This window comes from Drosophila mauritiana, chromosome 2R, assembly GCF_004382145.1.
Source record: "Drosophila mauritiana strain mau12 chromosome 2R, ASM438214v1, whole genome shotgun sequence".
Classification (NCBI taxonomy): Eukaryota; Metazoa; Arthropoda; class Insecta; order Diptera; family Drosophilidae; genus Drosophila; species Drosophila mauritiana.
This window is the reverse complement of record NC_046668.1, coordinates 13,236,059-13,490,075: the sequence shown is the minus strand read 5'-3', so window position 1 is coordinate 13,490,075 and position 254,017 is coordinate 13,236,059. Positions and strand designations below refer to the sequence as shown.

General features: G+C 42.6%; 33 protein-coding genes, 2 long non-coding RNA genes and 1 other non-coding gene across 58 annotated transcripts; 20 read left to right on the top strand and 16 right to left on the bottom strand.

Annotated features, from left to right (window-relative positions):
* Window positions 1-28,794: 28,794 nt before the first annotated feature.
* LOC117138212 lies at window positions 28,795-29,522 on the top strand. Of its 2 annotated transcripts, none has more exons than XM_033300149.1 (4): window positions 28,795-28,845; window positions 28,904-29,077; window positions 29,116-29,286; window positions 29,349-29,522. In XM_033300149.1, the coding sequence occupies exons 1-4, from the start codon at window positions 28,795-28,797 to the stop codon at window positions 29,520-29,522; spliced, it is 570 nt and encodes a 189-aa protein (XP_033156040.1). The 2 variants fall into 2 exon arrangements, with proteins under 2 accessions (XP_033156040.1, XP_033156039.1); XM_033300148.1 differs by having other exon boundaries at window positions 29,343-29,522.
* A 13,975-nt stretch (window positions 29,523-43,497) lies between these two features.
* Window positions 43,498-66,202, bottom strand: LOC117136151 (nephrin). 2 transcript variants are annotated; one of them, XM_033296870.1, is made up of 12 exons: window positions 65,778-66,202; window positions 48,425-48,952; window positions 48,148-48,318; window positions 47,775-48,065; window positions 47,290-47,589; window positions 46,873-47,163; window positions 46,511-46,813; window positions 46,154-46,438; window positions 45,796-46,077; window positions 44,897-45,699; window positions 44,426-44,830; window positions 43,498-44,194 (listed from the first exon to the last, which is right to left on the bottom strand). In XM_033296870.1, the coding sequence occupies exons 1-12, from the start codon at window positions 65,815-65,817 to the stop codon at window positions 44,186-44,188; spliced, it is 3,708 nt and encodes a 1,235-aa protein (XP_033152761.1). In that variant the 5' UTR covers window positions 65,818-66,202; the 3' UTR covers window positions 43,498-44,185. The 2 variants fall into 2 exon arrangements, with proteins under 2 accessions (XP_033152761.1, XP_033152762.1); XM_033296871.1 differs by having other exon boundaries at window positions 44,426-44,809.
* Window positions 59,978-60,560, top strand: LOC117136153. The gene is given in 3 exon segments (XM_033296872.1): window positions 59,978-60,153; window positions 60,222-60,245; window positions 60,248-60,560. Coding segments are annotated over 3 exon segments (354 nt in total). The 5' UTR covers window positions 59,978-60,090; the 3' UTR covers window positions 60,515-60,560.
* On the top strand, window positions 64,079-64,563 carry LOC117136154. Its single transcript, XM_033296873.1, has 2 exons — window positions 64,079-64,175; window positions 64,233-64,563. The coding sequence occupies exons 1-2, from the start codon at window positions 64,110-64,112 to the stop codon at window positions 64,500-64,502; spliced, it is 336 nt and encodes a 111-aa protein (XP_033152764.1). The 5' UTR covers window positions 64,079-64,109; the 3' UTR covers window positions 64,503-64,563.
* Window positions 66,203-73,720: 7,518 nt separating the features above from the next.
* LOC117137241 lies at window positions 73,721-74,467 on the top strand. Its single transcript, XM_033298602.1, has 2 exons — window positions 73,721-73,825; window positions 73,887-74,467. Exons 1-2 carry the CDS (start codon window positions 73,760-73,762, stop codon window positions 74,166-74,168), a joined length of 348 nt encoding a protein of 115 aa, XP_033154493.1. The 5' UTR covers window positions 73,721-73,759; the 3' UTR covers window positions 74,169-74,467.
* An 8,297-nt stretch (window positions 74,468-82,764) lies between these two features.
* LOC117137711 lies at window positions 82,765-83,400 on the bottom strand. 2 transcript variants are annotated; one of them, XR_004459165.1, is made up of 2 exons: window positions 83,310-83,378; window positions 82,765-83,197 (listed from the first exon to the last, which is right to left on the bottom strand). XR_004459165.1 is itself a non-coding variant. In XM_033299283.1 (2 exons), exons 1-2 carry the CDS (start codon window positions 83,348-83,350, stop codon window positions 82,929-82,931), a joined length of 327 nt encoding a protein of 108 aa, XP_033155174.1. In that variant the 5' UTR covers window positions 83,351-83,400; the 3' UTR covers window positions 82,765-82,928. The 2 variants fall into 2 exon arrangements, 1 of the variants encoding a protein (XP_033155174.1); XM_033299283.1 differs by having other exon boundaries at window positions 82,765-83,214; window positions 83,310-83,400.
* A 767-nt stretch (window positions 83,401-84,167) lies between these two features.
* On the top strand, window positions 84,168-85,429 carry LOC117137778. 2 transcript variants are annotated; one of them, XM_033299403.1, is made up of 3 exons: window positions 84,168-84,488; window positions 84,572-85,051; window positions 85,105-85,198. In XM_033299403.1, the coding sequence occupies exons 1-3, from the start codon at window positions 84,249-84,251 to the stop codon at window positions 85,111-85,113; spliced, it is 729 nt and encodes a 242-aa protein (XP_033155294.1). In that variant the 5' UTR covers window positions 84,168-84,248; the 3' UTR covers window positions 85,114-85,198. The 2 variants fall into 2 exon arrangements, with proteins under 2 accessions (XP_033155294.1, XP_033155293.1); XM_033299402.1 differs by having other exon boundaries at window positions 84,572-85,429.
* Window positions 85,430-85,784: 355 nt separating this feature from the next.
* On the top strand, window positions 85,785-90,382 carry LOC117135887 (SAM50-like protein CG7639). Its single transcript, XM_033296434.1, has 5 exons — window positions 85,785-85,966; window positions 88,554-89,097; window positions 89,159-89,270; window positions 89,331-89,889; window positions 89,958-90,382. Exons 2-5 carry the CDS (start codon window positions 88,589-88,591, stop codon window positions 90,107-90,109), a joined length of 1,332 nt encoding a protein of 443 aa, XP_033152325.1. The 5' UTR covers window positions 85,785-85,966; window positions 88,554-88,588; the 3' UTR covers window positions 90,110-90,382.
* LOC117135886 (SH3 domain-binding protein 5 homolog) lies at window positions 86,510-96,811 on the bottom strand. Its single transcript, XM_033296433.1, has 4 exons — window positions 96,251-96,811; window positions 88,405-88,467; window positions 88,160-88,337; window positions 86,510-88,099 (listed from the first exon to the last, which is right to left on the bottom strand). The coding sequence occupies exons 1-4, from the start codon at window positions 96,290-96,292 to the stop codon at window positions 86,949-86,951; spliced, it is 1,434 nt and encodes a 477-aa protein (XP_033152324.1). The 5' UTR covers window positions 96,293-96,811; the 3' UTR covers window positions 86,510-86,948.
* Window positions 93,686-93,767, top strand: Trnal-aag. Its single transcript has one exon. It is a non-coding gene; the product is annotated as a tRNA-Leu (tRNA).
* A 701-nt stretch (window positions 96,812-97,512) lies between the features above and the next one.
* On the bottom strand, window positions 97,513-114,799 carry LOC117135952. 2 transcript variants are annotated; one of them, XM_033296546.1, is made up of 6 exons: window positions 114,197-114,799; window positions 105,421-106,438; window positions 100,625-100,858; window positions 100,128-100,364; window positions 99,343-99,819; window positions 97,513-99,261 (listed from the first exon to the last, which is right to left on the bottom strand). In XM_033296546.1, exons 2-6 carry the CDS (start codon window positions 106,387-106,389, stop codon window positions 98,413-98,415), a joined length of 2,766 nt encoding a protein of 921 aa, XP_033152437.1. In that variant the 5' UTR covers window positions 106,390-106,438; window positions 114,197-114,799; the 3' UTR covers window positions 97,513-98,412. The 2 variants fall into 2 exon arrangements, with proteins under 2 accessions (XP_033152437.1, XP_033152436.1); XM_033296545.1 differs by lacking the exon at window positions 114,197-114,799 and adding an exon at window positions 112,120-112,213.
* A 361-nt stretch (window positions 114,800-115,160) lies between these two features.
* Window positions 115,161-133,658, top strand: LOC117138287 (atypical protein kinase C). 5 transcript variants are annotated; one of them, XM_033300263.1, is made up of 10 exons: window positions 115,161-115,418; window positions 116,233-116,506; window positions 116,567-116,687; window positions 128,709-128,759; window positions 129,143-129,228; window positions 129,292-130,248; window positions 130,308-130,502; window positions 131,317-131,432; window positions 131,533-131,659; window positions 131,719-133,658. In XM_033300263.1, the coding sequence occupies exons 2-9, from the start codon at window positions 116,300-116,302 to the stop codon at window positions 131,618-131,620; spliced, it is 1,821 nt and encodes a 606-aa protein (XP_033156154.1). In that variant the 5' UTR covers window positions 115,161-115,418; window positions 116,233-116,299; the 3' UTR covers window positions 131,621-131,659; window positions 131,719-133,658. The 5 variants fall into 5 exon arrangements, with proteins under 5 accessions (XP_033156154.1, XP_033156153.1, XP_033156152.1 ...); XM_033300262.1 differs by lacking the exons at window positions 115,161-115,418; window positions 116,233-116,506; window positions 116,567-116,687 and adding exons at window positions 124,457-125,005; window positions 125,539-126,478; XM_033300261.1 differs by lacking the exons at window positions 115,161-115,418; window positions 116,233-116,506; window positions 116,567-116,687 and adding exons at window positions 124,457-125,005; window positions 125,518-126,478.
* A 58-nt stretch (window positions 133,659-133,716) lies between these two features.
* LOC117138289 (fas apoptotic inhibitory molecule 1) lies at window positions 133,717-135,553 on the bottom strand. 2 transcript variants are annotated; one of them, XM_033300267.1, is made up of 4 exons: window positions 135,062-135,553; window positions 134,896-134,961; window positions 134,061-134,348; window positions 133,717-133,980 (listed from the first exon to the last, which is right to left on the bottom strand). In XM_033300267.1, the coding sequence occupies exons 1-4, from the start codon at window positions 135,197-135,199 to the stop codon at window positions 133,786-133,788; spliced, it is 687 nt and encodes a 228-aa protein (XP_033156158.1). In that variant the 5' UTR covers window positions 135,200-135,553; the 3' UTR covers window positions 133,717-133,785. The 2 variants fall into 2 exon arrangements, with proteins under 2 accessions (XP_033156158.1, XP_033156159.1); XM_033300268.1 differs by having other exon boundaries at window positions 135,084-135,116.
* Window positions 135,554-137,869: 2,316 nt separating this feature from the next.
* Window positions 137,870-142,504, bottom strand: LOC117138288 (protein lap1). The gene is made up of 6 exons (XM_033300266.1): window positions 142,160-142,504; window positions 141,880-142,086; window positions 141,688-141,823; window positions 141,342-141,631; window positions 139,338-141,131; window positions 137,870-139,276 (listed from the first exon to the last, which is right to left on the bottom strand). Exons 2-6 carry the CDS (start codon window positions 142,030-142,032, stop codon window positions 139,100-139,102), a joined length of 2,550 nt encoding a protein of 849 aa, XP_033156157.1. The 5' UTR covers window positions 142,033-142,086; window positions 142,160-142,504; the 3' UTR covers window positions 137,870-139,099.
* An 833-nt stretch (window positions 142,505-143,337) lies between these two features.
* On the top strand, window positions 143,338-148,149 carry LOC117137462 (alkyldihydroxyacetonephosphate synthase). Of its 2 annotated transcripts, XM_033298909.1 has the most exons (7): window positions 143,338-143,383; window positions 144,836-144,930; window positions 145,156-145,304; window positions 145,695-145,781; window positions 145,840-147,028; window positions 147,424-147,528; window positions 147,591-148,149. In XM_033298909.1, the coding sequence occupies exons 3-7, from the start codon at window positions 145,180-145,182 to the stop codon at window positions 147,990-147,992; spliced, it is 1,908 nt and encodes a 635-aa protein (XP_033154800.1). In that variant the 5' UTR covers window positions 143,338-143,383; window positions 144,836-144,930; window positions 145,156-145,179; the 3' UTR covers window positions 147,993-148,149. The 2 variants fall into 2 exon arrangements, with proteins under 2 accessions (XP_033154800.1, XP_033154799.1); XM_033298908.1 differs by having other exon boundaries at window positions 144,836-145,304.
* LOC117137463 lies at window positions 144,246-144,659 on the bottom strand. Its single transcript, XR_004459158.1, has 2 exons — window positions 144,566-144,659; window positions 144,246-144,494 (listed from the first exon to the last, which is right to left on the bottom strand). It is a non-coding gene; the product is annotated as an uncharacterized LOC117137463 (long non-coding RNA).
* Window positions 147,082-148,288, bottom strand: LOC117137464. Its single transcript, XR_004459159.1, has 2 exons — window positions 148,177-148,288; window positions 147,082-148,110 (listed from the first exon to the last, which is right to left on the bottom strand). It is a non-coding gene; the product is annotated as an uncharacterized LOC117137464 (long non-coding RNA).
* Window positions 148,289-149,808: 1,520 nt separating this feature from the next.
* Window positions 149,809-182,756, top strand: LOC117135598 (KN motif and ankyrin repeat domain-containing protein 1). 4 transcript variants are annotated; one of them, XM_033295942.1, is made up of 11 exons: window positions 149,809-150,271; window positions 169,606-169,649; window positions 173,060-173,328; window positions 173,698-174,190; window positions 178,320-178,759; window positions 178,822-180,200; window positions 180,658-181,086; window positions 181,201-181,447; window positions 181,508-181,720; window positions 181,828-182,028; window positions 182,095-182,756. In XM_033295942.1, the coding sequence occupies exons 3-11, from the start codon at window positions 173,101-173,103 to the stop codon at window positions 182,260-182,262; spliced, it is 3,798 nt and encodes a 1,265-aa protein (XP_033151833.1). In that variant the 5' UTR covers window positions 149,809-150,271; window positions 169,606-169,649; window positions 173,060-173,100; the 3' UTR covers window positions 182,263-182,756. The 4 variants fall into 4 exon arrangements, with proteins under 4 accessions (XP_033151833.1, XP_033151832.1, XP_033151834.1 ...); XM_033295941.1 differs by lacking the exon at window positions 149,809-150,271 and adding an exon at window positions 167,293-167,665; XM_033295943.1 differs by lacking the exons at window positions 149,809-150,271; window positions 169,606-169,649; window positions 173,060-173,328; window positions 173,698-174,190 and adding an exon at window positions 177,157-177,286 and having other exon boundaries at window positions 182,095-182,746.
* Window positions 182,757-182,856: 100 nt separating this feature from the next.
* Window positions 182,857-185,006, bottom strand: LOC117135599 (probable cytochrome P450 317a1). Its single transcript, XM_033295945.1, has one exon. The coding sequence runs from the start codon at window positions 184,746-184,748 to the stop codon at window positions 183,183-183,185; it is 1,566 nt and encodes a 521-aa protein (XP_033151836.1). The 5' UTR covers window positions 184,749-185,006; the 3' UTR covers window positions 182,857-183,182.
* Window positions 185,007-186,721: 1,715 nt separating this feature from the next.
* On the top strand, window positions 186,722-188,511 carry LOC117137897 (cytochrome P450 6a8). The gene is made up of 2 exons (XM_033299636.1): window positions 186,722-187,837; window positions 187,898-188,511. Exons 1-2 carry the CDS (start codon window positions 186,736-186,738, stop codon window positions 188,314-188,316), a joined length of 1,521 nt encoding a protein of 506 aa, XP_033155527.1. The 5' UTR covers window positions 186,722-186,735; the 3' UTR covers window positions 188,317-188,511.
* Window positions 188,512-188,789: 278 nt separating this feature from the next.
* LOC117137895 (probable cytochrome P450 6a21) lies at window positions 188,790-190,459 on the top strand. Its single transcript, XM_033299633.1, has 2 exons — window positions 188,790-189,952; window positions 190,005-190,459. The coding sequence occupies exons 1-2, from the start codon at window positions 188,857-188,859 to the stop codon at window positions 190,421-190,423; spliced, it is 1,515 nt and encodes a 504-aa protein (XP_033155524.1). The 5' UTR covers window positions 188,790-188,856; the 3' UTR covers window positions 190,424-190,459.
* Window positions 190,460-191,642: 1,183 nt separating this feature from the next.
* Window positions 191,643-193,544, bottom strand: LOC117137674 (probable cytochrome P450 6a20). Its single transcript, XM_033299233.1, has 2 exons — window positions 192,452-193,544; window positions 191,643-192,325 (listed from the first exon to the last, which is right to left on the bottom strand). The coding sequence occupies exons 1-2, from the start codon at window positions 193,536-193,538 to the stop codon at window positions 191,907-191,909; spliced, it is 1,506 nt and encodes a 501-aa protein (XP_033155124.1). The 5' UTR covers window positions 193,539-193,544; the 3' UTR covers window positions 191,643-191,906.
* Window positions 193,545-194,500: 956 nt separating this feature from the next.
* On the top strand, window positions 194,501-196,573 carry LOC117136850 (cytochrome P450 6a9). Its single transcript, XM_033297948.1, has 2 exons — window positions 194,501-195,687; window positions 195,741-196,573. Exons 1-2 carry the CDS (start codon window positions 194,592-194,594, stop codon window positions 196,157-196,159), a joined length of 1,515 nt encoding a protein of 504 aa, XP_033153839.1. The 5' UTR covers window positions 194,501-194,591; the 3' UTR covers window positions 196,160-196,573.
* Window positions 196,469-200,122, bottom strand: LOC117138513. Its single transcript, XM_033300647.1, has 4 exons — window positions 199,024-200,122; window positions 198,542-198,960; window positions 197,071-198,196; window positions 196,469-197,000 (listed from the first exon to the last, which is right to left on the bottom strand). The coding sequence occupies exons 1-4, from the start codon at window positions 200,108-200,110 to the stop codon at window positions 196,576-196,578; spliced, it is 3,057 nt and encodes a 1,018-aa protein (XP_033156538.1). The 5' UTR covers window positions 200,111-200,122; the 3' UTR covers window positions 196,469-196,575.
* A 289-nt stretch (window positions 200,123-200,411) lies between these two features.
* On the bottom strand, window positions 200,412-202,212 carry LOC117136849 (probable cytochrome P450 6a17). The gene is made up of 2 exons (XM_033297947.1): window positions 200,953-202,212; window positions 200,412-200,900 (listed from the first exon to the last, which is right to left on the bottom strand). The coding sequence occupies exons 1-2, from the start codon at window positions 202,100-202,102 to the stop codon at window positions 200,479-200,481; spliced, it is 1,572 nt and encodes a 523-aa protein (XP_033153838.1). The 5' UTR covers window positions 202,103-202,212; the 3' UTR covers window positions 200,412-200,478.
* Window positions 202,213-202,384: 172 nt separating this feature from the next.
* On the bottom strand, window positions 202,385-204,314 carry LOC117136851 (cytochrome P450 6a22). Its single transcript, XM_033297950.1, has 2 exons — window positions 203,078-204,314; window positions 202,385-203,022 (listed from the first exon to the last, which is right to left on the bottom strand). Exons 1-2 carry the CDS (start codon window positions 204,141-204,143, stop codon window positions 202,589-202,591), a joined length of 1,500 nt encoding a protein of 499 aa, XP_033153841.1. The 5' UTR covers window positions 204,144-204,314; the 3' UTR covers window positions 202,385-202,588.
* A 599-nt stretch (window positions 204,315-204,913) lies between these two features.
* LOC117136848 lies at window positions 204,914-214,847 on the top strand. Of its 6 annotated transcripts, none has more exons than XM_033297946.1 (12): window positions 204,914-205,062; window positions 205,614-205,877; window positions 206,889-207,014; window positions 207,078-207,284; window positions 207,358-207,678; window positions 207,740-208,421; window positions 210,161-210,392; window positions 210,453-210,558; window positions 210,623-210,725; window positions 210,820-213,144; window positions 213,204-213,671; window positions 213,744-214,847. In XM_033297946.1, the coding sequence occupies exons 2-12, from the start codon at window positions 205,695-205,697 to the stop codon at window positions 214,481-214,483; spliced, it is 5,493 nt and encodes a 1,830-aa protein (XP_033153837.1). In that variant the 5' UTR covers window positions 204,914-205,062; window positions 205,614-205,694; the 3' UTR covers window positions 214,484-214,847. The 6 variants fall into 6 exon arrangements, with proteins under 6 accessions (XP_033153837.1, XP_033153836.1, XP_033153835.1 ...); XM_033297945.1 differs by having other exon boundaries at window positions 210,128-210,392; XM_033297944.1 differs by having other exon boundaries at window positions 210,113-210,392.
* A 278-nt stretch (window positions 214,848-215,125) lies between these two features.
* Window positions 215,126-216,991, top strand: LOC117137530 (U3 small nucleolar RNA-interacting protein 2). Its single transcript, XM_033299016.1, has 5 exons — window positions 215,126-215,285; window positions 215,336-216,162; window positions 216,224-216,421; window positions 216,478-216,614; window positions 216,671-216,991. The coding sequence occupies exons 1-5, from the start codon at window positions 215,232-215,234 to the stop codon at window positions 216,907-216,909; spliced, it is 1,455 nt and encodes a 484-aa protein (XP_033154907.1). The 5' UTR covers window positions 215,126-215,231; the 3' UTR covers window positions 216,910-216,991.
* Window positions 216,992-217,310: 319 nt separating this feature from the next.
* LOC117137155 (transmembrane protein 177) lies at window positions 217,311-218,453 on the top strand. Its single transcript, XM_033298465.1, has 3 exons — window positions 217,311-217,483; window positions 217,543-217,999; window positions 218,062-218,453. Exons 1-3 carry the CDS (start codon window positions 217,311-217,313, stop codon window positions 218,392-218,394), a joined length of 963 nt encoding a protein of 320 aa, XP_033154356.1. The 3' UTR covers window positions 218,395-218,453.
* LOC117137154 (Hermansky-Pudlak syndrome 1 protein homolog) lies at window positions 218,400-220,474 on the bottom strand. The gene has a single exon (XM_033298464.1). The coding sequence runs from the start codon at window positions 220,395-220,397 to the stop codon at window positions 218,607-218,609; it is 1,791 nt and encodes a 596-aa protein (XP_033154355.1). The 5' UTR covers window positions 220,398-220,474; the 3' UTR covers window positions 218,400-218,606.
* A 402-nt stretch (window positions 220,475-220,876) lies between these two features.
* On the top strand, window positions 220,877-222,064 carry LOC117137272 (probable cytosolic iron-sulfur protein assembly protein Ciao1). The gene has a single exon (XM_033298639.1). It carries the CDS (start codon window positions 220,958-220,960, stop codon window positions 221,963-221,965), a length of 1,008 nt encoding a protein of 335 aa, XP_033154530.1. The 5' UTR covers window positions 220,877-220,957; the 3' UTR covers window positions 221,966-222,064.
* Window positions 221,963-223,197, bottom strand: LOC117137273 (DNA excision repair protein ERCC-1). Of its 2 annotated transcripts, XM_033298640.1 has the most exons (3): window positions 223,146-223,197; window positions 222,362-222,974; window positions 221,963-222,303 (listed from the first exon to the last, which is right to left on the bottom strand). In XM_033298640.1, the coding sequence occupies exons 1-3, from the start codon at window positions 223,181-223,183 to the stop codon at window positions 222,115-222,117; spliced, it is 840 nt and encodes a 279-aa protein (XP_033154531.1). In that variant the 5' UTR covers window positions 223,184-223,197; the 3' UTR covers window positions 221,963-222,114. The 2 variants fall into 2 exon arrangements, with proteins under 2 accessions (XP_033154531.1, XP_033154532.1); XM_033298641.1 differs by lacking the exon at window positions 223,146-223,197 and having other exon boundaries at window positions 222,362-222,993.
* An 81-nt stretch (window positions 223,198-223,278) lies between these two features.
* Window positions 223,279-227,314, top strand: LOC117136606 (structural maintenance of chromosomes protein 2). Its single transcript, XM_033297591.1, has 7 exons — window positions 223,279-223,534; window positions 223,594-223,905; window positions 223,968-224,697; window positions 224,754-225,181; window positions 225,239-225,508; window positions 225,576-225,769; window positions 225,823-227,314. The coding sequence occupies exons 1-7, from the start codon at window positions 223,367-223,369 to the stop codon at window positions 227,255-227,257; spliced, it is 3,537 nt and encodes a 1,178-aa protein (XP_033153482.1). The 5' UTR covers window positions 223,279-223,366; the 3' UTR covers window positions 227,258-227,314.
* A 332-nt stretch (window positions 227,315-227,646) lies between these two features.
* Window positions 227,647-229,964, top strand: LOC117136759 (putative uncharacterized protein DDB_G0288537). The gene is made up of 3 exons (XM_033297795.1): window positions 227,647-227,814; window positions 228,047-228,202; window positions 228,254-229,964. The coding sequence occupies exons 1-3, from the start codon at window positions 227,812-227,814 to the stop codon at window positions 229,598-229,600; spliced, it is 1,506 nt and encodes a 501-aa protein (XP_033153686.1). The 5' UTR covers window positions 227,647-227,811; the 3' UTR covers window positions 229,601-229,964.
* A 638-nt stretch (window positions 229,965-230,602) lies between these two features.
* LOC117136758 (sialin) lies at window positions 230,603-232,908 on the top strand. The gene is made up of 7 exons (XM_033297794.1): window positions 230,603-230,612; window positions 230,744-230,958; window positions 231,075-231,320; window positions 231,375-231,827; window positions 231,893-232,025; window positions 232,097-232,338; window positions 232,398-232,908. Exons 1-7 carry the CDS (start codon window positions 230,603-230,605, stop codon window positions 232,665-232,667), a joined length of 1,569 nt encoding a protein of 522 aa, XP_033153685.1. The 3' UTR covers window positions 232,668-232,908.
* Window positions 232,909-241,996: 9,088 nt separating this feature from the next.
* On the bottom strand, window positions 241,997-243,107 carry LOC117136339. 3 transcript variants are annotated; one of them, XM_033297201.1, is made up of 3 exons: window positions 242,995-243,107; window positions 242,466-242,772; window positions 242,278-242,409 (listed from the first exon to the last, which is right to left on the bottom strand). In XM_033297201.1, exons 1-3 carry the CDS (start codon window positions 243,016-243,018, stop codon window positions 242,372-242,374), a joined length of 369 nt encoding a protein of 122 aa, XP_033153092.1. In that variant the 5' UTR covers window positions 243,019-243,107; the 3' UTR covers window positions 242,278-242,371. The 3 variants fall into 3 exon arrangements, with proteins under 3 accessions (XP_033153091.1, XP_033153092.1, XP_033153093.1); XM_033297202.1 differs by having other exon boundaries at window positions 242,469-242,772; XM_033297200.1 differs by having other exon boundaries at window positions 241,997-242,772.
* Window positions 243,108-254,017: the final 10,910 nt, after the last annotated feature.

The following is a 254,017-nucleotide window of genomic DNA, read 5'->3' as shown; positions in this document are numbered from 1 at the left end:
GACATCGGTGGTCCTGCGACTCATCAAGGCTCAAGGCCCATGGCTCAGGCTGAACTGCCTGGCTGTCTGGCACGTAGAGCGCAACAAAAAGCCGGAGTCCAAAATTGACAGCAACAGGAGCCGTGCTGCCGGCGAGTTTTGAAGTGGCCAACCGTCTGGCAGAATTTGCATCCCACGAAGCGCAGGACCTCCATCCTCGCCAGGAATCCACTCCTCTCGTTGGCCCAGCCACCCCGGCAGTGCAAACATTTTGGCTGTGTACGTGCCATGTCGCTAAAAATCATGGCCCGCATTTCTTTCTCGCCGCTCACCGCTCACACTTCGTCCTTCGTCCTTTTCCCTTTAATATATTTTTTTTTTGTGTAAAATAAACATCGACTACAGCAACAAACAGGCCCTCGCTTATTTATTTGTTTATTGCAGCAGGGTAGGCGAGTTTGAAGCCCAGAATTCGAACCGAACTGCTGATGATTTTTGCCTTGCTGTGCGTTTTATGCGTTTGCTGATTTATATCAACAGCTATTTAATGTCAATTTAAAAACGTTGAGTGGGCGGCAAGTGGGCGGTAGGTGGGCGTACGCAAATCCGTTGCCTACATTTGCGGGCTGGCTGCATTGTGCCACACTTGGCAAATGCGATTGAAATGTGGCAACACATCGGTTTGCTTTCAGTGAATCGCCATTCAGCGCTTTCGGTTTGCCAGATCAATCAGCGATTGAAGTGATTCGAATAGTATGTGGTTCGATTTTTCACTAGCACATTTACTTCACTGCCGTGCTCTTGTTGCAAATCAGCTACCGATAAAAACAATAATTTAATTGCAAGTCAAGTGGGCAAGTAAAATGTTTTATATGAAAAAATGTTTAAATATAAACAGGAAATTAAATCATAGAATAAAGTGGAATGGCACTCATATGTATGTAAGTACGCAACTGTGTCCACTGTTTTTCCAGCCCTGATTAACTGTTTATTATGACAAAAAATTTAATTTGAAACATTTTTTTGTGGCTTGGGTGCGAGTGTGTTTCTGTCTGTCTGAATCAACGGGTGCGTGCCCCGCGTGTGGGCAACTGGCCAAGCGAACTGCTTCGTGGTCATACAACGCACAAACCTACCATCCTGGGCCAATCCCGATTTCCATTACCATCTCCGAAATGAGTGGTGGCTGGCTGGCTTTGTCAGGCATTGTCTAGACTTGATTCGAGTGCTGGCGTTGATTTATAATTATTGTTCGAGCGTCGAGTGTGCTGGCAGGACCATCTGCCACACCTACCAGACGACGTGCCACCTCCCATTTCCAGTTTCCCATTGACATTACCAACCCATTCGTCCTTGCCATTCATCGCACGCTGACTAATAACCAAATTTCATTTCCTCAATTTTTGATTTCCTGCACTCTGCGGTTATGGCAAGTAGCAGCAGGGCGAGGATGAGAACGAGGAGGAGGACGAGCACCAGGACCAGAACCAGGACCACGAGCAAGCAGCAGCATATTTTATTATTTTAACACGCGCCAGCATCAGCACATAGAATGCTAAATTTTTGGCACGCACAGATAGCAACCCATCGCCCATCGAAATGCGCCCCAAACTCATCGCCAAAGGAGCAAAGGGTTAACAGCTGCAGCCACGCCCCATTCGGTCACAGGAGGCAGTTAGTCCTGCCATTTGTATGAGTTTGTCAAGCCGAAAATATTCTTTTTTGGTATTTTTTTTTATTTGTATTATATGTGTGTGTATGTTTGGCCCGGCCATTGTTTGTTGCCAGAAATCATATTCATAAATAAAATTTGCATTTGGCATTCGGGATGCGCGCATGTGTTGCCAAGCGGCAGGGCCAGAGGACTACGACTACGACTGGGACTAGGACAAGGACCAGGACCAGGACCTGCCACTGGCTAAGAAAACTCGGAATTGAATCGAGAACGAGCAAGGACAACTGCTGCGTTGATTCCCAGTTTTGTGGGTCTGTCTGTTTGTGTGTGTGTGTGCTAACTGCCCAACATTATGGGACAATGGAATGTCCTTTTTAGTTACGTGCCAGGCTAATATATATAAATATGGTTTGCCCCGCTCTGACCTGACCTTTCATAATGCTGTCAATTTGTTCGCCTGCCTGCACACAATGCTTACGTAATACCACTTGCATATACATATCTGTCGCTATCGGATGACCAATAAAAAAGGAATTCAAACACTCTACATAATGCATATAGCCTTATCAGTTGTTTACAAAATCCCTAGATTGAAGACTCACATTTGACCAATCAAATGTTTATGTATTCATTTATTTTCAAATTTCCATTTCAAATTCCCTCCACCCTTTTTATGTAGGACATCAAATACAACGACCTTTTTTAGCATTCCCAATAATAATAGCAGAATTATGAATATTTCATATACATTATTATGGTTGTCCCTGTGCATGTCTTGTCGTTGAATTGGTTAAAAATAATAATGACATAAATTTAAGAAATACTTCTGACGGCTGCTGCCAATTTTAGTAACGAGCAATGGGTTTAAGAGCATCAGCATCCACCACGAGCAACTTTGACAGCTCCAACCGAATCGAAATCAGTTATTTCAGAGGTGAGCAACCATAAGACCATTGCCGCAGCTGTCAGTGCCTGTCATAGGCACCCACAAAGTCCTCCACAGCCCCCAATGCAGCTGAGCTATTCATGTGCAACAGAGTTGATATGAAAACTAAAACATTCAACAGCAAACTAAACAAAAACTATGCAGGCGAAACTGTCGTAGAAAGATTTGAGCCAAGTATGTAAGTCCTTTCGAGCCGAACACACAAAATTTGCCGCGACAAACAGAACAGTGGAATGTGTGCCAAAGCTATTAGCATACTGTCAAATATAACAATGTATATAAAATATAACAAATAAAACCAGATTTTTTGTGATTATGCTAAAATTTAATTTCAGTATTTTAATAATAAAATAAATGCATGCATTACAAAAGTATTATCAAAGATTATTAAAGATAATAGTTGGTAATAAATCGCATAAATGACAATTTAGCTAAGCCATATAAAAGCGCACAACTATGGTTTTAACATTTTGGCGCCCAATGTGGGGCATACTAATTACAAATAAATAATGGTTGCTTATTTTTTTTAACTAAATGTTACAGAGCTTATCGACACCGAAAGATGCAGCTTTCTGTTTGCGATCACTACTTTAGACCCACTGTACATAATGCTATTTAGGCGAAGCCCAACCAGCGGAAGCGGAAGTGCGCGGCAGGCAACTCGAAGAACATATCAAAAGTTGTAGCGCGACTTTAATTAAACTTTGCTACGAACTGAGAGCTCAACTGGAGCGGGTTGGAGACCAGGACTTTTGGCAGTTCTGGCATACGCATACACATACCACATCCACGACCATACACACATACATTGCCAGGAGCAGCAGGCGAAGCACAATGGCACTGTCTAGGATGAGAGAAGCACAATGGCTCAGCAAAGTAGGGGAAGCGGGAAAACGGCGAAACGGAGGCGGCAGCAGGATCTGAACAGGACCCAGAAGTTGGCGAAGGAACGGGACTTGCACACCAGGTGCCACACAATGTCATCGTCGGCATTGTTGTTGTTCTTGGCGTAGTTGTCTGATTTGAAACAAACTGTTGATGGCTTGTGGCAGGCTGAGGTCGCAGGACGAAGACTGGCTCTGTATTAGGGCGACACCCGAGACAGTTAAGGATTAAATAGTAAAATACCACAAATTGCTGAAAATGCCGCAAAGTTTGCTAAAATGTAGTGCCTCCACTGTTGCTTCCCCTGTTTTTCATGCCGGGCATGCTAAACGTTTCCACTCCTTTGCCGTTTGGATGTTGATGCCAGATGAAGTTTTGCCAGGGGTGGTTCATGCAACAATGTCGCAAGTGCATAAAAAGAATACAGAAGCATAGAATTAGTTGCAATGTGTGCTGCAACTTTTTCGCCCATATTGTTTTTTTCCTCTTGCTAATGCATGGGGTAACAGCTGTCAAAGAATAGAGTCCTCGCATTTAAGGGCATGCCATATCAGACGCAGAAACGCTTTTATGGTTACATTTTTTTATTCCGAAACAACCTACATTTATTAAATATGAGCAATGAATTTTTATATAGACCATGTGTATGCAATTTAGCGCTGGTAATTTAAAAATTTAAAATGATATTATGTACTTTTCCGGGAACTTATCTTCTTTCTTGTGTCGAATTTCTTGGAAGCATTCACTCGGCTAAGGAGCTATAAGCCTCAAAATATGGCGAAACCGGCAAGAACTTAAATGAAAATTGTTGCCAAAGAAATTCCGGTTCTCGGTATCTGTTGCCGCTTAGTCTAAGCCACATTGGCATCTGTTCGGGGCGGACGAGTTTGACGAGCTGCATCGGCGTTCGGCGTCTTGGTCTTGGTTTTGGTCTCGCTCCCAAGAAGCCAGGCAGCACCTCATTGCGTGCTAAATGGTTTCACGCCGCAAAATTGCACCCAGGCATAGACAGACTCACGTCTCCACACTAACACATATACCCACATATACACACACTCCCACTTACATAGAGAGGCAGGAAGACAAACTGCTGCCTTAGTTTAGTTTTTAGAGGATAAAGGACTAAGGACGAAGTAGGGTGGTGCGGACGGGTTTTCTTAGCGCCTGGCTGCTTTTTTGTATTTTCTATATAAGCAGACATCATCCAAAGAGCCTTACGGAGCTGCTAAAGAAATAGGAAGTCTTTAAAGGAGAGGTTTTGCATGCACACGTTACGATATATTTTAATTTCCCCTCAATATCTGACAACGATTTACAGTTAATTATTATGGCACAATATATTGCTTCCCAAACAGGAAGCCAATTAGGAAGTGTCTTAGTCTAATTAACTTCTCGTAGTCATGCAGTTAGCTTTCGTATTTGTAGTCTTCGGCTGACATATTTTTATCTACACTTTAAAAATGGAACTGGTTCAACTTGAATTCCCCGTAATTGATAGCTCCCCCTTGTGGGAGCAGAAGCAGTATCCATTGAATATTCACGAGACGTTACGCACGGCAGGTGACCCAAATAGAGTGCACCATTCTGGGGCCACCATCCACCAGGTCCTTTTTCTCCTCGGATTCCCAGATCCTGCGAACCTTTATCCATGTTACCCCGTATCCCCGGATCAAACCATCACATTTGCATGCAACATTTAACCGAAGCGTTGAGTACGAAAAGCTTTTGGCCAAAGGCAACGGCATAGCCAGCTCCAACGCAACGCCAACGGGAACGTCAATTAATTATGCCATTCTTTTGGCAAGATTTGTGTATCTGCGAGTACATCTATGGCGACGCATTTCGGATGTCAGTGGAGCATGTGAAACTAGCCCCAAAAACTCATTAAGATCTTACGCTCGGCTCGGTTGCGTCCTCAAGTAGGCAACATATACTACACAAACTGAAACCGAAACTGCAACTGAAACATTTCCACTGCTCAGCAAACTCCGCAACTCCGTTCCTTTGCCCATGCAAAGTGCAGCAGCTCAGCAGCTCAAAAAGAAACTTCATTTTAATTGTTTTCGAGCTGAGCCACTTGACTTGTTCGTTGTAACCCTCCTTTTAATAAATAAAATTTGCGAGAGCTCAGCTCAGTGTGACGCTGTACACTGTGCAACAAAGTCAACGGCAGAGTTTAATGGAGTGCATTTTGGGTCTGGCTCTGGATGGGTGGAGCTCTTTCTTTCTGCCGTTGGGCTTGGGGGGTTGAGCTCGGAGGGTTTGCTGCGAAATGGCGGCACAGGCACAGGATCAAGTTGCCAGCGAGCGAAAGCGAGCCAGGGACAAAGGGTTCGGGGGCCCGGCGAATACAAACCGGGTAACAAAAACAATAGCAAAGATTGAGAAAATATCATAATTGGCAGGGCGAATCCAGGCTGCTCTATAGGAATCAAAGTGAAGTTAGTAACTCTGTTGTGAAAGAAGTCAAAAATCACTTCATTAAGTTTCCTTTTTCTAAATTGCACTGCATTTAGTTATGAAATATGGCTCAGAAAGCCTAAAAAAATATTTCTTAGATATGATATAAAATGTTAACTTTTGAATTTAGATACATTCACAATATGATCTACACAAACAGTTAAGCAGTGTGGAGTCGACAGAGCGTTGCGCCTTAAAATCTTCCCCAGGATGAGATGAGGGCTGAGCCCAAACCCCAATTGATTAATAGTGTCCTACTCCAGAATTCATGATTCCTGAAGTGGCAGGGTATCCGCAACATTGTTGTCGTATTGCCGACTTGGCCCGGCATCGTTATTTTACGCTTAGCGTGGCGCGAGCGCATAAATTTTTGAAATTAAAAGCGGCAAAGAAAACATGAACGCAGGGAGGCATGGTCTGTCCTTGTTGTTGTCGCGCTTTGTTGCGCCACCAGGGGCGGCGAAGGGGAGTGAAGCGGACAGGGGGGGAGGGGTGGTGGCCAGGGAGCAGGAGTCAGGCAAACACTCCGAGTCTCGCTTCCGGCTGCCATGGCGTATACTTGATGCGACTGTTGCTCCTGTTTTGGGCTCGCCTCGCGTTCGTTGCACTCAATTCTGAAGCGTTAAGTTGCGCATAAATTTAAATGCATACGCTGGAGAGTGGGTGAAAGAGAGGGGGAGGGGTGTGGTGTTGTTGGGCAGGGGGCAGCCCCCTCTGCATAACAATGTGAGCTTAGGTCCTGTGATTGGCCCTGTGATTGTTGCTGCCTCTCGCATTCCTCTACCAGCAAATTAATGTTTTTTGTTTTGCACAACTCCACAGCCATTTTGATTTAGTTAAGAAATTCCAAGTAGACCATAAACAACTTTTAGCAAGGCCCATAAACATGGTAGGGAGCCAACTTAGAGAATTCATTTGAAATTTAAATTGATGTTTTCAAACACAATACTCTTGCTTACTTTCCAAGCACAGACCATCAAGCTCAAGGTCTCCGTTGGTCTGGCCAGATCTTGGAAAAACAATGTATCTCATTGTGGCAGCTGGCTAATCATCTTTGGTTGTTGCGCCCCAATAAACCTAAATCAGATGCCAATAAAGCACAGCACTATGCTTAGATGGCATTCGAAATGGCAGCGGACAGCACTTAATGCTAGTTTATTTCGCCACTTAAAATGAAATTTAAATTCATTTGATATACCTCATTAAGTGTGTGTCGTCCAGAAGCGAGTTTATGAATATATTTATATATATGTGTGTACTATACATTTAACAAACGTGCGGCATGACCCACAGCTTTATCTGCTTCTAATATGCATTTAAAACTATTGTGTCGTCGAAACTTTTCGGTACCCTAAATATGAGAATATGTTAGAGAGTTGCAGGCGACAAACATTTTTGTGCAGTTATGCAAAAATGTTTGTAGTTAATTGCGCATAATTTATATGCTGCACACCGCATAATTTATTACTGCAGCTTATTAGCTTTGGCCGAGCACGGACGAGTCACTTAAATGTGAAATAAAATAAATGACAATAAATATTATTTGCCAGAGTTGTTGCTCAGCATTTGTGGAATGTGGCCGTAGACAAAAATCTGCTGACGCCTGCACTTTTCTTGTTGTCTGCTCAAAATTTAATGGATTTATGGGCAACGACACAGGGACTAAATCCACCCATACCAGCTCACCACCCAACTCCGTATGCTCCTATGGCAACTTGATTAAAATCCAAATCAGCAGACAACAAAATCCAGAGCTGGCTTTTGTCCTTTTTGGTAAAGTGCGCTCCAGCTTTTGGGCCATTTGTTGGCCCACATAGTTGTTCTGGTGTCAACGAGAGGCTTTCGAAGTGATTGAGAAGTGCATGGTTCTAGCACATTGAGTCTTAAATTTAACATCTTTAAATATATGCCTTAGTAAATCATGGCCCTCAGAACTATCTAGCTATTAAATTTCGAATATAACTCTTATATAGGGATAGATAATAATTACATGTTAAATGAATGGTTTGATTATGGAAATGGTATCACTAATTATTGTATTCGATGGAAAGTTTAAATTCTGAAAAGTATAGATTTTTGTATAAAAGCATCAAATTTTTGGTGTAAACTGTATTTGCTTGTACGCCAAAGTCCCCAATTGGCCCATTCCAACTCTCGTTGCGGTAATGAGCCTGAAAGTGAACCAACCTCGTCCTGCACTTATTTTTGCGATGCCACACTGCTGTTGTTGCTGCTGATTCTGGTGTAGTTCCGCTGGCCCAGTCGTTGAGTTGTGGTTTATGCCCACGGAGATATGGCACAACCATATGGAGCATAAATATGTGGGGAGCGTGTGTCTCTGGTCCTGATTCCGAGTTCCACTATGCTGCTGCTGGGGTTACTGCTCATGATCCTGCTCCTGCTACTGCTACTGCTCCTGTTCCTCTTGTTGCTGCAAAACTCAGATGCCATGGGGTCAGTTGCTTCCGGTGCTGTTTTGTGGCCAGCACTGTATATGTGGGAGCGAGTGTAGCAATAAAACACATGAATGAGTCGGAATGTTGGGATATTGGGTCTATGCCACTGACACTGCCATCGACTGCAGCCACCGACAGCTACCAATATTAGCAATGGGCAGCAATGACAACAATAGACCAAATGCTCGCAGTGCATGGGCAATGGCCACCACATATGTACACTGCGAAAAAATCGACACAAATTAATGATCGTGCTATAAATTAACAGGAAAAAGTAAAACATCCTAATATCTTCAATATTGCAAGATACAAATTAACAAATTTCAATGAATTTTCATAGGCGCCCAGCTACACAAACTATTTTTGAATTAATTTTTTCGAGTGCACAATGACGTCCACATATTCTAGTGAATATGGTGTCACAATCGAATCCTTTGCGCTGCACATTGGCTGGTGTTCTGAAAAAGAAATCAGTTCCAAGTATAATGAGCACTGCCACTTCCATCCACCCCGCCCGCCATGTCACCCTCGATATCTGACCACCAGTTGGCCAGTTTGCCGTCCAACTGAACTGCAGTGGTGCAGTTGTTGGTAATGAGCAGATGCTCTGACAGTTTGCTGCGGGGCATAAACTTTTGGCAGCCACTATGCGTGATTTATGGCTGGGCACACAGCATTGAGCTTTATAGATGGACTTTTTTGCCCAGTTAACAAACAGTTTGAACTGCAGATTGGGCCAACGCATAAGTCAAACGCAATATCGGCGTTCTGATTTATAATAATGGTTGGAAGCCAGGGCAATAAAATAATTAGCTGGGCTCCAATCAAAACGTAAATTTCCTTTATCTGACGCCTATAAAGAGCTTGCGGTTTAAGTTTTGCAGAATGGGCAAACTTTAATTGAAATGCTAAAGTAAAGTGGCTGCTTCTTTTTTTTTATTTAATCTGTTGCCTGGCAACTTCACCCCTTCACAGCGGCGTATCTAGGCTTATTAATAGACAGACCGCATTTTCCGTCCTTGAACTTACCCGGTTGCCATGAATCCGGGAATCCTTCGAAAACCAGACATTTCGTTGCGGAAAGTTCGCACAATGGCCACGGAGACGCACTGTAGCGCATAATTAGCTCGATGAATAAAAACCAAAGAAAAACCAAAAAGAAAAAAAAAAACAGCAAAACGGGGAAAACAAATGATGGAGCAAAGGAAAGGAAAGCTCAAAACCTAAAGCAAAACAAAAATTCAACTTTTGCTTAAAATGGGGGAGGTATTGAATTTTTCCCGCACATTTTCTTGTTTTCCGGAATAAAAGATTTGCCTTAGAAATTAATTTCCCTAGCAAACTAAACAAAGTTGGACGCACAAAATTAATGCCGAAGCAAATTTTCATCAGCCAGGGACAAATTGATTTGCATAATGCGAAGTTGCTTAAAATCCTAGCTGGCGCATAAAATTACTTTGTTCCCTCGCTTTTCAGGGTGTCGAAACTCGTTGTCTTCGCTGTAATTTTCAGGCAGGTCACACAACATTTTTAATGATGCGATTTTTTCCGCTGTAATTGAATTAGAAACTGACGCAAGGATCGTTCTTCTTTTGTGGAGGCAAATGACAGTTGAAATGGGGACTTGACTCGTACACCCATGATGTCTATTTTGCATTTTATCTGCTCACGCTTATGCTGACACTCACACACACAGCCGAATACGCACACTTGCTCATTTCAACGACGCAAGAACATGGCTGTGGCACAAAATGGCGTCGTCTGTAATAAATTACGTATACGCAACGCTGCAGGAGAGCCAGGAAAACGCGAATGCCAAGCCCAAAACCCACTAGCAAATGCCAGGGCGCGCAAATGCATCAACCAATTGGGAATGGAAATGGCAGTGGAAATGGTCATGTGAATGACAATGGTCATGTCAATTGGTTTGGGCCTTCTGGTCGAAATCCGTCGAGGTGGTATACCCGCCAAATTTCGCCCGGCGTCAGGCCTTTCATTGTTATTCTAATTCCTTTGCCGACTGCACATCTCGCCTCGTGGCATGGATAGCATTTAATTGCAAAGGGCCTGGTAACTAGGTCGTTTTACCACCGAAAAATTTCCACTAAACGAAGCACATTGAGTGCGGAAATGGACCTGATTGATGGTTAGTCGAATGAAAGGCACACATTAGTAGGAACTTGTTTACGACATTTCAGATCGTTTGTCTTGGGCCTGCTTAAATATTTAGTGGTAGTGTTTGCTTTTGAGTCTACAAAATAAAAACAAATAATATATGCCAAATGTTTATATTATATATAAATCAGTCAGAAAATCGTCTTATCTTAAAGTATCAGCCATCAGACTCTAGTGCAAGTTAGTAGTAGTATCTTTGACTTGTTTATATCCCATACGGTTCAAGGGATTCCGCCAACAAGATAATTCACTTTTGTTTCCCCCACCGGGAGCTCGTAAAAAACATCCTGCAGGTCCCGGAGCGACAGCCAGGCTCAATTAGCAGCCGTTTGGCTTCCTGAAACGAGGGTTGATTCCGTTGAAAGCTTCCATCTGTAGATCATAAAAACTTTTTCTATATTTATACAATTAACACCGTGGCAAAGTAGGGGGAAAAAGGCAGGAAATGTTTATCTTAAAGTCTGAATCGCTCCACGGCCTGTGATTAGAAAATTACCAACATACACATTAAAGGCAATTTTTAGCTTTTCCTTTTTCGCCGCTTTCCACAATCTTTTCTTGGGTACGCCTTGTTTTTTTCGGGTTCTAAACGGAAGTACTTTTCCCTTCACCATCCTCCTCGAATTGTTCTGTATGCAGTTGTTTTTTGTTTTCGGGAAGGCTTTTCCTGCGAGTTTAATTCTGATAGATGATGCTGATTGCAGAGACTGATGCGACGAGGAACCAATAATCAACCGAGGACCATTTTCACAAGCCCTTCCCGGAGGTTAATGGTGCGTCGGTCGTGGAAGTTTTTGGGCGCATTTCTTGCCAAAAATAAAACGCGTCCTTTTAGCCCCACGTCGAACATCTCTGCACAAACACGAACTTAAGGGCTGCTGCAAAGAATTGAAGGAAAATGGTAGTAGAAGCTTTTTCTTGACGGCATCAGCGGGTAGGGGGCATGTGGGGCTAAGGGACAAGCCACAAGCCGCAGAGTCCTGGCCCTGAGCGGTGGTCCTTGCCATGTTTTGTCTCGTTTCACTTATTTGTGCTCTTCTTGTTGATATCTTACGCTTTTCGCAAAGGGTACTTTCGCTATGAAACAATACAAGACGATCAAATAAATTAATAATAATTAGTACTAAAGGAGACTGTTAATCTTCTAAATGATCTTTAAATGTTTGTACTACTTTGCATTACTATTACTTTTCGAAACCACTAAATATAAACACAATTATAAACAGCATGAACAACATAGAGCATTCGTTATTCATCTTTGGTCCACAGAGATCTCTATTTTTTGTGCGTTTTACCACCCTCTGTCATTTCGTTTTCTTTTGGGCCTGTTATTCATAGCTTATAAAACAATTCCCCTGGCTATTGCGCTCTAATGTTGGCCAAGCTTTTGGCCCATCCTTCTGACTCCTCACACACATAGAGGGCAGCAAAAAAAGCAGAGAATTGGGCTGAATGAAAGCAGTGGTCGTATGACTACTTAAGGTAAATAGATGACACTACCCGGGCCTCCCACATGACCATCCCCCATTCGAATTCCATCCACCCAGTCAGCCAGCCAGCCATCGGCTCAGGGGCTCACCTTACCGATGCTGATGATGATGTTGCTTATGTTGTAAACATTTTAAGCAAATTGTTTAGGTAAATAGATAAGACGTGACCTTTCCGACACGGGGTCGCTCACAAATGCATTGTCAGTGTGTCGGCGGCGTTGGGTGAGGTTGACAACAGCCCCATTTTTAAGGTGGGTTGGCTTACGTCTGGCTAATGTATTACTTAGCGTTATTATGCTTTCTACTTTTTCCCGAACATATCCTCCAAGTATTATTGTCAATTATAAAAAAGAAGACGGCACAATGCGCATACAGGGACTTGACTACTATTGTTGTGGTCCCGAGCCCAGCGGCCCTTTGTGTCGCCGACAATGGCGTATTCTTTGTCGTCTTTAAGTTGCAAAATATGCAAATAAATAACAATAAAGTAGGTAAAATTGTCTGGCCAACAACCCGAGCGGGGATTCAATGGGGTTTGCTCCTGTCGTACAACTAGACCCGAGAGGTTTGAGTCCTCCGACCCCAGAAATCCTTAATGACGGAGGAGGCTCAGCTGGGTCTTATATGACCCCAGGGTCGAATGCCAAAAGGCGTGAGACGAAAGGGGCTCGCTCGGTATAAGCCCGATTTCGATATGGCCACTTAGCCATTCGAGTTGGCAGCGTTGGTTGGTTTGGTTTATGACGCCTGCAAATCTAGTGGCCAAATCGCATTTCGAACACATTTCGAAATCGAATCGTAATACATTTCAAATTCTGTTTTATCTTGGGCTTGGTGGCGAACTTTTAAAGCCCTCGTCGTCCTTGAAAACCACTTAGCCATTTCGCTATATACGTAAGACTTTGGGGCTAAGCTCGATATCGTCGGGCCAGCAAATTGTTTTCTTCCTTTTTTTCGCCTCTTTTTGCTATTTATGCCTCTTTGATGCCCCCTCCATGGGAGCAAAGTATATTTTTTTTTTGCATTTTTTGGCTCAACTTTCTGATTATTTCCATTCAATTTGCCCGTTTTGCATTTTTGGGCTTTCAACAAGTTGTAGCCTTGACAATATTTCCGAGCAAAAGGAAGGGAAATATGAACACAAAACAAACAATTACCGCGGCAACAGGGCAACTGGCAAATCCATGGACTCCCCCGCCCTCAAGTGAGGATAAAATTGAACTTCCCTTCCATTTTTTTTTCTCCTTTTTTTTGCGCTTATTTTTTCCGATTTTTGCAGCTGCCAAAACAGTCAAGTGTTTCGGCCTTTGTTGGTGGTGTTATTGCTGTTTACCCTCCCTCGGCTAATCGAATTCGATTGCTTCACACTGATAAGAGCAGCTGATTCCCGATCCCCGATCCCCGTGTCCTGATCCCTGATCCCAGCGGCACTTGAAGTCCCTGAAAACCCCGGTTGGGATTTCATTGCGTTTCATGTTATTGTATTGGCAAAAGCATTGGCATCCGTGGCATATGCTTTAAATATACATAAAACTCCCCGTTTTGACGCTTACCTGGAATGTTAGGCAGGATGGGAATATTATAGACTTGGTTAAAAGGATAAAACGACAAATATGGTCTGTAAATAATAATATAGCACCACAAAGTTTATAGGAGTTTTTAACAATCTCCTTTTATATAGCTTATTATTAATCAGAAAAATTGCGAACCTATAAAAGTATTTCAAGGGACATTTCGAAACCATAACAAACAAGTTTATAGAGCTAGTTTTTACTGGCATTCGTCGCTGATTATTTCCAAGGTCTCCATTAATTGGTATCTTGTAGTCGAATCGCTCTAGTAACTGACCCAAACACTCGAGTCCTTTGTTAGATTCCGCGTTTTGTTTGCCCTGCTGATTTCATCGCCGATTTTTATGTGCTCCGCGTTTATTATTCTTAACGCTTTTCGCGCCTCCTGTTAACCCCTTCATTTGATATCCTTTCGCTTACCTAGTCCTTCCGTTTATTGGGCTTTTATTCGCGTGTCGAACGGAAATGGCTGATTTTTGTTTCGAAAGTGTTTTGCATTTTTGTGACTCTTGCTCGCTTGTTGCTTTTTTGTTAGATTTTTGCCTTTTGGTTATATTTTTTGTGCGATATGCAAATGCGCTGGTTGTCATTTGTGCTGGGGATTTGTTTTAAGCGCCCCTCGCGCGTGCTTTATGTGTTACTCATATGTATTCATATGTATTTGTGTTTTAGTTTAGTTTTGCCATCCTGACATGGGATATACAATTCGCTCAGCCCGCATTTCGGTTTACTTCTGTACAAATTGTTTTGGGTTGGCTTTTGCCGCTGATTTATGCAATAGAAATGCAAAAAACACGAGTCCTTGTGGTATTTGATGTAATAACTTGTAAAATCAACTAAATCTATTGACATTGTTGTAGCCAGTTTTACATATGTCAGATGTGGCGTATTAAATTACAAAATTAGCACACATTGGTGTAAGCAAATAAAAAGTTTTAGCTGGATTTAAATTTAAGAGTTACGAGCTGAGTAGCACAGTTGACTGTTTAATAAATAGCTATAAAATACTTTAAAATTAAACGATTTTTTAAGTTAAAAGTGTAAATGCAAAACTGTAGTTTTCTTAACTCCACTGCTATGTTACCAATATTCTGTTTTATTAAATATCCCATCAAAATTTATGGTCTCTGCAGTCAATTGCCCATCAGTCACGTAACCAAAACGGAATCAAATCCGAGCTATCAAAATTTCTTGGGGTTCATTGGACTATATGGCATAGTTGAAACCTCAGTGAAGGCTTAATGCAGCCAGCCAAAGGGAAGCTGATGGCAAAGCCCCACTGAAGCGAGCATCATAAATAAAAGAAATGAAATCATTTCGAGCAATTTGTCTACAATTTTGTGTCACACTTTCTGCGCCATTTCTCACATGCCATAAAAATGCTGCACACACACTAACCGACGCACACAGACAACCAGACACACCACAAGATGGTAGGGGGTCAGGATTGGGAGGTGGGATCCCAGGGATCCCTTGGCTCACAGTATTCCAAGTTGGCCACCCGGCAAGGTGTCACGCTGATAAATGGCTCTGCCTTACTTACGCCAACTTCTTCACTTTCCCCCACCAACCCATTTGGCCATCAGGTGCCGCTGGAAAAACCCCAACACCAACCCCAACCCCAGATAAAAACCACCCATTCCCATGGCCATTTTGCGTTTATTTTCCTCGAAAAACTTTTCAGTTTTCGCCCTTTTGCCGTGTGCCAATTTCAAGAAAGATTTCCTTTAAGTATAATAAAATGCAGTGCCGCTGTCATAAATCTATTCCGCTCGATTGTCACCACGACGGCGACGCGCCACAAAATTGAAATGCATTGACATTGAAAAATTCATAATAAAAGAGAAAATTCGCTTTGGGGGCTAAAATTTGGCACAAAGCGTTTCAAACTTTTTGGCATTTTGCGCAGTGTTAATATGGAAATTAAATATTTTGAATAGCGCGAGCGAAAAAATGAAAAAGACAGGGAAACCTCGAAACAATTTCAAAACATTTTAGTTGACAGCGACCCCAGGATACACTCACACAGACACACACACCCAGGAACATGCACAAATACATTCACAAGAGCTGGTCATGTTTGCGCAGCGAAGTATGCTACACACACATACACTCAATTTCCACGGAAAACAAGCAAATTTGAAAACGTTCCAAGGATGTATTTCGCCTTAGATAATTTTATTCAAACGTACACTTTTTTCATAGGCCAAATATCTTCAAGATATTTTGTAGATATCTTAAAGATATGTACTTATATTAGTACTGTAAAACTACAAATAATCTTTTATAGGATATAGAAAGACATAATTTTGCTTTCAACAAAACTATCTGTAGTATTTTTTATAATTTCTTAACCCAAATTCGCATCGCAGAACTTCCTCGTTTCGAGGAAAACTTTTGGGTGCATACAGTTTTGTTGCCGGCTAACAAAAGCGTTTTTGCGAGTTGGCTTAAAAATTCTAATAACACAAATATTTGCAGATGAAAGAGGTACTAAAAGGCATTTGGCCGCATGCTCCACTTGTCAACTGTCGAAAGGACAAAAGGAGTGAGGGGGGCGGTACAGCAGCCAGACCCAATGACCCATGAACCAACCCCAACCGGGGGCTGCTTTAGCCCAATCCCAAGCTGGAGTCCCTCAGTTCGTCCATCACTCAGTTCGTTGGTATTCTATCCTGCAACGTTGGCACACTTTTTGACATCGTCAGAAGCTCCAAAAGCAACAACAAGCCGCAGATAAAGGGCCAAGTAATAGTAACATACCAAAACAAAACGGGAAAGAACCAAACCTGTTCCCCCAAAAAAACGAAAAAGGATCTAGAATACACTTCTTTTTTTTCGTAATTTTCGTTGCATGTTTGCTGCGTTTTGCAGTTTTGCTGAACATTTTTCATCTGCCGGGCAAAACTTTTTGACATGTTGCAGTGCAAATTGAATAAGTCCGCACAGACATTGCCAAATAATGGCTAACACAGACACACAATTTGTTTGTTTCTTTATCGCAACGTAGCCTGGCCCCAGGTTGAAATAATCAAATTTTCTGCCTGCAAATCCAAACACCCACCCACCCATCCACACCTTATCGCCTGGGTGAGGCAGTAAATGATGGCTTTTGATCCGGCCGAGTTGCACTTTTGCCTTTTGTCGTTTCCCCTGCTAACTTATATCGGGGTGCAAGTTAATTTCAAAGGTTATAGTGTGCTGTTTTGTCAATCATATATATCTGACCAATGGTAAACAGCTTTACGACCAATTCGTAAAAAGGCCATTGAGCTGAAAGCACTTGGACTTGGCAAGTGCCCCCGAATGGGCTACTTTAAACCGCTTAAGGGATTTCGGTTGCCATGGCAACTAATGCGAATGCTACAAGCCAGCAAGTGTTTCTCGAAGATTGTGTGTGGGAAAATATGAGCCATGGGGTATGACAATCATATTCGAAGGTGTTTTCCCCTTTCATCAATTTGTGTTTTTTCCCAAAATTTCCATTTCAGCCAGCTCGGCATTCAATCTTTGGCCAAGTTAGAAGACACCCGCAAATTCAATTCATCGCCACACAAAGTGCATGCGTAGAATGCCATGCCCAACGTCCAGCAATAAAAAGAGGTAAGTGCTTTTACCCCGCACACACACACACAACCTCCCATTTTGGCCCAAACTGGGCCCCCCGGCTGTTATCCAATTTCTGTTTTGGCCATTGCTAGGTTGCCTCACTTTGTCTTGGCGTTTTCGACACGATTTTTCTTCATTTTCCGAAATCAATCAAATGCAGGCATCCGTTTGGGTGCTGCTTCCCCTGCCAATACACATCCAGGAGGCCTGTCAGCGGCGACACCCGATCCTTGGAGCTCCTGTACGCCTGCCATCGCGCCATCCCGCCTCCTTGTTGGACATTCATCAAGCCATTTCATCTATTGACTGATTGATAATATTTTTGATAAATGATTGGCGGCCATGTCCCACTTTACCCCCGGGCTTCTCCTTCAGCTTCCGACTGGCCAACTGGCCAGCTGGCTGGTTATTTACGGCGTGCAAAGCGGCAGAAACCAAGGATTTATAGGTGAGAGCGAGCAGACGCCGCCTGCAATATGCAAATTGATGGATCTTCGGCCGGGTCGTGTCCATATGCCCTCGAGGGAAGGGCAAACAAGAGAGAGAGCGATGGCTCGACCAGCAGATACCCCCTTCTGGATCTTATAGTCTATTAGATCTCCGGAGGCTCATACGGATCGGCGGAGAAATGAAAGCAGAAATTGTCGGATATTTAGATGAACAAAGACTCGATCTTCATAGGATCCTGATCATGAATATATGTATGCACGGTACACACTTTATACCAATTCGAATATACCCTTTCTCCCCCGCGAGTTTTGGGTATGAAAAGCTTGGGCTTAAGCGTGTTCCCTGATTGAACTGAAGCTGTAGCTGGAGTCTTCTGTATTTTGGAGCTCACCTGCATAACAACACATCACATGCTCCGTTCAACATCATTTTTCATAAAGAGCTTGGCTAATAAAAATTAATTGATACATCAGCAGCAACACCATAGTCCGCAGCCCGATTAGAATCAGTTCCAGGAGGGCGCACACACAAAGGTGCTAATGCCGCTGCTGCCGGTGTTATTATTGCTGTTTTGCTGCCCGAACGGCACGCGCCAATGTTTACACGGCTGATGGCACAGGCACATCCACATCCACTGGCGACACCGAACCCGCTCGACCATATGCGACCTGGCCAAGAGCAGGAATCAAAACAATCAGCCAAAGGCAGCTAAAGGCAGCCAGACTGAGGAGCCGTCGCCATACGATACGCCCACACTCGGACACGATGCCACAATAAGCCACACAGGTGAGCCATGTGAACCAGGCGAGCCAGCTGAGTTAGTTGCGCTGGATGGGGCACGGTGGGTGGGTGGTGGCACGCGGAAGGCACTGCAGCTTGGGCCTCCTCTGGACCGGCGCCCAAAGGTAACTAAATTCTTTCGTGCAGAACTCGGCGGTGTCTCTGCTAACAGGCATGTACATAAACGCAAAGTCGAAGAAGGCACTTGGGTTAAGTCAGGCACATCGATTCTAAAGTCGAGTTGAACTGAAAGATACTTTAAAAAAATATAAAACAAGTAACATTCCATAATAAAAAGTAAACCATAGTTAGGTTGAAGTATTTGTCTCTATAATATAAGCAATACTTTCACTAGCTTTTGATTGCATCGGCCTCATTTTGGGGTACCATTTCTCTTTAAGGGTATTCCACATTCGGTCATGCCCTAACTGCCACTAAGTGTTGCAGGGGCAGGCTTTTGCCTTTGTGGTCCTCCCAACTTGGCCGAGTTAAGCGCCGCGTGACTTATTTGATTGTTAAACAACATAATCTGTTGCTGCCTGCCGGTGATGGCCATCTTTTTATCTTTAGCCCCATCCGACTGGCCAATTGATTTTTGGGTCCCGGTGTGGCCAAGAAGTGAGCAAACAGTGGATGGCCACCGTTGTGCCTGGGCAGGTGTAAGTGTAAGTGGCGCCTCGCCCGAAAAGTTGACTCCCTCGAAAGTCGGTAGCAATTCAAACAATTTGCAATAAGGCGCCGCCGCCGCCTTTCACGGCGAAAAAAAAGTCGAAAATGGATCGAGTGGGAGACAAAGTCAGTTTGCTCGACTGCTCGCACCCATTTGCTTGATGGTAATGAAAATGCAGCGTTGCGGAAAATCGCACCGAAGACACCGGGTAACCAAGGCGCAAGTGGAAAGTGGAAATTGAAAAGTAACGGACTGCTGGGTTTCTAGGGGCCAACCAGCGCAGACACTGCCCGAATATTGCGAAAGGTATAAAAATTGTTCCCTCTCAAAATTCATGCATGAATTCAGAATGGCCCATGGCCAGGAGTGGGGGGGTTTCGGGTGGAAAATGGATTTTTTGTCGAAGGGCTCACCAGAAGTGGTTTTCATTTTCCGCCCTGTGTTTTTTCCATCTCTCTTTTGGTCAAGCCAGCGAGCACTTTTCCGGCAGTCAATATTGCGGGGCGGACAATGCCAGTTTAGGTGTTATTGTGTCAATGTCTCGATGGCCTTCCCCCTTTTTTATGCGACCCCCTATCACACCCATCACCCATCGCCAGCCCCTCGAAAGTGGTTTTTGCTGTTGCTGCTGCAAACAGAATTGGTAGTTCATACATTTCACAGCAATTTCCATTTGGCCATATTGTCAGTCTGGTAAATTTTTTCAAGACCTCTTCCTTATCGCCCGCCCTCTCGTTTTTTTTTTCTGTTGCCGTTTTGCCCCCATCACAACCAGTGTCCAGCAAATCAAAGCTAATTTCGAGTAATCAGGCACATTTGTCCCATGTCGTCCGTTGTCAACATTTCGTAGCGTTTCCGGCAATGTACACAAAAAATTGGCTAATAAAATGCAAGAAATCTGCAACTTGTAGTGTATAGGACCCGAGGCGTGTTGGGTCTTGGCCATGGATTAAGCCAAATGTGCATGTGTGCAATCAGCCAACCTTGCATGCAGCATGTGCCAACGACAGGAGGAGCTGTTTACTTGATTTTATGGCCAGGATGGCAATCTGGAATATGGCATCATAATTATTCGGATAGTAAGGCCGCCAATGCAATGTGAATAGGAAATCAGAAATTACTGTTTTGTTGATCAAAACCTATCTTTATTCTGGATTAAGTGTTAGAAAAATAGAGATAAATATATAAGTTTAACACGTCGTTTTGGTACTTGAAAGTTATGCTTTATGGTTATGGTTGTTATAAAAAGTTTAAGTTACATTAATATGTATTAAAAATAAAAATAGAATTATTAAATAATTATTTCTTAATATATCAACCAGTTTACTAATGGCATCAAAGAAAACGTACTACCCCCTGTTAAAACGACATTAATCAATAATGTATTTATATTGAAATAAAATGTTTATTACCTTTGCTGCAAATAAATAAGGAGTGCGCTCAAAAGCAGCAATAAACTTTAAAATCCACTGGGGCAAGAAATCGTATGTGCGCCTCGCTTGCCACATTAAAAGCCACAATGTTGATCAGATGCTGTTGTTGGTCAACTAGTTCTCCCTTTTCTTAAAGCAGCCACTAGCAACTTCCTTTAGGCAAATTAAGGCACAACCTTCATCGCCCCTTTTTGGCCAACTCCCGGCAATTGCCCACAATCAACGGACCAGCTTGAGCTAAAAATAAATCTCGGGGAAATAGGTTCGATTGAGAAGCCAAAGTTGCTTTGCCCTCTCAAGCAATATTTGCACGACAATTTAGTTTAAATAACAAGTAAATATATGCAATGTATCTTATTTATTTCAAAGCTTAGTCATTTTAGTGGATATAGTTCTAATTAGTTAAAAATGGCCTTTATATTCCTATTAAGTTCGTTTTTATATATAAAAGAAAGAAAAAGAAATATGGACTTTCTAACTCAATGTACCTCGTATATAAAAACTGTAATACGTTATTAGAAATATTTAAATATTTAAAGTTCTAAATGGCCTGTATATTAAGAACACCTTAAGCAAGGGCATATGATGGAGAACTTTTGCCGAGAAGGAGTAAACTAGTTCTATATGAAGTTAATCAATGCTGGAAGCAAGGAGTGGGAAGGGGGGAGTGTGGTTCTGGCCGACCGGATGCTGGTAATAATATTTAGATTTTTAGCCCTTGATGCAAAACTTTATGCTTGTTTAGATAACATTATCGCCTCGACTCCGCCGACTGTTGCAAACTAGTTATGCTGCGAAAGGGCTAAGATCTGGTGGCCTGCTGCACATAAACTTGGCTAATTTACGATTGCATTGTGCGCATTGGACTCGCTCATACAATTAGAGAAATTAATTTGTGTGCTGTGCCACAACGGCAACAACAATGGGCAGCGCGGTACGGAAGGCGAGTGGGTAACGAGCATAAAGTTTTTAATTTTCATGATGCAGATAATGCCCATTAAAATATGCCGGAAAAAGGGGCAAACGTAATAAGGAGGTGGCCCAACACCTGCCGCCGATCCTGTTCGCAGGACGAGACGGAGAGGTCCCTTTGGCAGCTATGCCTTCTCAGCCGCAAACTAAGTGCATTAAAAATGGCAAAAGGAAAATAATGCACAGCGCCGTTTGCTGGCAAAAAAAAAAAAAAACAAAAAATGAACCAACAACAACAAAAAGCAGCACGCGCGCAAAAAGGAGGAATGATTTTTTTATTATGCAACAAACAGAAAAGTCCTCCTTTGGGGCCAGTTGTCCAGACGTCCAACAAGCAACCAACCAACCAACGAACCAACCAACTACCAACGATGCTTGACGACGACCTTTTGAACCGGGGAACTGCGAGCTGGGAGCTTGGAGCTTGGAGCTCAGGACTCTGGAGTCAACGAACGCAGCAGAAATAAGTGGAAAAAACTTACCACGCCGCTGGCTGTGGCCATTATGCATTATTATTATCCTGCTCCTGCAACTGCTACTGCTACTGCTGCCTCTGCCTGATTCTGATTCGGATTCGGATTGGGATTGGGATGCGGATTGTGATTGTGATTCAGATTCAGATGCAGCTGCATTTTCCTCTATATATGCATGCACATTTTATGCCCGTCGTCGTTCGTGCTGAAAATGAGTGCTCGAAATCAATTTCATGCGATTGAAGCACTTAATTTTTACCAATTCATTAATTGATTTCGTTGGCCGTTCGTTGCTCCCGTGACGCCGGGTGTTTGTATATTTTGTTGCTGATTCCGGGGCGCCTCCGCCGTTGGTCCTTCGCCACCCAGCCAACACCCACTTTGCCACTGGTTCGCCCCTTTGAGTCCTTTTCATTGAGCACTGGCCGGGTAAATTATTGCAAAAAGGGAAGCATGAAATGCAAATAACAGGCTTTGACTTTCGCTGGGGACTTTTGCATGCTCTTTTCCGCATCCTTGTTGTTCATTTGCACAAAAAAGTGCAAGGAGTTCAGTAGACTGTGCAATAATCTCTTGTAAGTTAGCTATTTTGAAGTAAGAATATCATAAAATAGTATACTTATTCATAGCTGAACACCCGAACTACCATTAATGGTGTCGGTCCTGCTAAAGGAAACACAAATTAACAAGGTGTCCTTACCGAGAGCGTCCATTAAAAATAATTTTCATATCATCGCTGTTGACGCGTTTAAATGAGCGGCCAACGGCAGGAAAGAGCCAACTTTCCGGTTCAGTGAACAGCGCTTGACCAATTTATGGGCTTTAAGAAAGTTTGTAAAATGATTAAAATTTCAAACATACATAAATGCGCAGCGAGTGCCGGCGAAATTATAGCAATAGTTGGATATTTATTGAAGTGCGGACATTAAATTATAAAAACGAACATGCAGCTTTATTTAATTAATCCCGCAATCGGTTGCCGGGCCAAAAGAAAAGTGGGCGGTGGATGTGGGCGTTTGAATTATTTTTATAGCAGGATTTCCACTATTCGATTGCTTGCCAAGCCGCAAACAACATTTGCGCAAATATTTATTTACATATTTGAAAATAACGAACAAAAAAAAACAGAAATAAATACGAGTATGTACACCGAATGAGGTAAAAAGAATTTGCAGCTCTTGCGTTATTTAATTTCGTTAATTATTCAATCGTTTTTAACGTGACTGACTTTCGAGGCTTTAAACTGGGAATTGCCATTGAAATCGAAGCACAAATAATTAATCATTAATGTCCAAATTGATTACATTAATGTGTATTTAAATGTCTGCTTGTTTACCGAAAATTATGTGCTTATGATATATCTACGTTTATATGCCTATTTGTTGATTTCCTCCTTGCAAATGTAATCCCGCATAATTGGCAATAGAGCGCACAATTAATTATTAAAACTTGAACTTTGCATTCGATTATTTATTGATTTGAATGATATTATTTGAATGAAATTTGCGCATTGCGCATTTAAAACCCCGAAAATAATAATTTAATAAAATCGGATTCAACAAATTACTGGAATAAGTAACAAACCAGTATAACAATCTGACATGCATTTCATCTATGACAGCCAGCCGGATATATTTAATGTATCAGCATTAATTAATTAATCACAATCATAATTAACATTGGAGAGGCTCCTGTTGAATTAGCCTAATTGATGTTGTTAAATTTGTAAATTAAATTAAAACCAATATTAATTAAACCCATCGTAAATTATTTCCAAGCTGTTTAAAGCGAACTCAATTTTAATGCGAATTATTATCATCATTGTTATCATTTTTCTTTTTGTCTGCTCACACCATTTCATGCGTATATTTAAGTTTTAATTAAATTATTTCATATTGATTTAATGTATTTGGATTAATGCGATTTTTTCCAACTGCCTGCCATTTCAGTGCGGGCTTCTCTAAAAAAAGCCATTGCTTAAATGACAGTATTCGTATCAATTAAATCGTTTTTGTCTCACTACCTTCGCCACTAAAAAATGAAAGCAGAGGAGGTCCAACATCATGGTGTCTGCAATCGCTGGCTGATTTTTTAATAAAACGCTGAAGTATAATTTATGAATTTTAATGAGTTGCCAAATGATGCCGAAGCGTTGATTTTCCATAATTATTAACGCAAGCGCCGCGGCATCAACATCACCTGCCCCACGGCGGACGGCTCCTGGCTGTAGTCTGTGGTCCTTGTCTGGACCTGGTCATCAACTGGTCAGCGTATGCAAAAATACCCGATGAAAATGTCTGGATGAAGTTTTACACTCACAGGCGTGGTTCCACTTACTTCTGGCAGCATTTACATTTTATTACACATTACTTTCATTTAAGTACCAGCAACGAACATGGTTCTCCTCTTTAAAAAAGTGTAAAGTTAAAGTGTAAGAGAAAGGAAATTAATTATTTTAATAAGCATAAAAACCTAATAGCAAAGTCAATGAACGAAATGTTAATATCTGTTTTTAAACTATTTAAAGAGTATGTCTAGGTTGTGCTAGATAAAATATAACCATTCTTAAACTGCAAAAGCTTTTCATAAAATATTCATAGGTGGGGGGTTTGTTTATTACCCATTTATCCAGCGACTTAAATTGTTACCTCTTATGCCTTTATCGATGTTTGCGATTTTGTGTAAACGTATTATCAAGATATCCGTAATTAAGTGCATGCTAGGTGCAACTCTTAAAGTTCTTTAAAATATTAGCAGCAGCTGGAGAAGGAATTCAATTGCATTTGCCACCATTCGTTGGCTGAGGGGAAACATCATTAATATAAATTAACACATAATTCACGCACACGGTCAATAATGCGTGCGCACAAAGCCATTGCTAATATGCGAATGCTGGCGGTAATACCTAATTAAAGCCAATATCAGTAATAATAATAGCAAAATGGTGTGGTCGAGCAGCACAAAGGCTTGCCTTCACCGAATAGGTTGCATAATGAAATTAACTAAAATATGCCATGGCGTTTGCTTAATTAAAACGGATTCAAACCCAAGGGACGCGAATGTTTAACACTGTCGGCTTAGGCGTGTGAATGACAGCACACGATATACACTATACATGAACATATATGTATATATCGAACTGTATGGTTTATTCGATTTTAGTGCAATGCGGCTTAGCCGGCTTACAGGTCGCATGATTAATTGTAATGAGCTGCATTACATTTTGCCCTCTACATGTGCCCATCTAGTATGTATTATATTAAATCTGGTCAATACCAGTGTCGAAAACATTCTGGCTAACAGTTGATGTTTCGCACGAAATTCGAGCTAATGGGAAATCAGGACAAAAATAACCCAAAATCGGAACACACACACTTTTTAGCTGGTCAGGCACAATAAATAAAGGGAGTCACGAGGCCAAAGGCTTCTAAATATCCAATTAAAAGTTGTTGAAGAATCTGAGAAATATAATTTATAAACCATAGTGAAAACGCATATTTGGTAAATCAGGATAATAACAATTTCCTCCATATGTGGAATAGAACACGCATTAACTACTGTTACCATCGGGATCACAATCATATTTACACAGTCAAACATTTCGGGATTTGCTGGGCCAACAGTAATTAGAATGCCCATCGAAGGAAAGGTGACTGATTCCCTGGGCAGCGGGGGTTCCGTGGGACCAAGACATTACGGCTTAAGGCTGCTGGTCACTGGTAATGATAATGCCTCACAAAGTCAACACAGGTGGGACACTAAATCTGCAGGGAGGACGGGGGTTCTGGAATGAGTCTATAATGGAGGATGAGGGGCACGTGAATTAGGACCCTAGGCCGGCAAGTGCGGAGCAAATGAACTCGTAATACACCGACACGTTTATGCACTTAGGATGGGATAGTTGGGGCAAACGGGGATGAGGGGCTATTGGCCAGTTGGGTGGATGGGTGGTTGGGTGGTCGCTGCACTTGTGGCACATTTAGTTGGGCCCTAACGGCTGTCTCCGACTAACAGTAAACAGCAATCACTGCTAATGAGTTTTATTGTAAATTAAAATTGCAATCAGTGTCAGGCTTTGGCAGTTCAGCTGAAGTGTGCGGTGCTGTGTGTGGCCGGGTTGTAGTGATGTACTGATGCAGTGACGCAGTGACGTTTTCGGGGTCGATGTGCATCCATGATAAATGCAATAAATGACACGTTGGGCGCCTGTGACTCAAATCCTGGCATAATAAATTTGCCAAATTGCAAAACATTAAAATAAGGAAAATGTGCAATGACAAGCCAGAATACAGAATACAGTATACGGGGGCACATGACACAGAAGTGATGTTGCCACACAGCCAGTGGAAGTGGAAGTGGTTGTGGGTGGCAAAACCGATCCATAAGCCATGGATAAACCACATGCTGCCACATAGTTGGTAGCAAATCGAGTTTACGAGGAAACTGTTGCTCAGATGTGGCAAAATTTTCTTCTTTTTACGATACTTTTCTCTTAATCTGACTGGATAGTAATAGATACGATTTGAGGTGTTTTTTAAAAGTAGGTCTATTGGTCTAATATTAGCTTGCAGAAATCAGCAATTTGCAATCAGCATATGTGCTGAAAACTGGGTAGTAAATGTTATTAGTTGATGGCTTTTCCATCTGTAACCAAAAATATTAACGATCGCTTGCTTTGAGGCACATAAAAATGCGTTTAAGACAGGTATTTCTGCTATTAATCCGTAACATAAAATATTTATAGTTCCCATTGAAGCGATTTGATTATTTAAAGCAATATTCTCCGGTTTTTATTTGAATATGCGGCCACTTGCAAATGGTTTCATTTTTACTGTACATTTTGAAAAAAAGTTTGTGTGTTTCTGTGTCAATTAACCTTAAGTAACGCAGTATTGAGATTATTTATGTGTTTAATCTTGAACTAGTCGAAATGGCTGAATATTTTATGGCGAAGCTGTTGAATTATTAATTCCATAATATTAAATTAGTAATGAACATAAATATTTGAATTATGTTGAGAATATTATGAGGAATCTTGCAGATATTTGGAGTGGTATCTATGCATGATTTTGGATTCAATCGCCAGCATGGGCAACACTGTTTCAATAAGCTCACACACACCACAAAGAACGTGGCAACACAATTACAATCGCCCCCGCACACAGATGGACACATGTGATGTCATTAAAAAGGCATTCATCATGCAGGCGGGTGGCGGAGGGGGCGGAGAAATGCGAAATGAAGTCATGTTGGATGGCTGACTTATCGATAGACCAAGTTAATAATTAAAATCGCAAAATGCGTTAAAAGTCTATCAGTTTAATTGGCGTTCGTGGCTACAACTATCAGACGGCGAGCAGCTGGCGTTACCCATATAATATAACCACCGCCGGCGATGTCAATGACACCCTGATGAACTGCAGTCGGTATCATCAGTATCTGGATCCTGTTCCTGCTCCTGCTCCATCTCCTGTTGCTTCTCCAAGCCAATTCCGATTCAGTTCGCAATGCTGATGCTGCATTGATATGCAATTAACAGCATCAAGGGAGCGGAGGGCAGGGCAATTGACGCATTGGGATTTATTCTATGGGCGCATGCATTTTTTATGATTAAACTATAGTTCGTTGGCTTCTTTTTCCGCTCCCGGCGCTGATACCGATGCCGATGGAGGTCCTGTCTGCCAGGATATGCCACTGATCCACAGAGCCGGGCCACTGTGCAATAATTGAACAATTGCCAGCTGTCAGTGGGGAAATGGTCGTACTGGGGGAAAAAAAATAAAAAGAGAGAGCAAACGGCCAACGTCGAATGCCAACCGAAAACTTCACAACTGCAGCTGCTTTAACGGATTAAAGTATTACCCGGACATTGGCTATTGAATGGCATTTAATGGGGATTATGCGGACCGAAAAGGAGCAGCGTGGATAGCACTTTAGTTAAGCCCGTGGAATGTGGGTAATATTGGTTTTTATCATTTATTCATTGATTTTGAATGGCGCTGATTAAATTAGCCGAGATGAAACATACACAAGCTTATGTGGGTTTCAAAAAACAATTTGTTGCCGAGATGATGTGGAGGACGATTTTTGATAACTACAGTGTTGAGAACCATAGGAAAGTCGAAATAATCGGAAATTCTGCATATCCACATTTTTCCGATGACAAATTGTGTGACCAAAACTTGGACATACAATTACAACATGCTCTAGAAAAAATATCTCTGAGGGTTCAACCAATAATCAATCAATATTACTGTAGTTCAACAAAAAACAAGGCAGCACGCTATAGTCGATATCATCGACTATCAGATATCCATTACTCAACTAGTGCTAGCGAGAAATTTCAACCTTTGTTGGCATGGCAACAGAAATTTACAATAAAATATATAAACAAATAACATCTAAGAAATAGTTAAAGTGCTTATTTATTTTTCAACGAATCTTGTATACCCTCTCACTCTACGAGATATGGGGAAAAATATATTTTTTTACATTATTTGATATTTTTCATGTAAATGGGACAAGCGAGTAAGAAACTGGCTGAGTTTAAAAATATGATATTACTTTATCAGCACGTGTGTTACTGATAAATGTATACATTTTCATTTCGAATATTATTGGTTTACTATGAAAAAGTAATTGGTTTTTAAAGTGTTTGTTTCACTTGCTACCATTAACCTCTGGTCTTTCATTAAAATCATATTATATAACGATAATGAATGTTTACAAAACCAAATTCATTAAAATACGATGAGCAGTCAGTTATCAAAATGCCATACACGTGGCTGGTGCTTCTGAGTATCTGCTTCATTGGGCACATGGTGAGATTTCAAGCCCAGAATTTAGAATAAAACCGCATATCCATTAATATCCCACCAGACGGACTCCCAGTTGGTATACAAATTTAACAAGGTCGAGTGCCAAGTCAATCAGGCGCGTGTAAAAAATGTTTCCTGCAATGTGAAGCCGATCAATTGGAATACGGCGTTGGTTAACATGGATTGTTATCTAATTTCCCCAATAATAAACCCGACAGGAAGACTATTCCGAAACGTATCACAAAACCCGATATAAAACCTTAAACTTTTCAGGTTCGAGTGCAAGTGTTTATGAAGGACTACAGTAACCAGTACAAGCCATTCTTGATTGACGCGTCTTTTAAGTTATGCGAGGTGGTCGAAATGAAGAATTTTCTGCCCTATGGCGTCATGGTTTGGGAACTTTTCCACCGTTTCACAAATGCTAAAAGCTGCCATATATCGGTATTAATGGAATTTTAAGATTATTACTTTTATGTTTATTTTTTCACCAACTGCAGGGTCAGTTAAGTGCAAAGAACGGGTATCTGAACACCAGTTACGTCCCACAATTTCCCCACGGACAATACCAAATCAGCGTAATGTTCAGTGATTCCAATTCTACCAATAGGGAATTTGTGGGCATCGTAAAGTTCTTCGTTCAAGCGATGGACCAAATAAAAAGTAAAAAGCGCCCTTAAGCTTAGTTTAGGCAGCTATTTACTATTTTCCAACTCCTATCTATTTAAATATAATGTTCTTCGAAGTACAAATTTTGTCATGAAGTAAACATATTTTTCAAATTGTTTTGAGCAAGAAACTTGACTTGTGCCAAGTTTCTCGCACAGGAAGTACATTTAAGTTAATTAGCTTTGCTTAAATTGTACATAGGAACTAATGAGCATATGAGCTGATATCCACTTAAGCTCACACAAAAACCTAATCCCAATCGAGAAAGCCATAGACCACAGAGACTAGCAAGGCGTATCCCCCGAATCTTCGATACTCAAAAGCCATATATGCTAAATGAACAACTTGTCTTAATCGGCTATTCATATGGAAATGCACGGATTATTATTCAATTAGTTACGTTTTCGAAGAAAACCCGAACTAGAATGTTGTCTCGCAAATACATGAAGTAGCGATGAAACCCAAATGAATCCATGGGATACCTACACACGGCAAAATAAATGGGCGGGTAAGCAGAGTTGCTTCGCTTCAGTGAATTTTATTAATGAACTGTGGCCAACTGTGGCTCTGGAAAGTAACTCGAGAGCCATGGGGCTATGGTTCAAACATTGGCCACGGGAAACGGGCTGGCTGGCGATACACCTGCGACGCGTCGTTCCATGTTCATTATTTGCCCAGGCAGCGACTTTGGATACGAGTACCAGTATCCAACACCAGTATCTATGTACGATCCCCGCACCGTATCCGCCCGCTTTGCCGTTGTTTCCAGGCTGCCCTCGTATCTGGTGTGTTGTATCTTGTATCTGTGGCAAAGCATATTGCGAAAGCCACAACAACAGCAGCCGCAACTTCTACGTAGTAAACGCAAATGGCCATGGGGAAGCAAACTATAGCTGCTGCTGTTGCCACTCTCATTCATTCATAAAAATCCCAAGCGCCAAATCCAGTTTGAGCCATGTACACAAACCAGATTTCACACACATTCGCTCCCCAAATCAAGTTCACAAGATATTGCACAGTGGATCGAATTGGGACAACAGCAGCTTCATGCAGACGGGCGGCTTTAAAAAACTTAGCTTTTAACAATGTAAAAATGCTATGTTTTATTTGGAAAATTAAAGAAATAAAGAAAATAGCTGCAAGAATTCTTTGTTGCTTATAAAAATAGTTAAATAATTTTTTGAGGCAGGTGACGAGCTAACGTCACATCCCACCCTTTTACAAGGGCCATAATCCAAGAATTTATATTTATGATTGCAGGGGAAATATAGTGGGGGATTGGAAAGACTTAACTGCCATCCACCGGAACCACTGTAGGATGGCGGCGTTGGAGTCTCCTCAGTGTGGGCAGACAGCGGATGTTCAGCAGCGGGCTGAGCAGATACTACCGCTGATGATGGGGCTTTGATCTTCGGCTGGTCGGGCGAACCTGTTCCGTCCGTCACAAAGTATCCATATCTCAGTTTCTACAAGTGTAACTTTCGGATGGCTCAACTCTTTTTTTTTATTGATTAAAGCTGAAAGCGTGGGCCGCAGTGGAGCGGATCGGCGAGTGGGTTGTCAATTTCGAACAGGCAATTAATTATAACTGTTTGTGTCAGGTCGTAAAACGGGTGGGTGTTAAAGTGTCACCCCCTTGGCTCGATTTTTCGTTACACACGGAAATTTGCATATCAAAAGCAGAAGCCAGCGGGAAAATGGGCGTGGCTGGGTTATCAGTGCGTTCTTTGTTTTGGGTTCAGACACATGAGCATCGTGAACACATCATGAGCATCATGGAACCCGCACGCAATGGATTTTCTGCAACATTTTCCCAGTTTTTCCCTTTTGTTCCCTCATTTTTTTTAATGAGTTTAATAAATGCTTGCTTGACTTTTAGCGGTAGTAAGTTTCTCAAGTACTCGGCAATTAGCGGCATGCATTGGTTTCAGGAACGGAAGCCTTCGGCACACGCAACAAGCAAGTTGAACCGTGAGTCCCAGTTAGAGGGAAGTTCCCGTTTCAGTTCAGAGGTAGCCAGCTACCGCTACACGGCGAGAAAATGTACACCACCTTCTGGTAATTGCTAACAAAATGTTTCAAACTTCAGTCGAACAACTTAACTTATTAGACGAGTGTGGGGGAAGAATTTAAGGGGTTTTGTGGCAAAAGTTTGTCCAAATACTCTGGGTTCACACAGGCCGCACTAATAACTGCTTCTTAATTCATTTCAGAATATTCAATCCGTATCTTGAGCCGCCAATGAAGCGTTTCTCTGTGTGAAATGTGATTCTGCATTTGTGGGCTTTCCGCAAAAGTCGTCGACTCTTTGATTGCAGGGTATGTGCATCTGGCAGCACAGGGTTACTTAATGCAGATGAAAACGTGTATTCCCTCACCTAGTCTGCAGCAGATAGGATATCTGATCGTCGTTCATTGCCCGGACTATATACATACATATGTACCATGCAGTTCTCCCTGCCGATGCTTTGTTTTGATTTTAATTTGGTTCACACAATTCATTTGAGCTTGGCCCAGGCAACTAGGCAACTGTCTTGGTGTCTCGGTGTCTTGGCAATGACTTGGTAACTTGGCTGACTGGGCTGACTGATGTGATGGGGAGTGACTTGCTCAAGATTCCCACATAAATTATGTGAGAGCCCAAGTGTGACCAATAATCCAACTGTCCAGACGCAGACAAATACGAATACGAATACGAAATGGTATCGTATTGCGAGCTGCAATAAAATACGCCTGGTAAAGCCATCGAGTTCCTTTAAGACTTTCAACCGACCGCAAAAGAGCCTGCAACCCTTTTCTTAACTTAATTTAGAGCTAAATATTAGAAATTACCTCACGTTCTCGGGCTAGGACCCAATCCCCACATAACTTTTAAGTCATGCAAACTTTGTTCCGGACTCAAACCGAACCGAACCGAACCGAATCGAGTTCAGTCCGCTTGAGTTGAGTTCAGTTAAGTTGAATTGAGCCGAGTGCTGTGGCAAGTGGAGGAAAATGTGCCTGCAAATGTCTTTTCAATTGGCAATCGAAGGCGGCGCAAGAAGCATTGCGGTAATATCCTTTGCAGGACGTGTGGGTGTGTCCTGGGTGTCGGCTTTGATGCGGTCCTTAAGCAGGCGTAATCCTGTCAAAGTGTTATCGCTAAGCACAAGCCCCACGCACACACACACACACAAACACATACACACACATCGAATGTATCGAAAGGACCCAGTCCGAAAAGTCGTTTCTCTGACTTGCATGCAAATTTTTTGCCAACTCCCCGATTTCCTGCCTTGTATTTTTGCGATAACTCGGCCTGAAAGTTTATGTTTTCATACCCTTTTGCATAAGGTGCTATAATTGCTACAAGGTGTTTGTAAACTGAAAAAAATATTAAATATTTATAAGAAGCAAACAATTGATTATCATTAAGAACTTGCTATTGAACTTGCGCCACCTGTCGGCCGAGTTATAATTGATTTAATACTCGTATCTCAACTTAGCGACTTTGATAGCGCATCCATAAGATATCCTTCCACGCAGCTGCTGCTGTAATGAAAGGGTATTTAAGAACCAATTTCCACTTAAAACCTCCTTACTTGTAATCCCCTTTCTTTTCGGCGCTGCTCTTTTGCTGACTTTGCTCACGAGTTTTATGCTTAAATAAAAAAAACCTCCACACTTAACACTTTTTGTTGCTCTCACCTGGCGAGGCGGAGAAATCCTTTTCCTTATTCCAAGCCGCACTCGAGGAGTTTTCCACGACTTTTGTATCGAACAAGTCATCAGCTGGCTGCAGAATACTGAATGGTGAATGGTGAGTGGCGAGGGGCGAATGGCAAATGGCATCGCTTGTCGCCATAAACTTGAACAAATATGCAGCCCAGAACGTGCCACTTATGCTGCCGCACAATCACCGCCCCACTGAGCCGCATTTGCTCAAGGTGCTGTGGCCGATTGCCGTTTGCTTTGACACGTGTGTGTGCCAGGTGGGTCGATTGGGTGGGTGGTTTAGTTGGCACCCAGGAAGGGGAGTGTCAAGGGCAGGGACTGCCTTCGATGGTCGTCCCTGCGCATCGCTGCGCTTTTTGTTTGCACTGCGGTTTCTCGGCGGTGTGGGGTGGGGGGGAGACCCACGCCGGTGGCTTTGGTGTTTGCGCGGTCTGATTGAAAGATTGTCTTGGCCATCTGCATGTTCTTGGCGGATGCGGTTACCCTGGCCGAGCACACTCAAACACTCACAGCAGATTATGCCTGTTTAACCAGCAATCTGTGTGGAATGATTTGCAACATCATATGCAGGAATATGTACAGAGGACCCAAAAGGCACACAGCACAAAATATTACGCACTGAATGAAGAGTAATATTGTAATTATAATTTCAAAAACCTTGCATCTTAGCATTTGGTTATGGTATCTAAAACAATATTCAAAGTCGAATAAGCCTATTTGCTCACCTTAGCTTTGGGAACTTTCTTTCGCAGTAATCCCATGTATATCACACTGCACGCTACACTAATAAATAATTCTCTTAATAACTGCAATAGGTTCAAAGTTAAATGCAGATACTTACATCTATCAAGCAGTTCAAGTGCACCGAAGCCCACATGCTGCTGTGAAAGTGTGAAATATGTTGTCCAGGAGTTTATATAAAAGAGATTTAGGGAGACAAGGAGCTTTGCTATCCGACACAGGTCGTACATCATGTGCCAGGGGTATTCACTCGATGTCGTAATTAGCTCACTGGGGCTTAGCTGCACCGCCTGCCAGTCTCCGGTGAAATGGGGAGTGAGAAGTGGGGAATGGTGAATGTGGATTGGGGCTGGCAGAAAGCTCATTAGCCGGAGGCACATATATATTACGGGGCTGTCAGTGGAGCCTGGCAGTACTAGGCTACTCGGCTACTATGAGCTTCATTTGGCTCGGATTCGAATTGCGCAGCATCAGCTCCTCGATCCAACAGGCTGTTGCCCATGCAAATGAATGGTGGCCCTCCTCTAACTACCTACTAAATGGGCTCATATTTCAAATTTTATAGCTACTTAACACAACATCAAACAATTTTATTTTATTAACGCACCGACATCTCCATGCGCGCACACATCCATTTACATATCATGGCCTTAGACTAGCAACTCAATTTTCATTTTTCTTTTTTTTCGGCTGCCTCATCATCAAATCTTGGGGATATATGTTGGTATCTATTCATAATAAGCGGCGTCGCATGTGCTCAAATGACTGCAGACTAAAGGAAGAACAATGTATTGAAATAATTTTGTGTGCTCATACATGAACGAGCCGGGCTCCAAAGTAAAGGAAAATGTTTGGAGTGGTGGATGGGGAAAGGGGGGAAGCGGAAGGGGCTGGAGGCCAATCGAAAGAAAAATCATGTGTATTTTTGTACACGCTACTTGCCCCAAAGGGACTGCGAGGCATCTGACACAGCCAATACAAGGCGGCATCAATAAATGATTTCACAAAGGCACACACAATAAAAGACTAAGGAAAAGCGAGTGCCAGGGCAGCGAAATGAAACGACACGAAGTAAAATGAAATGAAAACCCCCGCAAAGGTCATGAAAACATCATTGTCGGCGACACACAACTCACACACACACAGCAACTGAGCAACTGTGAAGACCCAAAGTCAAAGAGACCATATGAACGGATTCGGAGTTACTGGAGACCCAGCGGGCGTGTTGAGGAATGTGCGGTTTAAAAATAAAATCCGAGACAAGATTGTGCCACATGGGTGCTCGAGATATAGTCATATTGAGATACAGATACATAACTGAGAACTGAGCCGAGGAGGCTTTCTTGGGCCTGCTAATTGCAGACTGCCGGCGCACAAACAAACTTCCTGGCTGGCCTGGTTGGGTTCTTATTTATGAGCGAGACATTAGTTTAAATTCAAATATCAACACATAATACCCAAGGCATGACCCCTGACCCTGCGCCCCGAGCCTTTTGGTGGGCCCGTAAATATCGCATTGCATTTGGTGACATTAATTAGTCAACAGTTTGGGTTATGCGATCAGGTTGCAGGAATCAGTTTTGGGTTTTGTTTGTGTCCCGGTGGCTGCTTGACCCACAAGGACGAGCGGAAGTATTGTTTACCAGTTTCACTCGAGAGTTATCCCTTTGTGTACGGATTTGTGTGGATAGACAGAAGTCTGATTTGCCGACTTGTCTATGTTATTTGGATATCGTCTTACAGTCGCCCCGCCGCTGGCTTCTGTTCGATGGTTTGTCTCCAAGTAATGATGGATAATCCTTTGAAAGGATGAGCCTTGAGCTGATTTTAGATAGCTACATTAAAGTGATGTATAAAATTACGGGCATTTTTTTAATAGCCGCCAGGGGAGAGCGATACGACAACAAATTAGTGGCCTTTTTTTGACGAAATTCGTATCTTAAGCCAGCTCTCATTTTATAAAATACCGGCTTAATTGATGTACATATAGACTGTATAATTAAAATTGTGAATGGCCACCGCCAGAGCGACCTCAAAGAACCAGGCTGGTTGCGTCAGTTTTGTGCGAAAATCCAAATCCGAATCTTTGCCGCAAGTCCTTGCCGCTCATCAACGCCAGCCGCCAAAGTTTTTCACTTTTTAATCCTGGCGAACGGCTCAAGTCCTTCGCCCAAGCGCCTTTGTTGCTGTTGTTGTTGGCTTTTATTTCATTCGGTATATCCGTTTGTATATATATATATGTATGTGTGTGTGTGGGTGTCTGCCTGTGTGTTTGTATAGGAAAAGCATGGAGGAAAACCCGAGCGCGCGCTTTTCATCATCGTCATAATCTCAACAGCAACATCAACAACTTGAAGTGATTTGTGTTTTTCATCCGCCTTGCGATGGTTAAGGCTTTCCCACCTGCCGTCTTCTTTTTTCCACATCCACATCCTGTGGCAGTTTTCCTTTGCGCCACTTTCCCAGCCCCCCTCCCCTTCCCACACCAACTTTCCTGCGAAAGGATCCAATCCGCCAGGCTGTCCTCAAGTCTCGGTCTGCCTTTTTTTTATTTAATCACCTCACAAGGCGCTCGAGCACACAACACGGCTTTAATCTATTTTAATTAAAAATATAATTATTTAATATAGCTCGAGAAGGGGACTTCTGGCTGAGGGTTTCTCTCTCTTGACTTGGATAAAACTGTGACTTGTTGCGGAGCAAACTTGGCCAGTGACCCGATCACGATGGCTGCGAAAATGGAAAAGTCCAGCTGGAGTGGTAAAAGTGAAAAATGCCATACGTGGCTTATCACAACTGGGCAAAAGGATCATATATTTTTTAAGATTTAAGTCAAGTCGGAAAGTAAGTTGATTTAAGTTTGAAAGGATTATGACTTTGCCTAAAATAGAACATAATATTTCCGCCAACGCTAAGGTGTTTGAGTGGATTAGAATTACTTTCTAAAATACCATTTTCAAGTTGGAAACATTTACATGGTATAAATACCAATCTTGGCTCACTTCCTGTGACTTAGCTTGCTTGCCAATTTATGGATCATTCCCTTTTAGGCTAACGACAAAAAAAACCTGAGAGAATCCCAAACACATGCCGGCAAAATTTCGCATAAAATTATAAAGTATCCATAGCTGAAGGACGAGATCGGTGGAGCAGTGGGGGTGAGGAGAGGGGATATAACTGGGCTAAGTACTTGAGGAAACTTTCTTTGCTGTGCAAATTTACGCTGGCAAATCTGTGCAGGCTTTTGTCACAAACTCCCAAGCACATCATGTGTAGAATTCATTAAGGTGACTAAATACACTGTGCGAAAGGGGGGTGGAGGGAGGAGAGCTGGCGATGCTGGCTGGAAGGCGGCAGGGATGTTATTTTTTCACGTTTTTCGGAAGGGATGATGAGGACTTGGCAGTTTCTCAAGCTGCGTGTAATTTGTAGCAAGTGGCGGCAGGTAAAGCGATGCCAGAAAGTAAGAGAAGCTGCTGCAGCAACAGATATTAATTTCGTCTTGCGAGCTAAGCCAAAGTAACTTAAGCTTCAACTTGTAGAAAGAAGATTGAGATACAGGCCCAGTCTGTGTCTGTAGTCTGTGTATCCCCGCTTCCTTGAGATACAACACCTTGTTGTTGCTGCTGCTGCTGCTGCTGCTGTTGCTGCCGTGCACATTAATTCGTGGGAATTAATTATTCTCAGGCCTGTGACGATTCCCAAGACACTCGCTCACTCATTCGTTCGTTGATACCCAGATCTGAGGCCCCCAATCTCCCAATCTCCAAACTTGCCAACTTCCCAGCCATCCAGCTCCTCCAAGTTCGTCACTTTGCCTCTGCGGTAAGGCGAACATTTTCGTATCTGTATCTGCAGCACTTCACGCTCTCTTTCTGTACCCTACCAGGGGGTATTATCAGACGGAAATGGCATCTGTCACGTAGTTAAGAAGACATTTTAAGATATTATTAACTCGGATGTTAAATCTGTGCATGTCGTTAGTTATACAAATGCCATTAATTAATATAAATCTAGCATTATTTGGCTCAGATCATCCTGTAGAACTTGTTGAAATAGTATTGACCTCTACTATGTATAGTACATCTGATCGAATCCCTTATCTGGCTACTATTGATTGATTTAATAACTTTTTACACTTTGAATCTTCATTATCTCGCTCCCCAATAGTAGAATTCCAGGTATAATAAAGTGCATTAGGGCATCCTGAGTTCCGGTCATCCAAGCCATTCTTCCGCCCAAGAAACATGTGAATATATACGGACACACATAGGCAAAAGTTTATGTACTTATGGTAGCTTTTCCCCTCCTCCCTACCCCGTCGCCGTCTGCTCATCAACATCCACGGATAAGCGTCGCAATTACAACAGGGCCTGCAAATCGCTTCATCTTTTTTTATGGCGCCCTACAATGGCCGTTTTGGGATAGTCTTATGGATGGCTTGGCTCTGTTGGCTCCGTTGGCCATGTTGCTTATGTTGGCCAAGAGCACAGCCAGACAACGGGACGGGCTCATAACAAATCATTGGACCATGTTATCGTCGAGTAAGTAAATTTGATGATTTGCACTTTGAACTTTAATTTGTTGTTCCCGCGCTGGTTGTTGTAAGCGCCTAAAACTAATGAAAATTTGGCCTTTTACTGCCTTGTGTTTGAGCACCGTAATAATCCGAACATTCATAGTTAAAATTTTACGAATGCGACTATTTAATGGCAAAATTGTGAATTTTTTAATAATTTCGATTTTACAACCAGTATTCAGCAACATAATTAAAGTGTAAAGCTACTTACAAATAAATAATGTGGCTCCTTTGTTGTTTTAAATATTTAAAGTTTAATAGCATGCCATTATACAATCAGAGTATACTACAAAATAATTTTCCAATTATCGCGGAGGGTCTGCAGAAGTTAGTGCAGGCTGATCCCATTTCAAAACCCTCGACTACACAGGTTCGCGATTCACCCTTTTTTTATTTTTCGCATATGCTGTGACGTCTGTTTCTGTTTTCACTTGTGTTTCCCCATTCTCGTCTTTATGGCGCATTTTGCTTTTCTTCTGCAGCTCAGCACTGCATTATTTATGTGGCAAGCCAGGGGAGGAGTTTTCTACAATTTTTGTTAATAATTCTTAGCAGCAGCTTGTTGAAAAACATGCATACATACTGGTACAAATTTGCCTTTTTTTTACTTAGCTATTAAGCTGATGATTTTAATGAGTGAATAATGTGTTTGGTTGCCCCCGCCACGAAACGTCGATGGCAGTGGCCCCAGTTTTTCTGCTTTAATTTTTTAATAACCTTCAAACTCTTGACTCCAGACCGACTTTTTTTTGTCGTAATTCGTTTGTTTGCCCATCGACATGTGTCGACGGTGGTCCCCCGCCTGGAAAAGTTCCCAGTGGAGCTCCCGATTCGAGTGGAGCATTAAATTTGTCATTAGGTTCTGAAAATTACATCAAGTAGTGTTCCTCGACGCTCTTGTAGATTTATCTTTTTAAATATTTAAACGATCTAATTGGCTGACCGTCGGGCACTTGAGGCATTCTACTGTCGCTCTGTGAACATTTTTTGGTTGACATAGATAATTGTACTGCTTACGATTATGTGGCAGATTATGCGGCATACAACTGACAAATGTCTGGATTTTGCCCGCAGGGACGAAGACTCATTGTGCAGCTTTCTTCTTCGTTCTAGTTGGTGGGAGGGTGTGTGAACTATAATGAGCCAGAGTTGACTTTTCATTTTGGTCTTGTCAAGTGCTCGAGGCTCCTACATTTTCAAGATGCCATTCCACTGCCCTGTGACGACACTACTTGGAACTTGGAGACCCCATCCACCCAGTTATTCGTCTTCTCTTGGGGAGCTGTGACATTTTTTATGGCCTGTACTGATGTTTTGACCTAGTAATTTAATGATGCTAAATGGCGTGGCAGTTGATTGCCGGAACATGCGGGCGGGCTCTATTTTTTTCCTTTTTTTGGGTGGGAGGTGTGAGAAAGCTGCGTCTTGAGTGCAGCAAATGGCAGCAAATTCAATTTGTAGCTGGAGCTTTTGAGACACATCTGAGACGATGATAAAAACGCGTTCTTTTCAAGTTTTTCTAAGCAGAGAGCAGTGGTTAAACAAAAAATAATTTACCCAAAAAAATATTATATTGGCAAGTGTTGGATATGAATAAGTAAAGCAAACGTAGTTCGATGAAATAATACTTTGCAGTAATGGACTAAAAGGGCAGACAACTTCTAATAGGATGTATCCAGGGTAACTAACTTCGTTAGTTCTTAACACCCAGGCCCATTAGTCGCATGCATATCAATGCTCATATCACATCATTTCTCTCAAAGTCCGAGCTGCAGCTCCGGCAGGCAATCGCACCGAAAGGGACTTGGAAAAAGGAAGTAATCCATTCTGAGTGCAGTTTTCAATATCACTTTCCAGAGACAACTTCCTGCCGGGGCCGGTCGCATCATCATCAAAAAGAGCAGGGTCGAGGAGAAAAACTGTTGGCACTTTGCATACAAATGTGCTACCAAGCCGAAGTTATCGCAACATTTTAATAACTGGCGGCAACAGTAGCCAACTGCAGATGGTGCAGAAGATCTGAGCCGGAGCTTGGGAGTTCGAGAGTCCAGTCGGCTTTCATTAATTACCAAGAAAAGCGAGTTTTCGGTGTGTTTTTGCCTTTTCCTGCCAGTCAAGAAGTGACTGCTACTGCTGCTCCTACTGCTCCTGCTGCTCCTACTGCTGCTAGTCGCGACTAGTATTTTCCGTCAACAGGTTGGGGGTTTGGCCCTAACTGGGCTTGGGCTCGCTAAACTGGCTTAGATGCCTGGCTCTTATCTGGCCAGCATATCACGCAACATGCGCGTAATTTTATGAATGAAGTGTTCGCTGCCGGCCAGGATTCTCAATTCAGCTGGGGCCTAGGAAACTGGTCCGGGATCTGGCACTTAATTGCAATCGCACCTCAGCAGCAGCAACAGCAACAACAGCAGCAAACGGCGGCAACAGCAACAAGTGCAGCATCAACAGGCCGCAGTTTGTCAGTCAGGTTAACAAATTACGTTAAGACGGAGCCCAGTTGTTCAACCGGTTTGCAGCACATCTGTGCTCGATTCTGGTGCACTTGTTGCATCAGCTTCATCATCATCAGGAGCAACAGCAGCAGCAACATCAGGAGGAGCACAGCAGCAGCAGCAGCAACATCACAACACACACTTGCAACACTCGCTTATTAAATATGATTATGTGTTCGATTCTGCGCTGGTCTTCAAGATTCATCCAGCGGTTCGAGTAAGAGTGCTGGGTAAAAGTACGGATGGCCACAGGAAGTGGAGCCGCGTCAGGCGTCGTCACATTGGCGGCACTCACTTTGCTCCCCAACCCATCTCCATCTCCATCTCCATTCCCATCCCCAATCGAGCAGCCCGCTCCAGCAGGCAGCAGCAAGTGCTGCCCACTTTTAATGAAGTTTTCCGTTTCGTGATGGTTCTGTTGACTTTCCAAGCCCGGTTAGATACCCTCACAGTGGGCTCAGCGGAGCCAGCGAGGGAAAATCAATTTTCCCCAGAGGACAGCATCTGCAAAACAATTGGCTAGGGCATTAGAAAGTCCTCTATTTTAGATCCTTTCCATTACCGGCACTGCCTTTGCTAAGCTGCCAGACAAAATAAAAATCCATTGGCCGTTCAAATGTTTTAATTAAAATTTAATGAATTCAGTGTACTTAATTATGCATTGTTGTTTTTTGCCCTTGCCAGAGTTCCTGTTTGCAACTGCCGCGCAGACGGGCTATGTATGTATGTATATATGTTGAAAATTAAATTTAATTGTTCTATTTTTCTACCATTGCACTGAGTGGCAATCAAGGCGTATATGAGCCAGAAAAAGCTTTGAAATTTGCGGTGACAGCCTGTATAAGCATGGTAATTAAAATTGCATTTATATTGGAATTGATTTGAATATGGAAATATGTCAATAACGCTTATGAAGTTAGCCAAAAACGTAAACTGAAATTGCAGTTTTAATTAACATGCATTGCGCTTAGCCAACGAATAAACAAATATTCAATTTACTGTAATAATAAGCAATCTGCATTTAATAAAACTCTTTATGCCCACAACCTTGCGCTGCTTTTAAATCAATAAAAGAAGTAAACAAATTATTTCACTGCAAACTGAAACATCGAAAGGCCCGAGTTTGATAGCAAAATCGATTTGGACAAAATTGAATATTAATTAAAATCAAATCACTGCCAGTCAGCAAAATGTAGCAAAATAAATGGCAGTTTCACTTCTATTGACCTCAACTCGAGTTCCAAGTAAACATTTAATGGCAAACCATTTAAGGTTGGGAAAACTTCTATACATACTGTAGTTTCCATTATGGACCACCTGTCAGGTCCACGGAACTCTTGAGGCTGTGAAAGCCGATTCCGCTAATTCCGTCTTTCAGAAATTAAAAATATGTATTATTAAGTGTTCCATTAATTAAGCCGCGACCCTTAGCTATTAATTAATAAAACTTCCTCACAAAATGCCGCCACTTTGTCTGGGCCCGAAAAATAGAATCAATTAGGCGGCATTTAAGGTGCAAGTGGGCACGCCCACCAGAAGAAAGCCTCGGGGGCGAAAAGAGCGAAGACTGATGACTGAAGTCAGCGCACTGATTGATGACACTGGACATTCTTCTGAGTCGGGTGAATCTTTGAGGAGATTCTGCGGGGGCACGAGGAATTTCAGCTTATGTACTTCAAAGTGAAATGTATCTAAGCTATAATTATGTTAATTATTTCCCCCTTCTATTTTTACCAAGAAAATGCCACATATTAATTTGAAAAATTTGTAATTTTATTCAAATATGTTTTTTTTTTTGTTTGAAGATACAAAAATTTGTTGTTTTTTTCTGTATATTTACCGCTGTTTGCATTAATTGTTTTAGATATTACATATAAATAATTACTTTATTTAATGAACTTCTTTTTACACACATACTTAGCTCGCTGCTGCGTCTTTCTCTAATTCAAATGCAAATGCGGCTGGAGTCTAATTTATAATTAACATTTTTATTGAATTTGTATTTATAGAATTCTTTAGCATAATTTTTGGCGCTCACGCGTGCATGCATCAACTTATTTACCATGTATATAATTATTGTCATGCATGATAAAAAGAATGTCGCTGAATGCTGTAAATATGTATTTTGAATATACTTTACGTCTCGATCCTTAGCTCTAGCTCAAAAGTCACACTTAAAAATATTTATATAATTGAATTCGTCGCTATTTCGTTTTGCTGATTTCGAATCGTTACGGTCTTCGTTGAGAGTGTGTGTATATTGTATATTCATTTATGTTTATGCTTTTAGTACGTATGTTGATAAATATTGGTATGTCCTATAGCTTAAACATGAACAACTGCTAATGAGATTGAGTCACGACTCGACAGACTCGCCATAATATTTATGCTAAATGCTAAAATGCGTAATTCCTACTACTTAATATCGAGAGACCTTACTACGAATTAATATTTTGAGAGTGTTCTGTTGTTCGTTCGATTCCCCATCCTTTCTTATTTTTTTTGTTTTTTGTTTGTTATTTTGTTTTGTGGTGTCTACTAAAATGCTGCTGCTTCTGCTTCTCCGATGTTCGGGTTCAGGTGTTGTGGTGGACTAAAAGTGGGTGGAGGGCAGGCATTTCTGTAGAACGGGTTGCGCACCTGCCCCGTGGCCAGACCAATATCCCATATTCCGAGCACCTCTTCTACACCCAATTGATGGGTGTATCTTTCGGTTTCTTTGTGGGGTGGGGGCACCGAATGAATTGGTCTTGTGGCAAACGTTTGGCCTGCGTGTTTCCATCTGCGAGTTGCGGTGGTGCTGGTGCCAACGTCTCCAGAGCTTTGGGCACAGGTACTTATCACAGCCTTCGAGCGCCGCATGCAAATGTCTTTTCTCAAAACACACTCAACATGGTTTCTCCATTTGCGCTCCGTAATAATCAACGTCATATAGTAATAATTACAAGCATAAAATAAAAATAAAACATTCAATAAAACCAAACAGCAACAGCAATGGCCAACGACAACCAATCCTAACGAAATGACAGTCAAGTTCTTCGTGTTTCGTGTTTCCGATGGTGATTAAGAATGATGTATGTCAATCAGTCTAGCTGGATTTGGCTGGGTTGGGTAGTTTCTGGCTGTCATTGATGCTCAGCACGGCTTAGTAAGTCTGCGGATGAGAGGAAAGAGGCGGGCAGGTGGAGAGGTTGTTAGAAATGCGATAAATACAGGTTGTTTCTAACAAGCTGTTAATGATTGGGGAGTGGGAAAATCTCAAGATTGATCTGGATCATTATGGGAAACAGCATAAATTTCGAAATATCTCGTTATAATTATACCAACAAAAAAAAAAGTGTTGGTTGGGGTATCTAGAGGAACTTGTTTCAGGTTTTCAACTTACCACCGGCGGATAGGACATATATTTGTCGCTCATATTGAAGTACGATCCATCTGCTGGCGGCGCTGGCGATGGTGAGGATATGTAGCTACCCTTGATCACCAGGGAGGAGGCGGGCGACGGTGATGGTATGTACAGTCCGTTGGAGATCAGCATGTGATCGTCCTTGGAGCGCATCTGCATGCCCTCGATCATGCCCGTGGCACTGTTCCGCTGACTGTGCCGCTTCGGATTCGGCAGGGTCCGGGTGAAGTCCGGATTGCAGAGCGGATAGGGCGGGGTGCACATGGAGCTCTCCTGGTACTTCGGCGGATACGCCGTTGACTGGATAATGTCCACGTTCTCCACGAGATATGTGGAGGCGGCTGCTTTCTTCTGAACATCCGCCTGCAAAGCAGTGATGGGCAGCTGGTTAGAATTTCGAAATTTAGTCGGTTAGATTTGATTAGTGGGTTAATCGAGCGAAGCACTTACCTTGTAGACAGACTGACTGTCATCCTTGGAGTACACATCATCGTTGCTCGGCTCCGCTTCGCTCTGGGATTTGTTCTGCCGGCGGATCACGAACCAGGCCACTAGGGCAGCATTCAGAACCAACAGAACCATGGCTGCTGAGGTGATTCCAATGATCATCACATTGGGCAGTTCGTCTTTTTCGGTGTACTCCGCCGAATGGGGCTGCGAGCCTTTGCTGAGGGTCAACTTGATATCGGGCATGAATTTACTGCCACCCGCTTCATTGGCGGCCATCACGGAGAAGTAGTAGGTTGCTCCTGGTTTCAGGCCATCAAGGGATATGTTCTGATATCCAGGCTTGGCGTCCACGTACTTGTACTTATCCTCGCCGTGCTGTTTGAGCCGCAGTCGGAAATAGGTCTGCATGCCACCATCGAAGCCGGGAGTCCAGTTCAGATCCACTCCCGTATCACTCACATTGCCCACCCTCAGCTGCAGAGGAGCATCCGGGCGGGAGGGCTTGCTAAACTCCAGGGTGGTACTCGCCTGTCCCAGAGCATTTCGCACCACACACTCGTACTGACCATAGTCATCCGGCGAAGTGTTCTCGATCAGCAGAGCTGACTCAAAGTTCAGGGCATCCACCTGGCGTTCCACACTCTTGAATTTATTGCGCCGCTGCATCTTGAGATCCTTGCCATGACGACGCCAAATGAAACTGGGCTGCGGCGAGGCCAGGGATCTGCAGATCAGCTGGGCACGAACTCCCAAACGGGCGGCATAGCGGGTGAAACCGGGTGAGTGGTCAATTTCAGGGGCAGCTAAAAGGTTTAAAAATATATAAAAAATTATAATTAGCAAACCAATTGATTTTTGCTATTTAAAACTTATAATTAAGCCTTGGTAAAACCACTTACTTTGCACCACCAGAAGTACGTTTTGCGCCGCGGGAGCTCCTCTTTGGTTGTCCACAATGCAGGTGAAGTTGCCAATATCACTGCGCTCCACACTGGCGATCTGCAGCAGGGCGGTGCCATTTTCAAAACTCGATATGGTGCGCGTGGCCAAATCATAGCCGTCGCGGGACCAGCGCACATGAGCGGCCTCTAGCGGGCGGGCCTGAATGTGGCAGGCCAAGACCGCCGGTTCGCCGGCCACAAAACTGCGACCCTCGCTAACCGCCGTAATTGTGGGGGCATCTATGAATTGAGGTGAAACAAATAAAAAATCAGCTCCAGTTTTGAGGGTCAGCTTTGGAGCCAAGTTAGTACTCACATTCCACGGCCACTTGGATCTCCAGCAGCGCGGTGCCCTGGCTATTGAGCGCCTCGCAGATGTAGACACCCGCATCATTGCGACTGAGACGACTGATATTGAGACGAGGTCCGTCGGAGATCAAACGCTGCCCGCTCAGACTATTGCTGCTAATGGGCAGGCCGTCCTTGGTCCAGGTATAGCTAATTACCATGGGGTTTCCGCTGGCCAGCAGCTCCACATGGAACGGCGCTCCCTCAACGCCCACGAAGGTGGTGCTCTGTGGCGTCTCGAATTTGGGGGGATCTGGGGGAATGAGGGGTTTAGGGCATGGTTAGTTGACCTCCCCAAGATATATGAACTATCAGCATTACTCACAAAGTATATCCAAGCTGATGGTTTCGTGAACACTGCGCTGCAGAACCTCGTTGTGACTCTGACAAGTGTAGACAATGCCATCCAGATCCTGGGTTATGTTAACGTACATCTCAAGCGTAGACACCGAACCGCCCCAGAGGCCGGGCCTGTTGGCCAAGTTAAGACCCTCGACGGGAATGCCATCCTTCCACCAGCTAATCTTCGCCGGCGGATTACTAGAGCTGGAGTCACAGATCAGCTTGGCTCGAATGCCAGGCACTAGATTCTTGGGCACCACACTGATCTTAACCGTTTCGGGAGGAACTAAGATGGGAAATAACCCTTTAGTTTCTTATTCCTATAGAAAGATAACCGCTACTTACAATGAACTCCCAATGTTTTGGTGGCAAATAGTGGTATGTCAATAGCTGCATTTTGAACCTTGCACTTATAGATGGCATTGTTATCAGATGCGTTTACCAAAAGTGACAACTCGGAGGTGATTTTACTGTCCACCAGTTTGGAGGGAGCATTAATGATCTTATCGTTTTTGTACCACTGCAATGTCGGTGGAGGATTGCCGCCAGCAGAACTGCACTGAAGTTTCAAAATCGATCCCGAGATAAGGATATCACCATCATTATAGCCCGTCAACAGGGGTGGCGAAGGGGGGTCTGAAAAGGGGATGAATGGGAAAAATAATGAAATTATAATTTAATTACATCTCTCAAGTGCTGCTGATATAGTTTCTCGATAAGATCTCATGTTAGTTAACTGGTGTTAGGGCTGGGAAAACTTACAAAGCACATTCACGGTGTGTGATCCCACCACATTCTGAGTGAGTTCCGTGTTGAGGGCGTGGCAAACGGCGATGAAAGTCCTGCTCTGCGAATCGATGGTCAAGCTGATGTTGGAACTACTGACCCAGCCACCGTCGGAGCTACTGGTCGTCTTATAGGTGCTATTGTCCAGCGGTCTGCCATTTATGGACCAGCTAATCCGGGCCTGAGGATTCGAAGGCGCTGTCACGCAGCTCAGTTGCACGGAATCGCCGACCTTGGCCTGATTGGCGCCGCTCAGATAAACATCCTTGGGAGCATCTGCACAGTGAAAAAATGTTGATATTTTAATCAATCGAAACATTTATCACAAGTCTAGTGTGCCAAGAAAGTATTTAATATAGGCTTTAATGCATATATTTTGTATTTCTACTTAAATTTGCTTTAAAGATAATCCCCGAAAAAGTAAATATGGCTTATGGCTTTGCTTTGGCTGGAAAACTTACATAAGACAGTCAAATTGAGTTCGGCGCGCAGGGGAGTTGTCGCCAGCAGATTTTTGGCCTCGCACACCAAATTAGCCCCATTGTCCTCGGCGGCGGCGGTGAACTTGTAAACGTTCTCCGACAGACGGCCCGAGGTGCGTTGTGGTGAACTGATGGCCACGCCATTTCGGTACCAAGTCAATTGGGCGGGGGGATTGCCGCCGCGGCTACGACAGGCGATTTGAACTTCTTGGCCGCGATGCAGGGTCTCACCCTGGCTGTAGCCCTCAAAGAACGGAGCGCCGGGCGGATCTGTGGGGTTGGCAAAGGGATTTTGGATTAGGAACTCTGCCGGCACGCACACACAAAGGACGACAATCCGGGGTACACTTACAGAGTACGGAGAGCTGCACCTGGGCGCGCATCGGTACATCGGGGGGCAGAGCCTTGTGACGCGCCTCGCAGGAGAACTCCTTGTAATCGTCTTCGGCGCGCGGCTGCAGGTGCAAAGTGGAGCTAGTTGTGAATCGCTTCGGGGCAGTTTGATTCACCGTTACGATGGGGGCTACACGGCGAGAAAATTTGTCATAATTTTGATATTGATTTAAGGCTTTAAAGTTTGTATTATTATTATAGTTTAGTAGCTATGGTGTAAGATGACTTGAACTCACCCGTAGTGACTGGAACTTCGCCCTGGAACCAGACAATCTCCGCCGCCGGATTGGCGTTCTCGGCGATGCAGTGCAGCGTAAGATTCTGGCGCTCCTCCACCTCCACTCGGGCATTCCGGGCATAGCCCTCGATAACGATGCTACTCGGAGCAGCCACTATGCTCAACTTGGCATTGGCACGAATGGCGGGATTTCCAGCAGCAGGACCGACCTGGCACTGGTATTCGGCATCGTCCTCCAGCGTGGCGTTCTTGATCTGCAGATTGTAGGCATTCTGTTTGGCATCCACCAGCACAGAATAGCGTGGGAATCCGGGAATTACCGCCGAGAATCCCAGCGCAAAGCCATCCTTGGTCCACTGGACTTTACCCGCCCGATTGGACACCTCGCAGCGCAGGAGGGTGTCGGTGCCCTCGAGTATCTGCAGATCGTGGGGCGTCAGGTGAAACTTTTGCACAGGTGGGGATGCCACCTGAGCAGCCGGAGTTGGAGCAGTAACTGCGGCCATTACGTGGCAGATGGTCGTAGCTGTACAGAGAGGAAAAGAAGTCGTAGGTTAGTAATTTAAACTTAAGGAATCTAGTCTTAAAGTCTAAGCTCTATCAATTGAAACTAAAACCATATACGATAGGCTATATTATTTAGTGTACTTGCAATTTTGATGGCTAAATACATGAGTTTTTTCTCCGTGTAGAAGCAAACGAGATGGAAAGGAAATTCGCATGGTTAATCGGCACGTTCGACATTTGCGCACGTAGTTTGCCAAGTGCATCGGCAATGGGAACAGTTCAATTGGCATCGAATCGACATGGATGTCGACCTGACAGGGCCCTCAGTTGGACTCGCAATCGGAATCGGAATCGAAGTCAGAGTCATAGTCAGAGTCGGAGTCGGATACGGAGTCAGATGGCGATGGTTACCCAGTTTTACGGCCCACACATAAAACACACATTACTTAAGCGTAAGCCCCGACGACGTCGCTCAGTCACATCGCACTAATTTGGTACAACTTCTTTTATTTCCCCCCACCGATTTCAGTTCAATACGATTCGATTCGATTCGAGTCGTTTCCTTTCCGCTCCTCGACTCACATGTGCCAGCCGGGCAGGGAACTCAACTCTCAGGCTGTCATTGAGACATGGGATGTATATCTATCTATCTGTCCGTCCATGTCCATTGGTCTTTTCTGTTCTCCGCCAGGCAGTTTGACGCTGAATCGGCCCACACCTAGGCTAAAGTAGGTCTACAGCTTGCGGCTCATTAGCATTAAAATGTCTTAGGAAAAACGACCGGGCCACGTTCGATACCAAATTGAGCGGCCTACTCACTCGGGGTATATATGTATGTACAATGTACATATGTATATTTTATGCCCATGAGTGTGTGTCTATTTGTCGTCGACCTAATCAGCATTAGGGCAATCTACATAGGTATATAAAAGCATTGACAACTCACGCACACTGACGCTGATGCGATGGGAAATCGGAAAGTAACTGATGTGTGGGTGCCAGAGAAAGTTCCATTTTCGAACTGCTCCGATCAGGCAATTAAATGGAAGATTATACAGATATATAATAACCTGCTGGCGAATAATGCGCGATTAATCATTTGCCGATCGAGAGCTCTTATAAATTACCCAGCTAAAGACAACTGTCGCCTTGACTGCGTTAGATAATTCCCGCCCAGCTTGGACTAATGAATTGGCCATTTATCAAGCGAAAATCTCTAATAACATTCTTAATTCCCCCTCCCAAATCGAAACAAGTTTAATTTATAATTAATTTATTTCGCCGAACATTGCTCAATTAAACTGGTTTCGGTGCCACTGTGCGCTGCGTGAATCGTGGCCACAAATGCTTGGGCAAATAAACAAAACAAACGTTTCTGTCGTGGACTCCGTCGGCGGATTAATTGATTATTTGTCTGGGAAGACAGCGGACAAGATGGTCTTGAACGAGAAGAAGTGCGGCGGATATGAATTGGGTCGGAACGGAAATGTGGCCGGCATAAAATGGCCCACCCACCCAGTGGCAAAGTTAGTCATTCGTTTTTGAGGGCGCCTCCATTTGCATTCGCTGCCATTTCAGCCGGTTAAAGTTCAAGCAATTAAGCCAAGCGACAGTTGACCAACTCGCCACTGCCAGAACATTTCCTGCGGCAATTAACCAAAACAAAAAAAAAAAGAAGGCAACAAAAAACAGCGCAACTTGACAGGTTTTTGCACTGACAATGACGACAAAAACAGAGAAAACTGAAACCCAGCCCGCTGCAACTTGCATACAACTCATTTAGTGTCATTACGGGAGGAAGACGGGTAGATGGGAAGACGGCTTTATGGTAGATGGGTAGATGGTTATATGGCTACGACACTGTGGGTTTATGGCCAAGAGAGCGGCGAGACGCAGGAGCGACAGGAAAGCCACCCCGCTGGCACGAAGAAACACACAATATACAGAGGGTAATTGTCACACATATGCAGGCCAGGATGGCCAACAAAGAAATCCTTGAAGTGTGACAGTAGGAAGCAAAGAAGCAGCCAGCAAACTAAAAGAAGGAAAGACTACAAAACACACACTCGACTGGGTGAAGTAAGTGCAAAGTAAATGAAAGATGAGCAGCAGGCCGAAAGGCCCAACCGGTTTAGCATTTCATTCATGGGTTTCCAAACCAACCAGTCAGCTATCCAGTCAGCCAGCCATCCAGCCATCCAGCCATCCGTCGTTCTGGCCAGTGGTCAGTGGCCAAGTCGCCGGGAAGTTTGGGTACCCAGGGGCAGCTGTAATTGTCAACTGGTCCCACAAATTGTACGCAAACTAAACTAACTGCCTAACCGCAAAGCGTACGTCCATACTCGATGATGGTGATGGCGATGATGATGACGATGTCGATATGAGGGTTCGAAGGAGCACTTCCCCTACGGATTTGCCTATGTGCCTGCGGCTGAGCCTATGCCAAAGTCGATTCCTGGCCGCAAGCTAAGTGAGTGTGCTGGCCTCAAAAGCCTGCTAATAGTTTTCGAGCTCGGCAGGTCCTGGCCGGAAGCAGGACGCAGGACCCAGAGATGCCTGAATTACTAAGCGACTCCTCGTGCAGAATGTTTGGTCTGCATTTGGCTTTCATTAGCAGCACTCCATTTTCAGTTTCGCAGTTTTCTGCTGAGTTACTGATCGAAAAGGATCGTTTTGAAAAGGAAAAGGATTTTTTCTGTATTTGTTATTATCAGTACCATGATGGAATCGCCAATGTGTGTTTCGCGCATCTCTAACGTGAGTTGTTACGTGTGGCAAAGCCAAGCGAAGCGCAACGCCGGATGTCGCACTAATGGCCAACGCAACGCAATCGCACTCGAAGGTCCCGGCCCGTTTGGGCCCGCTTTAGCCCACTGCCATTCGTGTTGGCCATCGACTTGAGCATCGGGCCTAGATGGCCTGCTGGCTGCTTTGTAAGTTAAACTATCTACAAGTCATTAACTCATACAAAGCCGGCAACTGTCGCAGAGGGTGAGATGGTGAGTTCGAGAGGCTGTGAGGCCTAGAGACACAATCCAGAATCGAGTGCCCAGCCAGCTAGCCAGGGTACGGAGTAAAGTGAAGTGGCCTGGACCAACGCACATTTGGCCCTTTTGTTTTTCCTCTTTCGCTCCTTCTTTTTTTTCCTGCGTGTGCTCAGTCGCTTTCCTTATCGAGACCAGTTTCCAGTTTATTCGCTCACGATGCCAGTTTCTGGTAACTCCAGCGCGTTAATGGAAAATATTGTGGCATATCACAGGAAATCCGGTGAGGTTTTTTCTCGTTCGTTTGCTGTTGCTTTTGGCCTTCTCATGGCACTGGTTGTTGTTGTTGGTGGTGGTGGTGGCGGTATGGTTGTGTGTGCACACTCCTTTTAGCCGGCAGGACACTTAGCCGGCATCTACTCGCTTTGACAAAATTAACGGGCACATAAATCTCCTCTCTGGGTTTTGCGGCTTTGCGTTATAAATTTAATTAAATTTTTTGTTTGCGTTTTGTGTACTTTATCTGCGCCTGTTAACCAATTTTTTTTTGCTTTTTTCGTTTTGCTGGTTCGCTGACTGGCTTGGTAAGTGAACAAATGTCTTTTATTATATTGATTAAAGCGGCTTTTGGTGTGTCAAATTTGTTGTCAGCCATGTTAAGCGCCGGCAAAGTGTTTCAAATTGTTTTAAATGGCAAGGGAAAGGATTTCGGTACGGCCATAACAATTATTTTCCACATGTGCTGTGGGCTGAGTTACGAAGGCAGAGAGCGACTTAGACTTGGCTAAAATGTGAGCCGATCCGATTTTCAGCCGACACATAAGCGGTTTTTAGCCACTCTGACGTCGTTGGGATTTCTGTCTGTCCTCATGGTGATATAAGCCAGATGGTTGGTTGGCAAGGGTTTTAATGAAATTGGTATAAAGAGTGGAATTCTTTTTCAGAATTGGGAGACTTTCCAACAAGGCCAATACCAAAAATTTAAGATGAATTTTGTCGAAAGATCTTAATCTCAAAACGAAAATACTCTTTCCGCTGCCTTCAAGGGTAAGCCAGTTAGTATCTCCATCTCCAACTGAAACCCCAAATTTCGGTGGCTTTGGATGCTCCGCTTATGGCCAAGTTTATTGCTGACCCATAACCGCCTTAATCATCGCCGGCAACCCGCATACCCTCACTTGAGTGTCAACCGACGACCAGTCGGCTTTTAATGTGCGCCCTGGGCACGCTTAATAAATTCACAATAAAACGCATTTGAATCACGCGAATCGAGAGTGTGAGTATGATGGAGGGGAGTGGGGCGGTGGGTCTGGGGATCAAGGAGCCTTAACGACCTCGAAATGTTTGTTTATTGTTGTGCCCCTCCGCATCAGCCGCAGCATCCTGATCCTCCAATTGCCGCATTACCAAGTCTCTGTCTGGGCGGCACAGTGTGTGTTTGAGCACTGATTGAATTATAAAATTTGCAGCTGAACAAATGCGACCCGGTCTGGCCAATATCAAATGCCAAGAGCCGTCAATTCGGACCCATTCGGCCCCATCGACGTTAAACTAATCAACTAATTTGCTATGAACTCTGCGGTCTGCACAAATTAGAGCGTCCAAGAGGCCACACCGATTCCATTTGAAGGCATTAACATTAATTATTTTCTGCTTCATGAGCATTTTAGATGAACACAAACTGGGGGATGGATGGAGATGTGACCCCGACTCTCGAGTGAAGACCCTCCCGTTTCGGGACTTTCATCTTTCGTTAATTAATACAAAAATGTTGCCCCCCCTCCCCCGCGCTCGGTTGTGTCAACTATTTTTTCGGCTATGCCATAGAATATTTTTGAAAATTGTTGCTGCACCGCAAGAGTAAACTTTTTTCCATGCGAAATTGAAAGTATTTTGCGGCTTGGTCAGTTTGGATGCGAATATCTGAATTTATAGCAAGTCGGGAATTTGTCAGGAATGTCAGCTAAAATGTTGAATTAAAGTGTTTGGCAGCGGAAATGCTGCCCGCACAGTATAAGGCTTTAGTAAAACCATACATATATCCACTATTTTCATCCATCCAGCCATAAAAAAAACAAGGAAACATAACGAATTAAATACTATAAAAGCCTGCGTCGAAATTAAACCAATTCGGTGGGGCGGGAAAAATAAAAATCAATTTTTCTCGATGTCGAGTGTAATAAAAACACAGGGAGAACAGTAATAGATTTGATGATTTTATGACTGTAAGCCACTCCGGTTGTCAATCCGCCTCGACCAACCAGTTTTGTCAACTGCCATATGCGTGGGTTAGAAGGTTTTGAACACCCACAAGGCTGAGACAGCAACAAAAACAAAATTTACAAATTTTATTAGTCATAAATTGAAAATCATAAAAACCCCCTTTGGAGCACCTAGCATCTAAGTATATAAAATAATTTAGTTCGAGGAAATGGGATGAAAGGGAAAGTCGAGCCGAGCTCTTCCTTAAGATATGCAAGAAAATATTATTTAGTAGAACCGTAAAACTCGGTGCGGTGATTTCCTGCAAATGGTTAAACTTTTGCTGCCATGGAAAATTAATTTTTTTTTCTCCTCTCCCCCAATATCCTGTAAAAGTTTTCCACACTCTTGGGAGACCCACGAGGGTCTCCACGTCGACGGTTGGCTATTTGAGCAAACAAAATCGGACAAAAGCTGGCCAGAGGTAGTAAAAAACGGTCCAGCAATAGACTCATAAAGAAATCAAAGCCGAAACCAGTTCAAGAGGGGCAAAACTAACTAAGAGAGCCGTCGACACAACCTACGTGCTGTGAACAGGTAAAAGAGATATAGCTATAATATACCTGGCATATACATATGAAAAAAAAAAACTACGGGCTTATGAATGGTAACCGCCATATGAATGGCTCTACAAAGACCACAGAAGACGTGGGCTTTTGCCTCTCAGTTCGCGGCGCATATTAAACTGAATTTAAATTTAGCTAGAGCAGAGCGAGTATGTAAGTTTGTATGGGTATGGCCGAGTCGGATTCGGAGTCGGATCCGTCTGTGTCTGGGTCTGGGCATTTGCGAACCCAAGGCACGCACCTGGCTTTGACTGCTTTCTTGGCTTGGAGACGGCTTAGTTTAATGCCGCACTGAATTGGCCAACGACGGCGATCGACGACGGCTGCACTTGTCGCTTGGCTCAAATGCCAAGAAGTCGCTTGCACCGCTGTCGATTGCACCTCTTGCCCCACTCCGAGCAACTTGCTCCTCGATTCCATGCCCCCGTGCATGTGGCAGCTGCATAATTATAATGTCTGGGCCCCGAGCGGTACATTGGCTGACTTGAGTTGGCTTGTCGGGCCTGTCTCGCCAAAAGGTCAAACAACATATTTTTGCCGTTTTTATTGAAGCTCTGAACTTTGTTTTTGTGAGGCAAAATTAGTTTAGTCGACTCTATCAACATTATGAAGCCCCTAAAAATATGTTCATTAAAAATTCAGTGCGCTATTCGAACGGAAACCCGATTCATATGCTAGCTAAAAATACAAAAATACAGCATTCTAATGAGTGCTTGGAAATTTTACAAAATTAAAAAAAATAAAAATAAAACTTAAAAATCCGTAAATTCGAAATTGCAGAACATATATTCAAACGAACCAACAGAAATGAATTCATGGCTATGCAAATTAATACGTAAAATTATGAGCTCCATAAACTTATACATACATAAATGGCGATTTTGGTTGGCATTTGTTTGATATATATATATATATAGATATAGTTTGATGGCTTTTTGAAGAAAATTACCATTTCCTCTTTTAAAAATACATATTTTGCTATTTTAATCAATAGACACAAGCGATCGTATTTTATGCCATTTATTTTGGCACCCGCACACTTCAGGCCCGGCTTAAACTTTTCTTCTTGTTTTTGTTAGCATTTGTTTAATTTTATTTATGTATGCAGCTAAAAACTTTGCCATTGACTGAGAGACCGACCGTGTGCTCACCCATTTGTTTTTATAAAACTTAATGGTCGGCTGATTGCCGGGCAAAATGTCGGCATTATCCATATAAATGTGTACAAATATGCTTGTTTTTTCAAGAATGCGTTCATTAACTTTTCGAGATTTATGTAGGCAGCGTGTGAACAGATGCGGGCCAACCTCAAACATGGCTGCAATTGTCAGCGGTTCCCATTTGAAAGACAACACAAATTTTTAATGTCGGGGCATAAAACCCATTTTTATTTTGCACTTTTGCCTCTTGATGAGTCCACCAAAAATATACAAAAAAAAACAATACAGAACTACTAAGCCAGTCGAATAGTCACCCAAGAGCCAGAAATTCAAGTTATCTGGCGGCATTTTGAAAAACTGCTCGAGCGTAGCGTTCGGTGCGACTACAACTTCTCTCTTGAAAGTTAGATAATCGAGATACCGCTGCATCGAAACTAGACACTATGGCCAGATTAATGGCTGCGAGCTGATTAGTTTGAGGCCAAGACAAAAGGCTTCACAAAAGGCCAACTCTGTGGGCCGTAATTAAGCAGAGACAACGCAACATGGTGCTTTGTGTGGAGTCCCAGTTTAGTCAGAACATGTAAATTATAGATAAGCTGGCCATTGTGCCCCATGCGCCATGCTCTACATGCCCAGCAACCAAAATGTTCATCTGTCAAAATTAACACCGCCGTGGAGCCGAATCAAATCGAATCAAAAACGCCGCCAGCTATAGGTAATAACACTTTGAGTTCTAAGAGCCTCAGAAATTGGGACAAATTGATTACCTGTACAGCTTCGAAATTCTATATCTGTATATAGGTAAATATATATATATAGGTAAATTCCATCTTTATTATCCTAGTTTGCCATTAAACATTTGTATCTCACGATCCGAACGAGGTATCTTTCAAGCGTTCACTTCAGATACTTTGTATTTTTTCATGTTATCTTTACAAAAACATCCTGTCCCTAGCAATTTGGTATTCTCACACCCTCATCACTCATACGGCTTCTGGGTTATTGTCATTCTATTAACTCGAATCTAAACCATCAATCATCCGTTTGGAGGGCACTCCATGAAAAGTTCGTTAGTGCTAAATATTAACTTTACACTCCCCTCCCCTATCGGCATTTGCAACTGAAAATTGATATATTTCTCACATTGACGCGTCCCATTATTAATTCAGTTTTCAGAAGTCTCATTTTTTTTATTTTTGTGTTGGCCAAAAGTTACCGTACACTCTTGTGGGTTTTCGACCACGTCCCTGGCAGTTTAATTGAGGCAACACGAGAAATAATAAGAGGAAAAAACTCTAACAAAACAAAAAGATACAAACAACTGACGCTGTTCGAAAACAGAAGAAAAAAAAAGAGAAAACCGGCTTAGGCGCGCCTATGTGTTTGTGTTGGCCATCCATCATTATGAAATGTTTGCCAGTGTGGGTAAGTGGTGCACCTGCTCGCATTTTCGACTGGTAGCCCCTATCCAAAGGGGGCTAGGGGTGTATATATCGAGGGGAAAACAGGTCCGGTTCGGACTTGGGTCCTCCTTCATTGATAGTTTCGAGTGCAACTTTCGCATGCGCAAACTGGCCGGACAACATATGCTGACCAGGATCGGGTCCAAATCCAACAACCCCATCTTCCCAGTTAGCAATCCCCAGTTGCCAGTTACCAACTCTCAGCTCCCATCTGCTGCTTCTGTTTTTGCCGTGATTCTGGATCCGTCTCTCCTCAGAGTTTTTTGTCCCCCCTCTCCAGATGGGTATATACTTATTTTTTGTGCGCCCAGCGTAAGTTAATATGACTTGTAGCACGATGATTGCTTCCTGTGCAGTGGAGAGCGGGCAAAGTTGGCTTGAAAAACCCGCTGACAGGCAGCGACATCAGCGGAGCTTCATCAGTTCGCCAGCCTTTTTTTATGAATGAAAAATCGCTCTGTCGCTCTCTCTCGCTCTGCCTCGCCAGCCATCTCTGTCTGCTGGCGGAAGTTATAAATTAATTGAGTAAATATCGATTCGCAGACATATATACTCGTATGTACATATCCCACATAGGCAAACACACACACACACACACACACAGTTGGCTGCGATGTGTAGGGCTTGTTAATTGGCAGCACTTGCAAAGCAAGTCACAAAACACGGAGCATTCAACTCCAGCCACTATTTGCATAGTCAAATTGGCAATCGAGTTTAGAGGAGCTGTTTAGCAGTCGGCGTATCCGATGAACGAGATTAATGACCATAGAAATCGCATATTCAATTGCCCATCGAGGAGGGTTCTCACTCGGCTTTGATAATTTATTGAAAGCGCTTCTCGAATGCATTTTTTCCACTCCCGCCACCCCTGCGTAATTTCATGTAATTCGCATCGCATTTTATGGCAGTGCTTTTTTTTTATGACACTGGCAATACGCTGGCCGTCAGCTTAGGCTAAACTTAATTAATTACCAGGCGGCGTTATATGCCAATTATTTACTCATCCCCTCCATGAATCGCGGGTTGGCAAGCGAGAATTTATGGCTAAATTGATTTGCTTCTTATCCGTAATAAAACAATAATTGCTAAGTAGGCCGCTTTGGTGGTCAATCTATTTCAATTGGCTTACCGCGATAGGCATTTGAAGAGACTTATAGTTTCTTATGGAGTTGGAATAGGGTTGATCTATAGTTAGTATGTTTGAATAGTTTTAGAGCAGCATTTATGAAGCTAATTTCAAGCTAATTTCGTTTTTATTGGCAAGTAAATTGCTTCGATGGTTAATCCTATTAAATAGGCTTCCTATGATGCATTAGAGATCTTAAGCTAAACTTAAGCTTGCAAGTAATAAAATCAGTTTCGTGGGGTTTCTAAAGATTTAACATAGAAATTGGTAGGAAGAAAGCTACACATAAAAGGTTTAATCTTTAGTTCATTGCCTCTTTCGCCTATGAAATCGCTCGCGAATCGCAGTTATTTCTGCACAGTTTCAATGGAGAACATCTTTAACTTCGCACGTTACACATCTTTAACCCAATATCTTTTTATGCCTGCTCCGTGGCGACTGTATCTTTTTCGAGATCTGAAAGAGCGCGTCATGCATAATTGCATATATCAGATACAAACACCTAACTGTACACACATGTGTGCATGCACATATGTATGCAAGTATGTATATGTATGTTTGTTTGTATATTTGTGTTTGCTCGTTACTGTCGCGTCATAAGGAGCGACAACAATTGCTGTTGCAGTTGCAACTTGTTTGCTACCTGCCGTTGACGCCACCTAACTGTCAACTTTCTTTTTTCGCCACGGGTTCATGTAATTACAGGGAGCTGGCTATGTGTATGTGTGTGTAAGTTTTACTTGCATGCAATTAGCATAAAAAATATCAACACAGTTTGCATTTATATAACGCTACAAATTATGCATCATTGAAGCTGCCACCGCAGCAGCAAACTGCAATGACGTTGAATAATGACCGAAAATGCAATGGAAACCCGGCTGTATATCCACCAACCACCAGCAGCAACCACCCACCCATCCGCCATCCCCTGCCATCACCGTGAAGTGGCAAGCAAGCTGGCAGTCAACAGTTCGCCAGCGGAAAACAGAAAACAGAAAACAGCCAATAGGCCCAGACACCGCAACCTCGGCTCCATCTGCATCTCCATCTGCATCCCCAGCTCCATCCCCAGCTCCATCATCTGCTGGCCAAGACTGGTTGGCAAGAGGGCGGGGTCCTCGTGCTGATGTAGGAGTATCAGCTTGTACGAGACGTCGACGTGGTAGGTGCCACTGACACCTTACGCACACCCACTTCCACTTCCAGATGGAAAGCCAAGTGCGATGAGCACGAGCTGACTATGGGATATGGTAAATAAGCAGTACATGGTGTCACTACATCACCAAGATTAGCAAGAACTGGTCAACTGTTTTGCACTTACCACGCCTTTATATTAGCAACTTGCCTCACGTGATATACATAATTCTTAATGGGTTAATGTGACAATATATTATAGGGATATATCGTCTTTACATTCAAATTCTTACACAAAACAATAGAAATACAAATACTTAGTTTCAAACACGAAAATAGGGTCAAAGATGTAAATTAGAAAAAATTCAAATTTGTCATAATTTTAGCAACTTATGCCATATCTCATCCAGAGAAGGTATAAAAGCAGTCGCCTAATCATGATCGTTAGTAGTTCTCAAAATGAAAGTATTCATTGGCCTGGTTCTGTTGACGGCTGTCGCTTCGCTGTCATCTGCTTTATTCGTGAGTATTAGTATTTTGTAGCTTTTAAATTGTAACACATTTTTATATGAATTTTCTGCATTTCATAGGAATCTGAAGCAAGGGAATGTGCTAAAAAAAACTGGGAATTACCCCAGATTACTTCGAAAATTTTCCGCACAGCAGTCGAGTGAAGTGCTTCTACCACTGCCAAATGGAAAAACTTGAAATAATTGCCAATGGTGTGGTAACTCCATTCGATTTGAAAGTACTAAACATATCACCGGAGAGCTATGATAAGTATGGTGTAAAGGTAAAACCCTGCCTCAAACTATCGCATCGCGACAAATGTGAGCTTGGTTATTTGGTGTTCCAGTGCTTGAAACGGGAATTCAACTTGTAAAATTGTATCTGAACGTGTTTAAAATACATTGAAACATTAGATATAATATCTTTGATAACACTACATTGTTTGAGTTTCGAAGTGCAACATAAAGTGTGCAACACAATAACACCGATACAACTTGGATTTTAAGAATGACACCAGGTGTACTAGAAATACTTTCCAAACTTACGCATTTTAGTTACTCTTTTTAAACTTTTCAGCAGAGCGGAACATATACTTATTAATAAAATCAATTTTTTCAGCTTGTTAAAAGAAACATGAGTGACGCTTAAAAATAATCATAAAATCACACGCATAATACCTAATCACCATTGGCCCTAAAATCAGAATTAGCTATGATAAGCAACGATTATGATCCGACATAAACGTAAAGAACAACAATATCAATTACATGAGCATGGCTCATCCGTAAAAATCCGCATGCCCTTCCCCATGCGTGTAGATACACGAGTGGGATGTGAGGTGCCCTGCACCACCGACGCAGCACCACACACCCACCTACAAACCACCACCCACCACCCACTGTCGATGTGTGGCACGCATGAATAGACAGCAGGCGAGCTTTGAAAGCGCATTCGCATTCACACTCATGCTGGAAATCGCATTCTCCGGCGCTGAGTTTTCACTCACTTGACGTGCAAAGTACTGCGAAAAAAAAAAAACGCAGCGCCGTAAAAACAGAATATGTTTGTAGAAAACAAAAACATAGGAAAAACATAGGAAAAGCCAGAGGAAGAGCAAAAAAAATTGGTTCAATTTAGCACAAAGATGGGAGGGAAAGTGGGGTTTGCTTGGGGAACCATGGGCCTATTGAAGACCCGACTCTTCAGTTGAGAAAAGCAAACAACGACAACTCGTTAGCACGAATTTCCAGCGGGTGGGTGGTTGGGTGTTTATTCGAATTGGCGGGGAGTGTCAACGCCTTTTAAATGGGCAGCTTTTTAGATTTTTAGCTTTTTAGCTCTTTTTGGCTACAATGGTTCTCATGGTGGAACAGGAAAAGCCACTCCACTCCAATCCACTTTGTTCTTGTTCCGTTTTTTTGGTTGCTGATACTCTTTGGCAAATTTTCATAAACTCTTATTTATTTTTACAGCACAAAAGAAAATGTTGAAGCAGCCAGCGAGCAAAGAAGTTGCGAGCAATTTTCTGCTGCTTTTCGGTTGCTCATTTTCGGCTTGCTGGCGGAAGTGAATTTGCACAAAAAATAATAGGCAACATGTTTTGCGCTTTTGACCAAAAACTGCCAGCCCAAATAGAAATGTTTACACCAACCGACAAATAAATACTGCTTCAAAAAGGAATTCAGCTACTATGGAGTAGGAATTGTGCATAAGCCAAGTTAACAAAACAGCAAGATGGCAGCACATTTTGTATTTACATAAAAACAAATGACCAGCATTTTGTGTTTGGGGTCGCTACTTTGGCATCCAGCAGATGCGGGGAAATCCAGGGACAAAGTCTGCGATGGAAAGAGCGTTTCGCAAATGAGAAGTTACGAACGGGGTTGTAATTATGCGGCACTTTCCGATGCAGATGCAGGCTGATAAATATACCTATATATAGGTATGTACAAATATATCCCGCCAAGGAATGCAATTTTCTTGGGAAAAAGCTGCAAGCATGAGGTGGCAAAAATGCAGCCTTTTTTTTAGGTGCTACCAAGGCTGCAGGGTTAATCAGATGGGGAGTTTATCAAAGCCAAGTACTAAGAACTAAAACAAAGACGATTTATTTATTATGTCCAGATATTCCTTTTAATTTTAAGGCATTTAAGCTTATCAACTTGATCTTATTCACAGTTCTGCATGTTTTTGCAGTTCAATTCGCCGCTCCTTTGGAAAGTGGAAAATATGAAAGGGCAAACCCTCGTAATAAGGTGAGCACTTGGGCCCAATGATACCTTGGAATCCATCCAAATGGAGCACATACATCACATCGCCTCTCCAGTCCGTTCCGTTCTGTCTGGCCAAATGCGGTCAGTTAGCAAGTTGAAGAGCCGCCTTATGTAGGCTAGTACCAACATCATTTGCTCTTTATGGCTTAGAGTGCTGGTACGCAACCCATAACCCGTTCGTCATATAATTTGCACTCATTTTTTTAACTCCTTTCTGCGTGCTTTTTTGCCGCTTTTAATCAGAGCAAGTGGCTTTAACACACTAACTACATACATATGTGCTGGCCAAGTGGCAGTAGTTGGGCAACCGATTAGCTTGGGCTTAAGCCCAAGTAAGTTCAGTGCACTACGATTCAGTATGCCGTTGAAGGATTTATGCTGAAAAGTTGTGTGCTAACACATTTTAGCTGCGGCATTAAGCCAAATCGGGTTTTAAGTCCACACTGTTTGCCGAGGTTTTGCAGCCCTAATTCAATTTGCCTATGTAAATCGTCTGCGGATTATAAGCTGACAGTACATATGGACGGATATCTCTGCGACTACGAGCTCTCAATGTGGGTAAAAGAGATTTGTGAATTCCGCACTCTCCTCCGGCGGCGCCTCAAACCACATCCTCAATTTTCAGGTTGTGCCACAAAAAGAGACGAGGCAAAAAAAAAAGTGTGGATATGTGCGGGCATGAAACTAATTTCGTATGTTGGTGAATGAAAATTTTTGGAGTGTGCCCAGGCAGGTGTGTTTCGTCTTTAAGCAGCTTGCAAACTTCGCTTCCCTTATTTTTTTGTATTACTTAATTATTTTTTTGTGTTTATTTTACCTTTTGGTCAGCGGTTTCTTGGCGCTCTTTTGCCTTTTGCAGCTGTATGGTCTGTATTAATTTTCGACGCGTGCAAAACCTTGTATTTATATCCTGCATTTTCCGTATATGCGAGTTCATCAAGGGGCAGGTGCTTATAATGCCACAAGGAAGTTAGCTCCTTGCAAGGATCTGGCTAACCTGTCAGGGTTGTCTACTCCTAATTATTTGCGGCGGTTTTTTTTTTTTGTTTGACCAACATGATTTCAGTGCTAAGTGTCGAAGTTCTGCGAAGTTTTTCGTCATTTAGCAAGACTATTTACATATATTTCGAAGAATTATGGCTATTTAAGCGGCTTAAATCGTTAATTAGTGTTTTCACGCACAATTAAGGGAGCACAATTGTACATAATAAAGACACTTATCGCTTAGTCATGAACACTTTTCACATGATTTATGGTCGATTTTTTAGCATCGCTTACTATTTTCATACCACCATTTCACAGCTCGATAATCAAACATTTTCAATGCTCACTAATAGATTCGTCCAGCTGCATTGGGAACATCCAAGATAATAATGCTTGATCTTTCGATTTACAGACTACTCTAAATAATGCCATTTTCCTAAACTGATTAAAATTGATTGCTTTTCGGAATTCATTGTAAAAGCAAATTGTAAATAATTAAATAAAGCGTGTAAAGATTCCTATAAAATATTTATACACCGAACAGAATCATTATTCAAATTTTCATTTTAAAGGAAACGATATATGTAAGTTGTAACCTTAGTAATCGTGAATATCAATAATTGAGGCAACTTATTCGATAGGACGAGCGAAAATTCCTATAAAAGATGACTGCTATGCAGTTGACTGCACTCTTTAAATTCAGTCTCCAAAATGATCAAGTTGTTTGCCGTGGTAATCTTGCTGACCGTGAGTCCGCCATCGTCTTACTCTACTCTAGTAAGTAACAGCAAAGTTTTAAACTAAAGGCAATTATAATATTCCGATATTTATTAGGTAGACGATGTGTATAGTTGTATACGGTTTCAGCTTAAGGCATTAAAATTCCTTGTGGGTTCAAAGGATATAAATTTCCAATGTGTTGGATTATGTGCATATGATATTATCAGAAATGTTACACCGATTGATCTACCTAAAGGCACGGAACCCGAAATATGTCATAGCATGAATGAATATGGCAAATGTAAGTACGCAGATGGATTACGAAAGTGTCTTCCACCGAAATTAGATGAAAGATTCTGGAAAGATCTTTTCACACGAATATAAACTTTAAAGTATTATAACTTTGGTACAATAATGTAATAAATCTCGGTTCATAAAACAATAATTTAATCTTTGACTTAGCGCCGCTGTCTTTTCTCCTTCCTGAACTCACAGTACGCTAATGAAGAATTCTTAATGCACACTAATAGATTCGTCATGTAGCATTAGAAAAAACAAACAGATAGTTCGGTTTGATACAGATACAGATACAGGCAGTTAATAGATACACGCTTTGAATGCAACATAAACTCTTAACACTCCGCAATTAGCACTCGACAAGTGCACGAATTTGAAATGGTAACTTTTAACTTCATTCAAATTTGAAATGCAAATAGTATTCAATTAACAGATGAACAAATACCGACAATAAAACTCAAACTATGCGAGACAAAAGCGCCAACTTTGTCATCCCAGTAGCGAAGGTAAAAATAATTAAAAAGCAAAGGAAACAATGTTTGTCAGTTAAAGTGCCGGTCCGGTTCGGTTTGGTCTCCTCACCTTTCCCATTCTGCAACTCCCTTACCACCACGAAGTGATGGCAAAAATTAAATTATGTGTGCCACAAAGTTCGCCTGAATTATGTCGCATAAATCAAATAAACAGCAGCCGAAGCAGGCGGAAAAAATAAAAGTTGAGGCTGCAGAAATTGTTGAGGAAAATAACTGAAACTGTGAAAAAATTTATACGAAAAACTTTTTGCATGTAAAAGCTTGGTAGCTAGCTAGCTAACTGGCTAACTGGGTGGCTATATGGCTGGATGGCCGAAAGGAGGGTTTGCGGCGTTTGGTGGGCGACCCGTGTGTTAAAGCAACACTTGGCTGTGGCAAGAAAATTATTCTCTACATCTATTTGTTGTGAGGCAAAAACCGCAGCAGCAGCAGCAGCAGCAACCACCGCAGTCGCCGTTGACTGGGTAAGCGAAAAAACAAGTGTTTAAATGTCAACGGCAAACAAACTAAAAATCGCTGGCAAAAACCAAGCAGCCAGCAAGCAGACAAAGGAGTATCTAGACATAAAGCCATACTGCCATCCCCCTCCAAATCGCACACCACATTTCATATGGAAAGATACGACTGCCACTGGAGGAGTCCCCTTCTCCAAGAGACTCATCTTCCTTTTGTGTGCTCTTGTGTTTGTTGGCCCGGGCGCCAAATGTCATGAACTTTTGCCGCAGACATTTTGCAAGCGGTCATCTATGAGCTACATTTCGGATTTGGATTCGTATTCGGATGCGGCGGCTCATATGTTTTCAATTTTTACTTTTCGACGATAACTCACCCAAGAGCACTGCAAATGTCAGAGTTATCCAAAACTGCATCTTGTAGGTTGCTTGATTGTTGGAATTTGTTGTAGACTTGCGACACACTCACTCACTCACTCACTTGCTCACTTTAACTTGTTTACAGATTGTTATGTTTTGTATCTTTCGGGTTAATAACAAGCTCCAGCCAATTCTAGGCTTGGCCGCACTTTGCAAGGCATTTCGCAGAACATATTTTCCAAGCACTTATTTCCCACTAGCAGTATATGCGAGCTGTCTGCGATTTATTAAATATCCATCAAGTATTTATTTATTTATTTAGTTGCTCGTAATATTTTCGTATGTTTCGGCGCAATAACTTTGAACTATAAACTCGCTACTGGAGAGCCACACCAATGTTTGTCAACAGAGACCACGCGCAGACCGACCAAGACTAAACGCAAAGTATCTGTATCTTTTAGCTGGCAGGTCCAAGCGCGGCTCACAAGAGATGGAAGCGAACTCGAACATTGGAACCCACTTCAAAACGTTGGCATCGAACTTATACAGAGAATAAACATAGTAACAGGTTCATGTCACCGCTAGGGCAGACATATAAGATACAATATATGCTTTATAAGTAAAACAGGTCTTATATTTTTTTATTATTTTTTATGTTAAAAATACATTTCAGAAATAAAAACATGTTTATTTAAGCTACAAAATTACAGTTTCCGTCTTCAGGGACTCTTTCATATTTATTCTACAATTTTCCTATGTACATGCCTGGTATCTAAAACCATTTGGATTTTTGCAGCCCGCACTCGTATCTTTTAGAACAACTCGACTTCGTTTTTCCCAGTTATGTTCGTGAACCAATCGTTCATTCTCTCACAGCATTCACTGCTTCGGCGCCAGAGAGGTTTGTGACTCTGCTAATTTTGCAGAAGCACTCTTATAAGGATACATCTGTAAATGGCTGAATGGGACTTCGAAGAGTGGCGCCACCAAACTAATTTGAGTCGCATACATATAAGAGCTGTATAAGCACCATTTCGAAGCTGAATGCTCTGTAGAAGAGGTAGTGCCAATAAGAGCTGTATAAGAGTTTTGTATACGAGCTGGACTTAGCAGAGTCGTATAAGTTGGATTTTAAGAGTTGTACTCCTTAGGTAATATTTAAGAGTGGGCTTCAAACTTTTTCGAAGTGTTTGTTGTTGTCTCGAGTGTTGGGCTTTTGGTTATGAAAGTAAAAGTATTTCAAGAGCTGCGGGTGTGAGGCGCAAACTTCATTGAACAGCCAGCAAAAACAAAAATATATATCCTAGAAGTTTTCGACTTAAGTGAAAGTGCCAGCAATGAGATGAATTAGAAAAAGTTTATGCCGGCTGAAATATTTGAGTAATAGGAAATGAATTGACCGAGATTCCGGATTACTTAGATTGTGTATCAAAAGTTATGGCGCAGTGCGAAAACACATTCAAACAGCTCATAATCCAGTTAAGATTCGGGTCGAGAAATAATATAAATGCGAATGTTTTGGGTAAATTTAATTAAATTCGGTTTACATTTTGCCACTTGCACAAAATGTTAATAGTTCATCAACAGCAAGTTAAACATTTAAAGTCGAACAGGGCTCTGCACTTTGGAAATTCGAATTTCGATTGGGGTAACAAACAGAAATTGACATGCACTCTTATGGTCGAATATCTCTACCATATGATATTTCCGCCAGCTGGATTTTATTTTCAAATTAATTAAATACCTCGCACATCTCGAACAACACAAATCGCAATGCACTCGAGTTTTGCTTTTGCAGCTGATGAATCGCAATAAAATGCACTTCAATGCGAAAACAAAAATCGTTTCTGAAAAATTGAAGCCAAAGCAAAGGCCCCTCCTCGATATCGGTGGAAAAAATAGCAAACAAGTTGGAAAAGAATCAACAAATATGTTTGTTTGCCTGTGCATCTGAATAATAAAAATACTACGCCATCGAGGTGCCAGGGAAATATATATACGTATCAAGGGCAAATAACTACCTCATGTTTCGAGCAATCGGAGATGGTTTATGCACTTATTTAATAAAAATTGCCAGCACCCATAATCCATTTATGAAAATTCAGTGCACGCAATTTTTGACTGTGACAATATATAGTATGGTTGATCAAAACTATACCCAGTGATACAAAAGATTTCGATGTATAAATATAGCAGAAAACGATTATCATAATATATCCATGAGGACGGATTATGATTATGATTCTCTCGACTCTTGACGTGTGAAATGAGCTGGCCAAGGACAGCTAACGGGACTGGGGGATATAGCGTATAGATACAGTCTGAATAATGTGGTGGCTCAACTAGTGCACAGGCTGGCTTTATTAATGGCTCATAATGACTTAAGTGAAATTACTGAAGCGTAACTGGCCGTGCTCGTCGCTATCTCACCATCTCTCTCACTCATCCGTTCGTGCCATCTCTTTCCGCCTAGCTGGCCCATTTTAGCTGCAACCATAAACGGCGAGAATTCCCACGCGGCATTTAATATTCTGTTGCCCGAGTAAATTTTACCCCGTCCCCGTGAACCCACGAAACCCACCCTCCGTCGTTTTGACCCGGCTAACATGTTGCTTCTTCCTCTTGACGTTTCTTGTTGTAGTTGTAGTTGCTGTTGCTGTTGTTGTTAGTGCTGCTGTGCAAGTTGTTAAGGTCAGTTCATATATTATGCTTTGCCGTGGAAAAGGTGCCATAAGTCTGCCACCATGTGCAGGGTGGTATACAAGTAGTTTTTCCCCCGAAGCCTTTGTCTCTTTTCACTTTTCTCGTCTCGTCTGCTCTGCTTAGTTCTGTACTGTGCTGTCCATGGGGCAACTGTTGCCTACTTTCCCGCTTTTCCATTTTCCCTTCTGCTTTTGTTTGGCTCCCTTTTGCCTGCTAATTAAGCGAAATTTTGCGTAATAAGCTTGTCTGTAATTTGCGCCATCTTTCTGCCTTTTCTTTTCTGCCATTTTGTGCGTACGTGTGTGTGTGCGCGTTGCCATTTTCCTTTTGGCCATTCTACGGTTTCTGTTAACTGTCATCAAGGTGTTCATTGACTTTGTTATTATACCTCAATGAATTTCGTGGAGATAGATGGCAGGCAATTTCGGCACTGACTTCCCCAGAAAAGTTACTCAAGCTCAAGTTGGGGTAAGTCCATCGATTAACTGGTCTCCCAATTATGTCTATGTACGGTAAACTAATTAGAATTGATTAGCATAACAAAGCAAAGCCCGTATAAGGATATTCCAATACTGAATAATCTAGCATTTAAAACCCATTAAAGGTATGAGACTGGGAGCTATTGTGGCTAAGTATTAACTGATCAATCTGGTAATTAACAAGGCTTCAAACATTTCGTAATAATAGAGGGCAAAATTGGTTTTGGTGCTTTGCTTTGGCGTCTGTTTGGATTTAACAATAGTACATGCAAAATGTTTGTTTAATTGTAATGGCACCAGGATATATGAGCAATTGTTCAGTAAATGGATAAACCGATTGGTATTAAACATATTTTGCAAGTAATGCAAGCAAAAAGTGAAGTTTTTTTTAATATTTCATTAGCTTAAAGCCCAAATCCCATTTATGTTGGCGCAAAAAGCATTTTCCAGCTCCATTCACACGCCAGCAGCACCGCAGTGAACCCAAATCCGAAAGATACTCATATGCACTTCAATTCCGAACCAACAGCTCTCCGCTAATGTGTGTGGCTCAAATACCTGTGCCAATGTTTGCCACTGATAAGTGCGCATTATTTACGCTACGCCTAACTCGGTACACGCATAATTTCATCAAAAATTCACACCGCCAGCCAGGAACAACAGGATGAAAAAAATTATGGAAAAAAATAAAAAGAATGCAGGGAGCTGGGCACAAAAAATGTAGATAATCATATTGTGAAATTTTTAACACCTGCTGCTTGTTGTGGTTTCGTTGCCCTGCCATTTTGAGTGGATATCAAGCGAAATAATAAAGGCATTATTTACACAGGCATGGCAACAAAAAGCCAAAATGTCATTACGCACACACACGGGCGGGTGAGTTGTGTTGGTGTTGTTTCAACACATGTAAACAAAACCATTGAATTAAACCGAAAATTAGCATCGATTTAAGTCAAGACCGGGGGTATTATCCCCATGGCTTACCTATGCGACCCCCCAAAACCCTTCATAACCCTCATATCCCTCATGCCCGCCAAAAACTCGCCACGACTTAGCCCGCTTATCAGTTACGCCAAAACCCGAGCAAGAAACACAAAACCCCGGGCATCCCCTCTAACGAATAACACCTCGCCCAGTTGGGCTTTAAACAAATTTTGAGCATAATTTAAACATGTGTTGCCAGCCCGCTGCTGCCTGCGCGAACTGACTACGAAACCGCCTACACGGCGTATACGTATGTACACGCTGCGTATGCTTAATCCCTTTTAATCCGCATTTCGGCAACGTGTGTGCCTACATAACCCCAAACAGGAAAACAGGAGGAGCCGGAGAAACACAACAACAACAAGGACATCCCCTCGCCAGGAGCAGCAACAACAGCAACAAGAACAACAACAACAGCAGCGAAATGCAAATGCAAATCACGCCGCAGTCACTGATAAGGTAACCTCGTATCTCCTAACCAGACTGTCCTCGTTTCTCCCCTTCTATTTTTTCCGGATTTTCAAGTGGTTTCGCGACTTGTCGTTCCCGGATGTGTCAGCCCACAAAGATCCTTGATAGATGCGAGCGCAAACTAGAGTGTGTATGCCCAACAACTGAGAGCTGAATGGCAATCCTTAAACAGAAAATCACACAGGTTGCCAGTGGTATCTATGGTAAAAGTTGTTCGGAAAAGTGGGCACTTATTATAGGCAAATATTTGAGAAAACATACTCATTTGCCAGTGAACTTGGTGCAGCAAAGATACAAAGATACTACTCCAAATCGATTGGCTGTAGTTTAGGATGCACTTTTACATGACATCTGATTGGTTTTTAATAACATTTATAGCTAATATTATGTACTATATAAAAACTAAAATTGTAAAAGTTTTGACTCTTTTTGCATTACTTTTTCATTTTTTATTACCATTTGCCTTACAGTAAAGCCATAGAAGTATAACATTTAATTAACTGAAAACCTCAAAAGGTTATTTAAACTCCATGTTTGCCAGCAATGATCAGTGGCAAAATAAAGGTATTTATCTGACGAATGCATCTCGCATTTATAGCTTGTCTTTTCATCCGTCTGTCTAAAATCAATGGAAGGGAAAAGTAATATTCCTGTACTTCCCCCTTTTTGCGAGCAATCAGCTTTTAGTTTGCTTTGACGCACTGACAATTTGGATGGGGACTTGCCAGCAAACATTTTATTCCGTTGCATTTACTTGGCAAATTTAATATGTGCAATATTAATTTTCGTCATAAAAAAGACTTTTGTGAAAGATATGGATACATTCCCTGGCCGAACGTCATAAATGTTGCACATGCAGGACACACGAAGATGGAGAATGAAAATGAATTGGAATAGAATAAAATGAAATAAAATAAAATAAAATGTAAGCCTGAAAGTAGTAAACCGTTAAGCTCTGGACGGCTAACAAAGGAAGGGCCGAAAGCAGTTACACAATTTATGCATGGCTAAAACCCCCCAAAAACCCCTTACCTTGCCCGAAAACATTTTGTTGCATTCAGCGCCATCTTAGAGCGGCTCTCGTCTGCCTATTGTAAATGCAAGTTAGAATTTGTTGCAAATAAAGTGAAATGGCAACGGCTGCTGGGAAATTCCACATCCACATCCCCATCCTCACTTACCACCGCCCCCCCCTCACCCCTCAAAATACAGGGCCAAAAAAACGGAAGAAAGCCAGAGAAGAAGGCAAAAAATTGGCAATTTAACATTTGACGTTTTCTACGAGACTTGTTCAAACAATATACTTGGGAATTTGTTTTAATGCTCCAACGGGGATTGAGTAGGGAAGGGGATCGAGGAGGGGTCAGCTGGGGGCAGGGTAGGTGCGAAGGGTTACTTTCCAGCTTTTCTCCGACTCTTTCTTCAGCTGCTTGTACGCTGGCAACTTGCAATAATGGCTTTAAATTTTTATTAGATGACGACGCTTATGCGCCTTAGTTGCCTACAGTTGTAGCCTGCCCCACCCCCCTTCAGTCCCTCGAGCAGATCTGCTCCTTGGATTCCTGGAATCCTCGACTCCTCGAGTCCTTGCAACACGAAATGCTGAAATGTTGTTGAGAGTTGCAGTGTGGATATGTGCATGGCAGTTGTTCACGTCGCACTGGCCACGTGTGCAGACACACTTATGTGTATATTAGTAGCCAGCAGGTGTAAAAAGGAGGATGGGGCACAACCATGTAGTGGACTCTCGACCTGTTTATGTGTAAATATGTACACTAATTACCAAAAATAAGGTAAATAAAAAGGTGAGCACACAGGTTGGCTTAAAGTCGATGAGGAAATACGCTTGCAATCGAAATGTTTCAGCCTTTCGGGAAATAATAAATATGGTTTATTTCAAGTCTGCTTTCAGTAGACTTTGTTAGTCTAGGAAATATAATCTTTTGGATGGAACTTATGGTTCTAAAGTTGAAATATTCAGAGTTATATATGTTGACTTACTTGTTTGTTACAGGTTTGCCTATCAGCAAGATATGTTGAAACTGCCTGAAAGTTAAATATATAGTACTGAGTATGGTATATCTTAGTATCTCCCATTTTAAAGCATACTTTTCAGAGCGTGTATTCCCCAAGTTCGCCATTTGGCAACTGCAACTGCAACAAAGCGAATTAAAGTGTTTGTGAGCATGCCAGTTTAGCTAGAGGCCCCTGAGCGTATGCTAGGTTTATTTAATGCGGCTGTTGCCTGTCGTCTAATTCGCATAATTACGCGCTTATTATTTTTGCCAACTGTCGCTGTATCCGTGTCTCTAGTTGTATCTGTATCTGCACTTGTATCTGCATCTGGGCCCGCTCCGCCTGTTCATCTATCTCCCTCTGGCGGCCTGTTGCTGTCTGTTGCTCCCACTTTGCGAACGCGTAATTTTATTTAGCTTTGCGTGCAGAGATGTAATTGTGTTATTTGCTTGATTTTATTATTTGCCCCAAGGCCGCAGGCGGCACAGCCGCACCTAGCGGCCATAATTAACCAAATAAATAAAACAGTCTAAAACTGAACCGACTTGTTTGGTTATTTTGTTTGTGTGAATTTATTCTCGTTTATCTATGGGTTCACTATGGGCTGGCTGGATAACTATTACGGCTGCATCGGCACTCGCATACAATGTTGTCACATTTTTTTAGCCGACTTATTTGCCATTTGGCCCGCGGTGTTTATTTTGGGGTTTTTAATGTCCTGGCCTGCAGGGACCAAAGCAAATTAAATGGCTGTCAAATGTTGTTTTATTTCAGCTGGGTGGCTTTTTGTTTGCGGAACTACTTATTGGCATGTTTGCGAATTCGGTTTCGCAAATTCAGTTTGCTTGTTTTGGCACTGCCATTATGAAGTTGTGAGCATAACTAATTGAAAAGTTTTTTCGAACAGCATTTTGCTGGCGTATTTTTAGCTTGGTCAGTGTGAGATTGTCGGAGATTTATTCTATTCCATTTCTCTTCAAGGTTCTTAGCAAAGTTATATTTAAAACTTGGGAACTCGTAAAAATAAATATATATAAGCTATTGAAATGTATATTTGGCAAGTCAAAATACAAGTAAGGAATATCTTGAAATTCGAATAATATTTATACCCGTTTTTCGTGGAGTAAGAGGAGATAATAGATTCGTTGAAGGTAGCGTTTACCGACCATATAAAGTATATATTTTAGTGAAGACGGTCTGGACGTCCATTCATTTAAAGCTTATCACGAAGCTTGGTATTCGTTTAAATCAATAATTGTGGCAAGCTATGCGGTGAGATGTGCGAAAATTCCTATAAAAGATGACTGCTATGCAGTTGACTGCACTTTTTAAATTCAGTCTCCAAAATGAACGGGCTGCTTGTCGTGACTATCTTGCTGATCATCGGTCCACTATACGTTTTTCCTCTTCAAGTAAGTAATAGCAATATTTAATTAATTCTGAAAATGATGTATGCTCTTTATTCACTGCCAGGATGACGTTAAAGAAGAGTGCATACAAGAGGTTGGTTTGAACAAAGAAAACTTGCGTAGCAAAGTCAATTGCTATTTTAGGTGTATATTTGAGAGGCAGAACGTGATTGTCAATGGAACGATCAATTTATTTTATATTAAGGGCGCAAAACCTTGCGAAGACATACAGAACGACGACCCATGTAGACTCGCATTTCTACTTCAAAGGTGCCTCAAACACAACTTGAGTGAAGAAGAATTCTCTCTGTTGGCACCATATTACCACTACCCGCGTTTTGATTGATATTCAGTTTGAATATATATTTGGACTTAAAAAGTGTTTTTTTTTTCAATAAGAACTGTGTATTCACTTCATAAATAAAATACCAATAACTTTCTAATTAACATTATTATAATGTATTAATTCGGTTCGAACACCTAAAATATTTCACTGTTTCTCAAAAGCTTGAACGAACAAATATTTACATATTTCATAAAATTAAACGATATAATTAAGTGGTATACCTAAGTAATCGTGAATATCAATAATTGAGGCAACTTATTCGTTTCAGTCTTTAAAATAAACAGGTTGTTTGTCATGACTCTCTTACTGACCATTGGTCTAGTATCGGTTTTTCTTATTCTGGCTCCCAAATTGAATTATTATAGATGCTCGAATTAAGTACCAAATTTTCCAATGTATGAGTAAGCCCACGGACTTGCAAGATAATGTGAAAAACTCACATACTAAGCGGATTATTTGGGAAATATTTATTGAATGCCAACTAAAGATAATTGGGTACGTATTGTCTTCCCGGTTCGTTTAGGAATAATTACTTGATTCGGCTGCGAAAGCCAGCTTCAATCTCAAAGCATTCGGGCTTATGAAAATTAATTTAATCACTTACCAAACATTGTTGAAGTCAAACTTATTGACGGCTTTGGGCGCCGGGTAAAATCTCTCTGGGCCCGAAATCGAATTGCCTTCCGAGAGCAGGAGTTTTACCTGAAGGCTCTGACTGCCGCAACGCCAATAACCGCAGCAAATTACATTTATTTAAGTTCCGTCACATCAAACGTTTAGGCCGCCCACCCCGCCCATCGGGCCATAACTCAGGCAGACAACCTTGAGCAACAATTGCCCATCTAATTCACTCAGCTGCTCGCCTGTTCTTCAGCTCACCGGTTACCTGTTAGCTGTTAGCTGTTACCAGTTAGCTGTTGTCTTGGCCCACATTACCGGGCCCTCTTCGCGGCGACGGCATGATTGGCATCATCGGCATCGGCCGACTTCGACTGCCGGCGGCGCAGTTAATGTTGTCTGATTTCATTAGCGCTGCGCAGCTCTCACCTTTCCTCACCTGCCGCCCAACTGCCGCATTGTCACTTGTCGTTTTCGTTTTTTTGGCCTTAACACACACAGATGCCAGCTGGGTCGAAATGACCCCGGGGATCATTTCAAGCCGAATGTGATTGGATCGATTAACAGGATTTTTACAAAACACAATACCATGTAATAAAAAAGTTGGAATTTTCTTAAAGCTTAAAATAAAACAAATAAGTGTGAAATTTAAACTCATGTTAAATAAGCACAACAAATTGCAATTATCCATATTCCATCATAGCTAACCATATTCAATATGTTAAATAGTCTTAAAGCACACACAATAATTGTAATCTACCTTTGGTGCAATGGTAACTATTGTATTATTTTGTAAAATAGTATAATTGGTTATTTGGATCTGCGATGTAAGCGCCACAATTAAATAATTATCATGAATTCATAACAAGCTACCGAAATGGGCCCATTGTGGGGTTAACAAAAACACGTGTAATTTATCTCTTGCTCTTTCGTTTTCATTTTCGCCCATCTGGTTCGCACGCCAATTAACCCCCCAAGTGCCAAGTGTCCCGCCAACACCCCCTGCCCTTCGCGTCGTTTTTACATGAACTTGAATGAGTTTATTGGTATATTATTATTGGTTTTCCTTCTCCTGTTGATATTGTCGTCGATGGCTGTCAGTATTATTGGCCCCAATACTATACAATAATCGCATTTGTATGCCGCTCTTTATGGCCATGTATTTATTTATTTCGGCATTTTCCCACCCCTGCCCATGCTGCTGGTTGCGGCTAATTTGCTTTTATTATTCGCGTTAAATTTTATGCTCACGTTTATGGATTTTTCTAATAAAATGTGGAGAGCAGAAATTGCGATTTGCTTCGATGCTGCGAATTAGCCGAAAGTGTTGTTTTCCTATCATTCCGTGTCGTCGTCGTGCATTTTAATGGCCAGTTTAGGACGAGCCAGCTGCTCCTACTTCATTGGATTTCCCCCATTTCCCAGGGATTTTCCTAGGACAATCAAAAACTTGGTGATTCTAATGAAGCGTGTCGATGTTTGGAAAGGAATTGCAACAAAATCCAAAATTAAGTGAAATTATTTTTAAGATGAAATACAAATTCTAACAAGGAACATATTTCGGAAATGGATATGATATAGAATTTAATATTAAGTTTATTTATAAGAAAATTTAAATCTAAAAAAAATTCCCAATGCACATGCAAGCCTATCAAATGTATCAAAATACTCTCAGAATTTTTGAAGCTATGTAAACTTGTGCTCGCCCTTCTCTCCTTAATTAAAATGGGGTGGGGGTTGGGCGGTTGGTAGATTTTCAATTATATGTGTGACCTATCAGTGACAACAAATAAACAAGAAGGCTGCACGGAGTGAGTGAGCCTGTCGCACAGGTCCTTCCTGCATTTGCATATGTGCCATAAAAGCGGGCAACGCATAACTTCCAACCCAAGAACTGGGGGGGATCCTCTTTTCGTCGTATTTTGCCCATTTTTGCCCACTGGCAACGACCCCGCAGCTGGGGCGTTTGTTTTTTATGCCACACCTCGATGCAAATCATTGCCACATCTGACGCACATGTGGCACGTAACAGACAAACAGACACACACACAGATACATGGATACACGGATACACAGATACAGATACATAGACAGTGGGACACGAGGCCTCGCAGCCAGACGCAGATCGTTGCGACAAGCTCTCGTTGTCGTGGTCGCTGCTGCTGGATTTGTCTGTTTTGTCTGATTGTTGTTGTCGGCGGTATGGGAGTCTCCGCCGGCGCTCCAGAGGCCCCATCATCCTCTGCAGCAACCTAGCCCCAAATCCCTGCCACCATTCATTTCTCCATACTTTGCTGTGACATTCTGTAGGCGCTATGGCGTGCGAAATTGTAAATTTTTCGTCAGATGCGACTACCCCTCCACTCGAATCCTATGTCCATTGCTACACTCAGCACAAAAAAAAACGGTGTGCACAATAGTATATGCGTTTCATAAATTTAGTATGTATTTCTACAAGTACTACTCACTTTAAACACTTACTGACATAGTTACTGAGTAAGTTTTGCATGTGCACATGAAAATATGAACTAGACATTGCTATAAATGAATTCTGGTTAAAGAGGAAAATATTTGTAGATTTCCCAATACATCAATGAATTGGGCATACTTCTCCCCAATATTACCAGTAAAAAGAGAAGCATATGCTTAAAGATGCACCTCTTTTTTTTAAGTGCATGTACACACAGCATTTTTTGTTGGCATCGTTGTTTGGTGTGTATATGCATTATTAAGAATACACTCAGCTGTCAGCAAGTGAACGTCTGGTGTCCCAATCTCTGTTTGCAGTTGTGCTCCTCCAGCTTGAGATTCCTTCGGCTTCCATAGCTTCCCTGGCTTCCATGGCCGCAACCTCAACTCAACGCAAGTCAAGTTAGCGACTCGGTGACTTTGGCCTGGAGTCGACCCATTTGAATTTTTAAATTTATTTGCGAGGCTTTTTTGCGCGAGTGCCGCTGTTCTTGTACATATATAGAGTATGGTATAGGGTCCTTGATCCAAGGGTTGTCTAGTCAAGGTCGCGCCGAAAAGGACTTTCCAAATGTCAGGGACTTAAAGTAAGCTCTACAGATGCTCTGAGCTGTCATATTTGGGTTACTGCGTGAATCTGGTGCGATGCTAATGACCAGCCAAAAAAAAAGGAAAACTATTGAACTCATAACTGACCGATTTTCCGCTACGTGCACAAAGTTTTGCTTTAGATTTTCGTGGACTTTCAGATTGAAAGTTCAGGTTTTGACCCGCTCGTGGCACAGAGGGCTTTTTGCCACCGGCGTGGGGCAGGAACAAAAAGAAAAAGGGGGGAAAAAGAGGGAATCGAGGCGCACAAACAACATTTCACATTTCCAGGCGGAAAAGCAGCTGAGTTGCCGCTTTCCTATTTGCTTTTCATTTATTAGAAAAAAGCGCGAGTGCAACTTCCGCACTTGTGGCCATTGCACACGTGTTCACAAATATTTGCGGTACGTGGCCGCACACCTTTTGCCCAATGAAGCTCCGCTTTTTGTGGAATATAATTTGATGGCCAGCATTTCCTTGTGTTTTCATAGTTTGGTTTTAATAATCCAAGGGCTTCTTGCCGAGCGTTTTGTCGAATTTGAAGAATGCACAGGGAATGCTGGCGCTGACTGGAATTTCTATGCAACACTACGTACTTACGTACGTACATATATAGCATTTTCCTAACCATTTTCCACGCTTTAATTTCCACGATTTTCATGGCTGGCCGTGGCAATTTGATTTTAGTTTTCACCATGATGCCACGTTTTGGCCGTCTATCGATGCGGCTTTTTTGGCCGGTATTGAAAAGGGGAAATTTAATTTCGAGGTGAAACCGTAAAATGTTTGGTCAGGTCAGGGGTGTGGGGGGAGGTCAGAGGTCGATGATAGTTGGGTTCGGGGGTCACTGCTTAACGTTTTGCCGATACTTAAAGCTGAAGCCCCGTCCTGCGGTTATTGCAAACTGTTTGGCTTTGCAGCAGCATTTTGCTGTCATTTATCGTTGCCCGCTGTGCCAGTTGGTGGGTGGTGGGTGGTTTGGGAAAATGCGGCTAGGAAGATCCCGTGAAAATTCGGCAGGGGGCCACAGTCCGTCTGTGTGTGTGCGAACTGTCATTTATTGTTGTCTACTTTCGTGGCAAATATTTGTACTCGCCTGCTTTTCGACTGTCGTTTATTGGTGATTACTTTTTGCCAGTTGATTTCGCTGTTTACCATGGCGAACTTGCTCTATTGCTGGGGGAAAATGCATTTTCCATTATAGCCGCATTGCGATGGCCACATAGATGCCTACCAATTTTTACGTATTTTCCGCTTCAAATGCAACTGACCCCTACAATTTGGTTTTCAAGTATTGCCACTACTCTAACCAATTTAATAAATACATTCTTCATGTTTGCGTTTCATAATTAAACTCCAGCTTTTCAGGTCCGCTCCCATTTGAATACAGCAATGCATTTAAATTCGTTCAAATATGTCAGCTACTTGGAAGAATATCTCCTCACTTTTCCCATTAAAGCTGCCTTAACTTTCTTGTTGCCTATAAGCACTTAACGACAATATGTAAATGATGCCATTTTTCGATGCACACGAAGCTCTTAAATTTCGGTGTGCATTTCCTTAAATTTCTGCCCATGCTGCCGAAAGTGGTTAAACCCATCAATTTATTATATAGACTACGTTTAAGCTGGCCAATTTAATAGTTGGCCAAAGGCACTCGTCTATTTTTGTTGTCCTGTCTCTGTTTTTTTTCTGTACTATACCTTATTTTTTGTTTTCAGCTTTCTGGCTTTTGGGCGATTCTGTTGCATGAATTTCTAGACGGGCTATTTATTATTGATATCGTTACCCTTTAAGCGCACACTTTATGGTATTTTGCAGTGTTATCTGTGTAGTCCAAGCACCTGGATGCAGAATGCTGGATGCTGGGTGCAGGATGCAGCTTGGCAAATTCAATTGCAAATGGCTGAGGCGCTCAGCGCACAAAAGCCGACAACCCTGAATCGGGTGGATATATGGCTAAATATCGGGAATGGTGGCATCGGGGGGTATGGTGTATAGTATAACTTTTCCTCTAGCTGCACTGACATGCAAAGCGGCAGAAAAATAGTCTGGCAAAGTTGCCAGTCAGAGAAAATCGCAGATAGTCAGCTAGTCAGATGCAAAAGCTCCTTATATATATATATATATATATATATATTTCTTGTCTACTATCGGAGCTATCTTTAAGATTTTTAACTACCCGCACACTCGCACCTACGACGGCAAACTTGTCGAAAATATATACGAAAATTGTTTAACAAGTTGAAGGCTGACTGGCAAACTTTTTCACCTGCTCAGCTTTCCGGGTGGAAATGGGGTTGGTACAGAAATAAAATATATATAAAAAAATAAAAAACTAAGAGGGTAACGAAAGTTTGCAATGATCCATAAGTTTTTCCGTTGCGCTTACAGCTGAGGAACATTTTCCGGGCAACTTCAGTTCTGGCTTTTAATTAAATAATTTCTGCCAACAATGTTGGACAGCTGGCTGCATTTATTGTGCCACTACTCATCATTCCACCATCTAAAGTAGTTAAATACAGTAGTAGTAGTAGTACTGGCCATATACCATCGCTTTTCAGATGTGCAATTATTTGGGCTTGCAAAATATTTAACTGCATTTCCTATTGATTTTTGTGCTTTGTAATCAAGTTGCCTGCGAGGCAAGCAGGAAATTGCCGATCTCCTGCAATTGTTGTGCCCCACCTAGATGGGCTGGTTGGGCTAGATGGTCCCGGTGCCATCGAGGACGACTTGCTCCGGGTATGGCCAGGAAGTTATCTTCCCCCGAATTCCATCCACCTAAGTCCGCCGGTTCCCTCACCGAACTCAAACACATGCCCCTGTCAATAGAGGAGGTCCTGTGGCAATGAGTGGTGGGGCTGGGGGAAAAGTTCTATGTTCCATCGGTCCATCGTTTATAGCAATTTCATTTGACTTCTCGTTTGTGTTTGCCGTCGGTCAATAAATGAGCGCAATATTTGGACTTTGATTCCTCCGGCTAAACTGACGACGGTGAGACAGTTGCAACTTGCAACTTGCAGCTTCCAGGTTGCTAGTCACCAGTTACAATTACCAGTTGAAAGCGCAACAATGCCCCCCCTCATATATTACTTTTTAACTTGGTCCGTCGCACTGGAAAAGTTGGCTGGGGAAAAGTTGGCCTAGAACACACAACCGTGTTTGTCATTGTAAATGTGGCCATTATATATATATGCATATATTAGGTTTATTATGCAGCAGAATTTGTGGCGTTCTTAATTTTTAACCCCAACTAAAGTCAATGAAAATATTAATATTCTATCCAAGATAAAACTAAAACTAACTTGTGTCCTAAAAAGATAATAATGCAAAGTGTTATCCAATTTTGGCCATGATTTTTTCCGTTTTTTAATTATTATTTATGTGCCAATAAAACAATTAACAGCTTGCTAGTTGAAAGGAGTAGGTTTATTTTATACAAGCCAATAGAATGAATAATTCCGACCATGAAATTGCATGGCCGTAAAGCCAAGGCGATTTGATAATGCCCACAAATGTGAAACCAAATGTATGGCACTGTGTGTTGCAATCAATGTTTTTGTGCACTACTTTCAGATGAAAAATGACATTTTCTTGATGCTTAGCTTAAGTGACAGTACAAGTGTCGGGCGAAGGTGCTTGGAAAATGCCTGGGAAAGCCACTTGTCCGAACTTACTTAACACATGGCGACACAACTCACACATGCACTCTATAGCACACAGATACACATACTGCGACACACTGTGTATATGTAGGTGTGCAGCTGCGGAAAGTATGCAACATTTTTGTACGAAAACGTGGTCGCCAAGATGTTGAAAATAGTGCCAGGAAAAAGTGGTGAAGGGACCAACTGTGATGGGGTGGCCTTAGTTAATTCGCAGTCCACAACAATGCAACAGCAATAACAACAACAACAGCAGCAGCAACAACAGCAGCAACAGCAACAACAACAGCAGCAACAACAACAGCTGTGGCAATTGTAGCGCCAGCTTCTCTATTGTATTATGACAGCAGCTGCACCTGCAAGTATGCAGTGATTGTGATTCTTTGCTTTCATTTTTTTGCTAGTTCACTCGCCTGCGAAACCCCTTGAAAAACAGTAAACAAAGAGCAGGACAATAGTGGACGGGTGATGGGTGGTGGGCGGCTGGGCGGGCAGATGGGTAGGTGGTAATGCCCTGCCATGGCATGTGTTCATTGTCCAAGAGCAGTTCATGCCTGGCTACGCATCCCTATGTGTGTGTGTGTGTGTGCCAGTGAGTGTGTGTGTGTGTGTGTGTGTGGTGGGGTACAGGACAGGTCGGGGGGCAGTTGGCATATCAACTGGTCGGACATGGTGTAAACACGTTTAATGTTGTTGCCATTGTCGTTGCCGTTACCATTGCCATCGCATGGCTGCAGTTGCTCCTCCTGGCAAGCTGGCTGGCTGGCAAGCTGGCAAGCTGGCGAGCCCTCGGAGTCACGGAGCCATGGAGCCATGGAGCCACCTAGCCACCTAGCCACCTAGCCACGGAGCTCGTCCTCTTCTGGCGCCGTCTCCTTTGCCACGTTTAATTTAATCTACTGGCCAAAGCTGCAGCCGCTACCTTGACATGGTCTGCACTTCAATCTGCATGCACGGCGCACAGTGGAGCCTGGCTATATCCAACAAGTTAGCAGCCAACAAGTTAGGTTGGAATTGTGTCTAGTTTGTGTAAATATGGGATCCATACAATAAACTATCACAAAGTTATATATTTAAAAGATATTTGTATCATTTAGGCTAGTCATATTAAAGTATACCAACTTAGTGCCTGAATCCTTGATTCTTTAAGCTATTTATTCTTTATAAATTCCATTGAATTATGGCTTAATTTTATTTGCACAAAATATCAACTTCACTTATGAATATTTTTCAACGCCTTAGGCAGTCTGCTTAAAGCGGTATCCACTGTAGTTTGCGTCCTGGCTGCTCGAGTGCACCGCAGGTCCATTTAACTTAGCTTTGGCAGTGGCAGTTAGTAGTAGTAGTGGTAGTGGCAGCGGTAGTGGGGTTCCAGCTAGCTGGCCTCCTTCTCCGCTTCCTCGACTTGGTGCATCACTCAAATGCCGGGGAAGCCCCGCAGGCCCCCAAACGAGGCGACAGGAATGCGTGTGTGTAGCAGGGCGTGTGCAAGTATGAGTGTGGGCAACGTAATTTGCATGGTCAGCTTGCAGTTTTGGGACACACAGAGTGGCAAGTTGTGCCTCGCTCTCGTCCCTGGCTTAATTGCATGCAGGAATAGCAACTGCAGGAGCAGCCTCATCAGCATCGGCAACTTCATCCAATTGCCGCTGGAGCTGCGACCCCCAGATCCATACAATTTCCTGGCTGTAAGCGATGCGGCTCTTTAAAGTTCACTTATTAAGTCCCAAGAATAGCAGGAAAATTCGGCCGAAGTGGGCCAGGTTGAAAAATTCAAGAATATGCCAACGATACTCACCTACGCTCTGCCAGGTGATTATGCTGCACGTGGTTCGACATGGTCCGTGCTCGTTATCCGGAACATTACAAAAAAAAATGTTATATATATGTGTAGGTACGCAAAAAGTGCTGGATTTCCTTTTCATTTGTTTTCCACACACACTAGACAGACATTCGAGTTGAAGTCAAAATCAGACAATGTTCCCTCCATATGGCTCCATATTGGTAAAAAAAAAAATGGCAAGCTTACAAATGGCGCAGCCCCCGGCTGCATAAACGATGTCATTTTTTGGATTGCCCAATTTTTTTTAGGTGGCTTGCGAATCATTTGCAAGCGATTTAATTTCAATTGCATGGGCGTTAATCAAAGGAAACAAAAGCCAACGCGGAAAAAAGGATAAAGAAAACGCTTGTCCACTTATTCGACAATGTAAAAGAAAGCAGAGAGATACTATTAATGCAGCAAAAAATGAGCAGGAACAGTTCAAATAAAATCTTTTCAATAATTTTCAATCCATGGGCGAAAAAATGTAGACAAGAAATCGGTCTCTTTTACATAGTGAAAGTATATATGTATGTATTCATCTATTTTGTATAAATCTATATAATATTTATATTAAAATATTCCCAGCGATTCCTTCGTACAGACTAATTAGATAAGAACATATCAGTTTACAAGTTTTTATATACCGTCATCCTAATCAAATCTTATATCTAAATGATTTCTTTTTTAAAACGTATTGTCTTTTTCCTGTTTGATTGTTTCTTGTGCTTTGAATTTACGCGCGCAATTAAAATAATACCAACTGTTCGGTATTTATATGTCAGATGTTATACCAACAAGAAATCGTTGGCATCTACTACGTTTCAACGTCTGGTCACTCCGCACGAATGCAAAAACAGACTGAAGTAATTTTTTAATACCATTTTCCTACTTGGCGCGAATTGGCTAAATAAAATGAATGGAACGCGTAACATGAAGTCCATGAAGACGATTCGGCTCGGCGACGTGCTGTACGACGACCAAAAACGCCTTCTAACGCTGTGTCGCAGCTGCGAATGCCACTTTATGACGCTCCAATCGTTCCAGCGCCACCTAGGCGATTGCCCCGGAGTAAAATACATAGTAACGCCAATCGAACCGCTGGCATTTGATGATGCCAATAGGGAAACGAGACTGGTGAATGGCAGACAGGAGGTAGGCAACTAAGGGAGCTCCATAAGCCGGCGTTGCCCCCAAAACTTCCTGAGAATCCTTTTGATTAAACTCACTTCTTGCAGCTTCACATCTACGACCTGGAGGCGGTTAAAAATTCGAGCAGCACCAACAGCGCCATCGACTGGGAGGCAGAGCTGGAGGATCCACGCTGGTACACCGATCCCAAGCCCACTGTACAGCCCACAGTAAAGACAAATTCTAAGGAAAATATAGTAAAGGAGTGCCTAGTGACGCTCGCCAAGGAGTCTCAGGAACCGGAAGGGGTGCCTGCGAAACGTCCGCGTAGCCCTCCCACCTCCCGTCGTACCATTCTGACCGCACAGCAGCAGCGCAGATCCCGTGCCTGCTTGTCCTCCGCTCAACCGAGCGGAGTAAGGATGAAAAAGGCCACCATCCTGGTACCCCATGTGCTGGAGGATCTGAAGCGACTGCAGGAGACGGAGAAAAAGGAAAGGATTCCAGTGGTGCTACCAGCTCCTGCACTTCCTGTAGGGTCATTGCAATCTTGTGCTAACAGGACAACGCAGTCAACATCTCAATTGGTACCCATGAAAATTTCTCCTGCATCGAAGCTTATTATACCAGTCTCTTCAAGGATATCTGATGTGCCAGCACCTCCAAAGACGCCCGAGAAACCAGTTCCTCCCATAACAAGCAAATCAACTCCTCCATTGGATGGCACCCAGAAAATCCTAAACAAACTCAGAGCATGCGGTGTGGAGGTGAAGCGAGCAAGTACCCATTCGAATGCCACGACTGAGCTAAACCCAACCAAAAATCAAGAGACCCTGGACATCATGAGAAAACTTCAATCCAAGGGCATCAGATGCACCAAAGTCAAAAAATCGTAGTTGTATTCGCCGTAGTGTAAGGATTATGCCATTAAATGTGCCTCTGGAGGCGAAGATTTAGCAATATAACTTTATTTAATTTAAATGGATAGCGTTTATAACTTTAAGAGAAAGCGATCTTCTTTATTATCAAATTCCTTGATTTTAAATGGTTTTCTGGGTTTTTTGCTCAAGCAGTGTGACCTTTTGATGCGACAGCGTTATCGATTTAATATATCGAGTATACAGTAGTGGTGGCTATTTGACTTATAAATATATTTGAACTATATTAAAAAATTAAAACTATATAATCTGGCTACAAATCAAATCAGTGAAACAATGATATTTAAATACCTTGAAGACGGTAATAACATGTTCCTTAACAAATGTTTACCAATCTTAGCTTATTTTGTCGTCCATTTATGTCGCTGACAAGTTGGCATCACTGTGTAAGAAGAAGAAGCAGCTTGTTGATTTTTGGTGCCGCACGCGTTTCGGTCGAAAGTAATTGGAAATATTTGTGCTTGCGCTCGGCGTTATATATTTTGTAGTAATCGAAACGCTGCCGAATCCAAATCCAAAATTCTCGTGTGCACACCCACCTGCCGAGGCGGTACCAATTCAAAGGTAAGTCAGCTGACGACGGCTGCAGCCAATTCGGGCTTACATAATTTGGGGACAGAATATTTATTTTGCCTTAGATTTGGCATTCAATGCAGTGAAAATGACATCACTTCGAAATTTTTAGAACCGCCCGCGTTTTGCTTTGTGAATTTTATAATAATTGCAATATTTCGGCTGCAGTTGCATCATTGACAGTGAACCTTAAGTTTGGGTCTCTGTAAAGGTCACTAACTTAAAAAACAGATGTTTTTTTAACAATCTTAGTACCTCCCACTTCTAAAGCCCTGATAATTTAATATACATTTAATCCGCAAGCAATTCACATAGCAAAAACCCATATGCAGGCAATAAAACACTTATACATTTGAATTAAAATTCAATTTTATTCTCATTTCAAGTTTCAATATTATTTCTATTTCAAATACTTGTAGTTCATTTCATTAACTTAACTCTGGGGCACCGAACAAAACTGCATTGCATTTTCCTTTTATTAATCCACTACATTTAGCTTTGAGAGTTTCACACTTAATTATCTAATTGAATTCGTTACATTTCGACACTTGTTTTTATTCAGAGTTTCATTTTCGTGGTATTTTTAGGCTAAACTACTTAGTGCATGTGCCCATTTGAATTAAATTAGTGAGTCTACCTGGGTTTATTAGTTTAGGGTTTTAACATTAACTTAAAGCTGCTTATTGTTTGCATATCATTCAATCCTTTTCTTTTTGCTCTCTCGAATCACAAAACATTTACATAGTTAAAGTATTAACAGTGAGAAACATATACGGAGACAATAGATTAGAATGTAATCAACATTTATACGAAAATAGTTGGTGTTTATATCCTGTAGGTGTAGACTTATCGATAGTGGTGCACATTTAAATGCGGCGTTTAACGTTTTACAATTACTTCATTATTCATTTAATATAAACAAATCTGATATGGGGCTGGCTGAATAAGTCTCCTCTGGCCCCCTAGTTGCTCACTATTCCAGAGAGCGCCTACGCAGCGTCTTGCGCACTCCGCCGAAAGCAGCACTGCTGCGATCCAGGAGCTCGTTGGACAACCTGGCCAACAGGGGCAACTCCCGCATGGAAACGTTTACGGAGGGCAAGGGCGCCAGTTGCTGTTGCAGCTTCTTAATGGGCGTGGGCGGTGCAAGGTGATTCAGCTGGTGATGGGGTGTAACTGGCAAGCTGGCTGTGGTGGCGCATGAGGTGACCTTCACCTCGACCACATCGCAGTGGCGTTTCAAGGCCTCGGCGCCCAATGAATCGGGTCGCTGTTCGGTGGACTTCAAGCGGTTAGTTTGCTGCCTTTTGGCTGTTTCTTTGAGCATCATCAAATGATCCAGCTTGTCCACTGTGGCCTTCAGTTCATGCTCCCACACGTCATTCTGCTGCTGGCCATCTCCGCCCTCGATGGGACGCACCGCCAGGATCTTGACCTTCTGTCGTAGCGCCTCCAAATCGCGTTCATCCACTACACCTCTGAGCTCCCCGGCTCCCGTTTCATCGTAGTCGCAGGCATCCTCCTCATCTTCAGTTTCGGCAGCTGCTTGTGGAGTTTTTGCGCCCAGAGACATCTGGCTGCCCGCTATGGAGGGATAGTCGCACTTCTCAAGCTCCAGCTGGAAATCGGGCAGTGATGGCAAGGCACTGGAAGTCGGCGAGTTTAACTCTGCTCCCACACCCGGCTCGCGGGGTCCTGGTGGAGTGGGAAAATCTCCCCTCTGCCTATGTATATCCTCACTGATCCTCTCCAGGTTGCGTAAGGCCGTAGAGTAAGTGCTCTTAGCACCGGCCACCTGCTGCTGCAGCTCCTGAATGCGGTTTTTTTGTGTCTGCAGCTGATCCTGACACACCTGCTTCTCTTCGAAGTACGGTCGCGACTTGTTGATGCTACGACGAAAACGATCCTCAAGCTGTTGCAGCTTTTGCTCGGCGGTGTTGAAAAGTTTGGTGAGCCTCTGGTGCTCCGCATGGCAATCGGCTTTCTGCGTCTCGGCATCCATCACCTTCTGGGTAGCATGGTTAAGCATCTCCTGCCAGGCATTGTCGAACTGCCATTCGTGCGAGTTGGACATAAAACGCTGCTCAGCAAGTGCCACCGTCTCCTTGGCTGCGGCATGGATTTCTAAAGCAAAAATTAAGACTTGTTAACTCTTTTTTTCAATATTTGTTTCGTTGTACTAACCATTAGCTCGCTGGAACTTAACCGCTGCTTTTTGGCATTCTATTTGTGCCTCGCGTGCCTTGTCCAATGCCTCGTAGTAGGGTCTAGCCTTCTCTATGCAGTTGCCCAACTTCTTGGAGGAGACTTTAAGGCGGCGTGTAGATTCATTTAACAGGATGCGAAAGGTGGAATTAGCCTCCTAAGCAAAAGATGAAGGAATTTTAATTAGGCTAATATATCATTAATTAAATGACTATGGCACTTGCCTCTAGCTCGATTTCTAGCTTATTAATCTCATCGGTTGCACTATTGAGATTCTCCAGTTCAATCTGCAAAGAAGGAAGAATGTGTAATTAGTATAAAGATTTAATTGTAATTTTAAACAAACAATATAGTGACATTGACATCTTTTCAGTATTTGCTTAACGTCTGCCCGCCGAAGTTAGCAAGATGCCTAAGTCGGGTCGCGACGGAGGAGCATCCAAAGACTCCAAATACGATCTGAGCAAAATCTCAGCTCGCGTGGATCGCGTGAACGTCAGCGGATTGCTGCGCACCCACAACGACTATGTGATGAGGGCGGCAGATGGTCTGTTTAAGGCCAGTAACTTCCAGGATCTAATGCTGGAGGCCATGTCCGCCAAATCGTATCTGCACGAGCTAGGCATCTTCAAGGATGTGAGCGTGCACATCGATGTTAGCCGTGGAGCGGATGCCTCACCACAGGGATACGAGGTTACCTTCAAGGGCAACGAAATGTCGCGCCTGATGGGTTCGGCGGGCACCGAGATTGGCCAGAACGAAGGCTCGCTGCGAACGGAGTTGACTTTCCCCAACATTCTGGGACGTGGCGAGAACATCTCACTGCAGGGCAGCTATAGCAGCACCAGGGCCAATGATCTACAACTGAAATTTGGGAAACCCTTCTTCCACACACGCTTCAAGGAAAATCGGCCTGAGTAAGCAGCTGTTCTCTATATGGTTGTATATTTAGTATTAACAGTTGCTCTTCTTTTACAGAATGTCTTTCAGCATTTTTAGGCAAACCGATCGGTATGACATAAGTTCATTTCAAACCACCAACATTGGCTATTTGTTAGACTTCTCGGCGCATACGATGGTGGGAGTGGATGTGAGTATAGAAATCCTTCAAAATAAACTTAAATTCTTAGCAATTTATTTCAATTTCCAGTTGACGCACTCGCTGCAGTATGAGAACTCCATCAGAGACGTGGGTTTGCTAAACAAATCAGTGCCCTTCGCCATACGCGATCATTGTGGCCCCAAATTGGCCTCTTTGCTGCGCTACTCCGTGGTCTACGACAATCGGGATGGAAACGTATTCCCCACACGCGGTATTTACCTTAAATCAGTAAACGAATACTGCGGATTGGGCGGTAATGTCGCCTACACCAGCAGCACTGCCCACGGAGAGTTGAATGTGCCACTGTTTGCCGGTTTGGTGGCCCAGTTTTGCGCTCGCGTTGGCGTCGTTAAAGAGACTAAAAATACCACCCAGCTGCCTATTAGCTCGCTATTCTACTGCGGTGGTCCATTGACACTGAGAGGATTTAAATTTGGAGGAGCTGGTCCAGTGGTTGAAGGAACGCCAATTGGAGCACAGTCCTTCTGGTGCACGGGCGCTCACCTGTGGGCACCGCTACCCTTCGCCGGAGTCTTCAAAAACCTGGCCAGCCACTTTAGAATGCATTTCTTCTACAACATTGGCAACAACAATAGTTTCAACACAGGTTTGTTTGTGCACCTTAAATTAATCTATTACTGGTCTTTAACCATATTTAAACATATATCCTTGCAGAAAACATGCGTAGTGCATTTGGAATGGGTCTGGCGGTTAAGCTGGCCGAAAGAGCCCGAATCGAACTCAACTATTGTGTGCCAGTGCGTCATCAGAATACAGATAAAATCCAGAATGGTTTCCAATTTGGCATTGGCTATGAGTTCCTCTAGATGCCCTCTTCCCCGCAACCATTAAATAGATGTAGCACCAGCAAAAGCCATGAGAGTCACAACAGCCGAGTTAGAAACAAATCCTTATTCACAACATATGGCTGCCCTGTTCGTAGTTTCGAGCGTTTACCGATTCTGTTTCGTATTTTTGTCAATGCATTTTATTTTCCTCTGAAAATGTATTCGTAGTCCAGCGATCATTTAAGTAGTTCCTAAGGCGTGTACATACGTAAAACGAAAGGTTAAACAAAATATAAAAAAATGTTAAACGAATGTGAGGTTTTTATGAAGTACAAATTGGGCATGGTATATATTCGATTATTGAATATGACAAAAACAAAGGCCAATTAAATCGGACATTAAAAACAGTCTGAAAATTTAACATCTACAAGTTGAATAAGATTTTTATTTACCCGTTTTAGGGGCTATAAATAATGATAAAGACTTTAAAGTTAAATCTTAAGTGTTTCTTAACCCTGAAAATGCAATTCGACGATCTTATCTAATGTTGATTTATTAGCTTCATATTTGAGCACCAACTTAAAAATGCAATATCTGTTTAATGAAATTTAAATCCAAGTTTCCTTTGGAAATGTCAGGTTGCTCGTTTGCGGATATCCCAGTGACTTGGTGGACAGGCGGTGGAATGGAGTTCATGGATGGGTGAGCCGCATGCGGTTACAGTTTTCTGTTTGTGCTTTTGGGTTTCTTTTTTCCTTTTTTTTTTGGAATTTAAGTTCGGGACCCACGGCAGATTGTGGTCGAGAAACTGGTTTTAATTATAAATGTTGTTCGTTGTGTTTGCCCCTTTTTTTACGACGGCTTTTATTAACGCTGTCCTAGTTTGATTTTTATCGTGTCCACCGCCGCTTCAAAACATTTCTCCACATCCCGGATGATGTGAGGATGAGGGCGGGGTTTTTTTTTGGTAAGGGCACGCTCGAGTTGCCTCTGTAATCGAGATTGATTTAAGACCGAGCCAAGTGCGAGCGAACTGAAACTCCGAAACCGGTTATTCGTGTAAACAAACAAAACCAGTTTGGGCATCCGGCGCAGATGAACACTTCAACACTTGAACTTTCCAGGAATTTTCAACAGCCCAAGGAACTTGTTTCGTGCATTTCGCTGCATTTGCCTAACGATTGGCTAATGAAAAGTTCGCTTGTTTGCCCTTCACTTGGCAGTTTTTCATGCAGCTAAAAGAGTTAAGATAAAAGTTCCGACAGATGGTGCATAAACATGCCTCCCCAGACCTCGTAACTATATTTTTTATCGACTTTAGCTCCTACGTAGGGCACATATCTTCTCCAATGACGCACAATATAATGGGTAAATACCATAAAAACACTTTATTGCAATGCGATTCAATTGTAAATACGGGCAAAAAAGGCTAAAATATTTAACCGACAAGGCAGCTGGTAGCAAAAATATTTGATTATCATCGAACAAACAAAAAATATTGTGCATAAATTAAATGTTGAAATGACAACGCAAATTGAATAAATATTTTCACAACTTCGCCTTCAAGCACTCAAAATGCAATTGGGGTGACACACGAGTGTGCAAACATTCGAATAATCTAATCGAAATATTCTCGGTAAAATTGAACATCTTTATTTTTTGGGAATCGAGCAAACATAACTTTATGAGTGAGTGGAACTTTCCTCCAGTTATTGATTTTATGCGTTCAATTTAAAGCTTCCAACAGGGTCAAAACCAAATGGAACGAGGCCTGGCCCAAAAAAACTTAACCAAATCACGCGATGTTCGCTCATTTTGCATTCGTCAGAATCGCGCTGTTAAAGGGCGTCTAGAGTTCAGCCTGAGTCACAGACTATGAATAAAGCCAATCAAATGCGAAAGGTTATAGCCAGGAGCGTCGCTTGGCTAGGCAACTGCCACCAAGAAGATGACGTGAGTGCGGCTCGTTAGGATCCAAAACAATTCGTCAGACATGAGGGCGCCGCCCACGCTTTGGAAATTCGAGGATGGCGATTGTTTGGCTAGTAACACGTACATAAGTCTTCAGCAAACAGCGCTCATAAATAGACATAACTAAATTAGATTAGGAAATATATCGATGTTTCGATGTTTGCGTTGATAGATAAACAATTATTGTTAAATTACTTAGGAAAATGAAAATGAAAAGCAGCACCCAAGTATAAAATAATCGTTTGCATCTGCCAGTTTCGCTTCAAATTCACCACCACCCAAGCTCATTATTAGATATCCCAGGATCAGCTTATTCGCTTCTCCCAGCCACTTTCCACAATATACTCCCTACTTTGGACACCCCTTTGGTCACGACACTTCCTCCCGTTCCGCTCGGAGTTCCGCCAGTTCCGCAATGACGCCAGCTGCCCTTTGTGCCGGTGGCGTGATGCCGAATAGGTCGACCTGACCTACATCTGCTGGTGACAGCTTTCTCCCCAGCTCCTGCCGGAACCACCCCACTTTCCTGGCCAGACTTGGGCGGAATCGCAAAGGAGAAACTGTAATGGAAACTCACATCGACTTGACTTGCGCAACAGAAAAAAAAATAAGGAAGCCTCAGGAACTCGTAGGACATTCAACTCAAGCGGAAATAGACGTCATCGGCCGAAAAAAATGAATTGTAAGTAAAAAACCGCAAGCCAAGGGGAAAATAACCAAAGCTGGAACTGCTGAGAAAGTCTTGAATGGTAGGTCAAAAAGATGGTTATATAAAGGAAAACTCAACGGCGATGCGTGAGTGAATGTCTGACGACCCGAAAATTAAGTCAACGTAGCTTGACAATTGCAATTGACCGCATAAAGTTTTTGCTTTTTTAATTGGAGTTATGTCAACTATGTACGTAAAAAACGAACGACAGCGAGCCACATAAATCAGGAAAACTTCTGTGTTGAATATTATGTTTTTTTTTTTTTGTGTGGAACTCTCGTGTGCCTGACCCACTTTGAACAAATTATATTCAATTGCTATGCTAAGTCAAGTTCTCGACTTTCTCTTTATGACCAGGCAATTCAGATCAAAGGTCAACCAAACTCATTTTGAGTCCATACTAATCTAATAGCTGTTTAAATAAAGTATTACCTTAACTGCAAGTACAAGTTCATGACTGATAAGATTGCCTTTGAAAATCGTATCTCTGCTGATTTGATAAAGCAGGAAATGACTGCCTAAGTTCAACTACATAAACAAGCGCAATCATTGAATGTCATTAACAATTCCGACGACCAAACAAAGCCAATCCAAACTGAATTCATTAAGGCTGAAAATGCATGGCAATTGAGTGCGGTAACCGCTCTTTGAAAGTAGCAACTGTGTTGTGCACCATCGACTATAATGATGATGATGATGATGATGGTTGAGGAAACCCGGGGGATTGCACTCGTCCAAAAGGTTACAAAACGTCCAGTTAATTGAGAAAATAAACCTTCTGAAAGAGACAGTTTGTTTATGCAAGTGCAATCCCAGCTGCTTTTTAAGTATTTATTATTATTTCCTACAATTGCTTTCGTTATTTTTGCTATAAAAATAGTAACTATAAATATAGCACTTGCGATCAGAAGCGCTTCTGCCGGACCGCGATTATGGGTAGCGTGGCCGAGCGGTCTAAGGCGCTGGTTTAAGGCACCAGTCTCCTCGGAGGCGTGGGTTCGAATCCCACCGCTGCCACTTCGGATTTTTTTTTATTTTGATCAGAGAAAGTTGTAATTGTTTTGGAAGCGCAAACAAAATGAAAAGTAAATTCAATAATAAATGAGAGCAAGCTTATTCATCAAATATGAAGAGTGCTATGTAGTATTAAATGCAGTTTTTATCGGGGTTGCTTATGAACTTTGTATTGTATATCTTGCGATATAAGCAAAAGTTCGTATTCGCAATAAAAGATAAGCATAAAGAATATCATAATACACTTTTGGGAGACACCTTTACGATATATTTTCACATATATAGAGTAGACGTTGAGTCACTTTGCGGACACGATTTTCTGATTCATAGACGCCTCGATGGAGTTCTCTAATTCGCGATACCCGTACTCTCACCTTGCTTACATAACTGAGCCCTGAGATAGCCGACTTCATTAGTCATTTATAATTTTTATCAAATTCACCTGCACACAAAGTTTCCTTTGCTAATCTAATTATCAAATGGGGCAAGGCTACTAATTTATTTTTAAATTGCTACAAAGCTTTTCATTTCTATGGTTAAAAAACGGCCGCTTTGTTTTTTAATAAAGCAATTATCATCTAATCGATAAGTGACGCTTTGATGTGAATTGGTATAAGATTAGAAAGTTTGGGGCTCGAAAAAAACAAATCCGTACCACGCAAATGACCATCTTTTTGAGTTAACTGACGCGTGTGGAATTGTTTACAAAAAAACATCTGTTAAGACACACGTTTTTGGTTAAATAGACTTTGCGACATCGACGCGGTGCCTATTCTTTGTCTATTGTTTGGCGTCATCAACTTGAAAACATCTCTTTAGATAAGGAATTTTGCACGCGCAAAATAAAAAAAAAGAACACCAAATGCTCATTGATAAATCATTGGCAAATCGAAGGAAAAAAAAAAACAAAATCTACTTGTCGAAAGAGGAAGTCGAGCATAAAAAACATTGAGAAAGAAGGCAAAAATAGGCGGCGCAAAATATTTCGCGTTTTTGGTATAATGTAGCATGCGGTTTTTCGTAGAATTCTTAACCGGTTTCGGTACAGTTTTGTATTTTGTTTATAGAGCCGCACTAATGATTGTTTATAGACAGAATGAGTATCCCCTACACATTTTCCCATACCTATACATATGTACTTTCGGACATTATCGACGAATCCAATCTAGTCACATGCCGTCTTCTGGGTTCGAAATCAAATTGTTGTTAATGACTTTGCGCCGCGTGTGGCGTCTCTCCCACTAAGTTTTGCATTTAAAAATAGAAATTATTGTAGGTTTACAGGGGGATTTTCATTTGTCAATGTGGGGGGGATTCACATTCATTCTGTTTATGAACCTGGAAAAATCTGTTTTCAACTTGAATAACCATTTTATACTTTCTCATGTATGTATGAATATTTCAATATTCTCCTATTTCTAGATCGCACTGTATTATACTATGAATAAGATTCCATAGATGACTATACTCATCCGATCTGAGATTTTATTTTCACAGACTCGTATTATTTCCTGCCCATTTAAGGCTATTAGGCGAGTGTGCGACTATTTTGCGTAGTTGAATGAGCAGCATATGAATCTTGATTTATGCAAACTGCGACTTGCGCTTCAAGACACTTTTCAATTGTCTGGCTTACACAATAAAATATAAAATACTCGAAATAAAAACAAAGGCGTGTTTGTTTTTTGCTTTTGCTGCTTTGGCTTGCGTGTGCGCTTTGGTATTTCAATTTATTAAATTTGTATGCATACCTCCTCTCTCTCCCGAAAATGCGAAGAGATGAGCAAAGAAGAAGGGGCGAAAGATAAAGAGCAATAACCAAGTTGCACTTGAATCTCATTTAGGTACCGAGTTCAAATCCGTTGCGGGTAAAAAGAAAAAGACCCAGTTTACTTGGAAGTGCGTGGGATTATTTGACACCCTGTGTGATCCCTTTTTTCCTGCATTTTGTATTGTTTTCGGTTTCACAATGCATATTGAACAGTTCGTCGGAAAAGGAAACTTGCAATTTGCTTAAATGGCTCGTAAATTGATTTTCTGTGTTGGTTTTTGCTGTTGTATCGTTTTTGAAAACCAACAAAGCGTAAAAAAGGTTCACGCAATAAATGAGTAACGAAATGCAATGCAAAAACGCCTGTTTCCTATTTCCAAAATGCAATGCTCTATGTTTTTTGCTTGTGAGTTGTAAACATAATTTTTGTATGAAAATCTAGGTGCACAATTATCACTTTGGTACAGTGAACACCCTCGGTCTTCACAATTCACCGAATCGAGTAAGAACTGTACCAACAAAAACTGCACTGCAAAGAAGAACAAGTGATAGAGAGAACTAGCAAGCAAACCAAAAACAAAGCAGCCTGAATATTGTTATTGTCATTAAAATACCGTTCCATTCAGTGCCAGGTACGAAAGAGAGAGGCAGACAGTGAGAGAGAGAAGGGGAGAAAATAGGAAGGACAGCAGGCAAATTGCCAAAGGAAAATCACCTGAATTTGAGGATCCAGTTCGCCGTCTTCTGCACTCGACATTTTCACTGGTTTTCACTGAATACGTTCCAAATGCAAATATATCGCTAAACGCGTTAATTTTCACTTTTCTGCAGCCCGCTTTTCAATTGAAAAACGCTTTTGCATTTCACTATTTGATCTCGTTGCTACACACACACATCCCACGACTATCAATTGGCTTGTGTGTTTTGTTTTTCTTTTTTTCTGTGTTTTTCTTTGCAATATTATGTAAATTGGTGTTTGCAATTTTAACTGGCAATTTGCTATGCTGGTACAGCAGCAGTATTAAAACAAATATTTCATTTTACGTCTTACGTTTCACAACGAAGTTAAGGCGAAAAGGGAGAGGGACACATTGCGATTACATTAGGTGTGAACAAGACGAACGGTACAAGTGGACAGGGCACGCGGCTTTTCACCTTCTCCTCCGATCGGCGCATCTAAGATATACAATTAACTCGCTTATAAAGGCTAAACTATCCTAAAAATTAAAGACGCGTCCAGACGCGACGAAATGAGAAGCTGAATTCGGTGTGACCGCAGTGCGGTGTTACCAGATAGAAAAACTGCTGCCCAGCAGTTGCTGAAATAAACATTTGGTATTTTTATTCTATTAGTATATTTCACTGCCATGCTAGCATTGTTGCCAACTATTTGCAAGAAAAATAAACAATTAAATAAAAAGTTTTAAGTTCATGGCACCATGTGTTATTAGTTTTTTTTTTTTTACCAATTTATATTTTAAAAATGCCAAGTGAACAAAAATGTTTTGAAAATTAGCTCTTGGCGGGCTTGGTATTTTTATCTTCTTTTACCATTACGTGATATGCCTCATCTACGTAACCATCACATCACGTTACGTGTTGATTCACTTCGTTACGGTATGAATAATATTAATCCCGCAAATGAATTAAAAATATATTGTTGTTTCAAAAATAATTTTTCCTAACGTTGCGAAACAGGAATATATATAAATGTCTGACTAAACAACAAAATATTCATTAAAACTAGCAACATTTTACTATGAAAGTTTACTTTATTTGTTATTTGTTTTCATCGTTTTTGTTTTGCCCTTTATGTGCTTTACATGTTTGTGATTTTATTCGTATTTAATTCATTTACTTTTCCTTATATGCGTTTATAAATCGAATACTCCAATTTCCTCTAATGATATGCGCACCAAACATATTTTTAACTGAGCGCAATTAACAGAAAACCGAAAATACTCTCAGAAAACAAAATTTTCACTAAAAGATTTTTATTTATGTAAATTATAAAGAAGAAGGCAATTCAGTTGTATACCACGGAATTTTATACGTTATTCAGCATCAATGCCCGATTAAACATAATTTATAAAGATGGATTCGTTTCCTCCTTTTATTTTTGATTTCTTAATTTAACGCTAATATAAGATTTATATTTTATATAATGCATCTTTTTACTTTGTATGGAATAACACTTAATTATACATTCATTTCATATAGTTTGATTTCAGTTGTAATCATAACAAAAAAGAAACATTTCTGTGCAGCGTGATTTGAAAAAAATGCATAAAGAACTAAGGTACAAAAATTCTAGAATAATGCAATTTGAAATTGTCTGAATGGGATCATTAAATAGTAGTTCTTGTCTGACTTTCATTGTGTTTGTTTAAGAGTGTGCCGCGTGGTTTATTTGTTGATTCCTCTGTCGTATAGTATCAAACCACTAAATACTTGTCCATATAAATGATTTCGTTTAAATATTTATTTATATATCGAATTATATATATTTTATGCTATATAATAACTATGCAAGTTCTGCATATATGCATGTTGCGCTTCATTTACCATTCTTTTACTTGGTTATTTTCATTTTGTATTGTTAACACTCATAGTTTCGGGAATGGGAGGAGAGTTTAGGAAAAGTACAAAAGTATACATGGTTTGTCCAAAGCTTTTCAATTGTAGTTACTTTTTACTACACAGTGTGCATATCGAAATGATACAGAATACGACCCAATATGAATGCTTCTCCACACGCAATCGGAATAAGAAATACAAAAACAAGTTGAACTTAACTAAGTTGAAGTACATAAAACATTAAGATACACCACAACTTCTAAATTCAGCTACACTACGATTTGTTGTTTGATTGGAGATTTATTCACTGTCTATGTTGAGGCCCACTCGCTTCTCCTCCTCCAGCATGGCGTCCAGCTCGTCCGTGAGATTGGCCAGCATATTGCCAATGTCGTTCAGAACGTTCACCGAAACTTTGGGCGGAACGCCGTTGTTTATGGCCACAGTTGGTACGGCTGCTTCAGGCGAACTTGCAGGCTCCGCCGCTGATCCACCGGCATTTGACATATCCAATGTGGGCGAACGCAGGTGCAAGGCACTTCCACCGCTGGCCGTGCTGCCCATGCTTTCACTCCGCGCCAATGTGGCATCGTGCAGCGAACTGGAAGATTTCAGCGAATGGAACGAGTGCGCTATATTCGCGATGGTGTTCGTGGAGGAGGAGCTGGAGCTCGAGCTGGAGGAGTGTAGGTGTGCGGGATGGCCGCCGCCGGGTACATTGTTGTTGCCCGCTCCGCCGCCCTGCAGCTCCTGACGGTTGAGCAGCCGCTGCTTTATCGTCCCAGTGTTCTCGTTGGCAAATGGTATCGTGTCAATCGAATCGATGCTGGAAGTCGACTTACTGTCGTGATACTTCTCGCTGTGTATCTCCGCCGTTGTCTGTTGTATGGTGGCATAGTTTGCGTAGATTGGCTGCTGACCAGTACCTGCACCCGCCTGCTGCTGCTGCTGCTGCCAGTGCTGCGCCGTGTGGCCGTAGAACATGTGCTGGCCCTGCTGCTGTTGGACTGCCTCCTGATGCGCCTGCGCAGCCGCTCCCGACGGCACTCCCTCTCCGCTCAGCGTGCGGGAGTTGCGTATGCTGCAGTGGCGTCTAGGTGGCTCAGGAGCTATCTTCTTGCCCGTCAAGGGACTGCCGCCCATGTAATTCTGTAATAGAGCATAGCCATTAGTAAGAACAGTTTAAAAGCTTAAATCCACAGTTGCCACTTTGGTGGAACTCCAACTCACCGCTCCACCCTCCACACCGCTGGCCGCTCCGTACTCCGCCGCAGCCGCTGCATTCATGTAGTGGTGGTGCTCCAGAGGCGGCATGGTGTTCAACACCGCCCGCTGCAGGATGCCCCGCTGCTGGCGTGGCAGAGTTCCGCCGCCCTCCTGCTCGTAGAGCAGCTCCCTCGTGGCATCGTTGGTGGGTGTGATGTCGCCGTCGTCGTAGGATCGCCGCCATCCAATGCCAGGCGCATTGTTGCCCAGAAGACGGGCGGCAGCCGCCTGCTGCTGTTGCTGGTGGAGCAGCTGCTGGTGATGATGCTGCTGCTGCAGTGTGGCCGCTGCAGCCATTGCCGCTGCAGCCGCCGCTGTTGTGGGCGGGCCAAAGTGGCCGTAGTCCGTGGTTGTGTAATGGCTGAAGGTCAGATGGCTGCGCGTGCTGTTATCGTGGATGTCCTCCAAAGATTCCAGGCTCTTGCCGCGCGGCTGGCGAACCTGCAGAAAAGGATAAGGGGCTCGTTATGAGGTGCAACTTTTTGAAATTAATGAGGCCAGTTTTCTTCTAAGTTCATTGCGAATCAACGGAAAAAAGTGCTCTTACAATAACAGATATAAATAATAGAATATAATTATTATTTGCAAAGCAATATTAATGAAAAGTATGTAGCTAAATTTGAAATTTGTAAATCAACGATGTTCGCGATGTTAAAAGTTATTTCGTGGCTAAAATGTCAGAGGGCACTTAAAAAGTTCAAGGCCAACGCGCTGCTACGCTTTTTAACTGTGGAGAACCAAGTGCCCACCTTAATGAGCACCACATCGTTGCCCGAGCAGCACTCGTGGTTGCTGCCCGTGCAGTAGTAGGCGTCTCCGTTGGCGAGGCTGCTGTTGAGGCAGCTGCTCCCGGATGGGGCAGTGGAATTCAAGACACTGCTGGTCGCGTAGATTTTCGTGTCGTCCCACGAGACGCGGGTGGTTGGCACATAGGATGGCGTACTGGGTATGGGCACATTGAATTGCCAGGGCTTCCGCTGGTACTCCTGATGGGTCATCCATTCCGACAAGGGGAAATCATACAAAACAAATGAACAAAATAGAAACGAAACGAAAGTTAGTGGTAAATTAAAATCAAAATAAATTAAGGTAAATAAAGGTGTGTTTAAAGACTTTAAAGAAAAATACAACAAATACTTTAGATGGCAGTTTAAGTAATGTAAAATCCTTTAAGTTACTTGGACACTGTTTTAAACCCTTGTTGTTTGTTTCTAAAAACCCCCTGTATTTTGACCCAATTCCTCACCTGCTGTTGGTAGGCATTGGTGCCGCCTGGGTTCCACTTTCCGCTAATGATGTCCTTCACACGCTTGATGGCCAACAGAATCTTCTTTTGGTGGCCCAGCTTGACAATGCCAATGTCCTCGAGATCCTCCCAAGTCACTTGGGTTACGTCGCGCACCGTCTTATAGTTCTGCTCCAGCAGGGGCTGAATGTACTCCTCCAGACGCAGCAGCTGCAGCCATTCCTCTATGGATCCCTGGAAGCGGAGCGGAGATTCGAATTGAGACGTCATTATCGTTATGTTTTATTGAAGCCAGCTAAGCTAATCGCATTTGATTCATGTCAGAGTAGGGAACAACACAGATCGCCACAGACTACAAATTGTCCATGAACTAGTTCAGACCTCGCTGATAAAGGGGGAAGCGAATCGAATCGAATGGAATGGGTTGGGTTGGGATGGGTTACATACGAGTATATGTAAGGCTGGGACTGGGCTGGTGTCTCTCATGATGAGCCTACCCACCCGTCGCTCTAATCAGTTGTAATTGATAAGATATGACATAAATCGCGTCAAAGCACGGGCATAAAGAAACGAATAAAAGCCAAAACTCGTTGCTGTCGTCATTAAACGGTAGCAGGCTAGCCCCACTCGTAACTAAAACTCGCTATATACCCCCAGATAAATACACATATGCGATGCAGTCAAAAATCGTTAGCTTTTCATACACACTTTATGCTCCATGTACGTAGCAATGTGTTAATCAGTTTTCCTCGTTTTTTTTTTTATTTTTTTGTTTTTGGTAGCTCTATGACTGTCTGCGCTTTTGGCAGCTAAATTGCTGTTGATTTCAATTTAATTAAACGCCTTGTCTTCTGCGAAATGGGATGTGATTGCTGGAAGATTCTCACTGCTAGAAAATCTCATTGAAAGCATTTGATTGCTAGAAAAGTTCGTCTTATATATAAGTATCTATTGAACATGACATCAGCGAAGTATAAGTCTGTTGCTTTCCTTACCTAAGACCGATAATTCAATTAAGCAATGTGCTATTGCATATGCATGTATCATTTCCGAATTTATTTTTGAAGTATAAAATTCATACCTTCATTTTCTGGATAGGTCATATGTAGATAGCAGCTATTTCCGTTTGGAAACCCCCCACTAATCCCACCCTTTTGTTAAGTAGGTATGAAAATATTTCTTGATCTTGAGCTTTGTTGTTCAATTGTTTACTTAGAGAACTCTCCACCGAGGAATGCCACTTCAAATAGTATGTAGATATATGCCTCACAACTCCGTCGAAGTGAATGTCGCAGCAAAACAACAATAATAACAAGCCCGCAACTCTATTAGCCGCATATGCTAATCGAAATCCTCCATCCTCGGCCAAATGGGCGAAGATCTCCAGCAGGCACGACACCATATATTATACTAAAACTTTAACAAAATATTTATCTAAATAACAATTTGGTTTTTGGTGCTTTGGTGGCTTCACTTCGCGTTCGCTTCTCCGAAATCCATTAGCAGGTAGCATATGGTATGACACTAAACAGCAGCGGCAGCCATCATTAGAGCAGGCGAAAACGAAAAAAAAAACAAACCAAAAACAGGTTTTCGAAAAGCAAATCGGTGACCAAAAGACAAGAAACAAACTGTACGTACTATGTACAACAAAAGTAGTAAAAAGTTGAAACGAATGCGTCAGTCGGAAAACCAAAAAACCAAAAAACAATTTTGGACCCCGCTAACGGACTGCGAAAAAAATAGGAATCTATGTACCATATGTACGTATGTATATAAGCCAACATCAGTGCCTTGCGACCCTCAAGGTCGTTTGCTGATTGTGCGGCTCGCAGCGGAGATTGGCGACCGTTTAATAACCTTTTCCTGCCCGCGCTCACTTTTTCAGTTATTTCGCTTTATTTCCTTTTTCGCCACGATAAAGATGTGTGCGAAAAAAGAAAGCCGCAGAGGCTGTAGAATGTTGGCTAATGAGCGAAGTGCTCGAGTCGCTCGTTATGGGTGATGTAAGTGAAGGTACACGGTGAAAAAATATAATAGGGAAGCTATTAGATATGGTAAAGAGCAATATCAAGCAAATAAAATATATACTTTAATGTATCTTAAAGATACATCCGATATGTCTCAAAGAACTAGCTATTAAATTTGTTTTGAAAATGGCTCACTTCTTAAGTAAGAAAGCACTTTGGCACTTATAGATTTTCGTTACAATTTGCAGTAGTTTTCTTATATTAGGATTATACTTTACGTTGCAGAAAAATCCACAATTTCTTAGTGTTTTGGAGCCCTTCAACCGCACCCCAAAAAAAAACAAAGAGTGTCGTCTCGCCCAAGATCAACAAATAAGAAATATCGAATGTAGCGATAAAGAACGAAAACAATACGGGTAGGTAGGTAACTCGACCACAGAACTTGGCTAACTTGCGAAAACAGTCACGGCGCGTTATATAAACAGAAAACAAGTATAAAAGAAGGAATGCCGAACAACAAAAAGCGCAATATATTCTACACAGCTAGTAAAATATTATCGAGCATTTTTCAGCTGAAATACAAAACCGTCTCTGCGAAACAAACAAAAAATAAAAAAAAAACAAAAGCTAAAATCTGAGGTCATAGTGATTTGAAAAATTGCAGCTAAAAAGCATGGCAAATCGGCTTTTCAAAGTTTCGAGGCGGTGCGATAATGAAACACCAAAATGGAGGTTATTAGATGGAGCAAAACCTGCAATTAATCGAAATCGAACGGAATGTGGAACAAGTCGTTGAATGATCGATAAAGGCGATAAATGATATTTTCTGTATTCGCTCAGCCGGCGGCAGGTGGGCAGCATTATAGCCGAGTGGGCGGGGAATGCAGTTATACACCCATATACCTATAACTATATATATGTATATGCATCTGCAGTCGGACGAAATGCATCAGTCGAAGCTGCAGTTGAAGTTGAAGATTATGGTCGTTGGTTGTTAATCGGCTACGGAATGCAGCTCACTGTGAATATGGAACTCGTGCCACGAATGTGGATGGTATGATTCAAACAATTCATGCTAATTTATGGAGGCATTATTTTTTGAAAAAACATTTTTGGAGCATTTCTTCAAAGCCACAACACATTGACTTGGATTTAAAGTCGTTTTCAGGCGGCGCTTAAAATTCGGAATAATTATGTTGGTCAAGTTTTAAACTTTGAACCGATTCCTCAGTGATATGCATGTTTCGCATCTTATTTGGTATGCATTTCCATATGCGCAGCGTGTTGATTTTATTCGGGGTTAGTCATTCGACTTGAAAGCGTTGTTTAGGGCCAAACGTGAAATGCATATTGATAAGAGCTCAGGTGGTTGCATTTAGTAAGGCACGTACTTTTCGTACGAATTTTGGTGCAGTTAACTGGGGGGAAGGTAAAGTTTGCTGAATAATCTATAAGCTCGACTTTTAAGGCGGAAGTTTGGCATATGTGATGTAGGTAGCTATGGAAACAAACCACAACTTAAATATAATAATAAATAAATTAAATGTTAAATACATTGAATGCCAAGAAACAAAAGACCCTACCCATAAACAATTGAACCTCGGAAGTAATGCCAATTTATTGCGAATCCTATCAGATTCTTTATCTTTTGAACTCAACAGTTTGTTCACCTGCGATTACCCGATTCAAATCAATTACTTCTACGGCTAGAACACGACTTTGAATGGCATTTCACTGAATGAGCTTTGTTGGCCCCATCATCTTAGCCATTCAGCTGGAACCTTGATCTGTCAGTTCGATTGGCTAATGATCGGCTTCGATCCGCAGAGCAATTATCTGCGATGGAGCAGGTTGCTGCTGCTATTTCAAGTTCAACTTAATGTCACCGCAGCAATCCGCACGAATGGACTTTTAGTTTTATATATACATATTTATTCACTTCGCTCTTCGTGTTTTTAATGAATTGTTGATGGGAATTAATGTGCGCATATTTAATAAAAAATAAAATTCCTTTATTAAAAAAAATGAGCTGACGGCGCTGTTTTAAGTTCTCTTTTTCTCCTTCGCATGTGGGAAACAAGTTTATTTTTTCTGCTCGCTCTTTTTTTTTGCCTTTTTTTGCAAATGCTTATTTAATGAATATAAAAGATAAGCCGGTAACTAAACAAGCAAACAGAGAAAACGGCGAAAAGAGAGAAAAAGGGTGTTGCCGGCCACAATTAATGCCAATATGGCAATTTGCCAAGCTCGTAGCCGTGCATATGTGTGTGTGTGTGAACGACTATCTGTGTTAACAATGACTAAATAAGTTGCTCTACGTGATTGCAGGCCAACGTTCACAGTAGTTGATCGCTAGTCGAGCCATTAGTTGCCATACCACCGCTTTTCTAATCTTTATTGTATTCAAACTTGATCGCTAATGAGCCACTTCCTTTCCAATCGATTTAAGTTTTACTTTTCCTTTCCCTACTTCAGCATTTTAAGCTACTTTAAGAACTTACTAAAAATGTTACTCGTTTTCTATTTACAATTAAACAAAATGATTTTTCAATTAACTTGTAATTATCTAAACTTGATTACTCATGGCAAAGAACTTCTGAATTTAAAAGTAGCTGCAGGCGTGTCCACCGAAAAGTCTCTACTGTACCATAGGGTGCATCACGAGTTGAACTGGTTCTGTACTGATTAGATAGGCAAATATTTGCCGGGCGTGCTAACAAACAGAGATACTTTTCCGGAACTCTCGACTTTATTGTGCAGAGATAAAGTTCGTTTAGTGGTTCTAGAACACCTTTGACAATATGTTTAAAGAAGGCTTTTACTTACCGGCACGAAATGCGGCAAATTGTCGAGCACCTGCAGCTTGTCGATGCGCTGCTTGATCCGCTCCCGATGATGCGGATTCTTGATGCCAATGGCGGTGAGATCCTCCGGCGTCATGCGCGCAATGGTGGGCAGATCGTAGCCCGCGGCGATGAACAGCTGGGCGTACTCCTCGTGCTTCATCTCCAGCAGCCAGTCGATGATGAGCTCATCGTTGCGCTGCCGATCCACACTGCCAATGGAGCACGAGCTGACGGAACTGCAGCGCGGCGAGGAGAGCGGAGCACGAATCGAGGCGCCCGACGAGGACACGCCCGTCAGGTAGGAGGAGGCCCGACCCGAGTCCAAGCTGGCGGTGCTGTGGCGAGATCCAGAGCCTGCCGAGCCCGACGACGAGCCCGGCGAGTCTCGGCCAGGCGATTGGGTTAGATCGATGCCCTGATCCTCCTGCAGGGCCAGCTGCTGGTGGTAGTAGACGGCCGCTTTGTGGGTCAGCGGTTCGCGCAAAGTGGCACAGAAAACGGGTGGCGGTGGAACCATGGCTACGCCGGGCTTTCCAGCTCCGGGTGGTGGTGCTCCAACCACCGTCGATCCACCGCCTCCTGGGCCGCCAGTGGAAGGGGCTGCCGTTGAAGTGCCACCCACTTCATCCTTAAGACGCAGGGCCACACTCGTCTCCCGGGGCAAATTGAAGCCACCCTCCTCCAGCGAGGGGGACGAAACGATGCTGCTGCCGCTCATGCTGATCCCATCGTCCGCCTGGTGGTTTTGATGATGGCGCAGTGGTCCGCTTAGCCGGTAGAGCGGTATCGATGGCTGGTGGTGCGGATGATGATGGTGGTGGTGGTGGTGGTGAAGCTGCTGCGGCTGCTGATAGAGATGCAAATCCTGCGGCGAGTCGCCTGGTATGGTTGGCGGTTGCACCTTCTTAGCCTGTGCGGTGGATGCATGCGGCTTCAGCGAACGATGCATGATTATGATGCGCCTCTACTGGCCGCCGGGGCCGTAACTTCGCCGACTCCTGGTGGAAAAACACACAGAAAAAAAAGAAAGAAATTGTGAAAATCAGTACTGCAGTTGGGCAAATGTGTCCGCCAGATGTGTGTGCCAGAAAACAAGAAATCTGCATAATTGGTCATAGACGGTTTTGATGTTCTACTCTAAAAATAGGGCTCACAACAGTGTTTACATGGCGAGTCAATAAACTGCGCCACGGGTGCTTCAACTCCCCCCCAGCTTCATGTTTTTAGGCCCCCATCGCACCAATCCCTCACCCATTTATCTACTCCACTGCATTACAATTTTCATTCACAAAAAAGTTGTTAGCTCAAAAGGTTGCGACGGGCGGAATACCCATGCTTAATCATTATATCAAATGATTATAATGATGATTATTATAATGATTATAACAAAAACAAATATTTGAATTTGATATTTCAGTGCCAGTTTGGAAATGTTATTATATATTATATAAAAAAATTGAATTAATTTCCAATCTTAAACGGAAATTTCCCTGAATTTACCAATTAATTTATATATTTTCCACAGATGTCAATATGACTGCCCGATATGCCCTTGATGCGCCCAAAAACAAACACCCATGCCCCTGTTCTAAGCAGCTGACAGACAGAGACGGCACGAGGTGGTCGGAGGGAGACAGGGCGAGACCCCGCAAAAGGGCGAGGACTATGAGACTTTGGCTGCGGCACGAGCTGTGTCAAAGTTCGTTGACTGCATTCTGTGGTCGGGCGTAGGGGGGCGGGGGGTGGAGCGGATTGGGCTGCTGTCTAGTCGGCAGCGTCATAATACACTCGAAAAATGCACGGGCAGACCTCGGACGGGCGAAATCTGGCAGAAAGTCACGAACGCAGCCCTCGACATGTCATTAACAGCAGGGCGCAGAAATAAAGCCGCCCGATTTACGGGGAAACAATAAAAAAGTGAAAAAAAGCCAGGCTGCAGCAGCAATTTCCTGGCAATTCGCCTACAAAGTAAGTGAGTAGTATGTAAGTGTGCGCGGGCACTACAAATGAAAATGAAAAATGGAAAAACAAGTGTTTCGGAATTCAAAAGCATGCAATTGCAATTGCCGCCCCAACCGACTATCGATAACTGGCGGGGCGGCCACCTGTTCGATTGGAGCCTCGCTGCCCGGCCGGCGAGTGAAAATCCAAAGCACCAGGTGTCATAATCCGAGTGGTTTTCCCTACCCAAAAATGTGTGTGTGTGCGTGGGTTGCGCTGCAAAATGTACGTAGGAAAGGCGTAGGAAAAACAGCAAAGCGCATAACGGTGGCAGTAGTAAATCTCATTTACAAGCTGCCTTTTTAATGAATTTTTATGTATGCGACGTGCCGGAAAAATAGGGAAAAAACTGCAACCGTTGCGAAAACTCCTCCCCAACCGCAAAAAGAGAGAACAAATCCTCTCTCGTCGGGAGAGCGAGAGAGTTTTTGGCGTAGTAGGGTAGTATATCAACTGCAGCAGCAAATGTGGGTTGCGGTTTCTTTGTGTTGTGTTGCTTTGCCGCCCACACGAGCTGCACCCATGCAACCCCCCTCACCCCTTCCCCCACAACCTTTCGTATACCGAAAACCACCCACCCACCAGATGTTGTTGAACCGTTTCATGCGGCCGGCATTGCAGTTTTTTTTTTCCTTATTTAAATTTTTGTCTTTTTACCCCGGGTTTTTGTTATCCCATTTTTATGAGCTACCATTGTTGTTAGGAGCTGTAAGTTTAATTGCAAACATGGAACAGGCAAGCCCCCACACTGCCTCATAAAAGGGGGGAGGGGGGAAGTTGGGGTGGTGCAATAATGTGCAGTGAGAAAAAACACGTCAAATACTTTAATATTGGTTAATAAAGCTGTAGGAGATTGAACTTTTTATAATATTAATACCTTTACTATAATTCAATTAAATATTTAGATAAAGCAACAAGCAGCATTAATAAAACAAATTAATAGATATATTTGAAATATTCCACTTGTTTTTTTTTCAGTGCACACCCTGTAATATGGGTGGTGAGTAATCGTAATGAGCATAACACTTGCCCTGTCTTTCGTGCCCAGCGAACGCCGGCTTTGGCTTTAAAGTGTGGCTATAAAATCGAAATCAATTTTGAATCTATTGACGGGGGTCTCCCCTGGCGAGTGTTCACTGTTGTGCAGCATAAAAACTGACTGGAAATGCAATTGGAGGCTTGGGACCTTTTGGGTGTTGGCAAATACATAAATACAAAAGGGAAATAGTCGGCTGGCGGGGAGTTGGGTGGGTGGTTGGGCGGCCAACAGGCTGAAAGATTTATTGATTGTCACACACACAAACACACACATCTGTATAGAAACACACTCACATATTGATTGATGTACAATGAAGCGGAGTTGCGGTTTTGAAGTTGGCAGCAAAAACGCTGAGCAACTAAAAATAATTATGGTTACACCAGAGCTCTCAACACATTGAGGCGCACAGATACAAAGAGAGCAGGGGCAAATGATAAATCAGATACAAAATGACCGCAATCTTTATACACTACGGAAAAGCTGTATTGAAAACTACATTGAGTTGGCAAACGCTCCTGCTTACATATACAAAAACTTTAATGGATACTGCCCATAATCTTTATAAGATGTTGGTTTTTTGGTCACTTTAGGGATTGGAGAATTCTGTTTATTATTCAAAAACCAATAGCTGTCAGGAAACCCAAGATTTAAGAATCCGTGAAATGTAATCCTTTGAAAGATGGTTATTGACTCTTCACCCTTCCGTCCAAAAGGCGACTGAGAAAAAGCGTATTTAATCTTCGCTAGATTCGTTCCATTTAGTGGCTCGTTTTCTTCTCTTTCATAGCGTTTTTGTCGCTGTCGAGAGCCGTTAAAGTTTACTGGCATGAGTAATCAGCCAAATGGAGCGCAATAAAATGGCAAACGGTAACACGGCCAATCTATCACCAGAACGGCCAGCTCAGTGGGCACACCACCCACTGAACACCAGACCCACCCCCGCATTGGACCCACTAGATGGCACATAGTGCGATAGTATGGCGACCCACAGGAGGTTGGCATCAAATGAGGCGCATCTCAATCTCATGTTTATTAACGCCGCCAGTGAGTGAATGTGTGTGCTGGTGTCATTAAGCCTCATAGATAAAGTAAGGTCCCACAGCTGAAAAACACCCCCATACCATCCGTACACACTCCAGTTGGCCAGCACTTCATTATTGACAACAAAAGGTTGGCCGACTCTGCTTCTTATTTATCAGCTGCGGGTGTTTTGCATATGACAAGTTTTTTTCACTCTTTCACTCGCTTTTTCCCTTTTTTTTTTATCCCCTACTGGCCTTTATTTTCTTTTTTTTTTTTTGCCCCCCAAAATGCAATGAACTAAGTTCGGTCGTACTTTATTCGTGTTTACCACGCCCGGGTCTCAAGTAGAGAAAAGGTTTTGTACTTAGTAGAATATTCTGTCAGGCCAAACAAAAAAAAAGAAAGCTACACACACAGGGAGAAAAACCATCACCAAAATTCGTCATCTAAGCTTTGATAAGATTTTCAGGCCAAATAGTTTAACTTTAAAAAAATAAGTAAGGAGCTGTATCAATTATTTCCTGAAAAAGTAGAAACTGGTGTTTATAATCCTATTTCTTTATAATTTAGAAGGTTCAGTGTGACCATGCGAAGAAAAAAGTAGTACAAACTAGGATCATATTCAAAAACCAAATATTGTGAACTAGATCTGTCCAAACCAGTGATTATGAAATTTGTATGTGAAATTCGATGGATTTGATTTGGCTTTTTTCCCGCTGTGCAACAGCCACGAGAAACGTGGAGCGACAACAACCAACGAGCGCACAAAAGATGGTGTCGATGATGCTGCTTGGCTGCTGCCTGTCTCGCGATTCCCTGCCGCCTTTAAAACTTTACCATCTCTTTGCCACAAAGGCTGTCGATAGCTCGAGATGTTGATCTTGCAAAGCGCAGAGACAAGCAGCAACCACAAGCTTCGACTGAGACTCCCAACTCCGACTCCGACTCGAAACTCCAGCAACAATAAATGGCCAGAGGCAGCCAAAACTTGTTTTGCCTGTAAAAGGGAGTTGTCGCTGTTGTTGTTGCTCGTGCATTGTCTCTGCGTTTTGTTTCAGGTTTCAGGCAAACGCCAAGAACAGGCAGAAACAGCGCCATAACAGCTATATGAAGTGAAATGCAATAAGGAGCATCGAGGGAGCTGTACTGCTACCCTATACATAAACGATAATGAGGACAGTTTGAGCTGGCCAAATAGGGTAAAAAGCAACAAAAGGCAAGAAAAAGAAAAAAACTTAAAATTATTATTAGTATTCTTCACCTAACAATCAATTTAGACCCTACAGAAAACTGCAATTACAGTTTTCAATTATTGCCAATTAAACTAGAAAGACTTTGCATTTCCACTTGCTTGATTGCTCTAATTAAGCGGCATTTCCAATATATCCTTTTGCAATTATCAGCCATTTTCAAAGTTCATCTTTCTTGAGAATGGCCCATGAATAATAAATGGTCTAATGGCATCAGCCCATTCCCAGCCCCATTCCAAAATCAATAACGCACATGTTCAATGGCAATGGCCAAATTAGACGTCCATGTTCCATTAGGAGTAGCCCACCCCAAATCCGTAAATCACGCTCCGAATTCCACGCATAGACCGATCCGATATACCTCGTAGTACCCCCTATTATGGTCGATGTTTTGGAGGAGCGGTATAAAGCTCGTAGGAGGAAAATGCAGCGCTGAAGATGTGTCAAATGTGTGGGCGGGCGGGCGCTCGGTAAACGGACAGACAGACGGATAACTTACGTGCAGTTTAACGGTTAATGCAAACGAAGACGACATTGCGTTGCGCATATGGCATGTAGCACAGTCAGTACAGGAAAAATGAAGACAGCAAACAGAGACGGACCAAATACGGCGGACAGGCACGTAGAGGAATATACTCCAAGTCGTACCAAAAGCGGCCATCAATTCCTTCTTTTTGTACATTTCCTCTATTTAGTTTTTTTTTTTTTTTGGTCAAGAAGAAAGGGGCAAACAAGTTGTAAGGCGAGCAATGAGTGCAGACAAAAGCAGTTACAAGACATGAAGAAGAAAGGCAAGGGAGATAAGTGGGAGGTACACAGGAAAATTGTGGATACTTTTCAAGTTTGATTAGACACTTATAATATCAGAGATGACAGGACATGACCCCACATGGCAGTAGGTTGTCTGCAATAAAATCACGCGAACCTGCAAGGATCGAATCGCCAAAACCAAGTGTCTTCATGGAAATATCAAAAGAATTCGCTTAATAGAAATGCAAACATCTACATCCTATCAACATATTCGGATATTATACCTTCTAATGAAGGCTATATATGCATAGATATGAATTTTCACAGTAACTGGCAAATATAATACTAGAACCTTTTTACCATTTTATATGGCCTAAACTACTTTTTTTCGGTGCAGCCATTAATAATGGAGGGCAGTGCTCAGCGTTTTACAGCTACATTGAACGTTTTGAGACGTTTTTTGAGGCACTTGCCTCTTGCCCCGCCCACCGCCTACAATTTTCGGCGAAAAATCGTATGCGGCTTACTACTACGCACACACACACCACGAAACGTAGTCACACGCACACATGCGTACGATTTTGCAGAACAACTGTGCAAAAAATATGCAAATTACCATGTTAAAATGATGAATTCCTTCGAGATTTCTATGCGAATCCAATGATGACACTTAAAATTCACATTAACTGCGGTTTTCACCAAGATACCAATTGATTTTTCATACGAAAAATGCTGTGCAAAAATTTCTTTTTACGTTAACACCAACACACACATGCACGCACACAAACACACACACACGCGCGCGCGGACATATACCGAGCAGAAAAGTGGCTGTGTGTTGAGAATTGGAGAATCGCAGACCCCGAGCGAGAGGAGCCCGAAAAAAGAGAAGCGCCGACGACCGCAAGCCAAAGCGTATTGAATCGCGGCTCCAGCATTCGAGCATTAAAGCCAGGTCCGTAAAATCCGATTGGAGTCCGGAGTCCTCGAAGTTGCAAGTGAGAGAGACAGAGAGAGCGGGCCAGCTGAGCGAGCGCCAAAGGAGAGCGAATGCGCAACTTGTACTTGTACTTGTCCTCCCCTCCCCACCCCATGCCGTTCCATCCTTCTCTTGTAAGGAGAGAAAACCATTTTTCTCAGCGGCCAATTTGTTGCAATTGAAACAATAACAATTCCGCTGGGCAATTTGTTTCGGGCCTGGCAAATTAGTTAGTTAATAAATGAATGAAAAGGGGGACTGGGGGAAAGGCGTTGGTGAAAGAGAAATGGGAAAACAAAGCGTAGCTTCAATAAGCAGGCACAGGCATTATTCCCTAAAGTGGTTGCCATTGGCAACGATGGAAATGCACTTGGCACAGTGGAACCGCTCACTGAAGGCGGCTACAAGAAGTTCACCGAAGTTCTGCTAAAGCCCTAAAGTACCCGAAGATACTTAAAAGATATAAATCCAAACTGTTAGATACTATGTAAATATTAGATACTATTTAAAGATTAAACATATTAAGTTGGGCTTCAAAAAGATATAGCCCTATTTATACGATCAATGTTTCCATACATAACTTCAAGTTGTAAGATATTAATAGATCGTTCAACTTGGTTTACTTTTCCATTGCAGCGAGAAGATTAATGAGAGGGAGTGGGGACAGCAATTGATAATCTCCTTATCTGTCCCACTGTGCGTTGAATGCCACGCAAAAGACAAACAAACCGAGGCACACACACACACACACACACACAAGCGAATGAACCAAGCACAACCACTTTTCATGCCGCACAAGGCAATAAGAGAAATAGAGAGATGGAGCCACTTGGGGAGAGAGAGCGAGAGCGAGCGAGGCTCCATCAGCGGTAACTCTATTTGAGAACCGCGCAGCTGCATGCTCTCTCTCTCTTTCTTTCTCTGCCTCTAATCTCTTGGCGGAGCCATTGCCGCCCGACTCCCCTCCCCAACCGTTATTCTAACACTTCATTGGAGACAACGACATCAAGTCATTTGATTCCCACACAAATCTCTGCATATTGAGCGCGGGCTCTCTCTACATCTCCATCCATCTCGCTCTCACTCGTTTCATTATGGCAAGTGAGTTATGGTTTTTGCGGGTGTGTGTGTGAGTGTGTACTGCTGCGCTTTCTATTGATTTATATGAGTTTTATGGCGCAATCTGAGCTATAACAGCCAAAGAGCAGAAAAAATTTACCTAGAGCTCTGGTCTCGATTTTAATTACGGCAAGGGGAAATTATGCAAACGGAGAATTAATAAAAAAAAGAGAAAAACAATAAAGTACAAGACTTTAAGTTTTATTACACCCCCACTACTCACGACCAGAGTTGTCACGTGTCGTTAGCAATGCCAGACACGTGTTCGTTTATTAATTACATAAGCCTAAACAGCGGCAGCTGCAGTCGTGAGTGCCCCTCCTCCTGATTGTCTTTTGTTTCCTTTCTTTTTTTTGTTGAAAACCCAATTTCCTGCAGATGCTAAAGATGCCGCATTGAATACAAGGCGCAACGAAACAGCTGGCAACCCTCATAAGTGACAGATGGCGACGCCGACGTCGACGCAGGCAGCGCAGGACGAAGGCCGCATCAAAATAAAAACACAAAAAAGAGTTGCCGCCTGTCCGAAAAGCACCATAAACACCGAAACCTATTTAAATGTAAACGTAATAAAGTGTACATATTATAAACTTACGTTAGCAGATAATATTACTATTTTCCAGGCTTTTGGCTAAGTTCTCTCCGCTCCTCTTATCATTCGACAAATCACATAAATCACAAGCGTAACGAAAGCTGCCACACAAAATGTAAACAATGTAAAACGCTCGTAATTGTTGCTTTTGTAGCTTAATGAATTTCACGTTTTTTATGGCTTTTTCCACAAAAACAGGAGACAAACAAACGGCATCAAACGCACACAGGCACATACACTCGCACCAAAACTCACAGTTTGTTGTCTTTATTTTATGTCTACGACGCGCGAGTAAAACATAAAAACCAGATTAATTTCAGGCAGACGAAAATGTTGACGCTTTTTTTTCGTTGGTTTCTTTTAAGCTGAATTTCTTGCTCAGTTGTTGTGGTCGCGACTGCTCATTTTTAGTTGCTGAGCCGCCATTTTCTTTTGTGGTAATTTGTTGAGTTTTATTTATTTTTTAATTCTCTGATATATTAAGCACTGCTTTCTTACTTTGTATATATATTCACTTTACTTTGTTGTAATATCTGTACTTTTGATATATTTCGTTTTTGAATCTAACGACAAAAGAACGGGTTTCCGCTGCAAACTTCCGAACAGCGGAAAAATGAAAACAAAACTTAGTGTGATCGCAGCGTGGCTGTTGGAAAATACCTCAATAATAAAACATCGATTGCACACAAAGTATTGACGTATCGATGTTTTAGTATTTTTGGGCATCTTTTCAGCTTGTGTTTTGAAGTTGAAGTTAAATTCGTCAAAAATTAATGTCTTTTGTATTTTTGCTTTAAATAGTGTTGTACGTAAAACTTTTTCATTTATCGCCGGTCATAATTGTTTTCCACCCCTAGAACCGGTGTGAAAGCTCAAAAATACCAATAATTTAAAAACGACCGCAAACAGTGTTGGTATATATGTTACATTTGAGGCATTTGCAGCACTCCCTTGTCGGTATTTTCTGTGCTGTCACTTCGCGTTCTCCGCTTTGTGCTCTCCTTCCACAACGAAATAAACGGAGAAATAGCAATGTTAGTTTTAATTCGTTTAAGCCATAACAATTAATTAAACGAGTGCGAGTCACAGTGTCTTAATTAAAATGTATGTGGCGCAGTGATTGGCTTTAATTTAAATGTTTCGTGCTGTTTGATTTGTCCCTGTGTTATATTTGTGCGGCGTTTTGTGCATACTTTTTGTGGTTAAATAAACTAAAGGAACTAGTGTGAGTCGATTACTAAGCTTAAGTTTCTAAAAAGTGTTAATGCTAAAAAAGCGGCGTCTTAATTGAAAAATGCTAATGAGTTAAAACAGGTTGGCGACTCTCCTGCTCGCTCTCGATGCCCTGCCCCCACTCTCTCTCTTTCTCGCTCATTTGTTGCACTGTTGTTGTTGCGGCCAACTGGGTACTTTTAACAGTTACCTTGGTCAATGTACGGATGCCAAGTAAGTGGAGAAAGAAGGAGAGGCGAGAAGTAAGAATAAACTAATTTGCACACTCGCTTTGGCGTGCTAATTCCACTTACTTTTCTTCTTTTATTGTTTTGTGGGCGTTTAGCATGATTCATTCGCGTTTGTTTTGTCTTATTCGTTTTATCAACGTCTCCGCATTTGGTGCAGCGCTAGCAACAACAACTACCTGTGGCATGCAGTTCGATTGGCGTCTGCGTGTGTGTGTGTGCCTCAAATGTCAAAGTTGACATTTCGTTTTGGGCGGGATTTCAAATTCGTGCGCAAAGAGAAAACGATAACAGAGAGAGAGAGAGAGCAATAGAAATTCATAAGTTCGTTTATCTATCAGATTCTGAAGTTAAAGCTACGACACTTTACAGTTAAGCTTCTACAACAAATTCTTAAAAAAGTTCAGTCACTATATAAATATAAATAATAGTTTTTAAATATAAAATATATTTTTGTATTTTAACTAACAAATATAAATTACTTTTAGTTTAATATGTTATTGTAAAATGTCTGTTAAATTTATTTTACTGTAAGCAGCTTCATTTTTAATTAGTAAATTTTTATTCTTATTTTTGCAGTTTTCTGTTATCAATCTGTTTGTCTCTGTGTGTTACGTGTTATCAAAATATTATACCCAGCTAGCAAATGCAGAAAATGCCCTCGCAAATTCTGAACGACGGCAGCAGCGTCAGCTTGAATAGCGCCAGTATGAACATGGCCAATACGCCCAATAGTATTACGGTAAAGACCGCCTACAATGGCCAGATTATTATCACCACCGTCAACAAGAATATCTCATACGAGGAGCTGTGCTACGAGATTCGCAACATTTGTCGCTTTCCTCTGGATCAGGTAAAATTTTATAAGTTATACAATTTAAAGAAGGCGTAATTCATTGAGCGTTTTGTTTAGCCATTTACCATCAAATGGGTAGATGAGGAAAACGATCCCTGCACCATATCAACGAAAATGGAATTGGACGAGGCCATAAGACTTTACGAAATGAACTTCGATTCCCAGTTAGTCATTCATGGTAAGTCTGCTAAAATTTAGAATTGCAAAGATCTGATAGAGTAATAAATAAAAGAAAGTCGAGTTATTGGTTGTGGAAAAGCTCGATTGTAATTTAAGTTCTCTTCTAAAATTGAAAACGATAAACTTATCTAATAAGGTCAGTAAAACAATGTGAGCGGAAGCAAAATTAAACCAAAGTAAGCCTACTAGTTATCTAACTAAAGATACATTATCTGCATTCACAGAATAACTCTTCTTTTTATGTTCAATTCTCCAAGTTTTGAAATGATTTACTGCTGCCGCCGCAAGGTAGGCAGCAAGTAATTAATTAGCCAATCGGCAACACAATTCGTCTTCGCTACCATAACTTAAGCAGGCAAATTTAAGCCTGATTAAACAATGCGAGCGCGTCTTGTTGGCTCAATAAAATTGAGTTTTCCCCGCGAGTTTTCCGGCTGCCTTTCTGCCTTCCCGGCATCCAAACGGCAGCGTCATCCACTCGAGTTAATAACATAAAATATTAATTAACCCGTACGAACACTCGCATGCTCGAAAAGCCCGAGTCTTGTGGCAATTGCCTTAGGCAGTCAGCGTTCTTCTACTTTTGTTCACTCTTGCCTACCTCCGACTTATTTGCATATAAATTCTGCTTGGATCTTGGCTCGACGGCATCATTTATAATTCATTATAATTAAATTGTTTGCTTCGTGTGGGTTTAAGTTTTCGCCAGCTTTTTTGGAATTTTAATTTTCCTGTTGTGCGGTTTTCGGCGATCTCACTCATGCACACGCTGATGCGAGTTTTGTGCTTAATTATGCCTGCCGCAACAACAAAAAGGTTTCACTTACCACACTCGTTCGGCGAATGACAAACACAAAACCCTTTCAGTACAGTAAATTACTAAAAAACGAGGGCCTGAGGTTAAAGCATAATAAACAAGGAATACACTCTTCTTTGGCTAAGAATGTAGGACATTTTAGTTTTATTGGGTAAGATATATAAAATAATACCTAGTAACCAAACTTGTTTTTACCATTTAATTTTAGTGAGTATTAATATCCCTTGCAAAGTGTAGTGCTTATTCGAATTTTCCAAGTTATCCATATATCCTTAACCATTCCATACCTGTGGTCATTCGGTTTTTCCGAACACCGGTCTGCAAAACAAGAAAAAAGGCAACTAACGGCCAGCAGATATGATAACTGCCAGTCGCACTAAACAAAGTTCGTAGGTGGTGTGGGGGTTTGATGGAGAGGGTGTTACAGTTTCCGCTACCCTTTTTATGCGGCTTTGTTTTTGTTCTGCGGAGCAGGCTTCCTGATATTTTGTGGCCATTCCACCTTCACATATGTACATATCTCCGAATGACAAAAAAGAACATTGTGTAGGGACAACATGTTGGTTGTTGTTTGCTGCATACCCGGTACTTTTCAAGGGGTATGCTGTATTCGTTCAAACCAAGTTCTTCATTCACCCACATTAATTTTCAAGACATATCCCAAATATTATGCTACTTAAATATTCAATTGCCTGGTAGTGGGTAGCTTACCTGTCGCAACACTTGACAGTCTCATTCTTTCTTGTTTTTATTCTTGTGTTATGTGGCCACGTGTGAAAAAATGCGGCTTAAAATGTATTAAAAGCATTCTGTGTGCGTGTGTCTTCCTGCGACTGTGAGTGTGTGCGTAAGGGAGAGGGACATTGTCAAGGTATTACGTTACCGTTACACGCACTCCTGCATATGTTAGGATGTCCTGTCTGTGTGTTTGTATGCCGAACATGTTTTCTGTTTGTGTGCTTATTGTTGTTGTGTTGATTAGTAAATGGCTGTTGGTGTGTGTGTGTTTTGAATTTCTACAAGCCCTTGTTTTGACTTCTCTGTTGTTGCTTCTCTTGTTTTTTGGTTTCTTTTTTTTTAATTTTGTTAGCAATTTTTTTTTTATGTTGGAAAGTGTGTTTCCGTACAGTTTCGCTTCACCTTCCGGCTTCATCTCCGCCCAGCAAAAACCTCTGCAGCTCCCCAAAAACAAAGCAATACAAAAAGTTAGAATCTGTAAGCTAACGGTATAATTTATGCGCCTGCAATATGGCAACGCTGTCCGGCACACACACACACACACACATATGCATATGTACATGAAAAACTTTTGTCCAGGTCCGAAGAACTTTTTTTGCAGCTCATAAGGTCGATACACAAGATGCCATTACCCAAGAGCGAGACAGCGATGGCCAGCAGAGAATAGAGGGAAAGACAGAGAAAGAGCGAGAGAGCATTTCCCCAGATGCCACAAAAAACAGCTGAGCCAAAGAGAAAGGTATTGCCATCCATTGAATCTATGATGGCAATGCTAAAGCGCCGGTCTGCGGCTTTTATTTGCGCTCTCTCTCCTCTCTCTCTCTCTCGAAAAGTAAAGTATATTCACAAGGCCAACGCTGCTGTTTGGTGCTAGGAAGAACGGGGAAGGGCAATTTTCTTTTTCTCGGACGAGGGCTGAATTTTAGTAACATCTGCCCCATTCAGTTCCGGATTATTTGGATCACCTTCATCCATCTGAACGGATCCGGTGAAATTGTAATGCAAGATTATAGATTTCTAACCTTAGAGTTTCATGTTTTCTTGCTGGAATAAGAAATTGTTATTGAAAATAATCTTTTTCATCTTCGAGAAGTTATAACAAAATAGCTTACCTAAAGTAAATTGTAGTAAAATAAAAATAATAATTTTTTTAAGAATAATTCTTTTGAGTCATTCATTAAAAACGTGTACTAAGAAACTGAAAGAACAAAACTTTTTTCTCAAAATATCTAGTTTCTTTTTCGCTCTTGCTCTTTCCTTTTCCATTCGCCGAGACTCGCTCTCAATAGCTTTCTCCATGGCTTCCGCTACTTTCTCCCCGAAAAATTTCCCTAGCATACTTCTCTGCATCGGCATTTCACTCGCGCGTTGGCCGCTCGCCTGTGTGGAAGTGCCGTGCGGATTTCGATTCGAATATATAACTCCCCGGGCCTTACAAACAAATACATAATTATAGATATATATACATATATATGTATACAAATATACATGATTTTGCACAGCTAAACGGCAAATCGAGTTTCTGCGCTGTGAATTAACAAAAGAAAGCGGAAAAATCGAAGTTGTATGTCGGAAAGGAGTACAAATCAGTGAACAACATAATTCCATATAATTATTTTCTTAAACATTTCCACTCGCTCTTCGGCAAGTCCCGAAAATCTTGCGGAAAAAATCAATTGGCCCTGTGCAATATTTTTTGACTGTTCTGCCGAAGTTGTCGTACATTTCTGATTAGTTGCCATACAATTTTCCGCTGAGAGAAGGGGCGGAAAATGGGGTGGTGGAAAGGCAATGGACGTGAATGATTAACATAATTTTGTGAATGTTTCTTTAATGAACGTTTTTTTGGGGCTGCTAATGAAGTAAGAACTTTATGAAAGAGTTACCCCAGAGATGTGAAGATGGTATTTATGGCCCTATCTCGCAAAATCAATATATTTTGCAAGATTATAATTTACCCCTTTATAAAGTATAAATAAGCAAACAAATTTTTAAGGATTGCCAAAAATGAACATTTGAGGCAAATTCATGGTTGTTAAACGAGACAATTGAATATATTAGTTTGTATTATCAAACTTTTTATTTTTATACACTTTCTTTAAGTATGAAAGCGTAAAATACAAAACGAAAATTAAGTAAAATCCCAACCACTAAGCATTTTTTTTTAATTTTAAATACCTCTGGGCATTACAACTAAAGTTATAGAACGCTTTAAAAACATACCATATCCTGTGCCTCTATCATTTTGCACTTTGACAAAGGGAAGCAACCACTATAAAAAAAAATGAAAGAATTGATTTCCATTTTTGTGGGTTCCCCTACATTTTTTTCTGCATCACGCTGTTCACTTTTTTCCCCAAATTTTTTGGCTGCTGTGCGCCAGACACTGGCAAACAAAACCACACACACTTGCAAACACATATGACGCAAAATGAGGCAGTGTGTGTGCGGGTGTGATGGTGTGCGAGAATCCCCACCCTAAACTTGACCTCAGGCATTTGCACTTCATCAAGCGCTTCTTGCATCTCGGCGACCGGTCTGGTTGCCCAAACTTGGCCCAAACCGACTATACTATATAGAGAAGATGGATCCATTTCGTATGCATACATATATATATGTAAGACATATATGCACATATACTATATATATTTATGTACATATGTATATAATATGAGTCAGTGGGCTAGGAAGAAGCTGCAGGGCGAAACAATTTCCTTTTATTCTTTGCGGAAAGCGTTTTGCTGGCCAAGCTGTCGCCCTGCCATTTAAACTTGTTCGTTTCTTTTTGGCCCGAAGGCTTTCACTCGAACCAGGTGTGTGTGTGCGCCTCCTTTTGCCAAAGTTAAATCAGCAAATTTCCACTGTTTTTTCCCCACTGTTTTTTGGGTACCCTGGGGTTCTGTTTTTGGTCTGTGTTCCTTTATTTTTTATTTTAGGTTTGCCTATGCAGCCTCTGGGAGATTCGGTACCCAGTTCGCTTGCTAGCTGGCCCCATTATGATTGTTGGGCAAATTTTAATGATGCCATTGGGCTTAATGAAATTATTGTTAGTTCAGCAAACAAGAAAGCCCATTTCGGTATGGTTCGGGGATCAGTGAGAGGGTACGGATTTGGGAGGCAGGATGGTTGGTGGGCATATATGCCTCATTTCGGATGCCTATATCATATCGGTGATGCAGCGAGAAAAAGCTTTAATTATATTGTATAAATAATTATGTTGTGTTATTAGACCACTTTGATGACCTAATGCTTAAACCTTAAGCTTCTCGAGTCAGAATCTATACATTTTATTTAAATTTGCTTAAATTGCACTTACACAAAAGTTGCAGATATTAAAGTCCTCTCTTTTGCTCACTGTTATAATATAATTTTTATCAATCCATGAAGTTTTTAATATTTATAGAATAAACTAGCGTCTTTATTCACGTTTTAAGGTACATTTCGCAGATGGGCATTCTTTCTGTGAGTTGAAACTTTATGGCATTTCCATTTTGCCGCTTTTCTCTTTTTTAAGCTGTGTGAAATTTTATATCCATTGGAGGTCGAGGTGGGCGGCAGGTGGCGGCAACTTGCCCCGCTTGACGTCACTCGGAAAAGCCAAATTGATGTTTAACTATTGATGCCTCTGGTCCGGGTATCTGGTATCTGGTGGCCCAAAGATGGTGCCGCAGTACTTCTGGCGAACATCGCCTGCTTATGTTTATCGTTATGATCCGTCTCCACAACGCTTCCTGTGCCAAAGTTCAAGAGTGGGCGGATGATTGGGGCGCTGGAATGGTCAATAATTCGGGGCGTGGCGGGCTAAATATCCAAATTTGATGGGTTTCTGATGTAAGCAGCCGTGTGCTTATTTAGGCCATTGAAATTCTTGAATGGCGCAGTAAAGAATAAACAATAGCTATTGGGAATATCTAATCAATAGCTTTTTGCTCCAAAAAATCCGATTTATTCAGATTAAACATATATTACGGCATTTTTATTAGGCCATGCAGTGAAAATATATTTAATTATCAAAAACAAATAGCAGAAAACTTAACTTAAACTTAACAAATTCAAATCAAGAAGTATAAATAGAATAGGATTTAAAGACATCTATTGTGGGCACTTTCCATATCCAGTTATTGACTAATCGGCTTAAAAACTTTAAAACAAAGCTTGTACTTTAAGCTTGTTAAATAATTTTCTTGTTTGTAAATCAGCTTTAATCTAGCTTAGAGCTGTGGGATTTTAGGACTTTGGTTATTCCAACAAAGAGGGTTTCTATGGATGGAGCCAGTAAGGGCATGGTGTAGGTGGCTGGACCGTTGGGTTGTTTGGGATGCTCTGTTCCCATCCTGGACAAACAAGCAGGCAACCAATATTCATGCTCCAATTGCAGGGAAAACAATGCCGGCGGAGTGTTTATATTTAGCAAACGCTGAAGCATAGAGCCAGTGCAAAAGAGGGGAATGGGCGACAGGGAACAGGATGAGTTGAAGGGGGCTGGCTAAATTTAATTCGAAAATGCATCGGATCCTCTTTTTGTGCAGCCCCTTCAGTCACCAGAGACTGCATCATCAGCAGATAGCGTGGAAAACAAAGAAAAAGCCGAGAAAATGAGTGCCAAACAAAGGGATCTGCTTGCCTTGTCACGACAAGGCTCTTGTGTCAAGTGGATGCTGTCCACCTAAGGACCTCGCCCCACCCCCTTTTCGACCCACTTCGACCCTCGTTAATCATGCGAATTATGCATGAAAGTGGAGTGCTTAATTTCAATTGTCTAAACAACAAGCGATTGCGATGTGACCTACCAATACACTTGAAGAAAATTTTCTGTTTACACTTGACTGCATCGGTGGGTTCGCCTTTCAGTGGAATACAGTGTGCGCTCAAGAGAATGGACGTGTTTAATCACATTATGATAGCTTGGTAGACGAACTCCTATCAGCATTACGTATTATGATTATGAGTTATCTTTTCTTTAGAAATTAAAATTTTTTTTTATTATTATTTTTTTAAATTATTTCTACTTATATTTCAAATGTTTCTATAACTACTACAAGAAAAAACAAAATCTTTTTAATGAAAACCTTCGAGTTTACTGCACAGAGTCTTCACTGTACATGGTGGAAATGTAGGAATGGCAACAGAAGATTGCATACTTAAAAGGGCGATTGCGAGCAAATTTCCCTGCGCGCGTCGACCGATTTTCGCTCTCTCTCTCTCTGGCTTTTCGTTGCTTTCTTCGGCGCTTTCTCTCCCACCTACTCAATAATTTTCGCTCGCTCTTGGCTGCCTTTCACGCCTTTGTCAATTTGCAGCAACTTGTGCGCTCGTTTGACTTGGGTTAAATTGTTTGTGATTGTCGCAGCCGTGTGTCTCTGTGTGTGTTACCAATTTCTCCAAGCGACTGTTTCTTGTGTGTGTGTGTGTGGGTGTCCTGACAGAGTTGTCAGCTGTTCGGCCTGCATTTCTCTCGGTTTCCCCGCTCGTTTCTCTCTTGTCTTTCCCATTATTACACAATTTATATATTTTTTTTAGGTGTGGTTTCTGCGGCGTCTGCAACCGGCCACGCCCATAGCCAAACGCCCACCTCCCCTCGTCCCTATCCGATATCCCCTCTTCCACCACCCACCGCCCAACGCCCTTCTCACGGCCATATCCTTGTGTGTGTCTGAGTTTTTCTTTTAATCAATCATTACGAACTGCGAGATCAGCGAAGTGGGCGGAGTGGGGGACACGCCGCCTGTCGTTTGGCTTTGAAACTTTGCATTGCATAGTTTGGTGCGCCATGTAACTGTAATTGCAACTGGGACCTTGTTCCGCTTTCCTTCGCGATTTACTTTCTCCGCCCCCCGCTGCGAGTTTCTCCCCACTGTATCCAATTTTTTATACGCTCCACTTAAGAGGGGGGTTATGCTAAGTAGAAATATTGGTGGCACTTAGTCAAGCAACGCTGGCAATGGAGTAAATCAAGTTGAAGTGAAATAAAGATTGACTTATAACGAATTATATGCGAAAAACAAATACTTCTTAAATATTACAAATCAATGCTACTTAATCTTGTAATGACCTTGATAACAAAGCAAGCTTAAAAGCAATGCACATAAAAACTCGATTTGGAGTACAACTTTCATTTATGCCTTACTAGTTCCCCCACTTGCATTTTACAGTGCGTAAGCTAATTTAATCTTGTGTTAATTAATCGCAGAATCAAGTCCAGTGCAAACAAACTTAGCAAATAAGCAAAATCAAATTCGAGCAAAATCAAAACCAAACGAAGCGATAGCTTAGTGAACTTAAACGCAATAAGCGCGACGCGAAGTGAAAAATTGTTCAAGTAAACCAAAATGGCCTGGGGCTATTGGTCCGCCACGACTGTGGATCGTGGACGATCGCCGCGCCGCCTGACGCAATGTGCACCACTTCCGGTCAACATAGTGCAGCAGGAGGAGGAGGAGGAGCAGCCCTGCCTGCCGCAACAGCACCAGCAGCAGCAGCAAACGCAGCAGCAACAGCAATCGCAGACCTGCCCCAGCACACCGTCGGCCAATCAGCAGGGCAGTGGCAACTTGTGCTACAGCCCCACCTGTCGTTCCCGCTGCTCGAGTCCTTGTCCGGGATCTCCGTGCGGCTCCATTACGCCGCCACCTCCGCCGATGCTCACGTCCTCGCAGCAGCACCTGCACTCCAATAAGAATTGCCCAGCGGCGCAGCAACTGATGACTCACCTGGATTACGCCGCTCGGAGACAATCGCTCGACCAGCTGGACAGTCCACAGGTATTCGGATCATTGGGGCTTACATCTTCATCCAGAACTCAGCTTGAAGAAAACAAATGGAGTTATTGGGGTATTTCAATGAGTATCCAAGTCCAACTTTATACTTTTATAGTTCAGATGGCTTAGTCATATTTGTAATTGTAGCCCATCAATTAAATATAGATTGCTCATTTGTACAAATTTGGTTTTTGCAACTTAGGAAAATGTATACGCCCATAGATTACTCAGTCTTTCTTTTTATAAACCTGTAATATTCATAAACTAATGACGTAATAACGAGCAGATAATTATTTCCATTGTTTACTGCCTATCTTTGGAAATTAAAGCACTTATAGATTTGTTCTTATCGTAAAACATAAATGACTGTCATGGCTTGGATACAACACTTCCTTATACCCGATCATTGTTTCAACTTCAAGCTGAGTTCGAACCAAAATTCTGGCTTAAACCCCTATCACTGACCTGGTTATCCATTCTGTTCTCATCCCATTCCGATTTCGAACATAATCCAGTCCAAGTACTTTGACATTCAGGCCAACCAGCTGTCGGACATCATGTGCCGCGGAGCGGTGGTCAGTTCCATTCAGTCGGCGAACAACACGCTGACCCGGGGCGTATCGATGCACAGCCGGAGTGGCAGTGCCCACGGGAGTCACCATGGCAGCCACCACAGTCACAGTCATCATGGCAGTGCCCACGGATCGCTGGGCTGTTTGCAGGGCGGCGTGGGAGTGGGCGTGGGCACAGGAAGTACGGGCAGCATTGGCATGATGTCGGCCGGACACATCGACACTGGTGACTACGATGTGCCGCATCCGCACCCGTATACGCATCATTATATGCAGACGACGGCATCGGTGACACCGCCACATACATCGCTCAGTCGTCCGGGATCGGCGGGTGCCGTGTGCCAGGGTCACGACTCCGGATCGGATTCCAGTCAGGGCTGCGGCGGATCCATCATGGGCGGTATGCTGGTCATGGGTCATCCGGGCCATATGGGCAGCTTGGGTCACCACAGCGCCGGCAGCGGATCGCTGGGCAGGTGCTCGAGCAGATGTCACAATACAAACACCACCACGACGGATGACTCGGGCGGTGGCAGCAGCGGCGGCGGCGGCGGAGGAGTACCGGGCACCATGAGCAGTGCTTCCATGGCGGTGGGCATGCCGGGCATGCTGATAGACTACCATCACAGTCACCACAGCGGCAGTGCCGGGAGTGGTCTGAACGGATGCGGTGGCGGTAGCATCGCGGGCGGAAGCATCGGGGGAAGGAGCAGTGTCCTGGGCACGATCCACAATGGACATGGCCATCATCATCAGCAGTATCATCACGAGTGCATCCACTACGAGCGATTGCCCATACCCGTGCCCATACCCACTGTGCCGATGGGCGTGGCAGCGTCCTCGCAGCAGATGTCACAGCACCAGCTTCAATCGGAGGAGGAGATCGAGCCGGCCTATGCGACAGGTAAATGGAATCGGCATCTTGTTGGGGGAGTTAAACAATACTCAGAATGCTATTTAAGTTCGTTGTTATTTGTTTTATTATAATTCTTTAAGTACCATTTATTTGTAAGTTCTTATCCTAAGGTATTAAGTTAAGATATAACTTCTTGTTTCGATAATTTCGTATTTGATTTTCAAGTTAAACTTAATATAATAGTATTACTTTCCATTTAGTTATGCGTGTTTCTGGCAACTAAAATGGCACATAAGCCATTATTGGAATGTCAAATCTTAATTAAAACCAAAACATTTGCAAAGTCACTGTAGAGAAACATTAAACTATTATTTATGGCTTATGTTATTTAGGCAAATGTTGGCTTTAGTTCAAATCCTGTGTGCCGGGAAGCTACTGCCTTTATGGCTTTAAAAACTCCAGGGCTAACAGAAACACTACGAATAAAGTGCCATAAATTGGTGCTTATCCATATTTATTTTTTGCAATAAACTATTGATTTTCCACCGCCAGCGTTGTACTTAATTTTATGGAATTACCAGTCCGATCTTATCGGCGAAGCCATTCGTCGCGCTCTCACTTGCTCCCAATCGGTGACAATTCAATCGGCCACTTGAGGCACTTGCTTTTATTGTTCTTTTGTTGTGGCTTTTGGTTTTGGTTTCGGTTTGGTTCTGGTTCTCGGTTTTTCTGCTCCTCGGTTTTCTCAGTTGATTCTTTTAGTTTTTTGCCCATGCTTCTTGGGCTGAAAAGTCGCGAACTCAGTTCGTAGCTGAAAGTCGCGGCGTGACGACGCTTCGCGCGTTTTCGAGAGCGTATCTCAAGTGCTTCAACTGGGCTCCAGTGACCCCTGAACTGGCCACTCATCCGAATCGGCACCCTTCCACACCACCCACCCAACAAACGAGCATCACAAAAATGATCATCTGGAGTGGCTTCTGCGAGGCGGCCCAAATATACAGCACACAAACGGCCACTTTTATGAGCGGCGGAGCATCGTGTTAGTGAAGAGTCTCATTTAAATTGCCAATTAATCAATGCGGATTCCATAAAGATCAACTAAGGGTGCAACTCATTAATGCTAACTTCAATTGTGTGACTTTGTTTAAAGTGAATACTTAAAAACACCAAACTGAGAAGCTTTTTAACTTTCCTAACCAACTCAACTCATGGCCAAAAATGGACTTTTTGATAATATATGTTGTGCGATCTCTGATACCAAACAATAATAGCACCCTTCCGCTGCGACCTTCAGATTGTTGAGCCTCACCTCCTCCCCCAGCCTTATGACTAATATTGCATATCGCGGCGATTGTTTTTAACTGTGCTTCCCCATGGCCCTACTCACTCTATGAATTGTGGCCGCCTTATCTGACCAGCAAGGCATTTACACGGCATATAAATAAGAACCGGCTAAACAAAAATAGCAAAAACAAGAGCGCAGTTCAAACAAACGGTGTGGGTCCTATCACAATTGATAAGCAAAACACTAGTTGGGAAAGAGAAAACTAAAATTCTAGGTCAATGCAAGGCATGAGGCAATGTGCGGACATGTGTGAGAATCTATCTGAATATTAACCTTGCCGACGGACAGGCGAGAATTTATTGAACCCTAGGCTCCCTGGGACGACACTTTAATTGAATTATGAATGAGCGATGAGCGATTGTTGGCGGAGAATCTATCTGATAGCTGAACAATTGGTCTCAATTGATGGCTGGTGGTCTGCCGGAAAAGCTTAATTAACATTACTCGGAAAAGAGCGAAGTATCTCCCCCGTGCTCCAGTCATAACTGTATATGTATGTGTATCGCTCGGGTTACTTCAGTAGTCAGTCCAGTATCTCCCACTCCCGCTCCATTATACTCTCTATATGGTGCGTGGCACTGAGATAAGGAACTACCAGTGTTTGGAAATCGGATTGGTTCAGTCGAGGAGTGGGTGCTGACATGTTAACAGGCCTCTCGACGCAGTACAACACGTCCATGTGGCTCGGCAAGAATCCGTTTATAAGTAAAAATCGAAAATCGCATAGCAAAATCCCCATTAAATTGATAAGCGACCAGCGCAGAAAAGATATTTACCCGATGGGCAAACTAGCCTGCCGTAAGCATGCACTGCCATTACCACAACTGGCTGACGTGACCAATATTGAATGTTTACTTTATGTTTCAAAATATAAATTAATAATATGAGTGGTGTAAAGTGGCTAACGATTCTCCATTCTCCTTTGTCTTTCAGTATTCCCCAATGTTCCTCAAGCGCCGGGATTGTCTTGCGATGGCGAAGATCGTAAGTATTTGCTAAAGTAACTGATTTTAAATATATTTAATGCAAACGATAACTGCTCGAACAGCGAACTTTGCAATATAAATAAAACGACTAGAGATTACCACTTGCTATTGATTCATCGATCGTTTGACTCATTATGCCGCTTTTCACGGCCAGTATTTTGATTTTAAACACGCGCACTTTCTTAAAAAGCGTTAAATGTTTAGGATTTTAAAAGTTAATTTAAATTGCAGTCAGAAAACTATGGTATCTGATATCGCTTTCGTTGCACATGTAATCGCTTTCTCTAAGTTGACATTTGCACATATTTGACATGTGCTGTTGTCAAAAGTGAAAAGAAAGGAAACTTTCGGCCTATTCAATTTATTGAATTTACTTTTCAGGCAGCATCTATCGACGCGGTGCTCGACGCTGGCGGAAGCTGTACCGCGTCAACGGACACATCTTCCAGGCCAAGCGTTTCAACCGGGTAAGTGATCCTATACGCTTAAAATTCTTAAAACTTAGCACTTAATACAATCTTTCGTTCCAGCGTGCTTTCTGTGCCTACTGCCAGGATCGAATCTGGGGTTTGGGCCGTCAGGGTTTCAAGTGCATCCAGTGCAAGCTGTTGGTGCACAAGAAGTGCCATAAGCTTGTGCAGAAGCACTGCACCGACCAGCCGGAGCCGCTGGTCAAGGAGCGGGCGGAGGAGTCCAGTGACCCTATACCGGTGCCTTTGCCGCCACTTCCCTACGAAGCGATGAGCGGCGGAGCCGAAGCCTGCGAGACGCACGACCATGCGCACATAGTGGCGCCACCGCCACCGGAGGATCCATTGGAGCCGGGCACTCAGCGCCAGTATTCGCTGAACGACTTCGAGCTGATACGGGTCATCGGACGCGGCAGCTATGCCAAGGTGCTAATGGTGGAGCTACGACGCACACGGCGCATCTACGCCATGAAGGTGATCAAGAAGGCGCTGGTCACCGACGACGAGGACATCGACTGGGTGCAAACGGAGAAGCATGTGTTCGAGACGGCCTCGAACCACCCGTTCCTGGTCGGATTGCACTCGTGCTTTCAGACGCCCTCGCGGCTCTTCTTTGTCATCGAGTTTGTGCGCGGTGGCGATTTGATGTACCACATGCAGCGGCAACGGCGGCTGCCCGAGGAGCACGCCCGTTTCTATGCAGCCGAGATCAGTCTGGCGTTGAATTTCCTTCACGAGAAGGGCATCATTTATCGCGATTTGAAGCTGGACAACGTACTGCTGGATCACGAGGGCCACATCAAGCTTACGGATTACGGCATGTGTAAGGAGGGCATTCGACCTGGGGACACCACCTCCACGTTCTGCGGTACACCCAACTACATTGCCCCCGAGATCCTGAGGGGCGAGGACTATGGCTTCTCGGTGGACTGGTGGGCACTAGGTGTCTTGCTCTACGAGATGTTGGCCGGCCGTAGTCCGTTCGATCTGGCAGGAGCCTCAGAGAATCCCGATCAGGTAGGTTATCATATTTATTTATTCTGAAAAATTCTAATTTATTGGTGTTTTTTGCGCAGAACACTGAGGACTATCTGTTCCAAGTGATCCTGGAGAAGACGATTCGTATACCACGCTCGCTGAGCGTTCGTGCGGCCTCTGTCTTAAAAGGTTTCCTCAACAAGAATCCCGCTGACCGTTTGGGCTGCCATCGGGAGTCCGCGTTCATGGATATCGTCAGCCATCCCTTCTTTAAGAATATGGATTGGGAATTGGTGAGTCGAAGGGCGGTTGTCTTCATATTAGCTCTGTGTGTCCTGGTGAACTTGTTTGTGATTATGATAATGAGTCAGGGTAAGAGGAACCAATAGTAATAGGTATTTGTAGTAGAAGGTGATAGAATGTGAAGAAAACCCATGTGTTACATTATAAAAAGATTAGACTGAGACCATCGTTTCCACATAGGTCAGTTGTAAAGTTACTGGTTTTATTTACTTTTGTTTATATTGCTGTTGGTATCAAGTTGGCCGATAATGAGGCAATCAATACCGAGCATTTTCTTTATTACCTTGGATATTAATGATATCTATTATTACGTATACGATTGATTGCGCGTTAAAGATAGCTCAAAAGGAGGTGCAACCGCCTTATATACCGAACATAGACACGGGAGATCCCTATGTGACAAGCAACTTTGATGTGCAATTTACCCAAGAACCGGCTGTACTAACGCCAGATGATCCGTAAGTCATACCGAGTTCCCCCCCCAAATCCGAAAGATGGCAAGTTGTGCTAGTTCTTTTCGTATTCCTTGCATGAGATAAATCCCCGTAAATCTTAGCTTAGCATCCAGACTAACGGCAGGTAAATGTTCCTATCGATCAGCCGCATTATATCATCCATTGATCCTCTCTATCTGTCTTTACTGAATCCGAATCCGAATCCGAAGTGAATTTTACCATCGTCATAATCATGCTCAAGCCGCACCGACATAATGGAGAAAAATGTTTTATGTTTGCCCATTGGCTGGGAGTTTTTCCTAATCGATTATGATTTCTACTATCCTCATGCACACCCTATATCACGCAGCTTGAGCGCAAACAGGTCACGCCACCATTCAAGCCACGCTTAGACTCAGATCGCGACCTGGCCAATTTCCCGCCCGAGTTCACCGGCGAGGCCGTACAGTTGACCCCGGATGATGAGTAAGTTGAGATCCAAGATGACCCTAACTTTTATCTATCTATTCGAACGACTTGCAACTAGTGAAATGGCTAATTCACAATGATTTTCTTTAACTCTCAGTCATGTCATTGACAATATTGATCAATCCGAGTTCGAGGGCTTTGAGTATGTGAACCCCTTGCTGATGTCCCTGGAGGATTGCGTCTGACACCACGAAATGTGCGACTTACATCCGTATAACATGCGGGTAAGTGATCCACCTAAGTATATATCCGGTTTTAAAGTAATAAGTGCCTTTCTTCTTAGCTCTACGGCGAGGATTCCAGTGATTACGATTCCGTGGCTGACGATTTGAGTCTCCTGCATTTGAACAGCGCAGCGGGAGCTGGTGGATCAGTTAGCAGCAATAACAATCTCAGCCAGCAGCAACATTATCGCCAGCAGCAGCAGCAATATCAACCCCATTCAGCATACTCACAACAGCAGCAGCAGCAGCAGCAACATCAGCAGCTGCAGCAACTTCAGCAGCATCAACACCAGCAGCAACAGCAGCAACAACTTCATCATAATGGTAACAATAACATTCATAATAATCAAATGCAAGCAAATAATAATAAAAGTCTACTGCAGCACATGTTTTGCCTTCCATTGAACTAATTAAAATAACGAATTAGAAAAAACAACAGACAACAACAATGAGCCACACAGCAACAACAAAAAGCAGAGCAACTAAGAAAATTAAAAACGATTCCAAGAATATAAATTTCATAATATACAATCTATATAATCCTTTCTCAACAACAGACACAACTTTCAAAAGCAAAGTATATTTATTATATAAAAAGCAAAGGCAAAAGCAATAGCCGAAGCAAAACAAAACAAAAACTGTCACAAGTTGCAAGTATTACACTAAACGATTACTTTACTATTTAAGCACCTAGGCAGCCAGGCGAACTTTATGCAAGCAAAAGATAAACCATTTCATAACTCAATGCAAGACTTTTCACCACGAAACTTAGGGATAACGATCCCGCGAGAATGCAACAAGAACTTTTTAAGCTAACAATACGTGCATCAGATATGAAAATATATAATTTTTAAAGGTTTAACACTACAATGGAGAAATTTCATGTTCATTCTACTAGGCAGGAACGGTGTGCGGCGGAGGAGGCCGAGTATGGGAGTATATATTTCAAGTGAATCAATCTATAATATCTAAGCATATATAAACTCTAATGTAAAATGTGTGTGTGTTAGTATTAGAGAGCAGAGCATGGTTTTTAAAGGCGACAGCAAAAGATCGACATATGCATACGTGTGTACTGTGAACAGCAATAGTTAATGAAAACGAAATACCAATTGTAACTTCGTAACTCTAATTTTTACACAGAGAAGTCGGGGGACGAGGAAATTCTCTTCAAAATGCGAACAAAAAAAACATATTTATTTATTTTATTCATTTTCTACTCTGTATTTTTAACAGCAAGCAAACACAATCCGTCTACTGGCAATATATCTTTGTTAAGTATTAAAGAAACTTTTGTTTTTAATGCATTCCACTGTACTTACAACAACAAAAAAATATATATATATTTTTTGTTTATTTGTGATGGCATATATAGTGCCAGCATCTTTTTGTAAACCACATATGAATATTACGAAAAATTATTAAAATTAGTATATATCAAAAATATCATTGTGTTGCGAAGGTAAATAAAATATTGTGTTTTTAATTGAAGCTAAAAATAAATTTCAGCAACAATGTTACTTGTTAATGTATGAAAAGCAAATAAAAGAGAACAAATTAAGCGCATATTGTTAAATTTCCAAAATACAACGCAATCTAAGAAAGTAATATTGATCAAAGTTTTTGATTAAAGAACATAGCAAGCAATCAATTTAAATGCAAAACAAACAAGACAAACTGAAAAACAATTTCAAATTGCACTTAAACGTTACCGATTTTATTAGTAACAACCGATATTCTTTAGCCTATCCCAATTATTACGTTGTTGTGTTTGATAACCAAGTTCTATGAGTAAGTTTAATTAGTATATAATGATTTTACTGAGCGTATACATCAATTTGTATCTTCTTCAACTGATGTTTCCGACTAATTTTTTAAACTGGATGCACTTTTGGCATATATTACCAGATGCTAGCAAAATGAAATTGAAAACGTAAACGATAGTTGCGTTACAATTATGCATATAAACAAAAACGAATAAAGTATTGTATAAGACAAAGTTCGACTTTTAATCACTTTGAAAACAAGTTTTGAAAAACCTTTATTAACAACTGGGCATTAACAAATTCAACAAATGCAAAACTTTATCCTATCGTATCGTATGGGGAGGAGCCTCCTATTGCCCCTCAGTTGCTGCTCTGCAAAATGGAGACCGGCTCTTGCATAATCTCCTGAATCTTTGCTTCCGGAACTGGCACCCCATTCGCCAGCAGAGTGTGAACGATGCCATCATGTTTATTGCCACTTGAGCGTGCCTGAAGCACGAATTCCGTGTCCTGCAGCAGGAACTTGGTGTCTGTGCCGCCGTGAACAAAAACCGACTGCGAAATGGGGGTAATAAAGTGTGTGAGTGTGGTGTGTGTGTGTGTGGGTGTAGGAGCCAATAGCCCATTTCCCTCACCTCCTCCGTGCGCAGCTCATCGTTTACGTAGAGACTCAGCGTGTCCAGCTTGAGCATTATTCTATATTCCTGCGGCGCCTCTGCGGCCGCATCATCTGTATATAGCCACAGTCGATATTGCCGTGTCATGTCCTCGGTGTACTGGTCGTGCGACTTGCCGTCGATGTAGAGGGAGTACTCGTACTTGAAGCCCGGCGCAGGATCAACGCGTATGATGCAGCGCGTCTGATCGATGTGAAAGGTGTCCTCGCCAACCAGCTTGAACATCCAGTCGCGACGCAAGACTTCCTGGGGATTTGTATTAAGATAAATTAGATCGATGAACTTGGTTAATTTTAATAGGTCCTTAAATCGTTGCATTTGGATCTACCAGCTTATCACTCATACGCACCGTTGCCTGTAGTAAAATCTTTTTTTTTGTTTGTTTTACTCGTGCACAATGTGCATTTAGCAGGTATCGATTTAATTTAAATAGTTCATATAGGTTTAAAGTTTTAAAGCACTTGTAAGCACTAAAGCACTTTAGTAAGAATTTTCTAAATTTTTAGTGGCGGTTAATTTCCAGTTTGGTATAAACCTAATGGTGTACTAATCATGCATATAAAAACTGAAATGCTAAATGTCGGTGAGAAATAATATAAGTGTTTTAAGCCCAAGGAATTAATTAAATATTTTTATCAACTAATACGACCATTTCAAATATTATTCTGCATTGCTGAAGTACGATTACGTACGTACACGACCCGTAATTAAGTTTACCTTCACAATGCAAATACTTTGCGAGCTCCAAAGCCAACAACTACCCACCCATCCCAATGGGAGCTAAAAAACTTACCCGTCCATTGACCCAAATCATGCGCCGCCCACTGGTTGTGCCATGTTCCAGCTCGATGCGGTACATCTACGTTTAAAAAAATAAAATAAAAATTGGGAATGGGCGGACAATTATCGCGAATTTCCATTAAGTTTATGTGGCGGTTTTGAAAACCAATCGCAGGTACCTTGCCATTGATGGGCACACACCATTGAGCGACGATATTCTGTTTGTTATAGCGCTGGTCCTCGGGCACATGATCCTGCGTCATCGTGGGCTGCGTGGACAGATTCTCCAGGCGCAGTGTGGGCGAAAGAAAGGACATGGGTGCGGAGCCTCGTGTCGATCTGGCTCTGGCCCACCGCCAGTCAATCAATAAATCCTATTAATATTTATAGTAATCGCCTTTAAAGTGCAGCCAACTAAATGGGTTACACAAAACCCGAGAAAGCCACGTAGGTAGATATGTATAATATTTTGGGGAGTTCAAGGAACTCAAGTTTGTGTAATCTGCAGATCTGGCTTCAATGCACTTTCTCTACACCCCTATGTGTGTGTGTGTGTTTAGACCACGAAATCGGGCTAGAATCTATTCCGCTCACTGACTTCAACGGGCGGCGAGAAAACCGCAAGACCGAACCGCACGTTGTTAGCGCCAATGGCACACTAAACAACAAACCCCCGTGTACAATAAAAGCCAAAGGAGGAGCCAAAGAAAAACTAGTTGGCCCGGGCTGGCTGCCTTTGCCTTTTGGCCGGGCTCTCCGGCAGCTCTGCTCTGTTCTGGCCTTAGCCTCAGCCGTGCTTCTGGCCGAGAGTCGCGGTCGCGTTTGTCGGTCTGCCAAAGTGCAGAGCAACTACGCCGCATGGCGCCAAAACAGAGTTGATTTGTTTCCACTAGTCGTGTGCGTGTGGATATGAGGCTGAGCGTGTGTACAGGAAAAACCCCCTAAGACCTACACGCAACTATTGGCCATACATTAAGCGGCGATCTTTGGGATATAGTAAGCATTCAAGCCGGATACTTGACACCCTCATTCAATCCTTTTTCTACATAAATGTAAAATGTGGATGTAAAGTTCCAATTCTATTTCTACACAAATATGGTGCTTATCCTTTTGGTTCCTGTTATCAAGTCTTCACTGTAAGCACTTCTCAATACCCCCACCGAGTGTCGCTCGCATAAAAATAAACTTTGCCCCGTCAAGTATGCAATTGTTTCTGCATTGCAATTGGGCTGGCTGGCTTTCGGAATGAGCCTGGTTATTCGCCAGGATATTTCGCCAATGCCTCCGGCCTCCAATTGAGCGTAAGCCAAACAATATTCGTGCATACATATTTTATTCTGGATGACAATTATTTTGCCCTGGGGCACAGAGGAACTCACTGTGCCACATGGGCACATGGACGCAATCGTCGCAAATTTGTCGCATTTTGTTTTGTTGTCATGTTTATGGCGCAACATTTTCTGCCCATAAATACACGCCGAAAATGCTAATGACCGATTGGGTGGGTGAGTAGTAGTGGGCAATGGGTGATTTCTTTACGCTGCCAAATGACTTGCCGCCGCCTCCTGTTGGTATTTCAATCGACCAGAAGCGATATTGATAAATGTATTTGGGCCAGATTGGAGCAAGGAGTCGCCAACGAAACGGGCACATCATATGTCAAATCAAGTTTGCCAGCTCTTGGCTCCAACCCATTTTACCCACCCACCCATTGCCACCCAAATGGGTGGGTGGCAAGAAAAACATATGCCATCGCCCCAGCACGCGAAGGTCACTGACAAAGCGCCGTTTGAAGTCGCTCACAGTTTTAGTTGATGTTGACGCTATCAAAAGGGGCAGAGTGGGTGGCGATGGGCAGGCTTTCTCCTTTCTCTCTGTGTGTGTGTGTGTGTGTTTGCTGGTGTGTGAAGAAGAAAAGCGTTCGCTTGACAACAACAACAACAACAACGACAGCGTTGGCAGATAACGAAACATTTGACAAGGACAAGGCTGTCCGCCGCCCATTAACTCCCCTTTCAGCACGAAGCTCCCCGGAGGCAGTGTGTTAGTGTAATTATTAGTGCTCAACAAAATAAATAAGTACGTATATTCATGCAAACATTCAGTTTTTTCCACGCTTCCTCGCAGGCTAAAGCACCATGGGATATCTTCTAGATATATTCAAAATAAATCCAATCCTTTTAAGTATTTTAACTAACTTTTTAGGCTTAAATAAATAGTAAGAGTAGCGAACCTGGGCTTGCTCATGCTTATATAACCTTAAAACCCATTTGAATGAAAAGGATCTTATAATTTTTCATCATATTTTGGCGTAAAACAAGTTGAATGAGCACAAGGTTATAACAGAAACTAAGTCAAAGTTTGATAAATGTAAATACTTTAAAAAAATTTGGGATAATTAATTTGTTTTAACTAAGGAATTTAAATTATAAATTCGTTTTTGTATATTATAAAGAATAAGATTTAATTTAAATTTTTGGATTAAAAAATCATGATTTCTCAATTATAATTTCTTATTATTATTAATTTCTTATTGCAATACCTACATTTCAATGTATTTTGCCCATTTATCCTTCACATAGTGAAGCCCATAGTGCGCGGTTGCGCTTTTTCGTTGACTACTTTCCAGTTGAATTTACGACCATTCCGCTGGTTGTACACTTTTTATGCAAATACATGTGGCCAAAAGTGCCGCAACAGACAACATTCGGTGGCGCTGTCGCTGATGATGTCGTAGCCAGTGGAGTCGTAGAGCAAGGGGGCATGTACCGGATCGTCCTGGGGGATTGGATTGCGTGCTTTGGCTGGTGTCGACCAAATGGCACACTACAAATGTCGCCGTCAATTAATTTCCATAGATAATTGCCTGTCGATAACGACAGCGGCAGGCGGAGACATTAATCAAAAGGCCGCCAGGCTGTTGACTAGATGGTTTTTGTACTTGGCTCTTTCGGCGGCTGGATAAGATTTAATCAAAAACTATGGCGAAATGACAAAGTGAATGTTGTATTTCAGTGATTTGTGGTAACGCTCTTAAATCAAATTGAATTGGCAAAATGTGTGCGCTTGCTTAAGTTAGCTAGATTCGTATGTATGCAGTATGTGTGTGTGTGTGTGTTCTTCAATAATGCACATATGTATATATGACTATATATATATAAAGGCTATGAATATAGAAGTGCTTAACTTTCGATTAGATTTCACGTGTTTAACCAGATAAATAATAATACTGATCACAATGCCAATAGCGTGAGAATTCAGTTTGTGCTAACAGTTCACCATTGAAAATAATGTTTGACACTTCGATCGATTGGACAATAAATATAGATTGTGTACGTATATGTAAATATATATATATATATAGAATTTGTATTGCTGCACCATAACAACTAACATAAACAGCAAATATCTTTTGTAATCAAGTAATTGATCTATACATATAATTTTGGGAACAAATTTGAACAACGCTGGGCGTAAAATAGGCGCTAGTTGAAGGTAATTTGTCTGATTATCGCAAGTATATATAATGAGTGCGTATATATACCTATAATCGACGCTAATTGCACTATTTATATGTATTATGCTGATACATTCCACTGGCGGTCAGAATAATGGTCGCACAACTTCCGATGCAAATGCCACTTCAATGTAATCTACGCATCGTAATAATAAAGTACAGGGTATTTATATGTGTCTGGAACTAATAATTGAACCAACATATTATTGCTTCTTTAAGTGCATAACTTAACTATTTACATAAGATATCGATTAGATACTGATTAAATAAATCCAACTTATTTATAAGTGGCTCAATTCGAATTATAAATAAACATTTTTAAAGTCAAATTATAAATTCAATTCATCTTCATTTAACTTAAATTTTGAGAATACTTGTTGTGGGCTATAACTACTAATTTTGGCCGTATTGTGGTAATATTCTTCTATTGAGTATGGAGGTGCAGAGAAAATGGCAGTTTGGATTCGTCTATCTAATATACAAAAAGCATGGGATCCTCTCTAGCTGGCGATTGTGCTCTATGACTGATGGTTTGACCGCCAGTACGGAAGGGTATTATGAACTAACACTATGATCGGTCCAAGTGGTTTGTTATCCGATTTCGGCGATGCTGCTTATTGGAAAAATGCGTTAGAAAAATGCACAAAAAGTCTTCGGTCTCGGGATGGGAATCGGCTTAGGTCGGTTAATAGATGGTCCATCATTTTCTCGACAACATTATGTTCATGACCGTGCCACAGTTTAGCAGCACTCGTTTGGCATCGCTCAGGTTGGCATTGGTCAGGTCGTAGCCGTCGATTTCCAGCAACTTGTCGTTCAGATTAAGCAGGCGGGCGGCATTCGTATTGGGCGTTATGGAGCTCACAAAGATGCCAACCTGTGGTGGTAAATTATTAAAATTATTACCTGATGTACGGATTAAAGATATTCGAACTAACCTGATTAAGAAGCTCGGCTATATCAAAGCCTATAGTATTCTCCCACTTGAGTGTAACCTGTTTGACTGTCGGATTTTTATGGACACCAAAGATCCAGGTGGATTTCTTATGGCTCGCTTTGGAAGTATTATTAGTTGCCGTGGAATTAAGCGAGTGCTGCGACATAGTGTCATCCAGCTCCTGGTCTTCCTCCTCCGGATTTGGCTCTAAATTATTGCTAATATTATTTTGGTAGTCCAACTGATCGACTGACTCTTCGACTTCCTGAGCGCCAATCGCTGTCGTTTTAAAGTTACTATTGCTATTCAAAGCATCTTGGTAGATGGTTTGTTCTTGCAGCTGTTGCTGCTGCTTTCGCTGCCTCATGGACTCGTAAAGGTTGAGATCCTCGGGCGTTTTCTTTGTGTAAACTCGTGCTATGTGGTATGGTGGTGGTTCCAACCGGGGTGTTGGCACCGCCTGTTGCTGCATCGGTTGTTGCTGCAGCGGTTGCAACTCATAGTCCTGATCCCCGTTTAAATGCGTGGTGGGAAGCGGCGTGTTGGCCTCGACGTAAAGTTGCTGATAGTGTGCTTCGTAGTTGACCAGTGGCAAGCCGTAGTACTCCTGCGTTGGCACCGGGTGCGCCATCTGCTGCGGCTGCTGATAGACTCCGTAGATGTGTGTCGTTTCGGGCGTAATGCCGTATATTGCACTTGTTGTGGCCTGGTCCACAACATCCTGGTTGGCATTGCTGCTATCACAGTGAATTTGTCCATTGGTTACTACGCGTGCCTCCCTCACCTCGCTGGCATTGGCCGATGTGGTCGCCGCCTGAGCCTGCCTCACATATTTGGCCATCTGTCGCAGCTCCTTGGGATAAGGTGTGGGTGAACGCATTAGCCGCACGGACCCAGCCATCTGATCGGGCGTTGGCGTCGGTGGAGCGGCCACAAAGCTGGGATAACTGGGCGCTGGTTGTGCTTTGGCGTTGCTAAGAATGGTGGCCTCCTCGGCGAAGCAAATCCTTCTCGACGGACTCGCGTGAGGCTGCTGCTGGTTGGCGTAAACGAACTCATACTGCTCCTGAGCCTGTTGTTGGGCCTGTATACTGTTCATTTTGAATGTGACTTGCGGGAGCATAAAGCAGGTCAACTGGGTCTTTGTACTTGCATCTAGATATTGCAGCGGCACCAAGGGCTGCGATTGGTTATCGCTCAGCCACATCGATGTAAGATTAACCAGATTTAACATAGAAACTGGCAATGCATTTATGTAGTTATTCACCACATTGAGTACCTTCATCTTGCTCAGGTTTCCAATGTTCTGTGGTAGAGCGGACAACTGATTGTTCGCCACACTTAGCACACTCAACTGCTGACAGCTGCACAGCTCATCTGGTAGTTGTCGAAGTTGATTATCATCGGCGAACAAAAAGCGAAGGCTACGCAACATCCCAATTGTGCTAGGTAGGCGTATAAGCTTATTATGGCTGAGTACTAGTTCCTCGAGCTGTTCCAAGTAGCTTATGCTGTCGGGCAACTCTGTCAAACCGTTTGACTCGCACTTGAATGTCACCAGAGACTTCAGCATGCCAACGCTGAAGGGAAAGGCCTCCAGGCTGTTGGAGCATATGGATAATACCTCCACATTGCGCCAGTTGCTCAGCTCGCTGGGAAGAGTGTCCAGCAAGTTGCCATTGGCCTCGAAGTGCTGCAGATCGCGAAGCTTGCCAATGTTGGCCGAAACACGACGTATTTGATTGAAGTCGATCCATAGTTCGCGAAGGGACTTCAACTCGCCGACAACTTCGGGCTGTGGAGTTATAAATTAATTAAAAAGAATTTAAATTTAAGAATATAAAAATGATATCTAATCTCTGACAACGGTTTAAAGGCATTTAAATAAATATATAAATTTTGAGATTACAAATGCACTTATTTACAAAGCTTTTGTGGTGAATGACATTAAGTTATCTAGTAATTCTTTGTCAGAGCTTATAAGTACCCGGTTCTTATTGCTTACCAACTCGGTAAATTCATTACCGCCAATGTCCAGCCTCTGTAGGTTGATTAGTCTCACCATGGATTTGGGAAGTGTCATGAGATTGTTGAGTCGCAGCTCTAGAATTCTCAGATTTACCAATCGGCCAAAGTTGGCTGGTAGGAATTCTAGATAGGTCTCGTTTAGCAGCAGCTCCTGCAGCGAAATTAGCGAGGTAATGGCATCGGGAAGACGTTGCAAGCTGTTGCAGCTCAGGTCCAGGTGGGTTAAGTGCTTACAGGACTTGATTTCCTCGGGCACATTGACAATAACTAATGGAATAAGTGGCATTTTAGTACTGAGGGAAGCACAAAGAAGGAAATCTCACGATTCCGGTTGAGATCCAGATGCTGCAGCTGGCGCAAACTGCCAATGGCCTGTGGGATGCTCTCTAGATTGTTGCTGTTTACGTGGAGCACCCTTAATCCCTGGCAATAAAACAATTGCGGTGGCAGAGCTTGCAACTGGAAGATAATGTAGGGTAAATTAAGTACACAGATAAGAATAAATAGGGACCTACTCTTGTGGTGCTCAGGTAAAGTTCCTCCAGGGTTCGCTCGTGCTGCCAAACTTCTGGGAAATCCGTTAGCGGGGTATTACTGTAGTCCAGCTTGTCGATCACCTCCTCGCGCTTGAATTTGAAGCAGGGGAAGCATTTGCTCAGCAGCGGCATCTTTGGATTAAGTTTATTGCTTTTCGTTCGTTAATTAAGGCACGTTTGTGGCTGCTGCAATTTGTATTCATGTACATATGTAAGCTGACTGTCTGGACTGGATTTGGGGTTGGGCCCCTCCACTCACCTGTGATTCATCGCCTCCGATGGAACGCTATTGTTGGTCCTGCTCCATTACATTCCATGTCCATTGGCATTTTTGGGCTTGTTATTGTTCTGCCCACCAACACTAACACGCACAGGCACACTCACCCACACTCGCATACACACAGAGGCGACTGGCTGAGCCTCTCTTTTCGCTCTTTCTCGCATTTACTGTCCTCAAATCGATGATTTCATTGTTTACTCAAACGTTGTATGTCAAACACGAGGGGGTAATGTTTATTTTTGCCATCCAATTGCGTTTTATTTAATGTTTTTCGCTTTGAAAATGACAAGTTGCTTGCAGGTGTTAGTGTTGGCAAATGCCGAACGCGCTAGTGGTGGGTGGTGAATTAGTCACGGTTTGATTTGTCAGTAGCTACCGATAGTTTGTTTACATACCTCAAATAAATGTTTTAAGCTTCAAGCTAACATAATTAAGGTATTAAGTGATTTTTTCTGGCAAGATATTTGTTGGTTCATATTCCTGTGTAATTATTTGCAGCAAAAGCTATTTCCAAGCATCGCATAACTATCGAAAGTGCAGAGTCTCGGTTTTATAGACTGACACACAGATGGCGCCACAAAGCAGCCGTTCCATTCAAAATGGGAAGTAAAAAAAACGTTACAAAAACATTGCAGTTGCGCTTGCAATTTTACTCAAAACGCTTAACGCATTGCTAATTAATATTTACTCTGCACTTCCTGGCTGCGATTGCGCTTAGGCAAGCCGCGCCTATCGCATTGCCCCAACGGCTGATAACGGCATCTCGCTAACTTGGTAATAAAACAAATAACAGTAAGGGAAATCAAGCGTTTTCGAAGTGGCAAAGTTCAAATGGGTTAATGCGAATTCCGGTCAAAAACAACCAATTAAAGCTGAGCTCACACTATCCCAAGTCAGACTTTGACATTAAGTGTCGTCAGGTTTCGTGTGTTTCGATGGTGTGAAAATTATTCAAATAACCGCCTTTTTTTCATTTTTTTTCTTTCTATTTTTGCTTTCTGTCGTACGGCTGCGTCGTCGGCGGAGCATTGACGAATTTACACTTCAAACAATTGTTAAACTCTACAGCATAGTGCAAATAAGTACGTAATAAACCATGTGTGCTTGTTGCCCCTGCCATTTGCAAGAGAAAAGCTGAGCTCAGTTTCGGTTTCAAAGTTGTCCGCTGCAGTTGGTTCCGTATCCGAATTGAAATCGGTCGATGTGAGTGCGATATGGTGATATGGGATATCTGTGCAAATCTTGCATCATCTGCGCAAATCTTGCTGCATCATCTGAGCAAATCGGGCAATATCAATAGAAGAGTGTGTTATCGCAATGATAGTTTCATATCAAACGTGAAAATAAAGTCCATCTTACGCGACATATTTTTAAAGATTTTTTAAATATGTTTCCTAAAATGCATCAAAAATGGAAGATTAAAAACTAAAAAATTATAAAAAATAATGAACTAATCGATGGCCCTAAGTGACGGCTAACTATCCGTTTGTTAGTTATTTATTTTAGCTGAGGTTCTAAAACACTTAAGGGTGTGCATTAATAATTAGCAAGCAATTACAATTTTGAAGTTTTTTTTTGTAATTGTAAGGTAGATACGTTGTTGGAGTAGGCTTGAGCAATACCTTTTAAGTTTATTTTCCGTGTTCTCTGATTACATTATACGTACATTGACACAGTTCCCATAGGACACTTAACAATTTAAAACACCTGTGTGCAGTGGCTTAGGCATATACTTATTGAAAGGGAAAACTAAAAAAATGTCCAAAATATAAGGTGTAACAAATGAAATGTTTTCTAATAAGCGTGTATCCTACGGAGCACGTGGGTGTAGAGACTCCCTGGTACGCCCATGTCCTTTTGGAGCGGCACATCATTCAAAAATCATGCATGAATCACTTTATCGCACGCATCACACTGATAAAAAAGAGAGCGCCAAAGGTCGGAAGGTTGTGGGTGAATACCACCCCTAAAAAGCCCGCCAACCCCAACTTTCGATTCTCTCGCTCGTGGGCGTGTAGTTTCATCCCCTGAGCGAAACGGTTATGCACATAGAGATTATTTTACATTGTTTTAAACCATTGGTTTATTGTTCTACGGAAACATTGAATTCCTCTTTTTAAGTTAGCTCCACCAAACTAGCTGGGGAACTTACTTCTTTTTGCCTTTGCCCTTCTTGGAACCCTTGGCTTCCTTGGCGGCTGGTTCGGCTGCGGTGGTCGATTCGGAAGCCACAGGATCGGCGGTCGGCTTGGCACCAGCTGGAGCGGCAGCTCCTTTCTTGGCACCTTTGCTTGATTCTTTTTTTGCTGGCATTCTAAAAGAAAAATTGGGAAAGTAAAAAGTTTTAAGTTGTGTCTCCAAATATAAATTTTTTTTTTTACTAACTTTAGACGAATTTGGAAAAAATCCAGAGATCTTTTCACGAGCCAAAATCGATGTTGTTCGCTTGAAATTTCGACAAAAAATGATTTTGTTTGCATTTAGTTCTATCATCTCGAAACTAAAAGTCAACGCTTGCTTAGAATGCAGCAAGTTTAGCAGAATCAAATTTTGAAATATTACCCGTTTTGCGAATCGGTTAATGATTCGCGCCAGCTTTGGGGGGCGGTCTCTCTTAGAACTCTCCGTAATAATTCCGTTCTCTCTCTCCGTCAGTTGTCTCGTTATTCCGATTTCCGTGCAGTTGAGGACAGGAAAGCCAAGTGCGCGCAACATAGGCCGCATAATTTTCTAGTGCAATTTATATTTAGGTAAATTTAGTTTTTAGCGCAAAGTTATTTCCTGGCACTTTAGGAATCCACCCATAAGTAGATGAAACTTATTCCCAAATAAAGTGGCAGATATCTATAAAAAAAAGCAGGCCAAGTTTTTCCGTACGCCGCAAAAAAAAAGGAATTACACCAATTATCGATTTTGTGCACATGAAAAGCGTTTCTGCAATTGCCTAGAAATAATTGGTCGAATTCCCTCATAAGTCAAGTGCACAAATCGGCGAAATAATGGCAGCCAAGCGGAATGCGGTGACCACGGAAGCTCCGGAATCGTCGGCGCCCGGCGAAGGTACCGCCCTTGCCCTCGACTCCCGCCTGTCGAAGCGCGTGGAGAGCGTCATCCCCAAGAAGCGGTGAGTGCCAAAGAGCCAAACAACTCAAACTAAGCCCCTTTCACACCAAGCAACTCAATCTAAACCAAATCATTTTATTATAGTAATAGTATTTTACCTATTTTTCTAATTAATCATGTTTAATTTAGTTTATTTTTGTTCCTAAAATAAATTTAGTTTATTTTTGTTCCTAAAATAAATTTAAAATATTTTTGTAATACATTTTTCAAATAGACCTGAAGACGGTAATGGGTATAGCTTACTAAAAACTTTATTTAACCCTCTTAAGCTTGAACAAAAGACTTTTTTTATCATAATTGACGCCACTTAGTCAGTCTTTATTCTAATGCAAAATTTTTATGTTAGGCCTAACCCTAATGTTAATTAATATAAATATTATTTTAAAAACAGACATGAGGCGCTTAAGTGGTTCGGATGGGGCTATAACGACTCGCAGTTTTATGGTAAGGATGGAATCATCTGTTTTCGCGGTGAAAAGTGAGTAGAGTACATTGAACTTCCACTTCGAATCAAAACAAATCCTACTTACCCACAGATATCCCCTCGGTGGCTGCGAGCTGCCCAGCTTCACCAAGTGGGTGGAGAAGAAGTTCGACCTGCGAGTGGATATCACCAAGCAATATCCCCAGTTGCCACGAACCTATCCGCGACCCGTGGAGAACGCACCCTTCCTGCACGAACTGAAGGGCACCTCCCAGGTGGATTACTCTGCGGAGGGAATCGATCGGTTGGTGCGGTGCCATGGCCAGACCCTCAACGATATATACAGCCTGTGGCACCACAAGTTCCGTCGGATACCCGATTTGGTGGTGTGGCCACGCTGCCACGATGAGGTAGTCCAGTTGGTGCGGCTGGCCCACAAGCACAATGTGATGCTGGTGCCTTTTGGTGGTGGAACGAGTGTATCGGGAGCCATCACCTGTCCGCAGAACGAGAGCCGGATGATCTGCGCCCTGGACACCTCCCAGATGAATCGACTATTGTGGCTCAACCGGGAGAATCTCACCGTATGCTTTGAATCCGGCATTGTGGGTCAGGATCTGGAGAGGGTGTTGCGAAGTGAAGGTCTGACAGTTGGCCACGAACCTGATTCCTATGAGTTCAGCACCCTGGGCGGCTGGGTGGCCACTCGTGCGTCTGGCATGAAGAAGAACGTCTATGGGAACATAGAGGATCTGGTGGTGCGAGTTAGGATGGTCACTCCGTCGGGAACGCTGGAACGTGAGTGCAGTGCGCCGCGCGTGAGTTGTGGACCTGATTTCAACCATGTCATCCTGGGATCCGAGGGCACTCTGGGAGTAATCACCGAAGTGGTGCTCAAGGTGCGTCCCCTGCCTTCGGTAAGGCGTTACGGATCCCTGGCCTTTCCCAACTTCGAGCAGGGAGTGCTCTTCATGCGCGAAGTGGCGCGGAGGAGATGCCAACCCGCCTCCGTCCGGCTGATGGACAACGAGCAGTTCATGTTCGGCCAGGCCCTGAAGCCGGAGAAGTCCTGGTGGGCCAGTGTGGTGGATGCCATGAAGCAGCGCTACGTTACCTCCTGGAAGGGCATCGATCTCAACCAGATCTGCGCTGCCACCTTGCTTTTCGAGGGCGATTTAAAGGATGTCCAGCGGCAGGAGGCACTCATCTACGAGATTGCCGAAAAGTTTCAAGGATTTCCGGCAGGTGGACAAAATGGGGAACGGGGCTATATACTCACCTTTGTGATTGCCTACATTAGGGTGAGTATTTTCTGAAATTGTACAAATGAAACTAAAAGTAAAGATCAACATCATTATCTTTATGACAATGTGCTATTTCCGGTTTTCCGGCTTTACGTTTCCCTACTTTTATTTATTATTGGTATTTGGTTTTCGAGACGTGTGCTAGAATGATTTTAGCTTCTAGGTTGCCCAAATAAACATATTTCATTTCGATCGATTGCAGACTATATGATAACCCTACCTAATCTGCCTTTTTTTATATCAGCGCTAATATGGAAATAATTAACATCATTTATCTGTAACTGATATAAGAATAATTGGCAAACTTGTCAACACAGTCAGTACTAAATTAGTAAACTTATTAATTCAAGACCAAATTAATATAACATTAATGTTCATATATATTTTTGCAGGACTTCGGACTCCATCAGGGAATTGTGGCGGAGTCCTTTGAGACATCGGTGCCTTGGGATCGCTGCAGTCTGCTCTGTCGTTCGGTGAAGCAGCGTGTTGTTTCGGTAAGTGCTATATTTCAATTATTCATTAAAACATCCAATAACTATAATCTTGATCATTACAGGAGTGCAGCAAACGTAGTATTAACTACTACACCATTTCGTGTAGAGTAACCCAAACCTACGACGCCGGTGCCTGCATCTACTTCTACTTTGGATTCCGCAGTACGGACGTGGCCGATCCCGTCGAGCTTTTCGAGGCCATCGAGCACAGTGCCCGCGATGAGATACTGTCCTGCGGCGGATCACTGTCCCATCACCATGGCGTGGGAAAGATACGAAGCCATTGGTACCGCAACGCCGTCACCGAAACGGGCAGTTCACTGTACTCTGCGGCCAAGCGGCATCTCGATCCAAAGAATATCTTTGCTTTGGGCAACCTTTTGCCCCTGGAGGAGGCTCATCCCACGGCGGAGGCTTCTCCGCCACCACCCACATCATCGACACCACCAAAGGCCAAATTGTAGAGGGTAGCCCACTAGATAGTGCGCTTAGTTCGTTTACTAGTCTTAGTCACTTTACTGATTTTCCTAGTCGCTCTTGGGGGTTCGGGTCTCCAGTTCTTTTGTAGCGGGCTCATGTTTTCTATGGGTTTTGATAAATAAATGGAGTATTTCTCTTGAAGCGTTTCTTCTTTACTATTTTGAATACCTATTTTTCGCTGTGTAGCAATAGACACAACTGATTTGCGTGTGCGTGTCCCGGCTGCCGACCAAATGCGAAATGCTGATCATTGTCTTCTCATCTGCTCATCGAAGTCATTTGCGGCTTGATGGCGCACCGTCCCGTCCAAGGAAAGATCCAACATCGAAGATCGGAGCGCCCATAGCCCAGAGATCAAATGTCATCAAGTTGTCAACTTCGTTAGCATGCCGCAAGGCAGCGATCCAGCTTGGCTTAAAGATCTTCTTGGCCAGACTGGTTAAACGAATGCACAGAGAAAAATGTACATATTAGTTTTAAATAACAAAATAAATAAAATACTATTTCAGCCGGGCTTAAAAAGGAATTTGAGTTTTAGATAGGCAAGGAACCACCTCCTATAAGAAATTGTTAACCTAAGACTTCATTTTTCTAAGTGTGCGAATAAGTTGTGGAATGAGGCAACTCCGGCGGCTTATTGATGGCCGAGTAGAAGTCGTCGACTTGGCCTGTCTTGTTACCATTGGATACTATATGGTATATGCGGTACATAACTCCCCCCCCCCCCCCCCCCCCCACACACACACGAATGCATTTCGGCCTGGCTAATACACATACATGCGGACTATAAATAAAGATTACAATCGGCAAAAGTGAGCAGAAGAGAAGTCCGTCTAAGCCGCGGCCTGCCGCCTGGAAATTGTCAGCAATTAACCCGCGGGTCAGTGCCGGAAAACGCTGGCAGTCCTGCGTCCCAAACCCTGTGATTTATGCCACAGCCACAGACGAGGCAGCCTCCCAGCCGAGAAACCCACAATCAAGGCCGGCGGAGAGCGGAGGATTACGATCCTGACACGTTCGCCGGGCGAAAAACAAAGTCGGGAATGCTCTTACCTACCTGGAGGAGATGGACATAACTCATTTGCATTGAATGAAAGAATTCTGGAGGGGACAGGAGATGGTCGGGGAATCCAGATTGTTAAGGGAATGAATATAAAAATTAGGCGTAACTAAACATTAGAGCATCAGCACGTACACACTACTTATTGCAAACAAAAGGATATCCTTACGATGAAAAAGGAGATCAAAGATAGGAACAAGATCGAAAATAAGGAATGAAATGGCATTTCTAAGAAATATATTTTCAAAGCATTATAATGATTAACTCAAGAATGGTATGAATGTTCTACAGTAATAATCAAAATTTAAATATAAATATAATAATAATAATAAATTAAATAAAAATATAACCATAAATAACATAAGAAACAATATAATATTTGTCATCAGTAAAAACCTAAACAAAATTCCTTATATTTTAGGTGATTAAAATTCTTATTAAAATTCTTGGGATTACTTGTAAAATATAATTTTAAAATAGTATTCCCAATTCTATAATTACAAGCTTGATCTTAAATATTTCTCTATATATAATTTTCATTAATTTTCATTGTTTTCTTTTCCTTTCAATGCACGCAAACAAACGCTGGCAACATGTGGCTAACGAGCAACTGGCGTTTGGGCCAGTTAACCCATTGAAGCCGGTGAGCCGCTCGAGTGCCGCTCTGCCGGCGTTTTGGTCTCACCTGGGCTTCGTTACCGAGTGGATTCGCACCTGGCGTTCAGTTGCGAGCAGCTCGGCCAGCGGACAACAACGAAACACCGGCGACGCTGTTTGAATTCCATTTTACACACTGTTCCCAATGCAGATCTCGTTAGAACGTTTCGTTTGGCAACACGGAAAGAGTTAAGGGATCGGTTCGGGAGAGCAGAGATACATATAGCCAGAGAGAGCAGAGCGGAAGAGAGTGTGTATCTTGGCCGGGATTTCATTTTTCCCGGCAGCTGCACAACTTCGTGTTGCAGTTGCAGTTCGCACGCGTCGCTTGCAACATCTCGTGTCGCGCATTTCGGTTTTGGACTCTCCAGTTTCGATTTTCTCGTTTTCGAGTTGAAGTTTTTTAGTGTCTGTGGGAAAATGCGACAAATTATACCGCTTCGGGTATTTTGTTCGTTCATTAAAAAAAAAAACGTTTTGTCGCTTGTAATTGAGCGGCAGTTGCTTTTGTTTTGCCTTTAAAAGAGCAGCACAGCAGTGAAACAGGTGCGTGAACCGAAACCAAAAACAAGTTGTTACAAAAAAAAAAAACGAAGCAATGGGCATAACTGCAGTTGTATACAATCATTAAAAGTGCATTAGACAACATGGCTAGCAGGCGGAAATTCTAAGGCCTTTCATCAAGCGGCCAACCCGTCACTCATTCAGTTTGTCAGTTTTAATGCACCTGCAATGACTCGTTGAAAATCTGAATGCCGTCTAGAGATGCCCCTTAATGCGGACCTGGCTGCCATTAAAAAGAGAGAAACAATTTCGCACTAAAAAACCAACCCACGTCCACGTCGTCGGGTGGCCAAAGTGCTTTATAAGACCAACAACCCATAAAGTGATCTCAAAAGTCAGCAACGCGAAATATACACACGCACCTACCAAAGACACTAGAATAACAAGATGCGTAACGGCCATACATTCGTTTGGCACTATGCAGCCACTTTTTTGGTGAAGGTCAAATTTGCTCTCTTTTCGCTCGCTCACGCTGAGAGCGTAAGAAATGTAAAAATAGAATTTGCTTGCTTGTGTGAGTAAAAACAAGAGACGAGAACGCGTATATGTGTGCGTGTTGTGCTAGAAGACGATTTTCGGGCCGAAATCAATTCTGATCGAAGAAACGAATTTACATATTTGGAGTTGTGGCCAATTTCGTAGCAATATGATGAAATAAAATAAAAATTCCCTGACTATTATAATTTTAAAGTTTTTTATATTCGTTTGTTAAAATCGCCGCTCGAATTAGCTACCGTTTACATATTTATATTTTATTCTTATTTTATTTATATTATGTTATGTTAATTAATTATTTGTAATATATGTAATATTCGGTACCCAGGGAACACCACGGGGAGGCCATTAGAATTGTAATGGGGTCCTATATTAATTAGGCCTTCGAGTCGACTTGAAATATTTTAATGTATAACATTAAAACATTTCCATGTTCCCCAATTAAGTTATTTTTCTAACTATTGTTTTTTTTTTATATTTTGCGTCCAGTTTTCAGTCGCCAATTATTTAAATATAAATTTTTTTATTTATGAGATAGAATGCTGAGCTTCGCTTGCTTTTTTTGTTTATCAGCTATCATCACAGTCCACTTGCAATGCTTAAAAAGCAAAACTTTTATAAGTTTGTTTAACAAATCTGTTCTATGTGCATAACATTCATTATTTTCATAAAACCATAATGAGAAGGCACTACTTTCATTTGTGCACTTAATGCATTGCTCAACAATAAATTTTTTTATACACATTTGTTTTTTATTATTTTTAAAAATATTTTCGAAAACTTTAATGTGTATTTTGCAAATATTAAAAAATAAATCAGATGGTGCCTTTAATTTCCCGAAGTCCGAGTCTATTGAGTAGTTTTTCTCATGTATGAAAAGCTCTGATGGAGCTGTTAAATGCTCGGTTTCTTTTAAAATTACCGATCTGCATTTATCGCAACTGGATCCTTTAGCAATATATCCAACAAAATATCTACTGGAAGTTAGTTCAATGGGTACATCATTGCACAAAAAGTTATCTATATTTTGGTCAAAGTACCTCTCATTGTCTTGCAGAATTTTGGAAAATGATACAGAGTATTCTTCTTGCTGTATTTCTTTTTTTTCATTGAAAGGCTGATATATTATCGAATCGAACTCTATTGGCAACATAACATCATCATCTGATTCGCAATTCGACTTTTGTGAAAATTTAAAAATGTGTAGAGATATGAGCTTGGCAATTATTATATTAAATTCGTTAACTGAAGGATTTCTGCAGTTACCACCTTTTGCTCGAACGCACGCAAATATATTTTCAAGGGGATCCTGGTTAACTCTACTAGTTAAAAAGAAAAAGTGGTCTGCGTGATCCTTAAAGAGATCTTCGACGAGTCCAAATATAGCTTCAGTAGTTTGGATCAAGCCATCAACACAATATATTTTATTCCCGTGATATTTAACGCTTTTTAGGTATTCCTGCATTTCCTTTAGTTTATTCCAAACTGCATTGTTAACTTGAAGCGCGCATTTCATGGGGTTTTTGTCAGTTAATACTCTGCTATTCAGGCAATCAAAGTAATCATTAACCTTTTGGACAAATGCAGCCGTAGAAGCTGCAACTTCGGAACTATTTCGATGTAATTGCTTGTTTTTGTTACAAGTCTTAATTGCCGCTGCAACAGTGTGGCTAAGTGTCTGAGTTGCCAAACATACGCGCATTAGCTCAAATCTAGTTGGATTAACGTGGCTTCTTGTTAATTTAGTCATTCTCGTTACTGATCCATGATCTAATTCGTAAATCTCTCGAATGACATCAAAATCAACTAGTCCGTCAGGGGTTTCAAAATTAGCTTTCAGAAAATTATTCCTTATAGACTTGAAAAGATGCGGAATGTCATAAAACATATAATATTTTTTATTATTTAAGGTAAAGTAAGGTTTCTCATTGGTGACTTCAAGTAGTGAGGTACATTTTCTATTGTTACCTCCTTGATCGTACACAACACCCCTTACTTTGAACCCAATTTTTTCAGCGATAATAATGTTTTTATAAATAAGACTTTTTAAGCAATCGCCTTTTATATTCGTTTCGGCCACGAAATAGTTTATTATAAATTTCCATTTTTTTAAAATACCCCTAACAACAAATACGCAAATATGGCTTCCGATTTTATTAGAGCGATCAAGTAAATGCTCTATTCCATCTATAATATCAACTGACACATTGTAAGCTAGGTTTTTTTTTATTGCTACTTCATCACAAGCCAATATGCACTCTTTATCAGATGCATTCATTTCTTTAATAGATTCTTTAAGGGCTGAGTACAAACATTCGTTGTCTCCGGGCTGTAATTTTTTGATGCTGTTCCACTTTTGCAAAGATGATGGACTTGGAAAATTTAATTTTAGCGAGTCTCTTAAAAACGTATATGTCGATGTGGACCTGTAATATATGCTCTGAGCAAACAATTTTTCGCAATCATTCCATCTTGTATTTGTGCCCTTTTTTTCCTTAATAAGCATTTTCGCCAATATTTTTTCATTTCCCGTTAAATTTATTTTTTCTATTTCAGAATATATGTTTTTCTTGGACTTGGATTCCAACCTAACTAATTTTCGTTTTAGATTTGAGTTTTCTTTCCTCAAATTTTTAATTAGAGTTTGTCTCTCATCTGACAATTTTTTAGAAGCGAAATATTTTTTTTGAAACACTTTTAAAGTTTTTGTATTTTTATGGCACTGCCGACAAACTTCAACGGGGGACTGTGAGCGGTGTCTTTTTCGTGGAGGCGATCCTACAGCATTTAAATTAATATAGTCATTATTGCAGCTTTTATATTTTATAAGATTGCGATCTGGAATTGCCCCTTGCTTCAAATATTTTACCCCAATATCATCTGGGGAGAAATGATCTTGGCATAAAAACAGTGATGAAGTGCTCGCCATAAAATCTTCTGTAAATTGGCATTTTTCCGCCCATCTTATTAACATTGTTGGATCCCTTTCAGGAAACCTAAACAATTTAAGAGCGGGGAAATCGCGCCTAGATTTCCGACAGTGGGATAAGCTGCACTTGTTCCCACTTATGAATCTTCTTTTTTTCTTGGCCATATCCATAAGGTCATTCAAATGGGCCATTTAAATGTTTTTTTCACTTAAAATTTATAAATAAAACCTTTGTCGAAAAGCAGCAGCACGTTGTATAAGCGCGAAAAATTACGAAAATACGTAAACACTATTCACTATTCACTATTTATCGCAATTACTATTTGCGCTTATATTTCCGTACTTCACTATTGCAACAAAACGATTTTAGTTGAATATAAACTCGATTATTTGCGAAAAGATAAAAAAATCGAGGAGCTCTGCGTATAGTCAACTTTAAGCAAACGGGCTAAGAGAAATTAAAAGGAAAAACAAAAAATTTGGCGCGCTATTCTTCCCACCCAAAAGTGCGCGCTTTTTAAAAATATCAAATTGGAATATACCAAAAAAAAAAAATTAAACTGAAAGCTGAATATAATGCGCATCTTAAATAATAAAAATGGTTCATTTACATACATCATATTAAGTCAAATGACTTAATAAGTATACTAAATAATTAAAGCAAATACAAAGGAAATTATTATAACTACTGTAATTTGAAACATAAATTTTCCAAAAAGAAGACATAACATTGAGAAATAAATATTTCATAAAAATAATAATTATTTTTTAATTTCATAAAAAAATAATAATTTAATTAATAAATAATAAAAATAATAATTTTATTAATAAATAATAAAAATAATAATATTTCATAATAATATTTCATAAAAAATAATAATACGTAGTAGAAAATACAAATTAATAAAATAAATAAAAATATGAAAACAGTTCGTTGCAAAAGTCATATCGTCAGGCACGAAGTGCGGACACAAGCACTCAACAATCATTGTCTTATTAATTTTTCTCACGCCGCAAGCTGAATACCCTAATGTCAAGTATTCTAATATAAAGTCATTTTCGAAATTTATTTTGTGATGTACATAGATTCGTCTATTACTATTTCTAAGCTTTATTTAAATAATAATAACGTTGAGGCAATGCAAAACAAGAATTTTTCGCATGGTGCCAATTGATAAAAAATAATATAGATTTAAAGTCAACGAACTTCTAAGGTGAAGGGCATATTTTGTCAAATTTACAATGCATGAGCATATGTGTACACACATACCAAAGACACTAGAATAACAAGATGAGTAACGGCAAAGACACTAGATACAGATGAGTAACGGCCATACAAATTTTTGGCACGCGATTTTTCGGCCGTGGCTCTAGAGGTGGCTCCAGGCTCTCTTAAGTTTTTGTTCGAGAGAGAAAGAGCGGAGAGCGCTACAGCAAACAGCTCTTTTCTACGCATACAGTGATAGCAGACAACTGTATGTGTGTACACATATGCTCATGCATTGTAAATTTGACAAAATATGCCCTTCACCTTAGAAGTTCGTTGACTTTAAATCTATATTATTTTTTATCAATTGGCACCATGCGAAAAATTCTTGTTTTGCATTGCCTCAACGTTATTATTATTTAAATAAAGCTTAGAAATAGTAATAGACGAATCTATGTACATCACAAAATAAATTTCGAAAATGACTTTATATTAGAATACTTGACATTAGGGTATTCAGCTTGCGGCGTGAGAAAAATTAATAAGACAATGATTGTTGAGTGCTTGTGTCCGCACTTCGTGCCTGACGATATGACTTTTGCAACGAACTGTTTTCATATTTTTATTTATTTTATTAATTTGTATTTTCTACTACGTATTATTATTTTTTATGAAATATTATTATGAAATATTATTATTTTTATTATTTATTAATAAAATTATTATTTTTATTATTTATTAATTAAATTATTATTTTTTTATGAAATTAAAAAATAATTATTATTTTTATGAAATATTTATTTCTCAATGTTATGTCTTCTTTTTGGAAAATTTATGTTTCAAATTACAGTAGTTATAATAATTTCCTTTGTATTTGCTTTAATTATTTAGTATACTTATTAAGTCATTTGACTTAATATGATGTATGTAAATGAACCATTTTTATTATTTAAGATGCGCATTATATTCAGCTTTCAGTTTAATTTTTTTTTTTTGGTATATTCCAATTTGATATTTTTAAAAAGCGCGCACTTTTGGGTGGGAAGAATAGCGCGCCAAATTTTTTGTTTTTCCTTTTAATTTCTCTTAGCCCGTTTGCTTAAAGTTGACTATACGCAGAGCTCCTCGATTTTTTTATCTTTTCGCAAATAATCGAGTTTATATTCAACTAAAATCGTTTTGTTGCAATAGTGAAGTACGGAAATATAAGCGCAAATAGTAATTGCGATAAATAGTGAATAGTGAATAGTGTTTACGTATTTTCGTAATTTTTCGCGCTTATACAACGTGCTGCTGCTTTTCGACAAAGGTTTTATTTATAAATTTTAAGTGAAAAAAACATTTAAATGGCCCATTTGAATGACCTTATGGATATGGCCAAGAAAAAAAGAAGATTCATAAGTGGGAACAAGTGCAGCTTATCCCACTGTCGGAAATCTAGGCGCGATTTCCCCGCTCTTAAATTGTTTAGGTTTCCTGAAAGGGATCCAACAATGTTAATAAGATGGGCGGAAAAATGCCAATTTACAGAAGATTTTATGGCGAGCACTTCATCACTGTTTTTATGCCAAGATCATTTCTCCCCAGATGATATTGGGGTAAAATATTTGAAGCAAGGGGCAATTCCAGATCGCAATCTTATAAAATATAAAAGCTGCAATAATGACTATATTAATTTAAATGCTGTAGGATCGCCTCCACGAAAAAGACACCGCTCACAGTCCCCCGTTGAAGTTTGTCGGCAGTGCCATAAAAATACAAAAACTTTAAAAGTGTTTCAAAAAAAATATTTCGCTTCTAAAAAATTGTCAGATGAGAGACAAACTCTAATTAAAAATTTGAGGAAAGAAAACTCAAATCTAAAACGAAAATTAGTTAGGTTGGAATCCAAGTCCAAGAAAAACATATATTCTGAAATAGAAAAAATAAATTTAACGGGAAATGAAAAAATATTGGCGAAAATGCTTATTAAGGAAAAAAAGGGCACAAATACAAGATGGAATGATTGCGAAAAATTGTTTGCTCAGAGCATATATTACAGGTCCACATCGACATATACGTTTTTAAGAGACTCGCTAAAATTAAATTTTCCAAGTCCATCATCTTTGCAAAAGTGGAACAGCATCAAAAAATTACAGCCCGGAGACAACGAATGTTTGTACTCAGCCCTTAAAGAATCTATTAAAGAAATGAATGCATCTGATAAAGAGTGCATATTGGCTTGTGATGAAGTAGCAATAAAAAAAAACCTAGCTTACAATGTGTCAGTTGATATTATAGATGGAATAGAGCATTTACTTGATCGCTCTAATAAAATCGGAAGCCATATTTGCGTATTTGTTGTTAGGGGTATTTTAAAAAAATGGAAATTTATAATAAACTATTTCGTGGCCGAAACGAATATAAAAGGCGATTGCTTAAAAAGTCTTATTTATAAAAACATTATTATCGCTGAAAAAATTGGGTTCAAAGTAAGGGGTGTTGTGTACGATCAAGGAGGTAACAATAGAAAATGTACCTCACTACTTGAAGTCACCAATGAGAAACCTTACTTTACCTTAAATAATAAAAAATATTATATGTTTTATGACATTCCGCATCTTTTCAAGTCTATAAGGAATAATTTTCTGAAAGCTAATTTTGAAACCCCTGACGGACTAGTTGATTTTGATGTCATTCGAGAGATTTACGAATTAGATCATGGATCAGTAACGAGAATGACTAAATTAACAAGAAGCCACGTTAATCCAACTAGATTTGAGCTAATGCGCGTATGTTTGGCAACTCAGACACTTAGCCACACTGTTGCAGCGGCAATTAAGACTTGTAACAAAAACAAGCAATTACATCGAAATAGTTCCGAAGTTGCAGCTTCTACGGCTGCATTTGTCCAAAAGGTTAATGATTACTTTGATTGCCTGAATAGCAGAGTATTAACTGACAAAAACCCCATGAAATGCGCGCTTCAAGTTAACAATGCAGTTTGGAATAAACTAAAGGAAATGCAGGAATACCTAAAAAGCGTTAAATATCACGGGAATAAAATATATTGTGTTGATGGCTTGATCCAAACTACTGAAGCTATATTTGGACTCGTCGAAGATCTCTTTAAGGATCACGCAGACCACTTTTTCTTTTTAACTAGTAGAGTTAACCAGGATCCCCTTGAAAATATATTTGCGTGCGTTCGAGCAAAAGGTGGTAACTGCAGAAATCCTTCAGTTAACGAATTTAATATAATAATTGCCAAGCTCATATCTCTACACATTTTTAAATTTTCACAAAAGTCGAATTGCGAATCAGATGATGATGTTATGTTGCCAATAGAGTTCGATTCGATAATATATCAGCCTTTCAATGAAAAAAAAGAAATACAGCAAGAAGAATACTCTGTATCATTTTCCAAAATTCTGCAAGACAATGAGAGGTACTTTGACCAAAATATAGATAACTTTTTGTGCAATGATGTACCCATTGAACTAACTTCCAGTAGATATTTTGTTGGATATATTGCTAAAGGATCCAGTTGCGATAAATGCAGATCGGTAATTTTAAAAGAAACCGAGCATTTAACAGCTCCATCAGAGCTTTTCATACATGAGAAAAACTACTCAATAGACTCGGACTTCGGGAAATTAAAGGCACCATCTGATTTATTTTTTAATATTTGCAAAATACACATTAAAGTTTTCGAAAATATTTTTAAAAATAATAAAAAACAAATGTGTATAAAAAAATTTATTGTTGAGCAATGCATTAAGTGCACAAATGAAAGTAGTGCCTTCTCATTATGGTTTTATGAAAATAATGAATGTTATGCACATAGAACAGATTTGTTAAACAAACTTATAAAAGTTTTGCTTTTTAAGCATTGCAAGTGGACTGTGATGATAGCTGATAAACAAAAAAAGCAAGCGAAGCTCAGCATTCTATCTCATAAATAAAAAAATTTATATTTAAATAATTGGCGACTGAAAACTGGACGCAAAATATAAAAAAAAAACAATAGTTAGAAAAATAACTTAATTGGGGAACATGGAAATGTTTTAATGTTATACATTAAAATATTTCAAGTCGACTCGAAGGCCTAATTAATATAGGACCCCATTACAATTCTAATGGCCTCCCCGTGGTGTTCCCTGGGTACCGAATATTACATATATTACAAATAATTAATTAACATAACATAATATAAATAAAATAAGAATAAAATATAAATATGTAAACGGTAGCTAATTCGAGCGGCGATTTTAACAAACGAATATAAAAAACTTTAAAATTATAATAGTCAGGGAATTTTTATTTTATTTCATCATATTGCTACGAAATTGGCCACAACTCCAAATATGTAAATTCGTTTCTTCGATCAGAATTGATTTCGGCCCGAAAATCGTCTTCTAGCACAACACGCACACATATACGCGTTCTCGTCTCTTGTTTTTACTCACACAAGCAAGCAAATTCTATTTTTACATTTCTTACGCTCTCAGCGTGAGCGAGCGAAAAGAGAGCAAATTTGACCTTCACCAAAAAAGTGGCTGCATAGTGCCAAACGAATGTATGGCCGTTACGCATCTTGTTATTCTAGTGTCTTTGGTAATACCCATTTTCTGCCTCCATCAAGTTGACGCAATAGCAAACCCATTTAGCCATCGATCTTCGAACAATGGGAAAACTTTTGTTGCCCAGCAGCTAGAGTTTCCATTTTTCTGACCAAATCTCGATGGCGGCGGCCAACCTTTGATGCCAAAAGATCAATGGAATTGGCTGAGGGTATTTGGCAATTTGTCGCTGAAATACGGCAAGTGTTCAATGGAGATGCCGGGCATAAGTGGCTGCATATGTATCTTTTATAAGCTGGCTCTGCAGATACCAGATACAGCCAAGATCGATTGATCGCGCCTCCTAATAGGCTTAAAGCGGTTGGGAAATGCAGCTTTGACTGGTTAAAGCCATTCATCGAGCATTTGGCCACGCCTCGCGTGCAACGGTGACCCTCAGACCGCATGAACTTGGCTAATCACATAAACAAACAAATAAAACTGGGCAGCAAAAACGTCCAGACAACAACATAGCGCCGAACAAGACAGCCAATAAATGTCCGCCAGTGCAAAAAGGCCATAATAATAAACTTAAATAGACGGACGGCAGAAAAAAAAGTTTCAAACTTAATGCTTACAAATTTGTGCGCAGTCGCAGCTTCATAGACGAGGGCAATAACAAGTTTTTTAATGCACTACGTTGTTGCCGCGTTTTTTGCTTTGTTTTAGTGCCTCTCATTAGCCAAGTTATGAACACCAAGTTGCGGCCAAACAGTAGCACAACAAAAAACAAACAAACAACAGATTTGCGCACCGCAACGAAATATGGCTAAAACGCTTAGGTGCATGCAGGCACACTGAGTGCAGGAAGTCAGCGGCCAATCAGTAGGAAAAACCGATGAACAAGATCTTAAAAATTAAAAAAAATCTATAAAAATAAATAGGGAAACAAAAAAAATTTATAAAAATAAATAAGTAAACAAAATATGAATTACATTACATATTTCAATAATCTGGGCTGAAAAATATAGTTTGCACTAAACTTTATTGAAAAGTAATAAAGTAATTTTTTAATTGATTGTTACAAAAATCGAAGTACTACTATGTATTTCATTCAAAGAAATGGTTATTTAATTGTAAGGATAATTTTTTAGTTCTATAATTAGATACCTTCTTATCCTCAAAATGTTGCTTTGATCTGCTTTTCATTTATGATAAACGTTCTGTTGATAACTTTTGACGCCCGCTATTTCTAGAAATCGGATGCGTTTCTCTGGCGTTTTTGCAGGCGTTTAAAAACGCCCCGTTCCCATGGCCCACCCAATCGAGCGTTTCTAATACACACACGATCGCCGTAATCAATTAAATGAAATCTGAGCCGAGCTTGAATCGTTGGAAAATCGCTCTGGGGTTTTCTAATGCTATACTACAAAGTTTCACGAGTCGTGTCACAGGCGAGCAACAAAAAAAAAAAAAGAATTGTTTTCTCATTTTCTTCGTTTCTCATTTTTGTGGCATTGTTTGAGCGATTTGTTTGAATTTTGCCGCCTTTAGCTTGGAGTTTTTTTTTTTTGCCGCAGTCTGGTGGAAGATGCTTCGCCAGCTTTTTGGTTACTTTTTCTTCTTTTATTTTTCAGCTGTGTGTGTGGCTTGGCATTTTATCCCAGTCACGCTGCAAAGTTATTTGCGCCATCGTCGTGCAGGGACCAAGTTTGCTCCTCTGTTATTATAGTACATGCCAGCCGGTTTGGTCGTCATAAAGCTGGAAAAAATCAGGGGAAGAATGAAGCAGCAGATAAAAAGTCTGCGGTCCGCAGTTTTCGTTGGTAATCCGAAGCGCAAGACTTCTGATTTATGCAGTTGGCGTCATAAACTGTTGCAGTTTTCATACATTGTTATCCCTATAAATTTTTGGGGAATTCGAACGACTTTTAGATCAGGAGTATATTTATCATAAGCCAGATTAAAATAATTTTAAATATTTCATTAAAGTTAATCTTGGTTTGATTTACGTTCAAGTTTAATCTCAAAGAAGTCTAGGGTATCCTTTGTATCTCACATAATAGTAAACATATTTAAAATCTTAAAGATTAGAATAAAACACTCCGTTAAAAACATATATGCAAATAAATAAATTTTATATATTTATTAAATTTTATTTATTAAACCTTAAAGAGCATTACCCAGTCGCCACATGCAACTTATCAGTATCCAATTACCAGAAAAATTCTGTTCCACAGTCGAGTTCTTTCTTTTGTGTGTGCTTTTCAAGACACAAATTACATTTTCGGCTTGCACTTGTTGAATTTCGATATTTTGTGGGAAAATTAAAGTGGCTTGCCAAAATCTTAATGCTGCCAATCTTACTTGCCAATATGGAAAACACTCGTATTCACTGTTCGTTTGACTAAAAAGTAAGTCAAAGGCTCGTTATGAATGCGTCAAACGTCGCGGTTTTGTGTGGCAAGTAATTCGTGTTGAGTCGACTGCATTTTGTATGTTTTATTGTTATTTTTTGGATGTGAATGAAAACAGCACCAGCTCACAACCTTGCCAAGTGCTTCCGCTCGAAGGTAGACAATTGTCTGAGCCATGTCTATTATGACTCTTGGCTTTTTGTGGCCCGATGTCTCTGTCTGCTCAATTATTATTATTTGCTGGCACACCTGAGAGAAGGTTAAATTTTGGCGAATTTTTGCTCGAGTCATTATGGCCTAGGGCAATTTTACTACACTTCTTTTTCATAATTTCAAGTGTCAAGATACACATAATAAAATTACTTCATCGCCATTGTGGCTGAAGCCGAGGTGATTTCTCATTGTTGTGGTCAAGTGGGCTAATGACTGGTAACGCCAGACTGTTGTGGCTAAAACAAAAGTGATTTGTTTAATAGTTTCGCAACACGTAAATTTATAGCCATCCCCTGGCTTCAAATCAACAGCATTCCACACGGGTTCGCCCTTATTTTTCGGCTATCGAATATCAATTTTCGAAGTCTATTTTTGCCAGATCTCGTTTGCATATGACACACAAAATACTGTGGACATAAAAAGGTAACTTCTAACGACGCCGTATGGCGGCGTTAATGCTGTCACCTTTTTCGTTGGCCCGTTTTTGGAATCCAAATATTTGCATAATTTTGCGTAGAAGCATTCCCCAAACCACCACCTGTTCCAAATGCGCAATTCAAAGCGGACATTCGGCCATTTTCAATTTTTGTTTATGCGCTCACGATTTGGCCACAAAGTGGTTGGAATATTTGCAGTATCTGATTGCCTTGGTTGCGCTGGATGCGAGTATAAAGTTTGCCATTTACTTTCACCGATTGAAATTCAATTACGAAAGCCGATACGCCCAGATCCAAACTAAATGGCCCAGGGGGAAAAATCAATGCAAAAGTGTTCATATTCATTAATTGAGATGGGAAAAAAGACAGAAAAATTCACCAAAATATAAGTAAATAAAGGTAAATTGTGGGAAATCATGCTAAAAATAATCTAATCCAAACTGTAGACCCCATCAAAGTTTGCTTAATTAATTTAACCATTTAGGTATACATCTAATGCCATTTGTTTATCAGTTACCCGATGATATAACAATGTATTTAGCCAATTAAGAGGCGGGGCACATTCGTTCAATTGCGGCATCGTCATCAGTTCAAGTCGTTTTGTAGCTTGTCATATGCAAATTGCGCATACGCCCCGATGGCAGTGCGAAAAACAAAAACCGCAAAGCTGCCAGCCAAATGTCAAGCTCAACTCTCACAATCTGTCACTGACTTGTCGCCTGTGTATCTCGCATAAGTCGATGCCACTCCAGTGATCTTTCTCTCATTAATAGTTGCTCACTTAACGATCGCTGTCCGGCGGCAAAATATTTTGCCAATGATGCAATGGTGCTTCATGGCTTTGATTTACAGTCAAGATACGTACGATAGCCTCACAATTGAAGGCATTGAAATTGCATTAAGATTGTTGATAAATCGCCGCATGAACTGGCAATATGATGGCACTGGGCGAAAATATTACCAAGTAACTCAAATGCTACATATATATGTCAGTCATAAGATACTATAAAATATATTCTAACCTGAAGCAATGAAAGTATCTGTATCTAAATTCAATTAAAATCTCCTCTTTATTTTTGAGTGTAATATAAGTGGGTGGCGCTGTTGAGGTCCGAAGTGATGATCGTCAAAGGCGATCACCTTTTTCGCCTAACGATTACAAACGTTTGCAATTAACTCAAATACTATATTTACGGCCAGTCCACTTGGCCCCCTTCACCGCCCCCCTCGCGGACGATCCGATCTGCGATCGGTGATCGCCGTCATGGCTATAACATGCTATATCATAATTTACAACTTTGACGTCAGGCTGCGGCGCACGCGTTCACCGCAATTCTGTTTTCGATTATGCGCCGCATGGCTTTCGGCGGTCATAAGACTTCATCTATGGACCAAAACCCAAAACCCCACCGCAGGGAAACTCCATCTCCAGCTCGGTTTGCTATCCTCCCCGTCGGAAAACAACAAAACTCCATCTCTGGCCTTGATGGCTTGCCCCTGGCGGCGTTTTGTATCTTGCGCTTGCATCTTGTATCTTTTGCTGCCGAGCGGCCACATGGGGCGGTTGCAGCAAAAATTTGTTAGCCTGTCGTAAACTGCGCCAAATCGCATAAATTATAAACGCCAAACCCCGTTTATCGATATGCAAAAAAGTTAGTTCGTGTTTTTTTTATTATTTTTTTTTTTTTTGTTTAGCGAAAGTGTCGATATGCCTTGAGCCGAGAACGGTTTCTTTTGTGCCTTGCGGCCAGCAATTTCTTTTAATTGATTTCGAACAGTCGTGTGAGTCTGCTTTTTTCAGAATTTTCCAAACCGTCTAGACAACGCCAACGCATGAGATGCGGCCCATTTGACAGGTGTTGATTGAAATGACCCAAAAACTGAGAAAAAAAGCATTGGAAGCAACAATACCTCGTAAATGGAGACATGAGTTTCACACTTTTTGGGCTGTTTATAAACAGTTGGGCAAAACATCTTGGGAAAACAACTCAATCACATTAATCGGTGTCAGGGAATGGATATCAAATGACTCTATTGAAAAAACTTCTAAGTGAAACTAAACTGAAGAGCACCTTTGTAATCATATATCTTTTGTTTGATGACCAGATAATTGTATAGAATTTAGAATTTCTTTCACGGAACTATTACGTAAATAAGGAGATAAATACTTAACCCGTTTATATTCCCTGCCTAATGCTTTTTTTTTGTTAAAGCCAACTAGTAGAGGAAAACTATAATTACTAGTTGAGTGCCCACAAAACCAGAACCAAAATCGTAAAAAAAACCAACAGACTACATTGTCAGTGCTCGAGTGCAGTTTTCTCCCCTTTCGAACTCAGTTCTCGAAATGAAATAAATATAAATAAACATATTGTCGACTCATACACATTGACAGGTCGGCCGATAAGATAACACTCGCACGCACTCAAAACATACTTATATACATACATATATAGTCATTACAATATGTCAAACTGCATGTCATGCAACTCAGTTGTTGTACGGCACTTTAGATCTATTTACCGACTCTCAAGCAGCATATATATAACAACGATCTGAACTCGTGCTATAGGAAAGGAACTTAAAAACACATTCAGCATTTTAATAAGCATCTATGAGTAACAATTGATTAATACATGAGCATTACAGTAATGTAGATACAATACTTGAAGATATCCAAATCAAAATGTTTAGAATGAAGTTGTATTAATGGAATCATTAAAGCGACCTAAAGTGATTAGATTTATACTAATCTAAATATTAATAGAAATAATAATATAAAAATCATTTAATTAGCATATCATTTATATTGTTTAAATAAATCTTGCTTTAAATTAAGTAGGGATTTAAGCTTGGCTTATCCTCTAAATATTTTTCCAAGTTCTATAATTGTGTTTCTTATCCACTGTAACCATCGTGATCAGTTAAATGATTGCATCCAGAAGCCGCAGATGATCACAAATGTGCGGCTCATGCTCTAATCAAAATGTTTATAAACGTAATTAAATGTTTGCTCTGCGGACACAACAACTATCAATTGTTTATTGTTTGAACAATTGCCGCCTTATAGAGCAAGACATCGATGTCAAAGCCGCCTATCAGCGGATCGTCTATTGAACTCCAAGTGGTCGACGGAGTGCGAGTCCATGAAATGATCGTTTTATTTCATAATTAGTATTTCCCTCGAGCATTGATTTTGTAATTTATGTTAATGAGCCTGATTTTTTTCCACGGAAATATGAATATTGTATGAGCAAAGCGCTAACAAAATTTCATGACCTATGAGCTGGCCGAGAATTTCTACAAAAATGTCGCAGTTTTGTGTGTGTTTTTCAACGCTTTGCGTTAAGTGAGCCGGTTTCCGTTTCTGTTAAACTGTAATTTTTTTTTTTCACTTTGATATTCATAAACAAGTTTAGTGTTTTAGCCAGTGGATTTCACGGCTTTTAATTTAGCGTTAGTGGAGTCTCCTCATTGCTTTAATGGGGTAATAAATTGCTGCAATTATTCATGCGTCACACCCAATCGATTTCTAATAGCCGCAGGCCCGCTCTTCCCACAAAGGAATTTGTCTATTAACAATAATCTTTTTTTCTTTTTTCACAATTCCCAGGCATTTGTAGCCCGCTGAGTGTACAACTACTGGTTTTTTTGGCAGTACATTCTGAGCCAGGTTTTTTTGAATGATGGAATAGGCCTAGGAAGTATGAATAAGTAGAGAATTTTATGAATTACATTTGTCACATTCGTTAGTTCGCTTTAATTAGTTAAACAGAATATCTTTCTGCTTAATGAGCTGTCGTGTCCCAAAGATATCTCACTTTGCGGTGTAGCAACTATATTTTCCAACTTCGCTTCTGTGGGATTTAATGATGCCCACGGTGAAAGATCAAACATCCTGAATAGGGCGACACCGTTCTAACTTCATCAATCATGGCAAATGCTTCCGCTGCCAGAACGTAGCAGAGATACTAAGATACTAAGATACATATGCGGATACAAATGCTACACAGAAAGAAATCTATGTAATGAAATGATGTTAGCATTTATTATACTATAGCACATGTATCTTGTAGTTTTAGTCAGTTGAACATAGATTGGATTGTAGCTTGCTACGAATTTAACTGACACATTTTCGCTCAGTGCAGGTGTACCATAAGTTCGCTTATCGGGCGTCCGCACAGATTCGGATTCGGAATTGGACTTGGAATCGGCATCGGGTTGTTTGGGTGTCGAACGGACTCGTTACGAACTGGTTTTCCTGCCGCTTAGCAGTCACTCACTTATATTTATTAATTATCGTATCGATAGCTCGCTCTCTCGTTTGAGCTAAGCTCTGGGCTAAAAGCAAAACAAAATTGTCTAACAGCAAACGTACACTTGCCATTGTGTATGGATTTTAGTTTTGGGTTTTTTTGGTTTTTTTTTCCCCCGTTTTTGGGTGGTTCTCGGATTGGTTTGGCGCTGCCAGCGTTCTTTAACGATCGGTCGGCAAACAAAAACAAAGCCGACAACCAAAACAAACATATGAGATATACTGAAACGCATACGCACACACGAGCGTCAGGCACACAGATACTCACATTTACAGAGCATAAAGTTCAGGCGGCGAACTCGTGAAGTTTTTCTCCCGGCGCATTCAGTTCGATTCGAGCGATTTTCGAGCGCGGAGCGTTTAACTCGCACAACCAAAAAGCACGCGACAAAAAGCCACAAAAAAACGTGAAACTAAAAAAATTACAAGCTCTCTGAGTCAGCAAAAAAAAAAAAAATAATCAGAAAAACAAAGAAAAAAGTAGCTAAAAGTGCAACGGCGATGAAAAATGCCGGGGCAAAAGTATTCGTCTGCGGCACTCGGAGTTAATTAATTTTGGCATAGAATTTCCATTAGCTAAGTGCATGTGTATGTGTGTGTATTTGTGTTTAAAACCAAGAAGCCAAATGCTAATTAAATGCCATCGCAGAAAGCCATCGACTAAAGGCCATTAAGAAAAACGGGCATGAGTGTTCGCCCCAATAACGCCGGCGATATGTTGCTACACAATTCCGTAATCGGGGGCTACGATGAGTCAAAGTTTGCCGAAAAGATAACCCACCTGAAGCCCACCGAACAGGAAGCAGTTAAGCGCTTCTGGAGGTAAAGATAGCAGTAATGTATCTGCAGATCGATATCATTTGAATCCGAAGCGCAAGGAAGTAGCGCCAAAATGTGCGGGGGTGTTTCATCCATGTATAGTGGCAAAAAAAAACTAAAAGTGTTTATCACATGTTGTTTTTTGAGTGTGTTGTTATTAATGGAGGTGTTAAAGGTGTGAGCTTAAGTGCGAATTCGCTGTGGCAATGAGCCGAAATCAATAAATAAAGGGTGTTTGCAAGACAAGTTTTGTTATAAATTATTATATATATATAAACTTTTGCCTTTGTACGTCTAATTTGCATAAAAAAACACAACAGGTTCATAGTTCTCATTGATTTGTTTATAATTTTCAAGCAGCTTGCTGAATATATTATCTAACTTAACTCATATGAAACCTTTTTGGCTTTGTTTGTAATTTATTTAAAATCCTTTAGCTAAGAACCATTAAAATGTGACAACTCGAGAGCCATGAATCTTAGCTTTCAACCAAACCGAAACCAATATTAATAATTTCTAATTATGAAAATGGCCAGCGTAAACAAGGAAAAGCCGCAACAAATTGTGGCTAGACGAACGTAGATGGCAGAACATAAAAACAACGAGTTTCGTGTATCATAATCATAAACACGCATATTAATTTGGTCTGCAATCCAAAAATACGCGATGCCGCAACCGTTCCACATGAATGCAAGTTCTTCTCGTATCTTTCAGTGAGTGAGAAGAGAGGGGGAGGGGAGGAGTGGGTCCATGTCAGGCCTTTTCCATTCATGTAACATGCATAAAGCGAAACCGCATAAATCAGTTGACGCATAAATTTTCATTTTACATACATATTTTCAAATCGGGCAAAAGATGGAAACGTGAAAAATGGCTCGAGAAATATGGCAGCAAATTGCCAGACGGCTTTCAACTTGACTCCTTCTCAAATGCATTTACTTTACTTTGTTTTCATTATTTATAATATCATTAAATCAGCAATGCTGTTGTTTTGGCCAAAACATGACAAGCAATTAATTTGATAATGCATGAAAGCTGGCTTATTTGCCTTGGCTAATTGCATAAGGATAATGTGGGCACTCAAATCCCCATTTTGGGGACTCGAAAACAAATTATAAATAATTGCAGTTTCCGCTTGCACTAAAGTGGAAAAATGAAAAATGCAGCACGCATGTTACGTTTTCCACGAAATTCGAGTAAAAATTAGAGTAGGGATCACGGCGGCAAAGTTCACTAATGAGTTCTGCTGGGAATGTGGACATGGATGTGGATGTGGAAGTGGATGTGGATGGGCTGGATGAGAACCATTCCTCCGGTTGGCAGGGCACATAGATTACGCGGGATTTTGTGGCGCACGCTCGGCTATATTTTTCGAAAGATGTTTCCAAATACCAAACAAAGGGGGCGACAACAAGAACTCAAAACGCTGACAGCTTGATATATTTTATTATAATTTCTTCCCTTAGGCAGTGTGAATTCTATCTATATCTGTCGCTCGGTTTGTGTATATTTCGTAGCTACGCATTTGTCGCATTCCGTGTCGATTGCACTGAGAGAAATTTACTAGTGTAGAACATAATATGAAATCACCTCTTAACGAGCTAAAAACTTGTGGCATTGTATTGAACTTAAAAACATTATACATTACATTATACATTATATAAATATTTTAGACTTTTTAACTGCAATACTTTATTTTCTCAACGAGTTATTGTAAATTTTTGTTAATATTATATAGACCCACATTTTTCTCTGTGTGCCCGCTGCATTGATTTATTTTTAAATCCGATAGCCAAGATAAATACTGTTGGCGTTTTCCGAGCGTTTCGCAAGCGACTTTTCCTATTATTGTTTATGCAGCCCCTGTTATCTGTCACTATGCTGTTTTCTTTATTTGCCAATATGCACTAACAAGAATTTCTTTTGGTCCGTTTCGTTTCCAGGTCGCTGGTTTTGCGAAGTCAACGCGCCTTCATTGAGGAAAATGGTAAGTTGAATTAAAACCCAGCGTGGGCCTGGGCCATAAACGTAATACTAAAAACGTGTCTCAGGCCCACATGGCAGACATTCTACAGCAGCAGCAGCAGCAGCAGCAGCTTTGGCCACAAGTTCGGATGTGGGTCAACCTGACGCCCGCACACAAATGCGGGGCAAGTCAGGCCAACCAACACCCACAATAGTGTTGAGCAGTGTTAACAATACACTTAACTTGGCCGAAAAGGCAAATTTGTCACAGCGGCGCCGCAACGCACTTCTACAGCCCCCGCTCTTATCCAGTAAAATATTTCGCATTTCGACTCCTTTATGAAAATCAATTTTGGCAAGACCCACACTTCCCTCCCCCCTCCACCACACCATCCAACTACCAAATGGCCAAAAGCGCTACTTTTAATTAAGCCAAACTGAGACGAAACTGGTTTTTGCGGCTAAAAACGCAAATATTTTCCGATATCACAAATATTGGTCGCTTACTTTTTATGACAAGCGGATGTGAGTTGACAGTTTTGTTGGCGGTGGGCGTGGCAGGTTTTGATTTTCAACTTCAGCGTTAATTGAAGCAATTAAATTGGGCAACGTGTGCGTTTATGTCAGCCAGCCTGCGATTTCAACTCATTAGCCACACACGATGTGTTTACCATAATTTTGAAAAAGAAGCCAAGAAACGACCAGAGTTTATGACACGTTGAAAATTCATTAAAAACAAAAATGCCATAAACCACTGCATCATTCACCACAAAGGGACGACTTTAATTGGGTAATTAAAATGCAGTCATAAATATGGCGAATCCCGTCTAGGGAGCACTTAAAAAAATAAAGTAAAATGTGGAAGTGGCAGGGAAATTGAAATCTATTAAGGAAGAGTATGTATTTTATGGGATTTTACTATTTTTCCTATATTTTAAAACAACACAGCAGATTTTATTTCTTTAAAAAACCCCAAACTTAAATTAAAGAGCAGAAGAAAAAAAGAAAGCCATTAAAGTGTGATGTATTATTCAAAGATATTTCTATAAAAGCTATAACTAAAAAAAAAACTATTATTTTATTGAGAGAGAAATAACATAACATGTTAATAATTGTTTAAAAAATGAATAAAGAGAGAGGTAGTTATGTGGTTAATTAAAAATTGCAGTAGAGCAGTATCTTGATTATGGCTAATATACCCATTATTCACTTATTTTATATTTGGCTGTCCATTATTTTTTATTTTTTGGTTGCCTGTCAAGTGAGTTGGGGCATGCAATTAGATCGAACAGCATTGCACGTGTTTTGCATAATTAAATTTTTGCGCTTTACGGTAATTTGTGGCTGTGGGGCCGCAGCAGCTCTGGCACCGTTAGCTTCATTAGCCGCAGCAGCTGCAACTGCAACTGCAACTGCAAATACCGCCCACCTCAGATAGCATAGCCGCCCATATCGCCACATACGAGCAAATTGTGCACATGTCAGTTGGACAACCAGTTCGGATTTGGTGTTCCCATACCCATGGCTAAAAGGGTATATCAGTACTTTTGGATATTACAAATATCTCTTACCAAGTTAATTCCAAATTTTTACCTGTTAAAACTGAAGGGTATATTCACTTCCAGTCGAACTTGAAAATTGGGATTTCTTTCCCAATTCATTCACAAGTCGAGTTCATTTTGTATGCTGGACAGCATCTGCATCGCCTACACCCAGAAAAAAAGTGTAGTCATTACAAGAGGGGTCCAATCAACAAGGAAACGATCTTGATAATGATGATGATTGGGACATGGGACACGGTACATGGAACTGGCGAGCATGATCGTAATTCAAGTGTGGCGATCGAGCCGGGTTAATTTCTTAATTTTTATGTGAGTCGGGTGCGACAATACGATTTATGTATGTATGTGTGCCCTTAAATGGTTGGCAGATTGTCGCCCAAATGAAGTTGTAAACTCTGTGGCATACAGATTCAGATTGTATTGGCAAAATGTCAGTAGTAATTTGCTTCAGCAATTATGCGAGAAAGTTGAAGTTCAAAATACGTTCCATTTATCCACTTAAAGGTAAAACATTGTCTTAGCCATTTAAGCTTAAATCAGGCAGCCTTAATTAGCCGTCAATTGGGGGTCGTTTATGGATTCAAATTCCTCAATCGCCCACTAAATCCATAAAAATACGAGTAGAAGCCGCGCCAAATTTGAATAATCTGTGTGATTATATGATTATAGGTGTTTCGGTGTACATATTTGGGTGGGTGTGTGTGTGATTCGATCGATGATAATTAAGCCGGCGAACAGATTTGGCCGTAACCCTGGAGCCGCCTGCTAATTACGGCCACTCGAGCTCATCAATATGCGACCTCTTGAAACGGTCCAACACGTATACGCCGCGTTGAACACTTTCACAATCTAGACACGCCCACAACAAAGTCTTTGGAGACGCGTTTGCCTGCCCACGCCATCGTTTTTAGTTTCATGAATGAAAAGTGAAAAGTATCTTTTGCAGTTTTCAATTCGAACCGCTTGCAGTTCGCCAACAGATGGCGACGGCAAAGAGCTTTATTCATACTTTTCAGCTTGATAAGCGTGGCTAAATGCTCCCATATCTTATCTTGCTTTAATTTACTGCATGATGAATATAGTGAGAATTGGATTCGTTTGCCGGCCAGTTTGTTAAAGGCTTTCTCTTGGAGCAGAACGTTTGGACTATTGAGTTTTTCCTTGGCCTCTTAGTGGTATCGAAAAATCGGAGGTCAGCCGACGAGCTGCAGGAATTTCAAATGTTTTAAGTGCTAACCCGAGTAACCATAAAATGCTTTGGGTTGTTTTTTGGCTAGGGGTTTTGTGGCTCTGGCATAAGGCGAAAATTCCGCAAGAAAGTGAGTTATAAATAAATAATGGAAGACATCAAACAAACTTCGACGGTGTTTGCTTTCGACTTTGAAACGTCTGAGAAAACTCTATGCCGTTGACTATTAAACCCCATTAGTTGAATCATTATTTAATTATTTTATTTTCCTCGATTGCAAAATCGTTTAAACCAATGCCAACGTAAATAACTGAAATTGCTCCGTTAAAAGTGATTCACCCAGTCAAAAGTGGTTTATCTAAATTAACCAAAATTAGTTATTATAAGGCGCAATTAAGCATAAATAAGGCACGAATTTATCTCGCGGCTACAGACGGTCATTCCCAGAACTGCGCCTTTTTGTACCTGCTGCTGCTCAGATTACCAAATCCGAAACGTGTTTGATGGAGGGCAGGTGTGGCTACCTCCACGAAGAAGATACCTTTTTTTGTGTGGTTTGACTGTGGCCAATACCAAGAATCGAACGTTGACGTGACCTTGGTAGTGACATTAAGATACTCGGCGTCTGGCTTTGATATCCATGAGAAACTTATTCTTTCTTTGCTCCTTATTCCCTTGCAGCTCGTCCAATCGCGTCCTCCGCAAGTCCCGCTCCTGCGGGCATGACTCGCTCGGTGCGCAGCTGCAACTGCTGTCCCTATGGCTACCACATCGACCTGGACTTTGTGCGCTACTGCGAGGCCCTGGCCCATGAGAAGCCCAGCGAGGAGGAGCAGCGGCGGCGGGATCGCAGGAGATCCCGAAAGTCCATGGAGTTCATGCTGGGATTCGAGAGCCTCTTCGGCGGCGACTGGCAGGCGGAGTCCAGGGTACAGGGAAAGCTCAGCGAGGTATGTTTGCCATCTAACAGATTCATTTCAGTATACAGGATTAAATAAGATATAGAGAAAACCTTAAAAGAAACATTGCATCTACGTCTTTGCTTACCTAAAAGGACTAGCAATACACTAAAAACTCAAGATCATCAATTTACCAAACAATTAAGTTGAAATGCAGATAAACGAAGATTCAAAGTACAAACCCGAAGTGGGCTTTGTTAAAGGTTGCACGAATTAGTTCATTAACAAAATATTTAACAATATTAATATTGAGCGATGGGGATCTCAAAATTAGTGAGTGGTCATTCCATTCCATTCCATTATCGAAATCGCATATCTGCACGTAAATGTAACCTGTACATTGTATTATTGTTGGAACAGACCTCACACGAGAGCGAACCAGATTCGCCACATCCCATTGGCGGAGGAGGTGCGTCGCATATGTCGCAGTCGTATACCACCACTCCGTGCTACCGACCGCGTTCGTCATCCGTGCCGCGTTTCACCTACGGCAGCATACCGCCTCGATCGGAGTCGCCCTTCGGCACCGCCTCCTCCACGTGCTCCTCGCTGCGCGGCGGCGTGGAGAGCGATGCTGGGATCTATCATCAGCGGCATCGGCCGGCGATCAGTCCGCCGGAGACGAGGGCCTTCCTCCACGAGGCGCTCGACGAGGTGTGCAGCGACTTCGAACGGACGCTGGAGCGGACTTCCGTGAAGCGGCGCAAGACTCCCTATGGAGCTGGATCCCTGTCCATGGATCGGAATAACAACAAACTTAGCCTGAGCATCAGTAATGGCCATGGCGCATTGAAGGAGCTCAAGAGTCATCGCCTGGGCAACAGCACGTGGGATCGGCACTTTGATGTGGCAGGTGAGTGGGCGTCAGAACGATCGACCAAAAATAGCATGCCAAAAAGAGCTCAATTTATTAATATTATGTCATACACTGAAAAAAAAGGATACATTCGGGCAATATTTCCATTACCTATGATAATTTGATTAAACTTTATGCTTATATTGCCTACAATATTTCTAGAAAATGTAGCAATGTTTTGGTCTGTTAGATATATGCAAAATAATAGTTCGAATGTATTTTTTTCAGTGTGAGGTAGATGATTCATAGAGCCAAGTGAGACACGCCAGATACTTTTGCTTTCTTTTCTTAGCAATTAGCGCTGCTGCGGCACATGTGACATTTTTACGCACGAAAGTGTGAAAAATGTAGCTAGACTCTTAGAAGAAAATAGAGGAGTCACACAGTGGAATAAAAAGTGAAAGGAAAAGTAATAAAATTGGAGAAATACAAAATAACATACTCTTTTTGCTTAAAATTGTAAAATTGTAGATTGAATATTTGTACCACATCGGATTGAGTTATATATAAATTACCACTAAAATGTTTTCGAAATTTTTGGTTTTCATTTATACCATACAATCCCATGGTTAACACGAAGTTGTCACTACTGCAGCTGTGCTGAAAGATCAAAGGATATATCAACATCTACAAAGTTTTAAGTTTTAAACGAAATAGAAAAGCAAAGAAATCAAACATCAGTTCACTGCTGGCAGCTCCAAAGATATATAGATACAGATACGGAGTTGCATGCAAACGCAATTGCAGATACAGATACAGTTGCTTTGCATCTTTGGCATTTGAAACTCAATTGGGTCTTGCAACGTGCGGCATGGGGCAACTTCAAGGCAATTTTCGAGGCGTTCGTATCTCAAATCAATTTGAAATGCGCATTTGGCGCTCAATTTGCATGCAAATTTTGCTCCAGCTCGTTTTTGTCGTATTTGTTGATGCCATAAATTTGCCATAAGTGTGCAAAAAAAATCAATGCATATAAACAAATCAAATTGTCGCGTTTCGTTTGCTGTTTTTTCTCTTTTTTTTTGTCCAGAGGACATGGCGCAAAGAGTTGTCGTTGATTAATGTGTATAAAATGGTTGCAGTTCCATGGTAATTGCCAAAGTACGGGCCATTAATAAATGGCTTTCAAATTGAATTGAACATGGCCAAAAGGCAGCTCGATGCCAAAAAGAACAGAAAACCATTCTAACAATAGATGAATGCCAAAAAGCGTGTAAGAGCAGAAAACAGGAACCTTGAGCTATTTGCACTTAAAGAAAATAACTTGCTTAAAGGGATATTGACATGCTAACCTTAAATCTTATTATTATATTTTAATATATGGAAATTATTATTTACGAAGCTGTTTCTTTAATAAAATAAGATAAAATAGAATAGGTATTAAAACCAACACAATATATATACGTAGATACCAATCTCTTTAATTATCGTTAGAAATGTGGTGCCTTAAAATATCCAACTGCGAGCCAGACCCAAGAAATCATAAATTAGCGAATGGTTTGGGTTTTTTGCCTTTCAATTTGTCTAGATTTTAAATATCAATCAAACTATTTCTTTTTTTCCAAAATTAATTGCAAAATGATAAGACGGAAGATACATTGGATAGCGAACTTTTTTTTTTTTAAACTTAATGATGATTTATGCAAAATTAGCCTCTTCATTTTCCTGGCCTTGACTCAGAAAACACAGACAAACCCCTTGATGCGAATAGGTGTGTAGTAGCCCATCAAAAATCAATATTATTTGCTTATCAAATGGCCCATTGAATATAAGCCCAAGGGTTTCTCTCTCTCTGTTGCTCACATGCTCTCTCTGTCTCTCTCTCGTTGCCCACGTCACTGAAATTATCACTTATCAATTTGGCTTTAATAGATGTGCATTCAGCTTATCAGCACAAATACAGCGAAAAGTTGCTCACTTGGTTATTTAATGTGTATATTTGCTGAGCTTTATCATTTCGCTCTTGGAGCTCTCAGCAAATTGGTTTCTATTTTATTTCGGTGTTTAGTTAGACAACTTTATTTTTCGTTCGCCTTTCGCACCATAGTTGTGTTAAATAATAACACAAAAATCTCTATTGCTAAATCGTTTTTTTTTCGCTCTTCATGCTGCTTTTGCTGCCGTGGATGATGGTCGAATGAACGAAAAAAATCTGAGAGCAGTTTGTCGGCGACTTTCGAACGAATAGCATAAAAATGCGTCCGTGAAACTGCAAAACAAAAAAAAAAACTTATAATAATTATACGAAATGCTTTAAACGAAATCAACTAATCAAAACGAGACATGTAATTGTAGTACGACGAATTAACAGCAAATAAATTTAAACTTTAATGCGAATTACATGATAGTATGTGACAATAATTTCGACAGCGGACAATACGAAAGTGGTTTGACAACAATAAAAAATATTAAATAATACTATTTTAAAATGTAAGAAAAGACTTACGCGTTAAACGAATAAATAGAAACATCAATGATAAATTATCAAAAAAAAAACACGAAAATAAATCTCATAAATTACTAAGACGACACAAAATCAGCACAAACATAAAACACATAATTGTAAATCAAAAACGAATATATGTTTCAAAATGCCTATGATTCTACGAAAACTGAAATATGAACTTCTGCGATGTGAGTTTTGTGAACCAAGTGTGCATGTTTCGTTGGCCGCCACTGTAAAGCAGATAACTTTTGATGAGCTGTCGCTTTGATCTGGCAAATCAAATAATTTAATATTGTTCATAGCCAAGCGCGTTTAATTAGCAGCCGCTAAGATAAGAGCAAAAAAAGCAATTATATTAAAGAATCTAACAAATATTTGCTACGCTTTGGCTTGCGAATGCCAGACAAGCCAAGTGCAATGTCTGCTGCCTTGGCCCACAAAAAGGCTGCCAAGTGCAATGCTGCGCTTTTCTAACCAACTAAACTGAACTGAATAAATCAATAATAGAATCAACCAAAACAGTGGCTGAGAAATGTTTTCAACATCGGACGATGCCATACCGTTAAGACGGAAACGTTTGGCCAAAAGGAGTATCAAGTTGAAGCCGGACAGCAAGCCAAACGCACAGAAGAGCTGGTGGAGCGACTGTAGGTGTCTATTGGCTTAGGGAGACACACTCATTTGGGGCGAACTCTTTACCGTTTTGAACTTCGTTCCTTGCTAATTAGTTGGGCCATAAAAACTGATTTATTATGGCCCGGTCAATGCTACCCAGCGTCACGCGCAGCCCCCCTACCAACTCCCTACATTTCGTCTTGACCAAAGATGCTCAGCCAATTTGGCACCGCTATGAAAAAACAATCACTGAAAAAATATTTATCCAATTTTAATAGTATTGAAATATCTAATGTAAATATTTAACTAACAGTTAGATTAACTTTTAACTCAGCTTATAACTTATAACCTAGACTAACGCATTTGAGTTCTCTTTTCTAAGGTTCTCTAAGTGTATAGAAAAAGTTCGTTGCACAGCGTATTAAGTAATAGAAGCAAAATGGATAGCAGCACAATTTTCTTGCCAAGGCTAGAAGAGCGAGATGAGTTACACACATAGTTGCTAGCAGGGAACACAGTGCGTATGAGGAATATTGAAATAATGCTTCAGCTGCCCATAAATTTCTCTATTTGCTCTCATACAACAGACTGCATTAAAGTAAACTACGCCAACAACCTTGCCTATTAGTTAAATAAGAGGTAATAAAAAGTATATACACACGTATGCATGCCAGGGCGATAACTAAAAACTAATATTGAATAATAGCGTCTTATCTTCGCTCACGCAGACACGCAAAATGGGCGGATTTGGTGACTTTTGCAGTTTATTTTGTTTTTACTAAGTATATATATGTATATATGGTTTTTTGTTGTTTTCGCATTATACGAACTTTGGCACAATTATTAAAATTAGATTTGAATAGCAAGCGTTTTATCTTTGGACGTAGGAGCTTTTTGCAACAAAATAATTCATCGGGCTTTATAGTCCAGTCGCCAGTGGCAAGTGCTCATGGCAAGTTTACAAATTAGGATTGTACTTAGGAGGGAGAGCTGAAAATCAAGTAACCTCTAGTTCTCCACCAGAGACAATCTTAAGTTAATAGTGGTATTTTTAATTGCTTTTAGATTCCTGCATTGGCGGCAATCAATCGCCCACGGGCACGCCGCGTCCGTTTCTGCGATCCAACACCCTTCCCCTGCGACAGCGACCCAGTCCGGCGGAGGTCCAATATGAAAGCTACGTGCAGGCCACGGTGGCGGCCAATGCCAAGTCGCCGGTGGAGCAGCTGGAGAGCGCAAAGTCTCCAGGTGCTCCGCCACCGCCGCCTCCGAGGCGCCACCACCTGTTGGCCACCACGCCCACGGGAAAACCCACTTTCAAGGAGGATCGACCGCAGGAGAATGGCTCCGTCAGCAGCAGCTCCCTGCAATCGCCTGTTATCTCGGAAACCGGCCAGACCACGGCAGATGCACAAGCTCTGTTCCAGATACGCGAACAAATGGCCCTGAGCCTGAGGCGTCTTAAGGATCTGGAGGAGCAGGTGAAAGTCATACCGGACTTGGAGGTAAGAATGTTACTGTTTAATACGAGCTAGTGATATTAAAGAAATACCAATCTGCATTTTAGCTGGAACTCAATTCTCTTCGCTCGGAAAAACAGAAATTGCTGCGCAGGAACGAGGAGTTGATGCGAAGTCAACGGCAGACGCCTTCGCCGCCAAGTCCGGGACTCAAGACTGCGTCACCCGTGCAGTTCACTCCGCAAAGGATCAGTCCAGTGTCGCTGGAAAGCCTAGGAGCACGCATGCGCAGCAGTTCCACCTCGGCATCTCCATCTCCAAGCGTTGTTCGTCGGGATGTGTCCACCCAGGCGGTGGTGCGACCACCTGCCACTCGAGATGTGTCCGTTGGCCACCAGCCCACCACACGAAATGTTGGAGTTCAGCCTTCGGAAACTGTCTACTCCAAGGAGGAGCTGGATAAGAAGGTGGAGCAGGCACTAACCAATGCACAAAAGCAACAGTTGAGGAAGCTCATCTCTGTGGGCACCCAAATGTATGTGCCCCAGAGGGACCAAAAAGATAGTGGAGTGCAAACCACACCGGAACGACCAAAACTCAAGTACAATGTGGGAGTCACCGCGAAACCGGCCACACGGGAGAACTTTACCAGTTGCAAGCCGGATGTGCGTCATGTGGGCAGCTCTGATGATCGTCTGGATGATGTGCTATGCGAAAAGTGCGCCGTCAGCAAGAGGACTGTGGCATGTGGTCCGGAAACTCCGGCGGAGAAGGTGAAACCTGCTCCCCAAATGCCCGGACGCAGCAACACCTTCAGTTTGGGCGAGAATGAGACCGTATCCGTGGTGCGTAAGACAATTGGATGCCAGACGCCAGTTACCCTGGTCCTCAGTTCTGGAAGTCAAACCACCACGGCTGTTGTTCGTTCCACTGGAGCCCAGGTTAATCCACAGCAACAGCACTCTGGCGTCCAGTGTGCAACGGAGCAGGTATCCCGACAGACTGATACCAAGGGACTGCAGCGACTCACTCGGAGTCAGACGAAGGCGGAACAGGTCTCGGAGTCTGTGCCCCGCCCTCCAACCCGACACACAGCCAGCAATACGGACAAGGTGGAGGAACCGGAGCCGGCTAAGGTTCGCACAAGCCACTCCGCCTGCAACACGGAGGAGGTTCGCAAGAGGGATGTGGGCTGTGGCGACATCGTCAAGCCACACATCTCCATTGCCTGTGCAGCCAACTACTGTGATTCCTGCAAGGAGGCCATCCAGGATCTGGCCAGGGGTTTCTCGAAGGCCAGTCCCACGGCCACCAGAACGGGAGGAGCAGTGCGACGCTCCACGTCGGCGGACTCCAGAATTCCGCGACCCAAGCACCTCTCCAGTCCGAGTCCGGTGCGCAAAGAGTTCATGCGGCAGAACACCTACACGCTGGCCACGCCCTCGCCAACGCCCAGTCCACAGGTGGAAAGGAAGGCGCGATTGAGGTGAGTCTTCTATAGATCTATAATCTGAATATTTTAGTGATTTTATGCTTACATTCAGTTTATTTACACCGATATAATAATTTTCGTATTTTATTGATGTAACTTTAATTTTGCCCCACCGTGCTAGCCAAGTTTCACGAGAAGCTTTTAGCCGAGTCACAAACCAGAAGTCAGCTCTTGCGCATTGGGGTCACAAAAGTCAGTGCCTGCAATCGAATTGGCTTGACCTTCAGTTGAGTTTTGGTGTTTGCTTTGGCCCAATTGCTGAGCCGCTTATTTTTGCTTTTTGTTTGGATTTTGGTTTTTCGCATGGTGCTGCCAATGTTTTCCAGCCTGAGCAGTTTCACGTGCTATCCGCTGCTGGTCAGCGGATGCTCGGCTCTGCTAGTAACGTGGGTTTAGGATTAGCCGTAGAAGCCACCAATCTGTCGCACTTATCAAGGTTATTCCTTTTCAGCTCCCTGCAAGAGAAGCCACCGTCTGTGTCCAGTTTCCAGGCATCGGAGCCATTGCCCGAATCCCAAAGCTTCATCCGTCAACCGCAGAAGGATTCATTGGATCTGAGTCTCCTGGGCGAGGATGAGTTGATAGTCCGAGAGGAGAAGCGGGTGAGCATCAGCTGGTCGCGCGATGCCTCTCCAGCTCCGCTGATGACCTCCTCGGGCACTACCAAGTCCGAATCACCGGAACAGGAGCCGGCAATGAGCTCCTCATGTGATTCCAGTCCGCCCATCGACGTCCAGATTGCCCAGGGAGCGCGCAAGAAGTCCAGCACTCCACTCAAATCTAGTCAGAGCGAGGGCTCCCAGGTGACCGTGATCGAACAGCCGGCCACCAAAGCCCAGCTCCACCAGCTGGCCCAGGCGGATTCGGAGCCCCGAAAAAAGTAAGTCACTTTTAATGTTTATATTTTTTGTAATACAAAAAGGATCTCGTTTATTTAAGGAAGTCTAAAAATTCAACAAATTCGCATTATTAATATTTGAAATTATAATTTCAGAACCGAGTTGTCCCAGAGCCTTAAAGACGCCCTCAAGATCATTAACGACTCGCTGCTGAAGAAGCTGGGCGCCAAACCCATATCCTCGCAGAGCCTCAAGTCGGCCAAGGCGACCATTCAGGATCACTGGTTCAACAACTCCAGTACTGGCAAATCCGATCCCCATCAGGTTGAGGATTATCTAGATTACTTTGAATCGCTGTCCATCCCATTGCTGGAGTACTGTGTCAACCTGTCCGACAGTAATGTGAGTTTTAATCACCTTATAAGTAATTAAGATCGATCACTAAGTTATATCTTATTTTAGGGCAACACAGCCATGCACTATGCAGTCTCGCACGGCAACTTCGATGTGGTATCCATACTGCTGGATTCTAAGGTTTGCGATGTAAACCAGATGAATAACGCCGGATACACATCGGTGATGCTCGTATCGTTGGCCAAGCTGAAGCAGCCCGCCCATCGGACAGTCGTCGAGCGACTGTTCAAGATGGCCGATGTCAACATACGGGCCAAGAAGGTAGGTAAGGGGCCCCAACGCCCACGGATCTCGAGCCCAGTATGAGCTGACCACACACTACTCCCCTACTAACCGCTCCCGTCCTGTCTCTATCCACCAATCCACAGCACTGCCAGACCGCTTTGATGCTCGCTGTGTCGCATGGTAACGGGGACATGGTTAATATGCTTCTGGACGCCGGAGCAGATATCAATATCCAGGACGAGGACGGCAGCACGGCGCTAATGTGCGCCGCCGAGCACGGACGCGTGGATGTGATCAAACACCTTTTGTCGCATCCCGAGTGCGATTCACTGGTCACCGATGTGGTTAGTGTGCCTATATACAAAATTTAGTTTATATAGAAGAGGATTTAATTGATTTTTTTTCCCCAGGATGGCAGCACCGCCTTCAAGATCGCCTGGCAGGCTGGCCACCGGGATGTGGGACTGCTCATCTACGTACATGAACAGATGCTGCGGAGCAAGCTGCCAAACCGCGGAGATGCCACAAGGAGCTCTCTGATTTCGCCACCGCGCCACAAGCGCCAGCCATCGCAGTAAAGCCATTTCGTATTAGCGGCCAAATCGACGAACAAACAGCTAGTGACTAAGATTTAAATTAGCATTTCGTAGTGCTGCTCAGAATACATTCCATACCGAGATACTGCGGAAAGGCACAAGGGCAGCTTACACTTTTCATATGTATATTGTATAACTAGAATTCGTTTGTCGTACGTTTTATTTATTTGTAAATCTAATTTAATCGCTAATCGTAGTAGCAGCTAACTCTGTGTAATAATTCTGAGACACATCGATCAACTAATGCAATTAAGTACTGCACAGGCCTGAGCTACCGATCATAAAGTAGCCGACAAACCAACCAACCATATCAAGCAACCGACAATGCAAAAAACGATATATACTAACCAGAAATAACGAACAGTGAATCAAATCAAAAGGTTCATCTTTAGGATAGCCGGGTGTATTTAATAGAAATTAAACCAAGCTAATTTAAAAGCAAATGTTTTCTCAAATAAATAAATTCCTAAATAAAAGCAAGTGTTTTAATATTAACTATTCTATGCTGACTCTGCCTATTGGGCTACCTGAACTTTAGTTTAATATTGTTTCGGTTAGTTGCTATGCTGAGTTTTATATTGCTTTCTAGACTTTGTTCATAGAGTAAATTCTTCGTCATTAGGCAAAAGATTGAGATACTGACATAAGCTAAATCTCTTTTTTGTGCACAATGAGTTGCTTTAATTGCTTATTCCATATAAAGCACGAAGCGGAAACATTTAAATTAAATTTAAATATTTCCAAAGATGCCACATAATATATATAGAAGGTTAGTTAACATTTTAGAGGTTTTATCTATATTTCTAAATATATATATATATTGGTAACTAAACAAGTTACCAATCTTTGATATCCCAGAGATAAAGCTAATATCAGTGATCCTGCATTCTCAAGCTGCGAACTTATACCGCCCTCTCCTCGTTTCCGTGTTCTATGACTCCCAATGGCATCAGGGTTAGTGCTATACCATCCTCCAGATTGATCAATGGTTTCCTAGTATTCAAGGAGAATTCATACTCGGATAGGAGCAGGGCCAAAGCCAATCGCAGTTGCAGCTGCGCGAATTGTATACCAATGCAGCTGCGAGCACCCACGCCGAATCCAAACCAGGTGCCCTGCTGCTGCAGCGAATCCCGTGGTCCGCTCCAACGATCCGGCTTGAATTCCTCGGGATCCGGGTAGATATCCGGATCGTGATGGATGGCGTGCGTGGGTATGATGAGGAACAGCTCCTTGACCAGAATGTACTTGGGATGATCCGGAACTGCGTAGTCATTCAAGGTGCGTCGTAGGATGTACGGTGTTATGGGATGCATTCGTAGTGTTTCGTTGATCACCTGACCCATGAAAGTGAGCGACTTAATGCCCTCGTGGGTTATGTGACCATCATGTCGCTCCATGGCCTTCTTGACCTCCTCCCGCACGCGTACTTGCAATTCTGGATGCAATGCGAGTTCATAGAGTACATATGATAGACTGTTGGCCGTTTGCTCGTAGCCCGCCTTCAAGAAGACAACTGCGTGGGCGGCCAACTCATTCTGCAGATGGGCACCTAGTTCCTTATCCGCTTCATACTGATGGGTAATGAACTCCAGTGCCTTGACGTCGATCAAAAGTTGTAAGTAGTCCTTCTGAGGCTTTCCGGAGGTCTCTCGTTGCTCCACAATGCTCGTTAGGAGTTTTATAAAATACTCCTCCGCCTGTTTGGGCGTGCGACGCATGCGCAACATTCGACAAAAGTTGGGGAACCGGATCATCATCAGGTTCATTAGATAGCCATGTTTGTGGCTATTCAAGGCCAGCTCGGTCATCTGCTCAAAGTCCTCCAGAGGATACGTTTTCCTCTGTTCGGCATTCAAGCCAAAAACGCATTTGGCCAGCGAAGACAGCACATGACGCCGCATAATCTTCTGTATGTGAACGGTGGAATGGGGCTGGCTCATTAGGGTGCTATTGACCGTCAAGAGAAGCTGTTCCGCCTCCTCGTACAGGCAGTCATAAATCAAGGACATGCGATCACCTTCGAGACTTGGATCCAGTTTCTGACGCATCTCCTTCCAGCTCTCTCCCCGCAACGCGTACAGATCCCCCGACAAGGGATCCGACTTCTGATTGCAATACAATCCACGATCATTGAAGTTCCAAAAGTCCTTGATCATGATCTGCCTGATCAGCTCCCGATCGAGGATCAATGCGCGTGGCTGCAACAGGGCGTAGAATCCACAGAAGGGACCGCTTCCCTTGAACTTCTTGTATATGGCCGAGTAGTGCTCCGCCTTCATAGCCTCCGTACTCAATGTCTGCGTCATTATTTGCCTAATGATAGGCCATAGCTTTTTGGGTCTCTCGTGTGGAATGTCCAGATAGCGCCAATAATCTCGCTGATACCGCGCCGCAATAATTAGCAGAACCAGCAGCCCGAGCACCAGCAGTCCGATGATGAGGAAAATGATCCACATGTTTTGCATTTCGTACGTTTTGTTTGCTCTGAATCACATGCACACACGTCTGCGAATCGGAACCACTGATTTGTTTTTTTTTCGACTAGATGGGGGGGATTACTATTCGTTTCACTTCCTGCCCGCCCGCTATCTTGCCACCCACTCACTCTCACTGGCCGCTGTATCGCGATCCCGCTCTCGGACGTCAGGTAGTGTCACCGACTATGATCTAATGCATCGCTCCGTAGCGTTCTCGAATCGTTCTCGATGTGGTAACGTTCATTAGCGAGGCGCACGATCCGACTGAGAGTGCTGCGGTGAAAAGTAACTATTTACGATACTCGCTCCCCACTCCAGGTGGGGAGCTTTTAATTTGTTTCTTTGCCGCTTTTCGAGTGCGCTACACTGAAGCTCGTCGGCTGGTGGGCGTCTCACTGAGGCCAGACGGACATCTGTACGATTATTATTACTTTATTTTCAATGTTGGTGGCACCGCCAGACTCGTTTATACGACTCACGATATCTAAATAAACAAAAGATTGAATCGGAATGCTACAACCATTGATAAGTTTTAACTGATCATTAAGAACTGATGTTTAAGAAGAGCATTCGCTTTAGTAACTTACAAGGTATACTCTATATACTCTATATACTCTATATACTCTATATATATTTGCCAAAAAAATGTTTATGCTTTGTAGGATATTAGCGCAGTCACTTTGGCTGGTCCCAATGCCCTTATCTATACGCTTTTGAGTTCATTTTCGTTTGTTATCAATTTTAACCGAATTTAGTAGACCTTTTTGTTGGGGCTATATAATTTTTGGGAATTTTTTATGAACATATGATGTCCTCTAATACTCATTGTCCAACAGTATGCTAGTTGATTGCTGATAATATGCAAAATATAAACTTTTCGTTCTTTGTTAATGTACTTTTCATTGATACATTTTACGCCCAATTAACGTTTAAATGGCATGGAAATAAAAAAAAAACAAATGAACAAAAGAAAAGCTCAACCACAAAGCTGAAATAAAGCCAAAATAAACAAAAAATCGAAAAGCTGCCTGTTTTAATTACTTGTTGTTGTTGCCGATATCCGCACTTGAAATCTAATCAAATGTCAAACAAATATGACTGAAAAGGTAAACAGTGTCGTTGCCAGATCCGTCAAATATCAGGAAAAGTAATGCCCATATCATGTTACGCTGTCGATAGAACACGAACGCCAACTGATGAAGTAGCCACTAGTTTGACGCAGGGGCAGAGATTAATTACCGAGGGCTCGTCGAAGTACAGTATAAACAGCCTAACGTAGCTTACTACACTTATAGGATACATTTTGAATTTAGATCAAAGTATTTATTGGCATATACTTTAGGTAGTAGTATTGTGATCTACAAAAATTCACTTATAGGAAATAAAGAATTAAAGAATTAGCTTTAAGATTGTATCATATATCAAATTGTATGGTACTAAGTTCCTGAAATGACATATTGAGTCATAGTTTTTTTATTGTGGTAGGTTAGTAGCATTATCAATGAGAAATCAAAAGAAATGAACTGTCTGGTCAATTGTCTTGCATATAAAGATCGCAGAAACCAACCGTGAGTAAGCAGACTTGAAAACGTTTATTGATAAGGGAATACCTTTAGCACTAGACGTTGTGATAAGTCACAGTGCGTCACTGTGCAGTACTTATTCATTATGCTTCACCGGTATATAAGGGATAATAAAGGTCGAACTAAATAAACACTTTTTTGCTCAGTTTGCCCACAAAATAATGATCATGTCGACTTTGACTTGTGTCCTTATCTATTTAGACTGATCATACCGTACGATTCTTGCCGTCTCACAGTGGTTGGCATAAAAGTAAACAAAACCTGAGATTAACTCTCCCTTTCTAGAGAAACTGAGAATGCATCGTCATGCAAAGTAAGTAAGTTTCAGCGTTTAAAAGCAGTTTGTCTATCGTTTCCCGGACCAGTCGTACTCGAACATCACCCGCCTCCGCATGGCGTTGACTTACATCCTTTTCCAAGTGGCGGTCGCCCTACTGGCGATCTTCACCTACTATCTCCATCGCAAGCTAACATTTTTCAAGCGTCGGGGGATTCCCTTCGTATCACCGCATCCCATCAGGGGAAACATGGAGGAATTACAAAAGACGAAAAACATCCATGAGATATTCCAAGATCACTATAACAAATTCAGGGACAGCAAGGCACCGTTTGTCGGATTGTTCTTTTTCCAGAATCCCGCTGCATTTGTGATTGATCTTGAGCTGGCCAAGCAAATACTGATTAAGGACTTTTCGAATTTCTCAAACAAGGGTATATTCTACAATGAAAAAGATGATCCCATTTCTGCCCATCTCTTCAATCTGGACGGTGCCCAGTGGCGTTTGCTAAGGAACAAATTATCCTCGACCTTTACATCCGGTAAAATGAAGCTAATGTATCCGACCGTAGTGTCCGTGGCCAATGAATTTATGACCGTGATGCACGAGAAAGTGCCGAAAAACTCCGTTCTGGAGATACGTGATCTGGTGGCCAGGTTTACGGTGGATGTGATCGGAACCTGCGCCTTTGGCATCCAGTGCAACAGTCTGCGCGATGAAAAGGCCGAGTTTCTGCACTTTGGAAAGAGATCTTTGATTGACAAGAGACATGGCACCCTATTGAATGGCTTCATGCGCAGCTATCCCAAATTGGCCAGGAAATTGGGTATGGTTCGAACTGCGCCGCATATCCAGGAATTCTATCGTAGAATTGTCACAGAAACAGTGGCGGTGCGAGAAAAAGAGCACATCAAACGCAACGATTTCATGGACATGCTGATTGAAATGAAAAATCAGAAGGAAATGACTCTAGAGAATGGCGATGTGGTCAGAGGATTAACCATGGAGGAGGTTCTGGCACAAGCCTTTGTGTTCTTCATTGCTGGCTTTGAGACATCCTCCTCCACCATGGGATTTGCCCTGTACGAGCTGGCAAAGAATCCGCACATTCAAGATAAGGTTCGGGCTGAGGTGGAGGAGGTCATGGAGCAGCATGACCAAAACTTTACCTACGAGTGCACTAAGGATCTTAAGTACCTTAACCAGGTTATAAATGGTACTTAACTGAATACTTAGAAATAATTAAATCCCACTGACTTCCATAATATCCTTGCAGAAACTCTGCGACTGTACACCATCGTGCCCAATCTGGATCGCATGGCCGCCAAGCGTTACGTAGTTCCCGGTCAGCCAAAATTCGTCATCGAGGCTGGTCAATCGGTCATCATACCCTCATCCGCCATTCACCACGATCCTAGTATTTACCCCGAACCCTTTGAGTTCCGACCCGAGCGATTCTCCCCCGAAGAATCGGCTGGTCGTCCTTCGGTTGCCTGGCTGCCCTTTGGAGATGGTCCTCGGAACTGCATTGGCCTGAGATTCGGTCAGATGCAGGCTCGCATTGGACTCGCTCTGCTCATCAGGAACTTCAGATTCTCCACGTGCTCGAAGACGCCCAATCCTTTGGTCTATGATCCCAACTCATTCGTACTGGGTGTGAAAGACGGAATCTATCTGAAGGTGGAGGTCGTCTAATAAACAGACTGAAATCTCTTAATTAAAACGCCAAAGCTTCTAACAAAATAACTGCTAAATAGATGGTAATTTATTCAACCTAAGTCTCATAGAATCATGTTGGGGTAGGTCCTCATGACCATTGATCCATCTTTTGTTTATTATTGATAATGAGTGCTCTCATTTTATTAGATATTATAAAAGGTGTAAGCTATAAAGTAGAATGTTTGAATTCAATAAATATCTTATTATAAACAAAATTATGTATACGAAATGTGTTAAACGGGGTATTTAGCCATCGTTACTTAAGTAGCGTCTAATTTATCAGCTTGTGAATACCCGATTAAGCTAGTCAGAATTCACACAAATACCAGTGATAAGTTTGCGATTGCGACTGCTCGTATTTTGTTTCTTGGTCACAATGACCGCTGATTTTTGAGCTGGTCTATTTAAAAGCGCGGAAAAGCTTTTGCAATCTCAGTACATATCAAACGTTTAACCAGCGCTGAGGTGCAAAACGATAAGCGGCGGAGAGAGAGAACACACCTTACCCAGTTAATCATGTCGGTTGGAACTGTTCTACTGACGGCGCTGCTGGCGTTAGTTGGTTACCTGCTGATGAAATGGCGAAGCACGATGAGGCACTGGCAAGATTTGGGTATTCCCTGCGAGGAGCCCCACATGCTGATGGGAAGCATGAAGGGCGTACGCACCGCACGATCCTTTAACGAGATCTGGACGAGCTATTACAAAAAGTTCCGTGGCACTGGACCCTTTGCAGGCTTCTATTGGTTCCGGCGACCGGCTGTTTTAGTCCTGGAAACATCGCTGGCGAAACAGATCTTAATCAAGGAGTTCAACAAGTTCACGGACCGCGGCTTCTTTCACAATCCCGAGGATGATCCGTTGTCCGGCCAGTTGTTCTTGCTTGATGGCCAAAAGTGGAAGGCTATGAGGAACAAGCTCTCCTCCACCTTTACGTCCGGCAAAATGAAGTATATGTTTCCCACTGTGGTAAAGGTGGCCAATGAATTCACCGATGTTTTCGGTCAAAGTGTGACGAAGTCACCTGTTGTCGAAGTGAGGGAGCTTTTGGCGCGATTCACCACTGATGTTATTGGCACCTGTGCCTTCGGCATCGAGTGCAGCAGCCTGAAGGATCCGGATGCAGAGTTCCGCGAGATGGGTCGACGCTCCCTAACGGAGCAGCGCCTGGGGCCCATAGGAATCGGGTTCGTCAATAGCTTTCCCAATCTGGCACGTCGCCTCCACATGAAAATGACAGCGGAGCCCATCGAAAGGTTCTTCATGCGCATCGTTAGGGAAACGGTGGCCTTCAGAGAGCAAAACAATATTCGCCGCAACGATTTCATGGATCAGTTGATCGATTTGAAAAACAAGCCACTGGTGGTGTCACAATCCGGGGAGAGTGTTAACCTAACCATCGAGGAGATCGCAGCGCAGGCTTTTGTATTCTTTGCGGCTGGTTTCGAAACCTCGTCGACCACCATGGGATTCGCCCTGTATGAACTGGCCCAGAATCAGGAGATTCAGGACCGGGTGAGGGAGGAGTGCCAGGAGGTTATTGGAAAGTGCAACGGGGAGTTGAATTACGAAAGTATGAAGGATTTGGTCTATTTAGACCAGGTTATATCGGGTATGTAATGTGTTCGTTTTCTCCGCCCTTTCTAACTTTTGGTTTTTTATAGAAACCCTTCGTTTGTACACCGTTCTTCCGGTCTTGAATCGCGAGTGCCTGGAGGACTATGAGGTTCCTGGACATCCCAAATACGTAATCAAAAAGGGAATGCCCGTTTTGATCCCCTGTGGAGCAATGCACCGCGATGAGAAACTGTATGCTAATCCAAACACTTTTAACCCTGACAACTTCTCGCCCGAACGAGTGAAGGAACGCGACTCCGTGGAGTGGCTTCCATTCGGGGATGGTCCCAGGAACTGCATCGGCATGCGGTTTGGTCAAATGCAGGCCAGGATTGGATTGGCTCTCCTGATTAAGGACTTTAAGTTCTCAGTTTGCGAGAAGACAACCATTCCCATGACATACAACAAAGAAATGTTCCTTATTTCTAGTGATTCTGGAATTTTTCTTCAGGCTGAGCGAGTGTGATGCCTTTTTAATAAACAGTTTTTAACACATATCGAATATAGCTTGTTTGGACTTAACTTATTACGCAACCGAACATCTATTGGCAACTCATGCTGATACTTAATTGTATTCCATCTCACAACTGGTTGGGGGGTCTATCCAAACCAGATCCGACTGCTTAGAAAAAAAAAAAAATGCCCAAAAGTAGGCTATGCTAACAGAATTATAGGTATTTCCATTCTGGTTGGATTAATGCGCAGATCAAGATAATTAACTTATTATCAACAACTGCTTACATTTTTAAGTGACAAGCCAAATCTAAAATAAATTCAGCACTTAACACTTAAGTATGATGAAATATTGGAAACCAACTTGCTCAAATGTTTTTTTTTAAGAAGCAATTGTTCCAGCATCCAAACAACTACATCATACCCGCTAATAAAGCGGGTATGATGAAATCTCAAAAACATTTTCCAGCGAGTTTACTCTTTAACAAACGATTTATGCTCTCTTTTCAATTAGATGACTAATTTTCAGGGGCAAATTAAGAGTAGAAAAATGTGATCCAGATGTGAAATGCAGTTACAAATAGTTTGGAAAATGCTATCTCGATTTAACTTAAATGCTCTACTATGTTGCGATATTAATTTATAACTTCAACTTTATCGTATTTTTTATATCCCGTGTGTGGCTTAAATTTCATGTGTAAACCGGTAGATAACATAGCATCATTTCATTCAATGAATGAATAAAGAGCAAGTCATCGTTATTTTTCGTTTTTTTTTGTGGGTTCAGCATGACTAAGCTGAGTTTAACTGGCTTGTGCAATAAAGCTAAGAAAGAAGCCATATATACATTTAAAATTTAGATTTTAATATCTTATATATTCAATATTGTTTGCATAATGATAGCATTGATAGATTTTCAACCTAGGCAACGTAATTGACGGGTTATTTTGTTTTACCTTCGACGTAGAATGCAACTGTAATCAACACAAGTTGAACAAGCTTGTGTTACTATTTTAAGCGAAAGTTTTTTTCTCTATTTGTTAAAAATTAAAAAAACCTTAGATTTCATGGGAAAGCTTTTGGATAACGTCTAATGCATGTTGCTTAGCAATTACAGTACATAAAGCTCTCCAAGTTTGATCTGTTTCGTTTTACCCGTGTAATTAAAAGTTCTCCAAATTTAGCTATAAATCCAGTACAAAAGACCTTGCTCATTTTAGATGTACATTTATTTAATAAATATGTCATTGTTACGATTCAAAACATTTCTTTTAAAACCTTAAACTAAGCTACATCAAAATATACAAACTAAATCACCAATTAATAAACGTATACACATAACTGTAGGTAATGCAAAAGGTATAATTAAGTGCATGTGAAAAACTATCTTAACGCTTTAATCTAAAAGTATTCAATTCAATCAAGTATTAGTATTAGTATTTACGTCGCAAGAACAAAGCTTTAAACGAATAATTCGTTAATTAACATTATAGCTTTCACACTCTAATGACTTTCAGGTGAATTCCGCCCTTCGCGCTCAGTAGAATATCATCGGTCCTATATTCTAAAGGAACGACAGTTTTGGTGGGATGAAACTCAAACTTGAAGTTGTGGATTAACAAGGCCATGCCAATGATGACCTGCATCCGTCCGAATCGAAGACCGATGCAGTTCCTAGGACCATCACCAAAGGGCAGGAAAGTGCAGGGAGGACGCTGTTGCACCTGATCCTCATCAAAACGCTCTGGAATAAACTTCTCGGGCTCTGGATAAAACTCTGGATCGTGTTGTATAGCCAGTGTGGGTATGACCACTCCAGTTCCTTTTTCAATGTTATATTTCGGATTGGTATGTTGATAGTTTTGAGTTGCAACGCGGATTAAATGACCGACGACAGGACGTTTCCTCATGGTCTCTGTAAGAGAATGTAAGTAATTTGTAGAAGATATAAGCTGGGGTAATGACAGGCAAACCACGTAGTGACGAATCGCACCGCGAGTGGACTATAAATAGGAAACACCAAATAATGTGGGAAACTTACCATCGATGACCTTTTCCAAATAAGTCATCTCTCGCATGCTGTCGTAATCCAGTTTCCCATTATGTTTTTTCATGACCGTATCAATCTCGGCTCTAAGTTTATCCTGAATATCCTGATGGCAGGCCAGCTCATAAAGAGCAAATCCCATTGTGGTCGAACTGGTCTCGAACCCAGCCAAGAAGAATATGAACGCCTGGGCAGCGATTTCATTAAAGGTCAGCCCATTTGCCTTATCCCCATTATCGTATTTCAATTTCATTTCAATCAACATATCCACGAAATCGTTTCTCTTCACATTGTTCTTCACGCGATAATCAACAGTGTCCCGGATGATGTTCATGTAAAAGTCCTCGACCTTCTGGACAGTCGCCTTCATGCGCAGCTTGGCGGCCAGCTTGGGGGCTCCGAACAGAAGTAGATCCATGGACTTGCCATAGCGCCGCTCGGTGATGGCGGCCGTTCCCATTTGGACAAACTCCGCCTTGGGATCCGACAAGCTATGGCAATCCAAGCCGAAGGCGCAACTCCCGATGACATCGGCGGTGAAACGGGCCACCACATTTGTGATCTCCATGGAATCGCCATCAGCACTAGCTGTTTGTCCAAAAACCCGAATCAGATCATCTGCCACGGTCAGAATAGTGGGAAACATGCTCTTCATCTTGCCAGAGGTAAACGTGGGCGTAAGTTTCTGGCGCAGGGTTTTCCACTTCTGACCTTCAATATTCACTAGATGGGCGGACAGTGGATCATCGCGTTCGTTATGGAATACGCCGCGATCGTGGAACTTATCAAACTCGCGAATCAGTATGGTCTTAACGAAATCAATATCGGTTACAACTACCATCTGCTTGAAGTACATATAAAAACCCACAAATGGTCCGTCCGTTTTGTTCTTGTACTTGTTGTAGGTTCTCTTGAAAATATCCGACAACTGAACGGTTTTCATTAGCTCGCTGGTATTACCGAACGGAATTTTGGGCTCATCGTGGGGAATGCCGCGACGCTTCCAATAGTTAAAGCTCTGGTGCACATACCACGCCACGAAGGTGAGAACACCGATCAGCAATACGATCAGAACAGCCATTTCGGAACAACTGAAAATCCGAACGGCGACATCGTCCTTTTATACCCGAGATCAGTCATCTGACTCTCTTTCCGGCGTTGATAAAGAGTACGAAAGTCCATTCAATGTCGCGTTATATAAACTTGGGTTTTTTTTTATTAAGCTACATCAATGTATGCTCTTAGGTAAGAGTACTTAGTATCTATAGTTTTTAACCAAGTTGCATTGCAGCTGGTGGGCATATAGGAGAAAATATATCCCCAGAGGCAAGTTTTTCTTTCCCGCCGACATGGAGCAGATTATCCTGAAGATTCTCCCCTTCAATCTGTGCACACCGACTCCTGTATGCTGTACTTTGAAGCTGAAGGAGTTCATAACGCTGGTAGGCTTGTATGTTTTCGTACTACTCGTACTAATTTTACTAATTTTAATTTTAATACATGCTCCTCTATTTATTAGAGGGGCAAAGTTCATGGTAAAAAAGTAAATATTCGTATGTTATCATAGTAAGAACTAAATAAAAAAGCAAGTCATCGTTACTAGCTCACTTCTTGTTTGCCTTGCAAACAGTAATAGCTTCATTCAGCTTAATGTAAGTTTCTGGCAACCAACTTTTATAAACGGTCGGTGTTAGATTCTGTTTAAATATTTATTTTAAAATGGAACATTTTTATTTTATTTATTTTAATATTTTAGCAGATTTCAATGACCTTTTCCTATCAATTCCAACCAACCAAAATTATACCCAATTTAGAAATAAGTTGAGGTAGGTAAGGTATTTACCCGTTAGCCAGATGACTCTTAAATATATACTCTTTAAAAGAGAAATTCTCAGCAGGAAAATTAGCAAATAAAGAGGCAAGCAAAATCAACAAAACAAAATTGTTTTGAATACAAATACCATACACAAGCTTATATTCTCTCAATCTATTCTAATTTCTCTCGCTTTTTGGCTAGCTGTGCGAGCTTTCTGATTGCAGTAGGTTTATGAAGCTCAACTGGACTACATTTGCGATATATTTTTCGTCGGCATAACTACATATATTACTATATCACCGCACCCAAGCTGATGTCATGGGTGTTTACAGTGTTCTACTGGCGATTGTGGTGGTGCTAGTGGGATATCTATTACTGAAATGGCGTCGTGCCCTTCACTACTGGCAGAATCTGGGTATTCCTTGCGAGGAACCCCACATCCTGATGGGCAGCCTGACGGGAGTGCAGACGAGTCGATCATTTAGTGACATCTGGATGGATTACTACAATAAGTTCCGTGGTACTGGCCCCTTCGCAGGCTTCTATTGGTTCCAACGACCCGGAATACTTGTGCTGGATATTTCGCTGGCAAAGCTCATCCTGATCAAGGAGTTCAATAAGTTCACCGATCGTGGTTTCTACCACAACACGGAGGACGATCCCCTGTCTGGTCAGCTGTTTCTGCTAGATGGCCAAAAGTGGAAGTCAATGAGGAGCAAGCTATCCTCTACGTTTACGTCGGGTAAAATGAAGTATATGTTTCCCACCGTGGTAAAGGTGGGTCATGAGTTCATCGAAGTCTTTGGCCAAGCGATGGAGAAGTCTCCCATAGTCGAGGTTAAGGATATCCTGGCCAGATTCACCACCGACGTAATCGGCACGTGTGCCTTTGGCATTGAGTGCAGTAGTCTTAAGGATCCAGAGGCCGAGTTCAGGGTAATGGGTCGTCGAGCCATCTTCGAGCAACGCCACGGACCGATCGGGATCGCGTTTATCAATAGCTTTCAGAATCTGGCACGCAGACTGCACATGAAAATAACACTGGAGGAAGCCGAACACTTCTTCCTCAGGATCGTCAGGGAGACAGTCGCATTTAGGGAGGAGAACAACATCCGTCGCAACGACTTTATGGATCAGCTCATCGATTTAAAGAACAGTCCACTGACAAAGTCCGAGTCTGGGGAAAGTGTTAACCTTACGATCGAGGAAATGGCCGCCCAGGCGTTCGTGTTCTTCGGAGCTGGCTTCGAAACCTCGTCGACCACCATGGGATTCGCCCTGTATGAACTGGCCCAGCATCAGGATATTCAGGACCGGGTGAGGAAGGAGTGTCAGGAGATTATAGGAAAGTGCAACGGAGATATAACTTACGAAAGTATGAAGGATATGGTCTATCTAGACCAGGTTATATCGGGTATGTAATATGTGCGTTTTTTCAAGAACTCTCTTAATTTAATTTTTCTTTAGAAACCCTTCGTTTGTACACCGTTCTTCCGGTCTTGAATCGTGAGTGCCTGGAGGACTATGAGGTTCCTGGACATCCCAAATACGTCATCAAAAAGGGAATGCCCGTTTTGATCCCTTGTGGAGCCATGCACCGCGATGAGAAACTGTATGCCAATCCAAACACCTTTAACCCTGACAACTTCTCGCCCGAACGAGTGAAGGAACGCGACTCCGTGGAGTGGCTTCCATTCGGGGATGGTCCCAGGAACTGCATCGGAATGCGATTTGGTCAAATGCAGGCCAGGATTGGATTGGCTTTCCTAATCAATAAGTTCAAGTTCTCCGTTTGCGACCAAACAACAATACCAATTGTATACAGCAAAAAAACCTTCTTAATATCAAGTGAGACTGGCATCTTCTTGAAAGTTGAGCGCGTTTGAAATTACGATTTGTAATCTATTAGTCCATTTTTATATGGAATTCCAGTAAGAATGTTGCTCTATATCTATAAGAATGTTTTTGTAAACTTATATCAACTTATTAGTGTATAATCGCAGTAGCATGCTTGTGAATAACAAACTACTGTAAGTTGGCTTTCATTTTAAATTTTTTATCGTTTTAAAAATTTATTTTTTTATTTTCTGGGTGATATATTGCCTTATAAAGGTTTCTTACATAATTGCATAAGAACACCTATTACAAGACTCTTTTGCATAAAAGATACTTTCGGCGTTTCTTGGCAGAAAAAACTATTAAGAACTTTTGTTAAAAGCATGTTTTAAAATCATTACAAACACATTTTAAAAATCAAATACTTAAAGTAACAAACAACGAAAATAAATAAATAAATAACACTTTAGTCTCTCACTACCTTGGTGACATTCAGATGGATTCCGCCCTCGGAGCCCAGCAGAAGATTCTTGATTGTGTATTTCATCGGCACTGGCGTCTTGGGATGCAATTCGAACCTAAAATTATGGATTAGCAGGGCCAATCCAATGACGACCTGCATCCGTCCGAATCGGAGTCCAATGCAATTTCGGGGACCAGCTCCAAAGGGTAGGAAAGCGCAGGTGGGACGCTTCTTTACCTGCTCTTCATCGAATCGTTCTGGGATGAACTTTTCCGGCTCCGGATAAAACTCGGGGTCATGATGGATGCCCAGGATGGACACCAGCACTCCAGTGCCGGCCTCGATGTAATACTTGGGATTACTGTGCTGGTACGGCTTGGTGGCAATGCGAGCCAAGTGGGCTACCACAGGATGTTTTCTCAGCGATTCTAGGCAGATAACATATACAGTTTAGTATGAAAAACTAGACTATTATATACAATGGGTGAATGTACTTACCATTAATCACCTTTTCCATGTAAATCAACTCCTGCATGGAATCATATTCTAGTTTACCATTGTGCTTTTCCAGCACACTATCGATTTCAGCCCTCAACTTGTCCTGAACATCCTGATTGCAGGCCAGCTCATAAAGTGTGAATCCCATGGTTGTGGATCCCGCCTCAAAACCAGCCAGGAGAAATACGAACGCCTGAGCAGCAACCTCATTGAAGGCAAGTCCATTTTCCTTGTCGCCTTTATCGTACTGCAGTTTCATCTCAATCAACGTGTCCATGAAATCGTTCCGAGTCACCTTGCTCTTTACCCTGTAATCTATGGTGTCTTGGACGATTTTCATGTAGAACTTCTGCACCGAGGGAAGCAAGAACTGGAATCCCAGTTTCACGGCCAATTTAGGCATCCCAAAGATTAGTAGATCCACCAGCCAGCCATGACGACGTTCCCTTAGCGCAGAGTAGCCCATTTGGACGAACTCCGCCTTAGGATCCCGCAGACTATTGCATTCCAGGCCAAAAGCACAGATGCCAATTACGTCGGATGTGAAGCGGGACACGAGGTCAGTGACTTCCAGGGTCTGCGAAGAACTGGAGAGCTTTTTATCGACCACGCGTATCATCTCATCGCCCACGTTTAAGACCGTGGAAAACATGCTCTTCATTTTGACAGACGTAAATGTTGGGGTCAGCTTCTGTCGCAGATTTTTCCACTTTTGACCCTCGATGGTTGCCAGGTTATTGGTCAGCGGATCATCCTTTTCGTTGTGATACACTCCGCGATCGTGAAACTTGTCGAAATCGCGAATCAGCACGGTTTTTAGAAAATCCACGTCCGTGATGACGATGTACTTCATAGCATAGAGGTAGAAGCCCACAAAGGGTCCGTCGGTCTGTTTGCTGAATTTCAGATAGGTTCGCTTGAGGATGCTGGCCAACGGCATCGTTCTCCAAAGTTCGCTGGTATTGCCGAGCGGAATATTGGGTGGATCATGGGGAATTCCTCGCCGTTTCCAGTAGGTGTAGTTCTGGAGCACCCACCAAGCGGCGAGCGTAAGGACGCCGACCACCAAACCGAGCAGGATCGCCATTTTGAGCAGACTGATCTGAGAAACCAATTCCAAGCGTTGCTTTTATGAAGAAGAGCTTTCCATCTAGCTATCGCCTGCTCCTCTTTTGTTTATTGTAACCAAGAAAAGGTAACTGTTCACTTCCAGATAGGGCTGCTTATAGCAAAAAAGCTGAACAAAATAATATTGGGTATTACCACAAATACAATACATTTACGTTCCGCAACTAACTAAAACTCAGAACAAGTCAAAGCTAAATTTTAACGCAGTACTCTCTTATATTTAAGAGCTTTAAAAGGGATATAATTCAAAAATATCGTAGTTTTATATATCCGTGAATAAATGGCCGAATAAAATTGTAATATTAAAGCATTAAAGCTCATACAAATTTAGTTTATACTCTCATTTGGAAAGCTTCTCAACTTTAAGGTGAATGCCATTCTCAGCAGACAGAAGAATGCTTTTCACGACAATCTTCATGGGAATTTGTGTTTCTGCGGACACACTGAACTTATAGCCCCGGATTAGGTAGGCCAATCCCACGCAGGCCTGCATTAGTCCAAACCGAAGACCAATGCAGTTCCGGGGACCTTCTCCAAACGGAAGCCAGGTGCACGAGGGTCTCGCGGCGATCGCCTCATCCGTAAATCGCTCCGGCTTGAACTTCTCCGGTTCGGGATAGATTTCCGGATCATAGTGAATGCCAAGAGCTGGGATCACAACAATGGTTCCCTTGGCAATGAAGTATTTTGGATCTTCCGGCGAAAAATCAGTCTGGGTCATCCGCGTTAGATGCGCCAGAACTGGATACTTGCGAAGGGTTTCTGTTGCGCAAAATAGGGAAAGTATTTAGTCAAAGTTCTGTATCCATGTGGGATTTTACTCACCCATGACAACTTGCTCCAGATACTTCATCTCTTTGATGCCCTCGTAGGTAAACTCGTTGTTGTGCTTGCCCAGAACACTGTTGATCTCCTCTCGAAGTCGATCCTGAATATCCTGATTGCGGGCCAGCTCGTACAGGGCGAATCCCATGGTCGTAGAGCTGGTCTCGAAGCCAGCCACAAAGAAAATAAAGGCTTGTGCCAAAATCTCGTTGAAGGACAGTCCATCCTCAGTGTTTCCCGCCTGCTCCTTCTCGTACATTTCGATTAAGCTGTCCATGAAGTCGTTACGCTTCTCGTTGGTCCTCAATCGGTAGTCGATAGTATTCCTAACGATGCCTGTGTAAAAGTCCTCAACATCCTGCACGTTCATTTTAAGCCGCAAGCGGCGAGAAAGCTTGGGAAATCCGAAAATAAGAAAATCCAATAGTCCTCCATAACGACGTTCTATGATCGCCCTTTTTCCAATTGCCACAAACTCTGCTTTCGGATTTTGCAAACTATTGCAATTTAGACCGAAGGCACAATTACCGATCACGTCAGCCGTATAACGAGCCACCAGATCCACAATTTCCAGAACTTGACCTTGACCTGTGGCGGTTTTGGCACTGAAAACCTTTTCCATTTCCTCCCCAACCTTCACAACAATCGGAAACATGTTCTTCATTTTTCCGGACGTAAAAGTGGGTGTCAGCTTGTGCCTCAGATGACGCCACTTCTGACCCTCGATGCTGAACAAGGTGGCCGACAGCGGATCATCGATCTCGTTGTAGAAAATGCCACGATTCTCGAAGTTATTGAAGTCCTTGATCAGCACCCTCTTGACCAATTCCAAGTCGGTGATGACAGCAGACCGGGTGAAAAAGAAGTAGAACCCGGCAAACGGATAATCGGAAGATTTGTACTTCAAATAGTAGTCCCGGAAGATCATCGCGATGTGTCGCTTCTTGGGCCAGTCCTTCATGTTCCCGTATATTGGATGGGGCACATCGTGCGGAATACCCCTCCTCTGCCAGTATCCATGACGTCGGCGGGCCACGAACAAAAGCAGTGACACTAGAATTGCGATCAGCGTTAGTAACAGCGACATATCTCGTTCTCAGTCCGCTCCACACTGAGTTCCCAACCGGAATGATACGGCCTTTATACGCTAACGTTCTCTTCTAATCTCTGCAAAAGTACTCAGGCCCAGACGATTTGCGATAAAGCGAATAATATTGCTTTCGGTGTGTATGCCTCATTAGGTGATGTTTGCCAGCAAATCAAAACATTGCCTAACACATAACACATTAAAAAGGTTAGTTAAAGAGGGCTAAAATGCATATTCACTGAGCACAGCCTAATCTTATCGATCATGCAAATGAATAAAGCAAAATAAAGAACACAATTGCTTTCGTTACTTCATATAAGATTCTACTACATATAATGATATGTATACATAATGTATTTATTAAAAACTTATTTGGCAAGCTTCTCAACATTAAGGTGGATACCATTCTCGGCCGATATCAGAATGTTCTTAACGACAATCTTCATGGGTATTTGAGTTTCGGGGGAAACACTGAACTTATAGCCCCTGATCAAGTAGGCCAAGCCCACACAGGTTTGCATCATTCCAAATCGCAGACCAATGCAATTCCGAGGTCCTTCTCCAAATGGAAGCCAAGTGCACGAGGGTCTGGCAGCGATTTCCTCGTCGGTAAAGCGTTCTGGCTTGAATGTCTCCGGTTCGGGATATATGTCCGGATCATAGTGAATGCCCAAAGCTGGGATCACAACAATGGTTCCCTTGGCAATGAAGTATTTTGGATCTCCAGGCGAAAAATCGGTGTCAGTCATTCTTGAAAGATGAGCAAGTACTGGGTACTTTCGCAGGGTTTCTAAAAATAATAATACAATTAATTTCTCAAATGAAACATTAAAGAAACTTACCCATCACAACCTGCTCCAGGTATTTCATCTCCTTGATTCCCTCGTAGGTGAACTCTTTGTTGTGTTTGCCGAACACATTGTTGATCTCCTCCCTGAGCTTATCCTGTACATCCTGGTTCCTGGCCAGCTCATACAGAGCGAATCCCATGGTCGTGGAGCTCGTCTCGAATCCAGCCACAAAGAATATGAAAGCCTGAGCGAGAAGCTCGTTAAAGGTCAGCCCATCCTCCGAATTTCCCGACTGCTCATTCTTATACATCTCTATCAGACTGTCCATGAAATCATTTCGCTTTTCCTTCGTCCGCAGACGGTAGTCAATGGTTTCCCTCACGATCTTGGTGTAAAAGTCCTCTGCCTCCTGGATGTTTAGTTTCAAGCGTAAGCGGCGCGATAACTTGGGAAACCCAAAGAGGAATATATCCAGTATGTTCCCGTAACGATGCTCGGTGATCGCCCGTTTGCCAATTTCCACAAATTCAGCCTTTGGATCGTACAAGCTGTTGCAATTGAGACCGAATGCGCAATTGCCGATCACATCGGCGGTGTACCGTGCCACCAGATCCACAACCTCCAAAACTTGACCTCGATCCGCAGTGGTTTTACTACTGAACACTTTATCCATTTCTTCTCCAACTTTTACAACGATCGGAAACATGTTCTTCATTTTGCCGGACGTAAAAGTGGGTGTCAGCTTGTGCCTCAGATGACGCCACTTCTGACCCTCGATGCTGAACAAGGTGGCCGACAGCGGATCATCGATCTCGTTGTAGAAGACTCCCCGATTCTCAAAGTGATTGAAGTCCTTGATCAGCACCCTCTTGACCAAATCCAAGTCGGTGACCACAGCGGTGCGGGTGAAAAAGAAGAAAAATCCAGCGAATGGGTAATCGGAGTTCTTGAACTTGAAGTAATAGTCCCGAAAGATCTTGGCAATGTGGCGTTTATTGGGCCAGTCCTTGATGTTTCCGAAAAGCGGGTGTGCCTCGTCGTGCGGTATGCCCCTTCTCTGCCAGTATCCATGACGTCGTCGGGCCGCGAAGACGAGCAGAGATAGAATCACAACGATCAGAGCCAGTAACAACATTTCGCAACCAGAGTCCAATACAAACTGACCATCAAATGGGATGCCACAACGCGAACTCATACGCATATAAGGTCTTCCATGCGCTCATTTCGTCAGTCTCTCATTATCATACAAAACTCACCTTTCCAGTTCTCTTAAGGTTTGTTCTCAATGTGATAAATAATAATTAGGGAATCATATGCTATACTACTACATTCTCTCCATATAAACAATCTAGCGATTACGCAATCGATAAAATATAAACAAAGCGAATTCCAGCATTTTGTATTGTATTTTAAGCGTATTAAATATAACTGTGATTTGCCAACGCAAAAGTACAAACTAAGCATGAAACTTGGAAAGAGATTTCATTATTTAAAATTCCTGGCACTGGTGAAATGCTAAGATAATGTCAGTGACGACACAAGTATTTAATCAAACAAATTAAGCGCAAGAAGCTTGATTAGATATACAGCAGTTTTCCTGATTGATTTGATTGTGTATTTGTATAACAGCATTGTTAAATGTACATTAGAATACAATCCAGACAGCGATTTGATAAGCAGCACTACACTATCTGCTCAGTTGGCTAAGCTGTTGGACTTTTAAGTAAATTCCGTTGGCCGGGCACAGCAGAATGTTGGACTTGAGAAACTCAATGTTTGGGTCAGTTCGCGGACAGACGCTGAAGTGAAAGTTTCGGAGCAGACTGACCAGGCCAATGGTCGTCTGCATTTTGCCAAACCTCATTCCAATGCAGTTTCGCGGTCCATCGCCGAAGGGCAGCCATGCGGCGGTGGGTCGCTGGGCCAGCTGATCGGCCAGAAAGCGCTCCGGGATGAACTTATGTGGCTCGGGGTATAGGGCGGGATCATGATGGATGCCGTAGACCGGAATCAGTACCATTTGACCCGGCTCGATGTAGAAATGACGATCGCCCTTAGCTGCGTAGAGATGCCTGGAGATGCGAGTGAGCTGCGGTAGTATGGGATACTTTCGAAGGGTTTCTGAAAGATATGGTCTTAATGTAATCATCTTTGCTATATTTTGAGTCGGGCTCACCTGCAATGACCAGTTCCATGTAGCGCAGCTCCTGCATGGAATCATATGTGAATTCACCCTGATGTAACTGCAGAGCCTGGTCAATTTCCTCGCGTAGCTTTGCCTGCAGTGCCGGCTGCTTGGCCAACTCGTACAGTGCAAATCCTAACGTGGATGCGGAAGTATCGAATCCCGCCACAAAGAATATAAATGCCTGGGCGGCCATTTCCTCGATGGTGAGCTCACCGCGCTGCTTCATTTCGATCAGCAGGTTCATGAAGTCGCTCCTCACGATGCCCTGCTCCTCCCTCTGCTTCACAGTTTCCCGAACGATGCCCACATAGAAATCCGTAATGTCCTGATGGATTTGGCGCATGCGCAAAAGCCTGGCCACCTCGGGAAAACTCTCTATAAATCCATCGACCAGCTTACAGTGGCGACGCTCTGAAAAGGCTCTCCTGCCCATTATGGCGAACTCCGCCTCGGGATTTCGGAGGCCATTGCATTCCACGCCAAAGGCACAACGTCCAATCACATCCGAAGTGTAGCGAGCCATCAGATCACCGATCTCAAGGATTCCGCACATGGCATTATCCGCCAACTCGCCGCAAACTTGAGTAAGTTCCCCGCCCACCTCGCACACCGTCGGAAACATGTACTTCATCTTGGCTGAGGTGAAGGTGGGCGACATTTTCTGGCGCAATGGTCGCCACTTGGGCCCGTCGATGCGGAATAGATGGCCAGTTAGGGGATCATCCCGCTCATTGTGATACATTCCACGATCCTCAAAGTTGGCGAAATCCTGAATGAGGATCTGTTTGGCCAGTTCCAGATCTGTGACCAAGACCACAGGTCTCAGCATCATAAAGAATCCGGCGAAGGGTGCTCCATTGCCCTTGAACTTCTCATAGATTGGCGTTACTATGTCGATGAAATGCTTGTTTTTCCGGAATCCCTCCATATTGCCCACGGGAAACCGGGCCGGCTCACAGCCAATGCCCCGCCGGGTCCAGTAGCTATAACGCGTCCGCACGAACCAGAAGCCCACTGCCAGGGCTATAAGCAGTAGAGCCACTACATCCAGCATCCTCTCCCCAAGTAGATTCACTTTCAACTGAACACCGGACCAACGCCTCTATTCGCTCCGCGCTTCCAATCAGCTGCAGTTGTGTAAACAGACCCAGGCAGATAACCTCGTCTCATAGAACCTCGGCTCACTGAAAATCAAGTCGAACTGAAGCTCGGACTTGACGAGCTTTTAACGGTGATTCAAGTTAATGCAATTGATATAGTGAGGGATAACTGTAGAACACCCGCCTTGAAGATAAAGTCTATCCAATATATTTATTCTCGGTTTAGTATATGAGCGTAATTTAAAGTATGATAAGAGTGATGTATTTCTTATCTGTTATTTTTTTTACTTTTTTTTCCTCTAATTCTTTAGCAGACTTATTATATAGTCCTCCGATAACGCTAATTTTGAATTCCTCGACTATCAGATACCCGTTACTCGGCTAGAAGAAATGCAACAACAAAGTTAAAGAAACAATAATATTTTTCGGATCGCTCACTACCGCCACCTGGCGGCTTATTAATTAAAATGGGCAACGCTTATAAAATTGAATAGTTTGCTATTGCATTAAAACAAAAAAGAACAAAACACTTCTGGTATTCATTTCTTTTATAAAAAGTTATCCAGCATTTTTAAAACTAATTAATAACTTTAAAATTAAACATTTTTAGTGGTTGGCAACGCGGTTCAATGCTCAAAAAATACCTTAATGGTATGGTTTTAGTATATTTGCTTGAATAAAAATTGTATAAAAAGTATAATTTCCATTTCACGTCGACGGCCACACTTTTAAGTGTAAGTCATCAAAAATACATCGCAGTTGTTACGTGAGAGTTTTCAAAAGCTAATTTTTAAATAGTACCAGTGCATTTGTGAAATTTTTTTTTCGCAAAAGTGTCTGGCAGTTATTGTACAAATGTATTAGCTTAAAAAGGTATGTTTTAAATGTTCTGCAACGTGAAAAAAGTACTTTAAAGTCGAACTGATAACTCGCGTGTGTATGTGGTGGTAACACAAACGTGGCTTTGTCTGCGAAAATCTTTGTTAAATCAATTTAAGCAACGAGACATTTGCACTAAAACGTAACTATTTCGTGAAAACGTGAAATGCGGGGTACAGAAAGGAAAAACAAGCACTTTATTGGTTAATTTGTTCGGGCAGGCCACACATGCGAAAATATGCGCATGGTCGCCATATTGAATTTTCGTCGTCATCCCATACGTGTGTGTGTGTATATATGTAAGAGATTACCTTGTGTTTGTGGACGCGCGTGATTGTTTACATCTGGTACGAATTCCATAGATACGCTATGTACAGAATTAGCAACATAATGCTAGCTTAAGATTTCAGTGGATGAACATATTGCTAACAAACATCGCAGCCTTAATTCAAAATACATTATTCATCCAAAAAATCAAAATATTTCACACAAATTACCCTTGCTTTTCATGTCATTTAATTACTTTGTTATATTTTCCCTTGCAGTCGAAACATAGCAACTGTGACTACTTCAAACCAAATAACTTGATCAATATCCGGATCAAGATCTGGAATACGAAGTCCACAATGGAACAGCTATTTCAGAACTGCCGCGACGATGAGCGGAGGATCGGCGAGGAGTACCTGTCCAGTCTCCAGGACCTCAACTGCAACAGCAAGCCATTGATCAATATGCTCACGATGCTTGCCGAGGAGAACATCAACTACGCCCACATCATAGTTAAAGTGGTGGAATATTACATCAGCCAGGTTAAAACAAAAGCGTATTTACTTAAAAACAAAGACACTCCAGCTTACACACAGCTAAAAGACGGTCGACACTAAAAGTGATTCTCCATATCGAAATTGTGATAGAATGTGCAGTTTATTGATTACTGTTGCCCTTTGATTGCAGAGAAACCCAGCGAAGGCCACACATATGCGTTTCTAAGACTTGGTTCTTTCAGTTGGTTTTTTCTGCAAACTCTTGTGCACAAATGGTAGATAGGTTCCTAATAATCTTAGTATATATCTCATAATTTGGTTTCTAAACCGTGACTGATTTTAATCATCTACAAAGGTAAGAAGTTTAACCAACCTGCTCCTCGTTTCTTATTTCTTTCTACTTTGGATCCCAGAGTTTAAAGCTAAGGAATAACAAACAACCTTAAAAAAAAATATTGAAAAATAAATAAAAAGAGAAAATGCTTAAACAATCGTCACCAAGTTGTCTTTTATTTTATACAAAAACCTTGACTGCTTACAATCAATATAAAAAATTGATGTGCAGCAATTTTTGTATTACAAAAAGAAAAGTGCAAGTTTTGGTAAAAGTAAAAAAACTGCAGCCAAACAAAAACAAATGTCCATAATACGTAAGAGTAGTAAAAGCCATTGTTTCTGCCACATTATCACTGCGATTTTCATTCACATTCACTCGGCTAAGGGAACAGACCGCTAACATCATACGCCAACACTGTAACCCTTAATGTTCGGAGATCCTTAGACACCGCGTTTCCTCATTCAGCACCCAATGCTTAGGAAAATATTTCTCTGTAGGCTAGGATTTTGTTTGAGTTCGACCGCCTTGGCATGGAGGCACCCACCACCAGCAGATGAGGATGATGACTTCGGTGGACGATCGCTGACCCTGCTGTTGTGTTGTCCATCGGCCCGTGTCATTAGTTTTCTTCCAATCTATACGTTTGAATCTACGCTAGCGACGTTCCGTAGACACTTATTCTTCTTTATTTCTTACCTATTTTACTAAACTTCTAACAGGTGGCGCCCGAATTTAAATTGCCCATACTATATTTAATTGATTCGATAGTAAAGAATGTGAAAAGCAGCTACGTCCAATTGTTTGGACAGTGCATAGTCAACATATTCCTCCACGCCTTCGAATCGGTAAGCAAAATTCATATTGTTAATGCCATCCCATGGCTCATTAATGTTATTTCAATCCTGCAGGTCCAGCACTCACAGTCGCAGATTTTGGAAAAAGTGCGGGAACGCATGTATGCCCTGCGTCAGACCTGGAACGAGGTGTTCCCGCCATCCAAGATGTACGCTCTGGACGTTAAGGTGAAGCGCCTAGATAGTAACTGGCCCATTACTGCCAAACATCCAATTCACGTCAATCCGGCCATTCATGTTAATCCGAATTTCTTAAAACCGGTGAGTGCTCAAAATAACTATTAATGCATTACGGGACCAATTTAGACCAATGTATCCTTTCAATTGCAAAAAGGGTTTGGTTCCTGGTAACCCCACAATGCCCAGCGACATGGAGGAGATTTTGCAAGCAAAAACTCGTGAGTTGCTGGAGCTCAAGAAGCGCAAACTGGAACTTGAGCTGGAGCAAACCAAAAAGCATTTAGAGGAGCAGAAGCTTCAGCTGAACCAAGCCACGGACGCGATAGCTGGAGCACCGATAATTATGCCTGCCCCCACTCCACCAGCTATTCATCCGCCAATCACGGATCCCGCTCTAGCAGTGCATAATCAGCGATCTCCAGGAGCATCGGGCAATGTTGGTCCCGTAATGCATAACATACCAGTGGCTCCGCAGGTAAATTTTGAAATGTGATGGTGGAAGCTATACAAAATCTAATTCAATTATGGAATTACAGCATTTTGCGAATAAACCAAAAGTCAATCCTGTCAATCCGGCACTGTTAAACTCGGTGCGCCAACGAGATCCGAGACTAGCGCGCCAAATGCATGCGGCGTCCTCAAATCTAGCTGCGCCTGCACGAAACGATCCTCGGCTGGAGGCCAAATCGAGCTCCTCACAGAAGTCTAGTCGGTCGCGCAGCAAATCGCCTGTGCGCAACAGCAGCAGTCGGCCTGGAAAGAGTGGAAGCTCTAGCCACAGCAGTTCGTCGAGCCGCAAGCGAAGTGAGTCCAAGAGCTCCACCGCTTCCACATCTTCGTCGGGCTCTGATGTTCGGCACAAGGCACAAGGCAGCTCCAACCAGCCACCAGTTAAGCGGTCCGGTAAGATCTCGTCTAAGGATTCGGATCGCTATGTTCGCAATGGATCTCCTCTGGGATCCGCGAAACGCAAGAGCAGCTCACCGAGTAGCTCGCCATCCAAATCCAAGCGCAGCACGTCGCACAAGTCATCCTCGTCGCGAGGAAAGACCTCTTCTCTGCGATCCCGCAGTCGATCTCCAGTTTTTATGGACGTCGACCTACGCACCGGAGTTCGAAGCAAGTCACCAGAGAGCAGGGCTGTTGCCCCATCATCCTTACCACTGGCGGGCGCATCACTAGCAGCATCAGCTAAAGCACCAAAAGATTTAGAGAAACGTAAGAAACAACTTTTAATTCTAATCTCACACTTGTTAGCAAACAACCAAGTCTGGTTTGACTTGGAACCTAGAGCTACAGACAGCTTAGTTGAAAATTTAGAAAATATCAACCAGAATGGCGGCACTCGATGGCTTAGGTTGGTGGAAGGGCGGGTTTTTGGGACCGTATGTGGTTGACAAGTGGAAATCTTCTGCTCAACTCTAACCGAAGTCTGTGATAAGTACAACTGTGATACCCAAGTGGCGTTCCCAACAATGGAATGTTAATCTATAGATTTTGCTTGAATTCTGATAAATATCATATTAAATTACTACTGGACAACAATTTGAGATGGTTATAAAATCTACCCTTGCCAGTAATACTTACTGATCAACATTATTGACACAAAATGTTTATAAAAAGACTCCACTAACTGCTGAAATTTGGTTCTTACTTCGTTGTTTTTTGGCCCAGTTTTTTGGGAAGCGGGAAATTTGTTTCGTTTTAAGGCAACTTACCGCCAACCATTAATTAAATATTTATGCTATATTTTTTCTTATAAATACTTAAGCGTCGTTTAGAAAAATCTATCAAGTTTTATCGAATCGAAAGCAAAGTGTAAATAAAATGTGTTGAAAACCTTTTGCATTCCCAGTTGTTTTAATTAATGCAAAATGTAGCCAGGTGCCGCCTTTGGTGTGATTTTGAAAATGATTTTCGATTTGTGAATGTCAAACCAATAAGTACAACTAAATTGAAAGCGAATCAAAAATAAACCAAGAAAATTATTTAAATGTGAAGTATTTCTTGTACCTTAAACTTCCTATTGATAAACAATTATTAGATGAAGAGAAACTCAATAAAATAAAGACTGCAGTTTTAATTTCCTGTTAACAAGCGTGTAAACCCGAAGTGAACAAACATTTTTAAACTAAAATCCAAGTCTATGGAACATCTAGAACCAGATTAAGTTTACTTTTATTTTAAGCATACGTTGTAGTTGGCTTTAATGTATATACAAGCCAGCTAGTGTTGAAGTTGCATATGTATTTATATTGTTTTGTATTTGTAGAACGGCACTTTTATCCAATTTAATTCATTTTAATTACTATTTATATTTTTATAGTCTAACCTAGATTTTGCATTGGTTCCCCAACGGAGCCCGTGGATTCCTTAAGTTATTATTTATGCATTAGTTGCCATCAGTTTCTCTAGCCTGATTGTTGTGCCTGGTGTTTGTTGGCCCTGTTGTGTCCTCCTTATAATTTTCTATCCCGTTTCCCGATTTTCTTTGCTTATAATTCTCTGCCTAATTTAATTCACGTTTTGTTATCCTCTTGCTTTTATCTGATAAACCACCTTCCTCTGCCGTAAGAAAAGAAAATGTTAGTCCACAAGCAAAATCAATTTTCTAGCTACATTTCAAATACTCGAACCAGGCCATCTTCCAGCTCCTCCAAGTCCGCCGATTATAGATGTATCGAGTATGGACATTGACTTGAGGCGGCCAAAGACGCCGCCTCCTCCGACATTCGACTCAGTGGATAGCCTCGACCACAAGGATACAACCAGCGGTCACATCAGCAGCACAATAATACAAGCTAGTGGCGCCTCCAACGCCTCCCCATCAGCCGCGTCCACTTCCAAATTGCCCGCAAAAGTGTCGTTCAAAATACAAAAACAGTTTAATAAATTAGAAAAGTCTACAGCGAATCTATCAACAGTATCAATGCTCAACTCAAATCCCACGACTTCAGGAACACCAGCGGCATCTCTAGTCAGGCAATCGTCGCCCAGTCCGTCGTCCTCGTCTATTTCCTCGCAGGGTAATGTATCGGACGCCCTGCAGCTGTCGATTAACAAGTTGCTCCAGGTGCAAGGTGGTTGCGGTGCTGGCGAGAAACGTCCCGCCGACGCACTGCCGCCACATATCGACGGTGAAGAGCAACCGCCGCAACACAAGCGCAGCAAGTCAACCAAACTGGACGCGTAAGTAATTCTTTAAAGTATTTCAGGCATATATTTGCTAACACCGTTTGGCTTTCATAGTCTCTTTGGCAGTGAGGATGTCGACCTGCGACGCGAGATTCTAGTTGTCAAGCCGGGAGTCATTGTTGTCGAAGACGACTCTATGGACGAAAGCGAGGTAGACAAGGTAGGGTTGGCATGAGTCTAGATTGTTGTATTGTGAGGCTAAATTATTTTACTTTGATCCGTAGCCCACAAAGAAATCCGGCTCACCGCCCAAGAAGGCAACGTTGGAGGAGCTGCGCGCCAAGCTGGCTAACTCGGCTCGAATCCAGAATAAGCAGGGAAAGTCTGGTAAGTAGTCACAGTATAGTTTCAGCCTTTTAAACCTTATAAAAGTGTTTGAATACTTTGCTAAAATTTCACCTACTTTATCTCTCCCCTTTAGACAAATCCAAGGATCAGGCCGTGTCCCAACGCCTTAAGCAGCTGGCGGAGCTTAAAGTCAACGACGATTCGCAGGAGGCGCACGACGAGAAGGTGCGCACCATACTCAGCCAGGCGCAGGAGATGTATGAGAATCACGGCATGAATCAGGAACAGTACAAGGATCTGGTTCAAAAAGTAGTGGTCATCAATGAGAATAGCAAAATAAAAGAGTCCCGGCGCCGAGACAACGATCTCGAGCGCAATGCGGCCAGGGATGCAGTGCTGCGCAAACGTATTCCCAAGCTGAAGGGCAACGAAAATCATACTTCAGGCTCACCGCATAGCGATGGATCGCCCAGGTACGATGAACAGCCGGCAGCTGCTCCGGAGAAGCCCTCAAACAAGCGGGATAAGACCAAGAGGGAGATGAAACGTCGCAAGCCCACCAAATGGGGCGAACAAGTGGATGCAGGGGCAGCACAACGCACTGCCTGGCAACTGGCCAATGTCAACAATAACAATAATAACAACAACAAGCGGGCCGGTATCCAATTGCCCGTTCAGCCTCAGGCTGGATTCCGTGGCATGCCCTGGCAGCAGCCACCAGCCATGGTGTTGGCCCAGTCCGCAGTTCCGCCGCCACCGCAACCGCCGTCGATGATTAGTATGCCTCCCGTGCCACCGGTGACCATGACCAAGGCCATAAATTCCCTTGACAATCCCATGGCTGATGTAGTGCGAAGCATCACGATCGACGGTGGCTCCAAGGAGATACGCTTCTACAATCAGGTGGCCATCATTTTCATGGATGGCGATCAGCCGCATGAAATTGGTTTCCAGCCGGGGCAGCGAGTGATCCTTATCGATCACAATGAACCGCTACCACTTTGCTTCAACGATGATTACAAGCCGTTCCACTTGGATGGACAGCTTCACCGGATTCGATTTGGCTTTCCATCGCGCGAACTTTACATTGACGAGCACTGGTACGAGATCTACTTTGGCGGTCCGGCCGTATCCGTGCCCATTGGCAACAAACTGCATATAATCAAAGCCGAGGGTCCACCGCCCAACGTGGACATTGGGCGAGTGCGAAGGGATCTGGTTGTGGGCAAAATCAATATGATTGTAGATGCGCATACTATAGTGCCACTCTTTTTGGACGCCAGACAGCAGACCTTCCAGCTGGGCGCCGAGCAGCATTCGCTGCAATTTGTGGACAGTTTCCAATATGCTCTGCTCGACGGGCAGCTGCAGAAGATGGAGTATGGTGGTCTCCCAAAAGGAATGATGCTGAACGGCGGTCGCAGCTGCTTCATTAGGTTTGGAACGCTGCCCAAAGGAGTCATTGCAGGAAAAACCCATGTGGCGGATATGGTGTACATTAAGACTGATGCTCCTGCAGAGCCTCCCAAGCCGCCGCCAATTATTGTGAAACCACCGCCAGTGGTGGAGCAACCGAAGCCCGCCCCAGTTGCTGGTGCTCCCATTTCCCTTCCAGCAGCAGCCGCTGCACTAGAGAGCTTGAACATTAATGATTTGTTCCAAAAGCTTGTCTCGTCTGGAATAATTGGTGGTGCAGCTGCAGCACCAACTCTGCCTGCCGCAGACTCATCGGTGGCCAAAGAGCCAACCGCCTCTGCCACCGAACCCTCAACTGCATCTGCAACCGCTGCGCCTGCTACACTGCCTGCTGGTCCCCCCATGGAGCCGATCAAGCGGATCGATCTCCGCAAGCCAGAGTCCATCAAGACACGCCAGGCGGCTGTGGTGGCCGTTCTTTACCTGGGAATGCAGTGCAGCAGCTGTGGAGTGCGTTTCCCGCCAGAGCAAACAATTAAGTACAGCCAACATTTGGACTGGCACTTTCGACAGAATCGTAGAGAGCGGGATTCCACTAGGAAAGCCACTTCGCGAAAATGGTATTACGATCTCAACGACTGGCGGCAATATGAAGAAATCGAAGATGTGGAGGAGCGAGAGAAGAACTTCCTGGAGGCTCAGGGACAGCCGGGTGGCGTTGAGGCCCTTGAGGAGCTCTCCCAACAACGCTCCCTGGATTCGCCCGTGCCAACGTGTGCTGCTGGAAAGGATGATGTGGATCACTGCTGTGACATGTGCCACGAGAAATTCGAGCAGTTCTACAACGAAGAGCTCGAGGAGTGGCATCTCCGTAGCGCTATTCGTGTGGAAGATAAGATATATCATCCTCTATGCTACGAGGACTACAAGGCCTCGTTGAATCCTCCAGCGGAGATAAAGTCCGACCAGGACGTGGACATGAACAACACCGATGACAATGCCATGGACACACTGATCAAAGTGGAGGATGATGAAGATGAAGGTGGGTTTAGATTTAATGAATGCAAATAAGACAGTATGTACTAAACCTGTTTTCGATAGGTATGCCAAAAACATCACAGGCCATTTTTGAAGACGATGATGACGACGTCATCGTGCTGCCCAATGAAGAGCCAAGTGTCACGGAAATCGTCGACGACGACGATGAGGACGAGTACGTTCCGGGCAATGTGACACGTGCAGACATGGGCACCGAGTCGCAGGACAAAACAGAGTCCAACTTCGAGACCAAAGAACCGAAGAAAGATCAGGTTGAGCTCGGTGAACAGCAGCAAAACGAATCGGCCAATGAATCGGATGTCGAGATCCAAGAGCCGAACATTCCTTTCACGGATCTGGACACTTATGTGGAGAAGGATGAGGCCACCAGGGCGGCGCTACTGAACGTTAAGATCAAGGAGGAGCCCAAGGATGAGTATGAGGAGGACGAGGATGATGGATTCGAAGACGTGGGCACAGTGGTTTCGCTTTTACCTCTGCCCGAGGACGAGATCTCCATACACAGCAGCGGTAAGTTTCCAAACCTGTACCTACCTGTCCTCAGTATCACATTAGTTGCTCAATCATCTGGCATCCTGGCAGAAACTCAAACACACACCATCGGCTCGTCAGCCTCGCCGGCCACCATCGAGCGGCCAGCATCGGTGACCTCGCTCTCACTGCCCGCCAATGAGGCGGACGAGGTGGAGCAGGGTGATGCAAACGCCGATACGGATGCGGAATTGAATGGCGAGAAGCAGGAGGCCACGCATAACCTGAGCGCAGTGGGTCCGACGTTACCTTTGGCTAGCATAGTTAATAAAATAAAGATAAATATCACTAAGAATACGAGTAGTAATAGTCATAATAGTGCCTCCAACACCACGACAACGGACTCGCAAGTCTCGGCCATAAGCGTCATCGGTGGATCAGGAGCAGCTGGCGGTGCATCCGGAGCAGGAGACCCTGTCCAGCAGGTGAACGCCATTCAAACCATTTCCACCATTCCAGTGCTGTGCGGCGGCAATACGTTCGTGCCCAAGATTGCGACCAGCACGCCCTCCAACGTAATCAACTCGATCTCGGTAATTGGCAGCACTTACGGCGCGAGCAGCAGCAGCAATGGCAGCCGAAGCACCACTTCAACCGCATCCTCCACACCAGCTGCTTCGCTTTCGGCGGAGACGGGCAGCCTGAAGTCGCCCACTCCGCCGCTCGCCACAGTTGATCCGGATCCGGAGCCCGTCGTGGAACAAAAGCCGGCGCTGCGGAACGCCGCGCTGAAGCGGACGAAGAAGGTGCATAACGGCATCGAAACGTCGGGCCTGTGCTCGATCATGTAAATCAAATCGGCCGCCTGCGTGGAGGTACCGGGCGATATTCCTAATACGTTTTTACTACGATTACTTTTACACGTTACTTAGTTTTAGATAGCCAACGGGACGTTCTCCGCCGGAGAGCGATGCCTCGCCGCGATCTGTAGGTATTCAAATCCTTTTCGACGCGGCGCGCTCACATTCGTATACATAAATTATTACCGAAAACAAGAATAAAAACCACTTGCAGAATAACATAAATTTGTGATAAATTTATAGCACCAGCAAGCCAATCACATTACTTTGACCACCAACAACAAGCTTAACTAATACATATGTAATTTTTTTATGCCCATTGGAGGAAACAATAAACAAAATGAATTCAAAAGCACATACTTAATGGATTTAATTATGATTTTTAGTTTTTAGTTGATTAATAATCGATATATAACAAATAAAGATATATATTCAAGCTAACATCCTTGGTTTTTTATTTGAAACTGCTTTCTCGATGGGCAATTAACTTGGTTTAATTTTAATATTTTAAATATTTTGTCTTGCATATAATTTTGCCGCTCATTTTAGGGTGGCCGTGCTGACTCACAGTTTCGTAGCACTCAGCCTGTTGATGTGCACTCGCCAAACAGCTGATTCCACAAAAGTACTAAATTTGGACACGCGCCTTGTTATATGCACGTGGGCACGTTTAATCGTTTAAATTAAGTTTTTTATCAGAAATATTGAATTAAAGCCGCGCAACTAGTTACTTTCCACGATGTCGTCCTCCTTCTTCCTCAAGCCAGGCGCCAAGGGCACAAAGAAGCGCAAGGTAAGTGAATCAAGCAGCGTAGAGATCGGCACCTGTAACGCTTTCAAAAGAATCCCGCAGCAACAACAAAAGGAAAACCGCTCAAAAAAGGCGGAAAATCGGGTAAATCGGCGCCCGCGACGAGTGGACCAGTGCCAAAGAAGCAGCGCCGTCCCAAGGAGGAGGACGAGGAGATAGCCAGCGACGATGAGGAGTACAACAGCGATCTGGGCGGCGATGGTAACACCTTGGCATTTTCTGCCGACGAGGGCGAGGAGGAAACGCCGCAGGATAAGCGCCTGCGTCTGGCCAAACAGTATCTGTCGGAGATCGAGAAGCAGGAGGCGGAACGCGCCGAGGATCGGGAGCTGGCCCAGAGCGTGGAGCAGCGCTTGCAAACGGAATACTTGGATAGCGTGGGCAAACTGCGACGGAACATAGCTGGCAGCCTGAAAGCCTGCGAATCGAGCGGCATCCTCAAGCACAAACTCCACCACACGCCCATATGTGCCCTGGCACTCAGTCCGGATGGTAAATTCCTCTACACCGGGGCCAAATCGCAGTTCCTACTTAAGTGGTGCACGGAAACGGGGAAGGTGCTGGAGAAATCCGACGTGCTGTCGCATCGCGAGGAACCAGAAACGGGCAAGAAAAGGCGCTCGCATGTCATCAGCATATGCCTGTCCTCGGACATGAAGTATCTGGCCTTGGCCGAAGGTGGTCCACACATTCAAATTTGGTGTCCCCAGACGATGAAACACATTAAGACTCTCAAAGGCCACCGGGATAGTGTGGCAGGTCTGGTCTTTCGCAAAGGCACACATGACTTGTACTCGGCGGCCAAGGATCGGTCGGTGAAAATCTGGTCCCTGGATGAAATGGCCTATGTGGAGAGTTTGTGAGTAATATGCTAGTTAATCCCCCTTAATATCAGACATTTAACGAGCTCCTCATTTCAGATTCGGTCACCAAACGGCAGTAACTAGCATAGATGCACTGAGTCGAGAGCGCGCCATCACCGCTGGCGGTTCGGATTGCTCCTTGCGCATTTGGAAGATCACAGAGGAATCGCAGCTGATCTACAATGGACACAAAGACAGCATTGAGTGCGTTAAGTACATCAACGATGAGCACTTTGTGTCTGGTGGCATGGATGGGTAAGTTGGAGACTGCCTAACTATTTCAGCATGGAAGTAACAACACCATTTTACAGAGCAATCGGTTTGTGGAGCGCTTTGAAAAAGAAACCCATTTGCACAACGCAACTGGCGCACGGAGTGGGCGAGAATGGCGTGGCCAACTGGATAACCGCCATTGCTGTGGTGGTCAACACGGATTTAGTGGCAACAGGTGGGGATTGCGCCTATTTCTTACCACGAACTATTACTAAATATTTATGTTTTTAGGCTCTTGTGACGGTTGCGTCCGTCTTTGGCAGACTAATCCCAACGCGCGTAAAATGCAACTGATCCAGAGCATATCCATCGCCGGTTTCATCAACGGACTGGCCTTCAATGCCGATGGCAGCAAGCTGTTTGTTGCCACCGGACAGGAGCACCGCCTGGGTCGCTGGTGGCGACTCAAGGAGGCCAAAAACCAAGTAGTTGTAGTCGACGTTAAGTTACAGAGCGCGGCCAGCAGTTAGGTTAACTTCTAAGCTTAAGTAAAGTTGTATAGTTTTTGTAACAAGAAACGGCCTGAAAATATATACATAAAGATCATTTGTATCTTCTACTTGAAGGTTCTTACTTTCAAAAATATAAATTTTATATATTGCTTATAAACAAGATCTTTTTTAACTTTCTATATCTATATTTCTTCTAATAAATTTGCCTTAGATTGGAATTTAACACCCTCGTAATTAAAAATGTATCACTACCACTCCTTATATTAAAGTAAGGGGTATCTGGTCGTCTATTTCCATTAATTCAAATATTTTTTCGAATTTATTTTTGCTAAAACCGCAAATGGTTCCTTGGTGTTGGCAACTTTCAATAGCTAGTCATGGTCACACTGGCCCTGTTACAAAACAACAAGTGCTGAAATATGCTGCCGAAAACAAAAGCCGGTGGAGGATTCTTCTCCTATTTTAAGACTGAAAGGGGCCGAAAACTCGTATTCTACGCGGCGGGAGCGACCACAGTGGGCCTCTTTCTTGGAAACTTCCTGCCGCACACATTTGGGCTGAAATATTACCGCGATTTCGTGCAATGCTACCAGTGGGTGAGAAAACTTTTGGTGACTGGAAGCGATTCTAACATCCCACTTCATTTAATAGGTACGGTGTGGGGCGTCCAGTGCCGGAGGCAGTGCAGCAGCGCCTGGAAAAGGCATTGGATCAGCTGGGCGTGACGCCGTTTGAGCGAAAGTTCGTGAAGCCCTTCACCGTCTTCGGATTCGATGTTTTTCAGGCGGGCACCACTAAGTTGCGATTTGGAGGCGCTTTGGGCATACCGGTGAACTATGGGTACGACAGTCCGGAGGAGATTAAGCGGGCAGACATTCGGTTTAGAGACAAACAGATCAACTGGAGTTCTCCCAGCGGAAAGCTGCTGGAGGATGCAATCGTTTTGAATGAGGATGAGCAGATTTTCGGTCTGAGCAAGGCCATTCTGCAGATGCAAACCCATCGGGTACTGCTCAACTCCATCTTTCCCAGTGTTAGCTTTCTCATGGTGTACACCATGGGTCACTACCTTAACCTGCGGCTAGATCTCTTCGCCCGTCATGGAAGCGTGAGTTCTCAACCTCCCTCACTTTTGAAAGCTTTAACTGATTTCCGTTTTTCAACCACCAGGTACGGTTTGTGCTCTACAGCATTTTGGGTCTGTTCGGCTTGGGACTCTGGTCCTTCATGAAGGACTACAATCAGGTATCCACGGACGCAGAGATTGACCAGCGACTGGCCACGATGGGTCCTCGAATTGTGGCGGCTGGAGCTAGCTTTTACGACAAACATCTAAAAAAGAACATCGCGCTGAGGGAGCTGATTGGAAATGACATTTACACTGCCCTGGGCAACGAAAACTATATGATTCGGCAAAAGTCCATGCCGCTAACAGCACGAAAATCTTTCTTTCTGGAGAAGCTCGAGGAACTCAAGAAGGCGCAACAGCCTGAAACGGAGTAAACACCTTTATTGTTACGTTTTTATTGCCGATTGAAGAAAATATGTTTCCAATAACTTTACAAATATCTTTGTTGTGTAGCCTATAACAGTGGATGATAGTTGTCCTTAACCTAACAAAATTTCGATTGGATTATCTCGCCTAGGAGTCTCGAAAATTGACTAGAAATCATGTTATAACTCTGGAATGATAGGATAGCCAATGGCCAATGCACTTAAAACGCTTCCTCGCCCACAACATCGCTGATGGTGGCCACCAGGCGACGGGCATGCTCCACGGCGCATGTGGCGGTTACCAGTCCCAGATGAATGCAATACAACTCGTAGACGCGCACTTTGGCCGGCGACAGCTTGGGGAAGCACAACTCCGCCAGATCGTGGTAGTAATCCATTGTAAGAGCACCTGGTTCGGTTGGGGATTTCGAACCGTTGCCACTGGCTGCTCCTGTGGACAGAAAGTGGTGCTGCAAATCCACAACGGAACTAAGAACGCCACCAGACATGTCCTCAAACCAGAGGAAGTACGAGTAATGGAATGCCTTGTCCTTCCACATCACTGTGGTCTGGCCCTTCTTAAGGTAATTCCTCGCGATCTCCACCATGCTCCAGAGTTTTGTCTTTGGCACCAGCTGGTTGGGTCGCAGATCCGGAGCAAGCATTTGTCCTCGGCTACGATTGACGTACATGAAGTGCACCAGACCCGGGAAATCCTCCAAGTAAGCATCAATGGATATGTTGCGAGTGGCCTTAACGGCCAGGAATTCAGCGAACTCCAGTAGCTTGGCTTCCACATTCGCTGCTGTATCAGAGAGTTGATCCAGCTCGTGGACACTTGAGCTGTCGCAGCAGGCCAGTGTGAATATCTGCTTGAGTTCCTCTCCGAACGACGGCAAATTCGACTCAATCCTCACCAGCAGCTCCCGCTCAAAGTTCTTGAAGTACTCAGTGTACATCTTGCGAAGATTCTCCCATTTAGCGGCGAACTTCTTCGTGCAGTTCTCTAGGTCCTCGGTTTCCGATCGCTGTTTCAGGTATCTTTTCAAAGCGGTCAGGGCCTGCACAATAAACGATTCGAGGTTCTCGAAGGCGGGCTTTAGGGCATCCGAATCGCCCTGATGCTGAACGGCCACGATTTTTTGAAGCACAAAGAAGGAATCGTAGATGCAGCTGGTCAGTGGCATGTGGGCGTACTCGATGACCTGCAGGAGAACTTGGTTGCCATGCAGGCGCGAGATGTGCACGATACTGGGAACGCAGCCAGAGTTCACATCGTGTGAGACACCCTGCAGGAATACAGCTACTGCTCGCTGTGACGGGGACTTTGGCGCCTGGAGGGCGCGTGACATGAGGCTGAGGAAGAGCAGGTCGGCGGCAGCAAGCGGCAGAGCTTGTCGAGTGCTGTTCGCGGCCACCAGCTTGTTGGAAACGAGCAACAGGGCGTGGGCTCGGGGCAGTCCCATCTGGCGCAAGTGCTCAAGCGTGGCGTCCAGCGTCAGATGCACCGTCCTCTTTAGTTCCGTGTTGATCAGCAGCCTGGGCATGGCCTCCAGCAGGTACGTCTGATCCTCCTCCCACAACAACGTCTCATAGCAGTCGAGGCACTGCGTCAGCAGTTCCTGTTGCATGGCCCCAGCCTGGGCGGCAAACAAATTGGCGCCGTAACAATAGCGCGTCAGCGTAATGGCCACACCCATTTGGCGACCCAGCAGTTCCACGGGTATCTGTCCAATCTTCAGAAAGGTGAAGCCGAGAAGTTCGCCGAACACCAAATTGAAGCCTTGCTCACACTGCAGGCTGGAGTAGGCATTATCAAACTGGCACTGCATTATCCGCTGAGATCCAACGATGGGGCTGAAAATCTGCAGCAGTATGTTGCTGTCCAGTGAGCCGCCGGACTGGAGCAGACCCTGCGTGGTGGCCACACTCCGGATCTTCTGCGCCAGCGGCTCGTTGAGCTTCTGGTATACAACATCGTTGGCGCTGTTAAACACAATCAGGCCGTTCATTTTCTTATCAGCATTGGCAAAACACCAAATACACAACAAAACTTTCACCAGTGTCACTGGTGCTGGGTAACGGAATTCGGTGTGCGTTCTGATAAGAAAAGGTGAAGATTATAAGTCAGCGTTTCACAACACTAAAGCGATTCAGCTGTGAGCAATTCAACGCTTTTCAAGCCAGATTTATCTATTAAAACATAGTATTCTCGTTATTTTTATCCGAAGTCATATAATTAAATGCTTTTGCCAATTAAAATTGCGTTAATTTGGGCAGGAAGCTCAGTTGAGTTACTAAGTTTTAAACATGTATAATGTATGAATTTTCAAATTTATTTATTAATTAACATGTTTATGTTTTTTGACTTTGCTAAGATATGAAGAACACAATTGTTAAGATGTTAAAATATGATTTTATCGCGATTGACAAATAAAGCTAGATGCTCGACTTATGCAGGACGTTTGCCCACACTGACGACAGCTGACATTCTTCTTCTTGCGACATGCGCTTATGTTATCATTATTTGGACAGACAGTGATTTGTCCACTAATACAGTACTTGACCATCAATGGGACGTTTAATTCTGGAACACACGCTGCAGGGCCACAAGGGGCGCATCTGGGGAGTGGCATGGCATCCTAAGGGCAACGTATTCGCCTCGTGCGGCGAGGACAAAGCCATCCGCATTTGGTCGCTGACCGGGAACACTTGGAGCACAAAGACCATTCTATCCGACGGCCACAAGCGCACAATTCGCGAAATACGATGGTCCCCATGTGGTCAGTACTTGGCCTCGGCCAGCTTTGATGCCACCACGGCGATCTGGTCGAAATCCTCGGGGGAATTCGAATGCAACGCAACATTGGAGGGTCACGAAAACGAGGTGAAGAGCGTTAGCTGGTCGCGATCTGGCGGACTACTGGCCACCTGTTCGCGGGACAAGTCCGTGTGGATCTGGGAGGTTGCCGGCGATGATGAGTTCGAGTGCGCCGCCGTTTTGAACCCGCACACACAGGACGTGAAGCGAGTGGTGTGGCATCCGACCAAGGATGTTTTGGCCTCCGCCTCGTACGACAATACCATAAAAATGTTCGCAGAGGAGCCCATAGACAACGACTGGGACTGCACAGCCACTCTTACTTCCCACACGAGCACGGTTTGGGGCATTGACTTCGATGCGGATGGCGAGCGCCTGGTTTCCTGTAGCGACGACACCACAATAAAGATTTGGAAGGCCTACCATCCGGGTAATACAGCCGGAGTGGCTACGCCCGAACAGCAAACCGTGTGGAAGTGCGTGTGCACAGTGTCTGGCCAGCATTCGCGGGCTATCTACGATGTGTCCTGGTGCAAGCTTACAGGTCTGATAGCAACTGCCTGTGGCGACGACGGCATTCGCATCTTCAAGGAGACCAGCGACTCCAAGCCAGACGAACCCACGTTCGAGCAGATAACCGCTGAGGAAGGTGCTCACGATCAGGACGTAAACTCGGTGCAGTGGAATCCAGTGGTGGCCGGGCAATTGATATCCTGCAGCGATGATGGCACCATTAAAATTTGGAAAGTGTCCGAGTAACAGAACGATTATTGTTTGGTATATTTAAGTGGGTAATCCAGGAACTTAATTTTTGTACAGTGTCTGCGTAATAACAAATTAAAGTATTCAAATGATGGATGCAGTGTGTCATACACGATTATGGGATGCATTACTCCTAATATAGATTGCTATTTGCTGAGGAACGGTTCCTGCAAGGTTTTGTACAGCTTCTTGGCCTTCCGGGGACCCAGTCCCATCACCTGCGAGAGTCGTTCCTCGCTGGCATTGATTATGTTGCCCAGGTTGCCAAAGGTGTGCAGCAGGGCGGCAGCATCAGTCTTGTTCACCGGCTTGATGTTGGTGAGAGCAGCGAGTAGCTATGGACATTTGGATATTGCATTACAATGGCGATACTGGGAATTTCATCATGCGTACCTTCTGATGTGGATTAGACTCCACCCGCTCCATGATCAAATCTGGCGGACGCTTCTCGAACTGCTTGTACGTCTCAATGATTTTGCCCGCCTCCTCGGCGTTCCAGGCCAACATCATGGTCAGGTCGGCCAACAACGATATCCTCGTCAAGCTCTTGAGAGCATTGTTTGGCTCTGGTGTGTCCACCTGGACCAGTAGCACCCGCAGCTCATACATCTTTCCCAGAGCCTTCAAACGCTGGCAGATGTAGTCAGGATTGAGATTATGGTACTTCAGCGAGAGGTACAGCACACAGGATGTTCGACCGACTACATAGTCGGGCACGATGTCGTCGCGGAATTCCAGCGGAACATTGAGTATGGATTTCAGGATGGGATTGCCCCGCTGTTTGCTGTGAACAAGGACGCAGTGCGGATTCGATGCCGGCTTGCCGGGTGCGGGTCTGCCGGATCCACTAGGTTCCGTGCTGTTGCTGGGAGCAGGATTAACTGCTTTGGCCGCTGGAGCATCTACTTTAGGTTGCTTTGCAGCAGTAGGCATTTCCATGGCACCCAGAACATCGTTAAAGGAATCATCGTCAAAGTCGTCCATTTCGGTGTTTAAATAAAACAAACTGAAAAGCACAAGGTGCGAATAGATTATCAGGTGACGAAGGCACTTAAAACTTAAATTATTACACAATTTGTTGTAAAAATTCCGTTGGTCTAATAAGGTATTTGACGTTAAAATAAGAAATTGAAGCTACTGGTTACTAGAAGCATTGGTTAATTTTTTATAGTCGTACATAAGTATTTTAGCTGAATTTAATTGGGTACACAGCATTTTTAAATTGTTGCCGTGTATTGCAATTCGTCACTAAGTGCACTATAATCGAAATCATTCCTGGCCTGACATTTCGATATGCATTTCAGATGCCGTGCCACGGTCACACTAATTGCGGCAAATTTTTGACGCGGAATTAAACGAAAAGAACGCCAGGAATTGGAAAAACCGCTTCGCATAAAAATGTATGTTAAGAAGCTAGTGCTCGACGGCTTCAAATCCTATGGCCGGCGAACGGAGATAGAAGGATTCGATCCGGAATTCACGGCTATCACGGGTCTAAACGGCTCCGGCAAGTCAAACATCCTGGATAGCATTTGTTTTGTACTGGGAATTAGTAATCTCCAGAATGTGAGTACCAATTGGACCTGTCTGGGCCCGGAGTTCAACACTTTTCTCTATGCTACCAGGTGCGCGCTTCGGCTCTACAGGATTTGGTGTACAAGAATGGGCAGGCGGGCATTACCAAGGCCACTGTTACCATTGTGTTTGACAACACAAATCCCGCCCAGTGTCCGCAGGGTTACGAAAAGTGCCGGGAGATCTCTGTGACGCGCCAGGTGGTTGTCGGAGGCAAGAACAAGTTCCTCATCAATGGCAAGCTGGTGCAGAACAAGAAGGTGCAGGACTTCTTCTGCTCCATTCAGCTAAATGTGAACAATCCCAACTTCCTGATCATGCAGGGCAAGATCCAGCAAGTGCTAAATATGAAGCCCAGGGAGGTGGGTTGCCAGAAAGATACAACCATAAATAGTTCTCCATCTAACATAGATATTTCCCCAAGGTTCTGTCAATGGTGGAGGAGGCAGCGGGAACCAGTCAGTACAAAACCAAGCGAGATGCCACCAAAACCCTGATTGAGAAAAAGGAGACCAAAGTGCGGGAGACCAAGGTCTTGCTCGACGAGGAAGTGCTGCCAAAGCTGGTTAAACTGCGCCAAGAGCGCTCCGCCTACCAGGAGTATCAGAAGATCTGCCGCGACATTGACTTCCTCATCAGGATTCACATCTCCGCCAAGTATCTCAAGCAATGCGAGACCCTCAAGACGGTGGAGGCCAATGAGCACAAAATCGAGGATCGCATAACGAACTGCAAAGCCACTCACGCCAAGAACCTGGCAGAGGTCGAGAGCATTGAAAACTCCGTGAAGGAGATGCAGCAGCAGATTGACGCAGAGATGGGTGGCTCCATCAAAAATCTCGAAACCCAGCTCAGCGCAAAGCGGGCACTAGAAGCTACCGCTACGGGTAGCTTAAAGGCGGCCGAGGGAACGATTCAGCAAGATGAGAAGAAAATACGCATGGCCTTCAAAAATATTCAGGATGATGAAAAAGCCCTAGCTAAAAAAGAAGCGGACATGGCCAAGGTTCAAGGCGAATTTGAAAGCCTCAAGGAGGCAGATGCCAGAGATTCAAAAGCCTATGAGGACGCCCAAAAGAAGATGGAGGCTGTCTCGCAGGGACTCTCCACCAATGAAAATGGGGAAGCCTCAACACTGCAAGAACAATTGATAGGTATGTCTGTCGGGAATGAAACTAAATCATTTTAATTACCTATATTCCCTCTTTAGTTGCCAAGGAGCAGTTCAGCGAGGCACAGACCACCATTAAGACCTCAGAGATCGAGCTGCGTCATACGCGTGGCGTATTGAAACAGCGTGAGGGCGAGACCCAGAATAACGACGCTGCCTATGTAAAGGACAAGAAGCTGCATGATCAGTTGGTGGTTGAGATTAAGAACTTAGAACGGCAGCTACAAAGTCTCAATTACGAGGGCGGTCATTTCGAGAAGCTAAAGCAGCGACGCAACGATCTGCACATGCGAAAGCGCGAGCTGAAACGAGAGCTGGACCGCTGCAATGCCTCCCGCTATGACCTGCAATACCAGGACCCAGAACCAAACTTTGATCGGCGAAAGGTGCGTGGCTTGGTAGGCAAGTTGTTCCAGGTGAAGGACATGCAAAACTCCATGGCTCTAGTCCAGACAGCCGGCGGAAGTGTAAGTTGTTGCATCAGATTTAAGAAGTTATTACTTTAATCACGAGTTCTATGTTAGTTATATAGCTACGTGACAGACGATGATGTGACTAGCAAGAAGATCTTGCAGAGGGGCAATCTTCAGCGTCGTGTCACCTTGATTCCCATCAACAAGATTCAATCTGGCTCGCTAAACAGAAATGTAGTAGAATACGCTCAAAATAAAGTGGGCGCCGAGAATGTCCAATGGGCCATGTCACTGATTGACTATGACCGCTATTACGAGCCTGTCATGAAGTTTTGCTTTGGCGGAACCCTTATCTGCAAGGACCTCATTGTAGCCAAACAAGTAAGTATATATATATATATATATAATTTATTTTCTGTACATCTTTTACATGCATTGTTTTATCTAGATCAGCTACGACCCACGTATTAATTGTCGCTCAGTGACTTTGGAAGGAGATGTCGTCGATCCCCATGGCACAGTGTCTGGAGGTGCTGCTCCTAAAGGTGCTAACGTCCTAGAAGAATTACACTCTATTAAGCAAATAGAACAGGAGTACAGGGAGATCGACAATGAGATAGCCCAAGTTGAAAGGCAAATAGCGTAGGTAAACGAGTATCTTTCCATTGCCAATACTTACGCCTATCTGTTCTTAGATCCATTGAAAACCAGGCCCACACGTTCAACAAAATGAAGGAAAATCTTGACCTGCGACAGCACGAGCTAACCATGTGCGAGAACAGGTTGGCCCAAACAACCTTTCAGCAGAATCAGGCTGAAATTGAAGAAATGAGGGAAAGGGTCAAGACCCTAGAGCAGCAAATAATTGAATCCCGTGAAAAGCAGAAGACCTCGCAAGCCAAAATAAAGGACATCGAGGCGAAGTTGGCAGATGCAAAGGGTTATCGCGAGCGAGAACTGAATGCAGCCACCAACGAGATCAAGGTGACCAAGCAAAGGGCGGAGAAATCTCGGGCGAACTGGAAAAAGCGAGAGCAGGAGTTCGAAACTCTTCAATTGGAAATCACTGAGCTGCAGAAAAGTATCGAAACTGCAAAGAAGCAGCACCAGGACATGATTGATAACCTCGAAAAGTTCAAGGCCGAGCTAGACGCTCTGAAAGCAAATAGCTCCAGTGCCGCGTCCGAGGTGACGGAGCTCGAACAGGCGATTAAGGAGCAGAAAGATAAACTGAACGCTCAGAACAAGGAGATGCGAAATCAGTTGGTCAAGAAGGAGAAAATGTTGAAACAAAATCAGGAGATTGAGCTGGAGGTGAAAAAAAAAGAGAACGAACAAAAAAAGATCAGTTCGGATGCCAAAGAGGCAAAGAAACGGATGGAAGCCCTCGAGGCAAAGTATCCGTGGATTCCGGAGGAGAAGAACTGCTTTGGCATGAAGAACACCCGGTACGATTACAGCAAGGAGGACCCCCACGAAGCAGGCAACAAGCTGGCAAAGATGCAGGAGAAAAAGGACAAAATGGAACGCACTCTCAACATGAACGCTATCATGGTGCTGGATCGCGAGGAGGAGAACTTCAAGGAGACCGAGCGGCGGCGAAACATTGTGGCGATGGACAAGGAGAAGATTAAGAAAATCATTGTGAAGATGGACGAAGAAGAGCAGGATCAGCTGAACAAAGCCGCTACCGAGGTGAACACGAACTTCAGTGGAATCTTTAGCTCCCTTTTACCGGGTGCTGAAGCGAAACTCAATCCCGTCCATACCAATGGGTGTCTGACCGGTTTGGAGATTAAAGTCGGCTTCAATGGCATATGGAAGGAGAGTCTCGGTGAACTTTCTGGTGGCCAGAAGTCCTTGGTGGCTCTATCTCTCGTCCTGGCCATGCTTAAGTTCTCGCCGGCTCCCTTGTACATTTTGGATGAGGTGGACGCTGCCCTGGACATGTCGCACACCCAAAACATAGGTAGCATGTTGAAGCAGCACTTCACCAACTCGCAGTTCTTGATTGTGTCTCTCAAGGATGGTCTTTTCAACCACGCGAACGTCCTGTTCCGCACTCTCTTCGAGGAGGGTGTGTCCACAATCACCCGGCAGGTCAGCAGACAGGCGACAACCAAACGATGAAATGGAACTCGTTTAATTTCTTATCACTTAATAAAATTTCTCAAATATCATACAAAAGCTTTTTTTTTTTCATTTTAATTGTGCATAATAAACATTTTTACTAAATTCAGTAGAAACTTAAATGCGGGTCCAATTATTTCTTATAATGAAGAAATTAATTCGATAGCAATAATTAACATTAAAATAGCTAAAATTGCTAAATTATAGCAATATACTTATTGCAATAGCCATAGTTCAATATACTTATTGCTACATTATTTAAATCAACGAAATAAGTATTTTAACTACACATTCAATTTTGTAACGGTCGTTTGTGCATCAGCTGATTTCCAACCGGGCGGGCGAAACGTCAAACTGGTGAGACCGTCAAACGCACACACACACACATACGCTGCGGACAGAAGAAGAAGAAGAACGAAAGGCAGCAACAGCAATGTTTGAGGGAGTGAAAAATTAAACAAAAGTCCCCGGAATTCAGCAGCAAAAACTCGACAGCGGTTAAAAAACAAATCATCAAGATTTCGAGCCAACGCAGACTGCTCCAAAAGCTCACCATGGTAATTTGCAAGGTTCCAAAAAATTACGAATCGTCCGATTCTTTAACCACACACACACACACACGACTTCTACGTGTGTGTGTGCGGGGAGCAGCAAAATATTGTAGACACCGCTGGCATTTGGATAAACAATAGCAACAATTGGAGTGGTGTTCGAGGCGGGAAAGCACATATTTGTGGAAATTCATTCATTGGAATGTAGAAGTGCTAATAAGTCGTTTTGTCCTTCCAGGATCGAGTGACCAAGCCGCAGAAGAAAATGCTCATCACACTGCTGCGGGAAACCAAGTACATGGAGGGCAAAAAGGAGAAGGAGTGGTATTGGGAGAAGATCCAAGCGGCCCTTAACACCATTGGTCCCAAGAAGACGATTATTCAGTGGAAAAAGGTGTGTTTACTTGCCTATCAAATCCAAAAATAAACTTTAACCTTCTTCCAGTGCTGGCGCGATATGCGACTGACCACGAGGAAAAAGCTGGCGGAACTGAAGCGCTGTCAACTCTCTGGAGGATCTCCACCGCCGGGGATCGAACTCAACCAGGAGGACAACGATATCATCGACATTGTGGGCACCGAGTACTTCTACGAGGAGATGAATGGTGAGCTCAAGGCGGAGAACTTCTTGACCGGCTTGGACTACGCCCCGGAGCATCTGTGCGATGCTATTCTCACGGCGGCAGTGGGCCATCACCAGCACAATATGCAGCACCAGAAGGATCCGCAGTCGCATGCAGGACAACAGCAGCAGCAGGATCATCACACCAACGATGGCGAAACCAATGATGCTCCTGGATCAAGCAATGGTGGCTCATATCAGGGACACCCAGTACCCCAGTTGCAGGGGCACAATGGCAGCGGTGGAGGAGGCGAGCATGGCGGCGGTGGTCAGTCACACTCCGGAATGCTCCAGCACCCTGCTTTTCATGGTGGCTTGCATCCACACTTGTTAAGACGCCAGCATGGAAGTGGATCACTATCCAGAGAGTCGCCCTTTGAGGAGAAGCTTCTACAGTTCATGCAGGATGCATTTCCAAAGAAGAGCAAGAAGCGCAAGAACCGGGATCCCGACAGGCTGTTCCTCTTATCCCTGTACGAAGAGATTAAGAGAGTTCCCGAGGAGATACGCCTTGATGTAAAGTCCGAACTAATGCAGATACTAAAGAAGTACCAGAAGAAGTCGCCTGTCAAAGCGGAAAAGCCCGCGCCCTCCTCCACGTCAACCTCCTCAAAACTCAGCTCTAGCAGCAGTGGCAGTAGCACGGTGACTACTCACTTGTCCCACAGCATGTACCAGTTGCAAAAGAAATACGAAAAGGGCGAGCGTGAACCATCGCCTCAATCACAGGTAGAGCGAGTAGCATCTGCAGGCGCAGTTGCTGTGCCCATTCATGCCTCCCAGCAGCTGCCTCTTTTCCAACTTCAGAAGAAGTACGAGGAGAACAGCGTGGAGAAGGTTCATCAGCAGCAACAGCAACAGCAGAGCGAGCAACGCAAGCATGTGGAGGCTGCTCAGGCCCTTCATGCTGCCCACCAGCAACCTCCTCCACCGCCACCCAATGAGCACCTGCATCACCCCCAGATGGCCCACAACATCATGTTTCCGCTGGGACAGCTTCGCAACGAGCAGCCGACCGCACAGCAACACCAGCATGGCCACAATCCCCACCAGCAACAGCAACAGCATCCCCACCAGCAGCAGCAACAGGGACAGCAGCACCATCCCCCTACGATCTTCGGCTCGACCGCCAGCGAACGGCCTCCAATGTCCTACGAAAATGTCGGATGAGTCCTGAGCCGTCTGTGGGAAGCCACTTGTGGAGCACCACGCCCTGCGACGGTGTCCCCCACGACGGCAGACGCGCACAACTGTTAGCCCTCGATTTAGACAGCAATTCGTAGGTCTCACTCTTATGCTAGCCTATACCTAAGTACACATTGCTCACTACAAAAATGTGCATAAGTCAGAAATGGTGCAGTCTATGACGAAGATACTCCTAATGTATGCCATTTTGTAGTAAGTGAATGCCGTGATCCTCATGTAAATGTTCCCCTGGCAATAACAGTGCAGCTCAACTGTGACTCAAGTTCTCAATAGATCGCGACGCATACATGTTTTCGGTGTAAATACAAATATAATTGCATCTTGGAAACTGTGGGTGTTTTTTAGATCAAGTAAAATGATTGACCTCCAACTTCTGGTAAGAACTCCCTATTTCCAGGTCCCCAACTACGCGCCTTTTTTCTTTTTCTGGCCAAATCGGTGCAGTCATTGGCTTAGCTCTGAGGTGGACTCCACAATCTTGTTTGTTTGGACTTTGAAAAGCTGTAAATCCGGCAAGCGGCCCGTCGTTAAGCTGTCTTCAGGAATATCTAGTCTTCATCTCTCGTAACGCGATAACGAAACCCACAGGGAGCACGCCATATCATAAAGATAGTCCAACAGCTGACTGATCCGGTCTGCCTAAGTGCGAATTTCAACTGAGCGCTGCCGATCGCCGAACTCGTCGTTGTCTGTCGCATGTTGGGCAGGTTGATGAGCGATCACGAGCCGAGCTGCAGCATAATCCGCCAGATCTGCGGCGCTTATCAGTGGCGTCCGGCTGGGATAAAGAGATACAGATACAGATACAGGCGGATCGACTGGAGGCAGACTGGGTCTGGCATTCTATTCCGGCCGCGGCCAGCAGCAGTTGATCGTCGGCGATCGAATCGCAGGGATTGGCGGCAGCTCCTGCAGATGCAGAGTTCAAATTTCCAGTGAAGTTCCCAACCAGTCAATCCATTCACCATGGGCCAAGGTACGAGAATGATCTGAAATTCGTGTCTTACCTCGAAACTCGAAGTCGAAGATCTTGTTTAAGACCTCCAAATAAAGAACAACCACAAGTTGGGAGCTCGCATTTCATGTACTCTACTTTGATCTTTTTAGTCGAGGCGCGCACTGTGCTGTGGTACATGACATTCATCGGCTTCATCGTGAACTACATGATCCGGATCAATCTGAACATTACCATTGTGGACATGATTGCCGGGAAGGGTGCTATCATCTCAAATGAAACCCACGAGAACTCTACGGACTTGGCTGCCCTTGCGGAAATGAATGAACGATTTTCGCTGGAGCGTTGGTTTTTGGACTGGGCGAATGTGAGTATCAGATCGCTGAATCACTGGTTAAGTGCTTAATGAAAGCCACTAAGTGACGGAGCTTGTGCAACAACGGGGCGTATGAGTAACGTGTGTGTGCACTATATCTTCGACAGATTCCGTACGAAAAGAATGGATTTCACTGGAACGAGAAGCAGCAGGGCGCTCTGTTGGGATCATTTTTCTGGGCCCACTGGACACTGCAGATTCCCGGCGGCATCCTGGCCACCAAATATGGCACCAAGTTGGTGTTTGGTTGGTCCAATGGCATCGGAGTGTTCTGCTGCTTCCTCATACCCCTCGTATCGTACTGGAGCTACACGGGCTTGATTATCCTGCGAGTATTCCAGGGGTGGATAACGGTAAGGGATCGTTTAGCAGATTTTTATGGAAAGTTTAAATCTTTAATTTTAAAGGGCTTGGCCTGGCCATCGATGCACGTGCTCACTGCCAAATGGATTCCGCCAAACGAGCGCAGCAAGTTTGTCAGTGCTTACTTGGGCAGTTCTGTGGGCGTGGCCCTGTTCTATCCGATCTTCGGCTACATCATCGATTGGACACGGTGGGAGTGGGTCTACTATATCTGCGGAATCGTGGGCACTCTCTGGTTCATCGCCTGGCAGTTCCTCGTGTTCGATAGTCCCGCTGAGCATCCACGTATCGCTGACTCGGAGCGGAAGTTCATCGAGAAGTCCTTGGGTGCCTCCATTCAGGGCAGCAAGGGACCCACACCCTGGAAGGCGATTGCCACCTCCCGTCCGGTTTGGCTGAATGTGGTCGCCCAATGGGGTGGCATCTGGGGTCTCTTCACTTTGATGACCCATGCGCCGACTTACTTCAGACTGATTCATCACTGGAACATTCGAGCGGTAAGTGGTTAATAGATGTTGTAGGTCAAGAGTATTATACATTGCGTGCTCCTGCTCCTTTTCAGACTGGCTTCCTGTCCGGACTGCCGCATCTTATGAGAATGCTCTTCGCCTACGTCTTCTCCATATTCGCAGACTATCTCCTACGCACGGACAAGATGAGTCGCACCAATGTCCGCAAGTTGGCCACTTTCATTTGTGAGTATTTCTTCTTATTGTTAAGAAATTTTCTACAGTCTTAATAACTTTTAAACTCTCTTTTGTTCTAGGCTGTGGCACTAAAGGCTTAATAGTATTAGCACTAGCTTACTTTGGCTACAACGCGACGGCTGCCATCGTGTTGGTTACAGTGGCCACAATGCTCCACGGCGCTGTGTCCTCCGGTCCCTTGGCCTCCATGGTCGATTTGTCGCCAAACTATGCTGGCATTGTCCTGGGCGTGAGTGGAATGATTGGTGGAATGCCGGGCTTCATATCGCCCTTCATCGTGGGCCAACTTACTCACAATAATGTAAGTTGTATCTGCCATTGAAAGGAGTTTATTAATCCATGTATAATCCCTTCTTAAAGCAAACCATTGATGCCTGGAAGAATGTGTTCCTGCTCAGCTCGTTGATGCTAACAGGCAGTGGCATCTTGTATGTGCTTTTCTCGGAATCCAAATTGCAGCCATGGAACAGTGTCTGTCATCAGTTGCCTGATTCCGGGCTGAAGGAACTTCAGAATCTGGGACGCGATCAGGACGATGAGGAGGAGAAGAAGCCTCTTAAATCTGACCATGATGAGGAAATCACTATAGTCGCCGAACAGGAGCCCAAAACAAAATCTGATTGCGATTAAAAGTGAAATGGGCGGTCGCACTCTGTTTAATTGGCATAATATCGTGTTGATTATGGCAACGAAATACGTCTGATAAGGCTTATCGTCATCTTGTATAAATAACTACCCGTGAATCCACTGAGCTTAGCATCTCTAACCTCTAGATTTAAGTGTGTTGCTAACTATACCATAGGATTAGTTCCCTGTTCTCCACCAAGATTCCCTTCTTATACATATAAATACAAATGTATATGATTTATTACCAGTTTTTGTTTATTATTTAAACAACACTTTCGGCGTAAAAGTCACTGCATGTCTGCATGGCGTTAGTCAAATAAAATGTTTTATGTTTACGGAAGCTAAAAATGATTAGGTGCTGTCTGGGAAAGTTTTTGCTTGAGCCAGGTGATTCAACTAATCCCGATTAAGATAATTATTTTCAGAGGTCAAAGGGATTTTTTAATATCTCAGCTTGTTTATTTGCAGTTAAACATAAGTTAAAAATAAGTTAATTAAATATTTGAATGTGACGCCACAGCGACTACTCTTCACCGAACTTAAAGCATTATAATTCTCATTATTTTTAGACATTGCTATGTATTCTTTAATTTTTTATTACTCCTTAAGAAAATATTAACACCCAAACTAAAGTTAATTAAAGAACTACTGTGTGCAAAATTTTTCATTAAATTGTGTAATGTATTTAATCGCAGTCTACAGTGTTAGTGTTAACTTGTTTTTAAGCTAAATTTACGGGGCTTAAGGTTCTATTAATAGTTATTTTTACGTATGTAAATTTGGACTCAGATATCAGATATCTACGTCAACGAAGGCGGTAGAACGATTTTACAACTAAATAACACTGCCATAAACTATATACATATTTTTTCTTTATTTATAACCAGGGGCGGAAAGACTTCCTTCTACATTAAGTTCACAAAAGTTGAACGACAGAATTAAATTAGTATGGCATTCTTAGCTTTCCAACTTGATGGCAATCATTTTATTAACCCAAAGACGTAATGAGAACCCCATATAACAGCTAAATAAATGATTTGCCCAGCCGAAGTTAATAATTGCAATTTAAATCAAAACTGATTGAACCGGAAAATCGTTTTCCCTTTTTGGGCTGCCTTTGCTCTCTCATTACTCATACCACGCGTTGCACAATTGGAAGTTCCGAAGGAGATGGGAATTGAATTGAGAAGAGGATGGCTGGCGAGGGGCCAAGGGGCAGGGCCAACCTTTGCTGCTCCGTGGTCTTCGACTTTTTTACGTGCCTGCATTTGTTTCATTGGCGTCCATTTCCGATTGCACTCCAGGGAGTCGTAGATGTCAGTGCCCGTCTCCATCTCAGGTCCTTTCCACCACCCAGAAATCCCTGCCATCATCCTGGCCACTTCACGGCTTGTCCATTTCGGGTTTCGTCTGTTAAGCCAGTCGATGTCTTGTCACTTGATCCTTGAGCTTGAGCCTGCGAAGTCGGGCATTGATAGAGATTAATTGGTTTCCTGTTTCGTTGCCCAATACTCCGGCAAACTGGAGGAGGTGGCGATGAGGAGTTCCATAACGAGATTATATCGATGATTTTCCATCATCAGCTTAGTAAGCAGTGGGAAACTTTAAAGGCAGGGATGGATATCCGAACTTATAATAACCTTGAATTTTTGATAATTTCTCAATTGTTGGAAAATACTTTAAAATACTTTTTCGTTTGCATCATTATTGTTTAATCTTCTGTGGCGTTTTCCCCACTTATGCTCACCATTTGGATTATTTATTTATATCAGAAATTATCGTTTATTAAATCGCATTTCCCGACTGCCGCCCCAATGCTCATTGAATGTGAAAAGTGTTTAACACGATTTCCACTCCCCCCATCCCGACATTTTCCCATTGCCATTTGCATTATCTCCGATCTGCGGAGGAAAACTCTCCTTGGAGATGTCGGTAAGCTGTAAACAAGAGTTAACTTTACAACTCCGTAGGAAAATTCGCACGGATTTGCAAACGCAAAAATGGAAAGCGAATTCCGGCGGAGTTGGGCCACGCAAATTTATGCCCACTCCCCCAAATGGCAAACAAGAAAAAAAGCAAACAAAGAACAAAACAAAAAAATGTTACCCAGGGCAGGAAGTAAATTCAATCGTAAACAACGCAATCAAAAATTCATTCAAACGAAGCATTAACGCTTATTCCGTTTAGACCGCGGTGGGCGGGGCACGGTGGGCGTGGCGCGCTGGGTGGAGATCCTTGCCATTGGGTGGCAAGTGCAACATTCAAATCGAGGGGAGACTCGAAACAAACGTGCAACTGTCTGCTTTTTTAATTTTCCATTTTTTCTCGCATCCAGTTTTTTTATTTTTGCTCACTTAGGCAGGCACATTTATTATGTGGGCACGCGAACTGTAGGAACTTTGCAGTTCCGGGCACGTCGCTTCATAATTTTCCATTTCCATCTGTTAAATGGGATGCGCCGTGGCAAGGAAAGCCGCGTATAAATTTGTGGGCGAATACAGCCCATCATTCCGAGTTCCCAACTCCGCCCTCCTACCAGTTACACCCACTACCACCCACCTCCACCCACTACCACCCACCTCCACCCACATGTGGATACGTGTAGCTAAAGGTACCCGGAACAATGGGCACACGGATAAGTATCCGCGGCAATAAATTTAATTTGCACAGCGAAAACATCGCAAATCCATTTTTTATACCATAAATTCCTTGGCTCCCCAGTGACTACTGGGTATTCGGGTTCGGCTCATCCACCCATTCCCCTCAATTGTCGCTTTTTTTCTGCTGTTGTTCTGGAACGGATTAATGGATGTGCGAACATGCATATAAAGATGAACTTGGCTCCAGATACTGGTAAGGAAAAGCCTTTAAGAGGGGGTAGGGCTACCCGCACTTTTCAATTTGAAAACTGTTACGCTTTTTCTGAGATATTTGGGAATGGGTTGTAAGAATTCTAAGAATTTATATATTTTTTAGAAGCTCCTTTAATGTTGTTCCATTAAATAAGCTTGTTTGGTAATCAATTACATTAATAATAACAATCTGATCTCTTCTAATCTAAATATTTGAAATACAAAAGAATGTATCTCACACTCATACTATTAAAAACCATATGCAAAGATACTTATACACCCCTAATTACTTCTGGACACTCAACTGACTTTCCCTTTCGAATGAACTTGTTCATTAGGATTAAATATTTAGACCTGACCGACCAATTTCGCTCCTCGAAATAATCTTTAATTTACACTGTGGTCAGTCATCTGTCTTTATACTGGTAAGGAGCACCATCATCTGGAGTTATCCTGCCCCTGGAAGCCGCCCGCCCAGTCACTCAATCATAAATATTATTAATAATGTGTGTGGCCTGCGGTCGGCGATAGTTCTTGCAACTCGGAGCGGGAAGTTCTTGTAGTTTGCCAGGGCCTTTGGCTAATTTACTTAGTTCCGTGGCCGGGGCATACAAGTATAGTAAGTTTGGCATCCCAAAAACTTTGCTGAGCACACACACAATCCAAATGGGATTACTAAGATCAGAGTGAAGGAGGATGGGAACTTGCTGTTTGAATTGGCAAAACTAGAATTTGCAGCGGAAAAGTTTCTGCGACTTGAAGTCGAGCTTAGCTGCCCCCAATCCCAATCATACCGAGCATCAAAATGTTAAATATGAAAGCCACTTAGCGGAATTTCTACGCAAATTAAAGTTGTCACATTAGGTAAATGAACGAGAATAAGGGATGTCGGCTGTGGGGCGTGTCAGTTGAGAGCCCCCCACATCCACTTTTAATCTTGAAGATATAACTTTGGAGTCGGCGATGATAAATCATAAGCGGACCGCCCCGAAAACAAAGGAAAACCAAGTCGAAAAAACCACACGCCCAAGAAGGAAGGACCAAGGACCAAGGGGATCCAGACACAGACAGGCGGAAAAGGGAGCAGGGCGGGGGTTTTCACAACAATATGTGAATATGTTATTTGTTCGGGGAATTGTGTAAATCTCAACAGGTCCCCGCACTTTGCATATTATTTTTAATACGCAGGACGCGTCAGCCGGAGCCTTGAATCCTTGGCAGGTCAGAGTTGGCCAATTTCCCGGCTAGCCACAAGCATTCCGCCTATTTGGTTGCCATTCTTGTGTTTGCCAAGACATTAAGGACAAGCCGCATTTGACAGGACTTCTTTGTTTATTTAATCGTCATGGTATCATATTTGCTTTACCTACGATACTTAAGAGCTTTTTGTAATTTAAAGTGTGCGCTTGATTAGGATCTTTTTCGATTAAATACCAATCTTCTAATTAAGTTTATGGATTGGAATATCAACAGTGTGTTTTAAGTTTTACATACCCTTTCCCACCTTTGGTATCCTAATATCTTATTTATCTCTCGCATATGCTAGCACTCATAAAATCCAGCACTTTGACTGCATTCTTTTGGTTTCATTGATGTTGTTGTATGAATATTTCAGTCCAAGTCCATTAGAATTATTTGGATGTTTGGCCGATTGCATTATTCATGAGTGCATGCAAATTGAATTGTGTTGGACACAAAACAGGGGGCGAAACCGAGCGAAAAGCAGGTGGAGCTGGTGTTGTCAGAACGAATTGGTTGAGCAGCAGAAACTGGTAGCTCCTTTGGCCACAGCTCGCAACTCAGGAATTCCCTGGGTGAACATTCATTCTGATTATGCACACACATCGATATGAATAACGCATTCCAATCCACTCGACTCCTGCTCTCCGCCAGCGGAAACTTCATCTTCGTAGCTGTTTTGGTGGCAGGAAATGGAGCAAAACGGCGAGGATTCAATTAAACGGCCACAATTCAAATGTTGACGTCACCGTTCGGTTCTTATTAAATTATCATTCGATTATGCCATTATGTTTGCCGATTGCCCCGGAATCACCCCGGCTAATGGCACATCCGGCGGAAGTTTAACGATTCCAAGGCCCCGGGGTTGTTGCCAACTTCACTTCTTGCCAACTCAACACAAGAAAACCCTTTTCCTTGAAATTTATCTCCTCCTCGGAAGGCCGAGTACTGAAAATGCTACGGTGCTGAAAGTATCTCGAATGCGAAATACATATATCTGCAAGGAGCAGGAGAGTTGGCATCCCATTAAATGTAACGATTATTATCTCACGTAGCACCATTTTGGGAATTTTAAATATGAAAACTGCTCAAATTGTCCTCGAAATGGGCATCGAAGAGTGTGCAAAAGCGAGTTTGCATTTTTGAACAGGTGCAAAGCATCTCTTGAAGGCGGGGATCCGAAGTACATTCGAAATGATATATATGAAAAGGAAAAGGGGGCGTTTCATTTGAGTGTGAATAGTATTTTAGGGGTTTACTTAAAGATGTATTATTTTAAATTCATTAAATATATTGTGTTTTTATGATGATTCTTAAATATACCATACATGGTACTTTTGATTCATGGTATACACAATTTTCTAAATTATTCAAAAGATGTCCTTGAGGTTCAGTAACTGAGTAATTTACAGAAGAATTGCACACAAAATCTTAGAAATTCTGTATTCCCCTCTTATGCAACCTTTTATTGATGCAATCTCAGCAGGTGTCTCACTTTTATTTGTGCCACAACTGGAAGCACTTTCCCAGCCCAGAGGCAAAACTTCAAATTGCTTTTCTTCCTGTGACACTTTTATTTGCTCACTTTCTAGCACATCACCCATCAGCGCACCACCCAACCACTAAGTTTTCAACCCACCCACATCAATTGCGGCAATTTGCCAATGAATGGACACTTCTAACTGGCAATTTTTATACCACTTCGATGGCCTTGGGGCGGAACTTTGTGACCGCAACCCTTTTTCCACAGAACGTGCCACGTCCCGTGTCCTTTGTCCTTCGTCCTGCGTCCGTCACTTTTTGTATACCTCTGGGTGTTTATCCGGGGGTCCGAGCGCCAATCAAGCGCAAAACCGTTTTTGACATGTCCGGTCATATCGAACGGGGTGATGGGCGCCAAGGCTGACCAACCAGAACCGCAAGGATGTCCAGGAGCAACCAGGACGAGAACGGACAGGGCCAACCAGAGTGGTCAGTGGTTAGCTGCGTGGCTTTGTCCGCACAATGACAATTCAATTACAGAAATGGAAATAGCGGCTGGCATAAAAATCAAATAAAAGCTTCATAAAGTGCTTCGGATGAGCAAATAAAATCAGTGGGCAATGTCAGTTTGGGTTCGTGATAGCTGGGTGGCTGGCTGGGCACTGGGAGTCGACCACTTCCGCCTGGAGTTTTGTTTTTGATTAGGGCACCAACATCACGCAGAAAAAGTGTGAATTATAATATCCAATATACAAATTCTGAATTAATTTTGGGGCAATCCATTAAAGGCATTGATTAATAGAAAATTGTTTAATGCATATCTTGATTATGACAAGTTTTGAGTTTCCAGCTCTACCTTTACTTTTCTTTGAGTGTATTGTTGTGGCTGGAACAGCATCGAATGGCATTTATTGGGCCATCTATGGCCCAGCACTCGACCTCTGAGCTTTTGCGGTCATTTGGCAATTGGCGCCATACGCACGTGTCCGCTCCTCCGGCTCCTGGCACCTTTTTCCCCGGCAGGCTCGTAAAGTTCCCACGCACTGGGAGTTCGAATCGGGGTCACCAGCTTACCATCCTCCGGAAACGGAAGTGAAAATCGAAATGAATTCAATTCCGCTGACCCTTTTGCGGTTGCAGTTGTTGTTGTTGCGCTGCGGTGACTCACCTGACACCTAATGCCCTGCAAACTCACCTGCGAGTGGTTGACACTCTTAAAGTCGTGGAACAAATTGCGAGCGTGGTTTAAGGGAAGGACCGACCGGCTATTGAAAATTCATAGCCAAAAATTTATTCATGGTCTGCCCCACCGACTCCCGGGGCATTAATATTTAAGCAGCGTCGACCTGCTCCTTTGGTCCTCCTCCTCCGACAGATCCTGGCCTGCTTGGGGTCACCATTTTTTCCTCTACTTTTTTTTTTTCGGCGGGCCTGTCGCAAAGTTTGTATTCCTGGACCGTGCTCCTTTTCACGTGGCTGTCAGTAACAACGTCTCGAGGACATGAGGGCAATGTTTTTTATGGCAAAAACTTGGCTGTGCCGCCGCTGATGCCTATGTGGCCTGCTGCACAGTGGGGCGAAGTAGCAGAAAATGCATACGCATATAGTTATAGGGCTATCATAATGGGTATAGTTACTAGACTAGTTAGACTAGACTAGTGGGTATAAGACTAGTTATTCCACGTATTCAAAGCTTAAAAGTAAATCTTAAATCGGAAAATAGAAAATGACTTAATTTTAGCTCATTAACTCTTATTAACTGCCTGAAATTGCAATACTTTCTTAAAGTATGTCTAATATATTTTCTATTGACATTAGTTCTATGATATTTCTAGTGAAAAAGTGAATTCCAAACCAAGGTGAACGCTTTTCTTCGCCAATTTGCCACCCCTCGGCACCTGACTGTGTTGTCTTTGGCTGCCCAATTTGTAACCCTTTAAACCGTCTGACACGCGTATAATGTGACAGAATGTTCCAAACTACACATTAATTTTTGATCAAATGGCTTTCGACTGGCACTGGTACTTGGTCCTTGGTCCTTGGTCCTTCAGACCTTTGCTCCTGCAATCCTTGAGCATTTGGTAACTTCGAGGCTGGGCTGTCAAATGTCATTCGGAGCGCAAGTGTTTCAGCCCAATGAAGTTAAGTTATCAAGTCGTCGGTTAGCCGCCAAGCTGGAAATTAATGAAATTTTTTACGTTCTTCATGCCCGGGAGGCGATTGACCGACGTTGCTGGCCATTGGGCTAACAAAAATTCATTTATTTTCATTTATTGTTTCACATTTCCCCGAGGACAGCGAGAAGTTGCAATTACCGCAGCAAAGAAAATCACCCAAAACGGCACAAAAAAAAAACCCACTTCTGTCGCCGAGAAAAGTTTGAAAAATATATACATTTTTTTGCTTGATTCCTTCGCCGCCGAGTTGGAATTTTATTTACTTTTTTTACTGCCCAGGCGTGTTCATAATTCTGTTGACTTGTCCCGTGGATTGTAATTTTTACTGCAGGACAAGCGCAAATACATAATTGAATAAGCCCCGCTTTTCTCAGGCCAGTTTTCCGGCGGAAAAAAGGGTGATCCGGGGGCGAAAAGTTTTAATTCAATTCCTTGTGCGTTGTTAACTTGAGACTCTGAAGTTGATTAATTTCGCATTTTTACGCTTGATTATACGACTCCCGCAGAAGTTAGACTTGCTAGTTCTGCTCAAGATTTTCTTTTGGGGCGTTTTCTTCCTTTTTTCGCCTTTTATTTTCCACGCACACACACGCAAGATGCGGGGGGAAGGTGGAGGAGGGAGTCCTGCAAGGATGGAATCTTTTTCGTGGCTGGCAAAAATATGGCGTCGAATCCTTTGGGAAATTTCGATATCACACTTTGTTCCAGCGTTCTCGTCATGCCCACAAGTTCATTACACATTCGCTGGATTCGAAATGAGCAAAAGTAATGGGAAATGCAGTGGGCGCTGGGTTGGGGTTATTTTCCGTGGAGAAGGGGCTGCTTTTACTGGCAGGTTGATTAACCAGACTTAGAGACACAACCCCCGAGATGCTGCATGTGTGCCATAAAAATCGCAATTATTATATCCTCCATTCGCTTCTGATTTGCGGAGTCGAGTGAAAAGTATCTGACAGTTTTCCATGATTGCGGATGGATGATTCCGATGTAATCTGTCGAGTGTAATTGTGAGTGCTCAATTATTCACCAATTAATTGGTAGAACGAGAATTCAAGGTTTCATAGTATCGAACTGTGAACCTAATGCATAAGCAAACTATATAGAATTTAAGAAAGATTCATATGCATGTCTTTGAAAAGATATCATATTCTATAAATGGGCGGGAGAAAGTTCTTTAGTTTGGCGAAGAAAGCAGGCGAAGAATCGCGCTTAGAAAAGGTAACCAGCAGAGAAGCAAAGGCAAACGACACTTGGAAAGATATTCGCAAGAAAGCTGCGAAAGAACGCCATAAATCAAATGTATCTACGTATCTGCGTATCTTGTATCCATTGTGGCTGTATGTAAATGCCAGACAATAGTTATGGCTATGCTGGGCTTAATTATACGCGGCACTCGATTCGATTCGCTGGAAAATTAGCATATGACAAGGCCAGTTAACAGCTAGCAAAACAGTTAGCTAAACTTCGCGGATGGAGTCACACAGATGAAGATAGATGCCATGTAATTACCGGAGCAGAAAAAACCAAACAATTAAGATAAAGAATTTTTAAACTATGACTCAAACGGATTCACCATTGTTTCCATTCGCTAATTTTAGACATGGGTTTATTGCGGCAATAAGCATTTATAATATTATAGTTACGACTACGTTTAGGGGCTAATAATTTAGACTTTAACTTTGACTTAGAGAAGATGGAGCGGGTAGATCACAAGATCACCTCGAATCGCTGATCCCGGCCAATGGGCTCCGCTTTGCTCTTCACTAGATACTTGGCGAACTCCGCGGGCGACTGGAACGACTTGATGGGGAACTTGCCAAAGCGTCCGTTGGTCTTGGACACCACATAGTAGATGGGATAGGGGCCCGGCGTCATCTGGACGGGTAATACTTGACCTCCGACCTCCACCTGCTTCACCTGCTCCACCTGCCGACCCGCGGACAACTCTCCAGCCCCCCTAGCGTCCAAGTTCAGTTGCTTCTGCTGCTTTAGTTTCTGCTTGGGAAAGGCTTTTAGTTCGTATTTCAAGGCTGGCTGCGTCGCATCTTCACCACTGGCGGCCACATTTCCACCCAGCAGCTTGGCGGGACGAGGGCGCCTCTTCCGCATCTGCTTGGAGTCCACGTACTGCCGCTGGCTGGATCCGGATGCCGTTGCCGGACGCAGTGTTTGCACCTGGATGAAGGGCGAGTTCATTTGGCTGCCGGTGGTGTCCTTCTTGGGCGGCAGATCCTGCGGATGCACGCGGATCACCTTCTGCGTCTGGTTGGCTATGCTGATCACATCCTCCTCAATGTCCGTGGACTCTTCGATGGCGAGGCATGCCCAGGTCAGTGCAACCAGGCAGAAGCAGAAGAGCTAAAAAGAGTTTGATTAAATGAATTAAAATATGCCAGATTATTTGAACTGAAACTACCAGTTTTTATAAACTGTTCTCAACCAGCAGTTAGTTGACTTCGACCTCATTAACTATCAACAAAGTCGAAATTATACAAACTACTTCATCTTCAGCTGCCAAAGTATTGTATAATCGAACTTAAGTACTTATTTTTAGTGCCGTGGGCGATCAATCACAATTACCATTAGCCGATGATTGCCAAACATCTTGTAAGATCAGCCAGGTAACAATGTATCAGCGGATTCTGAGGCTTCTGTGGTTTCCGCAACTAGCGACTGATGTTGGATGCTGCCGTTTGACGACTGAAAAACACTGGAGCCCAGCGATCGCTGTAAGCTTTTGAGCTGGAGATCCCATATTTGTTTGCCCCCCATTGCCCCCCGAACACGATCTGTTTATAATGAAGTGTTGGTCTTTTTTTGTGGCTCGCGCATTTGGTAGGAGCCAGAACATATAATAACCCGAAAATTTGTTAGTTTTGTTGCGTCTTTTGTCATTTGGCAGTTCAAGAGAACCCTCCATCCCGTAAGTTCCCCAAATTAAACGCGCACAGTGGGTCGGGGTATGGCGAAAACTGGTATTCATTTGTTTGGTTAATTTGCGTTGGTTGTCGCCGATCGCCTCGCTGATTAATTTGTTTTGCGTCTGATCACCTCGGATACCACATTTCCCCCTTCTGCCTACGCTGTTTGTATTGTGCATTGTTTGATTTCAAGATATTTTTATCCATCGGTGAAGTACAAATTTGTGCTTAGCAAGATATCAATTTCGCTTAGATACATATATTCCTTTAGGTATATATTTTTAACTATAATATAAATAATATAAATTATATCAAATTTGAAACATTCATCAAGAAACTATTTATAAGCTATTAAAGTTAGGTCTTTCAAAAATTTGCCCACTTCTTTAAAGTACTTAAACTTGCATTTCCTTTTTCGGAAGAGTATTCCGAAGTCGGAAAGCAGCTTGATCATCTGTTCCGCAGATCATTAGGCGTGCATTACTAATTATTGTAATGAAATTATTTATGATAATTGTCAGAGTCTCAGACACTGCACATTGTTGGTCATTCGGCGTGTGCACAAACGATTGAGCAGAAATAAAAATCAAATAAAGTTTGCCAGCGAAAACAATTATAATTCAATTGTATTCAGATGGGAGATATAGAAGTCATGAAGCCGATGACTCAATGTTGTTCTGTTCCTAGTTGAGTTTTCTGGTTTCTAATCTTGGAACTTGACAAGCAACTTAAGATGGGATTTGAGAGCAGGGAAGTTCGGCGCAATGGAATCAGAGATCTTGAACTTAATGCTCCGAACAAGGTTAGCTTTTATGCGGATTGTAATCTTATAATTAAAGTTTTAAAGCGCCAGCGAACTCTTATTTTGGCGTATTTAGAAACTTTAACAAGTTCATAACTTGTTGGTTGTGTCACCTCATTGATATGCACATCGAATTCATTGACCCAGTCTGCTTTGATTCGATTGAATAACTTCATTAATCAACCTAGAACAAACCATCATCGATCGATGATGATTATGTTAATGATATGACGGCTTAAAGGGGTCAGCGATTTGTATTGCCAAAATCTGCTGGTGATCTGCTGGCATCCATATTACCATCGTAAAAATTCACTTTGCCATCGATAGTCGAAATGACAAAAACCATTTATAGCTTTCAAATCTCAGAGGCGGAGGGAAAAAAGACAGAAAGGAACCAGGGAAATGCAGCCACTCCAGACGGTAATAAAATGCCCAAGGAGCAGGCACCAGGACCCAGACAATGGAATCCATTCCATTGCTCCATCCTCCATCAATGTCGCGCCATCGATTGTTATTCAAAGCAGCCATAATCTGTGCCAAGACGTATAGACAAAGTGAATTTGCGGGGAGAAAGCGCTGAAAAAAGGGGTTAGGATGCGGGGACTTTGGCTTTTTAGTTAGCCAAGTGTTCGGGGAATTGAGATGTAACTCAACAGGTTTTAGCTTTTAAGTCCCTTACCATCATCGCTGGCTGATGTGCAGGCATTGCTAATGGATTATTTAAAGTGTCTTTAAAGTTGCAGAAATACTTACATAAATATCTGTGTGTACGTATGTGGCACAGGGGTGGGCCAGGATATCATGTGCCCGAGGCCTTTGTAATTAGATTGCCCAAAAAGGTCCTGATGTGGGTAGTGTATCTTTTTCAACCAGAGGTGACCAGCAGCACACAAGACAAGGCGAACCCCTTTCTGCCCGACAATCCACCCAGAGGCTAATGGACACCAAATCCGTGGACATTTGTTTTACTTTTTTGCGGACAAAGTTTATCCTTTTTTTTGCTGCTGGTTTGTTTTGCGGTCGCAACATAAATTACCTATTAGCAATAGGGATCACATATAATTTACGAGTGGGTAAAGGTCCACAATAATTACACAGGTGGAGAGGTTGGGTAGATAAGCAGTGGACACATCGACCATCCATCCCCAGGATGTCTTTTGAAAAATCTGCTGACTCAAATAGTTGTTGGGAGCTATCATCCATTTCCAAGGGTGGCGTTATTCCACCTCGGATGGCCTCATCATCCAAGAAGGCCAAGATAAAAAGAGCATGATTCTCGCTTTTATTACATGACAATTACCCACAATCAGGGGAGCATATGTGAGCCACATTCGCACCGCAATATGGCAATCGTAAAAAAGAATGGAGCAGCACTTGGCAGGGCCAATAAACGTTGAGTCCTGCCAGTCGAAAGTTTCCCCGCAGATATTACCCAACCGAAATGGTTATGTCTTCGTCGACTTATCAGCTTGGAAATGAGAACTAGCATTGTCATTTTCGGCGGCTAAGCGAGTCTTAACGTGGCCATAACAGTTTGGGAAATCTTTTCTTAAAGAAAAAGGGGTATAATGCTTTAAATGCTTTAAAATCTCCAAGTGGGATTCAAGTTCCTGTTCTTTTGGATGCATCTTATATTTGTTAAAGTGTGAATGTAAAGCTTATTTGAGGCACAATTTAGAGACTTCAGTATTACTCAATTGTATGTGATTGTACACGTGATTAATTGTTCAAGAATTCTTATTTATTTTTATTTTTATATTAAACATATTTAAACAAACAAATCAGCTAGCTGCCTAGCTAGTTTAGGTTTTTGTAAGAATATTTTATATATATAAAGACTTTTTAATTTAAACAAAAGATCTTGTTTAAAAGTAGCACAAAATGATACACATACTCATTAAAGTTCAAACTAAATTATATACTTTTTTAAAATTGAATGAAATAATTAATGAGTATTTAGATAGATAATTGAATTTAGTTCATTCTGAAAATTATTCATCATTAGGTTACCACAAAGATATATTTCGATGTACCGAAGTTCTGCGAATGGTTCTGTTTATTAATTTCCAGTATATGCCTTCAATCTGCGGAAAAAAAACATTTAAAGCGCAAAAGTTGAGCAAATATTGGTCTTGAATCATCGTAAATTCGTTGCGAAAAATGCTTTTGTTGGCCATTAAAATATTTAACGTATTGCCGCTGATGGACTGGGCGGTGGCCTCCTCCAAGTTTCCCTCGACTGCACGGCGTGGAATTTTTGGGGGGTGGGCGTGCTGGAAAATGGGAAATGGGGCAAATCCCAGCAAGCATGTGACTGTGTGTGTGTATGCACCTAAATCCCGACAATCGGTGTAGAAAGGTGCCCGCCAATGCCGCGATGACTCCGCCCTGAATCGTTTGGGGTTCCAACTTGGAAGTTAGACGAGGTCCTTCACTGCGCAGCTGCGGCAATTTCGCCTCGTCCAGTTGGTGCAAAGCGTTTGGGATGGGGGGCGTACCCGGGGTGCCAGGAGTGCCAGGAGTGGGAGCCACGTTCAAGAATGTTTCGATTCCAAACCGTTTCCAGCTAAGGGACATAGTGGGGCCAACGAGTAGTGGAGAATAGGGCAGGGATAGGGATAGGGAGGAGGTGGACTCTCCAGTGATTTCAAGAAAATGTTGAAAATGCTATAATTTTCATAATACTGCAGATTTAAAATCGGCTCAGACTGCGGACTACTCTGTGCGCTCGTTCGTTCCGCTGCAGATACTTTTGTATCTTTTGCACGAACAGCACGTATCTGGCACACGCACAGCCAATTAACGCTAATGCAGCACTCATAATTTCACGCCTTATGCCGAAGCCATTAACCCCAGGTGAAAATCCAGGTGTGAGGTGAGTTTTGGCATGCAAATGAACTGGCTACTGGCAAATGGAGCCTGTCAATATGGTTGCTCCCCCACCATCCAGGATGTGGAGTCCATAAAAATGGTTTATACTCACACACATACGTGTGGGTGGACCTTGTTCCGAACTGTTTGGCAAGGTGCTGATTATGGCCTTTGATATGCAAATGAACCGGTTTAACAGGCCTTCCTCCTCCATCCAGAAACCTGCTTAGCACTCCTGCCAGGGCCAAAACAAATGGCGCTAATGATGGGGCAAGATGACACCTTGTGGCATCACGACCTGACCACTCGTATGGCCAACTAAAGACTCTGGATTATGCGAACCCGAAAAAGGGTTCTTATGAGCAGTTTCAACCCCAATTAGACTCATTAGGCAAGCGAGCCTTACAATGGATACCAGATACCACTCAGATACCACATGGAGGTGCGAAACGTGGGCGCTGACTTCGGAGTGATTTACGGCACAAATTACGGGCTTAAATGGACAAACATGCCTAGTTTTAATCATAGGATGTGTCCATTAACGCGCCGGGAAAACTATAAAGCAGCCGAGGTCCCCGAATGGACATTAGGCATGTGCGACATAAATTAATTAACCTTTTCTCACATACGCTTCACGCATTGTTAGCCAACATGTTTATGCAAAACTATCGTCCTCGTTTTCGGGAATTAAGTGCCACAGAACAACTCTATGGGGTAGTATTTACCATAGGTCGTATAATTTACATAAAACTAACACCTCTCCCTACAACTAATGTGAAAATCTTGTCAGTGTCGAGCTAATTAGCTTTCTCATTTTATAACTATAGAGAAATAAGTTTATTATGTATTTCATTCAAATTATTGTCTATACAAGCTGCTTGTGTAATCTACAAGAGCTTAAAGTTAAATTAAGTTTACAAAACTTGGGTATACTTTTAGGTTAATCAGTTAAATTATATAAAAAGCCTTTTTATATAATAACAACAATTATGATAAGAAATCTCTGACCCAATTAACCATTATTGGCATCAATATTTTTAATTTATTTTATCCATTTTTTCCATTTGGGATTTCCAAAGTCGTTAATTCACTTTGCCTTAACCATTTTTATTAGTTTTAACACTTAATTGGGCGCCAGGGGTTTCTTGTTCTCAAACTTAACATTTTTATCAACATTTCTTTATCAGAGTTTTTTGATATTAGTTAAGAGTGCTCGAAATAAATACGCATAAAAAGTCAAGAAATTGGGTGAAAAATAAACGCGGGCACAGAGGACCTCGTTGGTATGTTGCTTAGAAATGGCCCTCCCGGGAAATTATAAATATATATGCCTTTCGTTCAAAAAAAAAAAAAAACCAACGAAAAGAAAAGCTTCTACACGCAAAATATTTAAAACCGTGGAGGAAGGACATTGGGTGCGGGTCTTTTTGGAAAAGTTGCGCCTAATTGTAAACGGCCCAGCAATGGATGACACTTTATGAGTACTCGGGGCCCGGAGTTGGAAGTTGAAAACGTTACCCTGCACTCCGTGAAATTGAATTAAAACGGGCGAAGGGTCATTGGGGTGGCCATTGCAGTCCGGGTGGAGTTCAGAATGTTTTCCTCGCCCAGGGCGACGGAACACGGGACTTAAGCGGCATTAATTATGACACCCCCACCGGGTGGGGGGGAAATGGCAAATGGCACAGGCACAGGTACTGCAGACTGAGCCCATATGTATGCACCATACCCCAAAATGCCAGTCCACCGCACATTGCACTGTCAACCTGGCAAAATTTAATTGACCAACTCGTAAAGGACAACGCAGCTCGGAAAGGACCAAACACACAGACACACACAACTGACCAAACTGACACACTGAACGGGTGCTGGAAAATCGGATAAAATCGGGTGGAAAATGCAATCGCATGGCGATAATAATGCGTGGCCAGGATATGACTGCTAGCTCCTCCGCCTATTCCCTACCCCCAATCCCTATACCCGAGTGCTTCCACCTGGTCCCACGTGGGAGTGCACATTAAATAATTACCGCAAATGGGCTTGGCGATAATTTTTGCACCAAAGACCCGGCGCAATAACAACAACAACGGACTGCGGAATAAAAATGTAATTGTAATTGCGAAAACAATAAACAAATGTGCCAGGCCGACCGAGGACTGCATCCATAGTTGCACTTCGGGAATACAAATGCAGTCAGTATTATAAAAAATGTAAAAAGTAAGAGTGGACACTTGAGTACCCTTCAATAAATTTTCAATTTCAACATGTTGTTTCGTCAATAACCTTAAGCAACTTAGAATAAACTATATCAATATTGTCCCAATTACTGGTTTATTTTTTAGAACTTTTTATATAATACAATAATAATAGAGATGCTGGAATCTAAAGTTATAATTAATTGTTATGCATATATTAAGCAACCTTAAAATGATTAAATCACGTTGAATTACTTTATATATCATATTTATACAATAATATTTTAACTCTTAAAAAATCGCAATGACCAAAGAGACAGAAACACATTATACCCTTTAGCACCTCTTGCTTAGGGTATTAAAAATTGTATTTAATTAACGCCACCGGCTGCGCTTCGATTCTGTTTTCGATTCGGTTGCATTCCTGTGTGGCTTCCAGGTAATCTGGATGGAGTTCGTGGTGGCTGAAGGATCAGGGTCGCGGTGGTCCATTTAATTTGCATTTGGCGCCAGTTCATCGAACAATCGTTTTAAAGCTAGCCAACCCCTTGAAACGACAATTCACTCCCAGGCGGGCACTTCTTTCAAGGACCTGAATTATCCATTGCCAACTCCCAAGGCGATCCCTTCGCACTGGCTACTTAAATATTCATGTCCAAGGATGCTTTCTTCGCCTGAATCCCTTTCGCACCTACCGCCAACTGCCGCATCATTTAGCAATTAGTTAATTTTTACGCAGCTAGCTGAGAAATCTTTCGAATTTGAAGAACAAGTGTCTTTTAATTTCTTATTAGCGGTTTATTATCCCCGCGGACATTTGGGCCATTAATATGCAGGGAGAGAGAGGCTCAGGCGGCAACTCGGCCGAAATCATTAATTTTAATGAGCCCAGAACAGCCAGTGAAAGTAGACCGAAAAAGGATTATGACGCTGGAGCACTCGGTTAATTACTTAATAATTTGGGCAGGTGTTATTTTTGGAAAGTCAATTCATAGGGCGCCCAGAGAGCAGGCCAAAAGTAATTGGATGCTGCGAAAGTAATTATAAGTTTGGGGAGTTGAGGATGGGCATTCTCGGATTTGTTTGGCAAAGTCCGAGCTTTGAAATCAGCATCTATTTAATATGTTTCACATTTAGATTAAAAGCTATAAATAAAACTCCTTTCAAAGCAGTTCCTCTTTTAGCTAGTATCAATCAATTTAGTATCTCCACAAATCGTTTATCGCCAAATCGCATCGAAAGTGCAGCCTTTGAGATCGATCTAAAACCCGTTCCAAGCCAATCACTTTGGGTGCTGATCACGACCAGAAATCCAGGGGTTAGGGTGCCTGAGGAGTCGGGAAATCAGTGCGACGTACAGAAAGCGAATGGAACATTAATCCGTAATTTGCTGGTTGTGAAGTCGGGGCGACTAAGTAATAATTTTTAATGGGAAGCCAATGCCATAAATGGTCAATAGTTGCCACTCAGTTTTTGCCGCTGCTGTTCAGTTTTTTTTTGTTGTTTGTGTCTGGTGATTTAGGCCTGATCCCTGACAAAAGACGGGAACTGATTTTGGCTTTGATGGAATGCCAAAATCGATTCGGAAATTCGCGGCACGTGCAGAGTGGGGCGAACAGAGGAGCTGTGGCAGCTGAAGTCGTAGTCGTGGCCCATTCCGATTTCGATTCCTAGCCAGGTAATTTATGAACTTTAATTGTTGGCTTTTATAGCAATGGATTGGCTATAAAGCATTAACAGTTAGAGACGCTGGCGACACTTTTAATTGATTTTCTACCCTTTTGATTTAATTTATGATGAACTACTCGCCATATTCGGCTGCCCGCTGGCCGGTTAAACATTTAATCAATGTTCGAGTATCTCAAATCTGCACTTGCCAGCCCGCCGGCCTTTCAGTCACTCAGCCAGCTAGCCAGTCAACTGCAGTTGGTTATAAATATTTATAAGCCAGCCCAGCCAAAGCTAATGACAAAGTGATAAGGACAATTAAGGAGAAAGCAGCTGCTGCCCAGGGCCAGTTCACTACTGAAATGTGTCACCAGACTGCGGACTCAGCCGATGGATTGGCGGTGGAGATCGTGAGTTCTAGGTTAAATAGAGTTATTATATTTAAGAATATTAGAGGTCTTAAATGTATTGCTAACAGTCAGCCTAAATAGGTAATCAAGTATGTACAATCTTCATATCTCAGTCGTTTAGATACAATTGCTTTGATTTTAAGTTTCAAAGTTTTGTACTTGTGTTGGTTTCGTACTAAATATCCCTAAGTTTTGTATACCCAAGTAGGTGATTATATTTTTTTTTGGATTTATATAACTAATTCTTTAGTGCCCTTCGTGTCACGTTGTCATGACCATTGAATGTTGGCCCGTTCATCAGCGATCAACTTGTAAACACGACGAACAAACTGCTGGCTGTAAAATATTGCTGCATTTTTGATCACTTGTCATCCCTGCATGATGGACGATCGGAGCAGAACACGACCGATCTCATCGTGGTCAGATCTTTCTCCCCTACCGTTGCCCCCAATTCCAGAGGACCCTTCCCGCCTGGCGGAGGAGCAGCGCTCGGGAAGAGCTCCACTTGGTCGGTAGAATTCCGCAGAACCTGTTGACAACACTTGTGCGACAAGCGAAACGATCTCGCTTTTTGCCACCGCTATTTATTATGTTCACTACTGCCTTCCAGCGGCAATTCGATGGCGGAAAAAAGTGCTGGCCGAGGTGTCGATATCGCACAATGATTTTAATGATGGGATCGAACCGAACTGAACCGAACCATAAGCAAAAACAAAAAAAAAGGGGGCACGATAAAAAACATTGGGACGCGGCCAGTTGCCGCAAATCGCTGGGATGCCAATGCTGATAATCAATAATTTTTATATTTTTGCCACATCGCTGGGCGGCTTTGCTAGCCAGCTCAAAGGAGCACTCCAATGGCAGGGATACTTGCTGTGTCAGCCAGCCAAAGGACATGACAATAATCCTTAATTACAGCTCTCGCGAAGCCAGCGAAATTGGAATCATAATTGGAAATTGGAGTTCACTGATTGAAACACAATTGTCGCCGGTTTGTGCTTACTTTTCATTTTAATGCAAACCAAAACAACTTAAATTCATATACCATTATCGTTGAATGAAATAATTTAAGATAGCTTGCTATATTCTTAATGGTTTAGATACTTTTAACAAGTGCCAAGTTCATAAATCAAGTGTCAGTTTTGGTTTTGATATGTCAAGTGGTTTTTGAATGTAATCTTTTTCCAATTTCCTCGTTTTTTCTACTGTTAAAGTAAGCAAACTCCATTATGGAGTCACAGTCACCTTTGATTCCTCGTTTTGGTATTCCGCATGCAAAACAAATTGACAGCCAAAGCGAGATTTGCTTTCACGTGTCCTGGCCCAAAACACTCGATGTTCGATAGTGTCAAGTGGAAGGTGTCTCCAGTGACTACGGCAGACTTAACTTAACCCAACGTCTAGCAGTCCCACATATTCTTTTATTAATGCCGAAAAAGAATGGGAATGGCAATGTTGAGTTTTTGCGTGGAAAAGTGCCAACATTTCCATCAAAGCTCAACCCTTTGAGTGCTGAATTTTCCTGTCACGTCACAGGAGTGTGCTTCCCCTTTGCACCACATTTGCCTTCGAATGGAAACACCGAAATCGCATTCAGCTGATTAGGTTCGAGGTGTCTGGAGTCTGGAGTTGGGCACTTGGAGATGCCATTGGTAATGGTGATTGCGAAACCGCTTACGACTGAGCCAGGATTGAATGCAAGGATGGAATGGAATCAATGTAGGCAATTAAAAGCCATGCCCGGAGAATCGAAAGTGGAGTGGTGGGGATAGTAGAACAATTCCTGGAAAGACAACTTGATGTGCAATAAAAATGATGGGCTCTACAATTTGGAAAAGGAGACCCCCAGGAAATGGGAGTTGCGAAATTGGATTTCTGACCCTTTGGCCAGCCATGTGTGAAGGTCCTTTGGCCATTTCTATTTGCATCTAATACATAAACATAATGCGTTAATTTCAAAGGAAGCTGGCAAGGAGAAAAAAAAGTATATGCAAACAAACGAAAAATATTTCCTTTTTTTCTGCGGGTGGTAATCAAATTTGCAATGTTGTTTTTTTCTTTCAGTTTTTTCTTCAATTTTTTTTATTTTTTGTACTGCCACATCTTACTGGATTGCTTGGCCGGGTATTCCCACAGGATTCTTTTGGGGGGTGACCGCAGGACAGGACACACAGGACATGAGCGATACAAATAAACAAATGATGTAAATTTCATTTTCCAGGACCTTGCATCGCTCAAATATGAAAATATGAAAAGCCAGGCCCTTAAATAAATTACACAAAATTTATTTCGCAGCCGAAGGAGATTCGGACTGAAACTATTTGTGGGATTGGGTTTTGTGGGGGGGAAGAGGGGGGCAGAGACCCTTTTCGGAAATATTAGATTCATCAAAGTTCAGCAGATTTGCATTTATTTCACATTTGTCAAGGACCAGCTGCTGCCAAAGGGTCTTAAATGTCAGCCTCATCATCGAACTGCCGGTGCAGACATTAAAAACCACTTTTCGAAGCCGGAAAATCCTCAAACTGATTGGCATTAGCCAAATATATATGGAATGAAAAATGTCACATAATTCCGAGATTCACGCACAAAATGTCAATTTCAATTTGAGGCTCGGAATGAAATGAATGATTCGGTTTTAATTCCAAAGGAACGTAATGGTAGCAGGTTGTCCTGCGATTTTCTTTGGGGTGGTGTATCCTGGGGTTTTGCTGCGCATTCCCCAGTTGAAGGTGG

Bases quoted from the DNA above. Each gene is read 5' to 3' on its own strand.
- LOC117138212 (XM_033300148.1), top strand. From the start codon at position 28,795: ATGCCATACACGTGGCTGGTGCTTCTGAGTATCTGCTTCATTGGGCAC. The intron at 28,846-28,903 runs GTGAGATTTCAA...ATATCCCACCAG, and splicing joins TCTGCTTCATTGGGCACATG to ACGGACTCCCAGTTGGTATA. The intron at 29,078-29,115 runs GTATCACAAAAC...TAAACTTTTCAG, and splicing joins CAGGAAGACTATTCCGAAAC to GTTCGAGTGCAAGTGTTTAT.
- LOC117136154 (XM_033296873.1), top strand. From the start codon at position 64,110: ATGATCAAGTTGTTTGCCGTGGTAATCTTGCTGACCGTGAGTCCGCCA. The intron at 64,176-64,232 runs GTAAGTAACAGC...GATATTTATTAG, and splicing joins CATCGTCTTACTCTACTCTA to GTAGACGATGTGTATAGTTG.
- LOC117136151 (XM_033296870.1), bottom strand. From the start codon at position 65,817: ATGCAGTTTTGGATAACTCTGACATTTGCAGTGCTCTTGG. The intron at 48,066-48,147 runs GTAAGTGTACCC...CCAACCCCACAG, and splicing joins GGTGCAGCTCTCCGTACTCT to ATCCGCCCGGCGCTCCGTTC. The intron at 46,078-46,153 runs GTGAGTACTAAC...CTCAATTCATAG, and splicing joins GATCCAAGTGGCCGTGGAAT to ATGCCCCCACAATTACGGCG.
- LOC117137241 (XM_033298602.1), top strand. From the start codon at position 73,760: ATGAACGGGCTGCTTGTCGTGACTATCTTGCTGATCATCGGTCCACTA. The intron at 73,826-73,886 runs GTAAGTAATAGC...ATTCACTGCCAG, and splicing joins TATACGTTTTTCCTCTTCAA to GATGACGTTAAAGAAGAGTG.
- LOC117137711 (XM_033299283.1), bottom strand. From the start codon at position 83,350: ATGTCGAACCACGTGCAGCATAATCACCTGGCAGAGCGTAG. The intron at 83,215-83,309 runs GTGAGTATCGTT...TGAACTTTAAAG, and splicing joins AATCACCTGGCAGAGCGTAG to AGCCGCATCGCTTACAGCCA.
- LOC117137778 (XM_033299402.1), top strand. From the start codon at position 84,249: ATGAATGGAACGCGTAACATGAAGTCCATGAAGACGATTCGGCTCGGC. The intron at 84,489-84,571 runs GTAGGCAACTAA...CACTTCTTGCAG, and splicing joins TGGTGAATGGCAGACAGGAG to CTTCACATCTACGACCTGGA.
- LOC117135887 (XM_033296434.1), top strand. From the start codon at position 88,589: ATGCCTAAGTCGGGTCGCGACGGAGGAGCATCCAAAGACTCCAAATAC. The intron at 89,098-89,158 runs GTAAGCAGCTGT...CTTCTTTTACAG, and splicing joins TTCAAGGAAAATCGGCCTGA to AATGTCTTTCAGCATTTTTA. The intron at 89,890-89,957 runs GTTTGTTTGTGC...ATATCCTTGCAG, and splicing joins CAACAATAGTTTCAACACAG to AAAACATGCGTAGTGCATTT.
- LOC117135886 (XM_033296433.1), bottom strand. From the start codon at position 96,292: ATGTCGAGTGCAGAAGACGGCGAACTGGATCCTCAAATTCAG. The intron at 88,338-88,404 runs GCAAGTGCCATA...TCTTTTGCTTAG, and splicing joins AGCTAGAAATCGAGCTAGAG to GAGGCTAATTCCACCTTTCG. The intron at 88,100-88,159 runs GTTAGTACAACG...TTTTTGCTTTAG, and splicing joins TAAGTTCCAGCGAGCTAATG to AAATCCATGCCGCAGCCAAG.
- LOC117135952 (XM_033296546.1), bottom strand. From the start codon at position 106,389: ATGCATCGTTCGCTGAAGCCGCATGCATCCACCGCACAGGCTAAGAAG. The intron at 100,859-105,420 runs GTAAGTAAAAGC...CTCCGCTTCCAG, and splicing joins ATTTGCCGCATTTCGTGCCG to GGATCCATAGAGGAATGGCT. The intron at 99,820-100,127 runs GTGGGCACTTGG...CCTTTTCTGCAG, and splicing joins ACGATGTGGTGCTCATTAAG to GTTCGCCAGCCGCGCGGCAA.
- LOC117138287 (XM_033300261.1), top strand. From the start codon at position 124,574: ATGGCCTGGGGCTATTGGTCCGCCACGACTGTGGATCGTGGACGATCG. The intron at 126,479-128,708 runs GTAAATGGAATC...TTTGTCTTTCAG, and splicing joins CGAGCCGGCCTATGCGACAG to TATTCCCCAATGTTCCTCAA. The intron at 129,229-129,291 runs GTAAGTGATCCT...CTTTCGTTCCAG, and splicing joins AGGCCAAGCGTTTCAACCGG to CGTGCTTTCTGTGCCTACTG.
- LOC117138289 (XM_033300267.1), bottom strand. From the start codon at position 135,199: ATGTCCTTTCTTTCGCCCACACTGCGCCTGGAGAATCTGTCCACGCAG. The intron at 134,349-134,895 runs GTAAGTTTTTTA...ACAAATCCCCAG, and splicing joins TGATTTGGGTCAATGGACGG to GAAGTCTTGCGTCGCGACTG. The intron at 133,981-134,060 runs GTGAGGGAAATG...CCCATTTCGCAG, and splicing joins ATGAGCTGCGCACGGAGGAG to TCGGTTTTTGTTCACGGCGG.
- LOC117138288 (XM_033300266.1), bottom strand. From the start codon at position 142,032: ATGCCGCTGCTGAGCAAATGCTTCCCCTGCTTCAAATTCAAGCGCGAG. The intron at 141,632-141,687 runs GTGAGATTTCCT...TTATTCCATTAG, and splicing joins TCTGGATCTCAACCGGAATC to TTATTGTCAATGTGCCCGAG. The intron at 139,277-139,337 runs GTTAGTTCGAAT...TTACCACCACAG, and splicing joins TAGCCGAGCTTCTTAATCAG to GTTGGCATCTTTGTGAGCTC.
- LOC117137462 (XM_033298909.1), top strand. From the start codon at position 145,180: ATGGCAGCCAAGCGGAATGCGGTGACCACGGAAGCTCCGGAATCGTCG. The intron at 145,305-145,694 runs GTGAGTGCCAAA...TTTTAAAAACAG, and splicing joins AGCGTCATCCCCAAGAAGCG to ACATGAGGCGCTTAAGTGGT. The intron at 147,029-147,423 runs GTGAGTATTTTC...ATATTTTTGCAG, and splicing joins TTGTGATTGCCTACATTAGG to GACTTCGGACTCCATCAGGG.
- LOC117135598 (XM_033295941.1), top strand. From the start codon at position 167,529: ATGAGTGTTCGCCCCAATAACGCCGGCGATATGTTGCTACACAATTCC. The intron at 173,329-173,697 runs GTATGTTTGCCA...TTGTTGGAACAG, and splicing joins TACAGGGAAAGCTCAGCGAG to ACCTCACACGAGAGCGAACC. The intron at 178,760-178,821 runs GTAAGAATGTTA...TCTGCATTTTAG, and splicing joins AAGTCATACCGGACTTGGAG to CTGGAACTCAATTCTCTTCG.
- LOC117135599 (XM_033295945.1), bottom strand. From the start codon at position 184,748: ATGCAAAACATGTGGATCATTTTCCTCATCATCGGACTGCTGGTGCTC.
- LOC117137897 (XM_033299636.1), top strand. From the start codon at position 186,736: ATGGCGTTGACTTACATCCTTTTCCAAGTGGCGGTCGCCCTACTGGCG. The intron at 187,838-187,897 runs GTACTTAACTGA...ATATCCTTGCAG, and splicing joins CCTTAACCAGGTTATAAATG to AAACTCTGCGACTGTACACC.
- LOC117137895 (XM_033299633.1), top strand. From the start codon at position 188,857: ATGTCGGTTGGAACTGTTCTACTGACGGCGCTGCTGGCGTTAGTTGGT. The intron at 189,953-190,004 runs GTATGTAATGTG...GGTTTTTTATAG, and splicing joins TTTAGACCAGGTTATATCGG to AAACCCTTCGTTTGTACACC.
- LOC117137674 (XM_033299233.1), bottom strand. From the start codon at position 193,538: ATGGCTGTTCTGATCGTATTGCTGATCGGTGTTCTCACCTTCGTGGCG. The intron at 192,326-192,451 runs GTAAGTTTCCCA...ATTCTCTTACAG, and splicing joins TTTGGAAAAGGTCATCGATG to AGACCATGAGGAAACGTCCT.
- LOC117136850 (XM_033297948.1), top strand. From the start codon at position 194,592: ATGGGTGTTTACAGTGTTCTACTGGCGATTGTGGTGGTGCTAGTGGGA. The intron at 195,688-195,740 runs GTATGTAATATG...ATTTTTCTTTAG, and splicing joins TCTAGACCAGGTTATATCGG to AAACCCTTCGTTTGTACACC.
- LOC117138513 (XM_033300647.1), bottom strand. From the start codon at position 200,110: ATGTCGCTGTTACTAACGCTGATCGCAATTCTAGTGTCACTGCTTTTG. The intron at 198,961-199,023 runs GTGAGTAAAATC...TTTGCGCAACAG, and splicing joins TCTGGAGCAAGTTGTCATGG to AAACCCTTCGCAAGTATCCA. The intron at 197,001-197,070 runs GTAAGTACATTC...TTATCTGCCTAG, and splicing joins CATGGAAAAGGTGATTAATG to AATCGCTGAGAAAACATCCT.
- LOC117136849 (XM_033297947.1), bottom strand. From the start codon at position 202,102: ATGCGTATGAGTTCGCGTTGTGGCATCCCATTTGATGGTCAGTTTGTA. The intron at 200,901-200,952 runs GTAAGTTTCTTT...TATTATTTTTAG, and splicing joins CCTGGAGCAGGTTGTGATGG to AAACCCTGCGAAAGTACCCA.
- LOC117136851 (XM_033297950.1), bottom strand. From the start codon at position 204,143: ATGCTGGATGTAGTGGCTCTACTGCTTATAGCCCTGGCAGTGGGCTTC. The intron at 203,023-203,077 runs GTGAGCCCGACT...CATATCTTTCAG, and splicing joins CATGGAACTGGTCATTGCAG to AAACCCTTCGAAAGTATCCC.
- LOC117136848 (XM_033297941.1), top strand. From the start codon at position 205,695: ATGGAACAGCTATTTCAGAACTGCCGCGACGATGAGCGGAGGATCGGC. The intron at 207,015-207,077 runs GTAAGCAAAATT...TCAATCCTGCAG, and splicing joins TCCTCCACGCCTTCGAATCG to GTCCAGCACTCACAGTCGCA. The intron at 213,672-213,743 runs GTAAGTTTCCAA...GCATCCTGGCAG, and splicing joins GATCTCCATACACAGCAGCG to AAACTCAAACACACACCATC.
- LOC117137530 (XM_033299016.1), top strand. From the start codon at position 215,232: ATGTCGTCCTCCTTCTTCCTCAAGCCAGGCGCCAAGGGCACAAAGAAG. The intron at 215,286-215,335 runs GTAAGTGAATCA...CGCTTTCAAAAG, and splicing joins AGGGCACAAAGAAGCGCAAG to AATCCCGCAGCAACAACAAA. The intron at 216,163-216,223 runs GTGAGTAATATG...TCCTCATTTCAG, and splicing joins ATGGCCTATGTGGAGAGTTT to ATTCGGTCACCAAACGGCAG.
- LOC117137155 (XM_033298465.1), top strand. From the start codon at position 217,311: ATGCTGCCGAAAACAAAAGCCGGTGGAGGATTCTTCTCCTATTTTAAG. The intron at 217,484-217,542 runs GTGGGTGAGAAA...TTCATTTAATAG, and splicing joins GATTTCGTGCAATGCTACCA to GTACGGTGTGGGGCGTCCAG. The intron at 218,000-218,061 runs GTGAGTTCTCAA...TTCAACCACCAG, and splicing joins TCTTCGCCCGTCATGGAAGC to GTACGGTTTGTGCTCTACAG.
- LOC117137154 (XM_033298464.1), bottom strand. From the start codon at position 220,397: ATGAACGGCCTGATTGTGTTTAACAGCGCCAACGATGTTGTATACCAG.
- LOC117137272 (XM_033298639.1), top strand. From the start codon at position 220,958: ATGGGACGTTTAATTCTGGAACACACGCTGCAGGGCCACAAGGGGCGC.
- LOC117137273 (XM_033298640.1), bottom strand. From the start codon at position 223,183: ATGCTGTGTACCCAATTAAATTCAGCTAAAATACTTAT. The intron at 222,975-223,145 runs GTACGACTATAA...TGTGCTTTTCAG, and splicing joins AATTCAGCTAAAATACTTAT to TTTGTTTTATTTAAACACCG. The intron at 222,304-222,361 runs GTACGCATGATG...AAATGTCCATAG, and splicing joins AGTCTAATCCACATCAGAAG to CTACTCGCTGCTCTCACCAA.
- LOC117136606 (XM_033297591.1), top strand. From the start codon at position 223,367: ATGTATGTTAAGAAGCTAGTGCTCGACGGCTTCAAATCCTATGGCCGG. The intron at 223,535-223,593 runs GTGAGTACCAAT...CTATGCTACCAG, and splicing joins GAATTAGTAATCTCCAGAAT to GTGCGCGCTTCGGCTCTACA. The intron at 225,770-225,822 runs GTAGGTAAACGA...ATCTGTTCTTAG, and splicing joins CAAGTTGAAAGGCAAATAGC to ATCCATTGAAAACCAGGCCC.
- LOC117136759 (XM_033297795.1), top strand. The intron at 228,203-228,253 runs GTGTGTTTACTT...ACCTTCTTCCAG, and splicing joins CGATTATTCAGTGGAAAAAG to TGCTGGCGCGATATGCGACT.
- LOC117136758 (XM_033297794.1), top strand. The intron at 231,828-231,892 runs GTAAGTGGTTAA...GCTCCTTTTCAG, and splicing joins ATCACTGGAACATTCGAGCG to ACTGGCTTCCTGTCCGGACT. The intron at 232,339-232,397 runs GTAAGTTGTATC...CCCTTCTTAAAG, and splicing joins GCCAACTTACTCACAATAAT to CAAACCATTGATGCCTGGAA.
- LOC117136339 (XM_033297200.1), bottom strand. From the start codon at position 243,018: ATGTTTGGCAATCATCGGCTAATG. The intron at 242,773-242,994 runs GTAATTGTGATT...AACTCTTTTTAG, and splicing joins TTGGCAATCATCGGCTAATG to CTCTTCTGCTTCTGCCTGGT.